Below are 288,358 nucleotides of genomic sequence, written 5' to 3'. Positions count from 1 at the left end.
TTGTTAAAATGGGTTCACTAAGTGAATCGGTTTCTTAAAAGAGAACCAGAAAATGGAATTGAACCACTTTTAATCAGAACATTTAAAATATAGAAAAAGCCCAGGCCTTTTATATATATATATATATATATATATATATATATATATATATATATATATATATATATATATGTGTGTGTGTGGGTGGGGGGGGGGGGGCTTGTGCTAAATGATTTTTTCTGCTTTATCGGTATATTTTTTTGCAGTTCCAACCCCATAAATGTGTTGGGCATTGTCGATTAAAACAAAGTCATTGGACAGTTGGTTTTTCAAACATTATAAAATCTCACCCATGTGTCCAAATCCAACACTTCAAGAGCTGATTCTTATAAAATCAAGTACATAGACATCTGTATGATAAGAATTTAAAAAAAAAACTTTAATAAAAACCCTGAAAATTCAGGTAGTACTGACCCATTACTCTCTCTAGCATGTTTCATTTAGCACTTCTCTCTCTCTCTCTATATATATATATATAGAGAGAGAGAGAGAGCCGAAAGTACGTGCTAAATGTGCATTTTGGGTTTTTTTATTTTATTTTTAAATTATAATCATACTGTGATCTGTGTACTTGATTTGATAGGGATCAAATCTTGAAGTGTTCCATTTCAACACATGGATAGGATTTTACTAAAATCTTTGTAAAATTTTGAAGCTCTAAAACATTATTTTTCATTCAAAACACATGATCCATTCCTTATAAATTGACCATGCCCAACACATTTATTTGGTGGAAACTGCCAAAAAACACGAGAAGATTAAAAAACCCAAGGATAAGGCTCTGTTGGAGTTGACATAATGAAACATCCAAGTATAACTCTGGCATGGTTAATTGTCCGACCCATCACTATCATCATAATTAACCACGCCAGCTGGTTATAGGTCCAGCTTTATCTTCAAACCGAGGAAGCTCAAAATTTCCATCAAATTTTTGTGGTTGGCCATCCTTTCTTCCCTCCAGATATGCACATGGAAACCCTAGGATCCTTCTTAGCGGTTCCAAATGTTCAAGAGCTTGCTAAAGGGAACATTTCAGTTGTCCCAGAGCGATACATCCGTCCAGATCAAGATGCAACCAATGTCTGCAACACCCATCAGCTCTCAAACATTCCAGTCATAGACTTTCAATCCCTTTTTCATAGAGAATCTGCTCAATCTGAGAAAGAGAGGCTTCACCATGCTTGCAAGGAATGGGGTTTCTTCCAGGTGAGTTTCGTGCGCTAACCCTCTCATTTGTATTATTCTTTATATATATATATATATATAGCCCCAATTAGTGAAGGAACAGAGAAGCTCTTCAGTTATGAGTCGGGTATAGAACCAATCGGGGATGCTTGGATATTACCCCCACTCATGTCCCGAGACTTCCATGGATGCTTGATGAGAGCATACGTGGTTATTGGGTTTCGTTCTGGGTCTCTGGGTTCTAGTTTACTGCTCACCTTTCCACCTGAAGGCCTGGGCTCATCCAGAGCGTCGATTGGCTGAGAAAAAATTCACTTTCTTTTGCAGTTAATAAACCATGAGGTAAGCTTAAAAATAATTGAAAAAATGAAGGGAGAGATACGGGGATTCTTTGACAGCCCATTTCAAGAAAAGCAAAACCTTTCACTGCTCCATGGTGAGATTGAGGGATATGGACAAGCATTTGTTGTGTCAGATGATCAAAGGCTTGATTGGTCAGATTTGTTCTACTTGGTAACTCTCCCTGTAAAGCTTAGAAAGCCACACATTTGGCAGAAGCTTTCCCCATCCTTCAGGTGAAACCCCAACCAGCTGACCCTCAACAATTTCTCATGCATGTGTTTCTTATGCTTGCTAATTCATTGTTTTGCTTGTTTCCATACTATTTACTTTTGCACAAACCCTAACAAATTTATACTTGTAATTAGTCCCATCACAGTTTATTGCAGTATTGCTTGCAAATTTTCATTGAACTTGCCACAAACAATTTTATTGGTGGATTTTAATATTGATTTTGAACTTTTGAAAATATATGATAGGATAGCAATAGAGGATTATGCAATCGAAACTCGAACCCTTGCAATGACATTATTGGAGGTGATGGCTGGCAATTTAGGGATGGAGAAGGAAGAAATTCAAGAGAGCTTTGATGACTGTATGCAATCAATGAGTATGAACTATTATCCACCATGTCCTCAGCCTGAGTTGGTTATAGGCCTCACTTCACATTCTGATGCTGTGGGGCTTACTTTGCTTCTTCAAGTAAGTGATGTTCAAGGACTGCAGGTGAGGAAAGATGGAGCATGGTTACCCATTTCGCCATTGCCAAATGCATTTGTGGTTAATATTGGGGACATCGTAGAGGTAATGTCAAAAGGTTTTCGTTCTCTTATTCCTTTGTAGTATATCAATCTTCATGCCAAAGTTGCAGCTACCTTTCTAGAGTCCAAACTGTTTTCTTGGCAATTAAATTGGCCAAGGTTAACAAAGGCTTGCTCAATTATATATAATATTTCCCAATCCTTGTGAAACTGAGCCCGCTGCCAATTTACTTTTGCACAAGAAAACATGAAGTCCTGTCGGGTTGCAACAATTTATATATATATATATATATATATATATATATATATATATATATATATATATATATATATATATATATATGGGAAATGGAAACCTACAAAATGGGCACCTAGCTAAACAAAACATGATATTGAAATTTTGGTGTTTTTTTTTTCAATTTTTTGTTCCCATAGATGTGTTCAGCAAGATTGATTTACTAGAAATCGACACTTCATGCATTTTGGATGAAAGAATAGTATTTAGAGCCTCAAAAATTTATGAAAATTGTAGGCTGTTGATTTTTTGAAACCTTATAAAAATCTATCCATGCATCAGAATCAAATGCTCCAAGAAGTGATTCCTATAAAAACAAATATAAACATATGTAAAATGAGTTGGATCTATTGCAACACAACACTAGAGGGGGGTGAATAGTGTTCAGAAAATAAAACACAAAAATTAAAACAGCAAAACACAAAACACAAGGAGGAACAAATTTTGTCCTTCTGACCTACGTTCAGTCCCCAAGCATAACTTGACTTGGGATTTCACTAAACTTGATCTTGAAACCATGATCAAAGCCAGTACAAGCCACTCTTTGCAGCAACCTTGACAGAACAGCCTTTACCATGCAAAGAACACTTCTCTCACAGCCTGAAAGAACCTTACAGCAGTTAAAAGAAAAATTGCAGAAACTTGTACAGGGATCCTATGAGCCTCTAGAACAGAACAGTGAATGAGATGGGCTATAGTTCTTCTCAAAAACATTGGATTTTTCTTTCTTTGAATCACACACTGATTTCTTTCTTTTTCTTTAGTAATAGTTGTGTTCTAATTTCTTTCAAAAGGTACATATAAGAAGGTTTCAAAAAAGACGTTGGAAGGGATGTGTCTCTTCACACGTCTTTTGCTATAAGTTTTTATTAAAGAAAACAAATTTTAATTGTTTTAAACTGTCTTCAACGTTTTGCTTTCAAAAATGTTTCTCAAAAGTCATCTTTTATAAAACTTGTCTTTTTCAAAAAAATTGTCAAAAGGTATATAAAAAAAAACATATTTTAACAGTTAAAAATTGTTTCTACGTCGTCTTCCTCTTTCAAAACTATTTCAACATCTTCCTTTTTTAAACTGTCACGTCTCTTAAAAGAAAATCTTCTCCAAAAGACGTCTCTAGTAAAAAAAAAAATCAAAACTTGTTTCTCTCAAAACTCAAAAGACATCTTTCTCTCAAAACTATCTTTTTTTCAATTTGTCTTTTTCAAAATGCCCTTTTTAGAAACGACCTTCATGAAAATAACTTCCTTTAAAAAAATCACGTGAACAAAAACAATTCTTAAACTATTTTTATAAAATACGTGAAACAAAAATACATGTTCTAAATGATTTTGTAATAAAATTTTGTCTAAAAAATTATTTTAATCTAGACATATTCTAATATTCTTTGATTTTTTGTTTAAATCTTTTGATTTATTTTTAACACTAAGTGATGTGAATCTCATACAAGGGCTTTTAACATGTAGTCTAAAAAATAAAATTAATTTTAGAGACATTTTGATGAGCACATCACTATTCTTTGAGTCTTCATTATCTCATCATTTTGATACACGTGTGCATCTTCTTCTTCACTTGTATATATCAAGGGGATGGTCAGCCTTCAAATCTTCAACTTAGCATAGGATACGAGCAAGCTGATTTTTCAAATTCTAACATTCATAAGGGCTCAACTTGACATCCTGCAAGACTAGTTAGTCTATCATAATGGTTATTAGCATTAAAACATTTTTTAATATAAAATTTATGGCAAAATCCATGATCCAACAGCATATAGTTTACATTAGGAACCTCTTAGTGAAAAAACACCAAAAATCCAATAGGATGTTTCGTTTAACACCGGGTCTATTTTGTAGGTTTTCATCTCTCTCTCTCTCTCTCATATATATATATATATATATGAGCTAGATCCAACCACATGGATGTGATTGACGTGGTTTGTTCAGTAAAAAACTTGTTTTGAATAATGCAATTATGACAAGTAATTAAGTTTTTAAAGGAGTCAAAAAAATCAATGGATCACTTTTTTACATCAGAAAAACATGATCCAAGGCTTGATCCTTAGCAAACAAATCATGTTTCTATGTGGTTAGATTGAGCCGATACAACTTGCACTGATGATTTCTAGCTCATTAGTACCGTACTTTCATTAGTAGCCAAAATTAACCCATATATATATATATATATATATATATATATATATATATATATATATATATGTGTGTGTGTGTGTGTGTGTGTGTGTGGTAATCTTTGTTGTCTTCGTGGGTAAGGAACCTCTTAGTGAAAATTTTTAATATTTTTATGTTTTTCTGTTTTTTTGGCACATGTGACCCTTTAGATATGATCTACATATTATGTTCATCAGAAACTGACATTTGGATCATGCTTTCTGATGTATATCCAGATTTTGCTAGTGTTGAAAACCCAACATCGTACCTTTTGCAAAATTTCAAAACTAAAAGAAAAGACATTTTTACGTTGAACGAACTGAACATGTTCACTGAAATCGTGACTCAGTCATGTTCATGCTCGGGTAGTTTACCAGTTGACTGGGACCCAGTTCTAACTTCTAACTCGCCTTCTTCTTGAATATTGAGACAAACCTAACACTTGCTTGCACATGTAAAATAATTCATGTTAATTATTACATGGAATTATATATATATATTCCACTTAAAATTTTATGTAGTTTATATATTACACATAATAGTTCATATTTTATGCATTTTTCTTTTTAAATATTACACCTAAAATATATATATACTTTATCTATAAGAGCTCACTCAAGGCAAACACCCTGTGTTGGGCTCGACTTGTTTAAGCTGAATTAGCTGCTCGTAGCTCGATTCGCGGGTTATATGAACTGATCACCAATGAGTTAATGACGAACCAAATTGAGCCTAATCAGTTTGTTTACCAGCCTTACCCCTAGCACTAAACATTAAAATTCAAAGGGTTTAATCATGTGGCATGACATTTTTTCCTTTCTTTTTGCAGATAATAACCAATGGCGTATATCACAGCATCGAACACAGGGCTGTTGTTAGTCATGATATTGAACGATTGTCCATTGCTACCTTCTTGTGTCCTAATTTGATGAAAGAGATTGGTCCTGCACGAAGCCTTCTAACTCTACAAAATCCTCCACAATTTAAAAGAATTGGCGCAGCCCAATATGTTAAGGATCTTTTTGCACATAAATTGCACGGTAAGTCATATATACATGATCTGCGTATTGAGCAAAGCGATGTTGCAGCCCCTACTGGATCGTCCTAGCTTTATTCGTATTAAGCCATAAGTTAGTTTGCATTGGATTCAAGCAAGATGTGACAATTAAAAATAAAAATTGTGCCTAATAATTATTCATTGTATTGGCACAGCCCAGTATTGTATTGTATTGTATTGTATTGTATTGGCACTTAATAATAATTAGACTACGTACTAACACAAATGTAATTGAAAGTTGAATTTGCTATGTAATATGTTTTCATGGTGTTGGAAGCTCAAAACTTGCTGCTGCTTTCTTTTCTTTTACTTTTTTCTACTATTCTTTTAAACCTTCAATTATTCCATGCTAATCCATTATTAAGTTTTAGATTTGGTAACGACGGCTCACTAGAGCAAATCAAGTACCCAAATAAGGATACCTTAAAGTGTAGGAGAAATCAGAAAAGTGTCGTATCACATTTAGACCTAAGGGTTTTCTGGTTGATGGTAGAACAAAGCTGGGGATATGGTTTTTTATACGATTATTTTATGTAAAACAACAACTATTGAAAATATATAAAATTGGGTATTTTTAAAATCTTGTGGAATAAAGTGGGTAATCTCTAGATAATCATATAACTTGAGCTATAGGGATGATTGGCCAAATTTTCATAATAGTATGATTTTAAAATCAAGGTGGGATCCACCAATAGAGAAATTAAGTAGGTACCGACATTCTTTTAAGATATTTTTCAACTCCTATGACCAAGCTCATTTTTTTTTTTTGAGATTTTAACAGAAAATGGATTAACTTTGGCTTAGACCATAAAATTCGGTTTTTCCCTGGTTGTTAACCATGTTTTCCTCACCTCATGTCTAAAATTGAGCCATGAAGCTTGTTTAGGATTTCTTAAAGAGCATCGCACTATGACAAATAAATCTTTAATTCATTTAATCATTGAATTGATCCATATTTTTTTTATAAATAGGAGGAGACCTCCCTTAGAAATCATTCCCCTCTCTCTCTTCACTTTCTCTCTCTAGCATCTCTTGACTCTCTCCTATCTCTCTTCTCTTTTGATTCTAGCCTAGACCAAGCCCACTTGCAGTGATCTTGAACCTACTTGGCCTAGCCTAAGCCTAGTTGGGTCAAGTAAACTTAACCTATCAGGTCAGCCTTTCTCTATCTTCCTTTATTTTGGTATTAGCCTAGGTCAAGCTCACTTGACCTAGACTAAACTTAATTGAGGTGAGCTTGGACCCACCTAACCTAGACTAAACGTAGTTGGGTCAAGACCCCTTGGCCCTGACAATTTGACCTCATCTACTTTTTAGTTGACTAGGTCCAACCCATTTAACCTATATCCCACTTGAGTTAGGTTCGAACTTAGTTGGACCTAAACTAGGTTCAATCCATTTTTGACCTAAACCTTGTTGTTTCTTCGCACCGATAAATTCTGCAAGAAATGCACTTGGTTGTAACTATACCGAACGTAAGGATATGTCAGCCACGACCTAAGAGTGTCTCAAACATTGCATTGAGCCACCACTGCCGAATCTTGGTAAGTTGGTCCATTATTCTCTCTCTTTCAAGTTATTTGGTAAAATACTTGTTGTGTGTGGTGTGATTTTTCTTCTCGTACACCTTTCAAAAATAACATATGATCCTATTCCTTGGCTTATGTCCTCTAGGGCACTGCAAGCTTGTTTCAGTGTTCACGCACGAATATTTACGACTATCGCTCGATATTTACTTTGAACTAAGTGTCACAGGGTCTTAGTCCTTGGTTTACGCCATCTAGGTCACCACAAGCCTGCTTCAGTGTTCACGCACGTATCCTTGTGACTAATTATCTATTTACTATATATATACAAAAATATACATATACTTTGCTCTACAGAATCTACTTAGTCTGATATGTGGTTTCATTAATCGGGCCTTGCTTACGTACTTTACTTTGACATCACGTTGTTATGATCTCAGGCTTCTGTTTTACGCAATTTACTTAACCCGATACATGGTTTCAGTCACCGAGCCTTGCTTATGCATTTTACTTAGCCCAATACGTTGTTTCATTCATCAGGCTTTGCTTATGCACTTTATTTTGTTGTCGCATTGTTACGTGTACATGCACCTGCTTTTACTAAATATAGCTATGTTATAATAAACATACAAATGATGAATGGTCTCTTTCGCCAAAACGATTTCAAATGCCTTGTTTCATTCAAAATATTGTTTAGCGATGAAACTTCTATTAGAAAGGTTTCAGATTTTGCGTAAAACCGTTTTTGCATAAACATCTAAGTCATAAGTGTATGGAATGACTAAGGTTTTCAACAAACCATGGAGAAAGCAAAGTACGCACAATGGTGCACATTTATCCAAAAATGAACATAATGATTTCTTCGTTAAACAAGAGAGATGTTGAAATTTCTGACAAGATATTCTCCGAGGTTAAAGGAGCATAGCGATTTTTTTGTAAAACAGAGAAGACACTGCTGAAATTTCAAACAAGATGCTATCTAAGCTTAAATAAGCATATCTATTTTTTTGTTAAGCAAGAGAAATGCTACCAAAATTTCTCACAAGATGCCCTCAAGCAAAAATTAATGTCGTGCTTCCTCCGTCAAATAGAGGAGGTGCTGTTAAAATTTTCTAGCAAATTAATTAACTGAGTTAGTATAAATCACATGATGATGCCTTCATTGTTGGAACCCTGCATGGATGGCTCGTTCCATTTTTTCTTCAAGGGTACCCTAGTCGTAAGGGCTGATGCGCTAGTAGCCATTGTAGCTTTTAAGGTCAGTACTCGATGCAACTAAATAGTCCTAGCAGTCGATCCAAAGTGATCCTTGTCGATACAAGAGATATATGAATGCGACTAATATCTTAACCTGAATACATGTAAAGTCGGATTTGAAGAAAGTCAAATCTGGATTTGGTTTTAGCTGATTTTGTTCACAACCATATTCAATTATGCTAGATCCACATTACATCGGCCATACCGCTTAAATTTGACCCAAGTCCGATTCGACCCAAGTCCGACCCGTTTACGGTTTACCTCCCTAGCGCCAATAAATTCGGTGAGCTCGCCCAGATCATGCAGCACCACACCACACGTCGAGCCAAGTCGGGCTCTGGTTGACCTTGTGACCAAGCCCAAGCTCCGACTCAAACGCGCCGCCCTATGTCAGACCAGATCCCGCAGGCGACTTCTCTGCTTCCAGGCGATGGCTTCGGTGTGCCGTCGACGCGTTCGCGCTTCGATCGATCGCATCTCTGTGTGTTTCTTCAGAAGCAAGGCTTCGTCGTCGGGAACGAAGAAGAAGAGGGTGGACGACTCTTGCGTCGCCCGCACCCTCACGAAGCTCTGCTCCGAAGGTAAACTCGAAGAGGCCGTCAACTCCCTAGACCTCCTCGCCGAACGCGGCCTCCGCATCGACTCTCACACTCTCGCCTTTCTCTTGCAGACCTGCGCCCACTCCAATGCCCTCTCCCACGGCAGTGGGTGCACCTCCACATCCTTCGGACCGGCACCACCCTCACACTGTTTGTCTCCAACCACCTCTTCCACATGTACGCGAGGTGCGGCAGCCCGGGCGACGCTCGCAAGTTGTTCGACAAAATGCCTCTGAGAAACGTGTTCTCCTGGAACGCCATGATCGCTGGGTACGCGAGAGCTGGTTTGGTTGATCCCGCGCTCCGGTTGTTCCACGAAATGCCTGAGAGAGATGTGGTGTCTTGGAACACCATGGTGGTGGCTCTGGCTCAGGGTGGTTTGTGCGTTGACGCGATTAAGTTGTTTGTGGAGATGCGGAGGACAGGCGTTGGCGTTAGCCAGTTCAGCTTCGCCGCCATGCTTATTGCGTGCGTTGTGTTGTTGGCGATGGGGATCATTAGGCAGGTTCATGCTCTGGTTCTTCGTGCTGGGTTTATGCTTAACAAGATGGCAGCGAGTTTGTTGGTTGATGGGTATGCTAAATGCAGGGAGATCAATGATGCACGAGACTTGTTTGATAAAATGCATTTGAGAGATGTGACGTGTTGAACCACCATGGTGTCTGGTTATGCCAATTCCGGGAATATGGAAGAGGCAACGAGATTGTTTGAAATTATGCCTGAGAGGAATGTGGTTTCCTGGACTGCCATGATAGTGGCTTGTGCACAGAATGAACTCGGGTGGGAGGCATTGGACCTGTTCAGGGAAATGGTTATAGCAGGCTTGAAACCTGACCAGTTTACTTATAGTGGGAGTCTGAGGGCGTGCTCGAGTATTGCCGCACTTGAAAAGGGCAAATAAATACATGCTCGTTTGTTGAAAACTATTTTTAGACCAAATATATGGTTGTGAGTTGTATGATTGATATGTATTCAAAATGCGGAAGTTTGGAATGCGGCAGAAAAAAATTTCGTGGTTTGAGTAAGATGGATATCGCTGCATGTAACATGATGGTTGCTGCCTTTGCTCATCATGGCTGCGGGGAAGAGGCTATTAGAAGTCGTTGAGGGGATGTTAAAGCAAGGTGTGAAACCAGATTCAGTCACATTTCTTGCAATCCTCACCGCTTGCTACCATTCTGGTTTAGTTGAGGAGGGGATTTGCTACTTTAAATCAATGTCCAACTATCATGGTGTAATTCCTGAACTTGAGCATTATGCATGTTTGATCAATGTTTTCGGTCGTGCTGGGTGCTTTGATGAAACAATCACTTGCATTGGAGATACACCACTGAAAGCTGATGTTAGGATTTGGAATGCGTTACTTGGGACAAGTAGAATTCATGGCAATTTTGAAAGGGAAACTGAATTAGTTGAGCAGCTTGTCAAGTTAGCGCCACAATTTTCTGCAACATATGATCTATTCTCAAGCAATACAACTGATGCAAGATGGAACTCTGTGGAGAAGGTGAGAAACCTGATAAAGGAGAGGCAACCTCAAGGCGTTAGTTGGATTGAACTAGATAATAAGTTGCATGTTTTTTGTGCTGCAAATCATCTACACCTATCAGAGGAAGAGATAAGTGTGGTTTTGCTGCACTTAGCTAGCCACATGAAAGAGGACAAGTCAGTTCTTAAGAAAGTTGCTATAGTTAGCTAGACAAAGGTATGCAGTGGTTCGGAGGAAAAACTTCAAGCATTGCCTTTTGCTGTCACGGGAAAGCTATATTCTTTGCAAGAATTGTGGTCACATACTCGACCACCGAGAGGAAGGCGACATCATATGAAATGAACATTGGACTGCTGCCTGCATTGCAGATGGTGAAGCAAAAGTATATGGGCATGGTTGCTTCGCAAAACACTGCAGATTGAGTTTTTTCATGATTGGCAAGCCGCCAAGAGATGTACATCAGATATAAACTCGATGCCATTAGTCTTTTTGAGGGGCAGATTGCAAATGTTGCCGACTTCATGATACCCTGCATTAAAAGTTTCAGGACTAGACACTCGAGAACATCATATATCGTTGCCTGATTAATTTTTTTCCCTTTGCTTTATACACTTGGACTCATAGGAATTCACAGGGAGATGCAATTGTTCATCTCAATTGTAACAAGCCCGCAGCAAGGTTTGCAGCAGATCATAGTCTGAAAACCAACACTGGTAAGTTTCTTGTGTTTGAACAAGAAGTTAACCTCACAAACAATTCCACAGGCTCTCTGCTTCCCAAATTTATGGGTGGAGAAACAATAAGTTTCCATCCTTATAATGATGTAGAAACTGGCATGGATCCCAAAATATGTGGTCTGCAAGCTCATCTTAATTTTCTGTAACTTCATCATTTTACTTTCTCTTGACTTCTCCATTCTTCATTCCTGTTGCAACTAAAATGGTTGAATTCCTGTGGCAGCCCTTTGCAGAATTGTCACATAAATAACTGTCTCGACACTGCTACAGCTATGCCAAATTTTTTTCAAGGAACTAGGATCAGACCTTGCACCAAAGAAAGTATGCTTGACTCGCCCTTGCAGTTAATGTGTGCTCGTACTCGGAGAACTTGATAGAGTTGGAATCATTTCTAAATTACTCTTTGTGGCTGGAAAATGGTTGGTTCAATTTATCCGAATCAGGTTCCAATTCCACCTAACCATGAATCCAAACGCCCCGTAAAAGTGAGTTTTGCAGCAGGCAATTCATAACTATCGACAACAACTTAATTCTTCGAAAAAAAGATGTCTATCAAGAGGGTGGGTTCGTCAAATGAGTCAAAACGTTGTTTTCTCTTTGGCCGAATGAATTCTTGAATCTTGACAAGGAGCCATACTTGCCAGTCTCGTTCTCAAGAGTTTCTTGTCAAGGAAAATCTTGTGAAATCATGAAAAATGTTCGTTTTGAGAAAAAAAATTATTAAATCTAAAATAAAAAGGAAATATGAAATTGTGTAAATAAAACACAAAAACTTATAAAACATTGGGCTAAAATCATAAATTTGTGATATTGTAAAGGGTCAATAATTTAAGTTTGTTACGATTTTAACATTAACTGACATTTTCTGAATTTAGTGATGTAACATGATAAATTTAAACTACTACCTGTGTTTGTGACCATTAGACTATAAGTTGTTGGCTCCAGGAGGTTGATGATACCACCCACTCATCTGAGATGTCCATTAATGTGTAGATGCTGATCAGTTTATGAGGTCTTTCATAGATTGTACTACTGAGAACAAGACGCATCTGGTGCCATTGCCAGCCCCATTTAGATTTGATGATTCTTGATGATGATAATGATGCACCTGGTGTCATTTGCACATTGTTTCCATCTATATGGAGATTTTCCTTTTCCAGTTATATTGTGATTTTATCCTTTTCTAACCTTTCAATCTAATATCCAAAACCAAAATCTCACCTTTGGATCATGTTTGGCATGCTTTGTTTGCTATTTTCATGTGATAAAGTTGACTCCAAATTGATGTTTTATATCACCCCCCTTCATGAATTGTAATCCCTTGATTGTTCTCCCTCAGAAATAGGATCTTGTGGTATATTAGACATGATCCAACCTTCTAACATAATATACAAACCATCTTAAACATATCTTTACTGCACTACAGTTAGATATACTATTTTGTGGTTAGATTCATACAAACAAGACTGTGTACTATTGTATGCTATCATAATACAGAACCACCATATATTTTCTCACGTATACGAATTAATATTTGGTCAGGTCACCATGAAGCACAAAACATATATACACTTTCATAATCTATCTAAATCTGATACATTACCTTCGGAAGTAGATCTTAAAGCAGAACCCGGATGTGTTTGTAGATTGGGTTCGTATGGATGGACTCTTTTGGATTTTTTCTTGGGTTCATGTCAGTATTTTCTATCAGATACATATGCGGGTCCAAATCAAATCCACATATTTTGTACCTTTTAAATGCAAAATACATGCTTTCGATCTATTTATGCTGAATCTTGCAGCAGCAGAACTGTATCCGGGTCCAAATCTCTACTTCATGGGAGCTATTTGTAGGACTTACGGCTTAAAATTTGTATCCGGATCGGATCAATCATGATTTGGCCGTTTCCGATCCATATGCGCCACTAAGGCACCCACCCCTTACCGGCCTTACGTAACACATAGCAGCGATATTTTGAAAATATAACTTTTTTTTACAGAAGCCGACAGAATTCAAAAAATCATAATGTTTTTTTTAGTACGTCTTCTAATTTGCAAAGAACAAGTTACTAGCGCTGTAATAAACATTTGGTAAAATTTTCCTAGATTTTTTACAGTTCCTTTATATTTCTGTATATTTTTGTCATTACGCAAAGCATTATATTTTGTGACGTTTTACACGAGTTTCTCCCAAACAAAGAAAAATATAACAATTTATCGCGACCCAAAAAATTCCCGATACCGAGATTTGTGACATTGGAATCCTTTCTCTAGCTGGCCTATGTCTTGCTTCTTTCTTTACTTGGTAATTGTTTAGGTCTAACGATCAAAGACTGAATTTGGGATCCCTTGGTTTCTAATTTTTCGCTCTTTTTCTATATGCATATTCTTCCTGGAATCCCAAATCTGAGTTCTTGAATCCTATATCCTTGATGGTGGAGAGCGTTAAATCACTTGGGGTTTAGATGAGCTCCACTTAATTACTTCAAAGGTTGGAAGGGTATAGTCCATTGGTGTGCTTGTTGGTGCAGTTGTGATTTGAAAGCTGTCTTTTCCCTCCTTGATATTGTTACTTCCAGGTTTTTCTCTTCTTGGTAAGATAAAAGGAAGTTACTTGCCCCTTCTTTTGTATTCTCTTCTTTCATAAGAACTCTTGTTCTTGCCTCAAAAACGGCAAAACACATTCAAGAAAGAACTGCAATGAGAAAGTTATTTCAACCAGTCGAACAAACATGGGCATATTCGCAAACAATAAGTGAAGAAGTCATGCAGGTCCAAACCAAAGTCTTAGAATTAGTAAAATTTTGATAAAATGGAATTTGGCAGCTGTTTGGGATTATTTAGACGGAAAATTTAAGTGCATGTCATTTGATAGAGATCTAAGCTTTAAGGGCCCATCTCTTTTATTTCAATGTTACATGATAAGATGCTTACCATGACATGCCATGGATGGTAAACCTCTGTTTCAATAGACATTCATCAATTTTTGTGTATAGATTTCTCACATATGCACAGAATCAAATTTTCAAGTATTCAATGATCATATACATATTATTTTGTTTCCTGGTCTCTTATTCTATGTTATGTGTGGTCTAGTCCATGTTCTCCGTTGATTCTTTATCCTCTTGGCTTAAGCTTTTAAGTATTATCACTTTTGTTGAGACTTTTGACTTCTTAAGAGGCATATTGTTAAGTAGTAATATCTGCTCATTCGTTATTAATCAGTCCAAAAGCTAATTAGTTGTTTTTCACTTGAAACGCAGATTATCACCACCATTTGTGACAACCGAGAGTTGCTCATAGTCCAAAGAAACTGCTCTGCAAGTGGCTAATGCTGAATGGAGGTGACTGTTGCCAAAAGAAGGAAAAGAGGATAATTTCTCCTTGATAAAAGATTTGAAACTGCCAACACTTTATTTCTGCTTCATGAGAGCTTAATTATGTGAATTCCAGATTTCTTGGGAAAGAAGAGTATCCATGTTCTCACATTATCTTCTACTAAGATAAACCATGTTCTAATCAGAAAGTTGATATATGAAGATTGTTATTTGTAATGTGAATGGCCTTAGGCGACGTATCTGTCAACATGACACCCTTCGTAACCTGCTAAACTGTCTTTGATGCGATGCTGTCTTTCTTTTTTCTAAAGGTCTATCATTTGCTTCCAGGTATGTATATTTGTCTTGATGCTGATAACATAAAAGATGTTCTTGAAGAGAAGAATAGAGTCATCTGTTGCCTATCCTTCCCCAAGTTGTGCCTCGTCCTTCTGCATGGGCAACTTGGATTTTATTATCAAACCTGAATTTGTGCTAGACCTTTAGAAAAAAGAAAAACCCAGCAATTTGTTTTGTTATAACATATTTTTCTTGCAAGTCCTAATCTTCAATTATTTGTCTTTTGAATTGATGATCTATCTTAATAGGTTTCATTCTCCCATGATGAGCGTGATTTAAAGAGATATTCGGCATACTTTGACTAGCACAAAATAATATCAATTTTGTCTTCTCTCTTACTATGCACTAAGAATATGCCAATTCCATGTAAAATATGATGTAATTGCTTTCATGATTCTTTCTTTCTTTTTATTCCATGGACATTGTAGGTTCTTTTTCATGTATACAACAATTACTCTATTACTGCGACTCTTCATCATAAAATTTGAAATTACAGAAAATGATGCATCGATACGAGCAAATCAAAAGATAAATATAATGACTTATGATTTAGTTTGTACGTATGAAATGATAGCTATAACCTATGTCATACGGACTCGGCTAGGGAGGCGCCGCACCCGAGTCGACACGCCCCAACACGGGTGCGGCTTCAGACACAGCCCGAACTCGGTCAACTCGAGTCAAACTCGGTCAATGAGTCGAAGCCGAGTTTGTCTTTTTTTAGACTCGGTCAACGTTGACTGAGTCCAAAAATTATCCATTTTTAGGGTAAAAAACAAAAAAAATGAACTTTTTATATATTTTTTTAAAAAAATATATATAACATGAGTCTCAAACATAAGCCCCAGAAAAAAAAATTGGGGGAAGCTGCCCCCCTACGGCCCCCCGCCCGCTGACCGCGCAGCAGGACCCATGCCAGGGAGAGCCCCCGGACCCCCCTTTCTGCAAGGGCAAAAGTACAATTTGCAAAGTTTATAAAAACACTCATGTTGGTGCCAAACTTTAGAGGACAATATCCACACATATGCACACAGGATATATATATATATATACTCGAGTCCCCGTGTCCAAAATTTTTAAAATTGCGCCGCACCCATGTGACATAAGCTATAACATGTGGGATAAGGGTGGCTTTAAAATAATAGAAGAAGACCAAGAAACATATGTAATGGAACAATTAATGGCGGATGCAAATATTGCAAAAATGATAATTGAAAAGTTAAATCTTTGGTAAATTGTGTAAGCTATATAAGTATTTATTAGGCATTACAATTATTTTTTTCTATTAATGAGACATGATTGAATAGCTTCTGGTTCAGTCAATTTTTATACAATGAACAACTAAATTTATTAAAGCAGAGGCATCTAAAATGATTGAAGAGTTGCAAAATGAAAAACTTAATAACTGAGAATCTTTTCAGTAGTTAACAGCAGACTCAAATAATAGAGATATTGTTGTCAGCCAAAGGTTTTATGATCTAAAGCATTATCATAATTTTTTTAAAGATTATGTGATCAGGTATAACTATAAAGCAAAATTAAAATAACACATACATCTCAAACATAGATTACACAATCCAATAAATTGTACCTTATTGTGTCATCCGCTTTGGAAGGCAGCTGCATTATTGCACTAACATCATTAGCACTAGTCTATTGACGTACTTGCATATTCTTTGCACACATCACATGATCATGTACAATATTAATTATTTGTGCAAGTTAAACATTGTATGTACGTACGACATCTATATCCCTAATTGGTTGAGACAACTGCATGCTCTTCTTATGCATGTTATGAACATCTATATTACCAACAGTTTGGGAGAGTTTGATGTTTGTTGTATGATTGCCTTCAACAGATATTGTCTAAGATAAATGCATATTCTCCATACGTTTTTCATCATCATTTAAATCACTACTTTGGTGGCTATTTCGTTCATTAACAGCTTGAAAATTACTACCAACTGCTTTTGTTTAACTTTGTTATGTAGTGTGATGAAAATAATCAAGTAAACATCATTAGTCATAGAGTCTACATCATCATCATCATCCAGAACGAGTATCAATCTTTTTTAGCTTTTTATATTTGCAAAATAACTATACTGAAAGTTCATATACTCTTTGACATATTGAATTTTATGAGACATCAAAGTCATAAATTCATTAAATCTACTATTTTGGATACCTTAAGAGTTATCAATGAGATGTATACTTTAACCCTTTTTTAGGTCAACATTAATGAATTACACCAACCACACAACATATCATGTATTAAAGAAAAATATCATGTAACAAAAGTCCATTCATATAGCCTTTATACATTTAATCAACACAACTACCTACACCAACCATGATTGTTGTCTCACACTGAAAACCAGACAGTTTAACCCTAGCCTCATTACCTCAATTAAATGATTGTGCACAATCAACCTTAACCTCATTATCCCAAAATAAATCAATTATAAATGTATAATTTTATGCCAAATATTAAATAAAATACAAGCAAATAAATATAAAGCATCCACGGTAATAACCAAACACAAATAAATAAATAAATAAATATAAACCTTAAGAATGCAAGATAATATGTGCAACTCACTTTTTGTCTTAAGTTTTAGGGGTCGAACGATGGGGATGGTTGACCAAAAAGTTATTGCAACCTCGTTGAAATGATGCAAGATAAAATGCACAGAAATCGGACGCATGGAGAGAGGAAAACGGGTTAAGGTTTTAATGAAAAACAAAAAGCAAAAAAGCAAAACAAACTGTCAAAATAAAATGACTTTATATATAAATAAGAAAACATGTAAAGGTAATGAAATTCACACATTAAAATATTGGCATTGCATTAACAAGAGGTTCATATACATTATTTATGAAAATCATGTCATACATTTGCATACATCCTGACTTTATGTGCTTTTTAGTTAAATGAGATTCACATGGTATTTGTGCGAAGGTCGAGACGTTCACAAATATATGGCGTGAACTTACCAAGCTTGAATTAGAAAACATGCAAAGTTAAGGACATTCACAACACACATTTGTGAAGGTCACAACATACATTTGCAGACGTACATCCTAACTTTAAGTGAGTTTTTAGTTAAAGGAGGTACGCATGACATCTGCCCAAAAGTCAAGGCATCCACAAATGTATGGAGCAAACTTACTGAGCTTAAACTTTTAAATCCTAGAAGGTTCACATTGGTCATGTGAATCTCAAAAGATCCACACATTTCATATATGAATCTCATGTATTGAGATTCAAGTTAGCACATTAGCAATTATTTTATGAAAATTGACTATATTGTCCTTACAAAAATGACATGTTTTCTGAAATGTCTCACAATTTGCATTATCCCCCCATGTCTACAATCGCGGGTGCCCCACTTTTTAGGACATTTTTACTCTTCGCATGCCCGAATCTTCTAAGGTTCGTGCGCTGTCATGCGAATGTCCTCATGTCACTCGCAATATCTATCATTGCCTTCATCTGACAAAACAAGAACCCAAACCAAATCCCACAACTAGTTATTTGGATGAGTTTGAGTATACCCATGATGGGCTGACAACCCTAATATTAAATATCAAATTGTTATTGCCATGCAATTTCTCTATTCACTATCTATCTGTCATAAAAAATTGAACAAGTGCTCTAACTCAGTTGCAGATCCATAAATGAACTAGTAATTATTTTACACATTATATATATATATATCTATATATATATTATACATTCAAACATTCAGAATCAAAACTTATAACATTCATATTTACATATATCTCCTTGACAATCAATTACTTAAAGGATATTTGCATCATAGCTCACAAATGTTGTACTATATATATGCGAACATCACCAGAGATTTGTGGACCTCCTTGACGATCAGTCACTAAAAGAAGATACACATTGTAGATTGCAAATGTCATATTATATATATATATATATATGTGTGTGTGTGTGAATATCACCACACATTTGTGGACCTCCTTTAAGATCTGATTTACTTATTTGCATGGTAGCTCGCGAATGTTGTACTATATATACACAAATATCACCACACATTTATGGACCTCCTTAATGATTTGATCTACTTAAAGGAGATTCGCACAGTATCTCATGAATGTCATCAAGGAGGTCCACAAATGTGTGGTGACATTTGCATATATAGTATGACATTCGCGAGCTACCATATGAATCTTTTTAAGTAAGATCAGATCATCAAGGAGGTTCACAAATATGTGGTGACATTTGCATATATATATATATATATATATATATATATATATATATATATATATATATATAGTATGATGTTTGTGAGGTATTGTACAAATCTCTTTTAAGTAGATCAGATCATAAAGGAGGTGCACAAATGTGTGGTGACATTCACATATATAGTGTGACATTGGTGAACTGCCATGTGAATCTCCTTTAAGTAGATCAGATCATCAAGAAGGTCTGCAAATGTGTAACGACATTCGCATATATAGTATGACATTCATGAGCTACCATGTGAATCTCCTTTAAGTATATCAAATCTTCAAAGAAGCTCGCAAATATGGTGATCATATATATATATATATATATATATATATATATATATATATATATATATATATATATATATATATATATATATATATATATATATAGTATGACATTCACAAGTTACCATGTGAATCTCCTTCAAGTAGACTAGATCATTAAGGAGGTCCGCAAATGTGTTGCAACATTTGCATATATATAGTATGACATTCGCGAGTTAGCATGTGAATCTCCTTTAAGTAGATCAGATCGTTAAGAAGGTTAGCAAATGTGTGGTGACATTTATATATATATATATATATATATATATATATATATATATATATATATATATATATATATATATATATAGTGCAACATTCACTAGCTACCATGCAAATCTCCTTTAAGTAATTGATCATCAAGGTGGTCCGCAAATATGAATGGTACATGTTTTGAAATTGAATGTTTGAATGTAAATATATAATTAATGTATAAAATAATTACCAGTTCATTTATGGACCTACAATTGGCTTACAGCTCATGTTCAATTTTTTATGACAAGTAGATAGTGAATAGATAAATTTCATGATAATAGCATATTGATGTTTAATAATAGCATTGTCAATCCATCATGGGTATACTCAAACTCATCCAAATAACTAATTATGAGATTTGATTTTGGGTTCTTGTTTTGTCAAATGAAGAAAATAACAAACATTGTGAGTGATGTGAGGACATTTGCATGGTAGCGCGCGAACCTCTGGAGATTTGCTCATGTGAAGGGTAAAAATGTCCTAAAAAAATGGGGCACCCATGATTGTGAACATGGAGGATAATGCAAATTGTGGGGCATTTCAAAAAATGTATCATTTTGCAAAGGTAATACGGATATTTTCTGAACATGGAGAGGATTTCGGCAAATTACAAGGCATTTTTAAAATACACCATTTTTTAAAGACAATACGGTCAGTTTTTGTTGTTCGGCATATCAAATGTAACTAAATGAAATCTAATTTGTCCGGCCGAATAGAATATTATTCATTGACATCCATAGTCAGACTGTTAATAAGGTTTAAGTCTATCCAACTCCAAATCGGGCAATTGACATGGATATCGATTTGTTTTTTGTTTTCTCTCTATACTTCAATAATGAGAGAGAGAGAGAGAGAGATTTTAATTGGGCCTAACACGTGAGATGAGGGAGGATCTGGTTACACATTTTAGTCTATTGCTTCACCTGATCATTACTTAAGAAGCAAGTAACATAACCAAAATTTGATATTAGATGAAATAAATTTCGTGGCATTTGATACCTTCTACCATAAATTTTGAAACAAACTAATTTTATCAAATCTTTTCATGTTTTTGAGTGAAATATTGCATCACGACTATTGCTAGGAGTCAGCATTGAAACCAAGAAAAAGAAAACCCTTAAGAATCAAACAAACCTAAAAGAAGCAAAACTTTGCCCCAAGTCGACTGTCACAAGCTTATTGGGAGCATTGTGCATCACCTGGTGATCCCGACCAGGTCAGCTTGACAAGTCAAGGAAACTAACGCAAACACACAACAAAGAGCACAAGGTCTCGACAGTGTATGCGCAGGCGTAGTCTTGCAAGTACATGTATGCACAATCACATAAAGAGAGAAAAAGCATAAACTTCTTATAGCAAGCTTGAGGATGTACAGAGAGAGGGAGACCTGTATCACTTGTATAGGGGGAACTTTGGGCAAAGCCCATTTCTACAACACTTAGAGAAGGAGAGGAGGTATTACATGGGATGAAACAAAGTGAAAACATGGTGGTCTGGAACACGCTCCTATGCCTAAATTGGCACCGTCCTCGGCGCTATTCGCTAGTAGTACTCTTCAATCTGCTGCTGAAATTAATGAATATTGCACAGAGTCTCCCAACTGGCATCACTCTCTGGTAATCACTTCCACTTCATGAGATACTTCTGTACTTCTTTAAGGTTGTTGTTGACATGATCCATTATAGACTCAGCTACTTGGAAGGCTTGGGTTGGGGTTGACGATGGCACTGCGAGATAGGAGCGCATTGAGGTAAAGTGTGGTTGGGATCTTCTTTATCTTCATTAAAGGCTTCAAGTTGCACACGTGAAAAAATAGATGTACTTGAAAATTGGTGGGAAGATCTAACTTGTATGCCAAGTTGTCGATCTGCTAGATAATGAATAAGGGCCTATCATACTTTTGAATGAACCCCCGATGATGTCCACAAAAGATTGTTGTCCTTTCGGGGTATAACTTGACTAACATCTTGTCCCTGACTCAAAATTCGGTAAGCCGACGGTTCTAATCTGCCCACTTCTTTATTTGTTTAACATCTTTATGTAGAAACGCCTTTGCCAATTTAGTTTGGTCATGCGAGTTCTTGATGAATTGATATATGAAAGGCGTGGCGCCTTGCCTCAACCTTGAGCAGCTATAAAATAGGGTGTTTATGGTTGTTGCCCTGTCGCAATTTCGAAGGGGTTATGACCCGATGCTTCGCTTCTCTAAAGGTTGTAACAAAATTGAGCAATATCCAACAACTTCATCCAATTCTTCTTATTTGCACTAACAAAGTGTCATAGATATTATTCTAACATCTCATTGATGCCCTCAGTCTGGTTGTCCATCTATGGATAAAAGCTAGTAGAGAATTGAAGTTTTAATCCCAATAACTAAAAAACATCTCTCCAAAACTTTCTCGTGAATCGAGCATCAAGATCAGTGTTGTGAGAGGCGTACGCCTCAGTACCTGAAGCGTACACCTCAGAGGCGAGGCGCACGCTCAAGGTACAGAGGCGTTGCTGTGATGCGCAAATTGCCCCTCATCAACCTCCGGAATCCCCTCCTTCATCCCCAAGTCTTCCTCCTCCGCCTGATTCGTCAGTTGTGCTAACCCCAAGTGTCGGTGGATCCACCGCCACGTGCCGGCCAACTGCTCCTCTGCCGCTCCATGTCCCCCGTACATCCTCCTGTCCAGCTCCGGCGTCACCGGCGGCGGCCTCTTCCTCTCCAATACGTTGTCGCTGCCAGGGAAGCCCCTGGTGGCGAACTTCGTCGTTGGTTGCTCAGTCTTCTCTGACCACCGGACGACTGGCATAGCTGGTCCTTCTCCTACTGCCTCCCCTCCCACCGCTTCGCTTCTGTACCAGTTGTGAGAGGCGTACGCCTCAGAGGCGAAGCGCAGGCTCAACGCCTCGCTTCACCTCATCGCAATTAACAACCTTGATCAGGATCCCCGATGATGCTTTCTGAGATACCCCAATACTTAACTACATACTTCACAAAGAGTCGGGTAGTGTCCTCAATCGAATAAGTGGTGGGAAAAAGTGCAAAGGTCACATATTTAAAGAATCGATCAACCATGTTGAATATGATATATCCTTCTGTCTTCGGCTGACTCACGATGAAGTCCATTGATATACTCTCTCATGACCGACTTGGAATGAGGAGAGGCTTTAGAAATCTTGTAAGCTTCTGGTTGATGGTTTTATCTTGTTGACAGATCAAGCAAGTGCGTAAATACCCATACATATCATTGCATATATGTGGCCAATAACACACTCGTTCGATCAACACAATAGTTCTCTCTTGTCTTGGGTGCCTTGCCCATGAAGAGTCATGGCACTCCTTCAATATATCTCATCATAAAAATCCCCATTGAGGTATATACACCCAACTTCCTGTTGTCATCAACAATCCTTGCTGCCAAAATTGTCTCATCTTCCCCTACTTCACTAGGGGAAGAAGATGTCGTGCCATTGGATCTTCTCGCAGGCCCTCCTGAATCCTGTCGAGGAGGTCACTATGAGGTCATGTGATTACAGTATCACCTTCTACCAAGGCCGCCAACTCGGCCTTTCTACTCAGGGCATCTGTCACCATATTGGTTCTGCCAAGCTTATACTCCAAAATCATATTGAACTTAGTCATAAACTCTTGCCACCAAGCTTGTTTAGGATTGAACTTCTTTCGAGTTTGGAAGTAGCTTGTGGCAACGTTATCTGTGTAGATGATAAATGATGAACCCAATATATAGTGTCTTCAAGTGTGTAGGCAGTGAACAATAGCAGTTATTTGTCTCTCGTGTATTGTATATTGTTGCTCAACAATGTTCAACTTCTGACTCTCATAAGCGATGGGTTGTCCATCTTGCATCAGCACGCCTCTAATGGCATAATCAAAGGCATTTATGTACACTTCGAACGACTTTACGTGGTTAGACAACTACAATACTGGCTCTTTCACCATGACTTCTTAATGTCTCGAACACTTTCTAGCACTCCCTGTCACTCTCACTTTTTATCCTTCTTTAGCACTTCAGTCAGTGTCACTGTGATAGTAGAATATCCTGTGATGAATCGACAATAGTAGTTTTCTAGCCTAAAAAAGGATCGGAGCTAGGGAACCTTGGTCGTCACCGCCCAGCCCTGAATAGCCTTCACCTTCTGACGATCCATCCCCAACTATGTGGCCTAGAAAATTGATGTCTTGTTGATTGAACATGCACTTCTCTCTTTTGACATATAAATCATTGCTCCTCAGGGTCTGAAACACCATGCACAGATGTTGCAAGTGTTATTCCATACCGTCACTTAAAACAGCAATGTCGTCCAAATACACGATGACAAACTGATATAGGTATGAGTAGAATATCTTATTCGTCAAAGTTGAGAAGGTTGCAGGAGTATTTATCAAGCCGAAAGGCATCACAAAGAACTTGAAGGCACCATATTGAGTGACGCAAGTGGTCTTGGCCTCGTCTCCTTCTGTAATCCTGACTTGCCAATACCCCTATCGTTGATTCAATTTAAAAAAAAAACTCAAGCCCTTCCCAACTAATCAAACAAATCGGCAATTAAGGGTAAGGGGTATTTGTTCTTTATAGTCAACTTGTTGAGTGCCCTATAATCCACACATAATTGTTTGGACCCATCATGCTTGGTCTGAAACAATACAGGGGCACCGAAGGGTGTCTTCGACATTCGAATGATCCCAACATTTAACATTTTGGCCAGTTGCCTCATAAGCTCTTCTAACTCAAGTGGAGTCATTCTGTATGAAACCATGGCAGAAGGTCTTGCTCATGTCACCAATTCTATTTGATGATTGACTTCTCTTTGAGGTGGTAGTTTTCTTGGCAACTCGGGGGGCATTGCCTCCTGAAACTCTTCTAACATGATAGTGACTGGTGGCGAAATATCCTCAGGAGGCCTCATCTCTTCCTCCTCTCTCATCGTTATCAGGAATGTTTGGTGGCCTCATTTGAGGCCCATCTTGATTTGCAGAGCAGAAACCATGCGGGTGTTTGACGATAATGATGTCGAATCGAGAATCATGCATGGGGACTCCTCCCCATAAAACTGACATCTAGGTGTGGCATCGACACAACTTTGCTCACCCGTAAAAGCTTCATGCTTAGGATTACCTTAAAATCATCTAGTGGAGCAATAAAGAATTCAATTTTGCCAAACCACTTCTCAGTCCTGACTATTACGCCTTTTGATACTCTCAAGAATGATTATGCGGTTGAATTCACTACTTTCATGCTACTCACTTTTTGGACAGATCACAAGCCTAGCCTTCCTACTTCCTCTTGGGCGATGAAGTTGTGTACGGCCCTGTATCGATCATCATTTGATAGCCCTTTCGTTGATGGTCACTTTCAAGTATATTAATTCTTTCTTTATTAGGAACACTGCAAAGGTAGACCCTTCCAACGCATTCACCCTCTACAAGGCCTCATTTTGATATATTCTCCTACGGGTTCCTCTTCGACTTCAATAGCATTGGCAGCCCTATCCTTCACATTTTTTTAGTTTGAATTAGGGCATTCTTGTGCAAAGTGATTTTCATTGCAATACCAACATGGAACATTTTGATACCTAGGATACTGATTTGGTCGGGATGGTCTACTTCCTAGGATTCCATATGGTCGTGCTTGATTCTAGTTCCTTTGATCGTGGCCGATACTAATTTCTACCCTAGCCACCTATTGTATTCACTCGATCATCCCTATGAAATGGCCATGTCTGAGGTCCACCACATAGGGGAAGCTCAACTATCTTTTTCGCCATGGCCAAAGCACTGGTCTAGTCAGTCGGCCTCAACCGAGTTAACTCTTGTTGAGCCCAAGGCTTTAATCATTTCTTGAAGAAGTAGACGCGGTCATTCTCGATTGTGTCTTCGATGTCAAGCATTGTCATTGAGTAGGCGACTACATATTCTTGAATGGTCCATGCGTGTCTCAATGCCATTAGTTTGTCATGAGCCTTTTACTCGACATTGTGCGGGAGGAAATATTATCTCATATTTTTCTTAAAGTCGTCCCATGACTCAATAACCAATCTTCCCCATTATTTCATGTCTCGATATTGTGTTATCCATCATACTGCGGCATCATCGATCAAATATCTAGCCGCAGTGCATAACCGATCTGCATCTTCTTCGATCTCAGCTTGATCAAAGAACTGCTTCACATCCTATATTCAATTTTTGAGGATGCTTGCCTTTCTTTCCCCTTTGAACTTTGTCTGCTAGACCAGCTTTAGTTTGGGCTTCTTGCATCGGACTACTATTGCCTTCCCACCATTTACAACATTTCCTAAATTTCAAGTGTTACCCAATGCCACCAAGCCCATTCTCCAGTAACCTTTCCAAGACTATGTATCTCTCTCGAAGTTTATGCATTTTGGTCTCCTAAGTAACCATATGTTTCGTCAGCTCTTCGACTATGGTCGGTAACTCCTCGACTTCAGCTCTCACGTCACCATCTAACTTCCCAAATTCATCTTGTGCCCTCTCAACTGCATTGGCACATGTTCATACATCTACCGATAACTCTATCATCTTTTTCTCAACCTTGGTTTGCTGTTTCTCTACCACCAAGCTCAAAAAAAAAACTCTCTCCAAAATTTTCATGTGAATCTCCTTGTTATTGATATATTGTGACCTTCAAATGGCACACATCTATTGTGCAAAAAGTAGGTTTGCTTGTGTAAATGGTAAATGTATCCTAAAAAAATCAAGAATAAAAAATTTTATACATGGAGAGGACTTCGACAAATTACAAGGCATTTTAAAAAACACCATTTTTTAAAGATAGTGTGTGGTTATTTTTCATTGTTTTGGCTTATCAAATGCAACTAAATGAAATTTAATTTGTCCGGCCAAATAAAATCCGATTCATTGACATCCCTAATCAGGCACAGTTAATCAGGTTTAAGCCTACTCAGCTCCAAATCGAGCAATTGACATGGATATGGATTTGTTTTCTGTTCTCTCTCTATACTTCAATAATGAGAGAGAGAGAGAGAGAGAGATTTTAATTGGACTAACTCGTGGGATGAGGGAGGATCAGGTTGCACATTTTAGTGTGCTGCTCCACCTGATCGTTTTTTTTTTTTTTTGAAAGGCTAGCTGGGGTTAGGCAGACAGACCCCTACCAGATAACTCTTAAGCCCCATGTAGCAGTGGGATTCGAACCTGGGCCTTCAGCTTGACACAGGACCCCGCTTACCCTGATCATTACTCGAGAAACAAGTAACCGAACCAAATTTTGATACTAGACGAAATAAATTTCGTGGCAGTGAATACCTTCTACCATAAATTTCGAAACGAACGAATTCTATCAAATCTTTTGATGTTTTCGGGTGAAATATTGCAGCACGACTATTGGCTAGGAGGCAGTCCGGAAAGCGTGAAAAAGCAAGGCCTTAAGAATCAAACAAACGGAAAAGAAGCAAAGTTACCCCAGCAAATCCATGTATAGAGATAAAAGGCTAAAACCAGAATTAGCCGAGAAAACCAAGAAAATTAAAAGGCTAAAACCAGCAATTAGCCGAGAAAATCAAGAACGCGTTCCATTTAATTTCTTCCCATTTTTAAAGCTAAGAATGAGTAAATTCTCATAGGTGTCAGATTTGAAAATTACCATCTATGATATTCATATAGAGTTTTTAGTTACCAAAAAATCAGCAAATCCCTCCACGTTTCCATCCTTCCTGCATGTATGTACCATTTCCCATTCTCCGAGTTCCCCAACTTTCTATATTTATTAGGGGCGGGCCACAAACTCACACCACCTCTCTCTCTCTCTCTGAGCAACAAACAGACCACTCTGTCTCTCTCCCTCAAATATCAAACAAAACCAAGCAAAGAAAAGCTCATGAATACAGCATCTTCAGTTTCATTCAAGCATGAAAGATTTCTGAAAGAAACCCAATTCAAAACCGACCTGCTAGGAACCACCCCACCTCCTGCACCACCTTCCACCCCACCAACATCATCGTGCCTTCCACGCCCTCTCTTTAGCATATACTTGGGCATCCCATTAGCCTTGTTACTGGTTGGGATCATACTCTACCTTCTCATAAACTCCATCAAGAACTGCTTCAGCCGATTCGACCCACCACAGGAAAGCTGCAGATCGATAGCTTCCAGGACTAATGATCTTGGCTTCATGCCAACAAGAGTCTTACATGGTAACGGGGTGTTGTCATCCAATGAAGATTGTGTCATCTGTCTATCTGAGTTTTCCGAGGGGGACACGATCAGAGACCTGCCGAGATGCGGGCACGGTTTCCACGAGGATTGCTTGGACCGGTGGTTGCACTCGAATTGCGCGTCCGCGTCGTTGTGCCCGATTTGCAGGACTCGGGTGATCCAGTGTGATGAAGGGCACCAGACAGGGTTGCAGCAGAGAGATGGAGCGGAAGAAGGCGGTGTCTCTTTGGTCATGCTTAGCAACTCTAGGCAACTTGTCGTGATGTGAATTTCTCTTCCATTATTCGTAATCAGGAGGAAGGCGAGGTTTTTGGTGTTGCTTTTGATTTCATTTTTTACCTCTTTCAGATGACCACTTTGAGGGACTCTGATTCGGCATATTGCAGTTTTGTCTATGTTTGAGAGTTTTTTTGTCGATGAGCATATGTTGAGAGATTTTCCTTCGAACGATTCTCCTCCTTTTTTTTTTTGCATCATTTCCTTTAAACTCTTTGTTGGGAGAGACTTTCCTCGGCCATAATAAAAATGAGATTGATACTAATAATGTGAGCCGTAGAAAGCTTCAGTTCTCTGTCATTTTGGTGGGTTGGTTTTGTGCTTAGGAGAAACCAAAAGATGCCTAAAGCTTTCTCTATGTGAATCTCTTAAAAGATTAAACAAATACTTTTTTGGGCACATATACATAAACCCGAAAAACACCATTGTATTGTACAATCACCTCAACCATCCAAGACACGATCCAAAACGATGCACTTTTGTTCAAAATTTTCATCCGAGAATGAAGTCCCCAAAAACACCATTGTATTGTACAATCACCACAACCATCCAAGATAATCCAAAACGATGCACTTTTGTTCAAAATTTTCATCCGAGAATGAAGTAATTTTTTAAATCATTTTAGCCTGGGCAGCATGTACTTCAACTATAATTCAAAATAAAATAAAATTATAAATTAACTCTCAAGATTACATCAAAGATTCTAAGTGATTAGATATCAACTCAAGATGAGATGGTGATTACTCACTCATCACAATGATAAACAGCTAACAATATGGAGATTACAATTGTAAACTAAGTACATCTCCTTCTATTTGAACACCTTACTCCATTACTTGGAGTTCACATTTAGCATTTCATTTTCAGTCTTTTTTTTGTCTGCGCACTTTTTAGCGCTCTCAATTACTAGTTGATAGGGGGCATGAAAGAAACGCTTGTGCACCTAATTTGAGGTGCACAAAGCATCTGTGCAAAGGTAAGGTGAGTCTCTTAATTGATGATATGAAGACCATGTTTGAAGGTAATGGAGCAAGATCAGGCAAATGATTCCTGCCTTAGCCACTATTTGAACCTCTTGGTTCTTAAGATAACAAAAGTTTAGAGGAGAAGCGGGGCCAAAATAAAAAGGGATACTAAAAAAGGTTTATTCAATGGTATCTCTTGCGGTGTGATGCTCAAGCATAAAGAAAAGAGAAGTTGGTCTATCGATGTCTTGAGTTGAGAGACAAGCATCAACTTCTTTATCTGAAAGGATAAGCATCAAACTTAACAACAGAAAGAACATATTGTTTCTTAGAATGAAAAATGTCATCAAGAGCAACAACATTCTCAATTGGCTGATGTGGGGGAGCAACAACCTCTTCCTCTTCCTAATTCTCCTCAAGAGTCTTAAAAGAATTATGATTTTTAGATAAGACTTTCGGGATTCTTACTTTTTTGGCTTTGCATTTCTCTTACTGCCACCCTTTGCTAAGACTAGGCACATTAAACATTGAATTCTTGTGTAGGCAATTTAGAGTGACATGCAATCTTTTCTTACACACCTCACAAATATGTGTATTTGATTTAACTTCAATACCAAGGTCTTTCTTATAGAACCCGCCCAAGACAATGAGGATCAAATCAAAGATATTCGAATTAGATTGAACTTCTACAAGAATCATTGCAAAGTGCAAGCGAACTTGAGCAAAAGTTCTTTCATCAACAACAACCAGCTTTCCCTCCAATGCATCCGCTATCAAACAGAAGACATCATTGAACCAATAAGCGGGTGGAAGACCATGTACTCTAATTCATATCAAAATAGACTTTAAACCCTGAAATTTAGGCATGTCACATCTGTGCCAAGTTTTTATAAGCAAGGTACGACCATTATCCATCTACGAACATCTTTTCAAAACCAACATCAGATCTTTTTACGAAGAAAAATGTACCAGAAACTCGCTATCCGAAAGTGCAAGAAATATCGGATTAATAGGAAGCCTGCATCGCTTACAAAGCTCACGATTATAAAATTCATGTTTCATTGCCATGGTGTCCAACTTACAAACCAAACAATGGCCGAAAGATTTTGTTTCTCGATGCAAAACAATTGAGAAAAAAATTATTTTTCATCAATCATTGAGGGTTTGAGAAGGGTTTGATTAGGCGAAATCGATGAGCAACATAAAACCTGAGCCCAACAGTGAAAACAGCAAGATCGCTACAAAAAATACTACTAATTGCAACCAGAACATCCATATGAGAAACAACAGGAGACATGCTTGACCCACAAGGGCAATGCCTTGTAATAGAGGACATGCCATTCTCACCATGGTCGCCATGGACTGATGGGACATTCAAAGCATCCCCATCAAGAGGACAATATCCTGCTGGGCAGGATTCACCAGCATCAGGGATGGAATACCAAACCTGAGATCCCTAAATGAGCATGAAGCAAGTTGGAAAGCAGATGCCGTTGCTGCAACTCCAATGTGCTATAGGGAAGCATTGGACAAGTCCTAGCCCATAAGGAGAGATGAGGTAAGGCGCTCAACCTGTGGGTTTGGACCCGCCGATGATCCAGACTCTACCACAACTTATGCATGGTGTAGGGAAGCACCACATGAGACTTCACCAATAGGGGAGGGGAGGTTGGATGCTCAACCTGTGGGTGGGTCTCTCAACCACACCCAAAACCCAATGAAAGCGATTGCATAAAGAGCACACAATTAGCACCACCCGTATTGACCAACGCTCACAGGGAGAGTGAGGGAGACAAGTCGAATGCAGGGAGAGAAGAGTTTTGAGAGGGGTGCAGAGCCAGAGAGAGAGGGAGAAGAGAGGGTTGCATAAAGAAAGAGGGGTTTTGAGAAGGGGTGAATCAAGAGAGATTGACAATGTCTTGAAAGGGAAAAAACCTAAAATCAATGGCTAGAGAGAGCATTCATCATAGGGTTCAGTCGCCAGCCACCGTCACAGGAACCTCGTTCTCTGTGAGTGTAACTCGCGCCATGAGGCAGTCTGTCTCGCTAAGGCACTTCACAAGCTCCATCTCCAACTCTTGGCCATCTTCCTCACACCCTTGATGCCTCTCAATCATCGTGTCCATGCAGCAATATATATATATATATATATAGAGAGAGAGAGAGAGAGATTAGGGATAGGGTCTTCAACGTGCAGATTGATAGTTGTCAAGAAGCATGAGGACCTGAAGGAAAGTGGTGGTTCAGAGCTGAAATGGAAGCAATCCAACATCTGCACTTTGCATCCTTAAACAAAACGCTGCCTTGAAACCAGAAAACCCTAAATCTTCTCATACCAGCCAACCTCAACCATAATTGAAGGATATGATGGGACAACTCTGGAACCTGCTCGGTCAATCTTTAAACTTCTTCAAAACTTTGTCATAGACTCGTGATGGTTACGTGTTCGTGCACATTAAAATCCTATGACCAGGAGGATGATCAGTCTCCATCTAAACAGAAATGAACAGGCCAACGAAATCAATCACTATTGGGAAAGAAACGCCCATGCAATGATACAGCCCATGGCCCACTGTGGTCCTTGGGGTTTGTTGTTGCCAAATGAAATGGAAGTCTACAAGCTTCGGAATCATAACTTAGTTTTCATGACCATCTCTCTCTCTCTCTCTCTCTCTCTCTCTCTCTCTCTCAAGTTCCTCATTTCTAATTAATTAGCATCCAAGAAGAGATATTTGGCCACACGTCAACCAGCATAGAAACTATTTTAAGTTTTTAGTCACTTTAGCTCATGTGAAAGGATAGGCAAGTACAAATGTTCAACTGGAACAGTGAAAATACCAGACCCGAAGAGAGAGAGAGAGATTCAAATAGTAACATATTAGTGCAGTTCTGTATATTCACCTGATTACGATGCGCCATTGAATTGTTCTACAGACAATAAGCTTTATAGCATATAATAGGTTCTATCAACCGCTGATATAAGCACATTCTTCTTTTGGTTTAATTGCCAACAAATTTGGTGTCAAATGAGTGTCCTCTTTTTCTCAAGCAAACTAACTTTATGAGGCGTCCAGAAACAGCCTCTCTGGGAATTGTGCATAAGTACATTTTCTCACCAAAACTGGTTGGGGAAGCTGAGAGCAGAAGATGGTTAATTCAATACAGCAAGTAAAGCTGGATATCTTAAAAAGTCGTTCATCTAACACTAAGAAGACGGGATTATCAGGAACGATAAAGGGAAGTAGTGAATTTAAGTTGTACTTATGAGAGGAGTCTACTCTTTCATTGTAAGAAAGTCAAAACATGGTTACATCGATTAGGGTGACATTGCCCAACAGCAGCGCTCATGGGCTTCAGAACTCTTTAAAGTTTTGTGACCTGCAGAAGAGAAAAACTTTTCTGATGGGGGCAGTTACCACAGAATGGCAGGGCTCAATAGTCAGAAAGAACCGTCTTGGTTGCAGAAGTATGGTTCACAGCTTCCAAAGAGATTACTTGTTCCATGTCACTGAAAATTTATTTCTCAAAAATTCTTCCATTTTGATGATGGGTGAGAAAAAGCCTGCAAAGAGAAACGACAGAGAACTTGGCAATAGAACAGCCAACATAGACAGACATCTCTAACATGAAAACAAAAATAAAACAGAAGAAAATCCTAACAAATGTGGATATCGGAATTAGACAGGATGGAAGCCACTATATGGATGCTTAAAGCCTTAAGATTTCCCAGAAAAGGGAAAAAAAGACAGCCATGTGGATGTACAACTGAGTTCGTCTTGTTACCAGTGCCTCTTTGTCAGATGTCTTGACTAAAATTTCTTGCTATTCTTAGATGAGTGTGTTATTCTATGATAATAATTCACTACTAATAGAGGATAACCCCAACCCCAAATTTTGACACTTAAATAAATGCACCAAGTTCAAATATGATTGTGCATGCATAATCATAATCTCTTAATAATAAACTGAAAAGCTATAATTTCTCTTTAGGAAACACAAAAAGATAATCCATGGCATATCCACATGTAAAGGTGATTTACTTGGGATAAATTCTCAATGACATAACTAATGTCATTCCTTTATTTCTGAAAGCATAATGGTTTCATGTCATTTTCTCTACAAAAAAAAAAATAGATTATCGCAAAAATATAATGCCTAGCTGTAACTTTATTATTTTTCTACATAACTTCTTGATCTATCATCTTCTCTACATAAACTAGTATAACGCAAGTTGTTTTAGAACACTTTCACCTTTCTCAGACCAAAACAGTGAATGTTCTAGAACACTTTCACCTTTCTTAGATCAAAACAGTTAAAGTGAAAAATATCCACCAACTGAAGTTCAGAAGACATAACTGATACCAGTCAGGAAATCTCAACCATTCATATCTTAGGTCTCCGTCCACATAGATCCAAACTTAAAATCATACTAACATCGTAAATTTCATGATAAGTTAATAGAGGAACTTATTAGTCATGAAATATGATTGTTGTACTTGCCTGCCAGAGGACTCCCTTTTTTCACTAGTGATCCTCTAATTAAAAGTGTTCCTGGAATTTGCTCAAACACCTGGAAGGATGAAATCATAATGACATTTACCATTAAAGAAAAACTTTGAAATATCTAAGATAAAGCAAAATTTACCAAGATGCGGAAACATATCTCATTCGATGGATGACATGAATTGCTAGATCCATCAAGTCCATCAGCTTCAACTTGATCAGCAGTTCTTGAAGTAGAGTCATCACAGCTGTCACCAAGAAGTGCATTACAATGTTCACTTGAGGCCGTGACCTGCAGAGATAGATGATCGTTTTTGTACCACAACAAACAACAACAACTACGCCTTCATCCCAAAACAATTTGGGTCAGCGATATGAACCAAAAAAAGAAATTCATTTTGGGTCTTCCACATGAATCCTTTTCCTCCAATCATTTCTATCCAATGCCATGTCCTCGGTGAGGTTCAAAGCATTCATATCCTTTCCTATCATCTTCATCCAAGTCTTCCTAGGCCTACCCCGACCTCTTTTAACTAATACAAAAATTTGGCCTTAAGCCTGTCCTAGTCCATCAAGAGAATCACCAAGTCTAGGCAATTTAACTTCACTAACTTGGACCCAAGTGGACACGTGCACCACTAACTACCGGCCAAGTCATTGGACTTATCAAGAGCCAATTGGTTCATCACCCATTAATAATAACATATCATATGTGAAATCTCTTGTGACCATGCAAGATAAGCTTATAACCATAATAGAAAACCACTTAACTTGTCAAAGGTGCATAGCTTACATCAACGAAAAAGGATGAGAAGTTAGGTTTGCAAGATGCACCACATGCTCGGTAGAAAAGCTCCACTGATTGCAACACTTGTACAGCAGCAAAATGACGTTGGAGACCCTAAACCCCAATAAGATTAGCAGAGTGAGAATGAAATGGAGCAGCAACAAAAAATTATTTGGATGCACAGTAATTAACAATCACTCAGCATTAGAGCATAAAAAATCCTAATTTCTTGAATTTAACATGGTTTTGGAGTATAAGAAAAACATAATTTCTTGATTTTTATATCTTCTCAACCAAACCTAAGATAATAATGTAACAATAAATAAATAGCACGATAAGTTTATCTTAAAACCAACAATATTGCCACACTAAAATGTTGATATAATGTAGCATAACATCATCTAAACAGGCCCTAGTGGTAGAAACAATAACATGATAATGGCGAACAATATAACAAGGATCAAGTACCTTAATAACATTTGAAAATAAAGAGCTAATGTATTACAGACCACTTAACGCAATTGACTATGAAAACCTATTATCTATTTAAAGTGCTCCACAGAAATTTGTCATGAAACTATAATCATATAGAACTCCATCAAGAATTCATGAAGAGTCAACAAGATGAAGATCAGTGGCATGGAAAAGTGATAATCACCATCAAGATAAGATTGCAACAAAAATTGAGCACAGGAAAGGAGAAAAACAAAGAACGTTAATAGAAGTGTCACCAAAATGTTTTCTCGGATGATGAAATGAAATTAATGAAATAACATCTCGTTCATCATGAGAGCATCTAGCATATTAACAAGCTATTTTATAAGGAATGATTGTCCAAGGACATTTCTAGAAAACATGATCCGTAAATGATGTGACATATACAGGGCATCATCAGGCATGCACTTTGCCACAGATATATATTTGCTCAACTGACAAGGCCAACCTTCTATGAAATTGGTGATTTAACTTCTTCTTTCTTTTGCAGTTAAGGTTTAAAGTTTAAACTGTAAGTTCTAATGAATAGAAAATCACTGTGTTAGAAATTTGGAAAAAAAACTAATAAAAAACCATCAAGATTGATGTCACTTTCTATGCTTTTTCTTCTGAAAATGTTTCATCACTAACAATTGATACTGTTCTTCCTATCAGCACATCGTTAAAATCAGGTACATCACCTATGATACACAATACAATTATTTTTAACTATAGTTTTGGGGTTAGCTTTTTTTTATTGAACCACAAATTCATGAATATTTCAAAAGACTTCCACAAATGAATGTACTGCTACAAAACTAAATGTCAGATTATATCCCCAGTCATAATATGAGTATAAGCATCCTAGTTTAAGCTTGTAAACGCTATAAGGATCTCTCTGGCAGCAATCTTGATTTCTTTCCCATAAATAAGTTCACTAATAGGATGTATAGCTACTAAGAAACAAAGCAGAAAAAAGAGATAAATGAGAAACCTCAAAACACAAGAACCTAAATACAAGTTGACCAGCATGTGGTGAAAAACACAAGGGCAAATACAGACCTCAAGCATGAAAGACTGATGAGTCCTTTCCGACAATTGTGATGTTGGTATCTTCCTACTTGGAGAAAAAAATGACAATGCAAGCCCCCATCTAAACGTCTGACTTGGACCTTGAACAAACCATAGACACCCCAACCTTCCAAAGCTTTGATGTCAGAATTTTCAAATTAACTTTTCTTCCAACTATCGAAGTAAACCACCTACTTTCACATCATGGGCACAGAAATAAGTCGGACTGCTACTTGCATACTTACACACAAAGTAGATGAAAAAGATGCATTAATGTATAAAGAAGGAAGAATTCACCGAAATTACTCTTTCAGTTCGATGCTGTCTTCAATGATACGAGTGATGAAAGCCAGCTCTCTGCCAGGACAAACCATTTCTTCTGAGGTACCGCCACATGAGGTTTTTGGATTTGCACCTGCTTCCTTCATGCTCTCGCAAAATGGCGGATTACACATGCAAAAGTCGAATTTCTCACCATCCTTGACAACTCCAACAAGCATGGGTGGCCCATAATATTTCTTATCTGTATTGGATGAACCCCGTTCCAATGAAGATGAAGAAAGCAAAGGCGCACCTTCACCTTGTCTAACATTAGCCTCCACCTCCAGTGTACTTCCTTCTACAGGAAAATCTTCCTTCGCGGGATCGCCAACATCACCTTCTGGTGATAACACAACTTCACTAGCAACCGATTTACCAACTCGTGTTTCCTCTTCCAATAATGTCTCGTTGGTCAACCGAAATCCTTCCCCGAATCCCAGTGCATTTCTTATCTCAATCAATTCAGCAATGTGGGGATTATTCTCAACATTCCATTTCGCCCATTCAAGGGCAACATCCGTAAAATCTGCAACGAAGATTCCTATCATTATACGGGTTCCTCAAACACCGTAATTCCATTACTTATTGGGCAATCTACAATTAACTAAATCAAAATAAACAAGCAAAACCAAATGAGAAAAATCCATAATGATGATGCCTGCAATTTTAATAACAATAGAGAAAGAAAACCTGCAAACACCTACAAAACACACAAGAAGAGTGACAGAAAAATTATTCACGTTAGACATTTCCTATAATTCTGAACATTTCCATGTTCCTGGAAAAGGATTCGTGCAATGCTAACACAACAAACAGTATCACGAAACAAGATGATAAGCCTCACCACTAAATGGCACAAAATCTTTGCAATACATTGTGCACAACCAATTAGTCGATCTCGAGAATTTGCAAAGCAAGGCGAACACACACACCGGATCCAACAAAGCTCCACCCGAAAAGCGACACGCCGATGAACAGATATATGCAGTTTGCACCGGTGCCGATGTCAAACCCCCTGATCCGATCTCGGGCCGCCGGCCTCGCTACGACGTCCGACAACAGCAAGTCTTAGATCCAGTGTATGTAATTCGACCAGTTGGGCACCGTGGGACAGAGGTGGCCATCAGGAACCCGCCTGCACATTAGAAGACTAAAAGCCCTAAAAAACTCTGGATCCCGTTTGAAGAAAATGAAAAGCGAAGAGAAAGAAAAGGTTCAAGTGTCGTGGTGGGGGGTTGGTTTACCATTGGATGTCGTGGTCGTGGTGGAGGAGAACCATGGTGAGCTCCCTGGTGTTGTTGAAGTCGGTCCAGTCGATCCTGGGGTTACTGTTGTTGGGGGAGTAGAAAACGAAGGGCAGGAAGGAAGGGTAGAGAGACACTAGCCGCCAAAAATCGGGGGGAAGCTCAGAGTACTTGCTGTGCGGGTGTCTTCTTGGTGGGTCCACCCTCCTGTGTTTGCTCGGCATCGCCGGAGAGGGAGCTTCCCGCCGCTCAGGCGTCTTTCCGGCGACTCTCTTCTTCTTCTCGTCCATCCTTTGCTTAACTGATCTATTCTGAGCTAGGGTGTCAATGGATCGGGTTTGACCTGGACTTGACACGTACCAAACCTTATAGCATCAGGGTTTGGAGATAAACTCACTAGGCCGCAGAGACCCTTTAGCAATTAACTATTAGGTAAGATTGGCTGCAGTGAGCTCACCCATTTGGCAAGGGTGACTTATGAATGTTGGAATGTCACAAGTTTAAACTTTGAACCTTAGCCTTAAAAGTGTGCTTCTTTGGTCATATTGAGTATCAGGCAAAAGGGATTTTGGGGAGCAACTGAGGCTCAGATTGCTTGGTAGGAGCATCTAGTGCAGGCCACATTGTGTTGGGACGTTGCAAGTTCAAAATCCAATGGTATAGTCAGGTCTGCCAAACCCCAGCTTGCCTATCAGAAAATACAGTACTTTTTACATTCATAGGTCCTGTGATATGGAAGAGCTCAATCAAACTCTTTTGTTGATGTGTTGAGATGGATAGCACCCAAGTGTCAAGTCTTCATCATGCTATGCTGCCAATTTTTTTGCAAATTTAGTCCGTTCCAAAAATCACCAAAAAACATGTATACAACTCCCCAAAAATCCTTCATCACAGTGTGTGCATACTTTCCAAAATAACAAAACAAATATTCAACTTCCCTTTGATGCAGAAATAAGATTTCATTTTAATGGGATATATGATAAAACCAATTGGACTCAATGTGATGTGAGCGGATTGAGCCAAATATATGATCAAATTGGTTCAATACTTGGGGCTTTTTGAAAAAAACAAAAAACTTTCTATATCTAATGTCTCACATTCTAGATGTTACTCTCGAAAGAACAAGTTTCTGTACTTAAATTTTTAAGAAAATTAGTTAAATTTGTTTTTCAGTTTTTGAGGTCTTAAGCGTTGTTGGGGAGCTGATAGTATGGAATTTGAGGCCTTGTTTTCGAAGTCTTAAAGCTCAGGTTTGGGAACTGATAGGTGGGATGGAATTTGAGGTTTTGGGTTTAAACTGCACTAGTGTCAGCCCGTGACTACCCCCAGCCGATGATCAAAACGACAAGGGTGGAGCCGCTTGTCCTGCCGGAAAGATCAAAGGGGCAGGGGGCAATGGCAGGCACGATGACAGGGGAGGAGCCCCCCCCCTTCCTCCCGTCCTGTGGGTGGGTCTCTCGACCACACCCAAAACCCAATGAAAGCGATTGCAGAAAGAGCACACAACCAGCACCACCCGTAGTGACCAACGCTCAGAGGGAGAGAGAGGGAGACAAGTCGAATGCGGGGAGAGAGAGGAGTTTTGAGAGGGGTGCAGAGCCAGAGAGAGAGAGGGAGAAGAGAGGGTTGCATAAAGAAAGAAAGAGGGGTTTTGAGAAGGGGTGAATGAAGAGAGATTGACAATGTTTTAAAGGGGCAAATACCTAAAATCAATGGATGGAGGGAGTATTCATCAAAGGGTTCAGTCGCCAGAGCCCACCGTCACAAGAACCTCGTTCCCTGTGAGTGTTCCTCACGCCATGAGGCAGTCTGTCTCGCTAAGGCACTTCACGAGCTCCATCGCCAACTCTTGGCCATCTTCCTCACAACCTTGATGCCTCTCAATCATCGTGTCCAAGCGGCAATATATATATAGATAGATAGAGAGAGAGAGAGAGTGATTAGGGATAGGGTTTTCAACATGCTGGTTGAGAGTTGTCAAGAAGCATGAGGACCTGCAGGAAAGTGGTGCTTCAGAGCTGAAATGGAAGTAATCCAACATCTGCACTTTGCATCCTTAAACAAAACGCTGCCTTGAAACCAGAAAACCCTAAATCTTCTCATACCAGCCAACCTCAACTATAATTGAAGGATATGGTGGGACAACTCTGGAACCTGCAGGGTCAATCTTTAAACTTCTTCAAAACTTTGTCATAGACTCATTATGGTTGTGTTCCTGCACATTAAAATCCTATGACCAGGAGGATGATCAGTCTCCATCTAAACAGAAATGAACACGCCAACGAAATCAAGCACCATTGGGAAAGAAACGCCCATGCAATGATATAGCCCATGGCCCACTGTGGTCCATGGGGTTTGTTGTTGCCAAATGAAATGGAAGTCTACAAGCTTCAGAATCATAACTTAGTTTTCATGACCATCGCTCTCTCTCTCTCTCTCTCTCTCTCTCTCTCTCTCTCTCTCTCTCTCTCTCTCTCTCTCTCTCTCTCTCTCTCTCTCAAGTTCCTCATTTCTAATTAATTAGCATCCAAGAAGAGATATTTGGTCACATGTTCACCAGCATTTAAAGTTTTTAGTCACTTTAGCTCATGTGAAAGGATAGGCTAGTACAAATGTTCAACTGGATCAGTGAAAATACCAAACCCGAAGAGAGAGAGAGAGAGAGGGAGATTCAAATAGTAACATATTAGTGCAATTCTATATATTCACCTGATTACAATGCACCATTGCCTTTACTTTCTACAGGCCAAAAACTTTATAACATATAATAGGTTCCATCAACCGCTGATATAAGCACATTCTTCTTTTGGTTTAATTGCCAACAAATTTGGTGTCAAATGTGTGTCCTCTTTTTCTCAAGCAAACTAACTTTATGAGGTGTGTCCAGAAACAGCCTCTCTGGGAATTGTGCATAAGTACATTTTCTCACCAAAACTGGTTGTGGAAGCTGAGAGCGGAAGATGGTTAATTCAATACAGCAAGTAAAGCTGGATATCTTAAAAAGTCGTTCATCTAACACTAAGAAGACGGGATTATCAGGAACGGTCAAGGGAAGTAGTGAATTTAAGTTGTACTTATGAGAGGAGTCTACTCTTTCATTGTAAGAAAGTCAAAACATGGCTACATCGATTAGGGTGACATTGCCCAACACTCTTTAAAGTTTTGTGACCTGCAGAAGAGAATAACTTTTCTGATGGGGGCAGTTACCACAGAATGGCAGGGCTCAATAATCAGAAAGAACTGTCTTGGTTGCAGAAGTATGGTTCACAGCTTCCAAAGAGATTACTTGTTCCATGTCACTGAAAATTTATTTCTCAAAAATTCTTCCATTTTGATGAAGATGGGTGAGAAAAAGCCTGCAAAGAGAAACGGCAGAGAACTTGGCAATAGAAAACCCAACATAGACATCTCTAACATGAAAAAAAAATAAAACAGAAAAGAAAATCCTAACAAATGTGGATATCGGAATTAGACAGGATGGAAGCCACTATATGGATGCTTAAAGCCTTAAGATTTTCCAGAAAAGGGAAAAAAAGACAGCCATGTCGATGTACAACTGAGTTCGTCTTGTTACCAGTGCCTCTTTGTCAGATGTCTTGACCAAAATTTCTTGATATTCTTAGATGAGTGTGTTATTCTATGATCATAATTAACTACTAATAGAGGATAACCCCAACCCAAAAATTTTGACACTTAAGTAAGTGCACCGAGATCAAATATGATTGTGCATGCATAATCATAATCTCTTAATCATAAACTGAAAAGCTATAATTTCTCTTTAGGAAACACAAAAAGATAATCCATGGCATATCCACATGTAAAGGTGATTTACTTGGGATAAATTCTCAATGACATAACTAATGTCATTCCTTTATTTCTGAAAGCATAATGGTTTCATGTCATTTTCTCTACAAAAAAATAGATTATCGCAAAAATATAATGCCTAGCTGTAACTTTATTATTTTTCTACAAAACTTCTTGATCTATCATCTTCTCTACATAAACTAGTATAACGCAAGTTGTTTTAGAACACTTTCACCTTTCTCAGACCAAAACAGTGAACATTCTAGAACTCTTTCACCTTTCTTAGACCAAAACAGTTAAAGTGAAAAACATCCACCAACTGAAGTTCAGAAGACGTAACTGATACCAGTCAGGAAATCTCAACCATTCATATCTTAGGTCTCCGTCCACATAGATCCAAACTTAAAATCATACTAACATCGTAAATTTCATGATAAGTTAATAGAGGAACTTATTAGTCATGAAATATGATTGTTGTACTTGCCTGCCAGAGGACTCCCTTTTTTCACTAGTGATCCTCTAATTAAAAGTGTTCCTGGAATTTGCTCAAACACCTGGAAGGATGAAATCATAATGACATTTACCATTAAAGAAAAACTTTGAAATATCTAAGATAAAGCAAAATTTACCAAGATGCGGAAGCATATCTCATTCGATGGATGACATGAATTGCTAGAGCCATCAAGTCCATCAGCTTCAACTTGATCAGCAGTTCTTGAAGTAGAGTCATCACAGCTTTCACCAAGAAGGGAATTACAATGTTCACTTGAGGCCGTGACCTGCAGAGATAGATGATCGTTTTTGTACCGTAAATCAAAATTTAAAAACTCAAAAATTTGGCCTTAAGCCTGTCCTAGTCCATCAAGAGAATCACCAAGTCTAGGCAATTTAACTTCACTAACTTGGACCCAAGTGGACACGTGCACCACCAACTACCGGCCAAGTCATTGGACTTATCAAGAGCCAATTGGTTCATCACCCATTAATAATAACATATCATATGTGAAATCTCTTGTGACCATGCAAGATAAGCTTATAACCATAATAGAAAACCACTTAACTTGTCAAAGGTGCATAGCTTACATCAACGAAAAAGGATGAGAAGTTAGGTTTGCAAGATGCACCACATGCTCGGTAGAAAAGCTCCACTGATTGCAACACTTGTACAGCAGCAAAATGACGTTGGAGACCCTAAACCCCAATAAGATTTAGCAGAGTGAGAATGAAATGGAGCAGCAACAAAAAATTATTTGGATGCACAGTAATTAACAATCACTCAGCATTAGAGCATAAAAAATCCTAATTTCTTGAATTTAACATGGTTTTGGAGTATAAGAAAAACATAATTTCTTGATTTTTATATCTTCTCAACCAAACCTAAGATAATAATGTAACAATAAATCAATAGCACGATAAGTTTATCTTAAAACCAACAATATTGCCACACTAAAATGTTGATATAATGTAGCATAACATCATCTAAACATGCCCTAGTGATAGAAACAATAACATGATAATGGCGAACAATATAACAAGGATAATATATTAGAACCCCTTTAACGCAATTGACTATGAAAACCTATTATCTATTTAAAGTGCTCCACAGAAATTTGTCATGAAACTATAATCATATAGAACTCCATCAAGAATTCATGAAGAGTCAACAAGATGAAGATCAGTGGCATGGAAAAGTGATAATCACCATCAAGATAAGATTGCAACAAAAATTGAGCACAGGAAAGGAGAAAAACAAAGAACGTTAATAGAAGTGTCACCAAAATGTTTTCTCGGATGATGAAATGAAATTAATGAAATAACATCTCGTTCATCATGAGAGCATCTAGCATATTAACAAGCTATTTTATAAGGAATGATTGTCCAAGGACATTTCTAGAAAACATGATCCGTAAATGATGTGACGTATACAGGGCATCATCAGGCATGCACTTTGCCACAGATATATATTTGCTCAACTGACAAGGCCAACCTTCTATGAAATTGGTGATTTAACTTTTTTTTTGCAGTTAAGGTTTAAAGTTTAAACTGTAAGTTCTAATGAACAGAAAATCACTGTGTTAGAAATTTGGAAAAAAAAAACTAATAAAAAACCATCAAGATTGATGTCACTTTCTATGCTTTTTCTTCTGAAAATGCTTCATCGCTAACAATTGACATCGTCAAAATCAGGTACATCACCTATGATACACAATACAATTATTTTTAACTATAGTTTTGGGGTCAGCTTTTTTTTATTGAACCACAAATTCATGAATATTTCAAAAGACTTCCACAAATGAATGTACTGCTACAAAACTAAATGTCAGATTATATCCCCAGTCATAATATGAGTATAAGCATCCTAGTTTAAGCTTGTAAACACTATAAGGATCTCTCTGGCAGCAATCTTGATTTCTTTCCCATAAATAAGTTCACTAATATGATGTATAGCTACTAAGAAACAAAGCAGAGAAAAGAAATAAATGAGAAACCTCAAAACACAAGAACCTAAATACAAGTTGACCAGAATGTGGTGAAAAACACAAGGGCAAATACAGACCTCAAGCATGAAAGACTGATGAGTCCTTTCCGACAATTGTGATGTTGGTATCTTCCTGGTTGGAGAAACAAATGACCATGCAAGCCCCCATCTAAACGTCTGACCTTGAACAAACTCTGTAGTTTGTACCGTAGACACCCCAACCTTCCAAAGCTTTGATGTCAGAAATTTCAAATTAACTTTTCTTCCAACCATCGAAGTAAACCACCTACTTTCACATCATGGGCACAGAAATAAGTCGGACTGGTTCTTGCATACTTACACACAAAGTAGATAAAAAAGATGCATTCATGTATAAAGAAAGAAGAATTCACCGGAATGAATCTTTCAGTTCGATGCTGTCTTCAATGATACGAGTGATAAAAGCCAGCTCTCCGCCAGGACAAACCATTTCTTCTGAGGTACCGCCACATGAAGTTTTTGGATTTGCACCTGCTTCCTTCATGCTCTCGAAAAATGGTGGATTACACATGCAAAAGTCGAATTTCTCACCATCCTTGACAACTCCAACAAGCATGGGTGGCCCATAATATTTCTTATCTGTATCGGATGAACCCTGTTCCAATGAAAATGAAGAAAGCAACGGCGCACCTTCACCTTGCCTAACATTAGCCTCCACCTTCAGTGTACTTCCTTCTACCGGAAAATCTTCCTTCGCGGGATCGCCAACATCACCTTCTGGTGATAACACAACTTCACTAACAACCGATTTACCAACTCGTGTTTCCTCTTCCAATAATGTCTCGTTGGTCAACCGAAATCCTTCCCCGAATCCCAGTGCATTTCTTATCTCAATCAATTCAGCAATGTGGGGATTATTCTCAACATTCCATTTCGCCCATTCAAGAGCAACATCCGTAAAATCTGCAACAAAGATTCCTATCATTATACAAGTTCCTCAAACACTGTAATTCCATTACTTATTGGGCAATCTACAATTAACTAAATCAAAATAAACAAGCAAAACCAGATGAGAAAAATCCATAACGATGATGACTGCCATTTTAATAACAATAGAGAAAGAAAACCTGCAAACACCTACAAAACACACAAGAAGAGCGACAGAGAAATTATTCACGTTAGACATTTCCTATAATTCTGAACATTTCCAACTTCCTGGAAAAGGATTCGTGCAATGCTAACACAACAAACAGTATCACGAAACAAGATGATAAGTCTCGCCACTAAATGGTACAAAATCTTTGCAATACATTGTGCACAACCAACTGGTCGATCTCGAGAATTTGCAAAGCAAGGCGAACACACACACCTGATCCAACAAAGCTCCACTCGAAAAGCGACGCGCCGATGAGCGGATATATGCAGTTTGCACCGGTGCCGATGTCAAACCCCCTGATCCGATCTTGGGCCGTCGGCCTCGCTACGACGTCCGACGACAGCAAGTCTTTGATCCAGTGTATGTAATTCGACCGGTTGGGCACTGTAGGACAGAGCTGGCCATCAGGAACCCACCTGCACATTAGAACATTAAAAGCCCTAAAAACTCTGGATCCCGTTTGAAGAAAATGAAAAGCAAAGAGAAAGAAAAGGTTCAGGTGTCGTGGAGGGGGGTTGGTTTACCATTGGATGCCATGGTCGTGGTGGAGGAGAACCCTGGTGAGCTCCCTGGTGGCGTTGAAGTTGGTCCAGTCGATCCTGGGGTTACCGTTGTTGGGGGAGTAGAAAACGAAGGGCAGGAAGGAAGGGTAGAGAGACGCTAGCCGCCGAAAATCGGGGGGAAGCTCAGAGTACTTGCTGCGTGGATGTCCTCTTGGGGGGTCCACCCTCCTGCGTTTGCTTGGCATCGCCGGAGAGGGAGCTTCCCGCCGCTCAGGCGTCTTTCCGGCGACTCTCTTCTTCTTCTTCTCGTCCATCCTTTGCTTAAGTGATCTATTCTGAGCTAGGGTGTCAATGTATCGGGTTTGACCTGGACTTGACACGTACCAAACCTTATAGCATCAGGGTTTGGAGATAAACTCACTAGGCCGCAGAGACCCTTTAGCAATTAACTGTTAGGTAAGATTGGCTGCAGTGAGCTCACCCATTTGGCAAGGGCGACTTATGAATGTTGGAATGTCACAAGTTTAAACTTTGAACCTTAGCCTTAAAAGTGTGCTTATTTGGTCATATTGAGTATCAGGCAAAAGGGATTTTGGGGACCAAGTGAGGCTCAGATTGTTTGGTAGGAGCATCTAGTGCAGCCCACATTGTGTTGGGGTAGGAGCATCTAGTGTAGCCCACATTGTGTTGGGACGTTGCAAGTTCAAAACCCAATGGTATACTGGGGTCTGCCTAACCCCAGCTTGCCTATCAGAAAATACAGTACTTTTTACATTCATAGGTCCTGTGATATGGAAGAGCTCAATCAAACTCTTTTGTTGATGTTTTGAGATGGATAGCACCCAAGTGTCAAGTCTTCATCATGCTATGCTGCCAATTTTTTTGCAAATTTAGTCCGTTCCAAAAATCACCAAAAAACATGTATACAACTCCCCAAAAATCCTTCGTCACAGTGCGTGCATACTTTTCAAAATAACAAAACAAATATTCTATTTCCCTTTGATGCAGAAATAAGATCTCATTTTAATGGGATATATGATAAAAACCATTGGACTCAATGTGATGTGAGTGGATTGAGCCAAATATATGATCGAATTGGTTCAATACTTGGGGCTTTTTGAAAAAAACAAAAAACTTTCTATATCTAATGTCTCACATTCTAGATGTTCCTCTCGAAAGAACAAGTTTCTGTACTTAAATTTTTAAGAAAATGAGTTAAATTTGTTTTTCGGTTTTTGAGGTCTTAAACTTTGTTGGGGAGCTTATAGTATGGAATTTGAGGCCTTGTTTTCGAAGTCTTAAAGCTCAGTTTGGGAACTGATAGGTGGGATGGAATTTGAGGTTTTGGGTTTAAACTGCACTAATGTCAGCCCGTGACTACCCCCGCAGACGATCAAAACGACAAGGGTGGAGCCCCTGTCTTGCCGGAAAGATCAAAGGGGCAGGGAGCAACGGCAGGCTCAAGGATAGGGGCGAGACCCCCTGTCCTGCCGGAAAGATAAAAGGGGCAGTGGGCAACGGCAGGCACGAGGACAGGGATGGAGCCCCCCCTGTCCTGCCGGAAAGATAAAAGGGGCAGGGGGCAACGGCAGGCACGAGGACAGGGATGGAGGCCCCCCTGTCCTGCCGGAAAGAACAAAGGGACAGGGGGCAAAGCCCCCTGCCGGCAGGCACGAGGACAGGGGCGGAGCCTGCATCCCCCTCCCCGTCCTGCCGGAGAGACCAAAGCGGTAGTGGAGGCCTGGCAGAGGTGGTCGGGACCTCTGCTAGCCCCCCACCACCACCACCACACACACACACACACACACACACCGACCTCAGATGGGTGGGGAGGGCTCGATAGAGGCAGTTGGGCCTCTGCCGGTCCTCCGGCAACCACCGAAGGAAAAGGGGGAGGCTCAGGCAGAGGCCACTGGCCCTCTGCCGGACCTCCAACGGTCACGGGGGAAGGGGAAGGCTCTGGCAGAGGACACCAACCCTCTGCCGATCCTCCGGCGATCCCGATCGAACGAGAAAGGAAAAACAGAAGTCTGGGTTTACCTGCGGGAGGCGCCTGTGCTCGTCGCGGCAGGGTTGGCGCAGGGGATCGGCTCGCCGGAAATCGCAGAGGGGGAAACAGAGAGTACGAGAGGGAGCCAGCGGCGCTGGGGCTGTCGGAAGCCGCAACGAGACAGAGAGAGACGAGAGTTGCGAGGAGAGGGGAGGGAAGAGGGAGCAGGCGCAGAGCTCCGCCGCTTCTAACGCAACGGCCGGCGATGGCCGTTACGGGAGGTGAGGAGGAAGGGGGAGGGCAGCGCAGGGAAAGGCGCTGCGAGCCCTTCCCCGCGACCCTACTCACTTAACCCTATTGGTTCCTCGGATCCGGGTCGGGTCCGATACGAAATTTGTTTTGGGTGTGGGCGGCCGCCCACCCCTGGCCCTGGCTCCGCCACTGTGATAGCCTGATAGTAGAGTTGTCGACTACATCTAAATGAAGGTGTAATTGAAATGGAGAGAGGGTCTCGAGCATTTAATTGAAATGAGGAGACGAAAAGCCATTTTCACTCTAATCTTCACTCTGATGTCGCAAACACGGTCTCCCAAAAAGCGATGGGGTAAAGGATTCTTAGAATACTAACTTTTTTTCTCCCATCTTTTTGTCAAAATCCAACTCCTATATAGAATTTTAGGCATTGGTAATTATGCCCTTTCTTATAAAAGAGGCTTTCTTTCATAGGAAAGATCTCTTTCCCAAGAGGGTGTTTATTTTAGATGTAACTAAGAGAAACACAAATCTCACCAGATTTTTTGTTTCACATGATAGTAAGATCATGTAAAAGAGTTTTGATAGGAAACTGCATAGTTTCATGTTAAATGAAAAAAACAAACAAAAGTTTGTTTGTTCTACATGAAAAACGCACATATGTATTTATGAATGAGCAACAATCCGTTCATGATGGGAAAAAAAAAAGTCAAAAAAGTAAACCCCACATGCAAAAAAAAGTATTTTTTTTTACATTCATTAAGAAAATACTTACAATGAGAAAACTCGGTAGGAAAACTCCGAAGGGAAGGAGGCATACATACAGTCAAAGCCAAAGTTGTTTCTCTTCGACTTTTTCCTCACAAAATTAGTGTGTTTGTCTCTATGTGAGGAGGTGCCATTTTTCACGAAATGATTAAGACGGTCCTCACTTTTATTGGAAATACCATTGCTACACAACAAACTTGGCCAATTTACTGTTTACTTAACACTTTTGTTCTTTGTCACCTAAAAGATTAGACATTCTATTTTTTCAGGTGACAATTACATGACCAAGGTGTCTAAGTCTAAATTCTTAGGCGGCAAAATGGTAAAACTGTCAACAAAAAAATCAAGTGATTATGTTTGATATATTTTGAATAGTAAATTGGCCATGTTTGACATATTTCTCTAATCTCGGCCAAAACAGAGTTTGGTGCAGAATCAACTACCTTATTTTCGGTTTTCATTACAAAGTGGCTCATTCCCTCTACAAAATGGGTGAAACGAATGCTCCTAAAGTAAGTAAAACAAGCATTTTTATTGGAAATATGTGATGAAACTGGCATAACAAATGCAAAAGTGCAAATGGGGTCACATCTCCTCCTCTAAGAAAGCATTTCTCTACTTCCACGTTCTTTGTGGTGGAACGTGGGCCCCCATGGGTGGGAGTGTAACAAATGCATCTTTAATAATAAAGTGCTTTAAAAAGAGTTTTGCTAATAGTCCACGCCTCTACAGACAATGCAGATAGAAACAGGACAGGCTAATAAAACCATTAAGAGTTTTGCCTTCTCAATTTCTGTTAAGAGTGCAGAAAACTCCAAGCTAGGAACTGACTGCCAAGCATACACAATGCCCCACGCAATAATAAAATGGGGCATAGTTTTTTTTTTTTTTTTGGATAATCCAAGAGAAAACTCCTTTCATCACCAATTGTACATTGGCTGGCCTGCGGTTGATAAACCCTTGAAGTCCCTTCCACCAACCAGAAAGTACACCCAGCTTCAACCTTTCAGCAAGTGTGGGTTTCAAATTTGTGACATCCCAAACTTATAACTTACTGATGTTCACAAGTCGCCTCTATTAAATGAGTGAAACCCTTGTGAGCCCAAAATGGGCCACAGGAGCTGTCAGTGCACGTCTCCCTGTGGTGGGACATTAGGCGTTCAAAACCCGAGTGAGTGATACGATTGAATAATAACTGGTGGGGGTCTGATTCGCTCGCTTTTCAAAAAAAGACAGGGCATTGTTTTTTTTTTTAATTCTAGCTGGGTTTATACAACTATACCATTGGGTTTTGAATTTGCAGTGTAAAATTCATTGAAAAAAAATAAAATAAAATTGGACCCGGATCCAAACCGGGTCATATCCATCCCCGTGTGCCTTTAAATAGGCTAGCGATGGGGGTGTTCATTCGCATAAACCCTCCCCCACCTATTCTCTCAACGACCTCGACACCCCCCCTCTCTCCTGCTCTCATTTTTCGATGAGCCCCGTCTGGCAACCCCTTTTGACATCACCCCTCTCTCCCGCAACTCTTTTCTTTGTTTCCCTCTTACCCTCGCCCGACCCTCTCTCTCACTTGTTTGCCGACGGCGATGCTGGTGACCTCAGCCCCCATTCCACGATTGTTCCAGGTAAACCCTCCCCTCTCTTTCTCGTTGTCTTCTTTTTCTTTTTCTTTTTCTTTTTCTTTTTCTTTTTCTTTTTCTTTTTCGATAGGATGGCAGAGGCGACGCCCCCTCTGCCATCTGCATTGAGTCGATCGGCAGAGGCTAAAGCCCCGCCTGACATCTTTCGACAGACCGATAGGGGTGACTCCCCATGTCGCCTGCATTTAGTCGGTCGATAGGAGTTTTAGCCCCTGCCTCTCGTATTTCGGCAGGCCGACAAGGGCGACACTCCTCTGCCGCCTGTGATAAGGCTTTAGGCAGGGGCTTTTGGCCCCTGTCTCACTTTTTCGGCAAGTCGGCAAGGGCCTTGTCATTGTCGCCTGAGTATTCTCGCCAGGCAGGGACAAAGCCTCTTCCCCAATCCTTTTTCTTTTCGCAGTGGAGGGGCCAAGCCCTCTCCCTGCTTTTTTGAGATTTAGGGGAGGGTCTCGGCCTCCTCCTTGTTTCATTTTTTCACCCGGGAGGGACCGAGCCCCCTCCCTGTCACTCTGTGGTGCGAGATACAGGGGAGGGGCTCGACCCCCTCCCTGTTTCCTTTTTGCCAGGGAGGGGCCGAGCTCCCTCCCTGTCTCTCTATTGTACGGCATACAAGGGAAGGGCTCAGCCCCCTCCTTGTTTCCTTTTTTTGCCAAGGAGGGGTCGAGCCCCCTCCCTGTCTTCTTGTTGTATGGGTTATAAGGGAGGGGTTGAGCCTTCCCCTGTCTCCCTACCCTTGTTGAAGCCAGGGGTTGGGTTTGACTTATCAGCCAAGCCCACTGTTTGCTTTTGGCCATTGCAGGCAGGGTCGGGCTTGGCCTTACCACCGAGCTCCCACCTGCCTCCCTTGTGCTCGTTGGCAGGGCCGGGTTCGGCCTAGGTTGCCAACCCTTTTTGCCTTGACCCCTGTACATTTTCTTTTCAAGTTTTTTCATAGATACTTATGTTTCCTCTTTCGCAGCTCGCACGACAGATCTTGCTCGCACCCCGAGCCCTTTGTTACCTACGCACGAAAGCAAGCACAACCCTGAGACCCCCCAAGGTAGAGGAAAGTTGCGCAATGAACATTTGATGAACTGAACTAAGCTAAAACACTAAAAATGAAAATTAAGGCAATCAAATATATATATAGATATAGATATATATATTTATAGAAGTATGTTTTTTAACTCAATGACACAGTTTTGTAATCCTTGTCCTTTCCATTATGCCATTTACTTTGCCGTCGCGGTTTAGTGCACAGGCTACTGCTTTATGTCATTTACTTTGTCGTCGCGCTTTAGTGCATAGACTACTGCTTTATGTCATTTACTTTATCGCCGCGCTTTAGTGCATAGGCTATTGCTTTATGTCAGTTGCTTTGTTGTCACGCTTTAATGCACAGGCTATTTTCTTTCTGCATTTATTTGCTTACGCATTTTGTAATACCTATAAAATTTGAGTGGTTTTATATATATTGGGCCCGAGATCCGTTACCTAGATCCAAAAGAAATATCAGTATGGGTATTAAAAATCGCAATATTTAATAGATAAATAACTTAAATCATTTTAGACAATAATAATAAGTATAAAAATGGATTGTGTGGGGTTAGATCCACGGTTGGACCCAAACGGATCTAACATTTTGGATCCACCATCCCCTTCTGACCCGGATCCATGCTAACGGTGGATCCAGCATCGCGGGGCTCGGACCTAGACTTGAGAAAGGTTTTTAAAGATTGTAAACAAGAATCATGCCTAGGGCACGATTCTTGCAAAGCAAGAAGGGGGAGGAGGTTATGGAGGTCGTAACCAACTCCCTCTGATTTTCTCGAAAGGGAGGGGGACTTCGGCTCGTTAAAGAGGAGATGGAGGGGGGGTCTCGCTCTCTCACCTCTCATCTCTCTCCTCTACTCTCGCTCCTTCCCTCTGTATCTCGCTCTCTCGAAGCCCTTCACAACGTCGGAGCACCAACGTCGAAAAGCTTTGACCACACCTGCATCGTTCGTCACCAGCCACCTCCTCCTCTAGTAGCTGGAAAAAGGTAGGATTTTGTACATCTTCTTGCCAGGTTTAAATTGATGTATGGTGGTGATTGGGTCAGTCATGGGGGGTTTCCCAAGAGGCATCGGGTAAACCTAGATTTGGGGGTGTGTTCTTGTGGTTGTCTTGATTAATGGAGGTAAATAAACTCTGATGTCGCTTGTGCAGTTGTTTTGGACAAGGGTTTCTACTGCCAAAAAATCGAATAACCTGAGGAAGGGGTTTCCGGTAGTTGAGATCCCATATTTAGGGTTTTTTGTGTGTGACCCAATTTTGAAGTGAAGGGGGGGGGGGTATGACTGTCGAAAATCTCATTTCTACTGAATGAGTTTTTAGATGGCCTGAAACCTGTGGATTCGGCTGAAAGAAAATCCCCAATATTCACAGAATTGGGGGAGGTTTCTTAACTTGGATTCTGATTTGGGGTTAACTACAGAGGGGGATTTGCCGATTTTCTATGGTTTTGTTTCTGTGATTACATCAAGTATAGGGCTATGTTACAAAAGGGGTAAACAACACTTGTATATTCTTTTTCCTCCATAAATGAATGCAAGATGGTTAACACAAAGGATTGGTTTCGCAAATACTGAAATCATATCTATTATTGGTATTGAATATTGTGACTGATTTCCGTGTATATTCTTTAAGGTTTATGGTTCAGAATTTGGGTAGTCCCTGGAATCTCATGATATCATTCTGTGAAATCTTCGTAGTTGTATATCATTGATTAAAGCATGAAGACTTTAGGTATAATTTCTTGATAATCATATGAATGATCAATGTCTGAACCCTTAGGGTGTTCGATATACACTAAAATCTGGGTTTCTCATGAGTAGTTGTTTAGAACTGTAACATAATCATTCGAGGACTGATGCATGTTTAATTTTTTGTGTATGCATTCTTTTTTATTTTATCAGATCAGCTTGGTGAATAGGCTGCAATGTATCATAAACTGCTCAACAACATTTACTATTACTGTTAGCATTGATTGGGTTGCAATATATTACTTACTTATCAGTAACTTTTAGTTTAGAGACAGATTAAGCTTTTATTGAATTTATTTTGTATGTTGCACATAAAACTGATACGAGTATAAACCAGTTATAACACTATTGGGATTATATGGTATGATTTCAAGTAAACCATTTGGGTTTTTACCTAACACATAAGTACTGATGGGTGTACTTGAGTCCGATGATTTGTGGACAATGAAAATTAGGTATGTCAAGAAAATTTAAACTAAAGAGATGTGTGCTTAACTTCTTTTTGTTAGAAATGTATGTTTTGAATTGCTTATATGCAACATGTTATCTGTGTTTGAAAAATGAGGTTGTTATATTGGTTCCAAACATATGATGGTGGACTTATCTGATGAATGGAGTTTTCCTTATGCTTTAGTTTGGATTTAGCCTAATAGATATGAATGCATCTCTGTTAATAGGTTATATTGCAAAATTTGTTTTGGTACAGGTGCATACATGATATGAATGTGTGCAACCCGAAAATTCAATTCCTAGGTCCGGGTTATGTTCATGTGTGTGGATGTTAACATATGTTATGAATGAAAAGTTTCATGTGCCTACATTTATAGGACATGTTTAAGTATCACACATTTATGAATTGGTTTCAAGTGCATGTACATACATGAAATCTATGTGTGTTTGGCATGTACAATCCTACATAAATGTTCTCATATACTTATGAATCATGAATGAATGCATGTGTATTAGGTGATTACATGAAAGCAATTTCGCATGGATGGTGAACACATGCATATGACTATAGTAGCTCATGCACATTGTTAAATTGGTATGAATGAATGTGTATTTAGAATCATGTTGGTATCATTGCATAAATTGCATATTGTTATGATTTTTGTGTATGATGCATCGCTGGTCTAAATGAATCATCACAGTCCTAGAAAGCATTGAGCTTTGGTTTGCTCTTTCTTTAATTGTTTAAATGCATCGCAAAAATTATATTTATTTTTATTGTACTATATTGCACTATTCTATGTGTTGCCACAAGTTGTGGTCCCATGAAGAGCTTGGCATGCTGTTTTGTAAGCTTATGTTTGCATGTTGATTTGCAAATTTATGAAATTGATATTATTGTCTTATTACATTGTTCTCTTATTGTCACAGGTGGTAGACCGTGAAGAGTTATGCATGCTGATTTGCAAGCTTATGGTTGCATGCTGATATGCAAGCCTATGCTATTAGTTTTGCATGTTGATTTGCAAATGTAAAAGAGATGAATTAATAATAAGAAAAGAAAGAAAGTAAAGAATAATGTCATATACGTTCTGTGATCTCCCATCTGGAGAATGAGGATCTTAGAGTTCCGGTCTTGGGGAGACTGTGAAGATACAAAAACTTCGTGTGCTTTATTTTGTCTCCTAAACTCGATATTGAGGTTCCTTATCATGGCCACGGTTTTAGGGAGTGTCTGTCACTTTACCTCGGGTGGTGTATTTGACACAACTGTTGTTTTGGTACCAAAGAAGTGGCACTTGTGAGTGTGGGGTGTCCCCGACATTAGATGTGGATGTCTAATGTTCCGATGGATGGTGTTGTTTTCTAATATCGGTCGAGGGCTAAGTTTGAAACCCAGTAATAAAATACAAATTGTGTGTTAAGTTACCCTGAGAACCTAACTTGACCTCAGAGATTTTACATGTTTGGTGTATCCGCGAGCAACGATAATTAAAAAGAGAAACTTAAATTGTATGCATTTAATAGGGCATACATATAGAAAAGGAAATCCTTAAGAAAAGATAATAAAGTGTCCATGCATTGCACATAAATTATGCATATTTTTGTTATGCATTAGGACATGCATCTTTTATCTATTCCTTTAATTGCTACATGTTGGTGAATGCATGTTGTTTAAGTTCTAATGCATGTTAAATATACTGCTTACTTACATTATGAATCATGTTATTGATGTATACTCTGCATGCTTAATAATTGTTTCATGTTGCATGAATGCTTACCTGAATTATGTAATTGTCATAATTGTATTCCTCTGAATTACTGCATGAATTTGTATATGTGGTTATGAGATATTTAAATGTTGCTATTGATGTTACCTACTAGTTAACTTCTGATAAATTATTGACTGTCGTAGCGTAAATCTTTATTTATTCTTGTATATGCTGAAAATCACACTTAACACCCACATCACATACTAGATTCATGATATACCTGCATTAAAAGTTACAGTGATTTCTACTTACATAGTTGTAGTCTAATTCCTATAAATATATCATTTTTCAGGTGAAGAGTAGAGCTTATGAGTGGTTGCAGGATGAGGCATCAAATCGAGATTTTGGATTTACTATTTTAGAGATAGTTTGAGAAACTCTGATGTTATTATTCATTGATAATGAAATGAAATAAATGTTTTGGTCTTGCTTCCCACTGTAATATTCCAGAATACTTAACCTTATAGTATTACTTGATTCTGTTGTTTCAAAAAGAAAAAGAAAAAGAGAAAAAAATCCTCAAAATTTGGGTTAAGATTCTAGGGCGTTACACATTTTTTTAGCCAATGTACAGTTTCATACTTTGTGCACTACTTACGTATTATTGTGCTTGATACACAGTATTACACAATGAAGATTGCTTGAATCTTGCAGTCACACTGGATAGTACTCGGGCTCATTTTATTGTTGACTTGCACTTACATAAGTGCAGACTTGAGCATACTCTGTTTCGCTCATTTTAAAGTATGCGTGCCACACTCATGCATTTCAATTCCCTAAGAAAAGGGGATTCCTAGCGCAATCCAGCTTTCTCAAATGCGTAGTTGCAAAGCAGATATTGAAAGACTTTCATGTTGCAAAATGGCAACCTAGTCTCCCAAATTGTTATATTTGGGAGAAGTATCTCTTCAGTTTTTGTTGAATATCTGATATGACTCAGAAAACCTCGACTAAAGGCATAAGCAAGTGGTTAGACAAGATTCTATTGAAAAAACCATATCCCGTTTATCAAAGCTAGTATTAAGCCATACGCTACGTATGGGTACTATGATAAACATATGACAGATCTGTAACGATCTTGTACCATGTGAATGGCATAAGAGTTGTATTCATGTTTCGAAAGATAAATCATGTCAAAGAATGAGTTTTTGCATTACATTACATCTTTGTGAAACATTGTGTTGGGATTCCTTTTGAGAAACCTATACCCCTTTCATAGTAGCATACTTGTAGACATGTGCGCCATGTTAGTACTACGATGATTGGATGAGATGGTCATGCGATTGTGAATCGTGCTACTGGCACAATGCTGAAATCACACAAATAGTGATGGTTTGCCTTTATAGGCAAGATGCTCGAGTTGGGTTGAAAGACCAGAGCAATGTGAATGGGTTCTCAGTTAAGCAAAACCTGAAGCACCCATTCGACCAATTGTTTATTGTCAAGGGAGAGGATGGGATGGTACAAAAACTCTGATGGACAGGTTATTAACAACCACCCCTCAGACAACGAGTCGGTGTCCTCAGTCATCGGAGTTAGAGGATGAGACTACTATAAATTATCCTAGGTGGTAGATCACACCGACTTCTGCAAAAGTAGGATGCATCCGTTGTCTACATATGCCTTTGGTGAATCCTCTCTTGGTCACCGACCGTCCCCTTAGGAGCGAACTCAACTAGCTGTTTGGGGTATTGAAAATACATGGCATAATAGACCCTCAAACTAGTCTCAATTGTTTCTATGATTCGTGTTTTGTGCGTATCCGCAGGTCAGCTAATTATCAAAACAAAAGTTATACTGCTCACATTACTTGTTGGGCGCGCACTATGTGTTGATTAACTGTTAATGCTAATTGTAGCATTTTTCTTAAGTTAATTAATTGCTTATGCTTGTTGTAGCATTCTACTTTTGTTAATTGACTGTTAAATGCTAGTTGTAGCATTTCTCTTGCATTGATTAACTGTTAATGATAGTTGTAGCATTTCTCTTGCATTGATTAATTGTTAATGAAAGTTGTAGCATTTCTCTTGCACCGAATAACTGTTGATGCTAGTAGTAGTTTTTCATCTATTTAAACTGCTAAGCATGATATAATTAAATGTAAGTGCTGGTTTTTGTTCCCTACTATCTTATTTGCACACCTACCATTTTTCATGAAACTGACTCATTTCATGGGTACAGGTGGCGAATAGGTTACGGGACAGGCGATGGCGCGATTGCAAGATGATCTCAAGATCCCACTGTTTCTGCTGACATCTCGTGTTCTGGACATTTTGGCTTTTGGCAAGGGTTTTCCTCTGAAAAACCGAATTTTATACAAGTCAACCTTGTTTTTAATGCATTGGCAAAATAAAATGTTTGCAAGGTACTTCTGTTTGGAAATGTTGGTTTTTACGCTAACGCGACCAAGGTTGTCAGCTTGCATTTCCTATTTAAAGAAAATAATTTTTGTTGATTTGTTGAACAAAACTCTGAAAAGAAAAAAGGAATTTCTAGTCCTTTGAACATGTTGGAAAGGTTTATAAGTTTGAAATTTTGGGTCGTTACATGCAATATCCCAACACAAGGCGACATGCACTAGTTGTTCCTACAAAATGGGGCATTGTTAATTGGCCATAACAGTCCAATAAAATATTCATGAGAGATTTTTCTATTGTTTTTTCAAAGTTCTAATGCATGAAATAGTATAGTTGTTTGTTATTGACCCAACCACATCAATGGTAAGTGTAAGACCCACAAATTTTGAAGAAATATTTAAATAAAGATATTGGTGAATGTTTGTTTGGAGTACACTTGGACCTATTGGAATTCAAAACCATCCGAATATAGATCTAGGTAGAAATCCAAGATGGTCAACTCAATTAGGATAGTTTTGAATCCAGTTCAATCAAGATCCACACTATTTGGATCCTAAGGTTGAATCTGAGTAGACCCAAATGGGTCTCAATCCACATGGGTTGGACCCAAGTGAACCCGAATGGGTCACGAGCCATAACCCATATGGGTTAGGGTTGGATCCAAATTGACCTATAAGACCCACAAAATTCTGAAATTTTAAATGAGAATATTTGTGATCAATGCGAAAATTATGATTCTCTATTAAATCGACATGTGTGATTGATCTCCATTAACTTGCTATGTTCCTTGTTTATTTTTAGTACAGTTGACAATGCACAAATAAACTGTGAATTTTGATTAATTATAAACTAAAGTAATTTAATAAAATTTTTGTCAAATTAATTTGGTTAGGGTGGCAAACTACGATGTTAAATCATAATTAACTATGCAAGTTAATTAAATAATAGTTAATAGAAAATAAATGCCAAGTAATGAATAAATTGAATTATTTAGTCTTACTAGTTTGGATTGAACCCAATTGAATTTGGATCTAATTGAGGATCCAATGTGAGTTAACTTGGTGCTAAGAGATTTAAAAAAAAATAAATAAACATGAAAATTGTATTGAAATATATTCGGATTTAGGTTTTGGACTTTGAGTTTTTGAGTTTAGATTGGACCAACCCATTCTCAATGGGTTGGCTCAGATCCAAGGAAAGACCCCTCTCCAATGCCATGCGTATGTGAGGGCAGAGGGGTTCTTCGAATCCTCATGGAGGAGGTGGAAGGGAGGTAGGGCCCACAAAATTAGGACTCTTCACCTTTCCCTTCATTCCAAAATCTTCCTCATATGAATTCTCAAATGGTTCAAAAAGGGACTCTCCACATTTTCAAAGAATAATCCCAAAATAAACAATACTTTTTCAAAAACTTTTTAGTTTGTTTCTATTTTGGTGAAAGAAGAAAAAAAAGGTTTTGGAAGATGGAAAAGGTGGATCCTCTTAGAATTCACTTTTTTTAAAGAGGAGTTTGACTCAAGCACCACTCTTCATCTTCCCTCAAGTGATCTCATCAACTCATACACTCTCCCTATTTCACAATTTCTTGAGAGAGGTCAACCCATCCCCTCTCATTTTCATTTTTGGTATTCTTCTCTCTCAACTCTCTCCTATCTTCTCTCCCTTTTCACCAAAAAACCTTGTGTGCTTCTTCAAACTCCAACCAATTTTTTTGAGGAAATCTTCAATTGTGACATCATCCACCTTATCTTTTCTTCATTTGTGTAGTGTGGGGTGCCTATTGGGAACTCCATTCTACACATTTTGAAGGAAGGTTCTCTCATTGTTAATGATTTTGACTTGCTATACTCGCCTTCACCGAAAAAATGTTTATATGTGCTAAAGACTCCAAAGCAACACAAAATGAGTTTGGGTACATATGATTGTATCATAATGTGATTGTTGCCCCAGAAGGGTATTTAAGCTTCTTAGCCCTGATTTGACTCATATAACGAGGTACATGAAATGATAAAACATTTAAATAAGAAAACCTTGTAATTCATTCATACTTATGATCTACCTTGGAGAAGACATGTGGTATAGCCTCAAGTGACACAAATACAAGTATATTCATCTACATGTCTTGCAGAACACTCTATGACCGATAATGTCACTTTGGTCTCTAGTCACTCGAAGTTAAGGAGGTTGGGGATATCCAAGTGTCCAATGCGATATACCCCAACTACTGGAGTTAGTCCAGAATACATCCTTACTAAATGTTTACACCACTGCGGGAGTTTCTCTTAGCCATGGGCTGCCCACTTTGGATATCAGGTCTGTTAGGCACTTCAAAAAAATGATTCACATAGCATAATAAATATTCGTAATGACCTAATCAGATGTGAAGATGATACCCGAGTACTCAAGGATGTTAATTAAGAAAAATAGGACTTGCATTAACACAATGAATGTTAATTGTTCTTGAATGTTGAGATACATGTTTGTTATTTATTCTGCTTCAATTATATCATGATTATGTTAATTGTTGAATTGTGATATCATGAATGTTGTGAATGTTCTAGCGTGTGGATCTGAATCTACGAGGAGTCTGATTTTCAATGAAATCTCTTAGTATGCGGAGCTGGATCCAAGTTTTGTTTGTTTCTGTAACCCACTAAGTGCTATCCAATTCAAAAACAAAAACTATTTTCGTTGTGTACCAATCCTTTCATTTGAGTTAGATTATATTTAAAAAAAATGGTTGAAAATTTACACTTATTTCAAGTTGAAAATGCTAGGGTGTTGCAAGACCCAACCCAAATACCCATCCCCTCACTTAACCCCTTCTTAACCCCCATCATAACTCACATAGGTTGGATTGGATCCAAGAGGATCCAACCCAAACCCCAAACATCACCTCTTTGTTTCCTACTGAGCCACCCTACTCCTCTATACTCACACCTCACCATTAAATGCAACCCCCTCTCTACCCTCCCTACTTCACCTTTATCCCCTATAAATACCCCCCTTAACGCCCCATGTAACTTACTTCACACACCCCTCTCTATTTTTTTTCTTCTCATATCCCTCTCTCTCTCTCTCGCTTGTCTTAACCAAACTGAGCCCAACTCGGCTTAGCCTAACCGAGCCCAACTCAACCCAACCAAATTGAGCCTAGCTCGGCTGAGCCCAATTAAGCCCAGCTCGACCCATCCAAATTGAGCCCAGCTCAAAGCCCAACTCGACCCTGTTGAACCAAGCCCAGCCTAGCTCTGCTCAGTTGAAGCCGAACCACTTTGGTTCAGTGATTCTACTTGTGTAAGACCCACAAAATTTCAGGTATTCTTATTATTTTTCTTCAATTATAATTTAGGTTTCTAAGATTTAGAATAAGAAACTAATAGAACTAATTAAACATAGAATGATTAGTCAAAAATGGATTTTTAGAAAAATATAGCCTTATATTTGAATTTAAGAAAAATATAACCTTGTATTTAAATTTTGAGAAAATATAGCCTTGTATGGGAATTTTGGAAAAAATGTAACCTTTTATATGAATTTTGGAAAAATATAACCTTGTATTTGAATTTTTGAAAAGTATGACCTTGTAAATGAATTTTTGAAAGTATAGCATTATAATTGAATTTTTAGAAAATATGAGATTCAATATGGGATTTTCATAAAGTAAGTAAGAACATTCCATGGAATAAAAAGTACATAGTTAGAGAAAATGGAAATGGTAACTAAATAGTTAGAATCTAACTACAAGAAATAATAAAAAAATTAAAGTAACTAAAAAGTAACTAAGAAGTACACATTAGGTAGAAACTACCAATTAGATTCAAACTAAGCAAGTACACTAATGATTAGATTGATTTTCTAAAAATCAATGAAATATCACTACAAGAAAAATGCTAATTAGCGACGAATAGTAGTGACGACATTTTTCCGTCGCCAATTAGCGACGCCTTAGCGATCGTAACTAATCTGTCGCTACGTTTCGTGATATTCACAGATGTAGCGATGGAAAATGGTCCGTCGCTAAGCCGTCGCTACGTAGCGACGGCTTAGCGACGGACCAGTTTTGTCGCAACAACGCGCTGCGGTTAGCGACTGATGGGGCGACGATATTTTTCAGTCGCTACTTAGCGACGCCGTGAGCGACAGACATATTTCGTCGCTAAGGAGTTGTATATATTTACATCGGCTTAGCGATGGAATTATTCTGTCGCTAATTTTCGCGTAAATCTGATCAGAACCCTTTTCCTGTTTCCTCTCTCCCGCCTTCCTCCGCCACCCCGTCGCCTGCTGCCCCGCGTTCCTTCCGAGCCGTCGCCCCGCCGACCGACCGTCGCCTCGCCGGAGACAGGTTCGTCCGCCCTATGAGTTCCAAGCAGGGGATAAACCCCCTGCCGGAAAGGCATGGGGGGTCGACCCCCTGCAGGAAAGGCAGGGGGTTTAACCCCTTGCCGTGCCAGAAACGCAGGGGTTTAACCCCTGCGTTTCCGGCATGGGGGGTTGACCCCCTGCCGGAAAGGCAGGGGGTTTAACCCCACACGGCAGGGGGTTAAACCGCCTGCCGTGCCGGAAAGGCAGGGGGGTCGACCCCCTGCCGTGCCGTAAAGGGATGACGGCACGGCAGGGGGGTTAAACCCCCTGCCGTGCCGTAAAGGCAGGGGGGGTAAACCCCCTGCATTTCCGGTAGGGGGGGTCGACCCCCTGCCGGAAACGCAGGTGGTTTAACCCTTGCGTTTTCGGCATGGGGGGTCGACCCCATGCCTTTCAGGCAGGGGGTTAACCCCATGCCGGAACAGGCAGGGGGTTAACCCCATGACGGAACAGGCAGGGGGTTAACCCCTTGCTTTTCCTGCAGGGGGTCGACCCCCTGCCTTTCCGGCAGGTCGACCCCGGCAGGGGGTCGACTCACTGGCGGAAAGGCTGGGGGTCAGTTAACCCCCTATGTTCCGTAAGGGGGTCGACCCTCTACCGGAACAGCAGGGGAGTCGACCCCTTGTCGGAACAGCTTCCTTTTTTTGTGGCGACTTTTTTTTAAAACTGCATTTTTTTGTGCAGATTTTTCAACGGAACCAACTCGTGCTCAGCCACCTGTGGTAAGTAAATGACAAAACAATGCAAATCGGGTAAATACCCGTGGTGAGTAAGTGATGCAAGCGTATCACATGTTATTTAATTTATTAGATGTAACACTTTATTGTTCACACACTCACTTAGTTGTTGATATTTAGGGTTGCTTTGTTGGAGTTCGGAGATCATGCTAAGCATGATTTTAATGTATGAATATGAAAGTGTTTTTATTTTTGGAGTACGGAGTCCATGCTAAGCATGGTAGTAGTTAGTGAGATATTGAAGTGTGTTTATTGCAGGTACATGTTTGCCATTTGTTTGATGTGAATGATTACGATGTATTGCAATGTTTGATGTAATTGTATCCATGCTTGCATGTAGTTACTTTCAATTTGATTTTGACTTCCATGTGAAATTTTATAATAAAAGCATGTTTCAAATGATTGTATCGTGTCATTAATAGTTTGCACATAAAAATATTAAGTTATCAATGCAATGCATCAAAATTCTTGTAATTGTTTGACATAATATATTGCATGATAAATTTGATAATTTCTTCATCGTAGCATTCTGATTGTTTTTGTTTAATTCGTTAGGATATTATTCGTAACATCATACGACAGAATGACTGCAAACCGTGAATGAATGTACCGTAGGATAGTGGACAATGAGTTATCGCATGAATATATGGATGGTGTTGACAGTTTTATTGAATTTGCAACGGCAAGTGTCAGTACAGTGGACCCTACAGGTCAGATTAGGTGTCCCTGCAAGATTTGTAAGAATAATCGATTTGTAGAACCTCATAGCGTTAGACATCACCTATACAGGAAGGGTTTTGTGAGTGATTATCAAAACTGGATGTTTCATGGAGAAGAATTTAGAAACAATTTTGATGCACGGGTGAATGTGGTACACGATAATCCATATACGGATTTGATATTTGATGCCGCAGGAACAGAACTGGGTTCTACTATGAGTTCTAGTGATGTAAGAACTGTCGTAGATGAAGAATCACCAAACGATGCAGCTAGTAGATTTTATGATTTACTTAGAGATGCTGATGAGCCACTTTGGAATGGTTGTGAGAGTCACACTATCTTGTCTGCAGTTCTTCAACTAATGAATTTGAAGTCCGAGTATAATTTGAGTCAATCATGTTTTAATCGTTTGTGCATGATTGTGAAGAGTATGTTGCCCAAAGATGAGAAATTGCCACAAAATTTCTATCGTGCGAAAGTTATGGTCAACGCTCTAGGTATGGGTTACAAAAAGATTGATGCTTGTCCAAATCACTACATATTGTATTTCAAGGATCAGGAAAACGACATATCATGCCCGTCATGTGGGCATCCTCGATTCAAGCCAAAGACAAGAGGCAATGGTAGCACGAGATCAAAAGAAGTTTCATACAAGTCGCTCCGCTACTTTCCTATCACTCCTAGATTGCAACGATTGTATATGTCTTCAAGGACAGCTAAACACATGAGATGGCATGCAAATAAAGTTCGACATGATGAAAACAAGATCACGCATCCTGTTGACGCTGAAGCTTGTAAGCACTTTGATCGTACTCATCAGAACTTCGCAATGGAAGTGCGAAATGTTAGACTCGGTCTATGTACAGATGGATTTAATCCATTTGGGGGTAGATCAACTTCATACTCATGTTGGCCAGTATTTGTAACTCCATACAACCTTCCACCAAGCTTGTGTATGAAACGTCCAAATCTTTTTTTGTCTCTGTTGATCCCTGGTCCGACTTCACCTGACCAAAATCTTGATGTATATCTAAGGCCATTGATTGATGAACTAAAAGTACTGTGGGATGACGGTGTTACCACGTATGATGCCCACAAAAAACAAAATTTCAACATGAAGGCCGTTGTTCTATGGACAATCAGTGACTTCCCTGCATATGGTATGTTATCTGGTTGGATCACACATGAGAGGTTGGCTTGTCCGTACTGCATGGAGGATTCCAAAGCTTTTAGATTGAGGCATGGAAGGAAGTCTTGCCGGTTTGAGTGCCATCGTCAATTTCTACCTAGCGATCATCCGTTCCGATGTCAAAATAATGCATTTAAAGCAGGCACAACTGAAACGGAAGGTCCATCCTCAAGATTGTCCGGCATAGAGATTCTAAGAAGATTGCGATACTTTCCAGATGTATTAACATATGCTCGCAGTCCTACACCCTTCCGTGGATTTGGGAAGGATCACAATTGGACGAAAAAATCTATTTTTTGGGAACTACCGTATTGGACGACCCTATTGATACAACATAATTTGTATGTGATGCATGTAGAGAAAAATGTGTTTGATAATGTGTTCAATACAGTAATGAATATTAAAGGAAAAACGAAGGACAATCCGAAGGCCCGTATGGATTTAAAATTAATATGTAAAAGACCATAATTGGAACTCAAAGAGTATAATGGCAAAGTACTGAAACCAAAGGCGAAGTACGTGCTCGGACCTGATCAAATAAAACATGTATGTCAATGGTTGAGACAACTGAGATTTCTAGATGGATATGTCTCTAACATTGCTCGGGCTATGAAGATTGACGATGGACAGCTATATGGGTTGAAGAGCCATGATTGTCATATCTTTATGCAACGATTGATACCCCTAGCATTCCATGATATGTTAGACAAACCTATATGGGGGGTATTGTCTGAGTTGAGCGGATTTTTCAGAACATTGTGCGCATCGGAGGTCGTTGTATCAGATGTAAAGAATCTCGAGGACTCTGTCATCACCACTGTTTGTCTGCTAGAAAAGATATTTTCGCCAGCATTTTTCGATGTTATGGAACATTTGATCATACATCTGCCATATGAACTAAGGGTTGGTGGCCCTGTGCAATATCGATGGATGTACCCATTTGAAAGGTATATGTTTTTTTATATTTGTCTCTTTAATGACAGATATTTAAAATTTGAAATGTATATTATTGTCAGATGCACGTTCGACCTAAAAAAAAAGGTTCATAATAAAGCCAGAGTAGAAGGCTCTATTTGTGAGGCATACACTTTAGAAGAGATTTCAAATTTCTTATCTATGTACTTCGAACCTCATATTCCAACATGTTACACATGCCCGCCCCGTAACGATGATGGAGAACAAGTAACTGTAGCTGACAAGCTGTCGATATTTCAACCACTTGGGCATGTATTTGGTAGTTGCCGATCAAGGCTATTGACAGATCGAGAGCAAGATGCAACACACATCTATATTCTTTTTAATTGCTCAGCGATCGACCCATACATCGAGTAAGTATATGTATATGCAACTCAATTATAAATCCTTTTATGTTCTATATGTGGATACATGGCTCGGTAATATAAGTATTTGTGGTTTGCAGACGATTTGATCTGGAGTTGCAAAGTGAAGTTTCACATCTCACTGATGCAGAAGTACAAAAAGAACGTGAAACTAAGTTTGTGGAGTGGTTGAAACAGTTGGTAAAGAAGCTAACATAAATTTTGTACTTATAAACAACACTAAGTTACTTAATTGATCGTGATCACAATCATTGTTTATGTCTGTGCGTAGGTTCGCCATGGTGATGTTAAAGATCAAGGAATATGTGATTTAGAAAATGGTCCAACCAAAGTTGTGCAATGCTACAATGGGTGTATCGTAAATGGTTACCAATTCCATACAAAAGACTACGGTATAAACAAATCAACGATAAATAGTGGCGTGTGTGTCAAGGGTAGCAGCTACGGTGAAAATGAACATGATTACTACAGTGTTATAGAGGAAATAATGAAGTTGACTTACTTAGGCATAAATAACAGAGTTACGATATTCAAGTGTCATTGGTTTGATCCAACTGCAACAAGACTCGACAAAGCTTCAGGCATTGTGGAGGTGAATCATAAATCCAGGTTTGGAACATATGAACCATTCATATTAGCCTCGCAAGCTCAACAAGTTTATTATACTTCATATCCGAGTATAAAAAAGTCAGATAGAAATGAATGGTGGGCAGTTTGCAAGGTGAAATCCAAACTATACCCCGAGTATGATCAGTTACAGGAAGATGAGTTAGCTGAAGACAGTGATTACTATCAATCAGATGATGTCTATGACTTCGCTTATGGTCACGATGTTGCGCATGATATGTATGTCATATCTCCATTGGCCGATGAAACATTCATAGAGGAATGTGATCCAAATGATGTACCAAGTGGATAGGCAAACAATGAAGAAAAAGAAGAAGAAGAAGAAAGTCAAACTAGTGACGAGGAAGAATTCTCAAGCTAGTGAGCAAAATCTTATACTACAAACCTCTATTTAAATGCATTGTAATACTTGATGTGAGTTGTATTGCAATACTTGGTGTGAATGATTAAAAATTTTATTTGAATGTATTATAATACTTGATTCGAATGATTCGAATGCATTGTAATACTTGATGTGAATGATTTCAATTAGTTGAATGTATTATAATTTATGCAACGAATGATTTGAATTAGTGCAATACTTGATGTGAATGATTTGAATTATTTGAATGCATTGCAATGCTTGATGTGAATGACTTGAATGCATTGTAATACTTGATGTGAATTATTTGAATGTATTGTATGGCATATGTTATTTGTTAGAATATGGTTCGTGGAGGTTATAGTGGTCGCTCATTCAGTAGTAGTCAGGCCCAACCTTCATCTTCACGGGCTCCTGTGATAGGTATATCATATAACTAATTGGATGCTTGATTAGTTCAAATGCGCATTCTGAGAATTTCTAATGTATTTTTTTACAGATGATGTTGCGCCTGTACACGACCCACCTACATCAGTTGATCACACAAGTCAAGAGCCAACACAGGAAACAGGGTCTTCTCAGGCTGACACAAGAAGACTCATTCGAATAGTGTATATTGATAATCGACCGTAAGTATTTTGTTTTCAATTATTGTATATCTTTTAAATTTTTTATATTGATATTTACTATGTAACAATTCATGTGCAGCACGAGGTTTGAGCCACAAGAAGTAGTACGGGAGATTTGGAATTCACTTCTTCAACATCTACCAGGACCAGTTGCTCAATGGAAAGAGTACCCAAAGGAGGTGTTAGACAGATTGTGGTCCTTATTCATGGTATACAATTGTTCCTCATAGTTAATGTGTTTCATATTTAATTTATTTAAGCAATGTCTACTAACTTTCTGAAAATATTTGTAGGCTTCGAATCACTTCGCAACTACGGTGGAAGAAAATGATGCAAGGAAGGTGTGGCAGAAGGTGTCTGCCAATCGATTTGCAGACATGCTGCACACTATGAAGACTGCAACAAAAAAAACATCTGACGTAGTAGATGATCCATTACTGTGAAAGGGCCATGGTCCTATTACTATCAGGAGAGATTACTGGGATGAAATGTGCGATAAGTGGGCGGGAGATGCATTTAGAAATCGCTCTGCGAGGCTGCACAAAATCGATCGAAGATGCCCGAAGCCCATCTACACATAGGTGGATCTAAGACATTTGGGAGCCACCTAAAGAAAATGGTAACTCATCAATATATAATATTAATTTTATAAGTATTGTTGCAAACTTGTGTACTAAATCTTTTGTCATTTAACTTCGCAGGAAGCAGAAAAAGGAGGCAGTGTACCATATAAGGATGTGTTTGTAGAAACACATAAACGGAAGACCACGGGAGTCTTCGTATCAGAGAAGGCGAGAATGACAATGGTATGCATTAATTCTATTAATAATCATTGCAATATATATGCAAGTTATCATAATGTTATCATTAATTATTAATGAATACTTTAAACATTATTTTGTAGGAGGCATATGAGCAACATATGGTAGAGCGATATGGCGATGACGCTACTCAGCATCCATCATTTGATCCTACAGCATGGGTGACTGCAGCAAGTGAACCCAAAAAAGGTCGCGTGTTCGGGTTTGGGAGTAATATGAACACTTCACCAGTTATTGGTTCTTCCAGTTACGGCTCACCGACTTCTTGCGCCGACATAAGCTCCAAGCAGCCGACTATTCTTTCTGGTGATGATGTACGCCAGATCGTTAATGAATCACTGAATAACTACTTCCAATACACCATCGCCCCCTTTCTCCGAAATGAGATCAAGGCCGCTGTTCAGGATAGGGGATCTTCGATTCCAGGTCCCTCTCAGGTATAATCCCATATTCAGTTTTTTGTCTGCCTTAGAACACATATGAGCATAATCGAATCACATATATAACTTTTGCCTGCCTAAGAACACATATGAGCATGTTATAATCACATATTCAGTTTTTTGACTGCCTTAGAGCACATATGAACATGCTATAATAACATATAGAGTTTTTTTATTGCATTAAAGCACATATGAGCATGCTATAATCACATATAAAGTTTTTTTGCCTGCCTAAGAACACATATGAGCATGATAGAATCACATATAAAGTTTTTTTGACTGCATTAGAGCACATATGAGCATGCTATAATCACATATTCAGTTTTTTGACTGCCTAAGAACACATATGAACATATTATAATCACATATTCAGTTTTTTGACTACCTTAGCACACATATGAGCATGTTATAATAACATATAGAGTTTTTTTACTGCCTTAGAACACATATAAACATGCTATATATCATTTATGATAGAATCACATATAAATTTTTTTGCTTTGCCTGCCTTAGAGTACATATGAGCATGCTATAATCACATATTCATTTTTTTGACTGCCTTAGCACACATACGAGCATGATCGAATCACATATATAGTTTTTTGCCTGCCTTAAAGCACATCTGAGCATGGTAGAATCACATATAGAGTTTTTCTAGATGCCTTAGAACACATATGAACATGCTATAATCACATATTCAATTTTTTGACTGCCTTAGCACACATATGAGCATGATAGAATCACATATATATATATATATAGAATCATATATATATATATATATATAGAATCATATATATATATATATATAACTTTTTGTCTGCCTTAGAGCACATATGAGCATGATAGAATCACATATAGAGTTTTTTTATTGCCTTAGATCACACATGAGCACATGATAGAATCACATATAGTGTGTAATTTATTTCATTATATTTTGTTTATCAATACTGACTGTTCTTTTCTTGTGTAGGCTGCTAGCGATAATCAGCGTAGTGGAGCTGAAGGGACAGATAAAGACAATGAACAAGAAGACGCACAAAATCTTGGCGATGATTAGAGGACTGTGTTGAAGAAGTTCTATTTTTTTATGTTTCCTAATTGTAATTGTTGAATTGTAAATAATTAAACTTGTTAATTTTAAGGTGAAACGATTAATTGTTGTAGATTCTTGTTATATGAATTTTTTTGTGTGGTTTATTTTTTATTTACAGGAAATATAAATTGTACAGGAAATAGAAATTGTACAGTTCTCGGTATTTAATTTTCAAATAATTTTTTTAAATTTTTTTTCGTGTTTGCGATGGATTAGCGACGGAACCATCCGTCGCTATCCATATAAATCTAGCGACGGACGTAAATCCATTGCCAAGCCGTGGTCGCCGTTTAGTATCGGCGGATTGGCGACGGAATACAGCGCTCGTTAGTCTGTCGCAATTAGCGACGGACCTGGCGACGAAATAATTCTGTCGCCAGTTAGCGTCGAAATATTCGCGACGTAAGCATACTGTCGCCTCATTGTCGCTAATCCGTCGCTACCAATGTTAGCGACGAAATGTGGTCGTCGCTAATCTACTGCTTTGTTGTAGTGTATCTACTAAATCTAAAAATATTTCCACCAAAACTAGAAAGGCTAGCTTAATAGGTCTTCTTACTAGGGTCAAGGGTTATGCTTGGGAGAAAAATGTTGAAAAAGTAAGATGAGTTCATCTCCACCAATGATTATTTAAAATTCATCTCAACCCTCCATTTCAAAAGTAATCATGACTCTCCCCCTATAAATACCCCCTCAAATGGAGAGTTTCAAGCATCCAAGAAACTCTTCTCTTCCTTCTTTCTTGTTTTCTTCTCTCGTTTTAGTTTTAGTTTTTAGTTTTTGAGTTCTCTTCTTTCTTCACTTAAGAATAGTGAGGGGTGTCTCTCTAGAAACTCTTCCATATTCTTATTGTGCTTTGAAAGAGTCCAAGCAAGAGGAGGTACAAGCCTAGGTCCCAAGTCAAGGTAAGTGAAATTATCCTTTATGCATCTTGATATTATTCAATTTCTATTTTCTTCCCTAATTTTTATTTCATCCATATAGGCAAATGTTTCCATAACACATGTAGGATTATGAAATGAGTTGTTATTATGCTTTTTGTCTTTGTTATTATCCCTATTTAAGATACATGATTTTCTTTATGATGCTTCTATGAAAAGTGGAATGAATTACATGTCTTAATGATAGTCTATCACCATGAAGATGTTTAATTAGTATTATAAAGCAATTTCTTGATATATGCATTCATGAATTTTAGAATTATACAAGTCATGTTTGATTCAAGTTTTAAAAGATTTTTTAAAATCCATGGGCTAATGACAAGAGGAAAATTATACTCTTGAAAATTCGTATGAAAGAATATGTCTAAATCTTAATTCAATTTTTGAATTTGATTCATGTGGATATGGGAGAATGAATGCTCAAAATATGTGTGATATGAAAATTTGTTTTTTTTGATAAATTCATACAACCATGATAGTTGTGGTTCATTCTAATTAAAAATAAGATTCTTGATATCATCCAATAAAAATTAGATTTCTTTTGAAATAACTATTGGTTTTTGAATAGATTTATGGATTTCAAATTTGGTTCTTGGATCCATCTCAAATGGATTTGGATTTTTAAATTGGATCTTAGATCATTCTCAAATGGATTTGGATTTAGATTTTTAAATTTGGATCATGGATCCTTCATAAATGGATTTGGATTTCTAAAATTGGATCTTGGATTAATTTCAAATGGGTTTGGATTTGGATTTCTAAATTGGATCTTGGATCCATCTCAAATGGTTTTGGATCATGGATCCTTAAATGGATTTGGAGTTCTAAAATTGAATCTTGGATTCATCTCAAATGGATTTGGATTTCTAAAATTGAATCTTGGATTCATCTCAAATGGATTTGGATTTCTAAATTGGATCTTGGATCCTTCTCAAAATGGATTTGGATTTCCAAATTGGATATTGGATTCTTCTCAAATGGATTTGGATATATAAATTTGGATCATGGATCTTCCTTAAATGGAATTGGATTTGGATTTTCTTAATTGGGTCCTGAATCTTTCTTAAATGGATTTGGTTTTGAATATTCTTAATTGGATCTTGGATCCATCTTGAATGGATTTGGATTTCTAAAATTGGATCATGATTCCTTCTTAAATGGATTTGGATTTTCTTAATTGGATCTTGGATCTTTCTCAAATAAATTTGGTTTTGGATCCTTCTAATTGGATTTAAATCTTTTAAATTGGATCTTGGATCCATCTCAAATGGATTTGAATTTCTAAAATTGGATCTTGGATCCATCTCAAATGGAATTGGATTTCTAAAATTGGTTCTTGGATCCATCTTAAATGGATTTAGATTTCAAAATTTGGATCTTGGATCCATCTTAAATGGATTTGAATTTTTCTTAATTAGATCTTGGTTCATTCTCAAATGGATTTGAATTCGGATTTTCTAACTAAAGATCTTGGATCCTTCTCAATTGGATCTAGAATTTGAATCAACTCAGATGAAGTTGGATTTATCCAATAAAAACTTTGTAAATTGGCATTTACTTAATGAATTTCAAAGAGTTCGTATCCACCCAACCACACCTTGAGAAAATGTCAAAAATATTCTACCAAAGAAATCTTGAGGTAATATGAGTCTTGTGCAAATTCTTAGAAATGATTTGATGCAATACCACGCACCTTGATGGTGCAATACTCAAAGAATTGAGGCTACCAAGAAGCCTACATGGAAGTTATTATGATTTTAATCACCATGCGATTCACGAATATCATTGTTTTGAAAAGGCTAAGGTTTGTCTATACTTAGACTATAGTCAAATGTTGAAAGGAGTTTACTTATGCAAAGATACGCTATGAACTCAAGCCTAAGGGCCAATACAACAAGGTTGCGTGTAAAATATACATACGTGTGCTTATAAATGTGACGAAGGTGCATTGGCTTAGACATACAACTTATACTTGAATTACATGCTTGTCTATCATTAAAGCCAAATATCATGTGATAATGTATGATGCCTACAAACACAAAAGAATTAGGTAAGCAAAAGTGCACATGACACATAAAATTCACAAGTAGCACATGTTGCATATAGGCCAGTGATATTGATATTGATACTCTCATACATGATGCCGTTGTAAGATGAAATATTGTTGTACTTAACATAGCATGCTAATTATTGTTGCATTGAGGCATGATGAACATTTTATATGTGTGTAAAATGAATTAAATTGCAAATGGCAATAGTGCCTTGTTGAGAGTTGGGTGACTGCACTCCGTGAGATAAAGTCTCACTACTCGTACTAACTCCCACACATGAAATTTGATATTTTTGCCGTCACTGGCAAAGTGCCTTTTTCATGGGGGCACGTGATTTGGGTTGGGCATAGACTTTGTCATGACATTCTAGAGGATCGCCTTGATAGGCAAACTGCTCGATCAGTTTAAAAGACCATAGCATATTGAATAACTTATGATAATACACAAACATGAGAACCTACCCATAACGGGTAGATGATGTCTGTCTACTGGTATGAAGCATATGCAAATATGTTAAATCTTCTTAATAAAGAGGACCCAATAACCCATTCATATCTTTATACTTACCTTGGAGGGGGTAAGTGGTACAAACTCTAATGAACACTATTATTAATTACCATGCTTCTTGAGTGACAATAACTCGACGTCCCTAATCATCGAAGTTAGGAGATAAGATCTACCACAAGTTTGTCCTAGGTTGATAATTTTTTACAACTTATGCATAAGACATAGGATGCATCTTTACTATTATGTACGTCTTTGAGAAATTCTCTCTCAGTTATTGTATCATCTTCTGGGTATCATTTTAGCTAGTCATACAGGGTATCAAAATGCACAGAATAATAAACTATTGTATGATCTCAATCTGACTTGTTAGTTTTTCTCTTGTGAGTATCCACAATATAATCGAAACAAAGATCTTAAATGCATACAGTTACCTGAATGAAACATGTCTTGTAAATGTGAACTATTTTTCGAATAATGATATTTGTATATGGTGAACCATACACAATATGTTTAAGATTGATAAGTTTCATGACAATTATTGATACTTACCATGATTTTATTGAATGCATGATTGTTCATCACACACACACACACACACACACACACACACACACACACATATATATATATATATATATATATGCATGTGTGTATTAGTTCTTTACAAAAATGTGACATTGTTATCCTTACCAGACTGGATGTAGTTTGACCCCTTATCATTTAAGGTGATGAGTAGACTGTGGTAACAGGCGATGACAAGATAACGCAGACCAGTCAAGAAACCACAATTTTGCTTAGTTTTGTTTCTTGGATGTACTTGATATTTTGAAATATTACTTATTAAACAATATTTAATTCAATCATGTTTTGGAATGAAATGTCTTGAAAATTTTGCTTTTTTTATTTTTAAATCTAAATGTAAAAACAAACCTAGATCTGATCTTCGTTATCACGTACTTATCTGTAACCGCCCAAAGTTTGCTAACTTAAATCTTTTTGAATAATTTTCTATTATACTTTTGTATTAACTTTAAAAAATGATCAATTACAAAAGTTTTAAATTTTTTCTAAAATTTTTTAAGTTAGAAGTTTTGGGGCATTACATTATGACAAATTCTTCTATCTTATTTCCCATAGCTTCCATGTTGGTGATTAGCTTCAAGGATATTGCAATATTCTCAAACACAAGATTTCATATCAAAATCACAAAGAATAGTTTATTCCACTTGTTGGTTTGAAGCAAAATCTACAAATAACACCAATGGAGGCTCAGCGTGGTTGATAGGAGCTGTCAGTGCACTTCTCCTTGTAGTGGGACGTTGCAGGTTCAAACCTCAATGGTAGGTTGAATAATAACTGGTGGGGGTCTGCCTAACCTAGGGGTGGCAATTTCTGACACGACCCGCCAACCCGACTTTTAGGCGGGTTCGGGTTGGGCTTAAGCCAACCCGTTTAATAAACGGGTCGACCCGCGTAACCCATTTATTAAACAGATCGGGTTCGGGTTGGGGGTATGCCAACCCGCCAACCGTCTGCCGACCCGTCAAACCGCCAACCCGACCCGCCAACCCGACCCGTCAACCTGCCTACCTGCCAACCCGATCCGTCAACCCGCCAACCCGACCCGCCAACTTGACCCGCGAACCTGAAAACCCGTTTACCCGACCCAACCCATTTATTAAATGGGTTGGCGGGTCGTGTCGGGTTACCCATTTATTAAACGGGTCGGGTTCGTGTTTTGAGGTATGCTGACACGCCAACCCGACCCGATTGTCACCCCTAGCCTAACCCCATCTTACATTTTAAAAAATAAAAAAATCAACAAATAGCAAATGATTGCAATTATGCTTATAACTGTGAGTGAAGATAAGAATGAAGGTGGTGCTGCTATTATTATTGCTCACCCAGTAGATTCTGTTAATGTAGCAGAATGATGGTCGTGTGATCATGTTGATGGAGAGGTGGGCACCACCCAGTGTCTCTGAATTATATGTTGATCATTTGATGGCTTTTGTTTGTACACATCTGTCCGTATGCATCCTTTCATCCGTGAGGCAGCTGCACTTTGTTTGGTTTGCCAAGGAATCACTTGGAGCTGAATAGTCTATTGAATATATGGGGCCGAATCATGTTTAGTCCGGATCCAAGTTTGATGTTAAGTATGGTAGACAGAGCTAGCGCGGCGAGGTCTCTGAACTTGGGGCGATTTCTATGTGGTAATATAGAAAAAAATGGGGCTTCGGGACTCAGGGCATGATATAGATCCCAATAGTGGGATGCTCACGTCCCTCATACACCAAAAAGGATGTGCGATCCATTTGTCATACAAGTCGAGTCGCTACAACAACAACAACAACAACTACGCCTTCATCCCAAAACAATTGGGGTCAGCGATATGAACCAAAAAAGAAATTCATTTTGGGTCTTCCACATGAATCCTTTTCCTCCAATCATTTCTATCCAACGCCATGTCCTCGGTGAGGTTCAAAGCATTCATATCCTTTCCTATCATCTCCATCCAAGTCTTCCTAGGCCTACCCCGACCTCTTTTAACTAATATATTTTCCCATTTCTCCAACCTTCTAACTGGAGCATCATTAGGCCTTCGCCGAATATGTCCAAACCACCGTAAACGATTCTCTCGCATCTTATTTTCAATGGGTGCAACACCTACAAGTCGAGTCGCTATTTTGGAATAATGAATCAAATAGCACAAACATTTCAGGTATCCTATCTTTATGGATCTTGATATACCCTAACCAGGGTCAGGCTATATAGCCTATTCGGGTGATGGATCTGTATTGGATTAAGATGTTTTGTGATGGTAATTTCATGTTGCCAGTGATCATTTATTAGATACAGTAGGAACTAGGAAACTTAGTTTGCCTAACTAAATGGATTTATCCAAACTTAGCGATTGACATCACATTGTGTGCCCTATTCAATCAGGTTTGTCACACTAGTCTAGGGATGTGTGATGTGGAAAATGTTAGATTTTTGTTGGGCAGTGGCTGGTGGATCTGGATCTAGGTCTAGGTCAAATCTAAGGCCTTGCTAATGTAATCGAGCTCGAGTAAGTGGGTCAGATCCCTGTCCCCGTCTTTGAGACATGAGCAAAACCTGTCAATCAATTGAAGCCCCATTGGTGAAAAAGTTACATTTATACATCATGCAGGACCTTGGCTGAATCTCATTTATGGCATTGACAATGGATTGGGATTTGGTTCGGATATCTGACCCATTGAATACTGTCCCTTCATGTCCAATTAGGTTGTGGGTTTTCACCTCCAAATCCTCAAAAAAATCCAAATCCCATAGACATCAAAAGCCAAGTAGGTGTACATCCAGATCATATTAAGGTAAAAGCCTAATCGGGTCTGCACTTAGTCTCAGTGCTCTCCATATATATAGCTGAATCCAAATCTCTACCTTTTTAGACTAATGCCTACTTCCAACCTGACACATATCTTTCCTCCACATACGTGATCCATGTATAATGTATAATTTAGAAACATCAAATCAGACCCAGGTTTAACTAACAATCGGATCTAGGGCTGTCAACGGGTCAAACTAGAGACAGAGTCTCAGTTTGCTATTTGACGTGCTCGGGTCAGAGTCCATCTGGATTTGGCTTAGGCGATACCACATCTGGGTCTGCATTTGATCGTACTCATCATAACTTTTTAAGATGGTGAGACGAGTCCAATATATGGTAAAAACGTTTTAGGGCCTGAGTAAAACCTGACCCAAGTCACCCAACACAGATCTGGAGAGTCATGAGATGGTTAGGTCAAGACTCTCCAGAACACCAAAGGGCTGGGTTGGGAAAGCGATGTGAAAAGATCAGGTGCAATATGATTGCACAAATATTTGTGCATTAACCACCTGATCACCCTCCATCTTTGTGATAAGCCTGTCAGTTGTGAGGCCCAAGGCCAAGGCCTGATGGAGCCCATTCAGGTGCTTAGTGCACAAATTTTGTGCCATGTGATTGCACCCGAGGACAATAAAGCAACCCCACTGGTGTGCGAAGGGACATTTTCGTTCTCGTGAATGTCTCCTTGTCCGGAAAGTTTTTGTTTCTGAAAACTTTTCAAAAAAATATCCAAAAATTACCAAAGGGGGCTCCTTCCTTGTGGTGGGACGTTGCAGGTTCAAAACCCAATGGTACGTTAAATAGTAACTGGTGGGTGTCTCCCTAACCCCAGCTTGCCTTTCAAAAATAAATATCCAAAAAATGTAAATTAAGACAAATACAATAAAAATGACATTAAAGAAATTTTTTGTTAAATTAATTCTATTAAATCTCATGTTCCGATCACATTGAGTCTTGAATTTGAATTTGGTTATTCATACAATACATGATTTTGAAGTCCGTTTGTTCGATCCCTCTCTACAAAATGGAAAATGAATTAAACCTATTTACACCATTTGTCTATTTCTTCATGTCATTTTTTATGCTGTTTTTCTTATCGGTATTTTTTTAATGAAAAACCTTTTTAAAATATGTATTGATTATTTAACAAAATTTTACCATATATTGCTGACTATGAATTTGGTATCTGACCAAATCTAAGCTACACAAAAAATATAAAATCGAATTATTTATCGGACTAGAATTTGGTTTTACCATTTTTACATTTAAATGCAAATCTAAGTCTTAGTTTGGTTTAAAGTTCCAACAAAATCTAATGCTCGTGAGGGCGTTGCTCATTTGATAGGCTGACTCGTGAACGTCATTAAATTAATGGAATTGTCGCGAGTTCGAAACCCACCAGTGTGCGTCTCTTGCAACAAGGCCGAAGTTGAATACACTTATTGGTGTGCAAGAAGGACCTAAGGTTTTAGGCTAATGATTCGATGAATGAGGCAGTTTTTTCTCAATTAAAAAAAATGATAGAATCCAACCGTTTACATATAAATGCGTATCCAATTTCCCAAAATAAAAAATAAAAAATCCAATTAAGGTATTTACTAACCAGACCCAAATTCAATATAGCTTCGTTTCATCGGTGTGAACCCAACTACGAACCTGATTATTCTTAGATCCAACTATATTCGACCCGAACGAAGCTCTAAATAAACAAACAAACGAAATAGAAAAGAAGAAGAAAAGAGACCCATGCGATCTGCCACGAACAGCAATAGCAGCCGTCCGATCTCCAACACCGTTCCGTACTGAACATGGCCGAAGATAGAGGAAAAGGGTTAGCTGAGACCGAGGGCAACTCTTTTCTAGTGCTTCACCTCTTTCACAGAGAGAGAGAGAGAGAGAGCCCTCTCCTTCCTTCGTCTCAGAGAGAGAGAGCCCTCTCCTTCCTTCGTCTCAGAGAGAGAGAGAGAGAGAGAGAGAGAGAGAGAGAGAGCTCCCTCTCCTTCCTTCGTCTCTTCGCCCTCACTGAATCAGGTAACAAAAAAATCATTTGGGTCCTCCTTTTTTTCTGTTTCTGATGCCTTGAGTGTGATTTTTTTCGAGTCTTCTCCTCTGCTTTTTCAGTAAACTCTTGTGGGGTGTTCGGTTTGGTTTTCATCTTTTCATGGTGGTGTTGGTTTTCTGAAAAAGAATGCGGTTTTGTCTTTTTTAAAACCGATTTTGGTTAGGGTTTTCTTGTTTTGATTGTTCCTTTCTTGCCGTTCTTTTCTTGGTTTCTTTAATGGGTAATTAGGGTTCGGTTTGGAACCTGAGGTGGAACTTGACTTGATCATGGCCGAGAATGGCGATGGCATCGTCGATAATTGTCGTGGTCCGGAGAAGTCGGCCGTAGCTGAGGAGGAGGTGGTGGAGAGGTTGGATGGCAGAATGAAGGATCTGGATGGAGACGATGCGTTTGAGGAAGCCGTGGAGGGGGAAAAATGTGTACGGTGCTTGGAAGAGGAAGAAAGAATGGCGGGAAATGGGGACGGGAAGGCGGAGAAACTGCCGCAGGAGTCTCTGGTGGTCCACGAACTGGAGAAATTCGAAGAACCGTCGGAACATCCTTCGCAAGAAGGGAATAGAGATGCTGGAGCGAGCGACCATATTGAATGGTCGAACTCGCAGGAGTCACCAATTGGTGGAGGCGGGCAACATGCGTCTGAAATTGCCGAACACGGGGAGCCTGTGATTGAAGATAGAGAAATCGACCGGGAATGTGATTCTGCGGAAGCAATTCATCAACAAGCAGGTGGATTATCCCTTTTCACCGTGTTTTGGCTCTCTCAATGTTTTTACTTAGTAGTTTTCTTTCAAAATTTTGTTTTTACTGAATCAATTATGCTGCTTCTTTAGGCAATACTGAACCTAATCAGATTGAGTTCCCCATGGATTATTCGAATGGTGCAGAAATTGATTCTGCAGAATCTATACCGCACATTGAAGATGTTGATGGAGAGGCGAACGATATTTCGGTGGATAGTGGATTGAAGGATTTCAAGTGTGGCAAAGAGGAATCCTGTGAGGAGAATGCTGTTGTTCAAGAGAAGTTTGAAGGTGTGGATGATCAGCGTATGCAAACCGATAATGATATTGATGAAAAAGAGAATGAGGCTCTAAGTCGACCTCTTGAGGATGTTTCCACCGGGATAGGCAAGAGGAATCTGTCTGGTTCGGTTGAATCAGCTGTGGAAGATGTCGAGACTGCTCAGCGTGGACACATTAATGGAACCTTAGAAGAAGAAGAAGATGATGGTGAAGAAAAAGAAGTTGGCCTTATGTCTGCTGGAGATGAGGATAAGCAGTTTAACCCAACTGATGAAGTGCAAATGAACAGTAAAGGCAAAGAAGAAGAATCCGCATTGAATGAAACTGCAGGATTTTCAATGTATCATGATGAGGAAACTTCTGATAACTCTTCTGAAACAGAACCGGCAACATCTGTACTGTTGAGATCAATTCAAGAACTGCAGCATAAACATGTGGTTCAATCAACCATAGCTACTGAGGTATCTAGTGCAATGACAGCAACATTAATTAGTTCATCAACTGAAAGTTCCAAGGAGTTGCCTCTTCCCCCAGTTCGTCCTGCTGGCCTTGGGTCGTCTTTCCCTTTATTAGAGCCTGTTTCTCGTTCTCAGCAGCAAGCACGGACTAATGGAATTGAATCCTACTATTCGTCTCAAGTCAACCTGGAAACTAGTGACAATGGTTTGGAAGAAAAAGATAAGGTTCAAGAATCCATCTTGAATGAGAATGATCAGTCTGCAATTAATGGTAATTCAACTGCTAGTAGACACGATGAAAGAAAAACATCACCGTCCATGCAGTTGGATGCCTCAAGTCAAGTTGAAGTGCATGCAAAGCCAAGTGTGGCTACCGATAAATCTGGTATGAGATCCATGGGAGGTTCCTCGATTGGAACTTCCAGTGATAGGCCTACTCCTCCACCTCGGCCTGCTGGGCTCGGATCATCTGCTTCCCCGTTAGAGCCAGTACCTCGTAGCCAGCAGCAGGCACGGGCTAACGGAACTGTGCCTCCAGCTCGATCTCATGTCACTGAAGAAACTGCCAATGGGGAAACAGATGAGGACAGTGAGACTCGTGAAAAGCTTCAGATGATTCGAGTGAAATTTTTGCGCCTGGCTCATAGGCTTGGGCAGACTCCACATAATCCCGTGGTGGCCCAAGTTCTTTACAGGCTTGGTCTAGCAGAACAGCTTCGGGGGAGTAGAGCTGGGGCATTTAGCTTTGACAGAGCAAGTGCCCTGGCAGAGCAATTGGAAGCGGCAGGCCGGGATGCCCTCGATTTCTCTTGCACCATTATGGTACTTGGAAAGACAGGAGTAGGAAAAAGTGCCACCATCAATTCCATTTTTGATGAGGTCAAATTTAACACAGATGCATTTCAGATGGGCACAAAGAAAGTCCAGGCTGTTGTGGGGACAGTTCAGGGAATCAAGGTAAGGGTGATTGACACTCCAGGGCTGCTATCTTCCTTTCTTGATCAGCGGCGCAATGAGAAGATCCTCCATTCTGTCAAAAGCTTTATAAAAAAGACTCCTCCAGACATTGTTTTGTACCTTGATCGTCTAGATATGCAGACTAGGGATAACGGAGATTTGCTATTGCTACGTACAATAACTGATATTTTTGGACCTGCAGTGTGGTTTAATGCCATCGTGGTGTTGACTCATGCTGCATCTGCTCCACCTGAAGGGCCAAATGGTACACTGAGTTATGAAATGTTTGTTGCACAGCGCTCTCATGTTGTTCAACAAGCCATCCGCCAAGCAGCGGGAGATATGAGGCTGATGAACCCTGTTTCGTTGGTGGAGAATCATTCTGCTTGCAGGACAAACAGGGCTGGGCAAAGAGTCTTGCCAAATGGGCAGGTTTGGAAGCCACATTTGCTGCTGCTCTCTTTTGCATCAAAGATTCTTTCAGAAGCTAATGCACTTCTCAAGTTGCAAACCAGCCCTCCTGGAAAGCCTTTTGGAATGCGTTCAAGAGTTCCTCCTTTGCCATTCCTTCTGTCTTCCCTTCTCCAGCAAAAACCTCAACTAAGACTTCCTGAGGAACAGTTTGGTGATGAGGATGCTACGGATGATGATTTGGATGAATCTTCTGATTCCGACGATGAGAGTGAATATGATGAGCTGCCCCCGTTTAAGCGCTTAACCAAGCAACAGATATCTAAGTTGAACAAAGAACAACAAAAGGCTTATTTCGATGAGCTGGACTACCGAGAAAAGCTTTTCATGAAAAAGCAGTTGAAGGAGGAGAAAAAGCGTCGCAGGCTGCTGAAAAAAATGGCAGCATCAGGTAAACAGCAGACTAATGAAAATATGGAAGAGGAAAGTGGTGGTGCAGCGTCAGTGCCTGTTCCTATGCCGGACATGACATTACCTGCTTCCTTTGATGCTGACAATCCCACACACAGGTATCGTTACCTTGATACATCAAGTCAGTGGCTTGTTAGGCCAGTTTTAGAAACTCATGGCTGGGATCATGATGTTGGTTATGAAGGACTCAACGTGGAAAGGTTGTTTGTGATAAAAGATAAAATCCCTATATCCATCTCTGGTCAAGTTTCTAAGGACAAGAGGGAGTCCAATCTTCAGCTAGAATGTGCAAGTTCAATAAAACATGGAGAAGGAAAAGCAACCAATTTGGGTTTTGACATGCAGACGCTTGGGAAGGACATTGCATATACATTGCGTAGTGAAACAAGGTTCATTAACTACAGGTGTAACAAGGCTGCAGCTGGTCTTTCGGTTTCACTTTTGGGTGATGCTCTGACAGCTGGCCTTAAGTTTGAGGACAAGCTGATGATTAAAAAGAGGTTCAAGGTGGTCATGGCCGGTGGTGCTATGGCTGGCAGAGGAGATGTAGCTTATGGTGGTAGCCTGGAAGCTACTCTCAGAGACAAGGACTATCCCATAGGTCAGACACTATCTATTCTTGGTCTCTCTGTCATGGACTGGCATGGAGATCTTGCTATTGGATGTAATCTACAGTCTCAGTTCCCTGTGGGAAGAGGTACAAACATGATTGCTCGTGCAAATTTGAACAACAGAGGTGCTGGGCAAGTTAGTATTCGGTTGAATAGCTCAGAACATATTCAGATAGCTCTTATTGGTTTGCTCCCAGTGTTGAGAAATATTATCAAGAACAGGTTATTCAATTCCGAGTTCACACAGTAGGATTTTGAAAGAATACATCTATGCAGCAGCCAATCAATAATTGGAACTAAATATATCAAAAGCCTGTTCATTTTGATCGGCATCAAACGTGAGTGAAATAAGCTGCTGACTTGTTCCTTTAGTTTAAAACATTTGCGTTATTCCTTATTTACTTTCTGTACTGGCTTTCTGGAACTTTCTAGGAGTTTTATCCATTGGAGGTTGGTTAGGATAGGTTCTTTTTTATTTCCTGTTTGTAGTGCTTGTCGAGAAAATTTCTAGTTAATATGGAAGTGGGTTTAGAAATCATTGGAATGAGGCAGCAGTTCTTTTTCTAAAGCTTCATGAGAATTCTATTACACGTTTATCTATGTCTTGGGAGTATAATCATCTTAATTTTATATGAATTCAAGTATTTGTTTTCTTCTTGTTGTAGAGGATGAAAACCCTGATGAACTAGGTTCAGGCTCTTTTATGAACTATAAAAGCACTTATTTTTTTCTGATGCAATCTTGAGATAATGCATCTGAGCCTAAACATTCCAGAATTTTTTTGTTGCAAGATCCAGTAGAAATAATCTGTGGGATTGTCAGTTCATCAGAAAACTTTTCCTGATGTGGCAATTAATACTCTGGAAAGTGGAAACCATTTGGACAATTTACTTGTGCTTTGTTATGCATGCATGTTTGTACATATGTAGCTCATGAAACGGCCAATTATATTATGAAATTTCACTTGAATGATTTTGGGAATTTGTTATGGTACATTTGGCTTGTCACCTTAGAGCAACTGCCAAGCTAAATAATCTGGTTTGTATTTTGCATGAGAACCTTGGGGTATTCAGGACATCTTTCATCTTGTCAGCAGCATGTTCCCTGTGTGGCTGTGTCCATCATTACGTTTCATGAGTTTGTGGATCGCCTCCTCTCATTCTTTGCACTTTTTTTGTCCTTGATATCTGTAGGAAAAAATGTATGTGATAAATTGTTGATTTGCTGTTGCATTTGGAATGTGGTTTTGTGGCAAAGCATGGGAAAGAGAATCTGACCCCTTTTCTATTACATGTAAAACCCCCATTCCTATTCATTTTTTTTATTGTGTGGTATCACAATATGCATGTTGAATCCTGATCCTATACCAGCTTATTAATTTAGATCAGATTTGGATCTAGATTTGAATCAATCGCTCAAGGGCCGGTGCTGGGCTCATATCAACCATGACCTAACCTGAATTAGACCCTTTTTTACCCCTATCGAGAAGGACAATAAGTAACAAAAGTTGTTTATTATTAAGACAACCTAGTTGAAAAAGCTAAAGGGAAAGAAAGACTTGAATATACTTTTCATTGATTTAGAAAGACTTACAATGTAGCTTCAAGGGAAATTTGCTTGGTTAACAATAAAGAGAAGACATCTCAAATGTTTTTTTGCAAGAATTAAGAGACGTATGATAGGACAAAAACTACATAAAAGCTTGAGTGCAAATCGGTTCCACTCATCTGCTATGTCATCTCTATCTTCATACCCCATTGAGATTTCATTGATGCATGTTGTTTTTATCAAATATGACCCCCTAGATGTGATCTACATCATTCATTTAGTGAAGATCGACATTTAAATTGCCGTAATCTGACTGTGTTCAGGAATTTTTTGGTGATTAAAAAATCAATGGTTGACAACACAAAATTTTGTGATTTAAAAAATCATATTTTTTCATCAAAAAATACGATCCAAGGGTTGACCCCTACCAGTTATACTTTGATACCATTGGGATTTGAACTTGCAACTTCCCAACACAAGGTGACGTGCACTAGCTGCTCCTACCAGACAAGCGGAGCCCCCGTTGGTTATGAAGTGCATATTTGGTACAAAGTGGGGGTGGGAAACAGGTCGGGCGGCCATGTCAGGTTGTAAGTGCTAAATGTGGAAGATGTTTATTGGTTAAGCTAGCTGTTGCAGTATATATATATATATATATATATATATATATATATATATATATATATATATATATATATATATATATATATATATATATATATGTGTGTGTGTGTGTGTGTGTGTGTGTGTGTGTGTCCAGCGCCACAAATCGGTGAAGGCTGGGTATGCAGTTTAGAAGAGATATCAAAGAAAATGAGCTGGGGGATTGGTTAGATCTCCTGAAAACTCCTAGAGGGCACATATCCAGAGGTGGTCAAGTGAAATGAAATACTCCGGTGCTGTTCTGAAGATCACAAGTTCTTGGTGGAGAGCCTGTTACTGATCAATGCAGGATTCAGGTATATGTTTCTTCCCGAAACATAGCATTTGGGGACCTGGATCGACAACCTTCTTTGTAGCTTGCTTCGTTGGAGAAGGTCCTTAAACTAAACACAAGAGAGGTTTTAGTGACAGTCTGATGTATCTTATGTTGTAAGGTGGAGGGATCTGCGGCTGACTTGTTTCGGCATTGTGATTTCCTTCAGCTGCTCTTTAGTTTGGCGTGGGATAACCTGCTTTTCTTTTGGCCGAAGAGGCCTCGCTTATCAGAAAATTACTATTGGGGCCTCGAACTGTAAAGATGGATGGAGGGCATCATTGTGCAAAATATTGCCCCAGTTATATTTTTTTTAATGACATGCAATGCATTTTGGTATACATGTGATTTACAAATTTGTTTGACTTTCTTGAGGGAAAGATGCCTTTGTCAGGTACAAAAGACAGAGAGAAGAGCGAGAGAGATGTCCCATATTTTTAGTAATCTCCATGTACCAGTACCTACGAGTGTTTGGCGATCAAAGAGCAACAGAAGAAGAGGCATATAATGTTAGTGCAGATGTTCAGCATGATCAGAGCAGACACAGTGAACAAATGGATGTGTCAAGGGGAGTTTACTGGTGGCATCAATAAAGGAAAAAGTTAAGGGTTGTGTTACGGGAAAGCTTAATACATAATCAGTAAAAGTTTAGAGAATATGTCATAGTTACTAAAAGCTTCTTGTTACATGGGATGCTTGCTTTCCCGGAAGCCTGCTTCGGAAGGGAGAATCTCCCCCCCTCCTTCGAAAGGAGGGGAAGCTTTGGGAAACTCGCTTCCAAAATATAAGAAACTTGATTCTTTTAGTAGGAAGCCCACTTCCTCATTGCTGAAATTGATTCCCTTTAGCTTCCTTAATGTTACCCTCTTGCTTCTTGTCACTTTTCACTTGTAACTTTGTATGTTTTTCGTATTAAAAAATAATGTATATATTTATAACAAGTTTACATGTTGGTTTTATATGATTTTTTACTTGTGTTGTTATTTTTTATTTGCTTTTGCCCGTGCTTTATATTGTTTTTTGTGTTTCCCTTTCTTTCACAAACGTATCCAGCTTCTTGTTTCACACTACTTTTTTAGCTCTAGGTTCCCCGCTTCTGCTTCATGTATCACTTCTGGTATCCATTTTGTTTCTTAGTAACTATGAAACATATACTTTGATTCAAGGAACAAAAAAAACGAAGATTTAACAGAACATTCACATTTTAAGTTTCATTAGTTCTGTAAGCTCGATCTCTCCCCAGGATGAACCAAATAGATTGTAACATGTCTTTCACTTTTAGCTCATGCTTTTCTTGTAAAAGGGAGGGCAGATCAGTAGCAATTACATTGCACACATTTAGTGTGCCGCTGCACCAGATGGAGCTTACCACCGCGGTGGTTGAAGACGCCATATCAAACCCTGTTGGTGCACGTGTGTTCAAAGGTAGGCCATGTAAGGAAGGGTGGTCGTGGGGCCTCACCCAGGGTTTTCCCTCAACTATGGGGCTTATGTAGTCATCACTTAGAAGTTTGTTACACCATGTCTAGGGCACGTTGGATGCGTTGGACTCGACCCGGCCACCATAAAACAGCAAGCCGCACTTGCATCCCAATTTGGAAGGACAAACATGGTGGAACCTGAGACCAAAACTTTGTCCTGGACATACTCATTTATGACGAGTTGTCCTAGATGAATCCCGCTCGGCGTGTTTGACACACCAGACAAATCCCGTTGCTGGGACAATGTGGCCCCAACGGCTGGTGTCTCATGTTTGATATACAAAAGACAAACCTGGGAGCATGGAATAAGTAGAGTCCGGCACGCTGCATTACAACTCCTTTGCATGGGATGCGCCAGTTGCACACTGATGGGTTCTGGACAAACGCCGCCCGTTCTGTCTGGGCAGCATTGTCCAGCCGATCAAATACAATCTAAAACACTCGAAGATCACTGGTTTGTTTGTTTGTTTTTTGATAGGCAAGCTGGGGTTAGGCAGACCCCCAAGATCACTGGTTTGCTGGTCATAGTAGCCTTGTCTAATTGTGTTGGGGGACAAGCTGATGATCTGCAGGTTCTGATCCATGTGACCCTTGGTTCAATTCTGGATCTTCGAACCATCCAACGAAGTTGGAACCACTGTTGTCAGTATCAATGAGTATTGGCCCATACGTATGGTATCGTCCCAAAATCGATACGCTTCACCCTTGAATCAGCTATTTTTTAATAAATATAAAAAATACCTAAATTATTGTTAATATTATTTTAATATCTTTAACACGTGCGTAATATTTTTTAATTATTTTTTTACATTCGAAACGATTCACTTGAGTATCGGCGGATTCACCTAAATGGTTGGCCAAACGATACCGATACTGACAACATTGGTAGAAACTTGAAACACCATGTGACCCATATCACCGTGTACAAAAATAAAGCAAGTGGGGGCAGCCTCATGTTGGAATATCATGTGCACAGGAGTGTAAGAAAATTTAGTCCCATATCGGTTAGGTGGAGAAAATGGGGACGCCGGCAGAGGCTATAAAAGAGGGTCTAGGGGAAAGTTGGAGTCTATGATCCTTCAGGTAGCAAAGGAAAGGTGATGAGTGGATCATTCCTGCTGAAAACATGCGGGAAGGGTGCTCACCCCAAACCAGCTTAGTTACGACGCTTGGGCACTCCCATCTGCACCATTCTGATTCCCACCCTCAAAACTAAACATGCCCAAGATAAATATCATTAACCAATCTCCAAATCCGAGTACACGGACGGGCCGAGTAGATATGGATATGGATCTCTTTTTTTTTTTTTTGAGAAAGAGACCCCAATAGTTAAAGAGAGTTGGGTCCAAAATTACCTCCTTGTTTTAAAATAACGGGTATAACTGAATTGGTGTAAAAATCAATCTTATTAAAAATTGGGTTCTAAACTGAATTGATCAGCCTGTTTAGGCTTGAATCTAATCAGGCTGACAGTCGCTTTCATGTTTTAAAATTCAAAAAATCATTATAAAATAACAAAAAGACTTAAAAAAGGAGGGCCGTTTCAACGGATTAGGGATTGAATAGGCTGATTTTTCAGTAGGGCCAAATTCAACTTTAAGCAAATTGATTTGGGCTGATTCATTATTTTGAATCTTGATAAGATTGGCCGAAACCCTTGATCCCCAGTGCCTAGGGGTGTCAAGGGTCGGGTTTGGTTTTAACCCAGGTGAAATCAGACCTGGCCCCGATTTTTGGGTATGATATCGGGTCTGAACTTAGGTTTAATCAGACCCACCATAAGAGAAATCATACATGAACCAGACCTGGGCCATACTCGATAAAATAATATTTTTTATTATTTTTACATTGAAAATTTATGGGTCTTAATGGAACTCGAGTCGAACCCGGGTCTGTTACACAATTTTACAAACTATACCCAGATCCATATATTAATCGGACCTTTGAGTCTGGACATGGATCTTAATCAGGTCTTCTAATTTATCACCATACCCAGACCCAATAAGGTTTGGTACGGGTCAGATCCAGGTAAACCCGACCCGTTGACACCCCTACCCATGCCCTACCAGGAATCACACCCCAACTTCGCCCTCATGACGAGGGACTCGCAAACATGGATTTTGAACTGGTGTTGTTCACAAGTTACCCTTGCGAAATGAGGGGCACCCTCGTGGGCCGACCTCAGATTGCTTGATAGACAAGGAGAAACAAGTTTGTGTAATTTCCTGATATAGACCCACCTTTTACCTGAAATCCCATGTAGGGTACCACCATTTTTGAAATTTCTAATATAGTTCTATTTTTTTTTCTGACAATGGTGGGCCTTGAGTTAACCTCCAAGCACACAGCACCCAAGGGGAGCAAATGTATGTTTTAAAGTGTTCTAAAATTTCTCTCTTACCCTTATAAACTAAAAAAAGGCATGATAGAGCTTATAACAGTAATGAACTTACATCCACTCACCTTTAAATGTTAAGAACTTGCTAATAACCAAAATGGACTGGAGTTCTGACCCGGATCCCAAATGGATCATATCCATATTTTCAGTTTTGGATAACAAATAGGCATAGTGACACTTTTTTTTTTGGCAAAATCTCGTATGTCAACAACTTGCAATAAATTAAAAAAATTTCATAAAATCTTGCATTTTTGGCAAAATCTTGGCAATAAAACAATTAATTAAAAATATAAAAAACTATAATAAAATATTAGTAAAAATTATTAAAAAATAAAAATACATGGTTTTTTCATGATAAATAGCCATTTAAAACATAAATATGGCATTTAAATCACGGTATTTATGTTTTTTAATAAATCTCATGATATTTTGAAAATCTTAAGAGAAATCGCCGTTTTAAATTTTCACGTAATTTCTCAAGATATTATCCTGAGATTTTCATAAATTTCGCGATATTTGTGTACATTTTGGATAAAAGTAGGAGAGTGTTTTTGATATCTTAAAGTACTTAACTCAGGGAAGCTAAGTGAGTATAAGGATAGGTGTAAGTCATTCTTTGACTAATGTCAGAAAAACTTAAGATCATATCAGAAATTTCAGAAAAGGTTGTACCTGACATGGATTTTCGGGTAAAAGATAGGTACTGTGTCACGAATTTTTCCAACAAAATTTGATATTAAATTAAGCAAATTTTATTTTACATGGCAGTAAGTACCATTTATTAAAAATTACCACCACCATCATCGTCTTCCTCCCCTTCTCCTTCGCCATCAACACCCACTTTATGACTTCCCCAGCTGACCCCCGCACCACCAACATCTTCGTCTTCCTCTCCTTCATCACCACCGCAATTTGTTGACAGGAAGAAAGTGGGGTGGGTCGCTCTTGTTGGTGTTATGCTTGAAACAATTATGAATTTATCTTTTTTTTCAAGCAGTAGTCTGAGTTTGATTGATATATTTTTTGTTGGTTTCTGTGAATTTTACGTCCATGATTTTTTTTGCAGGTTTGGTTCGATAACATTGTTAATTTGCCTTAAAATAAGTGTATGATTTGCTATAGATGTGAACTTTTTGGTGTATTTTTCAAAGATGAAATTCTTTTGTCGCTTGCTCTAGTTAAAAGCTCGATCTTAGCAAAAGATCGATGTTCATGTTCAGACTTTGATTGTAGATTGTGTGGTTTTAGGTTTCAGTTAGAGCTTAGTCCCGATGCATATTGAGTCTCAATTTTGTAAGTCTGGTATAATTTTGGTATGTCTTTCTGTAATCAAGATGAGTTTTTTAATTTTATGTTCGACTTTTGGGAGTATAATTTGACGTCGATGTGCAATCATCCCATATTATTAGTTTTTATTCTTGAATTTTGAGTTTCCGTGTACTGTGAGATGGATTTTGAAAATTGTGCTTGAGTTTTGAGTTGTGTAATTTGTAAGATGGATTTAATTTTGTTAAATGATGAATGGGAGGTTTGTGCTGATTAAATTTTAACTTTGATTTGTTTGTTTTTTTAGTTTGTATATTGCTTTAGTGATCTTGATAGAGTTAAGTGTCATCCTTTGAGTAGAGTGAAATTGAACTGATGGCCGAATTGGTTGGGCCACCATCATACAGTTGATGGTGGAGTAATACAATGGCGAATTGAGACAGATCATTCTTGTTTTTTGAATTATGATAGATGTATCCTGAATCAGTGAAGGAGAATTCTTTGTTAAGATGTTTGAAGTTTGGATCAACCAACTGTTTTGTTCAGTTGTTACAGAGCTTCAACTGTCTAATATCCAGCTTTCTGTATACCATGAGAAAATTTTTTCATGCACAAACAAACAAACAAACAAAGATTTTTCTCTTTCGTTTTCAGTTTTTTTTCACATGCTACACAAACAAGCTAAAAACTTTCTTTTGTAGAACTTCTCATATCAAAAACCTCATATGCAAAACTTTCTTTTCCTATGAAAGTTTTTCTTGCTTCCAAATGTGCCCTTAAGGTCAACAATAAAGTGATTCTCACGGAAGCAGAGCAGGTCAATCGTCAAATGAGCTTTAAACTCATCCGATGATCATCATTGTTGGCATGTATGCTCCGATGGGTGCCATGTGTCTTGATCAAAAAACATTAATGGAGGGACGCCATCCCTGTTACCTCCTTTTCAAAAGTTAAACAAAATAATTTTTTTTATTACAGAACCCCAAAGGACAATGGGGTTTTGTCCTATCTCCCTCGTCTCTCTCTCTATGAATCCCAAAAGACGATGAGGGTTCTGTCCTCTCTCTTGTAAAAACGGGAGGCCTGGGGTTCCACACACACACAAGGAAAAAACACTATTTTAGAGTGGTTCAGTTCAATTGTAACCTACGTCAACTATAAGGTCTTTCTCTCTGATTTTTCACACCCCAGAAAGAGGGTCTCTCCCATTTTTATAGATGGGTCCAAGAGTTACACGTTTTTTAGGTTTCTTTGTAGATAAGTAGACTCAGTTACAACTAGACTCCTTTTGATTACATGTTTCCTCTTTACATGTATGCTTCTTGTAAGAGGAGTCCTTGACTTCAATTACATTGTTCAGGAGGAGTCTTTGTTTGAAACCACTATCCAGATGAGAGACCTGATTGGGATCCATATTTATAACATGAGGAGCCACCTCCATGTATGGGCCAGGATCCACCTCAACGTGTAGATCTGTCTAGTATAGATCTAATGCAACATGTCCTAGATATGGATCTTCCTTCACACGCTCACTCAAGCTAATCTCTCTAAGTTTAACCTTGTTTTTAAAATATTAAAATTTTGGATCATGTAGAGCCATTATAAGGAAATCTACTATTTGGTTTTCAGACAGAACAAACTGGACTTCCACATCACCTTGAGCAACATTTTCTATAACAAAGTGGTAGTCAATCTCTATATGTTTTGTTCTGACAAATATGTAGCTCCCAATTTGTCACAATAGAGTATTGGGACTTGAAGATAATTGAAACCCAAATATTTTAAGAGTTGTTTAAGCCACATTAATTCTGACACAACCCCTGCAATGTACTTGTACTCATCTTTTGTACTTAGGCAAGCAATTGTGTGTTGTTTAGAAGAACTCCATGATAATATATTGGGTCACAAATAAGTAAGGTACCCATCAGTGGATTTTCGATCATTTGAGAAACCTGCCTAATCAGCATAAGAGATTCCAGCAACCCTGAGGTTGTTGGACAACTTGATGTGTAAGTCATAATTGAGACTTCCTTTGAGATATCACAAAACTTGTTTGAGGTGAATCCAATGGTTTTGTGTGGGCTCATGCACAAATTGAAATGACTTGTTTAAGGCAAAGGTTATGTTTAGACGAGTGAACGTGACATACTGAAGAGCTCCCACAATACTTCTATATTAAGTTGGATTTTTTAATAATTTCATAATTTTTTTTAAAGGAAAACATTTATAGTTACATAGGTGAACACTTTTGCAGTCTATCATACATAATTTAATTATAAGATTTGTAATGTACTTTCTCTGAGTCAAAACAATTTCTACTTCAATGTCCAAGAAGTAATGCAAAGGGCCTAGATCCTTAATTGAAAAATTCTTGATCAAAGGCTTGGATGATGTTTTTGACCTCCTAGGTAGAGCTTCTAATTACAATTATGTCATCTACATATATTAGAATGTACATTTTTACACCACGTTCTTGGTGAACAAATAGAGACAAATCTACATGAGACTCCATAAAATTGAGTTTCTTTAAGTATGACTTCAACCTTTCAAATCATGCTCGTGGAGCCTATTTTAAACCACATAAGTCTTGACTAAGCTTGCATACATAGTTAGGGTGACATCTGTCTTCAAAACTTAGAGGTTGACTCATATACACTTCTTTCTTTAAAAATTTATGCAATAAAGCATTGTTAACATATAGCCGATGAATATGCCAACTACATCTTATTGCAATAGAGAACTCTATTCTAACGGATGTGAGTCTAATGATAGGGTTAAAACTCTCAAAATAATCCATACCTTTTTTATTGACCATACCTCTTGGCAACTAGGCAAACTTTGAATCTGATGATTGTTCTATCAACATAATGTTTTATTTTATATATCTATTTACAACCAACTAGGTTGTGAGTATTAGTGGAAAGAATAAGAGTCCAAGTTTGGTTTTTATTCAGGGCATGAATTTTATCTTTCATGGCCGATTGTCATTTTGGATCTTGTACGACTTGACTAAGGTCATAAGGTTTCTTCTCTTCTTGCAATACTTCAATCAAAAGATCTATAGAAATGAGATACTTCATGGTAAGAAAAAATATGGGTTTTAACATGCCATTTTGGGACCTGGTTATCATATGATGAGTCCTAATTGAAGTCAAATTTGTATGGTTGTCTTCAAGAGTTGGATCAGACGGTTCATGGATAGGTACCAGGTTCAACTCATTGAAGGTGCACTATGGGACTCACCTAACAAATTTGGATTGGAGTCCATATCTCCAAGGTTTTCAATTTCTAGTTCTTTAGGTAAACTATGACTAGGACTAGTTAAGAGATCACTAGGTAGGGAGATAGGTGAGGACATTTTAAGAGTTTGAGTTTATAAGGAGATCTGTATCCAAGAGGTAGTTCCTTGACACCCACAAGACTCTTATTTCTTTCAGCATACATGATATTAGATTCATCAAATACAACATGCTAGAAAATAAAAACTTTTCTTGAAACAATATTATAGCAAATATAACCTTTGTAATTTATACCATATCGAATAAACATGCATGCTTTGGACCTAGGTGACAAATTTGAGTCATACGATTTCAAATATGGGTAACATGTGCATCCAAAAATTTTAGATGCTCATACCCATGCACACGATTAATAATAACTCATATGGAGAGTTGTCACCTAGGTTTGGGCTTGGAAGCCTATTTATCAAATACACTGCAGTACAGAAACATCAATCTAGATTTTACATCTAAAGATGCATGAATCAAAAGACTTATCCCTATCTCACAAATACGCTTATGTTTATGCTCAACAATATCGTTTTGTTGAGGTGTATGTGGGCAAGTGTGTCATCTTTTTATCCCATGTTTGTTTAAGAAATCAGAGAAGATGCCACTTACAAACTCTCCACCTCGAGTCCTATCAAGTTGATTTTCAACTATGACTTTGAGAATTTCAAAACATGACAAGGCATCTGATTTTCTAATCAAGAAAAAATCCATGAAAATCGAGAATAGTTATCAACCAATCACATATAGTAAAAATACACTTCTCTCGAAGGAGAAGAAGTGACCCCCACAGGCCGGCGACATACACAACTTAAAGAGAAGAGTTAGCGAAAAATTCTACCCTTTCAAAGCAGAGTTTGTGAATCTTGTTCATAATGCAACTAGAGCACATATAATCATCATCACTATACAATTTTTGTTTCTCATATGATATCAACTTATTTTGTTCAAAAAAATGTAAACTTCTAAAATTAACATATTTCAAACGACAATACAAGACGTTCTTTAAAAACTTGTGGGAAACATATGCAAAATTAGTTTCTCCAATAGAAACTCCATGTTTTTCTCTCGTAGGTTTGACTCGGCTAGGGATACAATCCACCTCTACTCGGTCCTTTTAGGAGAATAGTCTCGTTTCTTCGACCCTTCACACAAAATCCATCAACATTGAATTCAAATACACAATTATTATCTCGAGTTCTCTTTTATAGTAGCAACTTGAAGAACATCTAAAAAAACAAATTGATTTAAAGAAACATTACCTATATTTGTATTCGGTAGATTCACACCATTGCCAACTGTAACACTATCCTATCCATGATATTCAGACTTGTTCACCATGTCTTGATTATCTATGGCCATGTGATGTGTGGCTCTTGTATCTGGGTATCACAAGTTATCCTAATGCTATTTAAAGTCATAGCCGCAATAGCTTTCAGGATGTCATAACATATGCATGACATGTGGTTCATGAGTCCACAAAACTGATACACCACCTGTCCATCCCTACCATTACATTAGGGGCTCTTTTGTTGACCCTGATACAAATATTCAATCATGCTTTTGTCCTCTCTTTTTTACATTTTGGAGGTCACGTTTTAATTGAAGGATCCTACGACTTGAGTGAGACACAAAATTATTCCAAAGCAATCCATGCATCCTTTGCAGAGGAGACTCTAATGATTTGCCCCAACACGACTTCAGTAACAATAACTTTAATCTAACTCAATGTGAGTTAGTCTACCTGTTTCCAAATGACATATTTAGGATTAATTTTGAGTTGCTCACCTTCAGTTACATATTGACATGGTACTGAAAATAATTCATTCACAAACTTGACAAGGTTCTGGTTGTACATAACAAATTTAATTTGGGAGTGCCATAAAAGTAATTATTTTGATTGAGCTTAATGAACACTAACAAGACACATTCCATTGAATGGTGAAGTATATATGAACACTAACAAAGTAATTTCAATTGAATATTTAAAATGTTGCCAAAATTTGGCAAATTTACTTATTAAAGATCTTTCACAAAAAATCATTAAAAGTATATATGGGAGAATGAAATTAAAACCTACTAAAGAAATTGCATGTGATGAAAACCTAATCAAGTGTTTCAGGTCGAATGAGTTCTTGGTTCAAAGGAAAGAATAAGTCATTGAAGTAATTGGGTGAGCACAAAAAAATTTATGGAGATAGAGTATGTTCATGTCTCATTCTTATGTAAGTGCACAAAAATTTATGATATTAGGATGAGTATCATGACTCTTAATAAGATTTTTAGGCCAAAGTTAAGATGGTTCAAACAAGTTTCTACTTTTGACAAACTCACATATATTAGTGTGAAGGTATAGGTCATCTTCTATAAGATTGAAGTTGTCTCTAGGGCAATCATGAAGTGAGACACTGCATAAGACCCTTAATATATGTAACTTACTTCTATATATTAATGACACATATGGTTACTTGAAAGGAATGTACATGTGAATAAACATATGCATCCCATAATAGAGACTAAGTTCAAAGCCTAGCTACTTAGTTTTTAATACTCTCTAAATCATATTCATGCTAAGTGGATGTCCAAATCCAAAAGGTATATTTATTTATGCACATGACATTCTCGAGTAACTTCTTGTTTTCTATGTTATAATTTTAACTTACATGAGAGATTGTTGTAGATTAATAACCTTTTGAACAAAGTTCTTTGGCCAAATAACCATATCTTTGCCTAAGTTTTTTGCAAAATGAGTTTTAGAGAAAAAGTTAACTTTTATGAAAATGTTTACTTTCATATTGAATATTTTTTAGAAACATATCGGGTTTAAATTGTATAGAGTTGGCTTAGAAAAAGGTGCTTGTCAATTGAACTTTGGACTTGGATGTAGATTTCAACTTGCATTTGAATTTGGATTTAGATTCGGCCTGATCTGGCTCGATTCAGTTCAATCTAGGTTTTGGTTTGACTTTTACCAGTCTTTTTATGAATCTTTTTTGACAATTCTGTATCTCATAAAATCTCTTAAAAATCCTTAATTTTTTCAAATCTTTTTGGTGGTTAACCAAGATAGTTAAAGGTTTTTCTTGACCTTTTTGAAGAGTGACACCTAACCTCAATGTATTTGATATGTTGGGATGGTGAGTGGGCGCATGCAACCTGTTGTGGGTAGCCGTTTGGTTCTTAAATGAGTGCATGCTACCCATTTGTACCTTAAATAGGTGCATGCCACCTCTTTTGCCTTTATGGGCCCATATAAATGGTCATCTAGATTGTTTTGCTAGGGCCTATATAAATTTCAGTTACTTGAGGTCATTCCATGAGCGAGCTTAGCCATTTTCCTTTCTTTTCTCCATGCTCTCTTTCTCTTTCTTTATCATTTTCTTAAAGATGTTCAGGGTGATCGTGTCGTGGTGGTCAGCCTTCTCAATGCTAGGAGTGGTTGGTATTGCACACTAAGGTACTGACTTGGCTGTATCCTAAAAGTGAGATTGTATCCAACCCTACTACATCTGGGTTGACACTTAGTGGGGCAGATATCGCTTTTAAGAAAGCACAATTGTTGCACCTCTCCACGCTTTAGTTTCCACCTATTGTGAAGAAAATTTTAACAATAAGTGGATTTGATTTATGTGAGGATGCAAAATCTCAAATTTAGGTTTCTTGATAGAGCTGGTGTAAGATATCGTATCTCATCTCTCCTGCATTACAAGCATTAATTTTTTTTTCCGTTTAGATAATCCAAGGGAAAAACCCTAGAGGTCCCTCCAGCCCACTCAAGAGTACAGTCAGCTTCAACTAGGGGTGGCAATTTCTGACACGACCCGCCAACCCGCCTCTTAGGCGGGTTCGGGTTGGGCTTAAGCCAACCCGTTTAATAAACGGGTCGACCCGCATAACCCGTTTATTAAACAGGTCGGGTTCGGGTTGGGGGTATGCCAACCCGGCTGACCCGTTTAATAAACGGGTTAGGCGGGTGGGTCAACCCGCCAACCCGTCTGCCCGACCCGTCAACCCGTCAACCCGACCCGCCAACCTGCCTACCTGCCAACCCGATCCGTCAACCCGCCAACCCGACCCGTTTAATAAACGGGTCGGGTTCGTGTTGAGGTATGCTGACACGCCAACCCGCCAACCCGACCCGCCAACCCGACCCGCCAACCCGACCCGATTGCCACCCCTAGCTTCAACCTTGCAGCAAGAGATGACAGTCGTGGGATTTGAACTTGTGATGTCCCGTCAATTTTGTGGCACTCACGAGTTGCCCCTACCAGATGACCAGAGCCCTTGTGAACACAAACACTTTAATTTTGACAACTGGAAACTAAGACAATATTCATGCTGCATTTCTTATATAAACTAATAATCTCATTTGGCATGGTATATGATCATGTCAGCTAAAAAGCTGCTACAGATTTAAACAATATTAACTTTGAACCCCAACATCAATCACATGCAAGTTATTGAATTGTTATTTTGAAAGAAGCAGCCAACTTATTGATTATTATATAATATTACCCCATTCACTAAGTGCTTCCTTCAGCCTTGAATGTTGGGGGCTTCCTTATTTTGGTTGCCTGCTCGAAAGAGTAAGCAATTTCGATCAAGGTTGGCTCTGAACCCCTCAATCCACTGAAACAAATCCCAATCGGCACACCATCAGGTCCATAGTACCCAGCAGGGACACTGATTGCAGGGTACCCTCCAATGGCCAGAACAGAAGAGGCAGAATAGCCTGGTGTGACCAAAGCATCCAAATGATTGTCCTTCATCACCTTCTCATACCCATTCTTGGATAGCTTCTCCAATCTCTTCACTGCCACCTGCACTTGGTCACCCAAACCACTCGAGTTCTCTGCTAACAAGAAAATATTTTGCCCGTATTCTTCAAGCTTTTCCTGAACAAATAAACAAACCTTATCTTCAATGAGTGATGATATGACTACCTTCAGTAGTAAAACAGATATAGTATTGGAGACAACGTTTCTCAAATGACACGACCGTCCTATCTAGCTGTTAATCATAGTGCAAGCTTTTATGTTCTCAATCTGACACCCATATATGTGTTCTTCATCAATGGGTTGTTTTTTTTTTGTCAAGGATCAGACCTTGACTCATGTTGTTTTGATGTAAAAACACCATTCTTTGATTCATGAAATTTTGGTGCATTTTGGGCCATTGATCTTTTAAGCTGTTAAAAGCTTGCTTAAATGTCAGAATTGCATGTTTTACAACATATTCTCTACAAAACAGACCATGTAGATTACATTTGTAGAGTTAGATTCACAAAAAAGAAAAAAAGTGGGAAAATTTTTCAACAAAGGCTTCATGTTTACCTGTCGTTCCAAAAAGAGCACCATGCTTTTTCCAATGACATTTCAGGACCCAACTTTACCATGAATCCATCATCATATATAAAGTCCTCTGTTCCAGTAACTCAAGTTAACCATGAGCTATGTGCAATAAAATTACTTTTTTTGAAAGAATACATTAAAATTACTAAACTGCCTTTATTGCATGACAAAACATGCAAAATAAGCCTTTTCAAACCAAAGATTAAAAATGCTGTTTTATATGAACCTTAACCATGTAATTCATTTCATGTATCTACTTGACAGTTTCATTGAGAGGTTGATTCCTGAAATGTCTTTTTAGAAAATATAAGACTTTTTTTCAATATCAGGCAAAAGGTGGGTCTCTAAATGGAAATTTCTCTATCTTTTAGCATCATTATCCCCAATTACAAGACATCACATTATATGCATTGTGGCTGCATGGTGGGCATGCAGCAACATGCCTGACAACCATCCATCTTGGCATTTCTGGAGATGGGGGTGTCTTGTCCATCTCGAGAAATGTTGAGATGGATGGTCAGAAGTAGTGGACTATATCGGGATTTAAAAATGTCATGATAAAATCATGATATTTTTCCTAATATTACCGATATTGGTTACTGTGGTTTAAATAATGTAGAACTTGAATTTGATAGGTGGAAGCATTGGAGTTCAATAATTTGGCCATGTTTCACATGATGTGAAGCATATTACAAATATAAAACATAATTTGATGGATCATAATTCTTAGACAAGCCCATGATATGAACCATGTATATTGACAGTCTCACATGCATAGGAAAACCCTGTTTGTGGAAGCCATTTTCTTGCCATAAACGTGACTAGATCTATGCTGTGGAAGACCATAATTAAGGTGCATTAGACTAACCCTTGTAATTAGGTTTGAGAGAAGATTACCAGGACCGGGTGTCTTAAATTGAAGGCAATCGCATCAGCCAGCGATCTCACAGGAGAGCTCTTTAGATCTGTCAGATAAGCATTTAAAGCTTGTCTAAATTCATACACTAGAGCAAACGCTTCCCCGCTGATATTGTAGTCGAGGATCGTAGTTATGTTTGATATCTCAAGATTATCAACCAGGATGGCTCCACGTTCCCTGCATGATTCCCTCATATATTAGTAGATATATCAATGCATAAAATGAATATTTAAGAGACAAAACTGAGGACAAAAAAGAAACAAAATTGATTGGAAACCTGAAAATCTGTGTAGTTCTTGTGCAGACTATCAAGTGTTTGATGCAAGAAATATTGCTTGAATGAACAGCAGGAAAACATGACAATGTATCATTGACTGAGACCAGAAATGACTCCCCCAAAAGCAAGTGCACCACTAATTTATTTATTTATGCAATTATGAAAATTCCTACGAGCACTGCATCCCCCGGAGGAGGCCATGAACATCAACCCTCTCTCCCTTCTATTTCTGCTTCTATGCACATCCACCAGAAGATCTTACATTGCTCCATCAAGCACCGGCTGACCTGCACATTGACTGTTGTGGAGCCTGATTCAGAGTTTTTACCCTTACAGGAGGAGGGTTTAGGGGCTCATCCCAGCGTGGGTAGCATCATTCAACTAAATGAGTTGTAGATCCTGATTCATAGTTTTTACCCTTACAGGAGAGGGGTCTGGGGGCTCCTCCCAACGTGGGTAGCATCATTCAGCTTGAAGAGTTGTGGAGTCTGATTCAAAGTTTTTACCCTTACAGAAAAGGGGGGTCTGAGGGCTCCTCCTAACGTGGGTAGCATCATTCAACTTGAAGAGTTGTGGAGTCTGATTCAGAGTTTTTACCCTTACAGAAGGGGGGTCTGAGGGCTCCTCCCACTACAAGAAAATTGTTAATTAGCGACGAAAATTAGCGACGGATTTTTCCCGTCGCTACTTAGCGACAGATTAGCTAGAGATAGAATCTGTCGCTAATTTGCGACGGATTAGCGAAGAAACGACTTTTATCGCTAATCTGTCGCTACTTAGCGACGGATTAGCGACTGCATGTTTTTGTCGCTACTTTTGATTACAAGAACACCATTTTAGCGACGGATTTAAAGAGGGAACTCTGTCGTCGCTAATCCGTCGCTAATTAGCGACGGATTAGCGACAGTATATATTTCGTCGCGGTTTTTGTATTTTGATTTAGCGACGGTTTAGCGACGGAATGTTTCCGTCGCTAAGCCGTCGCTAAATATCGCGTAAATCCCTAATCCCATCCCTCTTTCTCTTTTCCCTGTTTCGCTATATTGCTCCCTCCCGCCCGTCGGCTCTCGCCACCGTCCGGCCACCGCCGCTCGCCAGCCGCCGCTCCCCGTCCACCGCTCGCCAGCCGGCGCTCGCCAGCTGCCGCTCCCCGTCAACCTCCCGCCACCGTCCGGCGAAGCGCAGGTAATATTCTTCTTCTTCTTCTTCTTCTTCTTCTTCTTCTTCTTCTTCTTCTTCTTCTAAACGCAGGGGGTACGCCCCTTCCCTGCCGGAAACGGAGGGGGTTTAACCCCCTGCCGTGCTTTTCGGCAGGGGGGGTCGACCCCCTGCGTTTCCGGCAAGGGGGGTCGACCCCCTGCCTATGGCGGTGCCGCACTGCCGGCCTCCAGCCCGATCCGGAGGAGGAGGTTCGCCTGTTGTGCATCTTCAACGCGCGGTCCCGATACATTCCGCCGCTGCCGTAGGGGTACTACGGCAATGCCTTCGCGTTCCCGGCAGCTGTCTCGATAGCGGCGAAGCTCTGTGCGAACCCACTAGGTTATGCGGTGGAGCTCGTGAAGAAGGCCAAGGAGGAGGTGACAGACGAGTACATGAGGTCAGTGGCGGACCTCATGGTGCTCAAGGGCCGGCCTAACATCACGGTGGTCCGCACCTTCGTGGTCTCGGACATCAGGCATGCCGGGTTCAGCGAGCTGGACCTCGGCTGGGGAATGCCGGTGTACGGCGGTCCAGCCAAGGGCAGTGACGGCCCAATCCCCGGCTTGGTTAGCTTCTACGTCAACTCCAAGAATAACGAAGGGGGAGAAGGGATGGTGATCCCGATTTCCTTGCCTGCTCCAGCTATGAAGATCTTTGAACGGGAGCTCAAAAAGATGCTGTACGGACCCGCCCCGGATCAAAAGTCCACAGAACCTGTTTTTATCTTATCTGCTTTGTGACTAAAGATCAATTCATTGCCAAACAAATTTGTTATGAGATACCTACGTTGCCTATGTGATCTGTTTTGAAAAGAATTTTTGTTATGGATACCTATGCTGCCCATGTGATCTCTTTTTAAAAAAAATTTGTTATGAGATACCTACGTTGCCTATGTGATCTGTTTTGAAAAGAATTTTTGTTATGGATACCTATGCTGCCCATGTGATCTCTTTTTAAAAAAAAAAAAAGTTATTATGTGATCCCTATGTTGTCCATGTGATTAGCTTGAAAAAAAATTTGTAATATGTGTATATAAGATGTCCATATGGTTTTAAGTGTAGTTTGCATATATGTTGTCCATATGGATTTTAAGTTGAATTTTTTTTTGTAATGTATATATACAAGTTGTCCATGTTGTTCAATTTGTTAGTTTGTTAATGTCTACTGGTAGTTAGTTTTACTTCAATTTGTTTTCTTGAAATCTGGTTAGTTAGAGTATTTCAATCTATTAGTCTTTTATAATTATATTTTTCTTAGATAGATTGGTATTTAATGTTCTCACAATCAGTTAGTTAGATTAGGGCTATTTGAATTCTTTATGATAGTGGTGGTTAAGCGGAGTTCACATCTTTTCTAGTAAACTAATTGATTGATTTACTATTCCTTTGCTAAGTAGTTCAGATTAGAAATTGTCTATGACTTTATGTTAGTCGACTGGTTCAACATATTATAGCTGGTTTGTTAAATTAGCATCTTCTAGTTAGATTTGGCTTAACATATATACTATTTTTCTTTTCTCTTCTTTCAATTAGTTAGAGTTGTTTTAATTTGTTTTAATTTTTTTAGTTAGTGTTTCATCTTGTTTCATGATTAGTTAGTTTGTTACTTAATTTGTTTTGTTTTTGTGCAGATTTTTCAACGGAACCAACTCGTGCTCGGCCACCTGTGGTAAGTAAATGACAAAAACAATGCAAATCGGGTAAATACCCGTGGTGAGTAAGTGATGCAAACGTATCACATGTTATTTAATTTATTGAATGCAGCACTTTATTGTTCACACACTCACTTAGTTGTTGATATCTAGGACTGCTTTGTTGGAGTTCGGAGATCATGCTGAGCATGATTTTAATGTAGAAATATGGAAGTGTTCTTATTTTTGGAGTACGGAGTCCATGCTAAGCATGGTAGTAGTTAGTGAGATATTGAAGTGTGTTTGCTGCAGGTACATGTTTGCCATTTATTTGATATGAATGATTATGATGTATTGCAATGTTTGATGTAATTGTATCAATGTTTGCATGTAGTTACTTTCAATTTGATTTTGACTTCCATGTAAAATTTTATAATAAAAGCATGCTTCAAATGATTGTATCATGTCATTAATAGTTTGCACATGAAAATATTAAGTTATCAATGCATGCATCAAAATTCTTGTTATTGTTTGACATAGTATATTGCATGATAAATTTGATATTTTCTTCATCGTCGCATTCTGATTCTTTTTTTCTTAATTCGTTAGGATACTATTCGTAACATCATACGACAGAATGACTGCAAACCGTGAATGGATGTACCGTAGGATAGTGGACAATGAGTTATCGCATGAATATATGGATGGTGTCGATAGTTTTATTGAATTTGCAACGGCGAGTGTCAGTACGGTAGATCCCACAGGTCGGATTAGGTGTCCCTGCAAGATTTGTAAGAATAATCGATTTGTAGAACCTCATGGCGTTAGACATCACCTATACAGGAAGGGTTTTGTGAGTGATTATCAGAACTGGGCGTTTCATGGAGAAGAATTTAGAAACGATTTTGATGCACGGGTGAATGTGGTGCACGATAATCCATATACGAATTTGATATTTGATGCTGCAGGAACAGAACTGGGTTCTGCTATGAGTTCTAGTGATGTAAGAACTGGCGTAGATGAAGAATCACCAAACGATGCAGCTAGTAGATTTTATGATTTACTTAAAGATGCTGATGAGCCACTTTGGAACGGTTGTGAGAGTCACACTATCTTGTCTGCAGTTCTTCAACTAATGAATTTGAAGTCCGAGTATAATTTGAGTCAATCATGTTTTGACCGTTTGTGCATGATTGTGAAGAGTATGTTGCCTAAAGATGAGAAATTGCCACAAAATTTCTATCGTGCGAAAGTTATGGTCAACGCTCTAGGTATGGGTTACAAAAAGATTGATGCTTGTCCAAATCACTGCATGTTGTATTTCAAGAAGCAGGAAAACGACATATCATGCCCGTCATGTGTGCATCCTCGGTTCAAGCCAAAGACAAGAGGCAATGGTAGCACGAGATCAAAGGAAGTTTCATACAAGTCGCTCCGCTACTTTCCTATCACTCCTAGATTGCAGCGATTGTATATGTCTTCAAAGATTTGAATTAGTGCAATACTTGATGTCAATGATTTGAATTATTTGAATGCATTGCAATGCTTGATGTGAATGACTTGAATGCATTGTAATACTTGATGTGAATTATTTGAATGTATTGTATGACATATGTTATTTGTTAGAATATGGTTCGTGGAGGTTATAGTGGTCGCTCATCCAGTAGTAGCCAGGCTCAACCTTCATCTTCACGGGCTCCTGTGATAGGTATATCATATAACTAATTAGATGCTTGATTAGTTCAAATGCACATTCTGAGAACTTGGTGTGTATTTTTTTACAGATGATGTTGCGCCTGTACACGACCCACCTACACCAGTTGATCGCACAAGTCAACAGCCAACACAGGAAACAGGGTCTTCACAGGCTGGCACAAGAAGACTCATTCGAATAGTGTATATCGATAATCGACCGTAAGTATTTTGTTTTCAATTATTGCATATCTTTTAAATATTTTATATTGATATTTACTGTGTAACAATTCATGTGCAGCACGAGGTTTGAGCCACAAGAAGTAGTACGGGAGATTAGGAATTCACTTCTTCAACATCTACCAGGACCAGTTGCTCAATGGAAAGAGTACCCAAAGGAGGTATTAGACAGATTGTGGTCCTCATTCATGGTATACAGTTGTTTCTCATAGTTAATGTGTTTCATATTTAATTTATTTAAGCAATGTCTACTAACTTTCTGAAAATATTTGTAGGCTTCGAATCGCTTTGCAACTACGGTGGAAGAAAATGATGCAAGGAAGGTGTGGCAGAAGGTGGCTGCCAATCGATTTGCAGACATGCTGCACACTATGAAGACTGCAGCAAAAAAAGCATCTGGCGTAGTAGATGATCCATTATTGTGGAAGGGCCATGGTCCTATTACTATCAGGAGAGATTACTGGGATGAAATGTGCGATATGTGGGCGGGAGATGCATTTAAAAATCGCTCTGCGAAGGCTTCACAAAATCGATCGAAGATGCCCGAAGCCCATCTACACACAGGTGGATCTAAGACATTTGGGAGCCACCTAAAGAAAATGGTAACTCATCAATATATAATATTAATTTTATAAGTATAGTTGCAAATTTGTGTACTAAATCTTTTATCATTTAACTTCGCAGGAAGCAGAAAAAGGAGGCAGTGTACCATATAAGGATGTGTTTGTAGAAACACATAAATGGAAGACCACGGGAGTCTTCGTATCAGAGAAGGCGAGAACGACAACGGTATGTATTAATTCTATTAATAATCATTGCAATATATATGCAAGTCATCATAATGTTATCATTAATTATTAATGAATACTTTAAACATTATTTTGTAGGAGGCATATGAGCAACAAATGGTAGAGCGATATGGTGAAGACGCTACTCAGCATCCATCATTTGATCCTACAGCATGGGTGACTGCAGCAGGTGAACCCAAAAAAGGTCGCGTGTTCGGGTTTGGGAGTAATATGAACACTTCACCAGTTATTGGTTCTTCCAGTTACGGCTCACCAACTTCTTGCGCCGACATAAGCTCCAAGCAGCCGACTATTCTTTCCGGTGATGATGTACGCGAGATCATTAATGAATCACTGAATAACTACTTCCAATACACCGTCGCCCCCTTTCTCCGAAATGAGATCAAGGCCGCTGTTCAGGATAGGGGATCTTCGATTCCAGGTCCCTCTCAGGTATAATCACATATATAGTTTTTTTGACTATCTTAAAGCACATCTGAGCATGGTAGAATCACATATAGAGTTTTTCTAGATGCCTTAAAACACATATGAACATGCTATAATCACATATTCAATTTTTTTACTGCCTTAGCACACATATGAGCATGATAGAATCACATATAAAGTTGCTTTGTCTGCCTTAGAGCACATATGAGCATGCTATATTCACATATTCAATTTTTTTACTGCCTTAGCACACATACGAGCATGATCGAATCACATATATAGTTTTTTGCCTGCCTTAAAGCACATCTGAGCATGGTAGAATCACATATAGAGTTTTTTTATATGCCTTAGAACACATATGAACATGCTATAATCACATATTCAATTTTTTGACTGCCTTAGCACACATATGAGCATGATAGAATCACATATATATATATATATATATTTAACTTTTTGTCTGTCTTAGAGCACATATGAGCATGATAGAATCACATATAAAGTTTTTTTGATTGCATTAGAACACATATGAGCATGCTATAATCACATATTCAGTTTTTTGACTGCCTAAGAACACATATGAGCATATTATAATCACATATTCTGTTTTTTGACTGCCTTAGCACACATATGAGCATGCTATAATAACATATAGAGTTTTTTAACTGCCTTAGAACACATATGAACATGTTATATATCATTTATGATAGAATCACATATAAAATTTTTGGCTTTGCCTGCCTTAGAGCACATATGAGCATGCTATATTCACATATTCAATTTTTTTACTGCCTTAGCACACATACGAGCATGATCGAATCACATATATAGTTTTTTGCCTGCCTTAAAGCACATCTGAGCATGGTAGAATCACATATAGAGTTTTTTTAGATGCCTTAAAACACATATGAACATGCTATAATCACATATTCAATTTTTTGACTGCCTTAGCACACATATGAGCATGATAGAATCACATATAGAGTTTTTTTATTGCCTTAGATCACACATGAGCACATGATAGAATCACATATAGTGTGTAATTTATTTCATTATATTTTGTTTATCAATACTGACTGTTCTTTTCTTGTGTAGGCTGCTAGCGATAATCAGGGTAGTGGAGCTGAAGGGACAGATAAAGACAATGAACAAGAAGACGCACAAAATCTTGGCGATGATTAGAGGACTTTGTTGAAGAAGTTCTATTTTTTTTATTTTTCCTAATTGTAATTGTTGAATTGTAAATAATTAAACTTCTTAGTTTTAAGGTGGAACGATTAATTATTATAGATACTTGTTATATGAATTTTTTTGTGTGGTTTGTTTTTTATTTACAGGAAATATAAATTGTACAGGAAATATAAATTGTACAGTTCTCCGTAATTAATTTTTAAATAATTTTTTTTTGATTTTTTTTCGTTTTTGCGACGGATTAGCGACGGATGATTCCGTCGCTATTCATATTAATCTAGCGACGGCTTAGCGACGGAATTAAATCCGTTGCCACGCCGTGGTCGCCGTTTAATACCGACGGATTGGCGACGGAATATAGCGCTCGTTATTCCGTCGCAATTAGCGACGGACTTGGCGACGGAATTATTCCGTCGCCAGTTAGCGTCGAAATATTCGCGACGTAAGCATACTGTCGCCGCGTTGTCGCTAATCCGTCGCTAACATGGTTAGCGACGGAAGGTGGTCGTCGCTAATCTACTGCTTTGTTGTAGTGTCCTAGCGTGAGTAGCATCATTCAACTTGATGAGTTGTGGAGTCTGATTTAGAGTTTTTACCCTTATAGGAGGAGGGTTTGGGGGCTCCTCTCAACGTGGATAGCATCGTTCAACTTGATTCGTTGTGGAGCCTGATTTAGAGTTTTTGCCCTTACAGGAGGGGGGTCCGGGGGCTCCTCCCGGCACGGGTCCCGGGTGTCGTGGTCAAAAAATGCACAGGGTGTCGTGGTGAGAAAGACATATGTTTGTTCCAAGCAAGGTTGAAAGAAATCAATGGAAAATCCAACAAGGAGCATGCCAGAATCAAGATGTGGATGTCAAGCGAGAATTGTGTTGTGCAACTCAATACACAAAATAATAAGGGTATGGTTTTTAGTTAAAATGGGGAATGAAATGACAATAGAAATTGCTTAAAATTTACAGGAATAAACTAGACTCAATAACAAAGACACCATTTTTTACGGATTTAAAATATGACCTCCGGTTAAGGAGATATGGCCTTGACAAGTTGGTCCTAATTCGGGTAGCGATTTACAGCGATTTGCATACTGAATAACACTATAAATCGCTATAGCGATTTGCGGAAGACACTACAAATCACTATAGTGAGATTTCAAAACACTATAAATCGCTATAGCGATTTGCGGAAGACACTACAAATCGCTATAGTGAGATTCAAAAACACTATAAATCGCTATAACGATTTGCGGAAGACACTACAAATCGCTATAGTGAGATCCAAAAACACTATAAATCGCTACAGCAATTTGCGAAAGACACTACAAATCGTTGTTGAAAAGTCGAATAACACTATAAATCGTTATGGGGCTCGTTGGAGACCCGAAAATACTACAAATCGCTGTAGGAAAGCCGGATAACACTATAAATCATTGTGGGGCTCGTTGGAGACCCAAAAATACTACAAATCGCTGTAGGAAAGCCTGATAACACTACAAATCGCTGTTGGAAGGCCCCAAAAAAAATTGGTCGAGAGGGCGCTGCCCCCCGAGCCCCCCGCCAGCGGGATCCGCGCCAGGGAGGAGCCCCCAGACCCCCCTTTTGTAAGGAAAAAAACTCTAAATCAGGCTCCACAACGAATTAAGTTGAACGATGCTACCCACGCTGGGAGGAGCCCCCAAATCCTTCTCTTGTAAAGGCAAAAACTCTGAATTAGACTCCACAAGTTGAACGATGCTACAGTCACTGTGTAGGTCAGTCGGTGTTTGATGGAGCAATGTAGGATCGTCTGTTGGATGTGCACAAAAGTAGAGAGAGAAGGGAGAGAGAGTGAGAAGGTTGATGTTCATGGCCTTCTTCAGGGAGAAATCTTTGCCTCCCTTGATTTCTTCTCTAGAGAGAAAGAGAGGGTTTTACAGTGTTTTACGGATAAAAAAGAAGAAAACTTTGAAGAGTCAACGTCATCCTCGACTTTCTGGATGGAGGACATGTTTGTCCTTTTTTTGAACGGAGAAAGAAGAAGAAGACTTTGAAGAGTCAACATCATCCTCGACTTTCTGGAAGGAGGACATGTTTGTCCTTTTTTTGAATGAAGAAAAAAGAAGAAGACTTTGAAGAGTCAACATCATCCTCGACTTTCTGGATGGAGGACATGTTTGTCCTTTTTTTGAATGGAGAAAGAAGAAGAAGACTTTGAAGAGTCAACATCATCCTCGACTTTCTGAATGGAGGACATGTTTGTCCTTTTTTTGAACTGTTTGTTTTTTCTTTTTTGAATAAAGGGCATTTTTGTCATTTTCTCAAACCATCACTTTATGAGAAGAATAGCAAGAAAGGGTACTTAAGTCTTTGCAACAACACCATAGTCCGATGCAAAGTTATGTCAACATACACGGGAATACGAGCCCCATGTGCTTGTATACGTGGTGCTCATTCAAAGCCCCGAACACAGACGTGGGATTCAGTGAATCATCCGGGGGGAACATACACCACCCTCTCCCATCCTCTGACATAGAGATGTCAAAGGGTCGGTTTTATACTCGGTACCTGACCCGACTTGAATCCGAATTATGTGGGTCCGGGTTTGGGATTCCATTTTCATGACCTGAACCTAAACCCAGTCGTTAATTCTATAGGTGGCTCTGGATCGACCCTGACCTGACCCGTTGACAACCCAACTAGCTGGCTCATCTGGACAACTGGGGTGAACTAATCCTATCTGTTAGTTGGGTGGCTAGGATTGAATGTAGAATGGATTCCATTAAAGTCGGACAATGGTTTCTTTTTCAGTTTCTTGTTCATTCCAAACACGTGAAAAAAAATTCCTCTCACACGATTTGATTTTCACGTGGCAAATAAAATCACATGAATTTAATGAAAATAATTCCCTGAATGAAAACCATGATAGGATGACGAAGGATCAGATACAATCAAACTGCACACCTTAGTGTGCAGCTGCACCTGATCCACCCTTCATCTTATGTTGGGCCCCACAGCTGACAAGTTGTACCACAAAGATGGAACTAGGGCGGTTTGGTGCAGCTCAAAGTGTGCAATGTGTCTGATCTACTGCCTGGTAGCACGGATTGAGAAAAAGCTATGGAAAATTGCTTTCAAAGGGGATTTTCGCTTCCGCCACAAGTGGGGATGAACAATCACAACTTAGAAAGTGTAAACCCATTTTGGGTTGTTAGTCAAAGTCAAGTGTTGAATTTATCGCGTAATTAGAAGTTAATGTTTGGTGTTTAGAGATTTTATGGGCATAGTGGACAATTGCATAACTTAACATGAGCAACATGGGCATAAAAAAATGTTAATGTGAGTTTCTTAGGTAGGTTATTTATTATTGGCTAGTCATGTAATGGTAATGATGCATGTTATTAGTAGTCATTAAGATAAAAAATCGTATTTAAAGATGTGAATCATGAAAGAGAGTTAAAAGTTGTTATTTACCTTTGAGAGGAGTGTAGAAAGAGTATCCAACTCTTTATATACCTATGAGTTATATATTTTGAGTATGAGTAAAGAGTATTATCCAATAAATTCATGTTTTTGAGTGATTAAACGCCCTTTCTAATTAATATTGTCTTCACAAAGTAGAAGCTGTAATTGTTGGTTAAAAGGTCAAACTTGTAACCAACTTTCACAAGATTAAGGCAGTAACAATCATAATTGTCAGTTACAATTAACTTGCCCTTTTTCTCATGTTTCACTGACCTAACCTTGTGAAAGTGTTATGACTGATTTATAATCGCAAGATATTGAGAAAATCCAAGAATCACATTCCTATGAAATTGACAGTCAACAAAAATATGAACCCCATTGGTTATGCCCCACCTTTTTCAATATGTTGGGTTCAGGCGAGAAAGTGTAGAGAGGAGATTGGGCAAAGTACCTTGCAAGGCACTTAACTGACGAAACAAATTAGGTAAGAACATATGTTAATATGAGTGAGTCAAGTCAGGGACTCAGGGGCATAGTGACAAAAGTTTTTATCGGCAATTTCGCGTTTTTCAAAAACTCATGAGAAATTGAAAAAATTCCATAAATCTTGCATTTTTTTCTGCAAAATCTCAGCAATAAAAAATTAATTAAAAAATATAAATATTGTTTTTTTTTTATAAAAAAATATTAATAAAAAATATTTAAAAATAAAAATATAGGATTTTTCATGATAAATAACCGTTTAAAACATAAATATCATGTTTAAATCAGTGTATTTATGTTTTTTCATAAATCTCACGATATTTTGAAAATCTCGCAAGAAATTATCATTTTAAACTTTCAGGCAATTTCTCGCGATATTATCGCAAGATTTTCATAAATCTCGCGATATTTGTCACACTTGGTCAGGGGTGCCCTTGGTGGCTAAATGAAACCTAATAAAATGAGTGCTCTCAATGCATCTTAAGAAAATGTTTTTAGTATTTGGGAAGCAAATATCAACTGCCATGGAATCCGATCTTATGAAAATTATGAAACGTTTGCTGTAAAATGCCACAAATTTTCAATTACCTCAGTGTGTGGAGATGGTCCTGAAAAATATCAGCAACTGGGGGTCCAGAAGAAAAGTTGAAGAAAGGCTGTCGTACCATGCCCAACCTTTTCCCACGAAGCCCATCCTTCTTCAAGAATTGCTTGTACCCACCAACAGGAATGAACTTTTCGGCTTCCCTTGTTGCATTTTCATCCCTTGCATCGTATCCTACGATTTCATCTAATACGTACACTGCGTCCGCTACACTTTTAGCAAAGGGCCTGTGCAGGAAAAGAAAGGAAAGCAAAACGGTGTTTTACCTGTACGGTATAAGATGAGCTATACTTAAATTCGTGTGCAGCATCACAACACTTTAGTAAATTTTTTTTTTTTTTGGATTTATAACTCAAAGAAACCGCACCTAGCACGAAGACCTGATCGCGTTGGCTCAGCCTGCCATACCAACGGTCATCGTGCTGGCAGCGTAAAACTCCGAGAATAGGACTCGTGTCCCGGGGCCTATGTTAGGCATTGGCTTGCCCGTTCTTTTTGCATTTCTTTCTTTTCAAAGAGATTTTTTTACTGACGAGCTGCCCCACAGGGACTTGATACCCCAATCCTTCAGTTAAGATGAGGAAGTCCTACCAATCCAAGTGTTACATAAGACCTCTTTGTTAGCTACCAACCAACCATGTCAGACACCATATATTTGGCGAGGGAATGGCTTTCTTTCTCTCTCTTTTTTTTTTATAGGCAAGCTGAGGTTAGTCCGACCCTGGCCATTTATACAACCACACCATTGAGATTTGAACTTGCAATGTCTCAATACAAGGTGATGTGCACTCACTACTCCTACCAGACAATCAGAGCCACCCCTCGGTATGGCCTTCCCTGTAACATTACAGATCCCATGCTTTTTTTTTCTTCTGACAAGGAACCCTTGTCACTTAATGGATGTGCCTTCCTATGAGGCAAACCTCCAGGTGGGGTTATTGACACCCAAACCCTTACAGGGTACGGAGCTCACCAGTTAAAGGCACTGGCACAGTAGGAGTCGAACCTGGGGACGAAGGAGTCAGCACCTTCTCCTCAGGCCCACTGCCATTTGAGCAACCCAAGTTGGTGCACCCACATTTTGAGTTGCTTGCATAATTACCCGATGGTGTCCTGTCTAGGAGAAATTGGAATAAATCCTGCTCTGCTGGTGAGGCCAACTGTGGGCTTGATCCCAACCACTGAGTTTACACTGGAGGGGCAGATGATGGAGCCATCGGTCTCTGTTCCCAGTGATACCGTCGCCAAGTTTGCAGCTACGCTTGTGGCAGAGCCTGTACTGGAACCGCATGGATCCGCTGATGCCACATACGGATTCTTTCTCACCGCAGATATCATCAGCACATGGATTTGAACTCATGATTAGTAAGGACAATGTCAATCGCTGGAGGAAACAACAAAGGGAGGGCTGCCTACAATTTACATAATTTGGCTAAGCTGGGTGGGGGCTTGGTCTACTGAGCTCAACCTGCCAGTAATAAAAAAGGATCCAATACTTTGACATACGATGGGTTCCATCCTATGTTGATCCTAGCCATCCAGCTGAAGCATATGAATGGCGGCTTGGATCAGTCCATATCAAGGTGAAAGTGTGGACCAATCCTAACCGTTGATTGGTAGGATAGGATTGAATGTAGGATGAAACCCATTCTATGTCAAATGATGGGGTCCGTACTCACCAGGTGTGGGTGTGTGCATGCATGGAGAATTTGTGATGCCATTTAGGGGTGTCGATGGGTCAAGTATAACCCGATCCAAAACATAAATAAACCCTAAACAAAAAAAAAAAAGACAAACCATAAATAAACCAAAAAGCTCTATGATACACACACACAAAAAAAACCCATAAAATCAAAGAAGCCACAAATAAACCATAAAACTAAATATAAAAAACCTCATTTCAAACTGTAATCAAAAGAAGAAAAAAACTAATTAAATTAAACATAAAAAGTCATAATTAAAAATATTTGATTCAAAGCCGTAATAAAAAAGAATCTTATTTTTATATTTAATTCAAATCATAATTCGAAAAGCCTTAATTTGATACCCTAATTGAAAAATCCTTAATTCAAACCCTAGTTGAAAAATTCCTAATTCAAACCCTAATGCGAGAGGGGGGTGAGTTGGGGTATACCGCAGCTTCCTCCCAATTTTTTTTACCACCGTTTCCTTCTCCCTGTTGGGCGGGGGGGTAGGGGACGTTCCTGGAACGCGGCGGACGGGAAACCACGCGCATTCAGACGCTACCTTAAGAACGGAACGGGTCGAACTTTGACGTTTGATAGTGGTGACAAAATATCGGGGTGTGTATTTTGTCTCCATTTAGCGTGGGTCCCACGCACGCCAATCAAGTGATTAAAAAATTCTTCCACTTAAATGATGGGATTTGAAGTTTGAAGAAACAATCCAAAATCAAGGATAGAAAAGTGGCGGTGGGGTTGCGCACGACTTTTTCTGAATGAAAGCAATCCGCGGAGAAGTGCTGCGCTGAGTTTTATTGGCATGTCAAACACACCCATAGGGTCCGGTTAATATACTGACTGGGTTATGGTTTACGAAATTTCATACCAAACCCAAATCCACAAAATTTCAGTGTAAAATATATAAAAACTAATTATTATTTTACTGGGTATGGGCCGGGTTTTGGTTAATCTAATCCTAATGAGACCCAAGTATGGTGTTTTCTATGATAGATCTGGTTGGACTTGAATCCGAACCGTTACCAACAAATCTAGTCAGATCCGGTTTCAGACCCACCCATTTCTGCGATGTTCAATCTTTAGATGAACTAGATCAATGGTTAAAAGCATGAAAGCGTTTGGTAGGTTTTGGGTGTGGTTCATCTTGATGAGGACCTGATCTGCTCTCCATGCAATACATACATGAACAAAGTTGAGCTGAGCAGTGTTAGGGAAAGAGCTTACAATGGCTTGACCGGCCCTGGCGTTCCATCCGTTGGGCGCGGAGAATGATCGGAAGTGGGCCCACTCGCTCATGGAAGCCTTGCCCAGAATGATGGCCCCGCTCCGCCTGAGCCTCCTCGCCACGCTCGCCTCCTCTCGGACCACCGAGCCCAGGAGTGCGAACGAGCCCGCCGTAGTGTTGAGCTTGTCCTCGGTGCAAATGCTGTCCTTGAGAAGCACCGGAATCCCGTGCAGCCACGACCGGGCTCGGCCCGGGTGCAGTCGCCTCTCCTCGTCGGCGCTGTCCGCCAGGGCCAGCGCGTCTGGGTTCACCTCGATGACGGCCCTGAGCCGAGGGTTCAGTTCCCTGATGGCCTTCAGATAGTACTCCACCACCTCCCTCGAGGTGAGCTCGCGCCGGTCAAAGGCGGACCGGATCTGCTCAATGGTGGCCTCGATGATCTCGAACCCGCCGGTGGTCCTCTCGGTGCCATCGACGGCGTTGGGAGAAAGAGAGGCGAAGAAGAAGAAGAGGAAGAGGGTTAGGGAGAGAAGGGGCAATGGGTTTGTGTGAGTTGAAGGAAGAAGGCGCCCCATTGCGTTAAAGAAGGCTGGTGGCAGTGAATCAGAAGAGGAAGAAGGTGCCGGATTTGCACTTGTTAGTGTTTGGAACTTTGGATAATTTAAAGACAATCCAGCTGCCTCGCTCTTGTACGTTTCCAGACCGACTTTAGTTTCTGGACTTCGTTTGCAATTTTTGCGGCTTCCACACTGTGATAGGGATTTTTCTTGGAAGTTACATCTTGTCAAAAAAAAAAAAATTACGTTTAACTGCTTACTTGTTGAAACTTTTCACGTAGGCACCTGTATTTTCTACGTTCTACCCTAATGAAACCAGACCTGGCCCGAATTTTCGGGTATGGTATCAGTTTCGAATCCGAGTTTAATCGGACCTGATAAGAACTACGTGAACCAGACCTGGTAAAATACTATTTTTTATCATTTTTATATTGAAAAATTGTGGCTTAATCGGAACTCAGGTCAGGCCCAGGTCTGGTATAAAACTTCACAAACTATACCCGTATCTTAATCGAACCTTCGAGTCTTGACCCGGGTCTTAATCAGGTCTTTTTATTTATCACTAGAACCCTATAGGGTTTGGTACGGACCCGTTTACATCCCTACTAAGGATCGTTCATATCACTTTTCTTGATGAAATACCAAATGCTAAAATTGTTTAGGATGGATGTTGCTGTAGAAAATGATGGATTAATTTGGGGTTGGTATTTGATACCTTCACTTTTCACCTAAATGAGGTGGTAGTTGCCAAATACTATACCTGATCCCACACGGGTGACTGCTCCAACTACCTTCCCAATGCACTTCAACTTTTCAGCTGCATTTCAAAGAGCTGCATAAGTGAAAGTGATAAAATTCCTAGCTGAATCGTTTTACTTATCCCAAACAAGTATGTTGATTTGCTGAAACTATGAATTTTGGCGATTCTATAATTGCATCTTTAATTAGCTGCCACCGATTGGCAGTTTCCAAAGAGAGCTTTAAGCAAAAGAAATGTCTAAAGTTTCATTTCATAGTGAAGTGATAGAAAAAGTGATATGAGCAATTTTTTTTTGAAAAAAACAGGTGCCCATAAGAAAAGTTTTACAAAGTAAGCTGTTAAACATGATTTTGCTGTTAAGTTAGGTGCCTAAACATACTTTCCCCCATTTTCCCTTATTGGCGGCTTGCCAATTCCATGAAGCATTCTTTTAAAACGCTCTGGGTCAAGCCAGAGAAGATCAGGTTTATGTCATAAAGATTCACTTCACACGGGTTTAACTGTTTTTTTTTCAGAAAAAATATGTTTTTTAATCAATAAAAACCATTATTAATATTTTAATAACAAAAATACATTTTCAGTTAAAAAATATTAAAATGTTATTAAAAATAATAAAATAAATATTCATAGATGTCAGTGTCAAATAATGTCAGTGCCGGCATGCATGTCACCAAAGAGATCCAGTCATGACATATGTAAACTGGTTAACTGTTATATCCAATCTCCACCGCACATCTCAATTGGGGAACAAGTGGGCTTCTTGCTCATCTCCATCGAGCATCAAGTGTGACGTAAGATGAGAATTGAATACAACTTAGGAATCGGGTGGTATACAATATGACCTGATGTCAGGATATTGACAAGCTGATGTCATCAGGTCAGCCGTTTCCCGACCGATGGCTGGCCAGCCATTTTCGTCTGAAAAACGAGAAAAAAGGAATGGCCGGCCAGTCATTTTTCGACAAGTCACCTGCCGGTAAATGGCCCTCCTGGAGTCGCTCGGTATGGGTGACCTTAGGCCGGCCATTTCGCGGCTGGTGGTTGGCCGTTTCTAAAACGTAAAAAAAAGATGAAGCTTTCGGCCATTTTTCGGCCGATCACGGAAGGGACAATGGCCAGCTATGTAAGAGGTGTTGAAGGCTGGGTAGCCCCCACCCACCATAAACCTGGTTGAAAAAACAGGGGAGCTCTCTTTTGCAAAACTGAGTTTTCAATTCAGGTTTAGTGGTACCCAAACTGCCAGCCACCAAACCACGTTTTAGGGTGTCATCCAAAGAGTACCTTATGTTAGATCATAAATTCATCAAAAACTAAAACAGTATTGATAACATGCTCTCGCTGAATTATTGAAACAAAAAACAAAACAAAACCAAAAGCGAAAGCAATCCATAGTACTCCGGTTGATGGTTGCATATTAGTAGGGGTGGCAATCGGGTCGGGTTGGCGTGTCAGCATACCTCAACCCGAACCCGACCTGTTTATTAAACGGGTCGGCTGTGGCAAACACGAACCTGACCCGTTTAATAAACGGGTAACCCGACACGACCCGCCAACCCATTTAATAAATGGGTTGGGTCGGGTAAACGGGTTTTCAGGTTCGCGGGTTGACAGATCGGGTTGGCAGGTATGCAGGTTGGCGGGTCGGGTTGACGGGTTGGCAGACGGGTTGGCGGGTTGACCCACCCGCCTAACCCGTTTATTAAACGGGCCAGCCGGGTTGGCGGGTTGGCATACCCCCAACCCGAACCCGACCTGTTTAATAAACGGGTTACGCGGGTCGACCCGTTTATTAAACGGGTTGGCTTAAGCCCAACCCGAACCCGCCTAAGAGGCGGGTTGGCGGGTCGTGTCAGAAATTGCCACCCCTATATATTAGTCATTTTCTCTTTATCTAAACCTGATGAAAGAGACTGAATCTTCTTCTGACAATATAGATTCTGAAGAGAGAGGGTCTTAATATAAGGTTTTGAGACCATAACCTAATGTATTTAGAACTTTGTCTCAACTCAACCCATTATAGAGTTTTAGACAGAAGATGTCTCTCCACATAGTGCTTCATACCATTTGAGATACCACAGGGCCATCTTGATTAGACCACATGAACCAGGCCAGAACCTAAGACAAATTTATGATGTGTGGTTTAACGTATGTAGACCCACACGATTTTCTAACAATCTCCAACTTGAGCAACATACGCAACCTTATAATCACACATTGTAACCTTATGAGCTCAAAAATATTGTTTTATCAATTGATATATCTACCAATCCGGTTCATTGATCATGTCAACATAGAACCAAAGCATTCTTCATTACAAATAACATAATTAGACCCATCAATGATCACGTATATTGATATAACCAAATGACATAGATCAAGTATGGATGTGAGGCATGAAAATTACATACAATGTGATCAAACATGCCTATTTCCAACTGGTCCTATTGAAAACTTAAGTGAGATCTCAACATAATGAGTACAAAATGCACCTTAACTTTAACTTTATACCAAAGTGGCAAAAGAGAACTTTATTATATCATAGAACGACCAAATACAAACTCCCACTAAACCAACATATCATAAAATGATAAAACACACATACGAGCAATGTGCCTGTGAAAGACCTTAGGTAGCAAACCTTTAGTAAGCGAGTCTGTAATCATAGAGTTTGTGCCAATATGTTTTATTGATATCTAACCATTCTGCATTCTTTCTTTAACAACAAGGAACTTAATGTCAATATGCTTTGACTTCGATGAGCTTCTGTTGTTATTGGAATATAGCACTGTTGAATTATTGTCACAAAATAACTTAAACGGTCTTTTAACATTGTCTAAAATTCACAGCCCAATGACAAAATTGCATAGCCATATCCCATGATTGAATGCCTCATAATAAGCCACAAATTCTGCTTCCATAGTGGAAGAAGCAATGAGTGTCTGCTTGGCACTCCTCCAGGAAATAGCTCCTCCGGCCAACAAAAAAATATAGCCTGACATGGATCTGCGACTGTCTTGGCATCCCACAAAATCAGAATCAGAATACCCAATGATCTACAGCTGATCTAACTTCTTGTATGTGAGCATGCAACCTTTTGTTCTTTGCAAATACCGCATAACCCGTTTGGTTGCTTTTCAATGATCCATACCTAGGTTAGTAAGATATCTGCCTAACATCCCAACAATGTACGCTAAATTCGGACACGTACACACCTGAGCATATATGAGACTCCCCACGGCAGATGCATAGAGAATTTGTTCCATATTTTAGACTAGTGTTTGGGGCACTGAGCGAGACTAAACTTGTCTCTTTTAGCAACAGAAGTATCCCTTGGTTTGCAATCCTTCATGTCATACATTTCCATAATCCTTTCGATATAGCTCTTTTGTGATAATCCAAGAATACTCTGAGAACAGTCTCGATGTATCTGGATCCCAAATATAAAAGAGGCATCCCCAAGATCTTTCATTTTAAATTTCTTTGTCAGAAATCTATTGGTTTCGTGTAGTATGCCTATATCATTACTGATAAGCAATATGTCGTCTACATACAAAACTAGGAAAATAAATTTACTCCCATTGAACTTGTGGTATATGCATTTATCAACCACATTCATCTCAAAACCAAACGACAGGACAACTTGCTGAAATTTATGATACTACTGACGAGAATCTTGCTTAAGTCCATAGATAGATTTCTTTAGTTTGCAAACCATTTTCTTGGCATCGCCTGAGACAAAATATTTTGGTTGGACCATGTATATTGTCTCATCGATGTCCCCATTAAAGAATGCAGTCTTAACATCCATCTAGTGTAGCTCTAAGTCATAATGAGTCACAAGTGCTATCATAATCCTGAAAGAGTCTTTCGTAGAAATAGGAGAGAAAGTCTCTGTATAGTCAATGCCTTCCCTTTGAGTAAACCATTTTGCAACAAGACGAGCTTTATATCTGTTCACATTACCCTTTGAATCCCTTTTGGTTTTAAATATCCATTTAAAACCAATGAGTTTCACACATTTAGGTAATGGTACAAGATCCCACACGTCATTATCACTCATGGATTTAATCTCCTTATGCATTGCTTCAATCCACTTTTGAGAGTTGAAACTTTGTGTGGCTTGATGGGGGTCGATTGGATCATCTTTCATTAGGCTAGTATCACCCTCGTGTTCTTGTAAAAAGACAATATAATCATCCAAAATTGTCCTTCTTCTCTCTCTAGTGAATTTCCTTAATGGCACTGGTTCTTGAGGTATTTTTTGAGGTTGTTAAGTTTGAACTTCAGGAGTAAAAGCTTGATGTTGGGTAGGGAGGTCTGAAACATTACCTTAATCCAAGTTTGTGGGAACAATGTCAATAATAGGAATCTGATCATTGTCATCCAAAACTATATAAAGAGAAAGCGACTCTTCTTTAAAAGCAATGTCTTTTCTTTATCACTCCCCCCCAAACTCAGCACCCTCAAAGAAATAAGCATTTTTCGTTTAAAAAAAGGACTTATTTGTAGGGTCATAAAACTTATAGCCCCTGAACCTTTCAGAACATCCAACAAAATAACAACTAACCGTTCTGGAATCTAGTTTCTTTTTATATGGTCTGTACAGCCTAGCCTCAGCTAAATATCCCCAAATATGAAAATGTTTTAAACTAGGCTTTCGGTCTGTCCACAATTCATATGGGATCTTGGTTACTGCTTTAGAGGGTACTTTGTTTAAAACATAGGTTGCAATCTTTAATGCTTCTCCCCAGAGAAACTCTAGTAAGGTAGAATGAAAAATCATATTCCTTACCATATCCTTAAGAGTCTTGTTTCAGCTTTCAGGAACATCGTTCATGCTAGGGGTGTCTGACATGCTGTACTGAGGAACAATCTCACATTCCTCTACGAATTTAGCAAAAGACCTTGAACGTTGTTCACCTGATCCATCATATCTGTCATAGTAGTCACCATCACGGTCAAATCTGATGACCTTAATTTTTTTTAAGTTGGTTTTCAACTTCGGCCTTATACGATTTGAACACATCCAGGGACTGAGACTTTTCATGAATTAAATATAGATACCCATAACGAGAATAGTCGTCTATGAATGTGATAAAATATTGTTGACCATTCCAAGAAGCTGTAGAGAAGAGTCCACAAATATCTGTATGGATTAGTTCTAAGACGTATGTTCTCCTTTTGACACCTAATTTTCCTATGTTTGTTCATTTTCCTTGTATACACTCGACACAAACCTGAAAGTCAGTGAAATCAAGGGAACCAAGGATCTTATGTGACACAAGCCTTTCAATTTTTTGTTTAAAAATATAACCTAAACGCTTATGTCATAACAAAGCAGAATTCTCATTTATTAATTTTTGTTTTGTACCACGAGAACTTATTTGCAAGGTTTCATTAAACGAGGCAATAGTATCAAGCATATAAAGGTTGTCAACTGTAGATAAAGAACCGGTCCCAATAAGATTTTAGTCAAGAAATAATTTAAATTCATTATTTCTAAATAAACAAGAATAACCGTATTTGTTAAAAATGAAAATAGAGACCAAATTTCGCCTAAAAGATGACACAATAAATGTTTCTTTTAAATCTAAAAAATTTTCAGTCTTTAATGACAACCTAAAAGTCCCTATTGCCTCGACTTCAACTGTTTTGCCATCACCCACATAGATGAATCTTTCAGCATCAATTGGCGGTTGACAACTTAGGCAACACTGCAAAGACACACTTATGTGAGTGGTAGCACCAGAATCCATCCACCAAGTGTGCTCGGGTACAGAAGTCAAATTAACTTTAGAACAAACCAAAGTAAAAAGTGTATCTTTCTTCTCACGCCATGCATGATACTTGGTACAATCCTTCTTCATGTGACCCTCCTCTTTGCAAAAGAAACAACTAGACTTTGGGTCCTAATGTCTTTTTTGTTTCTTTTGCGATTGAGGGTCAACTGCAGCTTCCTTAGTCCTTTTTTTTTCTTAAACCTGTCCTTAGAGGTTACTCTCAGATGAGCACTTTCAGTCTTCTCTTGTTTCATCTTATCCTCTTCTTGCACACATTGTGAAATGAGCTCATTAAGAGTCTATTTTTTCTTCTGGCAGTTATAACTGACCTTAAACTGACTACACTGTGCATGAAAGGATATCAAAACCAAGTGCACCAGTAAGTCCTCAGACAACTCTAACTTTAGTGCCTTAAGTTTTGAAGCAAGATGAGGCATCTCTATGATGTAATCCTGAATGTTTTCTTTACCCTTATACCTCATTGAGACAAGACTCGAAAGGAGAAAACTAGTCTCAACCATTTCATTTTTCGTAAAATATTTTTTTATTTCTTCAAGGAATAGTTTGACATTGGCCACTTTAGACATGGTGCCCCTAAAGGATTCTGGAATCGCACTTTTCATGATCATGAGACTCATGCAATTGGATCGATCCCACCGCTCAGAGTTCTTTTTATCCTCAGCAGAACTCTTATCCGTAAGAGAAAATGGTTAATTTTCTCGTAGTGCAAGATCTAGATCCATACAACCAAACACAATCATAACATTTTCTTTTCAATTCTTGAAATTTGAACCGCTCAAAACAGGGGTGGAATTAATGTTGGCAGATATCATAGAAGCAGAGGTATTAACTGAATAACGAACAAATAAACTCATGATTAACATATAATTTCACATGCAATAACATAAAATGACATATTAAACAATGGTAAATCCCATTACAAGGTACCCATCACAACTTAGTCTTTGGACAAAAGTGTCAACTTGTAAGTGGTACTCTTAATACAATAATCAAGATATGGATAGTTAGTAATGTCAAACAACGAGTTTTTCTTTGGACCAACTCGTTATTCACATGGAAAACCGAATGATTGTCCCATATTCATTACTGAAAGTATACATTTGGGTTCGGCCAAATAGTAATATTCCTTTGGGTTGATCACTATTCGCATGAACCGCAAACATATAGCCATCATAATATTCTAAAATGAACTAACCTACACAACAGAGGTTACTTTGGCAACATATTGATTCAATTAATTTAATTTAAAATACCAGACCCAGAATCAGAAACCATACCAATGTTCAAATATGTCGATAAGAGCACATGCATATGAATAAAATAAGCAAGCATAATATCATATGTGGGCCGAATAGTAACCAAATTTTGACCCACCAGAGTGACCCATAAAGTGCTCCAAATTGCCATATAATTTTTTTTTTATAAGGCTTGGTCGGACCCATCAATGGGTCCCAAAGTCGATCTGACCCGAAACGGATCAGATCCAGCATACTGATTATACCGGGTGCAAACAGAAACCAATTGGACCAAATAATCTGAAACCAGACATAAGCTTACTAAAGTGGATTGGGTCCAAGCTGGTCCGGATCAGAGAAAGTGTGCCCAACGCACACTGGACCGAACCGGTCCAGTGTAATAAACCTAGGTAACCGAATAGCAAAACCGATAGGTCCCTGCTATGCACAAGGACTGGACACTGAATCAGCCATTCTGCAAGAGCGCAACCCGGTTTGCAAAAGAGCGAACCGCCCTGCTAAACCGAATTGGTCCGCCCAACTCGTCTACTAACAAGCACTAAATCGACTCAAAGCCATTTTGCCTAACCCAACTAGAGATAGTACTGCAAATCATATACACTAAAGTAGGGCATCTCGCATCACCGGTTCGACCATGGGCTGAACCGGTCCTGACAGACAAAGGTTAAAGCAAAAAAGGGATTCATCTCTGGCGACGGTGATTGAGGCAAACCAGATGCCCCTTGCACCATCACCAATCACGACAGACCCTGAATAGTCACCGACAGTGGATGAGCAAAGCCACATGCCCAGACCACCATTGGTATACCGTAGGCCTCTTCAACCGACGTCAAGGATCAGAACCCTGATGACCCCTTTTTGTCTGGCTTCTTCTGGTGAAAGCACATGGCTGAGCACCTCCCGGTGCTGTTGCTGTGAGGTGGGTCACGACCCGACACTACCCAGAGAACCGACAATAGTCGGCCACATCCTGATGGTCGAACGACATCGACGAAGATTGGGCATGCCTCTGGATGGTCCTCTTCCCCGACCTACCTGGCGACGATGGCTGAGGCAAACCACATGCCCCACCACCGTCGTCGAGCGTGGCCGGTTCCAGATTAACAATCGGTGAGTGAGGTAAACAAAATACCCCACCCGCCATGTCACAAAACCCGCTCTCCTCAGTTCGTCACCTCCCGCAAGGATGAAACGGCCCAGTGCCTCCCATGGTGGCCGGACTCAATCTGATGCCTTCCGTGAGAAGCTTCTGAATCCACCACCACCCTAAAAGGCCAGGCGCTCCCTGATGACTGAAATAGGCCTAACGCCATGTGGCTGAACACCGTGTTGGTCTAATGGCCGGACTCGGCGAGAGGTTACCAAAAAAAAAAAAAATGATCGGAGCAAAGCAACAACACCAAACGCCAGACATGGATCAAGAGGTCTGACCAATCATCTTGATGACCACGCAAAACCTAATGGCATAACAACAGGGTCAATCGATCGCCTCTCGCCCGCATAATGAATTCGATCAAAAGATTGATGCCGAAGGGAAACAAAACATAAAGAAATATGTTTCAATGATTAAACGAGAACATGAGCTTCGATACCAATTATTGGATCACAAATACATCGAAAACTAAAATATGATCGATAGCATGCTCTCGCTGAATCATTGAAATAAAAAGCAGAACAAAACCAAAAGCGGAAGCAATACCTGAATCCATAGCGCTTCGGTTGATCGTTCATGAGTATGATCTTCGAGAACCTGTATATTTGTCATTTTCCCTTTCTCTAAACCTGGTGAGAGGAACTGAATCTTCTTCTCACAATGAGGATTATGAAGAAGGAGGGCCTTAATATAAAGTTTGGGGACCATAACCTAATATATTTAGAACTCTGTCTCAACTCAACCCATTATAGAGTTTTAGGCAAAGGAGGTCTCTCCACGTAATGTTCCATACCATTTGAGATACCACAGGGCCCATCCTGATTAAACCACATGAACCGAGCCTGAACCTAAGGCAGATTTATGATGTGTGGTTCAACGTATGTAGGCCCACACAATTTTCTAACACCTTAATCAATCAATATTTATGCTTTGTCTATAAAAAATGATAGCCCACGAAAATTCAATGATTGTCATATACGACATTGGACACAAAAATTCTTTGATTGTAGGGATTAAAAAAAAAAAATAAAATACAGATTCACAATGAATATTTTACAATACAATGCATGGTTGACCTATCAAATGAGATCAAGCCTGATATGATCATGAGTGATCTTATTGATTTGATGTATGTGATCTACGGTTACCATACATGCATGATTCTCATCTTTTGACACTCTCCCTCAAGCGGAGGAGTGTAGATCTTTAACTCCCAGCTTGTGAATTAGAAACTGAAATTGCTCTCTTGGGAGAGCCTTTGTGAACATGCCTGCAAGCTGAAAACTAATTGGGACGTATTGTGTACAAATGATTCCTTATTGGACCTTTTCACGGACAAGGTAGCAATTGAGCTTGATATGCTTGGTTCGCTCATGAAGTACTAGGTTTGCTGCAATGTGAATGGCTGACTAGTCATCGCAATACAACATCATCAGTCCTTTATGTGTTATACCAAAATTTGTTAGAAGAGCCTTTAGCCATATTAGTTTACATGTTGCAACCAATGTGACAAATATCATGAGATTTATGAAAATCTTGCGATAATATCATGAGATTTACGATCTTGCAATAATGTCGCGAGAAATTGCCTGAAAGTTCAAAATGGCAATTTCTCGTAAGATTTTTAAAATATCATGAGATTTATGAAAAAAAAAACATAAATACCATGATTTAAACGTGATATTTACGTTTTAAACGACTATTTATTGCAAAAAAAATCATGTATTTTTATTTTTAAATAATTTTTATTAATATTTTCTTATAAAAATAATTTGTATATTTTTGTAATTTATTTTTTTATTGCCAAGATTTTGCTGAAAAAAAATGCAAGATTTATGGAATTTTTTCAATTTTTCATGAGTTTTTGAAAAATGAGAAATTGTCGATAAAAACGTTTGTCACTATGGTTGCAACCACCATAGATCGGTACTCGATTTCAACAAACAATCATGAAACCGTTGCTTGTTTCTTGCTTTTTCATAAAATGAGACTATTGCCCAACATGGTGAAATATTCTGTTATGGACCTTTAAGTCATCAGGCAACTGGCCCAATCTGAATCACAATAAGATGATAACTTAATCTCACCTTTTGCTGGTAACAAAATTTCATGGCCATGAGACGACTTTAGATATCTCAAGACTCAGATGACAACATTGTAATGTGGTATTCTGGGTTCATGCTTGAATTGGCTCTGTATGTGGACCGAGTAGATGATGTCATGTCGAGTCACTGTCAAATATATGAGACTTCTCACTAGTCTTCGATATCGAGTGGGATCTTGAATAAGTTTCCCATCTTGAGTATTCAATTTTAATTTTTGATCTATTGGAAACTTCACGGGTTTTGCACCCATGAGTCCTGCATCTGATAAAATGTCTAGCACATATTTCTTTTAACTTATAAATTTTTTGGATGGTGCTCTAGCTAACTCAATGCTCAAAAAATATTTTAGTTGGCCCAAATCTTTGAGGTGGAAATGTGAGTTCAATAAATGCTTGATCCAGGCTATGGTGTGGTCCTTGTTCCATGCCACGATGATGTCATCAACATAAATTAAGATGACCACAATTTTGAATCCGATCCTCTTGGTGAAAAGGGTCTGATGATGACTGTGTAAATTCGACTTTCTTGAGAGCTGATATAAGTTTAATAAACTAATTTCTGGATTATTATTTTAATAGTTTATTTAGCTTACAGACATGATGATGATACTCTTCATGATAGTTGTATCCCAATGGAAAAGCCATATACACTTCCTCGTGAAGGTTCATGTGTAAGAACACATTGTTGACATCCAATTGTTAATGGCGGCAAAAGCAAGTAAGCAACACATGGTGGTGAGTTTGGCCATCGGTCTAAACGTCTCATGATAATCAAAACCTTTCAGTTGGGTGTAGCCTTTGGCAACTAAATGAGCCTTATATCTCTCAATGGAGCCGTCAGAGTTATGCTTGATCTTATTGAAAGTGCAGTAGGATCGAGGCAACAAGCACTAGAGAGGGGGTGAATAGTGCTTTTAAATATCGTCTTTGGAATTATGAAGGATTTTAAGATTCACAAAACAATCACACAAAGAACACAAGAATTTATCCTGGTTCGGTCTTCCAGACCTACATCCAGTCCCCAAGCAAAACTCGCTTGAGATTTCCACTATCAACCTTGTGTAACCACAAAAACATACAGACCAAATCTAGTCCCACTTTCAGTAACAATCCTACTGAAAGCAAACAACTCCTTTAAACTAAGAAGTCCTTTCCTTTTACAGAAAAAATGAAATAATCAACTTACAATCAACCTACGGGTCCTTCTTATGAATGCAAATGGAATGCAATTGACTTTTGAGGTTGTTGAAATACTCAACTCACAAATTCACTGTCTCTCAAAAGAATTTGAGTGAAAAACTGAAGTGAAAATATCTAGTGAGTGAGAAAACAAATACTTGAATGAATAGGAGTGAAAAGCAAGGAATTTGATTTTTGTAATTCAATGTAATTCGATATGATTCGATTCAATTTGATGTTTTTGAGTATGAAATGCACTCATATTTATAGTTGAAAGATTTCATACGTTGAGGGTCTGAAAGGGTGTCAAAACAATCCATTTTGAATGATCAAAATGTTTGAAAAATGAAAAGACACGCCTTTTAAAAGTTACAGAAAAACAACAAAATTAATTGACTGGAATAGTAGTTAGTCGACTAAAATTAAATATTAGCAGACTGACAGTTATCGTCGGTCGACTAATGTGTTTATCATAGCCATTTGAAAACCTGAAGTTTTGAAACTTAGTCAACTAAAGAAAAAGTTAGTCGACTGATAATATCATCAGTAGACTGAAAAATCTTTCAGTCGACTGCTGCTAATTTTTTCTGAAAACACACGTTCTGTCCGGTCGATTGATAAAACCTTCAGTCGATTGTTGCTAAATTTTCTAAAAAATATACATCCTGTCCGGTCGACTGATAAAACCTTCGGTCGACTAATTTTACAAAAATGACATTTTTGCTTAGAAAATTTGGCGCAAAAATGTTGGTCAACTGGTGAGTCTATTGGTCGACTAATAAACATGAAAAATTAAGTAAAGAATTTTCTAAAATGATTTTCATGAAGGGTTCTTTTAGAAAAGTTTTTCTAAAGACTTTTTAGGTGAAATGCAATCAAAACATGCACTCTAAGTAAGGCTCTTACAAGAATCTAAGACTTTTAATGAATTTTACATTTGCACACTAGTCTTCAAAGATTCTTCATCGAATTCTTCAATTCTTGTCATCTTTCTTTATTGCCTTAGCTGAAATGCAGTTGATTCACTTGTTTATCATCAAAACCTTGTACTTGAAGTATCGTGTACGACTTCATTATTGTAACAATCTCTCCCTTTTTATGATGACAAACTAGTCAAAGATAGAGCATTTAGATGCATAGATGGAGATTTTACTCCCCCTATCAATATGTTGCAAAACATAAGAAGTTAGTACAATCAAAGCACATATATCACATATTGATTATTTTACATTTCCATCATTACTTCATGCATTTCTAAAACTTTTTCATGAATGCAATTTTCAATGCTTTCACATGATGCAATTTCCATGTCATGATGCAATATGTAATTTTTATGTCACATGATGCAATTTTCATGTCATGATGCAATATGCAATTTCCATGTGTCTTGTTCTTTTTTCTCCAATAATTTCCATTCATGTGTCTTTTTCTCCTTTTTCTCATACAATTTATGTCTTTTTCTCTCCCTTTGTCATAATAAAAAAGAGTAAGTGCAGACATAGCATAAGCAAAATGCAAATTCAAGTTCAAAATATTACAACCCAGAAATGATCAAAGTTCAGTAATGGTAGTAAACAAAGTTCAAGAGAAGTGTTGCTTGATTATCTCCTTGAGTTCAGCAATATCCTTCTGAATTAAAGAAAGTTGTTGAGTCACATCTTCATGAAAACTGTGTTGATGTAGTTCCAAAGCTTCAATTCGCTGCAAAATTTTATTATTGTCTTGACTAATAGAGACTTTCTTTCGTTTTGCTTGAAACCAAGGTGTCACAGGAGGTGGTGATGGTTCAAAGGGTGATGGTTCAGAGGGTTCAGTTTGATCAAAATTTAAATGAGGTAGATATTTGATTTTCATTTGTTTAAAAATAGTTTGATCAAAGAACTCCTTTTGTTCAATATATTTTTCATTTGTTAGGGGTACTTTGAAATATCTAAAAATACGGGTAAGGAGACATCCATACAGAAGAAAGGGTTTTTGTTTCCACAAAGTAGTAAAATACACGTTGGCCCAATTTACAGAAATATTTTCAAATAAGACGTAAAGAGCCGTAGAGAGATATGTGGAATGATAATCAAAAGATCTAGTTTTAAGTAGAACATTGTGGGCAAGAATTCGTCTAGCAATGCGAGCACGAGTTTGAAGATTTGTATTTTTGAAAGGAGGACAATGAGGTGCACCGGGAAGAAGAATTTGTTCAAAAATTCTTTCATCATTAAGTTCAATAGTATTGAAAAGAGTTTCTGAAGGTGGAATATCTAGAATTTGTCCAAGAAGTTTAAAATCAAACTCAATTTCAACATCGCAAACAAGAGAGGAAAGAAATCCAGTTTCATGGTCAATTTGTAAATTAGTGTAAAACAAATGGATCAGTAAAGGATAATGAAGAGGGTTTGCATCGACGTCAAAAAGGTGTGAAATGCCTGTGAATAATTCTCTGATTTTATAGCAAGAAAATAGGTGAAACAAAACATTTTGGCCTGGTAAAATAGGAAGTGCAAAAAATCGATCTAAAAGTATCATATAAAAGAGGACTTCTGAGTAGTCTAAGAGAAAATCCATGACGTGCTTGTGGTGTAGATGGAGGGGAACCTTGTGCGGATGTTGTTTTTTGATGATGCATGGTTGTTAAGAACGAAACAGATTCACCTGTCAAAGAGAATTGTTGTTGATGTCGGCTTTCCAATGACGTCTGGTGAGAGGAAAATGTCATCAGGCATCGTAGAGGACAACCAATGTTGCAGAATCACTTTGTGCGATGTGGACAGTGTGCCTTCTACGATCAAGGTCTCTGTTAGTGGCCAAAACAAGTAGTGAGGGCAGTATGCCGGAAAATGGATATCAATTTTTCAAGGGTTTTAGGAAAACAATGAGATCTTCAGTGAAGAACAGGCTGAGACACAGTAGATGTCGTCTGGCTTTTCAACGCTGCAATGGATGTCGTTAGGCGTTGCTGTAGAAACCCCTTAGTCACGGTAGCAAAAAGAAATGGCAGTAGAAACTGCTTAGTCACGACAGGAGGGTTTTGGCTAGTAGGAGTTTGTCTACTGCAGAAACAAGAGGTGACACAGTGGATGTTGTCGCAAGCATCAATTGCTGAAGAAGCACTTTGTCACGACAAGAGGATTCCAGCGAGGAGGAGTTTGTCTGTCACTCCTAGGGTTTTCGGAAGAGACAGAGGAGAGAGAGAGAGGGTTTTGTTTATGAAAAGGGGAAAACACAGGGGCGTAAAAATGAAACGGTGTGATTTTTTTTTTAAATAAAGGGGTATCGGGTCCCTTTTAAAAAAAACTTAAAATACACGGGCATAAAAAGAACGATTTTCCCTTTAAAATAAATCCAAGGGGTATCGGGTCCCTTCAGTTAAAATTTAAAAAACATCAGTCGACTAGAATTTTATCGGTTGACTAAAAATGTGCGATTTTGAGATTTTTCAAAAATAGCATTTTTTTTTAAATAAATTTATAAATCTAAAAAAGAGCAAATGCCTAGTTCTTCAGACATGGCCAAAATCCAAAATTCATCATCACAAGCCTCATTGATATTCTTTGGTTCTATTTTAGATATGAAAGCAATATTTGTAATATATTTTTCCAATTGCCTTCTAGTTTGGACACCACTCTTTATTTCTCCAATAATTTGCTCATGTGGATGATTAAGAACTTCTTTCTAAACCAGTGGAAGAAGAATATTTTCTTGAGAAGTACTCTCTATCAAAGGTTCTCCTTGAAGTATGACTTCTTCTCCTTTGCTTAGAGTTATAACCTGCTCACAATTCTCATCAAATGCAACATGTAAAGATTCTTCAATGCAAGATGCTCTTTTATTAAAAACACGATAAGCTTTACTTCTAGAAGAATATCCAAGAAATATTGCTTCATCTGATTTTGAATCAAACTTATCAAGATTATCTTTGGTATTTAACAAGAAGCATTTACTACCAAAAATTTTAAAATATGAGATCTTTGGTATACGATCATAATACAATTCAAAACATATTTTATGTAAAAATGGTTGAATAAGAACACGATTTAGAACATAACATGTTGTATTTATTGCTTCAGCCCAAAAATATTTTGGTAAATATTTATCTTGAAGCATGGTTCTAGCACATTCTTGCAAAGTTCTATTCTTTCTTTCAACAACTCCATTTTGTGGAGCCGCTCTAGGAAAAGCAAAGTTGTGAGATATACCATGTAAATCACAAAACTTTAGAAAAGATTCATTTTCAAATTCACCACCATGATCACTACAAATTTTAATAATAGATGTAAAATTTTCATTTGTAATTCTTCTACAAAGTTTAAAAAATTCAGAAAAAGTATCATTTTTGCTTTTTAGAAAAATCACCCAAGTAAATCGAGAATAATCATCTACTATAACAAAAGCATACTTGCTACCATTCAGACTTTGAATTCTAGATGGTCCAAATAGATCTAAATGTAAAAGTTCAAGAGGACGTTTTGTTGAAACTATATCTTTTGCTTTGAAAGAACTCTTGATTTGTTTACCCATTTGGCAAGCATTACATAAGTGGTCCTTCTTATATGGTATTCTAGGTAGGCCTCTAACAAGATCATTCTTGGATAACTTATAAATTATTTTAAAGTTAACATGTTCAAGTCTTTTGTGCCATAACCATTGAATTTCATTTGAAACAATAAGACATTTTTCATTAAAAGTGGGTAACTCATCTAGATAAAGTTCATACACATTATTCATTCTTTTACCTTTAAAAATGATCTTTTTAGATTGAAAATCAGAAATTAAGCATAAATATGTTCAAAAGAACTATGAAAACCTTTATCACATAATTGACTAATAGATAACAAATTATGCATTAAACCATCTATTAAAAGAACATTTTCTATCAAAGGAAATTTTGGATTACCAATGTTATCAATACCGATTACTTTTTCCTTGTTATTGTCACCAAAGGTGACGGTTCTTCCATCCTTACTTTGGAGGGTGGAAAATAACTCCGACCTTCCAGTCATATGTTTGGAACAATCGCTGTCCAAGATCCATTTGCTCCTTATTTTGTATACCTACAACAAAATTAGAAGACAAAACATTTGACCCCTTTCTATTTTTGGGTCCATGAGAGTTAGTCTTAGGAACCCATATCCATTTGGATTTTGGTTTCCTTTGAGAATAAATATTCTTTCTATAAAAAGATTTAGCATTTCTAGAGTAATCATGTCTAGGCTTATAAGCATTATAAGTACCATGATTAGATGCATTTCTATTATAGCTAGAGAATTTAGTTCTTTGAACAAATGGTTGAGAATTTTGTCTTTGATTCTTTACCACATAATTTGGTCTATTTTGAGTATCAAAGAAACTATATCCCAATCCGATTTTATTAACCGAGCATCTTTGAGAACCAAGAAGTCTTTTTAGATTCTCTTATCCATTAGTGAATTTGGTCACTATAGAAAGAAGATCATTTGATTTTTCTTTTACACTTGTTATTTCTTCTTGTAAGAGATTGGTTCTAATTCTAATTTCTTTTATCTCAAATGCTTGACAAGAGTTTTTCTTCTTGAGATCTTCTATCTCTTGAAGTAACACTTTGTTTTGAGAGTCAAGAGTTGAATTTTCAGTTTTTAACTCTTTGTTTTTAGAACTTAGACTCTTAAATTTAGCATATAAATCATTAAATGCTTCTAATAAATCATCATACTCAAATTGACTTATCGAGTCTTCTTGTGCTACAAAGTACATATTGGTGACTTCTTCATTTGATTCTTCATCGGAAAAGGTGTCACTATCATCCCAACATGCTTGAAATGCCTTTTTTTTTAATTGGTCCTTGGGCTTGATTTTGAGAAGAGGACAATCTTTCTTGATGTGTCCAATTTTTTTGCATTTAAAGCACTTGACTTCATTAGGATTGGAAGAATATGTTTTCTTTACCTTTCTTTGAAATCTTCTCTTTTTGATGAATCTTTTGAATTGCCTTGTAATGAGGGCAATATCTTCATTTTCTTCTGAATTTTCAGAGTCAAAAGTGGCCTTGAAAGCAAGAGATTTCTTCTTGGGTTCTTCTTCTTGTCTATCTTGAAGTTGAACTTCATATGTCATCAAATTACCAACTAAGTCTTCAAGAGAAAGGTTATTTAAATCATTGGCTTCCTCTATAGTTGTGGTCTTTCTCTCCCATTCAGGAGTTAAACACCTCAGAACTTTTCTAACTAAATCCACTTGCGAATATTCTTTCCCAAGGGATTTGAGAGTATTAGTAATATTAGTTATTCTTGTTACCATGTCTGATATAGATTCATTTTGCTTCATTTTAAACAATTCAAAATTATGAACTAAAAAAGCAATCTTAGATTCCTTTACCTTTGATGTACCTTCATGAGTAACGAGAAGAGTATGTCAGATTTTATTTACTGTAGAGCATTGAGAGATGCGATTGAACTCTACCTTGTCAACGACACAATACAACGCATTCATAGCTTTGGCATTGAGTGAAACAGTCTTCTTTTCTTCATCGGTCCATTGGCTGAAATCAGTTGATGGCATTTGGTACTTTTCTGAAACAACTCTCCAAATTTTGAGATCCATGGATTGTAAAAATATTGTCATTCTTACTTTTCAGTATCCATAGTTTGTTTCCTTGAAGAGAGGAGGACGAACAAAGGAGCATTCTTCTTTGTGCTGAGAAGATGTTATTGTCATGCTAGATGATGGTAAGATCAAAATATAGCTAACCTGCTCTGATACCAAATGAAAGTGCAGTAGAATCGAGGCAACGAGCACTAGAGGGGGGTGAATAGTGCTTTTAAATATCGTCTTTGGAATTGTGAAGGATTTTAAGATTCGCAAAGCAATCACACAAAGAACACAAGAATTTATCCTGGTTCGGTCTTCTAGACCTACATTCAATCCCCAAGCAAAACTCGCTTGAGATTTCTACTATCAACCTTGTGTAACCATAAGAACATATAGACCAAATCCAGTCCCACTTTCAGTAACAATCCTACTGAAAGCAAACAACTCCTTTAAACCAAGGAGTCCTTTCCTTTTATAGAAAAAATAAAATAATCAACTTACAATCAACCTACGAGCCCTTCTTATGAATGCAAATGGAATGCAATTGACTTTTGAGGTTGTTGAAATACTCAACTCACGAATTCACTGTCTCTCAAAAGAATTTGAGTGAAAATATCAAGTGAGTGAGAAAACAAATACTTGAATGAATAAAAGTGAAAAGCAAGGAATTCGATCTTTGTAATTTAATGTAATTCGATATGATTCGATTCAATTTGATGTTTTTGAGTATGGAATGCACTCATATTTATAGTTGAAAGATTTCATACGCTGAGGGTATGAAAGGGTGTCAAAATAGTCCATTTTGAACGATCAAAACGTTTGAAAAATGAAAAGACACGTCTTTTAAAAGTTACAGAAAAATGAAAAAATTAGTCGACTGGAACAATAGTTAGTTGACAAAAATTAAATATTAGCAGACTGACAGTTATCGTCGGTCGACTAATGTGTTTATCATAGCCGTTTTAAAACCTGAAGTTTTGAAACTTAGTCGACTAAAGAAAAAGTTAGTCGACTGATAATATCATCAGTAGACTGAAAAATCTTTCAGTCGACTGCTGCTAAATTTTTCTGAAAACACACGTTCTGTCCGGTCGACTGATAAAACCTTCAGTCGACTGCTGCTAAATTTTTCAGAAAACAGATATTCTGTCCGATCGACTGATAAAATCTTCGGTCGACTAATTTTACAAAAATAACATTTTTGCTTAGAAAATTTGGCACGAAAATGTTGGTCGACTGGTGAGTCTATTGGTCGACTAATAAATAAGAAAAAATAAGTAAAGAGTTTTCTAAAATGATTTTCATGAAGGATTCTTTTAGAAAAGTTTTTCTAAAGACTTTTTAGGTGAAATGCAATCAAAACATGCACTCTAAGTAAGACTCTTACAAGAATCTAAGACTTTTAATGAATTTCACATTTGCACACTAGTCTTCAAAGATTCTTCATCGAATTCTTCAATTTTTGTCATCTTTCTTCATTGCCTTAGCTGAAATGCAGTTGATTCACTTGTTCATCATCAAAACCTTGTACTTGAAGTATCATGTACGGCTTCATTGTCGTAACACTTATACACTTATTTACACCCAATGGATTGTTTTCTTGGTGGAAGAGAGACTATGGTCCATGTGTTGTTCGCTTCTAAAGCTTAGATCGCTTTAGCCATAGCTTCTTGCCAATGTGGATCCTTAGTGGCTTCGCTATAAGTGTTAGGTGCAACCTCATTAAAAACAGCGAAAAGAAAAGCCATGTGGAAAGAAGAAAACTTAGAAAAAATAAGGAAATTTTAGATGGGATATGGTTTACCCAAGAGACATGATCTAGAGGCAAGGGTGGAGCTTACGCGGGTACCAGGGCCGAAGCACATATGTAGTCATGTAGGTATGGGGGACGGGTGTGTTATCTTGTGGATCGATGAATTGTGGAGGTGAGTTTCTGATGCGATGGTGGATTCAGATCTCGATCCAGATTTGTAGTAAGAATGTGTGGTTTAGGATCTAGATCGAGAGCTGGTATTGGGGAGTCACTTTCTGGTGGTGATGGTGGAGTGAGTTTGGTGAATGTATCCTCAACAGTTTTTGGTATGATGGGTGTTATACTGGGAAGCTCATGTGGAGTTTTTGTGACGAAAAGAAATTCATTTTTATAAAATAAAACATCTCAACTAAAAAATATTTCATGATTTTTCAAATCGTTAAGGCGATATCCACGTTGATTTCATAGGTATCCAACGAACACACATTTTCGAGATCTGGAAGAAAACTTGTCTCGTATGGGGCCTAGATATGGTGCATAACATAAACATCCAAATACTCGCAAATGATCATATTTGGGTTTGCTTTTAAAAAGTATCTCATGTAGAGTTTTGTCTTACAAAATTGGAGTAGGAATGTGATTGATCAAATATGTGGCAGTGAGGATACACTCTCCCTAAAATTCGATGGGTAAATTTGCTTGGAATCATAAAGCTCATGTAACTTCGAGAATGTGATGATGCTTTCATTCTACCTGACTCTTTTGTTGAGGTGTTCACATGCATGATTGTTGATGATCAATCCTATTATGATGAAAGAAAATATGCATATTTTGTGACAAAAAATTAGCATCGTTGTCAGTTCAAACCCTTTGTATGTAGCTTTTGTATTGGGTTTTGACAATGGCATAAAACTTTATTAGAAAAAAATATGTATCTGACTTATATCTCATAAGAAAAACCCAAGTACATCGTGAATAGTCATCCACAAGTGAGAAAAAAATATGTGATTGTGTTTCGTAAGCCCCTCATGTGTCACAATGCATAAGAGAGAAAGGTTCAATACTTCTATTAAAACTTATTTGAAAAGAAAGTAGAGTCTGTTTAGCTCAGTGATACACATCACACAAATGATTAAAACATTGAGATAATTCACCAAGTTCTTTAGATAAAAAAATGGTACGATCATAGGATGGGTGATCGAGTCTCATATGCCAAAGTTGGTTGTCCTATGATTGAACATGAAAAGCACGATTGGGATGAAATAGTGGATCAAAATGGTAGAACTCATTACGAAGCTTACCCGCTCCAATCAGCCTCTTTGTTGAACGGTCCTGAAAAACACAAAATGAGGGAAAGAACAAAGCAACACAATCCAAAGACTTAGTTAGTTTTCCCATTGATAACAAGTTGTAATGGAAATGAGGGATATGAATAACATTGGTAAGGATGAGATTAGGTGAAAGTTGGGTTTTACCAATATGAGATACTCACATAGTATGTCCATTGGGTAATTTAACGGGTTTCTCTTTTAAAACGGGTTGGACGTCAAACATAGAGTTCAAATGAGGATTCATATGGTCAGATACCCCTTATCTATGATCTAGGGAAGAAATGTCGAAGAAGAGGTGTTACCTGCAATGTTAGCAGAAGCCAGTTTGGAATCCAGATTGAGCCATTTTGGCTATTTGCTTAAGTTGATCTTCACTTAGTTACGAGAGTGCCGACGTCCCACTGAGATGAGTTGATTGTTGCTGATTTGAATTTACATTAGCTATCTTATGTGTGTCTCCGACTTTACCAACATTGTTTGCTTTGCTGCTAACTTTTTCAATAGAGTTTTAATTCTTAGGATGGACAATCGGGTAGCGCACCAAGTTGTAACAGCAAGCTTTGACATGGTCAAGCATGCCATAATGATCACATCAAGGTTGCCCACGACCCCTACCAATGCCACGGGTATCATTCAAATGGCCATTCTGTTGACCAACGTCTTTTGCGCTTAATGAAGCCAAGTTGGAAGCATCATTCATAGATGGCACTAAAAGGCATTGGGTCTCTTCTTGGCTTATCAAAGAGTAGACTCGGCTCACATTCGGTAATAGATCCATGGCCAAAATATTGCTACAAATCTTGAAGAGGGATTCACTAAGGCCTCATGAGAAATTCAAATACTTTCTCCCTTTGTTAGCATTCATTGTACTCTTTGAATGCACCGCATGTGCAATTTGGGATCGTGGAGTACGAACCCAACTCCTACCTATATGACTTTAATGTATTAAAGTATGTGACAAAGAAAAATGTTTCTTGACAAAGATCACATATCAATTTCTTTAATTGATAAATATGAGTGAAGTTACCTCAAGAAAAAATGTTTGGTTAGATCTTTTCACGCCTGACTTGCAAGATCCGCATATATAATGTTGTTTATGATGTCCTTCGAGACCACCTTGAGAATCCAGGAGCGCACCATATCATTGCAATGGCGCCACAACTGATAGTCGTTTGAGGTAGCATCTGGTTGTGGTAATGAGTCATCCACAAAAGCCAACTTGTTCTTTTCATTCAGTACCATGCTCATCACATGTTTTCAAGTACAATAGTTATCACTTGTGAGCAACACTTAGACGACATCAGCACCGGGGATTTTAGAGTGATGAAGATGATATGGAAACCATGATGATGCATTTATGCCAGTGTTGGATTCCTTGGTGGTGTTGTGAATCTATGATGCCATGATCATTCAGAAGATAGGCTGATCTGATGCACGGTGACCTGTCAACAATGGTGATGATGAGATGGTCGATGTCTTAGGCCAGATTTGATACCATATAAAAAATGATAGCTCAAGAAAATTCAATGACTGTCATTAGATTGTGGATTGTTACATATACACTACATTAGACACAGAAATCCCTTGATTGTAGGGATTAACATAGAAATAATATACAGATTTACAATTGATATTCTACGATACAAAGGACGACTGACGTGCCAAATGAGATCACGCATGATAAGATTATGCGTGATCTTATCAATTTGATGTATGTGACCTATTATTACCATACATGTGTGATATTTATCTTTTGACATTGTCAAACTAACATGGGTTTAATACCCAAAAAATAAATGTATGGTCCTTGCAAAATGTCACGTTTCTCGAGTATCTCGCATATCCAAAATTTTGATTTCAGATTTTTCAGTATATATTTATCCCTCCGCAAAGCACGACCTTCACAACTCTTGTGAATGTTCCCAAAATATAGAAATCTCTGTAAAAAAATGTCATAGGCACGAGGACAATCACAAATACAGTACAACCTTCATAATTTCATGGTTGTGAATGTCCTTATGCATGTACTTTTTTGTACGATATTCGTAAATATGTGAGAACATTCACACACACATGTTAGGATATTCAACCTTTAGTGGCGCTTTAAAACACCACTAAAATAAATTGAAAAAATGATGGGTGTGTCCCTCCAAGGGCTTTTAGTGATGCTTCAAAAGCACCACTAAAGCATTCTTTTTGTGCATTTTACATGTTTTTGCACGTTGACCATCCATTGGTTAACTTGTGTGCCTTTTGTTTAGGTAGTTATGAAATAACTACCTACCACTTTTTCACAAATATGAGAGTATTTAGTTAAAGGAGGTCCCCAAAATGTGCAACCTCCTTTAACTCTCTCACATTTGTGAATGTCTTCATATTTGTGAACATCCTCATAAAAAAATGTCACAAGCAAGGGAACATTTTCACATATAGTACGATATTTGCAAATATATTATGAGATTTGCAAATATAGTACGACATTTGCAACTCATAGTTGTGAAGGATGTACTGTATTTGTTTATGTCCTCTTGCATGTGCCATTTTTTATGGAGGTTCACATATTTTGGGGATTTATAAGAGTTGTAAAGGTTGTACTATATTTGTAGAGGGGAAAAAATATCAGAAAATGATCATATTGTATGAATAATTTGATGCGATTCTCTAAAAGCCCTTCAATTTTTGATATTCTCCCAATGTCTAAAATTGCAAATATCCAACATCATTTAGGACACTTTTACCCTTCACAACTATGAATTTAGACACTTTTGTGATAAAATTGTATTACCCATTGAATATGTCTAACACCTACTTAAATCCAGAATCATAGGTTTTTTATGCGAATTTAGACCTCTCAAACTTGCATAAATTTATTTGCAAAATCTCGATGAAACTGAAACCATCAAAATCACAAATATCTGACTCTTTTGCATATATTTTATATTTCACATAAATATATTTGTGAAACCCCGACCACTAATTTTGCAAATATCATAATTCACATATACTTCCCGAAATCACATAAATTTATGTGTGAAATTGCACTTACCACTAAATTTGCAAACATCTTACTTATTTGCATAAATGACATGATATCACATAAATTTATAACATTGTTCCATTTTGTGAATCCCCACTAAATTCGCAAATATCTTACTTATTCGCATATACTAAATATTCTTGTATAATGTAATTTGTGAATCACCTTATATCACAAATATCATAATTAACTATTTGTGAAAGCATAACACATATGTGATATTACTTATTTGTTGCAAAATATTTTCTCGAATCATATATAAACCCGCTATGGTTCTCAAACTAATTATTTTCGCATAATATAGTATTTTTTTGTCTTTTGTCACCAACTAGTGGTCTCCAACCTACTTTCCTTCTAATAACTATTTTTGGCAACTATTCATCGGAAGCATTTCATCATTGAACCATTGACGATGTGTTTTCTCGACAAGCATAGTGTGTCATTTCGTTTAATGGTTGAATCAAACACTATTCCATTTTGTTTAACGACTAAATCAAACATTGTTCTATTTTATTTAATGACTAAATCAAACATTATTTACTTTTTTTTTTTAAATAACAAATATGGTGTTTGTTTTTTGCAATGCTTGTTCAATATTCCCTCTATTGTTATTATAGAAAAAATTAAATATGTTTATTAATACAATATGACCAATAAGAAGAAGACTGTGTCGAAGGGGACCATACACACATCATCTGAAATTTCTCAAGCACAACAACAAAAGTCAATGAAAAACTATGAACTGGATCATCCTAGTAATTTAAAAGCACAACTTAGTATGCATAAGTGGGTAGAGAGGGAGCCACATACATTGCTAAAAATATGGGTGGCCGATATTTTTCATAAAAAATGCGCCATTGATAATCACATAGAGTTGTGTTCATATAGTGAGTTGAAAAAAAAAACCTGAATTATCGTACAGTGACCAACTATAAATTCCAAAATAGCCCATATCTAAGGCAGAATGTGCAGAAAAAGTTAAGCAGTTTGTAGACATAATTTTGTCTCTTATCCCATAAGTGTCTAAGGAGGGGAAGGGTGACCCATTGGCTAGCTATAAGGTTGTTGCTAACCTCAATGCCCAAAAAAATGAAGTTGTTGATGTGGCCACCTATAGTTGTAGTAGTAACATGGCGGAGGAAGTACCTGACCAAGGGTTTGAGGTTAATGCGGACCCTCCTTAGGAAGTGGATATAAATGAGAGTCATGTGGTTGTGTCGGATGTGAACATCACTCAACAATCTGATGATGCTCTTCATTCGCAGGAGAAAGTGCAAGATCTGACGAAAAGGTTGCTTCGGGGAAGATGGTCCAGTGCACATAGACAGGAAAAAATTTATTGCAATTGACTGATTAAATTGATATATATATATATATATATATATATATATATATATATATATATATATATATATATTGTTATTGGCACTATATATGAATGCAATTGATTAGTGTGTCAGCAAAATATAAAAATTCATTGTAATTGACTGATTTTATTGATTAAATTGATATATATATATATATATACTATACATGAATTCAATTGATTAGTTTGTCATGTACGTGTGCAAAATATAGAAATGTATTGTAATTGTAGATTTTATTGATTAAATTAAATATATATATATATATATATATATATATATATATATTGCTACTATAAATAAATACAATTGTTTAGTTTGTCATGTATATGTGCAAAATATAGAAATTCATTATAATTGACTGATTTCATTGTCAAAATTGATATATATATATATATATATATATATATATATATATATATTGCTACTAGACATGAATGCAATTGATTACTTAGCCATGCATGTATCCAAAATATAGAAGTTTATTATAATTGATTGATTTTATTGATTATATATATATATATAGTATTGCTATTATACATGAATGCAATTGATTAGTGTGTCTTGTACGTGTGCAAAATCTAGAAATTCATTATAATTGACTAATTTCTATATTTTACACACGCACATGACAAACTAATCAATTGCATTCATGTATAATAGCAATATATATATATATATATATATATATATATATATATATATATATATATATATATATATATATATATATATATATCATTAGAAGATATATATATATATCATTAGAAGATATATATATATATATATATATATATATATATATATATATATATATATATATATATATATATATATATATATATATATATATATATATATATATATATATATTGCTACTATACATGAATGCAATGAATTAGTTTGTCATTTATGTATGCAAAATATAGAAATTCATTGTAATTGACTGATTTGATTGATTATATATATATATATATATATATATATATATATATATATACATGAATACGATTGATTAGTTTGTCATATATATGTGCAAAATATAGAAATTTGTTGAAATTGACTTATTTGAATAAAATTAATTTGGATTGCTGGATTCTGAGCCAATGGATCCAGAAGAGCCAATATCCTAGATGCACTCGTTCTACTGGAACCAAGCACACCAATGGGTTTTAACAAAGGAAGAAAAAAAATTGTTAGATCAAATGCATTTTCATAAATTCTTGGAGATCACACTATATAATACCAGTCACCCCCTTCTTAGAGGCCGTTGTACAGTTTTGGAATCCAGAAACCAGCACATTTCAATTTGAAGATCTTGAGATGACCATCACGTTAGAGGATGTGACACGAATAACCGAACTAAAGTGTCATGGGGAGCTAGTTAGCGGACAACGATAGAAAATTTTCAAGCAGTTGTGTGATATTTATTTGCAAGCGAATGATTATGCATTCAAAGCAGATAAGATCAAGTTTTTATGGCTTAAGATCAATTATGAGCCCCAGTAAGGTAAGGAGGATGGAGGCAAAACTACCGTGTGTTGGAGGGAATGGCGGTAGTAGGATGGACAAGACTATGAGAGCATTCTTGATATAATTATTTGACTCATGCTTATTCATCAACATTGATAGGAAGTCGATCCATGCATCATACATCGAACTGTTGGAAGACCTGGATCACGTTGATCAATATGCATAGAGAGCAGCCGCACTTGCATGCCTGTATGCAAGTTTGAGTAGCACGAGAAATGAAAGAAAAAACCTTGCCGGAATGTTGGCATTGTCGAAGATACTTATTCCTTCATTATACCTAAACTTTTGATTTATAGTTATTCTTATACTTACATTTGTATTTTGATACATATTGTGTATTAATCTTTGTTAATCATTGTTATACAGGTTTGGATATAAGAGCACATATCCATTGAAAGAACCCAGATGTGTGATGCTACCCATAAATTTTTATGTACCATAATGTGGAGTCGGTCATATAACAAGGGTCGTGATCGAAGATTTGTGGGTTCCCTCATGTAACGTGCCGACTATACTACATCACTTTATAGGCTGACTAGGAAAAATGTAAGTATTATTGTTGATATCTCGTATGTATTTTAAATAAATGCATGTTTGTAAACCTAACCATAAAAAAAATATAGGTAAACTGGTGCCCCTATGAAGCCGCATTGGAAGAGGTGAAGAACGCCGATGTGGTTGCAGGGGCAAAGGACATGCACAACATGAATGAAGTTGAGTACCAAATGGCTAGTTGAGTTGTTTGGCAGTTTGGTTTTGTTTAGCAACCAATCAGTTTGCGGTTAGCTCTCCAAACCTCAATACTGGTGCGAGGGCGGCGAAGACATTGGCTTGTCATCGATGGAACGTGCCACTAATGATATTTTTATAGTCGCCCAGCAGGTTGCATGTTCTTCAACGACAAAGAGGGTCTTTTAAGGAAAAAAAATTAAAGAAAAGCAAAAAAAGACCCTAAGTGAATCAAAGGGAGAGTTGACTCTTGCACTTGAAGAAATCTACTTGTTGAAGAATATGATACGTACTCAAAAGGATATAATACATACTAAGGATGATCTTCTGAAAAACACAAATACGATCATCGAGGAGCTACGATTGTGACAATCGCAACATCCTCAATCGTAAAAATTTATTTAATTATTTTTTATTTTTTTGTATATATTCAAAGATCAACATTATAACTCATTAATTTTTATATAATGTCATATGAATGTCTCTATGAATGGATTTTTATAGAAAGTCGTTTGTTTGTCATTCATTTGTATATAATGTCATTTGAATGTTTCTATGAATGAATTTTTATATAAAGTTGTTTATTTGTCATTGATTTGTATATAATGTCATTGATTGAATATTTAAATGATTTGAATGTAAAATCAAAATCACTCTGGAATGTTTAAATGATTTTAATGTAAAACTGAAACCATTGTTGAATGTTTAAATAATTTAAATGTTCAAACTGAAAGCCATTGTTGAATTATTTGTATAAAACATCATTGTTTATATGTTTATATATTTTCAAATCATTTGAATGTTTAAATGATTTGAATGTCTATTTGCTTGCATTCACTGTTATTTGGGTTGTTATATGTGAAAATCCCCAATAGATTTATATATGATTCAAGAAATTCATAAAAATTTAAAAATTTTGCATATTTGTTATAATTTCGCAAATATGTAAGTGTGATATCTGTAGATTTGCAAACAACTTCATGCGAGAGTTTTTAATATATGCAAAAAAGTAAGTTATTTGCGAAATTAGTGGTAAGACTTTCACAAATATATTTATGTGAAATATAAAATATATGTGAAAGAGTCTGATATTTATGCTTTTAGTGTTTTAGTTTCACCAAAATTTCACAAATAACTTTATGTGAGTTCATGAAGTCTAAATTTGCATTAAAAAACCTATGATTCTGGATTTAAGTGAGTGTTGAACATATTTGATGGTCGGTATAATTTTATCGCAAAAATGTTTAAATTCATGGTTGTGAATGGTAAAAGTGTCCTAACAATGTCGGATATTTGTAATTTTGGACATCAAAGACTTTTTAAGGAATTACATCAAATTACTCGTACAATGCAATCATTTTTCATAAAAATATCTTAAAAATCAAGAATCAAAATTTTGGAAATGCAGGGATTTTGTCAAATTGCTAAGTATTTCGGAAAACATGTCATTTTATAAGAACAATACGGTCATTTTTCATTTAATATCAGCCAACAAAAGCACATCATATAAGCATCCTTAAGTCCCAATCCCTTGTTTTGATTTTTGGGTCTAGTGTGTGTGTGAGTAATGTGCTCGTTCTGCCTTGTTAGGACCTTTAAAAAATCATAGTTTTGGGTATTTTTTCTCACATCCAACACTATAGGTGTGATCTATAGGTTTTGTTTAGTGGTAACCATTCAATTACTCAAATCTGACCTGTATACAGGTTTTTCTAATGATCCAAAATCAATGGTCATGAAGGCATCAATTTTTCCCAGCTCATAAAATACATTTTTTCATCGAAAAAACTTTATCCAGAGTCTATTCCCACTAAATAGAGCATGCTGAACGCACCTAACAGTTCAGATCTATGATAAAACAATTCAAAATATGGGGTCTAACGGTGTAGAACAGAGAAAATAGGGCCTAATATGTTCAGTTTTCTCTCTCCCTCTCTGTATATAGAAAGAAATGGGTAGGTGCTTAATGAAATATGCTTAAAGATACATGCTGAATGGTTTGTTCTGCTCTTTGGGTATTTTTTTCACAGTTCTGACCCCATAAATATGTTGGGCATGGTCGATTTACGAGAAATCCACACATGGATCATGTGTTTTCGCTGAAAAATGATATTTGGAGCCTCAAAATTTTACAAAGATTTTAGACCTTTGATTTTTCAAACCTTATAAAAACCCACACGTGTCAGAATCAAACACTTCAAAGGTTGATCCCTATAATATCAATTACATAGATCACATCAGTACGGTCAGAATTTAAAAATAAAATGAAAAAAACCTAAAATACTCATTCAACACCTACCCACTACTCTCTCTCTCTCTCTCTCTCTCTCTCTCTCTCTATATATATATATATATATATATATATATATATATATATATATATATATATATATATATATATAAGAGGATGTAAATTTTCTAAATTGGCTCTTGGCAAAGATTGATTCTAGAGATCATATCTCAGCTCTCCGACATTCGAATCTGTTAATCTTAGCCACTGGAAAGACAATTAATATAAGCCAAAAATCCCATTTAGCATATTTCATTATTAAGTGGACAAGACAGTTCACATTATTTCAAAAAGTGACTTTTGACTCCAACATCATCAGATGCAACTCATTATGAAGAATACCTTATTTACTAGAAGCTTACATTCTTCAACGACTTGTAGCCTTAAACATTGGGGGCTTCCTTATTTTGGTTGCCTGCTCGAAAGAGTAAGCAATTTCGATCAAGGTTGGCTCTGAACCCCTCAATCCACTGAAACAAATCCCAATTGGCACACCATCAGGTCCATAGTACCCAGCAGGGACACTGATTGCAGGGTACCCTCCAATGGCCAGCACAGAAGAAGCCGCAGAATAGCCTGGCGTGACCAAAGCATCCAAATGATTGTCCTTCATCACCTTCTCATACCCATTCTTGGATAGCTCCTCCAATCTCTTCACTGCCACCTGCACTTGGTCACCGAAACCGCTTGAGTACTCTGCTAACAAGAAATTATCTTGCCCGTATTCTTCAAGCTTTTCCTGAACAAATAAACAAACCTTATCTTTCATGGATGGTGGTGACATGAGGAAATAGTAAATTAAACAGATATATTCGTTGGGGATATATTTAGTCACGACAACATGACCATCCTGTCTAGCTGGAAATCATGGTGCAAGCTTTATTTGCTAAAATATATGCGTGTTCAACATAGTTTTCTTGTCAAGGATCACACTTGGAACATGTTATGCCTAAATAAAAACATGATTTTTTGAGTCCTAAAATTTTGGTGCATTGCTAGCTGTTGATTTTTTTTAACTTAAAAATTCTGCTTGCATGTCATAATCACATCATCAGCACATGCTTTCCCCTAAACAAACTATGCAGATCTCCATAGGATTTGACCCACAAAAAGTGAAAAAAAAAAGTAAAAAAATTGGTGGTTTCTGCTAGATAGGATGTCATGCTAACCAAATATTAGGTCTATTTATTGGGTAAAAAGTGGCTATCTCATGTTTTTTATTTTTTGTTTTTTGAGAAGCATGCTGTGGTGAGGGCCCCTTCCAATGATTAAGAGGTATGTACAACAAAAAATGGATACAGCTACTTACGAAATCCCATTGAAAAGATCACACCTTACAAGGAGGGCAGATCAGGTGAACTCACATTTCACACTTTTGAGTATGCCGCTGCACCTAACTGCCCTACATCTCTTGGGTATAGCCTGTCAGCTGTGGGACACAACAGAAAGATGGAGGGCAGATCAGGTGCAGCTGTGCACTAAATTGTGCAATGTGATTGAGAGCAGATCAGGTGATCTGCCAAATCACTTAATCACTTTAAATGATTTGGCATCCTCACCTTCCACAAATTACATAAAGACCGTGGGGGTCCTCGTGAGATGAAGCAATGGACGGTGAAGATGTCCAATCACTTTCTGAAAATGATTGACGGATCACCTGATCTCCTCTCAATGTGATTGCACCTGATCTGTCATCTCTTACAAGATCCCATCGAAAAGATATCTCATGTTATTTATAAAAAGAATGTGTGGCTCAGAGCAGAGCAACCTCTGGTGGTAACTCGTCAAAGGTCAACCTGATGCCTTACATTCATGCAATGAACGGCATTCAAAACACCATGTTTGGATTCATCATCTCCTACATGGGTCCCATGTTTCTTTTTTCTTAGAACTAGTGATGCCTTAAATGAACAACATCTAGAATTTGCAAAATGAATGGCTGAAAATATTTTTCAGATATGGTATTTTGGATGACGTTCATCACATGGATGAATGACATCAAAGTGACTTCAGAGGTCGCTTTGACCTTATATGCACTCGAAAAGCGACAATAGGATAGCAGGCTTCATAAATGACTTTTTTAACATCATATTAATCAACTCTATAAAGACTAGTTAACAACTTAACATGAACCGTATAAAAATGCTCATGCTAGCACCTGATAAGATAAGCAACAGCTCATCAAATGAATAGATAACGCCCAATGATAATCCTCCAAGATAAATCTTAAGAGTTACCATGATTATCCTGGTCAATCCCTTAGATTGTGCTGGTTGATCTCTCTAATGTAGTTATTGTGTTAACAACCTCCTAAAATATAGTTGTCAGTTATCATGTAAGCAGGAAACGCAAATGTATGTTTCCTGGTTTGTATTTACCAGTTGTAACTTACGTGTTATTGTATCTTTGTTAGCTTTGTAAAATGGGCAACATTCAGTTATCATCTTCATATAAAACTAATCCTGCACTCTAGGTGAATGTGTGAGAAAAAGCAGGTTGTTCCCTATGTGTTGTCATCTTTTCATGGTATCAGAGCACGAAGCTCCTTTGAGCATTTCAATGACTTCTAGTATTGTTGCAACCCAGTAAAATGTTGTCGAAAGTCACGTATCGATCAAGTTGAACAGAGAAAACTACCTTCTCTAGAGATCTCAACTAGAATCAGTTATGATGAGCCAAGACTTTCTCAAGTTTGTTGATGGCTCCTCTCCTGAACCACCCGAATTCATCCTTACATATGGCGGAAAACAAAAAGCAAATCCTACCTTCCACATCTGACGCAAGTCCGACCAACTTGCCTTAAGCTGGATCATAGCTACAGTTTTCAAATTAATGCTTAGCTAAATTATGAGAACCAAAAAAGCACGAGAAACCCGGGTCATGCTAGAGATCACTGAGGATCATGATCCTAAAGAAAGATCTTATTTTCATAAAGAAAAAAAGCATGGACATGAACACCTATCTAAACAAAATCAATTTTTTGGCTAATTCCCTAGCTGATGCAAATGATCTAGTTGAAGACATTGATCTTGCACAAGTCACTCTCAATGATTTGCCCATTGAATATGAGAGCTTTATTACTTCAATCATCACCAGAGCCACTCATCACTCCTTGCTGATCTATATGATTTCCTGATTAATCAGGAAAAGAAAGTCACCATGCTTCATCCCAAATAGATAGATAACTAAGAATCTTCTCAAATTGCTTTACAGCCTCTCGGGGAAGAGGTCGCGGGCGTGGATCCTATAGGAGTCATTGGAATCAAGGCTGGGGTCAAGGTCGTGGTCCCTCAGAAAACTTCAATCAATCACTCACAAATCAAAACACTCAAAGGGGCCCTATCACCTATCAGTAATGCAGAAAGCATGGCCATATTGCGAAAAATTGTTAGGATATTCCCAAGGCATTTTCCGCTATGCCATTACAACAAACCATTGATGATCATTGGTATCCTAACACTGGTGCAACCAATAATTTGACCATGGATAACCAGGAGTTCGCCAACAAATCATCTTATTAAGGCAGCGAATTTATCATGATCGAGAATGGTAAGACAATACAGATTTCTCACGTAGGTGATTTGGTTTTATCTTCTAAAGGCTCTACATTTGATTTAAAGAATGTCCTTCACATGCCTGACATTGTTAAAAAATTATTATCTGTGGGTAAATTCACGGAAGATAATGATTGTGTTTTCAAATTCATATTGTTTGAATTTATTGTCAAGGATCGACAAACAAGCAAGATTAGACTTCAAGGACAGAAAATCAACACGGGACTCTATCCAATTAAAGTGAGTGGCACTTCGATGATGGCAGCTTATGCAGGGAATCAAGCAACATTTGATCTATAGCATCAGCGTCTCGGGCACGCAAATAAGAAGAATGTTTCATTTCTTAAAAGTAATAATGTTATTTTCTTTATTAATGTTAAGAGTACAAAGGTTTGTGAACATTGTTTTGTTGGAAAGGCTCATAAACTTTCGTTTGGACGTTCCTTATCATGTAGTTCACAACCTCTTGAATTATTGCATGTCGATGTTTGGGGACCAACTTTCCTTACCTCTCGTGAAGTTTTTTTTTTCTATTTATTAATCGTGGATGATTTTAGTTGATTTTCATAGCTCTTCTCTTTCAAAACAAAATCTCAAGTGTTTGAATGTTTCAAAGGTTTCAAATTTATTGTGGAAAAACAAGTTGGGCTCAATATTCAATTCTTTTAATCGAACAATGGTGGCGAATTTATAAGTAGTGAGTTTGAGAACTATCTTAAGTCCAATGATATATTTCATCGCTTCTCATGTTCTCACACGCCAGAGCAAAATGGGCTGATTGAGCGAAAGCATAGGCATATTATGGAAATGGGTCTCAGTTTATTAAGTGGCGCCTCTTTATCATATGATTTTTGGGTTGATGCTTTTCGAACAGTGGCCTATATTATCAACCACCTACCCACCCTAGTGCTCAAACATAAATCTCCATATAAACTTCTCCTAAACCAGTCACTTGATTATCATCATCTTCGGGTATTTGGGTGCATATGTTATCCCCTAGTTACCCTATACAACTCCACTAAGTTCCAACCAAAAACCAAATCTTGTATTTTCCTAGGTTACTCTCCCCCCCCCCCCATCATTGCTTTCATCCTCAAACCTCTCGCACCTATGTCACTGGTCATGTGTACTTTGACGAGTCCCACTCTTCTACATCTCAGCCTGATCTTGCATGGTGGGGTGTCTCTCCCATGGTAGTCTTGGTAAATCCTTTGTCCTCCTTTGATGTCATCCCCACATCATCAACTACCGACCCTACATTTGACCCTGCATTTGACCAACATATTCTAAGTTTGTCCCCCGAGTCACCTGCACCTGCTCCCATTGCTTATTACCCATATGATTTCCCTACATCTATGTCTATCTCACCTGGCCCATCGCTGGCTCTTTCTGAGCATGCCCCTTCTGCATTTGCACCCACTATCCACTGTCCACCCAATCATATGCATCAGATAGTGATAGGTTCACTTAAACCCAAATCCTTTTCTGTGTTTTTGTACCCCATTGCCTATATTGCTTTCAATGCCCTGCTTCTAGAGACTAAGCCTACCACCTACAAGCAGGCCACCAAGCATCATCATTGGCGTTCTACCATGGAGGATGAATATACATCCCTCTTACATAATCACACATGACATCTCGTTCCACCATAGCCTCAACTGAATATTGTCAGTTCTAAATGGGTATACCGCATTAAAAGGCATGCAAATGATTCTATTGCTCATTACAAGGCTCGCCTTGTGGCCAAAGGCTTTCACCAAGAAAAAGGGGTTGATTTCTTTGAGACATATAGTCTCATCGTTAAACCAACCACAATTCGGGTTGTTTTGTCTCTTGTTGTTTCTTTTAAGTGGCATATGCATCAACTAGATTTCAATAATACCTTTCTCAATGGATTTTTAGATGAAGATGTTTACATGAGCCAATCTCTTGGTTTTATATATCCACAATTCCCTCGTCATGTTTGCTAGCTTGACCATGCTATCTATGATCTCAAGTAAGCTCCATGAGACTAGTACCAGCGTCTAAGATCGTATTTGGTCTCTCATGGATTTGTTATTTCTCAATCAGACGCTTTTCTATTTATTTTTTAATAGGGTGGTCTCATCATCTATATATTAGTTTATGTGAACGACATCATAATCATTCGCAACTCCTCAACGGAGATCACTCGCCTGATTTTCAGTCTTGGTGTGGCCTTTTCCGTCAAAGATCTTTGGCAGCTAAGTTATTTTCTTGTCATTGAAGTGTTATATTCTTCAGCTGGCGTGACTCTCTCTCAACGTTTATACACTCTTAATCTCTTCAGAGAGCTTGCATGGTCGATGCCAAACCTGTTTCTAGTCTTTTGAGTTCCTACTCCAAGTTATCTAAAGTTAGATCAACTTTGTTCTAGGATCTCACATTATACCGCTGAGTTATTAATGGCCTGCAATATCTTTCTTTTACTCTCCCCAACATAGCATTTGTTGTCAACAAGGTATGTCAGTACATGCATCAACCAACTGATACTCACTAGTCTGCAGTCAAAAGAATTTTATGCTACTTGAAGGAAACTTTGCATCATGGCCTGGTACTTCAATCATCATCTTCTCTTCAGCTCAGCGTCTACTCGGATGCGGACTGAGCTAGCTGCCCCAATGATAGAAAATCTACTGCCAGCTTTATAGTTTTCTATGGCCCAAATGTCATTTTTTGGTCATCCCTGTTGAGACTAAGATGTTTTTAGTAAATAAGTTTTTCTAAACTAGAGGTTATTTGAATCTTATTCTTTAATGAGGGACCTGGGTGTAATTTTGTTCTTTGGACTATCTCTATTTAATATAGAGATTAGCCCTAATTGATGTAATGAAGTTCTATTATTCTCCAGCCGTCTCTCTCTCTCTCTCTCTCTCTCTCTCTACCTCAATTTCTGTGCTTCTCACCTTACCTTCAACATGGTATCAGAGCAGCGTGCGACCTTGGGTGCCTAAGTTCCAGCATCATCTCCCTTCGAGCAACATCTTATCGGATAGTCGGAGGAGATCGACATCCTTCGTTGCTGATCAGAGTTCGGTCCTTCTGTGTGAAGATCAGACCTGGCGACAGATCTGCAGTCAGACCTAGTCACGACTATTGACTAGAGGTCGTGACTCAGATCTGAAGCCAAATCTGGGAGCAATTTGGAAATCTATTGAAGATGGATCGTTGTGATTTGGCAAGCTGGAACAGCAGGTGGATATCTGGGCCGTGAGTTGCTGCTGTTAATATCTTTGGGGTGCTGGTGATCAGCGGTCTCTGTGTCGACGTGAGTTGCTGTTCATGTGGGTTGACATGGTAATGTTAAATCAGATCATAGTCAGATCTGATATTTGTTTTTGGTGTAGTTGAAGTTGTCTACTGCAGATCTGCACCTTGGTTCCCAACTTGATGTGCTTGCGCCTATCAAATATTGATTTGCTGGAGTGTAAGCGTATCAATAGTTTTACTCCATTAAAGCTCTAACATGGTATCAAAACTGATTTCTCTCTTGGCTGTCGTGATTTATATTGCTGGGAGACGTGAAACTGATTTTATTTTGGCTGTCGTGATTTATATTGCTGGGTGTTGCTGTCGTGAATTCCTTTATTTATGTTGATAAATACGCAGCTGTCGTGAATACCTTATCTATGTTGATAAGTACAAGTGCTGTGCAGAAGTCGTGAAATTGATTTTTTTTTTTGCTGTCATGAGGCATTATGTATATGGCTGGGAGCAGTTGTCGTGAGTTAAAATTTTGTTTCTGCTCATAGTATTGTTGGTCGTGCATCTAGTTGTTGTGTCGTGATCCTTTTGACTTAGCAAGAAGCTGGGCGCTGTGTCGTGATCCTTTTGACTCAGCTGACTGTTGAAAACTGCATGTTAATAAGTTTTTTTTTGGAATCAGCAGGCGTGATTCCCTGCTGTGCTGAAAAATATTCTGTTTGTGGGAACAGTGTCTTTTGAAGTGGGATTCTGTGTAACACCCCAAAATTTCAAGCTTGCAAACCTTTCGGAAAAAAAAAACAGACAAGAGACTAAAAAGGAATCTCTTCATCTCAGAGATGGTTTACGAAATCAGCGGAAGACTATACTTTTATTAATTTCAAAAAGGCAAGCTGACAACTTTGAGCGCGTTAGCTAAAAGAACCCAAACGCACAACACATGCTATTTGCAAACACTTGGAAAAGCCACTTTCATTTAAGAAGTTCTCCAAATAGTACAAAATTCGGATATCCCAAGGAAAATCCGTTACAAAACCCCAAACAACAGGACGCGAGCTAAGAGCAGGAAGAAGAACGTCTTGGAGCCATCTTGCCATCGCGCCATCGCCTGTGGTGTACCTAATCATCACCTGTACCCATAGAATGAGTTAGTTTCACGAAAAACTAGTAGGTGCACAAGAGAGACTACAAGGAACTGAATTATGTAATTTAATTCAGTAGGTTACGCAGTTTAAAGCAGATATACAGTTAAACAGGTAAGCAATGCATGCAGATAACTAGTGCAAACGCGTAAGTAGTGCAATCGAACAAGTAGTGCAAGCGAATAAGTAGTGCAAGTGAATCAGGAGTGCAAGCGAATCAGTGGTGCAAGCGAAGCAGTAGTGCAAGCGAGTCAGTAGTGCAGCGAATCAGTAGTGCAAGCAAATCAGTAGTGCAAGCGAGTCAGTAGTGCAACGAATCAGTAGTGCAAGCGAATCAGTAGTGCAAGCGAATCAGTAGTGCAAGCGAATCAGTAGTGCAAGCGAGTCAGTAGTCCAGGCGAGTCTCACGGCCCAGCAACCAATGTGAACAGACTTTATGTTCCGATATTACTGGTCTGCGGGTACGCGCAAGCAAAACATATAAACAACTGAGACTAGTTCGGGCGTCTATTATTCTATGTATTTTCAATAACCCGAATAGCTAGTTGAGTCCGCTCCAAAGGGGACGGCTTTAGCCGAGAGAGGATTCCCCAGAGGCTGAAAAGCAGTGCCACGGATGTATCCAACTTCTGCAGAAGTGTTGAGCTAACTATTGCAGCCCCTTTCCCCTAACTCCAATGACTGGGGAAGCCGGATCATTGCCCGTAGGGTGGTTGTTAACAACCTGTCCATTGGAGTGTTTGTACCGCTCTGTCCTCTGCCTTGACAGAACAACCAGAAGCGAATGGGTGAGTTAAGGGTTGCTTAACTAACGACCCATCCTATGCTGCGATCTTCAACCCACTCGAGCATCTTGCCTGTGAAGGCGAATGTGAGGCCATTTATGTGATTACAGCATTGTGCTTTTAGCACTGTTCGAGGTCGCACGACCGTCTCATCCGATCATCGCGGTACTAGACATGTCGTGCACGACTACAAGTACTCTAGGATGAAGGGGGTATAGCTCATCAATACAAGCCTCAATAGGAGTGTTTCACAAAGATGTAAAGTTTATCTACTTTACTTTATCTTTTGAAACAACAGTACCTTTTGCCAACATTATGCATGTGATTATCTCGAATCACATCCGCTATCGGGATATCTACATGTCTTGCATGACTCGATACCAGCCTCGATAGACGAGATACGGGTTTCTCAAAAGAACACCCGCTACGAAGTTCGCTCGCTCCCGACTAGACTCTTGTCGCAAGAGGGAGAGTGGTAAATGCTCCTTGCATCCTCCACGAGGATGCCCTTAAGGCATCCGCAAAGAGCAAGAACCTGCACATCATCTGTAATAGCAAGGCAATACCAACACATATGCAAAAGCAAGAGCCTAGGCGCAGAGCGCGACTGCAAGGTAAAGGGCAAGGATTGCGAAACCGCATCCTTGAGTGAAGTGGATACTCGTATAAATATATATATATATATATATATATATATATATATATATATATTCATTCAATGGTCGCTTTTAGTTTAATTGAACTTAATTCAATTTTCCAAGTCTTTCGTGCAATCTTCCCCTACCTTGGAGGGTTACGAGCTTGCTGACGTCTGCGAACGTACACGATTAACGGCTCGGATCGCGGAGCGCGAGTGGGATCCGTCGTAGCTGCAAATATGCGATATTAACAAGCAAACTCAGACAAAAGCAAAAGCAAGGCAAAGACTCAACTTCTCTGATACATAGGGCTGGGGCAAACCGTCCCAATTGACTCGAAAAGAAGATAAGGCAGGGTCAAATGACCCTTGCAGCCGAAAGAGGGGTGTAGTCAAACGCGAACAGATGACTCACGCTACTAGGAATTCCTCGTTGGAGACCAACAATTGTAATGATCTGTCCCCATCACGATGTAGCTTCCAAAGATTCCTCGGGCCTGTCGGCCAAGGGTATAGGCTCGCGCACAAAGGGCAGGGGGCCATATGCTTCTGCTGGCAAACAAAAAGGCAGAGGCCATCGGCCCCTGCTGACATAACAAAAAGGCAAGGGCCATCGGCCCCTGCTGGCATAATAAAAAGGCAGGGGCGGCCCCTGCTGGCATAATAAAAAGGCAGGGGCCAATGGCCCCTGCTGGCATAATAAAAAGGCAGGGGCCAATGGCCCCTGCTGACAAACAAAAAGGCAGGGGCCATGGGCCCCTGCTGGCATAACAAAAAGGCAGGGGCCATCGGCCCCTGCTGGCATAATAAAAAGGCAGGGGCCGATGGCCCCTGCTGATAAACAAAAAGGCAGGGGCCATCGGCCCCTGCTAGCACAAACAAAAGGCAAGGGCCGATGGCCCCTGCTGGCATAATAAAAAGGGGCAAGGAGGAGGGGCTCGGCCCCTTCCCTGCCGAAACGGAGAGCAGGGAGGGGTGTCGTGCCCCTCCCCTGCTAAAAGGGGGCACGGGGAGGGGGTTTGACCCCTCCCGTGGCCACACAGAGAAGTGAGGAAGAGAGAGAGAAGAGACGGAGAGGGAAAAGAGGAAGCGATGGCGTACCAGGGGGTTTTCGGAGGAAGCTCGCCGAAAAGGAGCTCGCCGGAAGGAAAGGGGGGGTCGCCGATGTCGGGGGTCGCCGGCGTCGGTGACCGTGGACGAGCGAGAGAGAGAAACAGAGAGACAGAGAGCGAGTGGAGGTGAGGGGGGTTTCGTGACCCTCCTCCCGCCTGCCTCGCTGTCTTTTAATGACAGCGAGGGGCGATGGCCCGGGTCGGGTCCGGGTCGGATCCGGCCCAAACCATTTTTTTTTTTTTGATATTACATTCTGTGTTGGACACTGTGGTATCACACTCTAAGTTGTGTGTTGGGTGCTGCTACTGGTTGTCGTAGTGGCGAATGTGTGATGATAACACACTCTATGTCGTGTTGGATGTGTGATCTTGATTTACAGCCTATAGTCATCCTTGGTTGAGGTGAAAGGTTTGGTCAAGGTTCTTTAAAATTATATTTGAAGTTTGGATCTGAACAGTCGAAGGTCGTGTTTCTCAGATTTCATTGGTGAAGTCAAAACTCGATATAGTCAGGCTTGTGTTGATTGTGGGTATGCGCGTGTGGTTGCTCCTGCATTTTGTGAATCAATCCCATTAGTTTATATTATGGCTCAAGTGGTTAAATCAGATGCAAATTCCTCCAATGATTGTGTAACTCTTAGCAGGGCTGAATATGACGAGCTCCTTGCTTTACGATCATCCAATTCAAAGGCTTCTGTTGCGGAAGTTGTGTGCTCGGCAGGTGATGGCCTATCTGCTCAAGGTGGTAGGTGGGTTATTGATTCTGGAGCCTTTGGTCACTTGTGCGGAAACTCGAGCAATTTTTTGAGTTTAAAACCTGTGACAGGTCAGAAAGGGGTACGTCTTGCGGATGGTAGCTCTTCCCCAATTGTAGGGCAGGGAAACATGTCTATTACCCCTACTCTTCAATTGTCACATGTTCTTCATGCTCCTTCGTTTCCACAGAATTTATTATCAGTCAGTCGAATGACAAAAGAGTTGAATTGTAGAGTGACTTTTGATCCTATGGGATGCACCTTTCAGGACTTGCTGACGGGAAGAAGGATTGGTGGTGGCTATGAGGAAGGTGGTATGTATTACCTTCACCAACCAGAGATTTCGGCCCACTCTGCTGTTACATCATCCTCAAGTCCTCTATTGTGGCATCATCGTTTGGGTCACCTTCCAGTGACAAAAATTTGTCGTGTCATTCCTCATATACCTCCCTCAGTTTCTTTTCAGTGTGAAACATGTCAATTGGGAAAACATTGTCGAAGCTCTTTTCCCTCCAGTCAGAGTCCATCAAGTCAAGGATTGTTTAATCTTCTTCATGTAGATGTGTGGGGTCCGAGTAGGATTCCGAATAGGTCTCAATGTCGTTATTATCTAGTTATTGTTGATGACTTCTCGAGACTATCGTGGGTGTTCCTGTTAAAAGATCGGTCTCAAGGTCCTGTCATTCTTAAATCTTTAATTGCAGAGATAAAAACTCAATTTGACATATGTGTTAAAATTGTTCGCACTGATAATGCTCTTGAGTTCAAATCCAAAGACTTACTTCAATTCTACTTTGGTAATGGGATTCAACCTCAATTTACATGTCCCCATACCTCCCAGCAAAATGGGGTGGCTGAGAGGAAACATAGACAAATCCTTAATGTTGCTCGGTGCCTTATGATTCAATCCAATATGCTTGCTACATACTGGGGCGATGCGGTTTTGACAGCCGGGTTTCTTATAAATCGCATGCCGTCCAGTTCTGTAGAAGACCAGATCCCAATTCAAATTCTCCATCCAGAGGCTCCTCTCTTTCCTATCCCCCCTAAAGTTTTTGGATGCGTGTGTTTTGTGCATAAGCTGGGTCCTGATCGAGATAAACTTGCTGCGCAGTTTATTAAATGTGTTTTCATTGGGTATCCTAAGAACCAAAAAGGAAATCGTTGCTATGACCCTATATCTCATAAAGAGTATGGCAGTGCGGACGTTACCTTCTTTGAGTCTATTCCTTATTTTTCGAGTACTACTCTAAGGTTACAAGAGAGTCAGGGTGATGTTTTTCCTCTGCCGATTCCCCCTTTTCCTTTAGAGTCGTTCACTCCAAAGCCTGTGGCTCCATCCTCTGGGGAGTCTCGATACAAAAACCCTCCTATAGTGTATACTCACAGGTTACCACCTACCTCCATGCCCCCATTTTCTTCTTCTCCTGAGGCAAGTATCACTGAGCATACTGAAGTTTCTGCTATTGATGAGGATCTTCCTATTGCTCTGCGAAAAGGGAAAAGACAGTGCACCCTTCATCCCATTTCTCAGTTTGTTTCTGAAGTTAATCTTGGAGCTTCTATGAAGAAGTTTATCTCGGCTTTGTCTGCCTCCTTTGTTCCGCTTCATCACAGTCGGGCTTTATTCGACCCCAAATGGATGCAGGCTATGAAGGATGAGATGGATGCCCTATGTTCTAGGGGCACTTGGGATTTGGTTGATCCTCCGACTGATGCAGATATTGTTGGCTGCAAATGGGTATATACCATTAAATATAACTCGGATGGGTCAATTGAAAGGTACAAAGCCCGGTTGGTTGCAAAAGGTTATACTCAGACCTATGGTGTTGACTTTTTTGAAACTTTCTCCCCAGTTGCTCGTCTTGGCACTATTCGTCTTGTTCTTTCTGTTGCTGTGCACCATGGATGGCCCTTGTTTCAGTTGGATGTCAAGAATGCCTTTTTGTATGGGGATTTGCATGAAACGGTCTACATGCAACAACCCCCAGACTTCGAGGTTCAGGGGGAGTGTAAGAAGGTGTGCAAGTTGAAGAAGGCTATTTATGGCCTGAAGCAGAGTCCAAGGGCATGGTTTCACAAATTATTTGAGGTAATGTCTAGTTTTGGCTTTGTCAGGTCAGCTTCAGATCGCTCCTTGTTCATCAAGAAAACCAGTGCTGGAATTGTTGTTATGGTGGTATATATCGATGACATCATCTTAACAGGGAGCAGTGCCCAAGATATTTCTGCCACAAAAGATCATCTTCAGAAACACTTTGTTACTAAAGATCTTGGCCACCTTCGATATTTTCTGGGTATCGAAGTTGCAAGAAACAAAGAGGGCTTAGTGTTGTCTCAAAGAAAGTATGTGTTGGACTTATTAAAAGAGACTGGAATGCTAGGAGCCAAGCCAGCTAATATACCAATGGATCCCAAAACTCACATGTTCGATGAGAAGTCTGAGGATGTAGACAGTGCCAGCTTTAGATCCTTGGTGGGTAAGTTACTATATGTGACTGTTACTAGACCTGACATTTCATTAGCTGTGAGTAAAATCAGTCAGTTCATGGACAAACCTACAAAAGTTCACTGGGATGCAGCTATGATGGTTATTCGGTACTTAAAGGCATCTCCTGGTAAAGGTCTGTTGTTTAAACGAAATCCATCTTTGGACGTTGTTGCTTACACTGACGCGGATTATGCAGGATCTGTTGAAGATAGGAAGTCAACATCTGGATTTTGTGTGTTTGTGGGAGGAAATCTTGTTACCTGGAGGAGTAAGAAACAAACCGTTGTAGCCAGGTCGAGTGCTGAATCTGAATACCGAGCAATGGCCCAGACTGCAGCTGAGATTATGTGGGTAAAATCAGTCTTGACCGAGCTTCAGGAGAAAGTATCCCTACCTATATTGATGATGTGTGACAATAGGGCTGCTACATATATTGCCAACAATCCAGTGTTTCATGAAAGGACTAAACATATTGAAGTTGACTGTCACTATGTTCGCGACTTGGTTCAGGCTGGGTATATCTGCACCGATCATGTATCTTCCGAAGATCAAGTAGCTGATGTTTTTACCAAAGCCCTGGCGAGACCAAATTTCTCAAAGTGTTGTGACAAGCTGAGCATGATTGATATCTATGCTCCAGCTTGAGGGGGAGTGTTGAGACTAAGATGTTTTTAGTAAATAAGTTTTTCTAAACTAGAGGTTATTTGAATCTTATTCTTTAATGAGGGACCTGGGTGTAATTTTGTTCTTTGGACTATCTCTATTTAATATAGAGATTAGCCCTAATTGATGTAATGAAGTTCTATTATTCTCTAGCCGTCTCTCTCTCTCTCTCTCTCTCTCTCTCTCTCTCTTTCTCTCTCTCTACCTCGATTTCTGTGCTTCTCACCTTACCTTCAACAATCCTGAAAGCAAAAAATAGTGGGTCGCTCTAGTATAGAGGCTAAGTACAAATCTTTGGCCTGCGCTGCTTCCGATCTGCTTTGTTACAATCTCTTCTCCGTGAACTTGGATTTCCTCTTCGTGCACCACCTGTGTTATGGTGTGACAATATCGATGCTCTCTACCTTGCTGTCAATCCTGTTTTTCATGCTCGGACTAAGTATGTTGAAATTGACTTTCACTTTAGGCCATCTTCAAATTCAGTTTATCTCTTCTCATGACCAGCTAGCAAATGGGCTAACCAAATCACTTTTTTTTGCTCAATTTGTCAACCTTCGTCACAAGCTCAACTTGCAGTCCCCCAATTGAACTTGCAGGAGCATGATAAGATAAGCAATAGCTCATCAAATGAATCATTAATGCCCAATGATGATCCTCCAGGATAAATCTTGGAGTTATCATGGTTATCCTGGTCAATCCCTTAGATTGTGCTCATCGATCTCTCTAATGTAGTTATTGTGTTAACCTCCTAAAATATAATTGTCTGTTATCATGTAAGTAGGAAACGCAAATGTAGGTTTTCTGGTTTGTCTATACCGGTTGTAACTTACGTGTTACTATATCTTTGTTAGCTTTATAAAATGGGTAACATTCAGTTACCATCTTCATATAAAACTAATCCTGCACTCACAGTGAACGTGTGAGAAAAGGCAGGTTGTTCCGTGTGTGCTGTCATCTTTTCAACACCCATTTTTTAATCCAAAAAATAAACACTTATTTCCCCCCAAACGCCCTGTATTCCCACTTTGAGAATTTTAGCAAGGTGATATCACAGAATGGGCTTTCTTTTGTTGCTTCACTATACAAGTGGTCTTCTGTAAGAAAGGTTTGAAGACCTTGGCCCTTGCAGGTTTCATCCTGAATATTGATAATCATGACACAATTGCATCAAGTTCAGCACCATGTTTTGAAGCCAGTGTGCTTGGAGTCCAAACAATTTTATTTAGAAATACCGTAGATCTTGAATTTGAACTGTGGAACCGTCATTGGAGTTCAACGATTTGGTCATGTTTTTCAAGTGATGCCAAACAGACAACAGAGTGACATAAATCGATGAAGTAAACACCGTGGTTAGTCTTTGGATAAGTCCATGCATGATGTGGACCATGGATAATGAGTTTGACAGCATAGGAAACCCCTGTTTGTAAGAGGCCATTTTCTTGACATACTTGTGGAAGGTCACAGAATGCATTAGACTAGTCCTTATATTGGTTTTGAGAGAGAATAGAGGAGATTACCAGGACTGAGTTTCTTGCAATGAAGGCAATCACATCAGCTAGCGATCTTACAGGAGAACTCTTTAGATCTGTCAGATAAGCATTTAGAGTTTGCTTGAATTCGTACATTACAGCAAGTTCTTCCCCGCTGCTATAGAAGTCTAGGATCGTACTTATGTTTGATATCTCGAGATTGTCAACCAGGATGGCTCCACGTTTCCTGCACCACTCCTTATATCAATAGATGCACCAATGCATAAAATGAATACTTAAGCAAAAAACCTGATAAATAAAAAGAAACAAATTTGATACAGAAATTGGTTTGAAACCTGAAAATTAATCTTAATGCATGTGTATCATCAAGTGTTTGATTTTATATAGAAACAAGAAAGGCCGAAAGAGATGGTCAGGTAACGAGTGTTGGTGTTTGACATGTGCCAATGAACCGATCAACTTTGAATAAGAGATGAAGACAATCTATACACAACCACCATTAATAGATAAAACCAAATTTAGTCTAATAAATAGAGTTTCATGCCCAAAAGGGTTTGGCGTACTGGGATGGGATCTAGGCTGCTAGGCAGGTGGTCTAGATTCAAATCCCATGTGCGTCACCCCTTGCACAAGCTGAAGCTTGAAGACTCACTTGGGGAAAGGGATAAGTGTTGGAATATGGAATGTGACCCGGTTTGACATGGGTACATCATGGGATGGTGCATGACTCATGGGAGTTACAAGGCAGTTGTTGCAACTTTCCATGCATGTTAACCACTAGAAGTGGTAACCACCCACTCCTCCCACAGCAGGCCTCTCTTAGAAGGCTATAAGAAGGGTCTGGTTGCATGATGAGAACAACCATAAGGTCCCCTTCTTTCAAATACAGGGTTCAAGGTCCCGCTCACCATCGACCTAAGGCTTGGGCTCATCGTGGGCGTCGATAGGTTGAGGAGAATGCCAAACACCCACACATCGCATCCATGGCGTCTACTGGTATGTATTTGCATTCTAGTTTTGATTTTGTGAATATGCCAACATTGGGTTATAGGCCCATAACCTAATGAAAATTACAAGAATGTGGGCAATATGGCTAGAGTGTTGGCTCTTGGCTACACTTGGCTGCCCTCATCATACAGCCCAACCCCTCCTTTTATAATGGGAGATAGGGGTGGTTACATGAAAGTGGTCAATCCACATTCACGTAACTTCCACCCCATTAACGCCTATTAACTTTCCCACCAACAACCCACTAACTATGTCAAACCGGGTCACCCTATGAGTTGGACCCAGACCCGAAATGTCCAACATTCTTGTAATTCTCATTGGGTTGTGGGCTCATAACCCAATGTTGGTGTATTCACAAAATCAAAACTAAAATGCAAATATGTACCAGTAGATGCCATGGATGAGACATGTGGGTGTTTGACGTTCTCCTCAACCTATCGACGCCTACGATGAGCCCAGGCCTTAGATCGATAGTGAGTAGGACCCTGAACCCTGTATTTGAAAGAAGGGGACCTTATGGTTGTTCTCATCATGCAACCAAAACCTTCTTGTAGCCTTTCAAGAGAGGCCTACAGTGGGAGGAGTGGGTGGTTACCACTTCTAGTGGTTAACATGCGTGGGCAGTTGAACGGGAAATTTTTGATACCAAAGCTGTAACGCCCCAACAATTTGAACGAAAAAATTTTGGAATAAAATTTTTTTTAAGACAGCGGAATACTAGTTAGCTTATATGATCCAATAGTTAGGCGAGTTACAGGGTAACACAGAGAGTACTCGAATAATATTTAATGATATCAACAAATGCTATGTCCCAAGGTTATTACAATTTCATTAATAAAATAACGAAAGGTTTATCAGAGTTAATGCAGGATCACAAAAATAAAGTCTCATCGCTTTGTCCGCAGCGACATCCGCAATTGCCCGATAACTTTAATCGCTACATGAAAAATAATAATTCAGATGAGGTCAGATTACACCCCGTTTGACTAAGAAGCATTATATCCATATGAATGTGCTCAGTGTCATGTGTACATATATATGTGCAACACACTCACATAATGATATTGAAATATTAACAATTCATGTAATACAACCAACTCATGATGAAAACATTAATGAGACTATACATCTTGTTGAGACTGATTGTCCTATTGAGGTTTTAAGCTTAAGCTTTCTTAAAAAGTAGGTTATTTGATATTTCATAATTAAGGAGGGACTTGTATGTAATTTTTTTTATTGGCTTCTCTCTATTTAACTTAGAGGAGATTAGCCCTAAGTAAAAAATTAACGAGTTCTCTCTCTCTCTCTCTCTTCTTCTGCCTCGGTTCTGGTGCACCTCATTCAAGTCTCCACATGGTATCAAAGCAGTGGATCTCGGGAGCCTGAGAGCGTGATCGATCTACACCAAATCGTAAACAGGTGTGGCTATTTTTTTTTATCTAATTACATAGATCTGATCACAGATCTGATGTCTGACTGTAAACACCCCAAATTTTTACCCACCTCTCCGACATTTCCACCAAGCATCATCATCCAACCTCGAAAATCGCCGAAGGACAAAATGGTCATTTTCTGAGCTCGGAATTTGCAAAAGCCCAAATTGCATCTGCAACTCTCGAAATTTCTCTATTTTTACTCAGATGTTCAAAGTTTTATCCCTGATAGGAGACTAGAATCCCCAAATCCTGGTTCAGGATTACATTTCATAAAACATGTCATTGCATAGCATTGCATGAGCATTTCATATCACTTCACTGCACAGCATGTCATTTCGAGGTCCAAAACTCTCGATTTCAAAATTTTCAATCCAGATTCGAATTTCAACTCTTTCCAAAATTAATTTCAAAACCCTGGGCCTTCAAAATCGTCAATTCTCCCCATTTTACCCACAAGACTCTGAATTTCAAAATATTTTCTCGGAAAAACAATCTGGATAATTTTCAATAAGGATTTTTTTTATTATAGCCATTTCATCTCAGATTTTGCCCTTTTGTCAACAATTTCAAATATCTGCCTTTTACAAAATCACCCTATAGGGGCCAACTCTTTTCAAAATTTTTGTTTTTGCCAATCAGTCTAGGTTTTTATGAAAATTCCAAAAAGAGGTTTACTGTCTTGTCCTTATTTCAATAAAGAAGCAATGTGGGGCCCACTCTAAAGTGGTGTCACATAGGCTTTTCTTTTGAAAAAACTGAATTTTGAAAAACCCAAAAATATAGGAGCCTTGTCCCTGGATTGGCGTCACTGGACCATTTTATCTCTCCTCCCATTTCCCTACCATGTGTCAGAGTGGGGTTCACCTAGAAGTGGCGCCACATGTCATTTTCTCTCTCCTTCCATCCTCCGACACGTGTCAGTGTGGGGCCACCTTAAGATGCCGCCACATGTCATTAGACATCCTCTTCATTCTATGCCACGTGTCAGTGTCCACCATCTTCACCCTGTGCCATGTGTCATTCCAAGGTCACCCTGAGATGCCACGTGTCATGTGTTGCCCTGTCCAGAAAAGTAGAGTTGTCTCCTCCTGAGGTGGCGCCATCTGAGGTGCTCCCTCCTGCAGAGGACACATGTCACCCTCTGCTTTCCTCAGAAAAAGCAAGTGACACATGTCACTCTCTGCTTTTCTCATAAAAAGCAGACTGACACATGTCTCTCCCTACTTTTCTCAAAAAAGTAACACATGTCATTCCTAGCTTCCTTCAGAAAAAGTAGAGGACACATGTCACTCTTGGCCTCCTGCAGAAAAAGCAACAATTCAAAAAAATTTAAACACAGGCTTAGGTGGCGCAAATGCTGATTTTTCCCCATAAATTCAATTTTTATTTTATTTTTGAGGTGGCACCACATGGCTCTTCTCCTCCTTCTCTTTCCTCCTGCCACGTGTCACTGCAGGATCTCCCAGAGGTGGTGCCACATGTCTACCCTCCATTCTTCCAGAGCCAGCCTCATTTGAATTTCAAATCCTACCCTGAGGTGGCGCCATTTGAAGAGTCTCCCCCAGCTAGCTGACACTTGTCAAAAGCAGAACCATCCTGAACTGCCACATGTCAGCCCCTGTTTCCTCCAGAAAAAAGCAAAATTTTAAACATTTAAATTCCTCAGAGGTGGTGCCACCTGAGCCCACTGCCCTGTTCTTCTGACACGTGTCAGTGTGAAACCACTCTAATGTGGCGCCACATGGCATGATCCTACTTCTTCCAGCTTTAAATCTCAAACCCCTTTTGAGGTGGCACCATTCTAGAGCTCCCACTTGGCTTCATTTTTTTTTTATTTTTATAAAAGTAGCCCACCATGAGGTGGCGCCATATGAGAAGCCTTAGAAAAAGCAGAATTCGAATTTCAAACTCCCCATGCAACACCCTCTGAGGTGGCGCCATAGGGGAGACTCCTGCATAGAAAATCAAGCTCAGTTTTGAAAATTTTCAAACTCCCCTGCTGAGGTGTCTCACTCACAAAATTCACATTTTATTTTTCTCAAAATTCCAAATGGCATGCCCTGAGATGGCGCCACATGGAAGGCTCAGATTAAGCTTGTTTGAAATTCAAAAATCTCCATAACTGCTACAAATACAAGGGCCCACGCCCAGCTGAAGGAGGTCTCCTTTTGGATTTGGCACTTTCACTTAGATTTTCCCTAATACACGATTTTGAATTTATGAATTCACCCCCCCCCTTTGGGCTCAGTTGAGAGGGTGCATTGAAGCACTAACCTTGCTCGCATCACTTCCAATTCGATCTAGGCGTGTAGATCGATTTTCGTGAACCTTTTGAAGCCCGGATCGAAGGACTAAAGAAGCCATTTGTAGCCGTTCATTTCGGAAGTTCCAAAGTTGCAAGAAAACGCAAGGTGCACTTCTATTCCTATTGATTTCATTATAGTAATATCCTTGCTCGATTCGTATTGTCATTTTGAAGAAAGAGCTCATCCGAGGGATGGATCGAGCTATTCTCATAAAATGACACATATCAAAAGATGCTTCTTATGCTTTCTTGATTAGATTTTCGCATTCCATCATGTTCATGCATTAAAATAAGCTAAATTTATGTTTTATTTCATTAAAATAGCATGTTCCAAGAATTTATTTGATATTTCATGCATTCAGCTTCATTTAGATAATAAATTTATGTTTTATTTCATTAAAATAGCATGTTCCAAGAATTTATTTGATATTTCATGCATTCAGCTTCATTTAGATAATTCTCTGTTTTTGTCAATTAGTCCACACGTCATTCCATGTATTTATTTTTCGATTAAAATGCTAAAAAAATCATAGTATGCGCCCTTAGGTGTCCCTAACAATCCGCAAAAAATTCGGAATGATTTGAATTTGTTTACTGCGTTAAAAGTTCAAAATGGTAGGTCGGGTTTTATTACCCGGGATAAGTTTTGAAAATTTACTTCCGACTTGTAAAATCGAGATCTCTCTCATATGAGATCCGATTTTCGATCCAAAAAATGTCCTGAACTCGAAATGATGTCTAGTATTTAATCTGATTTTCTCAATTTTTTCTGATTTTTTTTTATGTATGACAAAATCTGAGAGTTCGGGACACGTGTCAGAGCCTGATTTTGGTCTCTGAGACTTTGGATCGACTTAAGTCGATGGGTTCTCTTTGGGTATTGCCCCAAATCCAAATCTGTAAAAAGTGAATGTCCTGTTCGAGGTGTCCTCTGTTTGCATCTGAAAATTTATGATTTTTAGAACAGTCTTAATATCAGTTTCAGATTTTTCTTGTCAGTCTCCTGTTTTGTTCTATTTATCTGTTTTGTTGATTTAGGCAAGTAATGTCGTAATTTTATCTCTGTTCCTGTTGACCAAATGCCAAAATCATAAAAACGTAAGTTGTTCCTGCATCTGTCAGTAGTTCCTCATTTAAATATCAGAAATTTCCATGGTCGACTGCTATTTTTTATGCAATTTTACATCAGATCAGGTCGATTTTACCTCCGTCAGAGCCAAATTCCCGTTACCGAACTCACCGTAGTTCAAATCTCAGAGCTGTAAAAGCAAAAAGTGTTCAATTTCATGTCCTTTAGCAGTCTGCAAAATATCAAATGTTTCTATGGTGGGAAATTTGTATTATCACATTAAGTGTTACATTTGGTTCGGGTCCGTAGGCGAAATTCGCCCATTTTAGGATTTTCTGTAAATTTTTGCATCCAAACCATGTCATTTCGTGAGTTTTAGCATTCTAGGCTGTTTATAAGGGCAGATGGATGTTTCATATCGAATTTGGTGTGTTTTGGAGTTCGTTTGACGCTCAATTTAGCCATATCATCAAAACAGGGCCCCGCGGGACCCTGATCCAAGCGAAAAACAAGCGAAATTCGTTAATTTTGATGAATGGTAGCATGTCAAAATTCTGATTTTACAGTCCTAATGTGTTTAGCAGCATGTCATCATGCCTCATACTGCATTTCACCATCATTTGGTTCAATTCAAATTTCAAAATCTCAATTTTACCAAAATTTTCTTCAAAAACCCTGATTTTAAAGATGTAACTTCAATATTAGGGGTATTTTGGTCATTTTGACCACAATTTCGAATTTCAAACTATTTCTTACTAAATTTCTTGCATTTACATCATTTCAAATATCAAGAAAGCATGAGAACAGGGTTTTTATCCAACTAAGTCTAATAATTTCAGAATATTATTGGGAATCTTGGAAAAACCCACATATTTGAGCTAACCCCATTTCAAGTTTAGCAAAAACATTCAAAAGAGGGAGCTGAAGTCTGCAATTTCTTTTATTTCATTTATTTAGTGATGTAATAATGTAAATTTTGGAATAAGAGATTTAATTTTCTGCTTAGATTAGGATGCATATCATATAGTTTAAATTCATGCAATATCCTGATTATGTGATTCATGCATTTTATTTCAAGAGCACTATGGATGTACACGAATGGCACGTTGTGATCTTCGCAAAATTTTTCCTCTCGTAATATTCTTTCTCTTCCTTCTCTTTTCCTTTCCAACCTCTTATTTTCCTCCTTTTTGAAGGGAGAAAGATAAAAGACAGAAAGAAAAAGAGAGAAGAGAAAAAGAAGAGAAAAGAAGGAGAGGAACTCTTTTGTGGGTCTCACTTGACCTTAATTTTGAAGATATTTTGAAATAACTCGCCTCCGTTTTTTGAAAATTCGCGGGAAAACTGAGAGACGGGATTCGCTCGTCGGTACGAGGTTCGACCGTTCCTGGCGCCTTTACCAGGGGTAATCGAACAAAGGGTCGAATTTATGCCTTTTTTTTGCTAAGAAATTATCTAAGAAATTATTCTAAGTCTAAATGCACAAAGAATCATGCTTGTGCAAATGCAAAGATGTATGCTCTTTTTGAAAATATTTTAAAGAATTCCAAGCGTTTCTGAGATGAATCTGATAAAGTGAAGAAATGATTTCTAACTTAGAACTTAAGATTAAAGTTCTAAGTTTTAGAATATTCAAGAGCTTGGAATATGAGTCTGGATTTGAAAAAATGATCTTGAAATTGAGAGGAAAAGAGAAGAAAGGAAATTTTAAAGTCATAAATGGATTTTGAATTAGAAATTTGGACTTAAGTTTTTGGAATGGAATTGAATTCCATTTTTGAAATTTGAAGTCAAAAATGAAATATGGGAAGAATAAAAGTGATTTGAAAGTTGGAATTCAAGATGGGATTTAAATCAAAAAAATCTGGATTCTAAATAGAGTTGGAGATTGAATTCTGGATTTTAGAACCTGGAGAATAGGAGTCGGATCTGAAATCTGAAAATGAAAGTGGAATTGGTTTTTTGGAATTTTGAGATCTGAGATGGAATTGGGATTGGATCCAAGATTTGGAATCTAAGATGGTGTCCGAATCTGAAATCTGAGATCTGAAATAGAATGGGATTCTGGATCCTAAGAAATGGATTTTGGATCTGAAGTCTAAGATCCAAAGTAGCATTGGGTTCTAGATCCTAAAGGGAATTTGGATCTGTAATTCGAGATCCGGAGTGAAATTGGAATTTCGGACCCTAAGATGGATTTGGATCTGAAGTCTGAGACCCAAAGTAGAGTTGGATTCTGGACCCTAAGAGTTGGAATTTGGATCTGAATCTGGGATCCAAAGTAGAGTTGGGTTCTGGACCCTAAGAGGAGGAATTTGGATCTGAACCTGAGATCCAAAGTAGAATTGGGTTTATACTTGAAAATCTGGACCCAAGTTTGAAATTTATAATTTAACTTTGGAATTGGATTATGAAAAAGTCCAAATAGGACCTTTAAAGATGGATCTGGGTTTTTAGAAACCCAGATTTAAATTGAAATTTTGAGATTCAAATCTAAACTTTGAAAATAAGAGGATGAACTTGATTTTGAAATCAGAAGACAACTTCAAAGTTAAATTGGACTTTGAAATTGAATTTTGAATTTAATTGGAAATTTGAAGTTTGAATATAAAATGATTTTGGAGTTTCAAAGTCAAATTGGACTTTGAATTTAAATTTTGAATCCTTGAAATGAGATAGAATTGGATTTGGATAAGATTTGATCTAAGAAGAAGAATCACTTTGAATTTTGAAAGGAAAGTTTTGAAAATATGATGTAATTCTATTCTATATGATGAATGAATTTAAATAAGTTTGAAATTAGAATTTGAAAAGCTATTTCATTCTTTGAATGAATTAAAATAAGATTGAAAAATATAATACATCCTTGACTATGGTCATTGAATGTATTATATGATAATTTATATTTAAATTCAAAAGAAGAATAAAATACATTTTTAGTGCTTTAATAGAATTTAAAATGAGATTAACTCTCAATATACCCTGACTATGGCCATTGGTATATATTTTGAGTTTAATTTTAAGTTAAATTCTGATAAAAGAGTAAAACATTTTTAGGAAAAATATGATGAATTTTGAAAAATGGATCCAGTGTGGATCTAATGTTATTTGGTAAAAGATAAAAATGCTAAGTTTTGCCCACACCCTGACTATGGCCATTGATGTGGGTCATCAACTTAACATCCATTACCTCTTACGAAAACGGTGCACGTGCCATTCGTGTTTCACCATTGTGAGAATCGGAGAAATGAAGAAAAAAAATGCATGAGAACAAGCAATTTATAATGTTTATAGTGCTCATCCATTCTACCTAAAGCAGGAAATGTAAATTCTTATTTCAATCTAGCTATTACAACATGTACAACCAAATTTATAATCCCAAGTAATGATATCTTCTACATGTTTCCTACAAAACCGATTTAGTAAGATACAAGTATATAAAGAGAGAAAAAAAAATGTTATATTACAAATGTAATCACATATATAATATCCTTAAACTATTTAGAAAGATGACAAACTATAATGTGCATGAATTTACCATGTAAGAAAGTGATGTATAATATCATGAACGAAATGTGAAACCGGATGGGCTCATTTAAGATATCAGGCTTTATGTAGGGAAATAGTTGGGCAATGAAAGTAAACTGGGCATCTAGGTTAGTGTATTATGAAGAGAGGTGCTGATGCCTATATAACAGCAAATGGATGATGAAAATGAGGAAGTGGCATATTGCAATAGGGAGGGTGTGTCGACAAAGAACATATGATGGCTGGAAGATGAGAATCTTATATTGCAATCGATGGAATTGCAGATGTGTGTAGTGGTTTGACAGGGGTAAAGCAGGAGGCAGTGGCTGGAATTGATTAGAGGTGTAAGAAGCGGGAATAGGAAAGCTGAAATGTGTTGACAGCAGGTGGGGGTTGTAGGCAAGTGGAGGAAATGAAGATGGTAAGGTGATAAAGGGGGAAATTACAAAGATGAATGAAATATTACAACTAAGCCAAGCGTTGCTGTAATGGAATATTACAGAAATGTTAAGCATTGACATGTATGGATCTGAATGTCACCGCAAGCTTAGACCTTGCTGTAAGTGAATTTACAGCAACATTGAGAATTACTGTAAATGGATGGAGTACAGACAGCAATGTTGAGTAATGCTGCAAATGAATGATAGGTATGGAGGGCAAATGATGCTATGTAAGGTATGATGGCTACCTCCAGTGTTGCCTGGAATTTTAACATAACAGGAGCTGTGAGATGTGGCTAATGATGGTGGATGCTGAATAAAGAGTGGAGCAAGGGTATGAGGCACAACACAGTAATTTGAAACAAATAAGTACCCGGGGTACTGGGGTTACTTCCTGCAGTCCCAAGGGTGCAGTGGTAGTTCACTCATGGAGATCATATCACACCCAGATGGAATTTTCTTCTGAACTTTATTGAGGATGTTCTAACGTCTCCTCAGAAGAAGTTGCTGCCAAGAGTCTTTATTTTGCAGGTGGAAGGAATATGCTGGACAACAAATGTGGCTTTGAAAATTTAACCGAAAGCAAGACACAGGTGAGACTGTAATGCTACAGGTGGGCGTGATGGGAACAGATAAGCAGGAGGAGAATTCCTAAGAAAGCATCTCAAAATCTTTAAAAAGAATGCTCCAATAAGTTTAACGAAGGAGTCCAAGGCTGGTGAACAAGTTATCATAAGAAGATCTACAGGGTACACTAGCGAATTTCAGAATCCTCTGTAGTTTGGCCAAGAAAGAAATGAATCACTCATTGAAGAGATTGATGGTGCGTTGTTATACCCTTGAGCCTTTATTTGTGATAGGACACTTGGTCCTCAAATGACCAAAAAAAAAAAAAAAGGCCTGATGCTTGAAACAGTGTGTGGTCATTCACTGTCAATGCTCTTATTACCAGAAGACAACTGCCTTGCGTCTGATAATAGGGTCATGGGTTGTGAAGGTTCTGCTGAACCGTGAGTGTGTGATAGGCCAATGAAGGCGTGGTGTTGTGGCAGCAACCCAGGTACCTCAATATTCTGCAAGTTCTTGGTGGTTGTTCACCATTCGATTTTACTACTGATTGGCTGGCGACTCTTGATACAGATGATGGTGTCACGCCAGTCATTTGAGATGTCATTTCACCATCTGCTTGTGATGAAGATTGCAAGGTGGCCTGATTTACTGCATTCAGTGATGCTGTAACTGGCTTTTGGCTGCTATAAAACTGATCTACCGCGATGTTGGCAAATAGACTCCAACGATGTTAGTGAGTGAGTTTTGGCAAAATCCACCCATGGAGTCAAGCTCAATGACCAGAACACTTAATATGATTTCTAACCAGCAATTCTCTCACGATATTAAGCTTGACCAGACAATCTCCAGCTAGTAAAACAGTATCACGAACTTTGATTCCTTTTGGCAAACCAATTTCTCGAGCAAATAATACACTGCCCTTTAATTTAAGCATTTGATCATGACAATAATGATGAGACATTAACAATAAATTTCATATTGGCCAGAAAAGAGAGAAAAGAACTTTCGCTTACCTCTTTACAGGTTTTGTTACCGGACAACTCTACTCTTTGATATGCTAAAACATTGTCTTAGCTTGAGGGTGCCACCATGAAGGTCTATATTCCTCGGGTAACTCCTTGAGGTTGGGAGGTTCTGAAGAAACAACACTTTGAATAATCCTGACATCAGATATAGCATTAAAAGATCGCTCTAGTTGAAATAAAACATATTTTTGAGCGCACTTATTCTTACTCCCAAATCCGGGGGATGCTACCTTCCCAGACACATCTCGATTGTATAGCTCTGGTTTCGTGGTGAAAGAAAACGCCAAATAATTCAATACCCCATTCCGGAGAAATTGGATTAGGATTTTGGTTTGCTCTTAGCAAACCGAATCTAAATCCACTTTTGATCTTGGGATGGCTGGTATGAATCTTAATGTTACTGGGAAAGAACTAAAAGTTTTGTTTGAACTTCAATGCTTTATTCCATCAGAAATTTTTTTTTACCAACTCGAGAGTTTCAAGTGGGCTGTAGCGGAAGTGGGACTGATGCTCACATTGCAGAACATTTCCTGAACTCCATCAGAGAATGTCCTCTATAATGTACACTTTTGGATGGGCTAATCCACACCATATTAAAATTTTGATTCTATAATACTGCGATACATCTTTCACAGGGATGCGCGGCATGGATGCTTCGAATAGCTGATTTATCAGGTATTTCAGAGCAAGATTTAGAGCTTACCAGACTTCTTCAAACCGCTGAGTAAGGACAGGATAAACAACCAATATAATAAACAACCAGGTGTAACGGGTAAAATATAAAACATGCCTTTAAATCAAATGTCTCCATAAAAGAAATATGAGATGTAATATAGGAATCGACTATGATAAAAAAAAATGAAAACAGAAACACAAACAGGAAAACATAAAAGATGATAATCGAAACAGGAAATGGAAAATCGAAAAAAGGAAAATGGTCACGAACCGAGGTTTAAATCTTCATTAAAAAGAAATCCATATAAGCAAACGGCAGAAGCAAAAGGCTAATCTATTAGAACACGATGATTCTATTGATATGGTAACAGGAGGGTCGGTCCTGCTATACGCAGGCCGATTCTCCTTGCGGTACCTCTTGATAAAACAACAAAAGCAAAGATAATAAAACGAGAAATGCCATCCAGAATTGTTATATCTAACAAAATTTAGTGAACGGAAACTGGAGAAAATAGCATATCAAAAGAAAACTCCACCCGATGCAAATCAGAAGATAAGAAAGAAAATAAAATATAATGCAGATAAGAAATCATGTGAGACGATCAACAAAAGGTGTCAAACAGGAAGAAAGAGGAGAATGGAAAAAGAAAGAGAAAAAAAAAAACGAAAGAGGGAGGAAGTGTGGGAATATATAAATTCCGATAATGTTGCACATAGATAAATTGATTTGCGATAAGCAAATTGATATTATCAAGGGTGCCTCAACAAAACAGGGATGAGAAACATGAAAATTAAGGAAAACCAGTTTGATGAGGGAAGGAGAAAATGCTTACCGAAGATCTGTTGAAGTTTCGGACCGGTCGACTCCTGAAGGTGAGTTGTTGTTGATGAAGTTGCTGCGTGAAGATGGGTGATGGATTTTTGTAGAGGAAGCTTGGTGATGGATCGATGCTTGCCGGAAATGTATGCCTCAAAAGATCAGGAGATGATCGGTATCCCTTTTCTTTTCTTTTCCCCCTTTGGATGGAGTCGATGCCTCCTTTTAAAGAGGGAACGGAGGGTTCGAGAAGAGATGAAGGGTATGATCCAATGGCTGATGGAGATTTGGTTGGCGATGGATGATTGAGAAAGGGGGTGACAGTTGAGCAATGGTGGATGGTTCTGGAAGAAGGCTTGTGTGAGGGGGAGAGCGAGCCTGCGGCCGTTGCAAGTTTTCACTATTTCAAAAAGGGGGGGTCCTCTTTTAGAAAGATTTTTGAAAAAGTGGTTTAAAATGAGGTTTTTGGTAAAATGGCTTCAAAAGTTTGAAGATCATCCGTTTTCCTTGTAATTTCTCTCAATTTTTTTGGTTTTTAGTTTATTTTTCAATTTTTTTGTATTTTTAGAATAAAATCCTAAAGTTTTACGAGAAATCAAGGTTTAAAACTATTTATTTTTTTTTTGTGTTTTTGTAGAATATTTACAAAAGAGAATTTTTCTGAGAATTTTAGAAACTGTTTTGAGAAAATTTCTTCAGAAATGGGTCAGGTTCCGGGTTTTGAGGAAATATGGATTTAAAGCGTTGGATTTGAACCTGAAAACGATTTTGAATGGATCAATATGGTTTTTAATCCAGAAAGTCTGAAGAATTTGCTTTGATTTCTCAGAAGATGGAGTCAAGGGCAAAAGGGTCATTTTGTAAATCTTTTGAAAAATTTGGGGTGTTCACACACGTGCACCAACTCTTAGGGAGTTGATGAACTCGGTGGAGTCCATATTTACGGCCCTAGTCGGAATATGGACGAGACCCAGATCTATCATCTTTCTACCTGTCACACTGAGCCTACACTCTTAGGCTATCTTCCAAAATTTCACTGCATATTTCCAATTCTACAAGATATTTTAGAATCGACTAAGTAAATTATAAACATATTCGCGACCAAAGTCGGAATACGTGACAATCCTACTTAGTTGAATTCTAAAATAGCATGTTTTCTGAAAATAGGCTTTTACAAAACGACATTCATTCATATCATCATCACTGGTTTCTCTCATGATTTTCTCAAGAAAATTTCATTCTCAAGAAAATCGATTTCTCAAGAAACTCTGAAAATTTTCAAAGTTGGATTTTCCAAATCAAGTTTCCCATGATTTTCCCTGGAAAATATTCCTTTCTTAAAATTCCTTTTCAAAAGGAATCTCTCATCTTTCTCAAGAATAAAAAAAAATCGGTTTTCAAGTGTTTCAATGATAAGATTCTCAGAATTTCAGTTTCCCGAGTTTTGATTTTCCATCTCCAAGGAATTTTCCAATGAATTTCAACTATTTTCCAAAGAAAGCTTTCAAAACTTGAAGCTTTTCCTGACAAGCATTTTCCCTTCAAATGTTTACCCTTTTCTCAAGAATTCTTTCTATCTTCTCAGAATTTTCATCCATTCATGATTTTCCCACACCTTTATGAACTTTCTCGTGATTTCAAAACCCTTTCATCTGAGTTTCCTCAGAGATTGATTTCCATCTTTTTCCTGAGAAAGACTTTTCCAACTCCAAATGTTTTCTAAGCATACATCATCTTTTTCCAACTTACATTTTATAAAATCTCATAAGCACATGCCTGAATTCTCTGTGCATTTAGGATAGAACATAATTTCGATGATTTACCTAAGTCAAACACACTTTTGGTCCTTGGTTCGATTACCCCTATTAAAGGCGGCAGGAACTGTCGAATCTCGTACCGACAGGTCGAGCCCAATCCCATGGATTTTCCCGCTATTTTAAAAAACGGAGGCGAGTATTTCAAAACAAATTCCAAAATTCTGGTCAAGTTTGACTCGTGAAAGCATTTTCCTCTCTCTCCCGCAAGGGAAGGGAAGACGGAAAAATTTTGCGACGATAACACTGACTAATGTCATGACACAGATCTACAGATCACGGTGATAGCGTGACAACTGGATCGATTGCAGTAAAGTTGGGTGTTATGACAGAATTGTGTTCCTTTGTTGTCTTGCCGTAAAACACATTTCGTGGGAGCAATTGTTGATAATATTTTTATCTGTGTCGTGGAAGCAACTGGTGTGATTTCTGTGTTGTGGAAGCAGCATGTTGATAAGTTTTTTTTTTGTGATTTCTGTGTCGTGGAAGCAACTGGTGTGATTTCTGTTTCGTGGAAGTAGTTTTTTTTTTTTGAGCTGTCGTGGGATTTATGTGTCGAGTGCAGTTGCTAAAATCAGACCATGAATAAGATGTCGTGTTTGATGTTGTTCTGGCTTTCTCAGATCTATGTTTCTGATCTGATTTTTCCATTGTTTTTTATGTGGGTTGAATAGCCAGGTGTGGTCGTGGAATTGGCTGACGTGTGATCGTGAAACACGTTGTTTTCTGTGTCAGCTGTCATGAATTTATTTATGGTGTGGCAGCCTTGTGTAGTCGTGGACTTGGCTGACGTGTGATCATAAAACACGTTGTTCAAGAGAGTGAATCTGATATTTTTTTGCAGCTGTATTAGCATCAAATATCTCTCATATCCTGTTAGTACTATTCAGTATGGGTGAAGCTTCAAAATTTGATTCCAAAAATGAGGCTATTGGAGAGTATAAGGCTTTTGCAAATCCCTTCTCGTATGGTTCTTCTATGAGATTGAATGAAACAAACTATGCCAGGTGGTCCAAAACTTTTATGATGTCGATATCTGGACATCGTAGAAAACATATTTTGTTGGAAATTGAACTGAATGAAAAGATGAAAAAATACATTACTTGGGACGAAGATAATGACATCGTTATGTCATGAATCATAAATAGTGTCGAACCTCATATTGCAGATGGTCTAATTTACTATAATACAACAAAACAGATGTGGGACAATCTCCGAGATACATACTCTCAAGAAACTAATGTGAGCCGTATCCTGCAAGTCGAACAGGAGATATATAATTTGTAGCAAGAAGATCAAACCTTGGCTCAGTATTATGCCTCCGTCAAAACAGTGTTTAAAAGACTCAATGCCCACAGTCCTCTGTGCTATTCGCAGCAAAAGGATCATCAAGAATAGACTATGGTAGCTCAATTTCTCACAGGTTTATCTTCAGAATTCTCTGTTGCAAAAGTACAAATGTTGACTGGATCCGATGTACCTACTCTTGCTGATGCATACAATCATCTGAGTAGACTTGTGATTTCTCTTCCACAATCTCACCTTGTGTCTCAGTCATCTGCTTTAGCTGTCTCATCTGGTTATGGACGTGGAAATATTCAGAATATTAGAGGACGAGGTCATGGAAGAGGTATTGGAGGCAGAGGCAAACTTCAATGCACCTTCTGTGGAAAATCTGGACATTTAGAAGATCATTGCTGGGATAAGCATGATCGACCAATCCCTTCTTCATCAAGGCATAATATTCCAAAAGCTAATGTTACTACACTAGAGGTAGCAAATGCAAATGACAATACTTCTGCAAGTGATAATATCACCCTTAGTCGATCAGAATATGATGAGCTGATAGCTCTTCGTCCCCTCAAGCTCCTCTTCTCTTGTAGCTGGTGTGACTTACTCAACAGGGAATCATCTTCATCTGAATGATAGTAAGTGGATTATTGACTCTGGTGCATCCAGACATTTGTGTGAGAATTCACTTTTCTTTTCAGATCTAAAGGATATTATTGTTCATCGAGGAGTCTCATTAGCAGATGGGAGTTCCTCACCAGTTGTTGGTCAGGGAAATATTTTTATATCCTCCTCCTTGCAGTTGAAAAATGTTCTTCATACTCCCTCATTTCCTCAAAGTTTACTCTCTGTTAGTTGTCTTACCAAAGAACTAAACTGTAGAGTGATATTTGACCCGATGGGTTGTCATTTTCAGGATTTGCTGACGGGGAAGAAGATTGGTGGAGGCTATGAAGAAAATGGAGTCTACTACCTACATCATCCAGTGGGCAATGTTTATGCTGCAGTAGAACACTCATCCAACCCTGTTCAGTGGCATCGTCGTCTTGGTCATCCTTCATTGTCAAAGCTTCGTTATGTCTTCCCTCAAATTCCTTCTACTACATCATTTCAGTGTGAAGCATGTCAGTTGGGCAAGCATCATCGTAGTTTGTTTTCTTCTAGTCAAAGTCAGTCTAGTCATAAGGTTTTTGAACTTCTTTATGCAGATGTATGAGGTCCTAGTAAGATTCCTAACAGGACTCTGTGTCGTTATTATCTTGTTATTGTTGATGATTTCTCGAAGTTGTCATGGGTGTTTTTAATAAAAGAAAGATCTGAAGTTTCAAGTATTATCAAATCCTTAATTCTTGAAATAAAAACTCAGTTTGAATCTGCTGTCAAGATTGTTCGCACTGATAATGCTCTTGAGTTCAAAACAAAAGCCTTGTTGCAATTTTATCAAGACCATGGCATTCTACCCCAAACTACTTGTGCTTATTCCTCTCAACAAAATGGTGTGGCTGAGCGAAAACACAAACACCTTCTTGATGTCGCACGTGTTAAAATATAGTATGCGTATGGATCTGGATCCAAATCCATACGCACGTTAAATAGAACACGCCGAATGATGTTTCATTAATGGCAATGTTGTAATATCATCCCATTGTATTCTTGCTTATGTTTATATAAGAATTAGGGCTTGGAGGTCGCACGAGTCCTGCCGCCCCAGCTTTGTGCTTCTCTCTCTCTCTCTCTTTGTTTCCTGTGCAGGTGAGGCGTAAAGCAAACCTAAGCAAACCTATCTCTCACTTGTTTTCTTACATGGTATCAGAGCCACAACTGTGGAACCCTACCAGCCACACATTCAACGAGATCTGAAAAGGCAGCCGTGAAGACTCCTTCATCCTGTTCGGCTGCGTCTCTTCCTTCTTTCTTCAACATCGTCTGTCAATATCTTCTTCAACATCGGCATCTCTTCTTCTTCACCATTGTATGTCAACATCGTTTGTCAATATCTTCTTCAACATCGGTTGCATCTCCTTCTTCTTCTTCAACATCGGCATCGACTTATTCTGAAATCTTCTCGACTTATTCTGAAATCTTCAACATCATCATCTGACTGTATCTCCTTCTTCGATATCACTTCCTTTATCCCCAACTGCACTTAATGTGTTCTATACTTCTTCTGAAATCTTCAACATCATCATCTGACTGTATCTCCTTCTTCGATATCAATTCCTTTATCCCCAACTGCACTTACTGTGTTCTATTTAACGTGCGTTAATATTTTCCTAAGTCTATGCTGTGAATACTCCTTGATTCATACTATTTTGTTTATTTTTTCATTGCCATAGTCTAGCATTCACCATCGTATCAGATTTTCTCGAATTTGTTTTAATGTTTTCCATCTTTTTCAATCAGCAGTGAAATCAGAGTTTTCTGTGCAACGTCTATAGGCAAACTGTAACAGATTACATTGTCGTTCTAAAAAAAAAAGAATTCTCTTTCATGGTATTGGTTGCACAAGTACATATTCTTATTGCAGCCCTGCTGATTGATTAAGTGATCTCAACTCAGTTTGCTTTCTTCAATCCTTTTTTGTTCGCCTATTCATTATTGCCATTGATATGGATTCATACTCGTCATCCAGTCCCTCTGCAAGTTTCTTAAATCAGCTTGTTACAGAAAAACTTACTCATTCTAATTTCTTAACATGGAAGAGACAAATACTTCCGTTTATACGGAGTCAGGATCTCGATGAACATCTGGATGGTTCCATTCCTGTACCACCACGGCTTATTTTGCAGGAAACCAAGAATGAAAGGGGTGATGCATTTACCAAATCTATTAAGAATCCAGAGTATACCACTTGGAGAAAACGGGATCAATCTTTGGTTGTGTATATTACGTCAACACTCTCTCAAGAAGTGTTGGCTACTCTTTCAGATGATTGCACTGCGGCAGATTTATGGAGTAAGCTCTCTCAGACATACTCTCAAATATCAGAAGCCCGAGTTATGTATTTAAAGAATGAGTTTCAAAGTTTAAAGAAAGGCTCCATGACAGTTATGGAATACATAGGCCGCTTGAAGCGTATTACTGACCAATTGGTTGTTATTGGGAGTGCTATTTCAGATAAAGACAAAGTACAACTCCTTAATGGGTTGGGCTCTGATTTTGACATGTTTACCACAGCTTTGACATGTCTTCCTCACTTGCCCAATTTTGACGATCTTCAAGCGAAACTTCTCCAGTATGAGATGATTATGAAACAAAGGGCCGAAGGAAATGAATCAGCTCATTCTGTAACACCCCGAAATTTAACCCAAATTTTTTTAGGGATTTTTTTTTAAGCGGAAACAACTAATAATTCTCGGGTTAAGCATTTCAGAACGATACAGGAAGGTAAAAGCAAACCACACCATTTAATTCCATTTCAATAATAATAAAATCCAACATCAGAGTTTTCACATTGTGAGTCTCAAAACAAAAATCTCAATCTAAAAGAAAGCAGAATCGCCAGGGAACAAATAGATCAAGTCTTGGTCAGCGCCTCATCCCGCATCGCTCATAGAACTACTCTTCTCCTGAAAATGATACAAATTATAGGAATTAGACTACCACGTCTAAGTAGAGAAACTGTATTCTTAATGCAGGTAAACCATGGACCTAGTATGTGATGTGGAATTTCAGCTTATTAAGAAGTACCCAAAAAGACTATGTAAAAGCAGTAACAGGCATATATTTAAGCAGGCAAACAGATGAGACAACAATGGCAATTAAAGCATATTCTACAACAATAACAACAGTGATGCATAACATTCATGTAGCAATTATCCTATGAATCTAAGTATCTCATCTCTACACATTTCAGGACTTCATTTTATTACAAGCTCAGAACATGCTGGAAACATTTAAACATGTCTCTCTAGAACTCCACTCACTGTGATACCTAAAATGTTTTGATTGATGTTTATCTTTTCTTATCCCGCGGGTACACACGGGCCGAGGCAACCATCACAGAAGAGAGTGTTCGGGGGTATATTATTCGAAGTTATTTTATTAACCCAAACATTCTAACTGTGACTGAAATCCCAAGGGAGCGGCCAGTGACCGAGAGAACCTCCCAAAGGCCAAAACCAAACAGGATGCATCCCTAACTTCTGCAGAAGAACAAAGAGCTACCACCTAGGACAATATTGGTAGTCCGGGTCCCCCCCAACTCCGAGGACTGGGGACCAAGGAGTCGCTTTACGCTCGAACCAATTGAACACGTCCCCGGAGTTTTGTACCACCTACCCTCTCCAAGGTAAGCCCGAATCTGAGTGGGTTAATCTTTTCTTTTAATTATTTTCCCGAAGTAGGGGGCATTTCCCCAACTTCCTTCTACTATCATAGCAGTAGAATTCCCAACCTTAGTCATTTTACCAAGGTGTATAAAACAGTCCCAATGCTTTGTCATATGGATTGCATAACCCACCCAAAGTGCTCCGGTGCCTTTAAACCAGTCAAGCACAAAAGTTATTATTTAATTTATTTGCCAATATACTTGAACCAGATCACGTACCTACATTAGGTACTTAACCAGTATCGCCCATTGGGCAAGGTTTTCCAAACGACACTAGTTATAGTTCATTCAATCCATTTTGTGTTATGTTCCAATATAATGGGTATAGTCCCTTCTAGATGATTGAGCATGGTACATATACACAACAGCTAGTGAAGTACTGTTGAAACAACTCACACAGCCTAACTAGGGCCTATCAATTCTGAACCCAACATGTGCAAGAATTAAGTCTTAACATTTTCCTCAAACTGGTGCAGAAAGTTTTAGAATAATTAAGGACACAGTCCAGCCACAATGGTTGGACCTGTCAGCGGATTACCCATTATGTAACATCTGTTAGGAATATGAAAAGAAACGATTGTCGTTGTACACAACCATAAAGTCAAGTTAATTTAAAAAGGTAAGACCCGATTATGCCATGCAATCCAAGTATGAAACCATGACTAACATATACATCAAGACTTTTCAGGAACTATGGACACTGTTAAAATTTCCAATTTTCATCAATGATGCTCAGTTCAATGTATAAAGCAATCCTGGTGTCAACTAGTGAAGATAGCAGTTATCTAAAGCTTAACCTTGACAGATTTTAATTTCAGGCATGGAGGATCAACATAGACAGTCATAGTATGCATAGCAGAGACAATTCAGCAAAAGAAAATCACCACTATAACCATTAACACCCTGATAAACAGATGGATTTCTGAGCCACTAAATCGGGGAAATTACTGGAGCTACAACGCTAAAAAAAAATCAGATTCCTTATAATGATTTCAACTCAATAAGAATTTAAAAACCAAACCTTCAGGAAATCATCTAAATGGCCTAACTTATGAACGTGCATGTCTAGCAATCTGAAGAATAGATGCAACTTAACAAAAGAAACATATCTAACAGAGCAAATCGGCTAATCCCCCATTTTGTCTGAGAATAATAAGCTTTTCAAAAACAATCAAGGCAGTGAATTCCATGTAAGCACGAGCCCAGTGCATATACCCCTATCAAAAAATTCAAACACCCCTTTTTTTTTGTTCCCTTTTAATAGACATCCGACCCCTCCCCATGCTCGGATTTTGTAACTGCCGAAACTACCAACCCACAGATTTGGGGTTTCCGGCAACTGGTAACCCAAGAGGACTCTAGGTCGATCGAGTTAGGGTTTCCTCAGCAACCCACCTCAACATGACCGAACACAGTCAATACCTAAAGAAGAAAAAAAAATTCAGAAATCCTACAAAAACCAAAAACACCCCTCATACGAAAAATCCGAAACCCCCAAATCGTGGATTTGGGGTTTTCGGTTTGGGGTTGACAGACGACCCCAAATTGGGGATTTCCCCCCCCCCCCACAAGTCGATTGATTTGGGTTTTGGACAACCCACACCCCACAAAACCCATGATTGACCTGAAAAAGGTTACAGACCCTACCATTTTTCGGCGAAGGAGTTGCGGCAGCCACGCAAGGAGGTCGGTTGGCGTCACCCGGCAAAGCTTCGAGCAGCAGTCCTAAAACTCGGAGGGCGATCCGAAAGTTAGAGAGAGATAGAGAGAGAGAAAGAAGGGGATAGCGAGAGAAAGGAGAAAGGGGTTCGGGGGTCCCTCTTTGTAGGAGGTAGGCCACCCGTAAAGGAAGGAAAACCTACCTTCCCGGCGGCTGCGTGTGCTCCCCCACCTCCCCATCTCCTTATGTGTTAGGGTTCGGCTGAACCCTAACACCCGATGTCTTGAGGGAGAAGGTTTCCCCCTTTCAAAAATCTTTTTATCGGGCAACCCATATCGGGTTGCCCTTTTTAACCCCTCTTTTCATTTAACAGGGTGTGGGTCGGGTCCGGGTCCGAACCACGATCCGCGATGCCGGATCCGATTGCATGGATAGCAGTGGATCCAGGGGTTGGATCCACTTGGGTCCAACAGTGGGTTTGAAAAAAATATTATTATTATTTATTTATATAGTATTACTAAATACTCAAATATGCACATTTTTCTTCTGGATCCGCTAACGGATCCCAGGCCCAATTCGCGTTAATTAACTAAATATATATATATATTTATACATATATATATAAATATAATTTCTTTATGTTGCATAAAGTTTGCGGTTATTACACATTCTCATTCAGTTTTGGCTATGGAGACTTCTGTAGGTTTTGGACGAGGGAATGCAGGGCATTAAGGGCGCATAGGTCAAGGCTGCTTTGGACAGGGAGGATGTGGTATCTTACCTACACCTAATATTTCGGGTGTCTCTAATGCAGGGAATCAGAGGAGAGTGCCCACTTGTTTCTTATATAACAAAAGAGGACATGTGAAAGCCGATTGTTGGTTTAACCTGCATAATAGAGGAAAAATAAACAAAATAGAAAATAAAACTTCTAATGTGGACATGAAAGCGCCACCTACAGATATGCAACAACTTTTGTTATCAGCATCGTCACAGATGACGATCAAGCAAAATGAGCAAGGCGAGTGGTACGTTGATTCTGGTGCTGCCACTCATGTCACGGGTAATGCAGATAAGTTATCTCACTTATTGCCTTATTTTGAAAAAGGCAGTATAGTTATGGGAGATGGAACTTATCACTCCATTAGTCATACTGGCAGTGCATATATCCCTATGTCAAAGTCCTCACTTCATTTGTTTGATGTCCTCCTTGCCCCTAATATTAAAAAGAACATTGTTTCTGTGGCTAAACTTGTTGATGATATGAATTCTTCCGTCGAATTTACTCCATCTTCTGTTTATGTTAAGGATCTACGAACGAAGGAGACGTTCGCTAAGGGGGAGCGTCAAGGAAACATGTACGTCTTCAAGGAGATTCCCTCAGTGTCTTCGTCTTCAGTCCCAGTTCTCTAGTTGAAGTCGTCCAAGCATTCTTCAGTGTCTTCGCCTTCAGAGCCTTTGTTTTTTCCTTGATTGAAAGTTTTTAATTCATCATAACATTGTAATAAGCCAGACATTTGGCACAATCGCTTGGGACATTGTAGTCGGGGCTTTGTTGAAAATCTTGTATCGGATGGTCTTCTTCCAGAGTCTAGTTTATGTTCGTTTTTAGAAAGTAATAAATGTTTCTCATGTGAACTCTGTAAAAGTCATGTTCTTCTGTTTCATATCATTAATAAAAGAGCTTCAAGGCCATTTGAGATTATTTGTTCCGATGTTTGGGGACCTGCACCTATTCCTTCTCTTTCTGGCAGTCGTTACTACGTTATCTTTGTTGATTCTTATTCCCGTTATACTTGGATATATTTCTTGAAACATAAGCATGAAGTTTTCCAAATATTTCGGGAATTTCATTCGATGGTCAAAACCAAGTTTTCCTGTGATATTGTGCATTTACAATGTGATGGTGGAGGAAAATATTCATCGAACGAGTTTATTGCCTTTCTTCGGGATAAAGAAATAAGTCGACAGGTTTCTTGCCCTCATTGTAACGCCCCGAAATTTAACCCAAATTTTTAGGAATTTTTTTTTTCAAGCGGAAACAACTAATAATTCTCGGGTTAAGCATTTCAGAACGATTCAGGAAGGTAAAAGCAAACCACACCATTTATTTTCACTTCAATAATAATAAAATCCAACATCAGAGTTTTCACATTTAGTCTCAAAACAAAAATCTCAATCTGAAAGTAAGCAGAACCGCCAGGGAACAAATGGATCAAGTCTCGGTCAGCGCCTCATCCCGCATCGCTCATAGAACTACTCTTCTCCTGAAAATAATAGAAATTATAGGAATTAGACTACCACGTCTAAGTAGGAAAACTGTAATTATTCTTGCAAGTAGATCATGTGTCAAGTGTGGTGTGGGTGTTGTGTTGGAATTTCAGTCTAAACATAACACATAGGGAATTCGATGCAATAGCAATAATAGACATATATCTGAATAGAAAGGTAGATTATGTAACAGTTTATACTTAAGCACAAAAAGCATTTTTTTCTCAACTACAACAATTAAACAAGGTATTAAGCAATTAAAACAGAACTTACACTAGCATGAATAACATTTATATAACATCCATAATATGAATTCAATTAACTAATATATGCACAGTTAGGATATTGTTTTATCATAAGCACCGAAAATACAGCAGGATGAAAAAGTAAACAGTTGTCTCTTTAATGACTCCAACACAGTGATACCTAACTGTTCTAGTTAATGTTTATCTTTTCTTATCCCGCGGGTACACACGGGCCAAGGCAACCATCACAGAAGAGAACGTTCGGGGGTATATTATTCAAGGTTGTTTTATTAACCCGAACATTCTAACTGTGACTGAAATCCCAAGGGAGCGGCCAGTGACCGAGAGAAACTCCCAAAGGCCAAAACCAAAACAGGATGCATCCCTAACTTCTGCAGAAAAACATGGAACTACCGCCTAGGACACAATTGGTAGTCCGGGTCCCCCGACTCTGAGGACTGGGACCAACGAGTCGCTTTACGCTCGAAACCAAACACATGTCCCCAGAGTTTTGTACCACTTACCCTCTCCAAGGTAAGCCCGAAACTGAGTGGGTTAATCTTTTCATTTAGTTAATTTCCCGGAGTATGGGGCATTTCCCCAACTTCTTTCTACTATCATAGTAGTAGGATTCTCTACCTTAGTCATTCTACCCAGGTGTATATAACAGTCTCAGTCATTTGTCATTTTAATTGCATAACCCACCCACAGTGCTCCGGTGCCTTTAAACCAGTCAAGCACACAAGTTATTTTTTTAATTTCCTTACCAATATACTTGAACCAGACCACACACCTTCATTAGGTACTTAACCCGTATCGGGTAGTCCAATCTGTCTTGCCCATTAGGCAAGGCACATGTCTAACGATTGCAGCGTACACCAAGTTATGTGTTGAATCAACATCTAATATGTAACAACTTCTATGTATGCTCAGCATAATTTATTATCATGTAGGGTCTCACTATGACAATTTCCAACAAACCTGGTAATTACCAGTATCTTCAATAGTTAACATGAGTTATCATAAGCATGCCATATCTCCCAACATAATACATAGGCAAAAATAGGCTAACAGGAATTTACCTAGACAAGTTAGGGTTTACGTAATGGAACAGTGTCAATCGGCCAGCATAAACATGCTATATTTTACAGGATGAAACCATTAGCATCAGTCAACATAAATTATGTTATGTTTAACATAGGTTTACATAATAATTTAATCAACATAGGCTAATTATAACTATACTAAGTTCAGCATAACTTTACAGACTAAACCATCAACATTGAGCAATAACAAGAATATCAAGTGGGTGATCAGAATTAGCATGGAAGACTTATAATCACAAAGCAACAGCTGTACCAATCGGCCAGCATCAACATGCTATATTTTACAGAATGAAACCATTAGCATCAGTCAACATAAATTATGTTATGTTTAACATAGGTTTACATAATAATTTAATCAACATAGGCTGATTATAAACTATGCTAAGTTCAGCATCATTTTCCGGAATACTTTAACTATGAGAAAGAAACTTATGAGACTGTGACATATAGAATTTCACCCAACATCATGTATACAATTATACACTCTTATACATGGCTTCAAGTACTCAGATCTGATCACATCTAACAAACTAATAGAAAACTACGGACTTAATAGAAAACCCCAAATTAACGTATTGCTCTAGTATTATAACCATCAAAATAGCATAACATCTCTATACTGTCATACACTTAGAGATTTGTTATTTCAACAAAACACACATTCCTAATTTACTATTTTAATATGTCAATCATGCAAACTCACCATTTACTGTTTAAACATGTCCCCAATTCCGATCAATCAAATCATGAATCATGCATATACAAGAAGGAAACATGAATCATCCCACAGTGATTTATCACAGTTCCTAATACGATTTATTCAGGAAAGACCCAAATCCATTTTCTATCGAACACCCTAAGAGTTCAAACCCTGACTATATGTATGATTACCAGAAATTTCTGAAGTATACCTACTTTAATGATACACAAATGTCATCACTGTACACATGTAATCAGAGGAATTCAATTCTGATAAAAATGAATAAAGTATGGTTACAGGTAGTTAAAACATAGGTATTCAGTCTTAATAGCATTTAATAACAGCATATTAATCGAGAAAATGACCGGAAAGGAAATCTGATAACCATTGTTATGAAATCTTAAATGAACCAGACTCAAGGGATCGGCTAACCTGTTATAAGTAAATTTCTATTATAACAGAGTTTCTATTATTTAGGAACCATTTCACATTTTAACAACTTGTGCATCGTAATGGCAACTCGCATAACTAAAACTCATAATATGTATTACAGTGTACCACCAAGAGTTGAACCCACCCAAATCGATGTGGATTTGAGACTTTAGGGTTAGGGTTTGGGGTTTTTCTGGCGTGGGATTTACCGAAATCCCCAACTGTCACAACACCCCTCGTGATTTGGGGATTTTCGATCCCCCCCTTCCCACTCATTCACACCCCCAACACGCGAGTTACCTACAGAAAAAAAACAGTAACCTACCATTATCCGGCGAGGTTGTTGCGGCATCCACGAGAGGGGTCGGTCGGCCTGGACAGCACCACCACCGGCGAGGTTGGCTCCTCACTGCAAGGCCTCGAGCTGCGGCTTGGGATTGGAGGGAGCTTCGAGGTTTAGAAAGGTAGAAAAGAGTGAGAGAGAGAATAGAGAGAGAAAAATGGTTCGGGGTCCCTCCTTTGTAGGTGGGTGGCCTCCCGAAAAGGAAGGAGCTCCCCCTCCTCCCGACGGCTGCGGTGTGCTCCCCCAACTCGCATCTCCTTATGTGTTAGGGTTCGGCTGAACCCTAACACCCGATAACTCAGGGAAGAGGGTTTCCCCTCTCAAAACTTTTTATCGGGCAACCCATATCGGGTTGCCCCCCCCTTATTAACCCCTCTTTAATTTTAACAGGGGGTGGATCGGGTCCGGGTCCGAACCACGACCCGAAATGCTGGACCCAAATTTGATTTGGGTCCGGGTCGCTTAAACAGCAGTGGACCCAAGGGTTGGATCCACTTGGGTCCGAACCGAGGATTTGAAATATCTAATTTCTTAAATATTTGTTTATATAATATTACTAAAATACTCTAATATCCGAAATTTTCTTTTGGGTCCAATAACGGATCCTAGGCCCAAATCCACATAATTCTTAAGTTTTAATGTAAAATTTGTGGTTCTTACACTCATACCCATCAACAAAATGGGGTTGCGGAGAGGAAACACAAGCATATTGTCGAGAGTGCGATGAGCATGTTACATGATAGCATTGTGCCCGTTAGTCTCTGAACAGAAGTTTTTCACACATCTGTTCATGTCATAAATCGTTTTCCTATGGCACTTCTGGATCGGAAATCTCCCTATTATACTTTATTTGGGCAACATCCCTCTTATGATGAGCTGCGTGTTTTTTGTTGTGTATGTTACGTACATATTGATTCATCACTGCGAAATAAGTTTCAGGATAAGGCCGCTAAGTGCAGATTTGTTGGGTATGTGGATGAATACAAAGGCTATCGATGTTATGACCCTACTACAAAACGTATCAGGACCTCCAAGAATGTTGTTTTTTATGAACAAAATTTTCAGATCAATGACTCCGATGAGTTGCCATCTCGAGAATTAGAGGTATATGATCCATGGATGAGCGCAGATCTTGTTGCTAATACAGGAGAATCATGTCAGGCGAATTGTCCTTCCATCGGCTTGAGTAGAGAGTTGGATGACTCACAGATGCATGTTGAACCATCTCCAGTTGAGCCACCTCCAATAGAACGCTTTTCTGGACAGATATACACTAGGAGGGACAAAAATACAGGGCCGAGGAATGTGGAAAGCATTGCCAATGATCCGGCTCAAAGGTTGTCACGCATTAGGCATCCTATTCAACGATGGGTGAGTTATGAGACTTTTTCCCTTGACTTCCAATTGTTTATGTCTCAACTCACAAAACAAGAGAAACCCACTTGTTTTAATCAAGCCCGTCAATCCCGACATTGGACTGAAGCTATGAATGAAGAAATGGAAGCACTTCTTGAGTGCCAGACTTGGGAAATAGTACCTCGACCGAAAGGAAAGAATGTTGTTGGCTCAAAATGGGTTTATAAAACAAAGTATAAACCTGAAGGTAGTATTGACAGATATAAGGTGCGACTTGTTGCTCGAGGGTTCACACAACAATATGGTGAAGATTACGATGAGACCTTTAGTCCGGTAGTCAAAATGGGTACAATTCGTGTCATCATATCCCTAACAGTCGATCGAGGATGGAGGCTTAGCCAGATGGATGTTAAAAATGCATTCTTGCATGGAACTTTAAAGGAGGAAGTATATATGGAGCAACCACCTGGATATGCCGAGAAGGATCCTACTGCCTGGGTGTGCAAACTAAGGAAATCTCTGTATAGGTTGAAACAGGTGTCTCGTTCTTGGTTTGAAAGTTTCTCTATGCAAATCCAAGGCTATGGTTTTAGAAGATGCTCTCTGGATCACTCGCTCTTTATTTATCAAAAGACAGTCATCGTTATACTTCTTATATATGTTGATGAAATTGTGATCACTGGGAGTTCAGATAACCATGTGCAAGACGTGAAGCGATTTTTAATGAAAACTTTCAAGATGAAAGATTTAGGGGAGCTGAGGTACTTCCTTGGTGTGGAAGTTGACAGACAACAGGACACATTGACACTCATTTAACAAAAATACACTCTTGATCTTCTGGAAAGAGCCGGGATGACGAATTGCAAACCAGTCAGCACTCCCAGTGTATTACATCAAAGGCTGAGCTCTGAAAATGGCCATCTTTGTGTCAACCCTACAACGTATAGAAGCCTCGTGGGGATGCTGCAGTATTTGACCTTTATCAGACCTGATATAGTTTATGTTGTCAATCAAGTATCCCAGTTTATGCATGCTCCAACGGAAGGTCATATGGAAGCTGTAAAGCGCATTCTACGCTATTTAAAAGGAACTATAGGAGACGGACTTGTTTATCGCAAGAACAATAACCTACATAAAGGGCATGAACTCATCACTTATACAGACGCAGATTGGGCAGGAGATCCAGATGAGAGACGGTCTGTCTCTGGATATTGTGTATATATTGGACACAATTTAGTGTCCTGGAGCAGCAGAAAACAAAAGGCAGTGGCACGATCAAGTACAAAGGCTGAATACAGGTCGATGGCTGCAGGCAAGACAGAAGCTACATGGATTAGACACTTATTGAGTGACCTTGGGGAGACAATTATTCGATCATTTCTTCTATGTGATAATCAAAGCGCAATAAACATTGCGTGTAATCCTGTTCAACATAGCAGAACGAAGCATATTGAGATTGATCAACATTTTATACGACAGAAAGTCGAGATGAAGGAGATAGAACTACGTCATGTTCGAACAGAAGATTAAGTGGCAGACTTGTTTACCAAAGGGTTAACAGGATGCCAATTTTGGCTATTGAAGAGCAAGTTGTACATGCTTCAAAACCACGTACAACTTAAGGGAGGGTGTTAAAATATAGTATGCGTATGGATCTGGATCCAGATCCATACGCACGTTAAATAGAACACGCCGAATGATGTTTCATTAATGGCAATGTTGTAATATTATCCCATTGTATTCTTGCTTATGTTTATATAAGAATTAGGGCTTGGAGGTCGCGCGAGTCCTGCCGCCCCAGCTTTGTGCTTCTCTCTCTCTCTCTGTGTTTCCTGTGCAGGTGAGGCGTGAAGCAAACCTATCTCTCACTTGTTTTCTTACAGCACGTATCCTTATGATTCAATCAAATGTTCCTGCGTTATATTGGGGTGATGTGGTTATCACAGCTTGTTATCTGATCAACCTCATGCCTTCATCTTCTGTGGGAGATCAAATTCCACTACATATCCTAAATCCAAATGCCCCACTCTTCTCTTTCTCACCAAAAATATTTGGATGTGTTTGTTTTATGCACAAACTTGGACCTGACCGTGATAAATTAACTGCTCAAGCTACAAAATGCATGTTTATAGGTTATCCAAAAAATCAAAAGGGATATCGATGTTATGATCCAATTTCTCGGCGAGAGTATGTCAGTGCGGATGTATCTTTCTTGGAATCCATTCCATATTACTCTAGTACCGGTACTCAGATGCAAGTTGATCCAGCTGAGTTTTTTCCACTTCCTGTACCTCCTTTTTCTTTGGAATCTGTGCCCCCATTACCGAACCAAACTTTATCTTCTTCACGATTTCATAATCCTCTATTGGTATATGTGCGTAGAGATCCAGCCCCTCCAGTGCCTTCATCTTCTTCTTCTCCTGAGGTAAGTACTACTGACAACAGTGATCTTTATGATGATGATAACAGGCCAATCGCTCTACGAAAGGGGACACGACAATGTACCTTATATCCCATATCTCATTTTGTGTTCGATGCCAGAATTGGAAATCAAATGAAAGCTTTTATTTCAGTCTTATCTGCTGAAACTATTCCTCTGAACTATCAACAGGCAAAGCTCAATAACAGGTGGAAGTTGGCTATGCAAGAAGAAATGGATGCCTTATTGTCTCAACATACATGGGATCTAGTTGATTGCCCAGTGGATGCCGACATTGTTGGATACAAATGGGTATATACAATAAAATACAAATCAGATGGTTCTATTGAAAAATACAAGGCCAAATTAGTAGCAAAAGGGTATACTCAGACTTATGGTATTGATTTCTTTGAAACTTTTTCTCCTGTTGCACGGATGGGTACCATTCGTCTTGTTCTCTCAGTAGTTGTTCACCATGGATGGAGTTTGTGTCAATTAGATGTGAAAAATGCATTTCTATATGGGGATCTGTCTGAGACAGTATACATGCAACAACTTCCTGGATTCGAGGTTGAGAGGGAGTGTCAGAAGGTGTGTAGATTAAAAAAGGCGATATATGGTTTGAAACAAAGTCCGCGTGCATGGTTTCAAAAGTTGTTTGAAGTGATGTCAAGTTTTGGCTTTAATAGGTCGGCGGCAAACCATACATTATTTATTAAGAAAACTAACTCAGGTATAGTTGTTATGGTAGTATATGTGGATGACATCATTCTTACAGGAGATGATATGAAAGATATTGAAGCTATAAAGGCTCATCTTCAAAAATATTTTGTTACAAAAGACCTTGGTTCACTTAGATATTTTCTGGGTATAGAAGTTGCCAGGAGCCGTGAAGGGATGGTTTTGTCTCAACGAAAGTATGTTATTGACCTATTAAAAGAAACTGGAATGTTGGGAGCTAAACCAGCTAATATTCTCATGAGCTATAAAGTTCAGTTGTTTGAAGAAGGGTCAAAACCTGTTGATAGCAAAAGCTATCGCTCACTGGTAGGGAAGCTACTATATGTAACTGTGACCAGACCTAATATTGCTTTAGCAGTAAGCAAAGTTAGCCAATTTATGGACAAACCAACTGAAGTACATTGGAATGCAGCAATAATGATTCTCAGGTACTTAAAATCTTCTCTTGGAAAAGGGTTATTATTCAAGAAAGGTGGAACCCTGAAAATAGTGGCTTACTCTGATGCTGACTATGCAGGATCTGTAGTGGATAAAAAATCTACCACCGGATTCTGTGTGTTTATGGGAGATAACCTAATTTCATGGAGAAGTAAGAAGCAAAATGTGGTGGATAGGTCGAGTGCAGAATCAGAATATAGGGCTATGGCCCAAACAACTGTTGAATTAATGTGGGTTCGTACTGTACTAAATGATCTTCATGTGATAACAAGGCAGCCACATATATAGTGAACAATCTTGTCTTTCATGAGAGGACAAAACATATTGAGGTTGATTGCCACTACGTAAGAGATATGGTTCAAGCTGGTCATATCGCTACCAAATATCTAAAGTCGGAAGACCAAGTTGCAGATATGTTTACAAAGCCTCTTGCTAGACCAAATTTCTCAAAATGTTGTGACAAGCTGAGCATGATTGATATCTATGCTCCAGCTTGAGGGGGAGTGTTGAGACTGATTGTCCTATTGAGGTTTTAAGCTTAAGCTTTCTTAAAAAGTAGGTTATTTGATATTTCATAATTAAGGAGGGACTTGTATGTAATTTTTTTTATTGGCTTCTCTCTATTTAACTTAGAGGAGATTAGCCCTAAGTAAAAAATTAACGAGTTCTCTCTAAGCCGACCTCTCTCTCTCTCTCTCTCTCTCTCTCTCTCTCTCTCTCTCTCTCTCTCTTCTGCCTTGGTTCTGGTGCACCTCGTTCAAGTCTCCACACATCTAATAGATGGTTCATAAGTATGTTATAACTATTGAGATATAAAGAAAACTTTGTTGCAGCTACGCATCACATAAATGACTCACATATATTTTATAACATTTACAACTTCCAGCATTAAGTGTACTTAAACATGTCTAAAAGTGAACTGACTTTATGTTTTTCTTGTTAATTACCCTGTGGGTACGAACAGGCATTTAACATCGTAGTGGACCGAGATCACACGAGGGTCTGTTATGCTTTCTCAATTAATACCCCATGTGACTAACCGTACGGATACTCAAAGGGAACGGTTGACGACCAAGAGAGTACTCCCTAATAGCAGAACAAGAATTTGGATGCACCCAGGAAAGCTTCTGCAGAATACTTGGATCTACCACCTAGAACGCATTGTTTGTCCTGCCCCCCATAACTCCGAGGACTAAAGACCGGGTGACACGCCTCGCTCTCACAAAAACATAATTGTCCCATGGAGTTTGTACCATCTACTCTCTTCAAGGTAGAACATGGGTTTAGTAACATACATTGTCTTTTAGGTGTACCCAGAACTGTGGAAAAACCGGTAACATATATCATCTTTCAAGTATACACAGAGTCCCACAATTAAGTAATAAGTGCATATATTAAGTTTATATTTTTAATTCTTTGTGCAATTCACTGCACCACAGGGGATTTCCAAAATCCTGACCCACACTCGGGGTGATCAAGTGTATGCACATTATTAACCTAGTGCTCAATAAGCACCAACAAAATTCTCAAAATTTTGGCTCGCATTCGAGCCACATACTTGAACCACTTTAAACATTAATTTCTTGATTAGGGTGTATGCATTGTACCTCGTAGGTCATGCAGCTACATGACCCGTCTCAAGTACCTCACTTCAGGAGTGTTCATGTGACATTATAAGGGTTCTTCAGAACCACATAAATTCATTTTTTCTTTTACATAATTCATGACCATGAAATCATCAAAATAATGTAATTAACACAAGCATTCTATACCTTGCGCGTAGTTATACAAATCATAAATTTTTTGTTGTTTGCAATAAGCATATCTCTCATGCAACATATTCAATTTAATCCAATAAAATATAAAAACTTAAGTTATGGATGTATAGCTCCAGATAGCATCATTGTTCTTAATTATTTGGTTTGTTATCTAAGAAGTACAGACCATTTTCCGAACTGGTCTAGTTAAAAGCAAACACTACCATCCTGCAATAGGACAGAATATGGTCCCTAGTTACGTGGGACATATCTCTTAGAATATTGATCCAAATAAGTTAAATAAATATGTCATTCTCAAGTATAGAAAGTGTAAATTGAGATAAAGTCCTTATTTATTTTTTTCGAACTCGTATTCTAGAAGATATCGACCATTTTCCAAAACATGTTAGAAAGAAAATATCATCACAATCCTGTAACTTGACGGAGACTGGTCCCCTGTTGTGAGGGACATATCTTCTAGAATACGAACCCCAAAAAAGTAATCAAATATATCAAATCGAAGATCAAAAAACGTAAATGATGATGGACTACTTTTTTTTTTTGATCTGAGTTCTAGAAGATATTAGTCTTTTTTTAAAACATGTCAAAAAAAAACATCAATAGAGTCCTGTAACTGGACAGAGACTGGTCACCCATTGTGTGGGACATATCTTCCAAAATACGAACCCAAAAAAAATAATCAATATATCAAATCGAAGATCATAAAAAGTAGATGATGATGGACTACTTATTTGTTTTTTCTGATTTGTATTCTAGAAGATATCTGCCTTTCTTTTAAATTGGTCGGAATGAACACACGACCCTGGACACAAGCATATAGATCTAAGACTACCTACCTCTTTCGATGAATCGAATCTCTAAACATTTTTGTATGGTTTGATCGACTTCGCATCCGTGCCCTTCCTTCGGTCTAGCGACTCAGGTTTGGTTTGTAATACAGTGAATAAGAAAGAGAAGGTAGACTGGAATAGAGGAAGAGAGAGGGAGAAAATGAGAACTTGAGAGATGCGTGGGATGAGAGAGGGATAATTCCCAAAAATCGTGGATGCCTTTTCAAGATCACGATTTCCTTCTTCTAAGGAGGTTGAACCAAAGTCAAAGTTTGAAGTCTTGAAACCGTCCCTCCCTCAACTCACAATTTTTAGTTTATCATCTTGATAAACTTTATCCAAATGTACCAATTTGCCCTTCTCCCTTCACACCTAATTGGTTTCTTTTTTATTTCATTTTTTAACTTTTTTCCCTTCACCCATCATGCGCAGAAGCCTCCCCTACATTCATGGAGGATGGGAGAGATTTTTGCTGAATTTAATTAACTTTTTTTTGTTCTTTCTAGCTATATACATAACTATCCCTAAAATCGTGGAGGATGGGAGAAAATTAGCAACTTTAACCTCCCATTCTCCTTCTTTATTGGTTTTCTTATCTTGAAGTACATAAAGAAAATGTATGGTAGTTTCCTAAGTTACTACTTTATCTCTAGAGTAAATAAAAACGTGTAGTTCCAATAAATTTCAAACGTTTTTTGTAAAAAGAGATAAAAACCTATGTGCATGGGGGGATTTGAACCTGAGTCTTTCCCTAAAGAGGCAACGAACCTCTCCGTTGCACTATGTTTTGTTTCGTTGCAAATAGAGTCACTTTTATTTCATTTATACACGTGTAAGCTTTCAGGCATTTTTGTCAAAAGGCATAACACATTTCTTCATTATGAAAAATGCATGGGCGTGGTGGGATTTGAACTTGCGTCAAACCCCTTAGAGGCAATGAACCTCTCCACAATGCCACACTTCATTTCGTTGCACGTTTTGTCCAATTTAATTTAAATAAATGCTAATTCGAGTTTCAGCTAACGGGCTTTAATTTCACTTTTTGATTTTCTCAAATTTTTTCTTTAATCTCACATCTATGGAATCCGTTAATTGGCTTTCGGATCATGACTTGGATTATAAAATATTTGGTTCCATCGAGATCCAATTGAATTCTGATTGGGTTTTGGACCCATCCGGGATCCGAATCTAATTGCCATATCCAAATCCAATTACTAGATTCATATGGTCTTGTTCGGATCCAATATCAATTCAGACCAAATTCATCCGAAAATCATGATATTATCATACTTATTTTAAAGGACTTTTGCCTTTATTTATTTGTAAAATTCTCAAAAAATTTTGGATATTACATCCTTCTCCCCTAAAAATAGAATTTCATCCTCGAAATTTGCTACACATATTAATTAAATAATTGAGGGTACTTGTCTTTCATTGTCGCCTCGAGTTCCCACGTGCATTCTTTTAGGTCGTAATATTGCCATCGTACTTTGACCAGGGGGACGATCTTGTTACGCATTACTCGTTCTCTGTGATCCACAATATTGACCGGTCTCTCCTCCATTGTCAAGTCCTCTTGTACACTTATGTTTTTGAACTGAATCACGTGTGAAGGATCTATAAGATTTGATATCTGGTACAGTTTCCACTGTAAACAGGGAGAGAGAGAGAGAGAGAGAGAGAAATAATCAATGGCTGGGGCGGCTCTGTGTTACTCGACCTCCAAGCCCTAATCCTTTTATAAATCAAACAGGTATACAATGATCCTTGTAATATCAGAGATATTACAAGGATGCCATTAATGAGTAATATTCAGCATGTGTTTGTTAAAATGTATCTCCTAAAATCGTTGATGTAAATATAAATATATATATTTATATACATAGAGATACATATACATATAATATTTATATGTATATGTATCTCTCTATATATAAATATGTATATTTATATATTTTTTTTCCTTTTATTACCCGATAAGGGTATAATTGTAATTTCACCTCTTGCGCATATTCCATTTGAAATATGTTGTATCTTTTTCTTTTTTATTTTTTTGTATCTTTTTTTATTTTTATTCTTTTTACCTTTTTCCAAAAAGGTGCATTGGGGGTCCCCCAATAGAGTCGTTGGGGGCCCCCAACGGTCACAAATGTGACCGTTGGGGGCTCCCCAATGACTCCTTTGGGAGCCCCCTTGCACCTCCTTCTTCTTGTATAAATAGGGGTGTTCCCCTCTTGTTTTCTCCAAGCTTGAGAGTCTCAAGCATTTGGTTTTTCTATGAAATACATGTCATAGTGCATGTTTATTATTTGTACGTCTTTGCGTACTTTGTTCAAGTGTTGTGAGAGTGCCTTCGTGCACATCTTTTCTATATTATTTGTGCTAGTATGCGTATTGTCCTATCATAGACAATTTCACATGGTATCCGAGCAAGGTTGATTATTGAAGATCGTGGGATTCTCCATTTTTCGAGTGCCTCAAAAAACGTGCCTTCCGATCTTTGAAGTTTGAAGTGGTGGATCTTTCTTCTCAAATATTTTAGAAGAATCTTGTGCAAAGTTGGTGTTGAAAATATTGTTTTGGTACGCTTTTTCCTCTACCTCTTTACTCTCTAATGGGCGAAAAAGAGTCCCATTTTGCTCTTGGTTTCAAATTAAATGGGTCCAACTATCATGTTTGGGCCGGAAATATGGAGGCTCATATAAAAGGGAAAGGCCTATGGGGATATGTACTTGGCACAATTCCGGAACCGGAACCCAAGATTACTGTGGTAAATGGAAGCGAAATCAAGATTCTTGAGAGAGAAGAAAGAACCAAAGCCCTTGAAGAATACTCCAAGAAGCACGATGAATGGGAAACGAAGAATTTCAAGATTCTTTCATGGTTTTTCTCATCCGTGGAAACCAAGATTAATGCCAACATTATCAAATTCAAAAAGGCATCGGAAGCTTGACATTATCTTGAAAAAATGTACACATCAAGGGATCTCTCTCATAAATACTACCTTCAAAAGAAGGCCATTTCCCTTACTCAAGGTGAAATGACGATTAGAGAATACTTTGCCGATCTTTCCTCCATTTGGGATGAGCTTGCAATGCTTGAACCAAAATGGAGTGGAGAGGCAATTGAGCTCCGTCACAAGCAACTTGAAGAAAATCGGTTCTTCAACTTTTTGAATGGGTTAAAGCCCGAATTTGAGCAAATAAGGTCATCTCTTCTTTCCTCCTTTTCTCCCCCTTCTCTTGAAGATGTTCTCACCAAATTAAGTGGTGAAGAGACTCGTATGAATTTATGTAAACAAGGACCAAATGTTCTTACGGTTCCTTATAATATTGAAGAAAATAGTGAGGTTAATGCTGTATCAAGACTCGGAAACAATGTAAGAACCTATCGTCCCCCTCACTTTAAATTTCAAAATCAAGGAGAAAATGGTGGACAAAGAGGGAAAAGGGATTATAGCAAAACTATTTGCCATTTTTGTAAAGAACCAGGGCATATCAAACCCGTCTGTCCCAAATGGAAGAAGCTCCTAGCTATGGCTACCACTGGTGTACCACTGAAAGAGGAGGCTTCTTCAAGTGGGACCCTCTCTATAAATCAAATAGTGGAAGCTCTTCAACCTCTCCTCAAGGGATCTACCTCCGGTGCGGCCGTATCCACTTCTGCTTCTCCAGGTAAAATCTCTTGGCTTTTGGACTCCGGTGCATCCTTTCATATGTCCCCAAACATTTTTTCACTCTCCGATTACTCTAAAAATGGTTCCCCATCTTATGTCTCCACTGCGGATGGAACCTAAGGAATAGGTAATTTTGAAACTCAAGAGTTTTTTATTCCAAAAATCAGATTTATACCTAAACTAAACTTCAATCTCCTCTCTGTTTCTCAACTCACGGACCATGGCTGCGATATTAAATTCTCTTGTGATAAATGTTTAATACAGGATCGTCAGTCCGGGAAATTGATTGGGGAAGGCTTTAGAAGAGGAGATTTATATTATATGGAATCTCTTCAAGTTCCAAAAGTTTTGTGTAATGTTGCCCGACATAAAGATATAAATGTGTGGCACAAAAGACTTGGTCATCCTAATATCACCAAGTTATCATATTTACATTTTGCAAAAGACCTATGTAAAAGCTCTTTTTCTTGTAATGACTGTATTCTTGGAAAAATGCGAAGTTTACCTTTTGAGCAAAGAACTATGTTCTCTTCTAAAACTTTCGAAATTGTTCATTCGGATGTTTGGGGACCTGCACCTGTTGTTTCAAAGGGAGGTTTTTCTTATTACGTAATATTTGTGGATGATTTTTCCAGATATTCGTGGATATATTTTTTTAAGTTTAAACATGAAGTGTTTTCATGTTTTAAAAATTTTCATTCAATGATTAAAAACCAATTCGGCAGTAACATAAAGATTTTTAGAAGTGACTCTGGAGGAGAATATCTCTCCAATCAATTTAAGGTATATCTTGAGGATCACGGTATTGTTCACCAAAGGTCCTGTCCTAAAACGCCTCAACAGAATGGGTTGACTGAAAGAAAACATAGGCACATTATCGAAACAACTAGGACTCTCCTTATATCTCAAAATATTCGTAAAAATTTTTGGGCTGAAGCAGCTCTTGCTTCTGTTTATTTGATAAATCGCTTACCATCTAGGTTATTAGGTAAAATATCTCCCTTTGAGGTATTACATAAGCTCGAACCTGATTATAATAGGTTAAGAGTCTTTGGATGTAAGTGTTTCATACTTACGGATAAGAATGACAAGCTCTCTCCCAAGGCTATTCCTTGTGCCTTTCTTGGTTATTCCAAAACTCAAAAAGGTTTTCGTTGTTATGACCTTCGAGATGATAAGCTATATGTCTCTAGAAATGTAACTTTCTTAGAAAATGAGAGTGGTTTTGAAAAAAATGTTTCTCAACAAGAAAACTTTGATTACTCCTTATTCGACTTATTGTCTAGTAGTGATGACATATCTAGTGATGATGATGTATCATTAAACCATGATGAGGAAAATGATGGAGATATTGGTGAACATAATTCACTCAATGAACCAGAAAGTAGAGTTCCAAGTGAGCCTATAACCTACTCTCGTAGAAACCAAGACACCTTTAGAAGTGCTATTGATCAATATAGTGAGCTTTCCACCACTCTTGACCATAGAAGATCTGAAAGGAATAGAAGACCTCCAACTCGTTTTGTCTCTTTTGATTCTTTTTCACCCCGATATAGGGCTTGTCTAAGTGCCATTCACTCTTATTTTGAACCGAGAAATTTTGAAGAAGCTAAAAAATGTATAGAATGGCAAGAAGCCATGCAAAGTGAACTTGATGCTCTTAAAAGGGCAGAAACTTGGGATTTCCAAACCCTACATATAGGAAAGAAAACTATAGGCTGTCGATGGGTCTTTAAAGTTAAAACTAAGAGCGACAGTTCTCTAGAAAGATATAAAGCTCGCTTAGTTGCTAAAGGGTATGGGCAAGAGTATGGAATTAATTACGAAGAAACCTTTGCCCCTGTAGCTTGAATGGTTACGGTTAGGTGTCTTATTACTATTACATCTATTAAAAATTGGAACATTTTTCAAATGGATGTTAAAAATGCCTTATTAAATGGTGACCTCAACGAAGAAGTATATATGGATGCCCCACCAGGCATGATAATTCCTAAAGATAAAGTTCTTCGTCTTCGAAAGACTCTCTATGGTTTAAAGCAGGCTCCCAAAGCCTGGTATGATAGGTTTACCAGTGTAATGCTGGAAAATGGTTTTTCCTCATGTTATACTGACACTGCTTTGTTTACTAGAAAATCTAATGAAGGGATTGTAATTTTGTTGCTCTACGTTGATGATATGTTAATTACAGGAGATGATGTTCAAGGAGTCAAGGGTATTAAGTCCGTCTTGACTTCAAAATTTGAAATGTCAGACTTAGGTTTTCTAACATATTTTCTTGGAATTAGAGTTGTCTATTCGCAACGTGGTTATTTTCTATCTCAGTCTAAACTTGCCTGCGAGATTATTTGTAAAACCCACATTTTAAAAAAAAAAATTTGTTTTGGACCCAGGCCGGGTCAGGTCCGGACCCGATCCGGGCCCCTTCTTCATTAGGGTTTTAAGTAATCCGAGCAATCCCGAGCACTCCCGAGCACCGCACACACACACACCCTGCGATATCGGGCGAATTAGGGAAACCCATCGAGGGTTTCCCCATTCGTTGCCCCCTGTGACTTTAAGAGAGGTGTTGGAGGGCGAGGAAAGTCACGCCTCCCTCTCGCAGACCTCGCCCCCCCATCGCGCCGGTCTCCTCCCTCGCTGCGCACGCCGCCGACGCCGGCCACCGTCTCCCAGGTACGCCGTCTTCCCTCTTCTCTTCCTCACCCCCTCTCTGTCACCTCGCCGGGAGGTCGGCATGCGGCTCACAGCCCCCGCCGCGGCCTCCCACCACCCCCCTGTGCCCATCGGGGCCCCGACAGGTGGCTTACGCGGCCCCTGTTGTTCCCTTCTCCCTCTGGGATTCGCCGGAGTGCCGACAGGGGACCTATGGCCCCTGCGACACTCCCCTTTCTCTGCCACCTTCGTGCTGTCGGCAGGGGCTGGCCCCCTGCCGTTTGGTGCTTTCAACAGGGGCTGCCCCCCCCCCCCTGCCGCTTCGAGGCCGTCGGCAGGGGCTGGCCCCCCCTGCCGTCCTGTGTTGTTGGCAGGGGCTCGGCCCCAGCCACTTTGTGCTGTCGGCAGGGGGCTCAGCCCCTGCCACTTCGTGGCCGTCGGCAGGGGTTGGCCCCCCTGCCGTCCGGTGTTGTTGGCAGGGGCTGCCCCCCTGCCGTCCTGTGTTGTCGGCAGGGGCTCAGCCCCTGCCACTTCGTTGTTGTCGGCAGGCAGGAGCTAGTCCCCTGTCGCTTGTCTGTTTTCGGCCAGCAGGGGCACACCCCTGCTGCCTCCCTCTTTTCCGATCGACAGGCCGGTTTTCTATTTCTCCGCATGATGATTAGAGTAGCACTGAATTCTTATACTTTTGCAGACATCGTATCGAACCCCGCTCTGGCTCGGCGGCCTAAGCCTCGTATCATCTACACGCGTAGACGCACGCAGCTGCACGACATCCCGAGGTAGGGGAAAGTTGCGCAAAAAGTGCAGTATATGAACTGAATTAAGTTGAAATAACTAAAGCAGTCATGCTAGATATGCCTAAGTCATACTTTATTTCCTTCTTGTACTTATCTACCTTGCGTATTTACTTGCTTGCACGCTTATTGGTTGAGATATGGATTCGTACCGTGTTCCTTATTTGCACATTTACTTGCTTGCTTAGATATGTGACTGATGTATGGTTTCGTACCTCATGCCTTGTTTGCATAATTACTTGCTTGTTTAGGTATTCAATCGATGTACAAATTTATACCTCGTGCGGTTTGCTTATACTTCTTTCGCTCAATGTGTGATTTTGCATGTCGAGTATTGCTTAGTACTTTGCTATCACGCTATAATGTTCTCATGCTCGCAGTTATGGTATACAAGTCGATGCAGCCTTCTATATATCCTGTCCTTGCTAATTTTTGAAGGATGCGAGTTGCGCTTGTGCACAACAGTTCCTTTTAAAAGGATTCCTTATGCGAATCTAGTTTTCAGATGCACCGTTTTGCAAAGGCGAAAATTGGAAGTCTTGCAGGTTGCGAAAGTGCAACTAAGTTTTTCAAGACAATACTTTCGAATAAAATGTTTTACAACTATAATGTGATATTTTAATATGATTCAGAAACCCTGAAAAGGGTCACACCTTATCAAGGGTGCAACCTTGCAAAGCAAGCTCGAAGGTTTTGGGAGTTTCAATATATATCAAGTCTCTCAAATTGCCGTGTCTTTGGAGAACGAAAGCTAGACTCGCAATGATCTCCTGCATGCAATGTGTATCGTCACTTCAAAAGAGTGATTCGAGGCAAATCTCGTATTGTACTACATGCCATTGTGTTAATATAAATTAAAAGACTTGATCTTATGAAACAAAATAATTATTGTATCACTTCTCTTATAAAGGATAAATGTTGGGGGTTCTTTTGAGAAACCGTTTCCCCCGTTTATCGTAGTTGTATCTTTTAATAGGTATGGTCGTACCTTTGGACAGGTACGTCATGTTGGTGTTACGATGATCGGTTGAGAGGTATATGGTAACCTCGAAACGTGTTTTGGCACCTTATTGCAATCATGTAATGTTGATGATCGCCTAACAGGCAAGAGGCTCGTGAGGGTCTAAAGGACTAGAGCATGACAAATATGAAATTGAATGATTGTACTGTGTACTTTTACAAAGCAGATGTGTTGGGGATTTCATATGAGAAATCCATTCCCCTCTCATCGTGATTGTACTTTTGAACATGTACGTTGTGTATTACGATGAGTAGGATGAGGGGTCCATGTTTACCTCGAACGTGCAATGGCGCGTATAACACACATAATGGTGATGGTTTCGCCTTCACAGGCAAGATGCTCGAGTGGGTCGAAAGACCAGAGCATGTAGAACGGGGCGGCGGTTAAGAAACCCCAGTCGTGCTCGTTCGACATGGTTCGTCAAGAGAGAGGACGTATGGTACAAAACTCCGATGGACAGGTCCTTTAATGGCAGTTACGGGCAAAAGACTCGGATTTCCCAGTCATCGGAGTTAGGGGAAATGAGCTACAAATGGTAGCTTACAGTTGGATGCATCCACAGACCACCTATGCCTTTGGGGATTTACTCTCTTGGTCACTGGTCATCCCCTTAGGAGCGGACTCAGTCAGCCATCCGGGTTATCTAAAACACATAGCATCATAAACCCCTGGACTGGTCTCGATTGTTTCTATGTTTCGTGCCTTGCGCGTACCCACCTGGCCAGTTAATATCGAAACATAATTTAAATCTAATCACACAATTTGTTGAGTTATGCCCATATGAAAGTTATAGTGTGTAACAAGTTCAATACTTATGGAATTGCGTGTGTGGTTGATGTAGCATTGTATATTGCTAGTTAAATTTATTATGAAGTTCTTTGCTTGTAATAGTTAGCCTACTTGTGTTAGTAAAATGCTTGTAAAAATTCTAGCATCGTGCTCATGATAGTTTTTTTCATGACACTGCTGAAAGCAAATTGCTATTTAATTGCCTGTCTACATGACATATTAAATTATTCTGCTTAATTAAGTTTAATATTGTCATGTCTATGCACCTACCAGTTTTTAGCGAAACTGACCCATTTTATGGGCAGGTAATGGATAAGTAATACAGTCTGCGATGGCACGATGGCGTGATGAGATCAAGATAGAGCTCTTTCCCTGACGTTTCGCTCCTGAGGACATGTTGGTAAATTTGGTATAAAGTGTGTTTCAAAATTTCTCTTTTATTAAACCATGAGTTAATAAAACTGTTTTAGTAAGCTTTTTCTTGGTTTCAACAAACAAATTCTGAATTATTGAAACTCCATTTCTAAACCATTTGATTTCAATGGTTATGCGGGATTTGACAAAGGGAAGTTTACGCTGTAATGCGCTCAAAGTCCATTGACTTGTGGTTTTAAAAATATCATTTTCCGCTGAAGTATTATTTAAACTCTGATTATTGTATGATTTCAAAGCTTTCTAAACTATTCTAAAAGTTTCAAGTCCTGGATTTTGGGAGCGTTACAACTTGGTATCAGAGCGACAGGGAAAATAGTGATTCTTGACCATCCGACATTTGCATCGCACAATAAGTACTATTGATTTTGTTGTTTTGTACTTATTTTGATTAAAATATTTTGCTTCGATTTAGATGTCGTATAATGAGATGAGCGAGGCAATAAATGTCTTGACTGGAGCCGTTGTTCATCTCCAATCTATGGTTCAGAACTTGAGTCGTAGTATGGCTCGCGAGAACACCTTCTAGGGTCAGTGCGATAAACAGATGGATAACGATCAAGTTCCCCCGAATCTATTGTACCCCCAAAATTCTATTGTTTGCTCTTTCTGTGGTAAGGTGGATGATTCAGTAAAAGAATGCCGCCATAAGCGAAAGTACGATAAGTGGCAACCGGCCACACAAGGTTTGGAACAAGGGAAGCAAGTTAAAGATATTCAGAACAAAAAGTCAGTTGGTAGTAAGGAAGTTAGCAAATGCCGACTTGCCAATGATAGAATGCAGGGATCCCCATCTAAGAAACAAAAGCAAGGCAAAGGAATCAAGCTACATCGATCGTCTAGTCGAAAATGCTTAAAGTGTAATTATGGTCATTCGGGACAACTATGCCCTCGAGACACTGGAGGTTGTTTCTATTGCGGAAAGATGGGGCATTTCGTCAGAGTTTGTCGCAAGAAGGAAGCAGATCTTAAGAAGTGAACCGCGAAGGAAAGCCAGCAACAACCCAAGCTGCACTAGTAGCAATGAAAGTAGGGAACCGTGTTTATTTTCATCATGACGGGTTAGGTAGGGAATTAGTGAATAAACACTTTAATAAGTTTGGGTAAGACTTTTTATTTTCCAATACGGATCTTGTCAAGTAAAAGTTTATTAATGAAATTACGTATGAATTTTGTTCAACCTAGACCCTTATGATTATGATGCTTATGCAGGTAAATGACATGTCACGCCTACAACTGATTAGTGTTTGGGTAGTTAACTTGTTACGCCTACAAATGATTAACTTTTAGGTAGTTGACTTATACGCCTACAAATCATTAGTTAGACTACTTAGAGGAATGACACATCACGACTACAAGTACTTAGTTTTTATGATACATCACGCCTATGTAGCGGTGTTGCAGGGAGTTGCATTATGATTGTTTGTGAGAATATATCATACCTGTATAGCATGATTAGTGGATATCATATTGGACTAAAATGTCTTGTAGATCTGTGCGTGTGTTTCACACTGATATAGTCGAATGTGATTTGATGTAAAAATTGTGAATGCTTATAAAGATGATGCAATGATCTGAATGACTTAGATGCATATATGATTTGAATCCTGTGTGCATAACTCGAACTGCGTAGAAATTACGTATCTTGAGGTTTAGTTGATTCTTGTTATATACATGATCACATTGTATAGAACTCATGCTTTGAGGTTAGATTTGGATAATGAAATGCTCATGGTGGCAATGATATAATGCATAGGATAATATGCTTTTGTATGATATGATTGAAATGCATGTGATCTGAAAATTTTGAAAGTATGCGATATATGCTTAAGTTCAATAGTGAACTATGATTCTTGGAACCTTATTGGTGAAATGGGTGATTTTATGAATTGAATACCATATGAAGTGATGTGATGCTCATTGATGATATATATATACTTTTGCCCATTATTGGTGGCTATCGACCCTGAGAGTCATCGTTTGTTTTGATGCATGTATCATTGATTTCGGTACCTGTTGAGGACCTTGTCCGCAAAGGATTCTCTGCGAGGGCATGTATGATCAAGATCAGGTAATCCGACTAGAGTGGTGAATCTCTGTGAGGAAGTACACTGTCCAAGATCGGGTAGCCGCAAATACGGCGAATTCCTATGAGGAAGTATATTTGTCCAAGACCAGGTAAACCATCTAGGGCGGTAATTCCTTGTGAGGTCGTACATTTCCCAGACCAGGTGATCCAGCGTGGAACTTGTAGATTTTGATTTCGTAGAGAATTATGGTGTTATGATGCTCTTCTGAGAGCATTTGTTATAGCCGGTTATGAATCTTTAAATTTGGCTTTCTGTTGTAGCATGATTATATACTGGTTTTAGATTAGAGAATCAGATCCTTACTAAATCTAGATCTTGATACGAGGTTATGTTTTTGTCTTCTATGAAAGTTAGGGTCATTCTAAGAAGGATAACTTAAGCGAAGATAGGACAACTGGCCATGTAAGGCTTTGGGTTATGGGGATAAGTTGAGGCTATTCCAGACATAGAGTCTGTTAGAAATAGTAAGGGTAACGAACGACAACCTCATTATGATAAAGTACAAAAACCTCCGTTTAAGGAACGTAAACAAACTGAGCAATGTCTCGTTGCGTCTCTTCATTTGTATCGAATCTAATAGAAGGTGACGAATAAACATTCTTACAGTCTTCTGCCAAACCCTTTTTGTGACTCCATATAAACTCTTGCGAAGACATAAATTATTAACAAAATCACTCACATTTTGTTCGATCGAGTTGTTGGCTTCGAACCTTTCTCAGGAATTTATTATGTTTTGTCCTGACTACTTTAATAGCATACGTGTTTCAGATCACTCACACATATAATGCATCCTCATTAACAACGATTAACTAAAAACCAGATTGTTGCAGAAAATCTTTTAATGATATTTCGCAGACGAAATTCTTTTAAGAGGGGAAGGATGTAAAACCCGTGTTTTCAAAAAAAAAAAAGTTTTGGACCCGGGCCGGGTCGGGTCCGGACCCGACCCGGGCCCCTTCTTCATTAGGGTTTTAAGTAACCCGAGCAATCTCGAGCACTCCCGAGCACCGCACACACACCCCTGTGATATCGGGCGAATTAGGGAAACCCATGGAGGGTTTCCCCATTCGTTGCCCCCCTGTGCCTTTAAGAGAGGCGTTGGAGGGTGAGGGGAGTCACACCTCCCTCTCGCAGCCCTCGCCCCCCCATCGCGCCGGTCTCCTCCCTCGCTGCGCACGCCGCCGACGTCGGCCACCGTCTCCCAGGTACGTCGTCTTCCCTCTTCTCCTCCCTCTTCTCTTCCTCACCCCCTCTCTGTTAATTGGATTTCGGATCATGACTTGGATTATAAAATATTTGGATCCATCGAGATCCAATTGAATTCTGATTGGGTTTTGGACCCATCCGGGATCCGAATCTAATTGCCATATCCAAATCCAATTACTAGATTCATATGGTCTTGTTCGGATCCAATATCAATTCAGACCAAATTCATCCGAAAATCATGATATTATCATACTTATTTTAAAGGACTTTTGCCTTTATTTATTTGTAAATTCTCAAAAATTTCTGGATATTACATCCTTCTCCCCTAAAAATAGAATTTCATCCTCGAAAATTGCTACACATATTAATTAAATAATTGAGGGTACTTGTCTTTCATTGTCGCCTCAAGTTCCCACGTGCATTCTTTTAGGTCGTAATATTGCCATCGTACTTTGACCAGGGGGACAATCTTGTTCCGCATTACTCGTTCTCTGTGATCCACAATATTGACCGGTCTCTCCTCCACTGTCAAGTCCTCTTGTACACTTATGTTTTTGAACTGAATCACGTGTGAAGGATCTATAAGATTTGATATCTGGTACAGTTTCCACTGTAAACAGGGAGAGAGAGAGAGAGAGAGAGAGAAATAATCAATGGCTGGGGCAGCTCTGTGTTACTCGACCTCCAAGCCCTAATCCTTTTATAAATCAAACAGGTATACAATGATCCTTGTAATATCAGAGATATTACAAGGATGCCATTAATGAGTAATATTCAGCATGTGTTTGTTAAAATGTATCTCCTAAAATCGTTGATGTAAATATAAATATATATATTTATATACATAGAGATACATATACATATAATATTTATATGTATATGTATCTCTATGTATATAAATATGTATATTTATATATTTTTTTCCTTTTATTACCCGATAAGGGTATAATTGTAATTTCACCTCTTGCGCATATTCCATTTGGAATATGTTGTATCTTTTTCTTTTTTATTTTTTTGTATCTTTTTTTATTTTTATTCTTTTTACCTTTTTCCAAAAAGGTGCATTGGGGGTCCCCCAATAGAGTCGTTGGGGGCCCCCAACGGTCACAAATGTGACCGTTGGGGGCTCCCCAACGACTCCTTTGGGAGCCCCCTTGCACCTCCTTCTTCTTGTATAAATAGGGGTGTTCCCCTCTTGTTTTCTCCAAGCTTGAGAGTCTCAAGCATTTGGTTTTTCTATGAAATACATGCCATAGTGCATGTTTATTATTTTTACGCCTTTGCGTACTTTGTTCAAGTGTTGTGAGAGTGCCTTCGTGCACATCTTTTCTATATTATTTGTGCTTGTATGCGTATTGTCCTATCATAGACAATTTCACAGTGTTCATTTAACATACCATGCGTATGGATCTGATCCAGATCCATACGCAAGTTATATTTTAGCACCCTCCCTCAAGTTGTACGTGATTTTGGAGCATGTACAACTTGCTCTTCAATAGCCAAAATTGACGTCCTGTTAACCCCTTGGTAAACAGGTCTGCCACTTGATCTTCTGTTCGAACATGACGTAGTTCTATCTCCTTCATCTCGACTTTCTGCCGTATGAAATGTTGATCAATCTCAATGTGCTTCGTTCTGCTATGCTGGATAGGATTACATGCAAAGTTTATTGCGCTTTGATTGTCACATAGAAGAAAATATCGAATAATTGTCTCCCCAAGATCACTCAATAAGTGTCTAATCCATGCGGCTTCCGCCGTGCCTGCAGCCATCGATCTGTATTCAGCCTCTGTACTCGATCGTGCCACTGCCTTTTGTTTTCTGCTGCTCCAGGACACTAAATTGTGACCAATATATACACAATATCCAGATACAGACCGTCTCTCATCTGGATCTCCTACCCAATCTGCGTCTGTATAAGTGATGAGTTCATGCCCTTTATGTAGGTTATTGTTCTTGCGATAAACAAGTTTGTCTCCTATAGTTCCTTTTAAATAGCGTAAAATGCGTTTCACAGCTTCCATATGACCTTCCGTTGGAGCATGCATAAACTGGGATACTTGATTGACAACATAAACTATATCAGGTCTGGTAAAGGTCAAATACTGCAGCATCCCCACGAGGCTTCTATACGTTGTAGGGTTGACACAAAGATGGCCATTTTCAGAGCTCAACCTTTGATGTAATACACTGGGAGTGCTGACTGGTTTGCAATTCGTCATCCCGGCTCTTTCCAGAAGGTCAAGACTGTATTTTTGTTGCATGAGTGTCAATGTGTCTTGTTGTCTGTCAACTTCCACACCAAGAAAGTACCTCAACTCCCCTAAATCTTTCATCTTGAAAGTTTTCATTAAAAACTGCTTCACGTCTTGCACATGATTATTTGAACTCCCAGTGATCACAATGTCATCAACATATATAAGAAGTATAACAATGTCTGCCTTTTGGTAAATAAAGAGTGAGTGATCCAGAGAGCATCTTCTAAAACCATAACTCTGAATTTGCATTGAGAAACTTTCAAACCAGGAACGAGATGCCTGTTTCAACCCATACAGAGATTTTCTTAGTTTGCACACCCAGGCAGTAGGATCCTTCTCGGCATAACCAGGAGGTTGCTCCATATACACTTCTTCCTTTAAAGTTCCATGCAAAAATGCTTTTTTAACATCCATCTGGCTAAGGCTCCAACCTCGATCGACTGCTAGGGATATGATGACACGAATAGTACCCATTTTGACTACCGGACTAAAAGTTTCATCGTAGTCTTCACCATGTTGTTGTGTGAATCCTCGAGCAACAAGTCGTGCCTTATATATGTCAATGCTTCCTTCAGGCTTATACTTTGTTTTATAAACCCATTTTGAGCCAACTACATTCTTTCCTTCTGGCCGAGGGACTATTTCCCAAGTCTGGCATTTATGAAGAGCTTCTATTTCTTCATTCATAGCTTCAGTCCAATGGCGGGATTGAAGAGCTTGATTAAAACAAGTGGGTTCATTCTGTTTAGTTAGCTGAGACATAAACAACTGGAAATCAAGGGAGAAGGTCTCATAACTCACCCATCGTTGAATAGGATGCTTAATGCGTGACGGCCTTTGAGCCGGATCATTGGCGATGCTTTCTACATTCCTCGGCTCTGTACTTTTGTCCCGTCTAGTGTATATCTGCCCAGAGAAGCGTTCTACTGGGGTTGGCTCAACTGGAGATAATTCAACATGCATCCGTGAGTCATTCAACTCCATACTCAAGCCGAAGGAAGGACAATTTGTCTGACATGTTTCTCCTGTATTAGCAAAAAGATTTGCGCTCATCCATGGATCATATACTTCTAATTCTCGAGATGGCAACGCTGCAGAGTCATTGACCTGAAAGTTTTGTTCGTCAAAAACAACATTTTTGGAGGTCCTAATACGTTTTGTAGTAGGATCATAGCATCGATAACCTTTGTGTTCATCTGCATACACAACAAATCTGCACTGGACAACCTTGTCCTGAAACTTATTTCACAGAGATGAATCAACATGTACATAACATACACAACCAAAAACACGCAACTCATCATAAGAGGGATGTTGCCCGAATAAAGTATAATAGGGAGATTTCCGATCTAAAAGTGCCATAGGAAGACGATTTATGATATGAACAGATGTGTGAAAAACTTTTGTCCAGAGACTAACGGGCACATTTCTATCATGTAACATGCTCATTGCGCTCTCTACAATATGCCTGTGTTTCCTCTCCGCAACCCCATTTTGTTGAGCAATATGAGGGCAAGAAACCTGTCGACTTATTCATTTATCCCGAAGAAAGGCAATAAACTCGTTCGATGAATACTCTCCTCCACCATCATATTGTAAATGCACAATATCACAAGCAAACTTGGTTTTGACCATCGAATGGAATTCCCGAAATATTTGAAAAACTTCATGCTTGTGTTTTAAGAAATATATCCAAGTATAACGGGAATAAGAATCAATAAAGATAACATAGTAACGACTGCCAGAAAGAGAAGGAATAGGTGCGGGTCCCCTAACATCAGAACAAATAATCTCAAATGGCTTTGAAGCTCTTTTATTTATAATATGAAAAGGAAAAACATGACTTTTGCAGAGTTCGCATGAAGAACATTTATTATTATTATCAAAAATTGAACATAAAGTAGACTCTGGAAGGAGACCATCAAATACAAGATTTTCAACGAAACCCCGACTACAATGTCCCAAACGACTATGCCAAATATCTGACTTATTACAATGAGATGAATTAAAAACTTCCAATGAAGGGAAAAACAAAGACTCTCAAGGTGAAGACACTGAAGAATGCTTGGACGACTTTAACTTGAGAACTGGAACTGAAGACGAAGACACTGAAGGGATCTCCTTGAAGACGTACATGTTTCCTTGTCGCTCCCCCTTAGCGAACGTCTCCTTCGTTCGTAGATCCTTAACATAAACAGAAGAGGGAGTAAATTCGACGGAAGAATTCATATCGTCAACAAGTTTAGCTATAGAAACAATGTTCTTTTTAATATTAGGAGCAAGGACATTGGACAAGTGAAGTGAGGACTTTGACATAGGAATATGTGCACTGCCAGTATGACTAATGGAGTGATAAGTTCCATCTCCCGTAACTATACTACCTTTTTCAAAATAAGGCAATAAGTGAGATAACTTACCCGCATTACCCGTAACATGTGTGGCGGCACCTGAATCAACATACCATTCGCCTTGTTCATTTTGCTTGATCGTCATCTGAGACAATGCTGATAACAAAAGTTGTTGCACATCTGTGGATGGCACTTTTGTGTCCACAGTGGTAGCTGATTTATTCTCAATTTTGTTTATTTTTCCTTTGTTCTGTAGATTAAACCAACAATCAGCTTTCACATGTCCTCTTTTGTTACATAAGAAACAAGTGAGCACTCTCCTCTGATTTTCTGTATTAAAAAACCCTGAAATATTAGGTGTAGGCAAGATACCACGTCCTCCCTGCCCAAAACGTCCGCGGCCTCTGCCTCCTTGATGCCCGTCATTCCCTCATCCAAAACCAACAGAAGTGTCCATGGCCAAAACTGAATGAGGACGAGTTGATTCATTTCCTTCTGCCCTTTGTTTCATAATCATCTCATGCTGGAGAAGTTTCGCTTGGAGGTCGTCAAAAGTGGGCAAGTGAGGAAGGCATGATAAAGTTGTGGTGAACATGTCAAAATCAGGACCCAATCCATTTAGAAGTTGTTGAACTTTATCTTTATCTGCAATAGCACTTCCAACAACAGCCAATTGATCAATAATACTCTTCAAGCGGCCTATGTATTCCATGACTGTCATGGAGCCTTTCTTCAAACTTTGAAATTCATTTTTTAAGCACATAACACGGGCTTCTGATATCTGAGAGTGTAAAACCCACGTTTAAAAAAAAAAATTTATCGGACCCGGGCCCGCCATCGATAGGGTTTTAAGATAACCCGACTCGAGAAGGGGATTTTGAGAAAACCCCTTCCCGAGCGCCGCAACACCTTCCCCCCCTCCACCTTAGTTTTCGGGGAGATTAGGGGAAACCCATCGAGGTTTCCCCATTCATCGCCCCCCCCTAAGGCTTTTAAAAGCACTGCAGGGGGCGGGGGAGGGCACACAGCCCTTCGCCCCCAACACGCCGCCCTCGATCTCCTCGCGACGACCCCCTCCTCCTTCTCTGCGCTCGCCACCGCCGTCGTCGCTGCGCCCCACGCCGACGCCAGCCACCGCCTCCTAGGTACGCCACTCCTCCTCCTCCCTTTTCTCCTCCCTCTTCTCTTCCTCCCCCCCCCCCCCTCTCCGTCACCTCGCCGGGAGGCCAACAGGCGGCTCACAGCCCCTGCCGCGGCCTCCCCTGTAAAAACCGTAAGTTTTGCCATTTAAATTTTGGGGAAAACATGCAATTTGGACCTTAGATCCATATTTCGGATCTCGGACCCATAAATGGGTATCGATGCATAGCTTAGGGCTTTTAAAAAATATATATATAAATAAATAAATATATATATATATATATATATGTAAATTAACGTTTGTAATACAGCGAGATATGTATGGCGAACTCGCGGATCCACAGTTGGATCCATTTAGATCCAACTCGTGGACCCATTTTCGTTAACAAATAGGCGTAGACCCAACTCGGGGTCGGTTACCGGGTCCCGGGTCCGGACCCGGGTCGCCCCTGTGTGTCGAGTAAAAAGAAAAAGGGGGCAACCCGATAAGGGTTGCCCGATTTTTCTGAAAAAGGGGAAAGTGAGAAGGGGGAGGGTTAGGGTGCTGAGAGTTAACCCTAACCCCTATCGTGTGAGGGGAAAAAGGGAAAGGTGAGCCGCAGCCTCCGGCGAAAGGGGAACGACCTCCACCAAATTCGGAAGGCTTCCTCCTTTAAGATGGCAGGTTGGTATCCCCTTCCCCTTTACCTCTCTATTTTCGCCCCAAATCTCTCTCACTCTCCTCGTTTTAGTGCGTTGCTGGAGCCACACCACCGGCAACTCCCCAACTGCGGCAGACGTGCGCACCTCCCTTGGCAAGCGACGGTCCTTCCTCCTCCTCGTTGTTTCCCTACAGCCGGAGCTCGATAGTGGGGGTGGGATCGACCTCAGCCGATCTCTCTCTAGTAAGCTGCATCCGATCATCCGGATTTGCGAAACAAGGTACGGGTACCTCTTTTTGTTTTCAAATGGGGCATCGGTGGAGGTTCGATTTCATGCAGCAGTCGATGGAAAATCGTGGAGAACAGTTCCACTGTTACTCCCTTGCACCTTCTGTGCTTTTGATGTATAGAAAAAAAAGGAAAAGAAATTTTCAGTTGCAAGATAAGTATGCTGCTGATTGCTGGCAGCATACACAGGCCCACATTGGGCCTGTGTATATGCTGCTAAGCCCAGCCAACAAGGTCGACTGGGCTGGGGCAGGTGGGTGTATGCTTTTGAACCCAGCCGACAGGGTCGGCTGGGCTGGGTGTTCTTCTCCCTTTCAAAAAAAAAAAAAATATATATATATATATATATATACATGACATTTTTACAGGTAATGTGCGTAAATAACAGTTCTTTTAATGTTGTTCTTGTTGACAGCATACACAGGCCCATATTGGGCCTGTGTATATGCTGTTAAGCCCAGCCATCAAGGTCGGCTGGGCTGGGCAGAGTTGCAACAAAAACAAAAACAAAAAAATCAGTTCCTTGTCGCAGGTATGCTGTTCTTTTTGACAGCACACACAGGCCCAAACTAGGCCTGTGCACATGCTGGTGGACCCAGCCGACAGGGTCGGCTGGGTTGGGCTGGGTGTTTTTCATCTATATAAAAAAAAAAAAAAAATAATCTATAACAAAGATGCTTAAGCTGTTGGATTATGTTATGGTCAGTAAGAGAAGGATGGGATTTAAGTTATAAGCCCCTTTGGGCTGATTTGTGTTTTCATGTATCAATATGATAATCATGTTTAATCATGTTTTTTTTTTTTTGATAATAAGTCTCAAGTTGTATTTTTCCTTATACATGAATATATCACTATGATGCATCTGTGAATCATACAATGTATGTCCCCTTTCAAACCAAATCAAGTGAACTCTCTTTGTGATCCATCCTAATCTTCCATTATGAATATAAATATTTTTCTTAGCTTCTGATCCATCCTTGTTGACCCATTTTGCGTTTTCGTATATCGATATGAAATTTTATGGAAAAACATTCGGATTTATCATGTTGTTAGGCATTCTTATTTTAATTTGAATGGTTGGAAAATATTGATATTGTTTAAATGAATTGGCATCAGATTTATCATGCTGTTAGGCATTCTTATTTTAATTTGAATGGTTGGAAAAAATTGATATTATTTAAATGAATTGGCATCAGATTTATCATGCTGTTAGGCATTCTTATTTTAATTTGAATGGTTAGAATGGGACGATGATTCATCCAAGGTTTAATTCTGATATGTCTTAGAAATTAAAGATGGTATTGAAATTATGATCCCTGTATTAGTATTCCAGTGATCAAAATGAATCATCGAGGGTTTGGTAAACCCGTGTTATGGGAATATTTTCCCTTACTCATTTCAATGCATTTCAAAGATCATGCTTCATAAAATATTTCAGCTTTATTGCACTGTTCTATATGTTTCCACAGGCCGGAGTCCTGTGATGGCTCTCGCGAGATAGATGCGAGCTTTTATCTTTCTTTTTGCATATGATGTTGCAAAATTTAAGAAATTAAATTTTAAATAAAAGAAATAATAAAGCACAGTGTAATATACCTTCTGGGATCACCCATCTGGAGAATGGGATCTTAGAAATCCGGTCTTGGGGAGACTGTGAGGATACAAAACTCCGTGTGCTTAATTTTGGTCCCCTGAACCCGATATTGAGGTTCCTTCTCCTGGCCACGGTTTTAGGGAGAGTCCGCCACTTTACCCGGGAGTGGTGTGTTTGACACAGCTGTTGTTGTTTTTGGTACCAAGGAAGTGGCACTTGTGGGCGTGGGGTGTCCCTTGTGTCCCCGACATTAGATGTGGAGGTCTAATGTTCCGAAGGTGATTCGGTCGAGGGCTAAGTTGAAACCCAGTAATAAAATATAAATTGTGTGCTAAGCTACCCTGGGAACCTAACTTAACCTCGGGGTCTGTACTCGTTTGGTGTATCCGCGGGCAACGGTAATTAAAAAGAGAAACTTAAAATTGTATGCATTTAATAGGGCATGCATAAGGAAACAAGAGACTTAAATGGAAGATAATAAAATGATTCATGCATTGCATAAAAGACATGCATTTTTCCTGTTATGCATTAGATCATGCATACTTTAATGGTTTCCTTACTCAGTACATCAGGGTATGAGGGTAAGTGTTGAATGTTTAATTCTTGTTGCATGCTGAAATTTTAGTAGATGCTGCTGCTTTACTGTCCTTGCATGCTTAGCAATTATGATTGTTGCATGAATAAATTCTCAGTTGCTATAAACTGTCTTGTATGCAATTCCATTAATTGTTACATGATATCTCATCTTCATTCTTTATCTCACTTGTTTCATTAAGAAGTAGCTGTGCTCAGGATTTCGATTCTGACACCCTACTTCGTTGGTTTTTCGCAGAAACAGGTGATCAGTGAAGTCGACAGCTACTGCGAGGGCGCGAGAGTCACAACGAGTTTTGACAGTCTTCTATGTGGACAGAGTGGCTCTTTGTTTTGTTTTTTTTTTTAGTGTTCTTGTTATTTGCTTATTGTCATCAGTAGTTACTTGAGTCAGACACTTTATTTTTTAGATTTGTTTTTCATTCATGAATAAAGGTAATGGTTAATTATGGATGTTAATTGCAAGTTCCTTTGTGGGTTGTGGCTATCCAGTTGGAATTGGAACTGTGAGGACCCCGGGTCTCTGGGAAGTTTTCTGCACTGTTTTAGAAAAAAAAAAAATTCCGCATTTTCAAAGGGGATGAGTTGGGGTCGTTACAGGTTTGGTATCAGAGCCACCACAAATACTTGCAATTTTATCGTCTTTTAATGTTTAATTCTCATAATTGGTATGTGAGCCCTGTCCTGAAGCGTCAACAAGTTGTGACTCGTCCTCCAGAGCAGTCTTCTTCACTGGTATGTTGCTTAATACTTTTGCTTTATATAAGTCCTGTGTGATTATGTTACTTAAAATTTAATGTTCTTTGGTGTGAATTAAAAGTCTGATGTGATTCGGGAATGAATACTGTTCATGATCAACCCTAAAGGGGTAGTGTCAATAATAGTCTAATTTGAAAAAGGTGGTGCATTGTAGATGTCGCACTATACCCGTAGAGGCGCTTCGTCTTCTACTGCTGCTCCCACGAACTGGCAGGAGGAAAGAGATTTCATGATGGAGACCATCCATACCCTAACAGAGACTATGGCGGCACAAGTTGCACAAACGGCCCAAGCAGCACAGGCTGCACAGGCAGCTGCACAGGCAGCCGTGCAGGCAGCAACTCGTGACCCTCCGGTCAACATCGTTCCCAACGCAGGTGGCGTTTCATTCGAGAGGTTTCTGAAGTTGGACCCGCCTTCCTTTTCAGGAAAGGCAGACCCGGAGGCTGCCGAGAGATGGGTCAAGGAGATTGAGCGGGTGTTTGACGTCTTACTTGTCCCTGAGGAGAGAAACACACCCTTTGGCACGTACCGCTTAAAGGGCGATGCCATGAACTGGTGGGACACCCTGCGAAGGGTGAAATTTGCTGATTGGGATGAGATTCCTTGGGAGACGTTCAGGGAGGAATTTCTGGACGCCTACTTTCCCCCTTACGCCGAGGAGCAGATGCAACAAAAGTTCCTCGATCTGACTCAGGGGACCATGAGTCTAGTGGAATACACTACTAAGTTCCGGAGTCTTGAGAAGTATAGCCCAAACCTCTTCAAGAATGAGAAGGCAAGGGCAGCTAGATTCGTTCGTGGACTGAAGGACGGGTTACGGACTCGTGTGCTCGGGGGTCGTCCTTCTACCCTGGCCGAGGCGATCGAGTCGGCCACCGTACTGACCGAGGACTGGGAACGATCCAAAGGTGGTTTTCAGAAGAAGGGTGGCAGCGGAGGAGGTTCTTCAGGCGGGACCAGGAAGAATCCTCCAGCAAGAGGGGGAGTGCAGAACGGGAAGAAGCAGCGGACCTGGGACGGGCGACAGCAGGGCACGCAACAGGGCCGACCTCAGCCGCGGAGACAACAGGGGAAGGCCCAACCGGCATGCCGCAGATGTGGCAAGAATCATCCATTAGGTTTTTGCCCATCGTTTAAGGGGGTATGCTACCAGTGCCAACAGCCAGGGCACATTGCCCCCTTCTGTCCGAACAAGCCTGCGGTTCCGGGTGGACAGCCGCAACAACCACAGCAGCAGAGGCCTCAACAGCAGCAGGGTTAGCGCAAGACCAATGGACGAGTCTACGCAGCGACAGCAACCTCCCAGGATGATCAGGCTGATCTGATCGAAGGTATATTCTTAGTCGCCGAACACTTTGCACGTGTTATGTTTGATTCGGGTGCAACACACAGCTTTATTTCCTCTTCGTTTGCAAAGTTGCTTAATTTGGCTCCATCTAGCCTCGAAAGGGCTCTTGATGTGATGTCACCTATGGGTGCATCCTCTTCCTGCGGGAAGTATTTTCCGTCCGTAGGCGTGGTGATAGAAGGCCATGAGTTGTCGGCCGATTTGGTCATTTTGGATATGACATTCTATGATGTCATCTTGGGCATGGACTGGTTGTCCAAGCATAATGCGACCCTCCAGTGTCGGGGCAGGAAAGTAATCTTGGAGCACCCCAAGTTATCGACATTGTTGTGCCATTCGACGAGACCAACCGATGGGGTGAAGATCGTGTCAGCGTTGAAGGTCTCCAAATACCACAAGAAGGGTTGCATGGTATTCTTGGCCAGTGTTTCTGCTCAAGACAGTCAGGCGCCGTCCTTGGAGCAGTTAGACGTTGTCCGCGAATTCCCGGATGTTTTTCCCGAGGATTTGTCGGGTTTGCCTCCGCATCGAGATATTGAGTTCTCGATCGAGCTAGTGCCTGGTACAGCACCAGTTTCACGCGCTCCGTATCGCATGGCACCTGCTGAGTTAGGGGAACTGAAAAAGCAGTTGCAAGAGCTTCTTGACAAAGGATTTATTAGACCGAGTGTATCCCCTTGGGGTGCCCCGGTCCTCTTTGTTAAGAAGAAGGATGGTTCAATGCGACTTTGTATTGACTACCGCATGTTGAATCAAGTGACGGTGAAGAACAAATACCCTTTGCCTAGGATCGATGATTTGTTTGATCAGTTGAGAAGGGCCAAGGTGTTCTCGAAAATCGATCTTCGTTCAGGATATCATCAGCTGAGGATTAAAACCGAAGATATTCCTAAGACAGCGTTCAGGTCCAGATATGGGCATTATGAATTTCTAGTGATGTCATTTGGACTTACAAATGCCCCTGCGGCATTTATGGATCTGATGAACCGGGTTTTCAAGTTGTGGCTGGATTCTTTTGTCATCGTGTTCATAGATGACATTCTGATATATTCGGAGAGTGTGGAAGATCACCGAGAGCATTTGCGACTCGTGCTGCAGACACTGAGAGAACATCAGCTTTATGCTAAATTCTCAAAGTGTGAGTTTTGGATCGATAGGGTGATGTTTCTTGGTCACGTGATATCCGAGAGAGGTGTAGAGGTTGATCCAGCAAAGGTGGAAGCCGTTTTGTCATGGGAACAACCGAAGACGGTGACAGACATTAGGAGTTTCTTGGGATTGGCGGGTTATTATCGTCGATTCATTCAAGATTTCTCGCGTATAGCGGCTCCGATGACTCGGTTGTTGCAGAAAGGAGTGAAGTTCGAATGGTCCTCTCGCTGCGAAGACAGTTTCCAAGAGTTAAAAAAGAGGTTGACCACAGCGCCGGTGTTGACATTGCCTTCCGGGGCGGGTGGTTTTGTGGTATATAGTGATGCGTCAGGGACTGGACTGGGTTATGTTCTTATGCAACATGGAAATGTCATAGCATACGCTTCCCGACAGCTAAAGGTGCATGAGAAGAATTATCTCACACACGACTTGGAGTTAGCGGCAGTAGTGTACGCGCTGAAGATTTGGCGTCACTACCTTTATGGAGAAACGTTTGAGGTCATGTCTGACCACAAGAGCCTCAAATATATCTTCACCCAGAGGGACCTGAATTTGAGGCAACGTAGGTGGTTGGAATTCCTAAAGGATTACGACTTCTCCATCGCTTACCATCCGGGTAAGGCGAATGTGGTGGCTGATGCGCTTAGTAGGAAGGCGTCAGTCACAGCAGCTAGCTTGATTGGACGCAGTTGGGATCTGGTCGAGGAGTTCGTACAATGGCAACCTTTTTCTGATGACTCCGAGCGCATCCTTTGTGCCGGGATGCAGGCACGACCAGAGATCTTAGACCGAATCGAGGAACTCCAATCAGAAGATCCGGACTTTGAGAAGTTGTGCGATAGTGCTCAGAAACCAGAAGCGCAGTTTCGCCGGGAGGAGAGCGGGACCATTATGTTCGGAGACCGATGGTGGGTTCCTAAAGCATTACGGGAAGAGCTGATGAGTGAAGCTCACAGGTCGAAGTATTCCGTTCACCCTGGTTCCACCAAGATGTTCAAAGATCTTCAGAGGACGTACTGGTGGAATGGGATGAAACGGGACATCGCGGAGTTCGTATCTCGGTGTCTTACTTGCCAGCAAGTGAAGATTGAACACCAGAGACCGGGTGGACTTTTGCAGCCTCTTGAGATTCCAGAATGGAAGTGGGATGATATCTCAATGGACTTCATCGTAGGGCTGCCTAAGACCCGACGACAACGAGATGCCATATGGGTGACTGTGGATCGGTTGACAAAGAGTGCTCATTTTCTTCCGATCAGGATTAGTCAAAGCTTGGAGAGTTTGGCCGATCTCTACGTAGAAGAGATTGTTAGGCTTCACGGAGTGCCTCGTTCGATAGTGTCAGATCGGGATCCGAGATTCACATCTCGATTTTGGCGCCAGCTTCAGAAAGCCCTTGGCACTACCTTGAAGTTTAGTACTGCTTTCCATCCGCAGACAGACGGGCAGTCAGAGCGAACGATTCAGACGCTCGAGGACATGTTGAGAGCGTGCGCTCTGGATTGGGCCGGTGATTGGGACAAACATGTGAAGCTTGCAGAGTTTTCTTATAACAATAGCTTTCATGCTAGTATTGGCATGGCCCCGTATGAGGCACTGTATGGCCGACCGTGTAGATCTCCGGTTTGTTGGGATGAGGTTGGAGTAAGAGCAGTAGAGTCTCCAGGAATCGTCCAGCACTATGCGGATCAGGTGCGTTTAATTCGACAAAGGTTGATTGCAGCTCAAAGTAGGCAAAAAAGTTATGCCGATCAGCGGCGTAGAGAGCTCAGTTTTGAGGTAGGCGATCACGTGTTCGTTCGAATCTCGCCTACGAAAAGTGTCTTCCGGTTTGGAAAGAAAGGAAAGTTGAGTCCTAGGTACGTCGGACCTTTCGAAGTCCTTGGACGTGTCGGAGAGACGGCATATCGGGTAGCACTTCCTCCTCAGTTCTCGCAGATTCACGATGTTTTTCATGTCTCGATGTTGAGAAAGTACGTGCCTGACCCTTCACACGTAATTCATTATGAGGCGATCGAGGTACAACCTGACTTAACTACGGACGAGAAGCCGATAGAGATTGTAGAACGCCAGGAAAGGGTACTACGCAGTAGGACGATTCCGTTCGTAAAGGTGCGATGGCAGCATCATGGGCTAGATGAATGCACTTGGGAGCCTGAGACAGACATGCGTCATCATTACCCTCTTTTATTTGGTACGTGCTAATTTCGGGGACGAAATTCTTTTAAGGGGGTAGGGATGTAAAAACCGTAAGTTTTGCCATTTAAATTTTGGGGAAAACATGCAATTTGGACCTTAGATCCATATTTCGGATCTCGGACCCATAAATGGGTATCGATGCATAGCTTAGGGCTTTTAAAAAAAAAATAAATAAATAAATAAATAAATAAATATATATATATATGTAAATTAACGTTTGTAATACAGCGAGATATGTATGGCGAACTCGCGGATCCACAGTTGGATCCATTTGGATCCAACTCGTGGACCCATTTTCGTTAACAAATAGGCGTAGACCCAACTCGGGGTCGGTTACCGGGTCCCGGGTCCGGACCCGGGTCGCCCCTGTGTGTCGAGTAAAAAGAAAAAGGGGGCAACCCGATAAGGGTTGCCCGATTTTTCTGAAAAAGGGGAAAGTGAGAAGGGGGAGGGTTAGGGTGCTGAGAGTTAACCCTAACCCCTATCGTGTGAGGGGAAAAAGGGAAAGGTGAGCCGCATCCTCCGGCGAAAGGGGAACGACCTCCACCAAATTCGGAAGGCTTCCTCCTTTAAGATGGCAGGTTGGTATCCCCTTCCCCTTTACCTCTCTATTTTCGCCCCAAATCTCTCTCACTCTCCTCGTTTTAGTGCGTTGCTGGAGCCACACCACCGGCAACTCCCCAACTGCGGCAGACGTGCGCACCTCCCTTGGCAAGCGACGGTCCTTCCTCCTCGTTGTTTCCCTACAGCCGGAGCTCGATAGTGGGGGTGGGATCGACCTCAGCCGATCTCTCTCTAGTAAGCTGCATCCGATCATCCGGATTTGCGAAACAAGGTACGGGTACCTCTTTTTGTTTTCAAATGGGGCATCGGTGGAGGTTCGATTTCATGCAGCAGTCGATGGAAAATCGTGGAGAACAGTTCCACTGTTACTCCCTTGCACCTTCTGTGCTTTTGATGTATAGAAAAAAAAGGAAAAGAAATTTTCAGTTGCAAGATAAGTATGCTGCTGATTGCTGGCAGCATACACAGGCCCACATTGGGCCTGTGTATATGCTGCTAAGCCCAGCCAACAAGGTCGACTGGGCTGGGGCAGGTGGGTGTATGCTTTTGAACCCAGCCGACAGGGTCGGCTGGGCTGGGTGTTCTTCCCCCTTTCAAAAAAAAAAAAAAAAAAATATATATATATATATATACATGACATTTTTACAGGTAATGTGCGTAAATAACAGTTCTTTTAATGTTGTTCTTGTTGACAGCATACACAGGCCCATATTGGGCCTGTGTATATGCTGTTAAGCCCAGCCATCAAGGTCGGCTGGGCTGAGCAGAGTTGCAACAAAAACAAAAAAAAAAAAATCAGTTCCTTGTCGCAGGTATGCTGTTCTTTTTGACAGCACACACAGGCCCAAACTGGGCCTGTGCACATGCTGGTGGACCCAGCCGACAGGGTCGGCTGGGTTGGGCTGGGTGTTTTTCATCTATATAAAAAAAAAAAAAATAATCTATAACAAAGATGCTTAAGCTGTTGGATTATGTTATGGTCAGTAAGAGAAGGATGGGATTTAAGTTATAAGCCCCTTTGGGCTGATTTGTGTTTTCATGTATCAATATGATAATCATGTTTAATCATGTTTTTTTTTTTTGATAATAAGTCTCAAGTTGTATTTTTCCTTATACACGAATATATCACTATGATGCATCTGTGAATCATACAATGTATGTCCCCTTTCAAACCAAATCAAGTGAACTCTCTTTGTGATCCATCCTAATCTTCCATTATGAATATAAATATTTTTCTTAGCTTTTGATCCATCCTTGTTGACCCATTTTGCGTTTTCGTATATCGATATGAAATTTTATGGAAAAACATTCGGATTTATCATGTTGTTAGGCATTCTTATTTTAATTTGAATGGTTGGAAAATATTGATATTGTTTAAATGAATTGGCATCAGATTTATCATGCTGTTAGGCATTCTTATTTTAATTTGAATGGTTGGAAAAAATTGATATTATTTAAATGAATTGGCATCAGATTTATCATGCTGTTAGGCATTCTTATTTTAATTTGAATGGTTAGAATGGGACGATGATTCATCCAAGGTTTAATTCTGATATGTCTTAGAAATTAAAGATGGTATTGAAATTATGATCCCTGTATTAGTATTCCAGTGATCAAAATGAATCATCGAGGGTTTGGTAAACCCGTGTTATGGGAATATTTTCCCTTACTCATTTCAATGCATTTCAAAGATCATGCTTCATAAAATATTTCAGCTTTATTGCACTGTTCTATATGTTTCCACAGGCCGGAGTCCTGTGATGGCTCTCGCGAGATAGATGCGAGCTTTTATCTTTCTTTTTGCATATGATGTTGCAAAATTTAAGAAATTAAATTTTAAATAAAAGAAATAATAAAGCACAGTGTAATATACCTTCTGGGATCACCCATCTGGAGAATGGGATCTTAGAAATCCGGTCTTGGGGAGACTGTGAGGATACAAAACTCCGTGTGCTTAATTTTGGTCCCCTGAACCCGATATTGAGGTTCCTTCTCCTGGCCACGGTTTTAGGGAGAGTCCGCCACTTTACCCGGGAGTGGTGTGTTTGACACAGCTGTTGTTGTTTTTGGTACCAAGGAAGTGGCACTTGTGGGCGTGGGGTGTCCCTTGTGTCCCCGACATTAGATGTGGAGGTCTAATGTTCCGAAGGTGATTCGGTCGAGGGCTAAGTTGAAACCCAGTAATAAAATATAAATTGTGTGCTAAGCTACCCTGGGAACCTAACTTAACCTCGGGGTCTGTACCCGTTTGGTGTATCCGCGGGTAACGGTAATTAAAAAGAGAAACTTAAAGTTGTATGCATTTAATAGGGCATGCATAAGGAAACAAGAGACTTAAATGGAAGATAATAAAATGATTCATGCATTGCATAAAAGACATGCATTTTTCCTGTTATTCATTAGATCATGCATACTTTAATGGTTTCCTTACTCAGTACATCAGGGTATGAGGGTAAGTGTTGAATGTTTAATTCTTGTTGCATGCTGAAATTTTAGTAGATGCTGCTGCTTTACTGTCCTTGCATGCTTAGCAATTATGATTGTTGCATGAATAAATTCTCAGTTGCTATAAACTGTCTTGTATGCAATTCCATTAATTGTTACATGATATCTCATCTTCATTCTTTATCTCACTTGTTTCATTAAGAAGTAGCTGTGCTCAGGATTTCGATTCTGACACCCTACTTCGTTGGTTTTTCGCAGAAACAGGTGATCAGTGAAGTCGACAGCTACTGCGAGGGCGCGAGAGTCACAACGAGTTTTGACAGTCTTCTATGTGGACAGAGTGGCTCTTTGTTTTGTTTTTTTTTTTAGTGTTCTTGTTATTTGCTTATTGTCATCAGTAGTTACTTGAGTCAGACACTTTATTTTTGAGATTTGTTTTTCATTCATGAATAAAGGTAATGGTTAATTATGGATGTTAATTGCAAGTTCCTTTGTGGGTTGTGGCTATCCAGTTGGAATTGGAACTGTGAGGACCCCGGGTCTCTGGGAAGTTTTCTGCACTGTTTTAGAAAAAAAAAAAATTTCCGCATTTTCAAAGGGGATGAGTTGGGGTCGTTACATCCCCTGTGCCCATCGGGGGCCCGACAGGTGGCCTATGGGGCCCCTGTCGTTCCCTTTTTCATCTGGGGATTCGCCGGAGTGCCGGCAGGGGACCGAGGCCCCTGCGACCCCTCCCCCCCCCCCCACCCTGTGGGTGATAGGGAAACCGACAGGAGGTCGGTTGCCCTCCCTGTCACCTCCTGTCCCGATCTCTTTCTCCTTGTCGGCAGGGGTTGGCCCCTGCCGTCTCGTGGCCATCGGCAGGGGCTGGCCCCCCTGCCGTCTGGTGCTTTCGGCAGGGGCTGCCACCCCTGCCGCTTCGTGGTCGTTGGCAGGGGTTGCCCCCCCTGCCGTCCTGTGCTTTCGACAGGGGCTCAGCCCCTGCCACTTCGTGGCCGTCGGCAGGGGCTGGCCCCCCCTGCCGTCTCGTGTTGTCGGCAGGGGCTGGCCCCCTGCCACTTCGGTGTTGTCGGTAGGGGCTCAGCCCTTGCCACCTAGTGGTTGTCGGCAGGGGCTCAGCCCCTGCTGCTTCGTTGCTGTCGGCAGGGGCTGGACCCCTGCCGCCTCGTTACTGTCGGCAGGGGCTAGCCCCCTGCCGCCACGCTGTTTTCGACATAGGCTCATCCCCTGTCGCCCCGCTATTGTCGGCTGGCAGGGGCTGGTCCCCTGTTGCTTGTCTGTTTTCAGCCAACAGGGGCACACCCCTGCTGCCTCTCTCTTTTCCGCCGACAGGGCAGGTCTTACCACTGCCCTTCTGTTCTTTTTGTCAACTACCTCATTATAACTCTCACACTCTTGCAGATTTACGCAATAGGTCTCGTTCGTGCTTCGCGATCGGACCCTCGTATTATCCTCACGCATAGGCGTACGCAGCTACACAACATTCTGAGGTAGGGTAAAGTCGCACAAAGGGCAATAAATAAACCTATTTAAGTTGAAATAATTAAGATGCCCATGCTAGACATGCTTAGAGTTATATGGTTTCTGAAATGCGTATTTTCTTGTTTTGCATACTCATGGGTTGAGGTTCAATTTCGAATTCTTCGATTATTATTTTGTGTAGTTGTTTATGAATTTGAGGTGTGGTTTCGTACTTTTTGCAATACTTATGCCCTTAATTGCTTGCATATATACTTGCATGTACGTTCCTATGGGTCGATGTACAATTTCATTCTTCGATCATTATTTTGCATAGTTGCTTATGAGTTGAGGTGTGGTTTCGTATTTCTTGAAATACATATGCCCTTGTTTGCTTGCATCCATTTTTGCTTGCACATTTCCTTTGAGTGAGGTACGACTTCGTGTCTCGTGTATTACTTATGACCTTATGTGTTTGCCTATCTAAGTGGTCAAGGTATGGTTTTGGTACCTCGTGTGTTACTTATGTGCTTTTCGCTCGATGTGCGGCATTGCAAGTCGAGAGTTGTTTGTTGTCATGTTATAACCTGCATATGCTCACACTCATGGTGAATATGTACTTACATAAATGTAGTCTTGTGCCTAACCTGTTTTCAGTTGTTTTCAAAACACTAAAAGTTGCACTTGTGCGTTATAGTTCTTTTAAAGAGGGTTTCCTCCTGCGAACCCACTGCTCTTCAAATGGCACAGCTTTTGCAAAGTTAAGATTTAATCCTCGCAGGATTTCGAAGTTGCATTTGAGTCCTCCCAAGTCCGCACACTTGGGAGAAATATTTTATAACCCCGATCGAGTTGCGACCAAATTCGAATAACCCCGATCAGGGGCATAAGCCTATGAATGAGTGGGGTTCTGTTGAAGGACCCATCCTTCATTTATCAATCTAGTGTTGCATGTCGATACTAAGATAAATTTTTGGATGCAAGATTGATAGTGTTGTGCCTTGCGTGAATGACTTAATGTAGCATTATGGCTTTTAAGGATGAATCGTGCCAAATAAGCACTCCTATATTCTTTGGATCGTTATGAAGTTGTGTGTTGGGTGTTCCTTTTGAGAAGCCCACACACCTCCCTTGTTCAGTATAGCGTACTTTCAGACATGCACGACATGTTAAGTACTTTGTTGATCGGACGAGAGGTCCAAGACGACCTTGTATCATGAAATATGCAAAATATTGTTGAAATGATGTCAAGACTTGTCTTGCCAAATTGTGTTGTGTTACTTCTTATGCAGATAATATCTGTTGGGGTTTTTGGTGGTGAAACCATTTCCCTTTCATCGTAGTCGTACTTTTGACAAAGTACGATCGTACTTTTTGACAAGTACGTCTTCTTACGTTGCGATGATTGGATGAGTAGGTTGTGGCAACCTCTACGAGTGCAAATAACAAAATGCTAAGAGCACCTAAATATGTGATTATTCCGCCTTCACCGGCAAGATACTCGAGTTTGGTCGAAAGACCAGAGTATGTAGAATGGATCTTCAGTTAACTACCCCTGATGTACTCATTCGAACCGCTGACTCCTGTCAGGAGAGAGGACGGGAAGGTACAAAAACTTCGATGGACAAGCCATTAATGGCAGTTACGAGCAAAAGACTCGGCTTCCCCAGTCATCGGAGTTAGGGGAAATGGACTACCATAATTATCCTAGGTGGTAGCTCTCCATGTTTGGGATGCATCCATTGTTTATGCTGCTTTGGGGATTTCTCTCTTGGTCACCGACCGTCCCCTTAGGTGCGGACTCAGTCAGCTATCCGGGTTATCATAAAATACATAGCATAATAAACCCCTGGATCAGTCTAGGCTGTTTCTAGAGTCGTGCCTTGTGCGTACCCGCTTGGCCAGTTAATATCGAAACATAATTTAAATCCGATCACACAATGTGTTCAGTTATGCACATATGAAAGTTATAGGGTACAACAGGTTCAATACTTATGGAATTTTGTGTGTGGTTGATGAAGCATTGCATTTTGCTAGTTAACATTCTTGTGCAGTGCTTTCCTTGTAATAGTTAGCCTACTTGTGCGAGTAAAATGCTTGTAATAATTTTAGCCTTGTGCTCATGATAGTTGCTCTGTGAATCTGTTGAAATTAAATTGCTATATAATTGCCTGTCTACTTGACATATTAAATTATTTTGCTTAATTATGTTCAATATTGTCATGTTTGTGCACCTACCAGTTTTTAGCGAAACTGACCCATTTTATGGGCAGGTAATGGATAGATAATACAGTCTGCGATGGCACGATGGCGTGATGAGGTCAAGATAGAGCTCTTTCCCTGATGTTTCGCTCCTGAGGACATGTTGGTAAATTTGGTATAAAGTGTGTTTTAAAGTTTCTCTTTTATTAAACCGTGAGTTAATAAAATTGTTTTAGTAAGCTTCTTCTTGGTTTCAACAAACGAATTCTCAATTATTGAAACTCCGTTTCTAAACCATTTGATTTCAATGGTTGTGCGGGATTTGACAAATGAAAGTTTACGCTGTAATGCGCTCAAGGTCCATTGACTTGTGGTTTTAAAAATATCATTTTCCGCTGAAGTATTATTTAAACTCTGATTATCGTATGATTTCAAAGCTTTCTAAACTATTCTAAAAGTTACAAGTCCTGGATTTTTGGGGCGTTACAGAGAGTATGTCTGAGACAGCTTACTCCACAGATCCGCCGCAGTGCAATCATCTGAAAGAGTAACCAACACTTCTTGAGAGAGTGTTGACGTAATATAAGCAACCAAAGACTGATCCCGCTTCCTCCAAGCTGTATACTCTGGATTCTTAATGAGAATGGTAATTGTGTCACCCTTCTCATCCTTGGTTTCCTGCAAAATAAGTCGTGGTGGTATAGGAACTAAACCATCCAAATGTTCATCGAGATCCTGACTCCGTATAAAAGGAAAGATTTGCCTCTTCCAGGTCAAAAAATTAGAATGAGTAAGTTTTTCTGTAACGAGCTGACTCAAGAAATTGGCAGAGGGACCGGATGACGAAAACGAAGAGTAATCCATATCAGCGGAATAATGAACAAGCAAACAAGATGAATGAAAAGAAATAAACAGATTTGAGATCACTTAATTAATCAGTAAAACTGTAATTAATCAGTAAAACTGTAAAGAAAGGAAGGGAAACTTGTGGAATCAAAAACTGGTTTGAAATAAAAAAGGGGGAACAGCAGTCGGTGATGTTTAGAAAAAAAGAAAAAATGGAACCAACACAGACGATAGAATGAACGAGAATAACAAAAATGAGCGAGAATAAATAAAAAATATGAGTAATAGGAAAGAAAAGATGGATGAGCACGTTGTTCACGCTGAAAGTGTAATAACCCGTGAAAAAAAAATTAAGTTAGGATTCGGGTCGGATCCGGACCCGGACCCAATTGAGGCACCGCCTCCCTCGTGCCTTCTTTAGAAAATAAGGCAGGGGGTTTCAAATACGAACCCCCCCCCCCTCACTGTTTCTCTCCCTCACCACCTCTCGATCTCTCTCGTCTCTGCACCCTCTGGAGGCCCCTGTCGACCCGACGTCAACGCTGCCGCCACCTGCGACCTCCCTCCGACGCCGCCGTCGGCGACCACCAGGTACGCACCTCGCCCTCTTTCGTTCGCCACTCTCCCGCTCCTCTCTGCTCCCTCTATCACGGCAGGGGAGGGGCCGAGCCCCTCCTCTCTGCCTCCTGTTACGGCAGAGGAGGGGTTCGGCCCCCTCCTCTCAGCTCCCTCTGTCACGGCAGGGGAGGGGCCGAGCACCTCCTCCCTGCCTCCTGTTACGGCAGAGGAGGGGTTCTCCCCCCTCCTCTCTGCTCCCTCTGTCACGACAGGGGAGGGGCCGAGCCCCTCCTCCCTGCCTTCTATTACGGCAGAGGAGGGGTTCGACCCCCTCCTCTCTGCTCCCTCTGTCACGGCAGGGGAGGGGCCGAGCCCCTCCTCCCTGCCTCCTGTTACGGCAGAGGAGGGGTTCGGCCCCCTCCTCTCTGTGCCCTCTGTCAAGGCAGGGGAGGGGCCGAGCCCTTCCTCCCTGCCTCCTGTTACGGCAGAGGAGGGGCTCGAGCCCCTCCTCTCTGTCCCCTCTGTCACGGCAGGGGAGGGGCCGAGCCCCTCCTCTCTGCTCCCTTTTAGGCAGGGGAGGGGCTGAGCCCCCTCCCTGCCCTTTCGTTTGGCAGGGGAGGGGCTGAGCCCCCTCCCTGCTTCGTGATACGGTAGGGGAGGGGCTGAGCCCCCTCCATGCTCTTTGTTTTGACGGGGGAGGGGGTTGAGCCCCTCCCTGCTCTTTGTTACGGCAAGGGAGGGGGCCGAGCCCTCCCTGTGCCTCTTTTCTCGTTAGGCAGGGGCATCGCCCCTGCCTTCGCTGTTTTTCGGCAGGCCGGGGCAAGCCCCCTCGCCTCGCTTTTCATTGGCATCGGGCGGGCCTCCGTTCGTTGCTGAAAGGCAAGGTGCGGCCTCCTGCTTCCCCCTTAGTGGCTCGCAGGGAAGGGCCTCGCTTCCTTGCTCTCTTGGCTGGCAGGGCGAAGCCTCTCTCGTTGTCTTCTTCGGGCAAGGGTGCGCCGTTGTTCGCTGACAGCATGTCAGCAGGGGCTCATGGCCCTGCCCCTGCTTCTTCCGCTTATAGCAGGTGCGCATGTGCACAATGCCCCTGCCTTTGCTTCCCTTACGTCAGGACGACGATAGTGTCTCTGACTTTCTATTTTGGTATTAGCTTGCTAAGATCGTTACTTTTGCAGCTCGTACGACGGATCCCGCTCGCGCTCCGCGACCCGAGCCGCCAATCGCGTACATCCACGGACGATAGCAAGCTTGCAACTCTCAAAGGTAGGGGAAGATTGCACAGAAGACTTGGACAATTGAATTGAGCTCAATTAACTAAAAAGGACAATTAAATAAATATATATGCATATATATATCATATATATTTATATGAGTACGCATTTAACTCAAGGACGCGGTTTCGCGATCCTTGTCCTTTACTTTGCCGCCGAGCATCACGCAAAGGTTCTGCGTTGCACTCCTGCTTACGGTCTTTACTTTGCCGTTGCGCGTTGTGCCGGGGGTTTGCGTTGCACTTCTGCTTACCGCCTTTACCTTGTCGTCGCGCTTTGCGCCTAGGCTCTTGCCTTTGCATAGGTGTTGGTATTGCCTTGCTATTGCAGATGACGTGCAGGTTCTTGATCTTTGCGTATGCCTTAAAGGCATCCTCGTGGAGGATGCAAGGGGCATTTACCCCTCTCCCTCTTGCGACAAGAGTTCAGTCTGGAGAGAGCGGCACATCCTCGTCTAAGGAGAGGGATACCTCGCAAGGATCCTGGGTCTTCTTGTGTGCAGTCCTGCAGAGTCGACTTGAGATTTCAGGGAGTTGCGCAAAAGCATCGAAGACTGCTCCAAATTGAAGCATTTGGAAGGATGTGACTGGCTGTTTCTTCTCGCCTTTTTGGAATATCTCGGGTGATCCCGAATTGAGGGTTTAAGCGAACTTCTTAGCGGGTGTTCTGTTGAGAAACCCGTATCCCATTTATCGAGGCCGGTATCGAGTAATGCGAGACATGTAGATACCCCGATAGCGGATGTGATTCGAGATAATCACATGCATAATGTTGGCACAAGGTACTGTTGTTTCAAAAGATAAAGTAAAGTAGATAAACTTTACATCTTTGTGAAACACTCCTGTTGAGGCTTCTATTGAGGATCTATACCCCCCCTTCATCATAGAGTACTTGTAGTCGTGCACGACACGTCTAGTACTGCGATGATCAGATGAGACGGTCGTGTGACCTCGAACAACGCTGTAACGCCCCAAAATTTTAACCCAGATTTTTCAGGATAATTTTTTTTTTTGAAACCCAACAAATGATTCCAGGGTTAAGCATTTTAGAACGATACAGGAAGGTAAAAGAAACTACACCATTTATTTGTATTTCAATAATAATAGAATCCAAACAGAGTTTATCACATCATCAGTCTTAAAACAAAAATTTCAATCAAAAAACAATTAGGATCGCCCGGGAACAAATAGATCCAGTCCTGGTCAGCGCCTCATCCCGCTTCGCTCATGGACTACTCTGTGCCTGAAAATGATAAAAGTTATAGGAATTAGACTACCACGTCTAAGTAGGAAAACTGCAATTATTCTTGCAAGTAGATCATGTGTCAGGTGTGATGTGGGTGTCGTGTTTGAATTTCAGTCTAAACATAAACACATAAGGAATTCGATGTAATAACAATAGTATACATATATCTGAATAGAAAGGTAGATTATGTAACAGTTATACTTAATCACAAAAAGCACGTTATGCAACTACAACAATTTAGCAAGGTATTAAGCAATTAAAGCAGAACTTACACTAACATGAATAACATCTATATAACATTCATAATATGAATTCAATTAACTAATATATGCACAGTTTAGAATGTTGTTTCATCATAAGCACCAAATATAAAGCATGATGAAAGAGTATGCAAATGTCTTTTTAATGACTCCAACACAGCGATACCTAACTGTTCTAGTTGATGTTTATCTTTTCTTATCCCGCGGGTACACACGGGCCAAGGCAACCATCACAGAAGAGAACGTTCGGGGGTATATTATTCAAAGTTGTTTTATTAACCCGAACATTCTAACTGTGACTGAAATCTTAAGGGAGCGGCCAGTGACCGAGAGAAACTCCCAAAGGCCAAAACCAAAACAGGATGCATCCCTAACTTCTGCAGAAGATCAAAAGAGCTACCACCTAGGATATAATGGTAGTCTGGGTCCCCCAACTCTGAGAACTGGGACCAACGAGTCGCTTTACGCTCGAAACCAAAATACGAGTCCCCAGAGTTTTGTACCACCTACCATCTCCAAGGTAAGCCCGAATTTGAGTGGGTTAATCTTATCATTTAATAAATTTCCCGAAGTACAGGGCATTTCCCCAACTTCCTTCTACTACCACAGCAGTAGAATTCCCAACCTTAGTCATTTTACCAAGGGTATAGAACATTTCCCATCCTTTGTCGTATTGATTGCATAACCCACTCAAAGTGCTCTGGTGCCTTTAAACCAATCAAGCAACAATATTTTACTTTCATTTTCATGTGGATTCATATCATAACTTCGATGGCCTATTCAAGACCCTCAATACCCTAGCTAGACCTTCATATGTCCACAACAACCCGACCCATATGTTCGGTTATCAAAACCTCATTTATCATCCTTATTATCATTTAGTTATTCCTTAATAGCAAATTGCTACAACGCCTCCATGTATTATGAAGGGTAGCATGTAATAAAAGCTCTGCCAACAAGCAAAAACACAGTTGGTGTACTTTATTGAACGTGCAGTATAGTCCTAAAGATTGGGTAATACTACTATATGCATTTCTCCCAACATCCTCTCATTCGAACATTCCACAAGGTATACAGCTTAGTTGGCATTTGATACTTTCAGCAATTATGTAGTGTCAAGCAATAGTACTTCAGAAAATATACAATTTAACAAGCCTATGAATATTGGAAAATAAACATCTTAATGGCCATTTGAATCTACTAAATGATGTACACGAAATGAACATTGAACCCTTTGAAGGAATATGCAGTTGAGCCACATAAATTAGGCAGTTTAATATGCAGCTAAACATCAATTTAAATTGCTAGTTACTATGGCGTGAACACCAAATTTACATGCAGCCTAATATACAACTAATCATCTGTTTAAATTTACAAGTTACTATGCAGTTTAATATGCAACCAACTAAGCATTTAAACATAAAGTGAATACTAAATTAAATACTAGATTGAATCTCAACCTAATATGCAACTAAATCGACATGGAGCAACGGTTTAATATGTTGTTTCATATGAACCGAATATGATCATATCATGCAGCTAACTAGGCATCTAGCAGTTGAATAATCATGCAGCTTCATATAACATGGGAGACCATTATAACAGACAGCTAATTAGTCTTTGCACCCTCTAGAATACATACAACTAACTTTGATTAATTAGGTAACAATCATTATCACTAGACAGATACAAGACTCAAATATTGGCAGCACCTTGGTTTATCATAAGTAATTTAAACTAAAAACATAGAAATTAAACATGCATTCACATTGATTAATCATATGCAAAACAAAAGTCCAGATCTTTACAACCCTCAAGCATGGTCATATGTGCACAGACTCTGTGTCAGTCTACTAGAATTCCTCAATTCTGTTACAGTAAATTTTCCAAAACATACAGCACCAAAACGCAGAAGCTTAATATGCGACTAACTACCACTTCAATACACAAGATACACAATCTATCGTTTTAGTTCTTTAGTTGGCACACAGTCCCTAAAACCCAAAACCGCATGTAAATCATAGATCATTCTCTCACGAGTTAGATCAGCCTCTCACGAGTTTGGTAAAGACAATTTCATAATCAGCCCAAAAGATTTGCACAGAATACATCCTAAATTCAAGAGAATATAGTCCCAGCCAAGTCATGCAGTCCCAAAGGTTATATACGATGCTAAATCATAACATTTACATGAATGTATATATATTTATAGGTATATATACATAAATAAGAAATTTTCAGAGGAACGTGTAAACAACTCAAATCACAAATTTCAGTAGATCAAATTAAATCATGAAATCCCAAAGAGACATACACAGGTACAACCCTTAAATGACAAATTTTTGGGGACAGGAATCAGATCATGATTCAAAAAAAGAAAAGAAGCATCCGAAACCCCAAATCGTTGATTTGGAGTTTTCGGTTTGGGAGTGACAGACAACCCCAATAGGAGATTTTTCCCCATTTACTACTCGACAGTTTGAGTTTTGGACAACCCACATCCCACCCGATCCATGCTCGACCTGAACAAAAATTTTACAGAAACCCTACCATTATCCGGCGAGGGTGTTGCGGCATCCACTGGAGGGGTCGGTCGGCCTGGACAGCACCACCACCGGAGAGGTTGGTTGCGTCTCCTGACACGGCTTCAAACAGCAGGCCCGAGCTCGGGGGAGGGGAATCCGAGGGTTAGAGAGAGAAGAGAGAGAGAATGGGATGGCGAGAGAGAGAGGAAAGAGGGTTCGGGGGTTTCCCCCCCCTTTGTAGGAGGGTGGCCTTTCGAAAAGGAAGGAAGCCCGGCGACTGCGGTGTGCTCCCCCACCTCCCATCTCCTTATGTGTTAGGGTTCAGCTGAACCCTAACACCCGATATCTCAGGGGAGAGGGTTTCCCCTCTCCAAATCTTTTTATCGGGCAACCCATATCGGGTTGCCCTTTTTAACCCCTCTTTTCATTTAACAGGGTGTGGGTCGGGTCCGGGTCCGAACCACGACCCGCGATGCCGGATCCGATTGCGGTTTGGATCCGGGTCGCGTGGATAGCAGTGGATCCAGGGGTTGGATCCACCTGGGTCCGAACCGTGGATTTGAAAATTCTAAATTCTTAGATATTTATTTATATAATATTACTAAAATACTCTAATATGCGCATTTTTCTTTTGGATCCAATAACGGATCCTAGGCCCAAATCCACATAATTCTTATGTTTTAGTATAAAATTTGTGGTTGTTACAAACGCTAAATGCAAAATGTTGTAATCACATAAATGGCCTCACATTCGCCTTCACAGGCAAGATGCTCGAGTGGTTTAAATACCACAACATAGAATGGGTCGTTAGTTAAGCAACCCCTAACGCACCCGTTCGCTTCTGGTTGTCTGTCAAGGGAGATGACAGATCGGTACAAAAACTCCAATGGACAGGTTGTTAACAACCACCCCACGGGCAAAGATCCGACCTCCCCAGTCATTGGAGTTAGGGGATAGGGGCTACACAAGTTAGCTCAACACTTCTGCAGAAGTTGGATGCATCCGTGGCACTGCTTTTCAGCCTCTGAGGAATCCTCTCTCGGCTAATGCCGTCCCCTTTGGAGCGGACTCAACTAGCTATTCGGATTATCGAAAATACATAGAATAACAGACGCCCGAACTAGTCTCAGTTGTTTCTATGTTTTGCCTGCGCGTACCCGCAGGTCAGTAATTATCAAAACATAAGGTCTGTTCACACTGGTCATGGGTCGTGAGATTCACTTGCACTACGGATTCACTTGCACTACTGATTTGCTTGCACTACTGATTCACTTGCACTACTGCTTCGCTTGCACTACTAATTCGCTTGCTTGCTCGATAGTTCAGTATGCTACTCGCTGAACTGTGCACGCCTGTCAAGGCGTTACTCTAGTTGATTAAACTGCTTACGCAGTTCTTTGCGGAGTAATAAGGAGTTTCTCATGCTAGTTAAATGCTTATAATAATAGCATTATACCAGTTGCTACATATTAGCATGTGACTTGCTTTATCCCTTGGTCGAACTGTTTGGTGCTTATTGTAGCGTAATACTTGTTGGCTTGCATCTCTTATGATTAATGTAATTGCATACAGCTCGTAATCTACGAACTGGTGGCAACTAGGATTGATGTGGCTGCTTGTCTTATAAGCTGCTTACATATTGTGATATAATTGTTGTCGTATGATTGCTTATAAATGGCTTGTGATGTAATGGTTTATGCCTTACGATTAATTCAATTACTTGTTCATGGACTGAGCCATTTTATGGTAATTATATGTTTTACGAGCATTGTTATGAGTGTTTGTCTTATTCAGTTGATTTGTTTGGCTGGCGGGTAGAGTTAGTTACCCTTCGCCCATAGAATCAATTGAATTGCCATATCTACGCGTTCTCATGTGTCGTTTACACATGCTTTGAGGGCCTATTTGAGGATTGCAATATTCCTCGTGGCAATCATACGATGCGTAGGATTATATGCTTCTGCGCGAAGTGATATAATGCATATTGCTGATATACATGCTTGTGCCCATATTGTGGCTACTGACCTCAAGAGCAGTCAACTGTTCGGAGCAGTCGATTGTATAGATGCGTGCATCACCGAGTAGGGTGTCTGACGAGCACCTGATCTCAAAAGGATTATCTGCGAGGGCGTGTATGATCAAGACCAGGTACCCAGCTAGAGTGGTAGATTCTCTGTGAGGATGTACACTGTCCACGAACGGGTAGCCGCAAGGACGGTGAACTCCTGTGAGGAAGTGTATGGTCCAAGATCAGGTATACCATCTAGGGCGGAATTCCTTGTGAGATTATACATTTCCCAGACCAGGTGATCCGGCGTTGATCTTGTTGTTTGTATTAGTAGCCATCGACCCCAAGAGCGGTCTTTTGTGTTGATGCGTGTATCGCAATGATTTTCATTGGATATGGCATATGTTGGGGATCGGTTTCCCAAAAGGTTTCGCTGTGAGGTTATACATTTCCCAGATCGGGTGACCCGGCTAGAGTGGGAGATCTCTGTGAGAATGTACACTGTCCACGAACAGGTAGCTGCAAAGACGGTGAACTCCTGTGAGGAAGTGTAGGGTCCAAGATCAGGTATACCCTCTAGGGCGGTAATTCCTTGTTCGGTCGTATATCTCTCGGACCGAACGATCCGACGTGGATCTTGTGTTTTCGCTTACCATAAAAAGGTTATGGTGAGCTGTGACGATCTTCTGAGATTGTTTGTGATAGCCAACTATGAATTCATAGTTTCGGCTTTCTATTTTAGCATGATTACGTGCATGACTCAGATGTGAGAATCAGATCGTTAGTGATTTGAGTTAGTGATCATGTTTTGGACCTTCTACGGAAGGGTGAGCTTCTCTGAGAAAGTATGACGCCTTAGTGCGTCATAACCGGTGACGGTTAGCCGCGTAAGACTTTGAGAGATGATGATAGATTAAGGTTGTTCAGGACAATGCGTTTGTTAGAAGTAGTGAGCGACAAACGATGTCCTGATGGTGATTTGATGCAGAGACCTCGTTCTAGGAATGAGGACAAGCTTGTTGCGTAGTAGTTCTCAACTTACGATCAAATGGATCGTATGCTGCGTTGGTCAGTTGCACTGCTTACTTGCTTTGAACTGCTTACTTACGTTGAACTGCTTACTGTTTGCACTACTTACGCATTTGCACTGCTTACTCGCTTGCACTACTTACTCGCTCGCACGCCTTATTCGCTTGTACTGCTTACGTGTTTGCACTATTCACCTGCTTGCATTGCTTACCTGTTTAACTGCATATCTGCTTTAAACTGCGTAGCCTACTGAATTAAATGTACTTAATTCAGTTCCTTGTAGTCTCTCTTGTGCACCTACTAGTTTTTCGCGAAACTAACCCATTCTATGGGTACAGGTGTTTATTAGGTACACTACAGGCGATGGCGCGATTGCAAGATGGCTTCAAGACTTCTTCTTCCTGCTCTTAGCTCACGTCCTGGACGCTTGGGGTTCGTATCGGATTTTCCTTAGGATATCCGAATCTTGTCAGTTTTAGTTCTTTTAGCTAACGTGCCCAAAGTTGTCAGCTTGCCTTATGATTTATCAAAGACAAATCTTCCGCTAATTTCATAAACAAACTCTGAAGGAAAGAGATATTTCTAGTCTCTTGTCTGTTTTTCTGAAAAGGGTTCGCAAGTTTGAAATTTGGGGTGTTACAGAAAGGAGAAAGAAAGATACCAACTTTCAGAAGATCAAGGGTTTCAAAGACTGTTGTTCACGCTGATGAGGGGTTTCAGAAGCTGGGACATCAAAGAGTATTGTTCACGGTCTGTTGTTCATGCAGTGCTGCTGTTCACGCTCTCTGTTGTTCACGATCTGTTGTTCACGCTGTTCTCGATGAACACGTTGTTCACGCTGAAACCATGGAGGATCGAGCACGCTGTTCACGCGTTGCTGTTCATGATCTGCTGTTTCAGAATTTCTTCACGCACAGGATGGCCCTGGCTCTGATACCAGAGATATTACAAGGATGCCATTAATGAGTAATATTCAGCATGTGTTCATTTAATATGTCAAGTAGACAGGCAATTATATAGCAATTTAATTTCAACAGATTTACAGAGCAACTATCATGAGCACAAGGCTAAAATTATTACAAGCATTTTACTGGCACAAGTAGGCTAACTATTACAAGCAAAGCACTGCACAAGAATGTTAACTAGCAAAATGCAATGCTTCATCAACCACACACAAAATTCCATAAGTATTGAACCTGTTGTACCCTATAACTTTCATATGTGCATAACTGAACACATTGTGTGATCGGATTTAAATTATGTTTCGATATTAACTGGCCAAGCGGGTACGCACAAGGCACGACTCTAGAAACAGCCTAGACTGATCCAGGGGTTTATTATGCTATGTATTTTATGATAACCCGGATAGCTGACTGAGTCCGCACCTAAGGGGACGGTCGGTGACCAAGAGAGAAATCCCCAAAGCAGCATAAACAATGGATGCATCCCAAACATGGAGAGCTACCACCTAGGATAATTATGGTAGTCCATTTCCCCTAACTCCGATGACTGGGGAAGCCGAGTCTTTTGCTCGTAACTGCCATTAATGGCTTGTCCATCGAAGTTTTTGTACCTTCCCGTCCTCTCTCCTGACAGGAGTCAGCGGTTCGAATGAGTACATCAGGGGTAGTTAACTGAAGATCCATTCTACATACTCTGGTCTTTCGACCAAACTCGAGTATCTTGCCGGTGAAGGCGGAATCATCATCTATTTAGGTGCTCTTAGCATTTTGTTATTTGCACTCGTAGAGGTTGCCACAACCTACTCATCCAATCATCGCAACGTAAAAAGACGTACTTGTCAAAAAGTACGATCGTACTTTGTCAAAAGTACGATTACGATGAAAGGGAAATGGTTCCACAAAAGAAACCCCAACAGATATTATCTACAAAAGAATCAATACAACACAGTTTGGCAAGATAAGTCTTGAATTCACTTCAACAATATCTTGCATATTTCATGATGCAAGGTCATCTCAGATCTCTCGTTCGATCAACAAAGTACTTAACATGTTGTGCATGTCTAAAAGTACGTTATACTGAACAAGGGAGGTCTGTGGGCTTCTCAAAAGGAATACCCAACACATAACTTTATAACAATCCAAAGAATATAGGAGTGCTCATTTGGCACGATTCATCCTTAAAAGCCATAATGCCACATTAAGTCATTCACACAAGGCACATCACTATCAATCTTGCATCCAAAATTTATCTTAGTATCGGCATGCGACACTAGATTGATAAATAAAGAATGGGTCCTTCAACAGAACCCCACTCATCCATAGGCTCATGCCCCTAATCGGGGTTATTCGAATTGGGTCGCAACTCGAATCGGGGTTATAAAATATTTCTCCCAAGTGTATGGACCTGGGAGGGCCTATATGTGACTTTGAAATTCGACAGGACTTAAAACTTAACTTTGCAAAAGCTGTGTATTTTGAAGAGCCCTGGGTTTGCAGAAGGAAATCCTCTTTAAAAGAACTATAGCGCAGTGCAACTTCTAGTGTTTTGAAAACAAGTGATACATGATAGGCACAAGACTACATTTATGTAAGTACATATTTACCATGAGTGTGAGCATATGCAGGTTATAACATGTCAACAAACAACTCTCGACTTGCGATGCCGCACATCGAGGGAAAAGCACATAAGTAATACGCGAGGTACCAAAATCATACATTGACCACTTAGATAGGCAAACACATAAGGTCATAAGTAATACATGAGACACGAAGTCGTACCTCACCCAAAGGAAATGTGCAGGCAAAAATATATGCAAGCAAACGAGAGCATAGGTATTGCACGAAGTACGAAACCACACCTCAAACTCATAAGCAACTATGCCAAATAATGATCGAAGAATGAAATTGTACCTCGACCCATGAGCATACAAGCATGATAATACGCACTGCAGAAGCAATATAACTCTAAGCATATCTAGCATGGCATCTTAATCATTTTAACTTAAATACGTTCATCAATTGCCCTTTGTGCGACTTTACCCTACCTTGGGATGTCGTACAGCTGCGTACGTCTACGGGTGTGGATGATACGAGGGTCGGGCCGCGGAGCGCGAACTGGACTCGTTGCGTAAATCTGCAAGAGTGTGAAATATTCAATAAGAGACGTTGGGCTATTCCCAACAGCTCTTATTAGAGACGTTGAGAATCAGCCCAACGTCTATATTTTTAAAACTGTGTACACAGTCGATGGCTGATTGTTGTACACTGTACACAGTCAGCCACTGACTGTGTATAAAAACATTATATAAAAAAAAATAAGAAATGAAAAAAATTACAAAAATAAAAAAATAAAAAGGAGGAATTACAATCATATTAAAAAACATGAATATGCGTAAAATGTAGAAATAACTAAAATACCCCTACAGCCAATACAATAAAGAAATATATATTTTATATATACAAGTAGATGAATACATATACATATATGAAATATATATATATATATATATATATATATATATCTTCTTTTATATATATAAAATATATATAGAAAATACATTGTCTTATAAATTACAATTTAACACCCCCCCTCAAACTTAGGGCAAGATGACCGAAAGTTTGCAAAGGAGGAAATTGAACCGCGGAGCACACAAGGCTTTGGTGAAGAAATCTGCCAACTGATATTCTGAGTTACATATGGAAGATCTATAACTCCTTTCAGATACGCTTCCCGAACATAATGACAGTCCATCTTAATGTGTTTAGTCCGCTCATGAAAAATATGATTTTTGGCAATGTATATTGCATTCTTGTTATCACAACATAGCTTGGTGGGCCCTTCTATTGAGATCCTCATGTCTTCTAATAGCTGATGAATCCATACAATTTCCATGGTAGTAGTCGTCATGGCACGATATTCAACTTCTGTTGAGGATAGAGACACTTTTTGTTGCTTCTTACATCTCCATGAAATCAGCGAGTCTCCTAAAAACACACAAAAACCAGTGGTGGAGTGACGGTTATTTGGGTCACCTCCCCAGTCAGAGTCAGTATAAGCAATTAATTTTAATTCAGAAGAAGAGGATAAGAATACTCCCTTGTTTAGTGTGCCTTATATGTATCTCACAATCCGCAAGATGGCACTCATGTGAATTGATGTTGGTGCATGTTGGAACTGACTTGCAGTATGAACTGCATGAGAGATATTTGGTCTAGTAATACTCAGATACATCAAAGATCCCACAAGCTGTCTGTAGGGGGTGGGATCGGAGAGAGGAATACCATCATCAATCCTCATTTTGGCTCCTACTATAGAAGGAGTTCCACAAACCTTATCATCTGTAATACCTGACCGGTCAATAATCTCAGAGGCACGCTTAGTTTGAGATAAAAAATACCCTCTATGAGAGTAAGCTACTTCAATACCCAAAAAATAAGTTAGAAATCCCAAATCAGACATTTCAAACCTATCCTTCAAAATTGATTTTATACTTTTGACCCCTTTAGAATCACTTCCAGTTATAAGCATATCATCCACATATAAGAGACGAAGCACTTTTCCTTTGGGAGTCTTCATTCCTGTTGGAGCATCCATATATACCTCTTCATTCAGATCACCATTTAAGAAGGCGTTTTTAACATCCATTTGATAGATGTTCCATTTGTTGATTGAGGCAACACTAATGAGACATCGGACAGTGACCATTCGGGCCACAGGGGCAAAAGTTTCTTCATAGTCAATCCCGCATTCTTGACTATATCCCTTTGCAACTAATCGAGCCTTATATCTCTCAAGAGATCCATCGCTCTTAGTTTTTACCTTAAATACCCATCTACACCCTATTGCTTTCTTACCCTTATGAAGATCTTGAAACTCCCAAGTCTTTGCCCTGTTGAGAGCTGAAAGCTCACATTCCATTGCTTTCAGCCATTCATCATTCATTTTGGCTTCTTCGAAGTTTTTGGGTTCTATATAGGAATGAATGGCGCTAAGGCAGGCTCTATGTTTAGGAGTAAACGAATCATAAGAAATAAACCTAGAAGGCATCTTTTTACTTCTCTCAGTTCTTCGTAGGTTTTCATCATTTGTTGAATTGGACCCACTAGGTTCACTGAATTTTTCAATTGCACTCCTAAAATTGTTTTTATCTCTATGGGTATATGTTATAGGATCTCTCAATGCTCTTTCACTTCTATGTTGGGAGATAGGTGGATGAGAAGAGTCATCTTCTTTATCATTGACATTATTATGAATGAAATCGTCATCACTATCATCATCATGTGCTAACATTTCAAATAAAAATGAGTAATCGATATTTTCTAGAAAGGGTTCACTCCTTTCAAAACCATTAACATTTTCTAGAAAACTCACATTTCTGGAAACATATAGCTTGTCATTCTCAATATCATAACAACGAAACCCTTTTTGGGTTTCAGAATATCCAAGAAAAGCACAGGCAATGGCTTTTGGCGAAAGCTTGTCATTCTTGTCAGTAAGAACGAAACATTTGCAACCAAAAATTCTCAACCGACTATAGTCGGGTTCTTTGGTATACAATTTCTCAAAAGGCGAGATATTGTTCAAGTTTTTAGAAGGTAGCCGATTTATCAGATAGACAGATGCTAAAGCCGCTTCAGCCCAAAAACCTTTTGGGATGTTTTGAGAAACAAGTAATGTTCGAGTTGTCTCTATTATATGTTTATGCTTCCTTTCGGCTAATCCATTTTGTTGAGGGGTTTTGGGACAAGATCTTTGGTGAAGAATACCATGACTTTCAAGATAATTTTTGAATTCACTTGAAAGGTATTCTCTACCAGAGTCAGTTCTAAAAATTTTTAGATTCTCATTAAATTTATTTTTAATCATCATATGATAGGTTTTAAAAATTGAGAAAACTTCATATTTGTGTTTAAGAAAATAAATCCAACAATATCTCGTGTAGTCGTCAACAAAAATGACATAATATGCAAAGCCTCCTTTTGATAGGACGGGTGCCGAACCCCATACATCCGAATGGATAATTTCAAAAGGTCTTGTTGTAAACATAGATCTTTCACAAAAAGGCATTTTTTTCATTTTCCCAAGAATGCAGTCATTACAAGTTAAATCACTTTTACATAGACTTTTAACAAAAGGTAAATGAGAAATTTTTGCAATATTTGAATGTCCAAGTCTCTTGTGCCACACATTAATATCCTTTTGTTGGACAACATTACAAAACGGGTTCTTTGGAATTTGAAGGGAATCGACATAGTATAGATCTCTCTTCCTAGAGCCTTCCCCAATCAATCTCCCGGACCGGTGATCTTGTATCCAACATTTGTTAGATGAGAACTTTATATCACACCCATGATCCGAGAGTTGAGAAACAGAAAGCAAATTTAAGTTTAATTTGGGTATAAATCTAATTTTTGGAATAAAGAACCCTTGTTTTTCAAAATTTCCTATTCCTTTTACTTCAAGAGATGTTCCATCCGCAGTTGAAACAAAAGATGGAGAGGAATTTTTTTAGTATTCGAAAAAAGAACTAAAACTTGGGGTCATGTGAAAAGAAGCACCTGAATCTAAAAGCCAAGAGGTCTTACCGGGAGGAGAAGAGGTTGACATGGTGGCTCCGGAAATAGCCCTTTTTAAAAGAGGTTGAAGTGCATCCACGATTTGTTGCAATGAAAGAGCTCCATTTGAAGATGACAAGCACTCTTCCTTTTGAGGTTGGGATGTAGTAGCCATGGCAAGTAACTTTTTCCACTTTAGGCAAATAGGCTTGATATGCCCCGGTTCCTTACAAAAATGACATAAAAGCTTGCTATAATCCTTCTTCCCTCCTTGACCACTTGAGTTTTGATTCTTGAAGTGAGGAGGCTTGTAGGTCCTTAAGTTGCTCCCCGGTCTTGAGACAGCATTAACTCCTTCATTTTCTTCATTATAGGAAGGTGTAGCTAGAACACTTGGGTTGTTCTTGCTTATACCCATACGAGTATCTTCCCCACTTAGTTTAGTAATTACATCTTCAAGAGAGGCGGAAGTGAAGGCGGATAAAAGAGAAGATCGGATTTGTTCGAATTCAGGCCTAAGCCCATTCAAAAAATTAAAAAATCTATCTTCTTCCAATTGTTTATGACGAAGCTCTATGGCTTCTCCACTCCACTTGGGTTCGAGTATAGCAAGCTCATCCCAAATAGAAGAGAGTTCGGCAAAATACTCTCTTATAGTCATCTCTCCTTGACGAAGAGTTAGAGCTCTCTTTTGGAGTTAATATTTATGAGACAGGTCCCTAGAGGTGTACATCTTCTCAAGGTACTCCCACGCTTGAGAAGCCTTCTTAAACTTGATAATATTGGCGTTAATTCTTGTTTCTACGGATGAGAAAATCCATGAGAGGATTTTAAAATTTTTCATCTCCCATTCTTCATGCTTTTTGGTGTAGTCTTCAGGAGCCTTGGCTCTTTCTTCGCCTTCAAGGATTTTTATTTCTCCTTTCTCCATCAAGGTTATCTTTGGCTCCGGTTCGGGAATCGAGCCTTGAACATAACCCCAAAGCCCTTTTCCTTTAATATGAGCCTCCATGTTTCCGGCCCAAACGTGATAGTTGGACCCATTGAGTTTGAAGTCGAGAGAAAAATGAGTCTTTTTCACCCATTAGAGAGGAGAGATAATGAAAAAGAATACGTACCACAAAGGATTTTTAGACCTTTCTTGACAGAAGAGTCTTCCAAAATATTGGATGAACAAGCGAATCCACTTCAATCAACAAAAAAATCGAGGGCACGCTTTTCGAGGCACCCGAAAAAGTGAGAATCCACACGATCCTTTTTTTTTCTTCCAACCTTGCTCTGATACCATGTGAAGAATCCTTGCAAACAATCAAGTTTTCAAATAACTTGATACTTCAAATACTCAATACACAAAATAAATGCACAATGTTTATAAGCTTTACACCACAAAAGAAGTGCAATAAATGCACAATGTTTATAAGCTTTACACCAAAGAAAGTGCAATAAAATGCGCAATGTTTATAAGCTTAAGGAGACAACTCCTTACTCTAATACATACATACAATGGGCTCACATAGCCCTTATATATAAGCAAACTTAAGAAACGTTGAGCTATTCCCAACAGCTCTTATTAGAGACGTTGGGAATCAGCCCAACGTCTATATTTTTAAAACTGTGTACACAGTCAATGGCTGACTGTTGTACAAAAACATTATATAAAAAAACAAAAATAAGAAATGAAAAAAATTACAAAAATAAAAAAATAAAAAGGAGGAATTACAATCATATTCAAAAACATGAATATGCGTAAAATATAGAAATGACTAAAATACCCCTACAGCCAATACAGTAAAGAAATATATATTTTATATATACAAGTAGATGAATACATATACATATATGAAATATATATATATATATATATATATATGTATATGTATCTTCTTTTATATATATAAAATATATAGAGAAAATACATTGTCTTATAAATTACAATTTAACAAAGACTACCGCCGCCAACTCCAGATCATGAGTTGGATAATTTCTTTAGCCGCCAGCTCCAGATCATGAGTTGGATAATTTCTTTAGTGGGTTTTCAGCTATCGTGATGCATAGGCAATGATTTTGCCATGTTGCATCAACACGCAACCCAACTCAGTACCAGAAGCATCGGTATAAACCATAAATCCCCCCTGCTTTCCGATGGCAAGGTTAGTACCGGTGTTGTTGTGAGCTTAGCCTTGAGGTTCTGAAAGCTCTCTTCACATTTGTCGTTTCATTCAAACTTCACTCCTTTCCTTAGGAGTTTCATCTTAGGCATGGTGAGTTGTGAGAAATCTTGTATGAATTTCCTGTAATATCTACTAGAAAACTCTGAATCTCACTAACATTCTTCAGTTATACCCAATTCATTACGGCCTCAACCTGTAAAACACTAAAAATTTATATATTTCTACTGGAAATTTATATATTTCCATCGTCTGCATCGCTCTCCTTCGCCAACGGGACCACCGGTGTCGGTGGTTGCCCGGCGTCTCGTATGCTTTTCAGTTTCTAAAAAAAAAGGGGGGAAAGCAGACCCTTACCTATAACCATTCAGTTGTTGTTGCCGGGGAGTTGATCACCATTGCCGGCGAGGCCAAGCTAATCCCCATCGTCGGCGGCCTAGACAATCGCCGTTCTCGGCGGGCTTGTCGGTGTCGTCCTCTGAAAGGGGGGCGACGACACATGTTTTCAGTATAGTCGGGCGGGTGGGGTTCGCCATCGCCGATGATTATCGGATGTGGTGGGAATCGCCATCACCGGTGATCTTTCGGCCGACCACTGGTGTCGATGACTGCAGGCTTGCCGAGGGGCGACGTGGTGGTGGTTTTTAGTTTCTGAGAAACCATCTCAGAAACCGAAAAACCCTTAGCCGTATTATCGGTTTTGTTTTGGTAAGCTGGACTGGGTATTCTGACCCGGTAGTGGGGCCCGATCCAGACCCATTTTGGGTGGATAAGGTCTGTCGATATCTCGGTTTTGTCCGAGTTTGGGTCAGATTTGGAAAATCTGGGTCTAGTATGGACCAGGTTGCCCGGGTCTTTTTTGGACCGGGCCTAACCCGAATTATGTTTGGACCAGGTCCAATTCAGATCGGGTTCGACCCGGGTCTTGTATGGATCAGGTCTGACCTGGATTCTGTTTGGATCGGGTTTGACCCGAATATTGTTTGGATCGGGTCAGACCTGGATCCTGTATGGAACAGGTCATACCCAGATCCTGTTTGGACCGGGTCAGACCCGAGTTCTTTTATGGATCAAATTTAGATCTGAATTAGATCGGATATGATCCGTAATAGGATCCAAACACTATTTACACTTGAAACGAACCAGTGACTGATACAACTCTTTCTGAGACCGGTTTAGAGCCATTTTCGATCGCTTCCTTACAGTTTTTCATCGGTTTCAAGATATAGAGATCCTGTTTTCATGAATTCATGAAAAGACAAAGATTTTCTCATTCGGTTATAGGATTTTATGAGCTTTTATTTATGTTTTGCACCAGTTTATTAGGTCCAGAACTGGTTCAGGCTCTTAGATGACCGGTTCGGGGTCGTTTGAGACCGGTTTGGGATATTTTTAGACAGGTTCTAGCTTAAGGACACCGGGTTTTACATATATGAGCTTGTTTTTGTTATTTTTTATGTTTTAGAAATATTCATTGTTAAGAAAGCATGACTTATGCATGTTAATTCATGTGTTTTATATTGGTTAAATTATGCGTAATATTTTTAAGCATGAATTATGACTAAATTCATGATATTTTATCATCAAAATTAGTTTATGCATATAAGTTAAAGCATGAACTAGCATTTTGATGATATAATGTATATTTTGTCATGAATATACATGCGTTAACATGTGTGCATGGGCATGCTCTATAATACGAATATATTTTCGGTAAAAGATCATGATTGACCGATTCAAGAAATCACCAAAGTGATATGAGTTGTGTTGATTAAGGATTCTTTAGACCGCATTAAGATTTGTTATTATGATTGTGTATGACTTTATGAAACAATGATTTTACCCAAAGGTAGGTTGTATTCCAAATTCACATAGGGTACAATAGTAGATGTGTATTCCAGCCCATGAAGCATGTTTGTACCCAAATGTACACTATTGAATTGCCTCTGGTTACATAATCTGTTAGTTTTACCAACTGAAGTCAATTCCTTGTTAATTGAAGAGACGGAGCAACTATGAGTATTGTCGTTTTCACCAAAGTGAAACGATAATTACTCAACTATGTTTGTCTCAAAAAAAATGAATAATAAAGGGTCGCATTTTTACCTTTTCATTACAAGTCTCGTCTGAGCAATAATAAAGTTTTTTTTTGTTCCTTGTTGTAACAAGTATTTTCCTTATCGACGGTTCTAGTAACATTCCTCTTTTAGACGGATCTAATTTTTTAGATTGGAAAGAAATAATGTTGTTCACTCTAGGTTACATGGATCTTGATTTAGCCCTTAGAACTGACGAACCTCCCGCTCTTACAGAACAGAGTACATACGAACAGAAGGCTACCTCTGAAAAGTGAGAGCGTTAGAATAGACTTAGCCTATTACTTTTGCAATATCGAATGGCTAAGAATATTTGAGGCATCATTCCTCACTGCAGGACAATGAAGCAATTTTTGGGAGCCATTGAGGCTTAATTTGTCACTTCTAATAAGGCAAGGGCCAGTACATTAATATCCAAACAAGTATCTATGAAATACAGTGGTGACAGTCACATCTGGCAGCACATTTTGGAAATGAGGAACATTGCATCTCAACTGAATGACATGAAGTTGTCTATTTTCGATTCTTTCTTTGTCCATCTGATTTTGACGTTGTTGCCTACTGAATATGGATCTTTCAAAATCTCCTACAACACACATAACGATGAGTGATCTTTTAATGACCTCATGTCCAAGTGTGTTAAAAAAGAGAAGAGACTGAAGGGTGAGAGGGTGCCAAGTGCACATATGGCCTCTCATAAGAAAAAATAGAGGCTGGGGCCAAAGAAAAGTTCCTTCTAAAGAAAGAACAAGAAGAAAGCCTCTGAAGAGAGTTCTAACTTTCAGACGAAAGCCAAATCCCAGGCATGAGGCTTTTCTATAAAGTGTTTCTTTTGCAAGAAGAAGGGACATAAGAAGGTGCACTGCTTGAAGCATAAAAAATAACTCAAAAATAAAAGTAATAAGTCATTCATTTCTTATGAGTGTCATTTGATTCATGTTCTATTGCATAGTTGGTGGATTGATTCTGGTGCCATCGTGCACATTGTCAACTCTTTGCAGGCATTTCTAAATAAAAGGAAACCAACAGAGCATGAAAGAAGCATATTCTCAGAAAATAAGATGCGTTCACACGTCAAGAACGTTGGGACCTGCAGAGTTGTGTTGGAATCAAGATTCATTTTGGATTTGGTTGATACATTTTATATTTCATCCTATAGTCAGAACCTGATTTTAATTTTAAAATTTGATAAGTTTGGTTTTAGTTTTAAATTTGAAAGCTCCAAGCTTGTTATTATCAAAAAAATTATTAATGTAGGTTTTGCATATGTGTGTGATGGTTTATATCAGTTAAAAACCGAATTCCAAATTTAGGAATCTCATTTTGTTGAGAACACAATGATTAACAATAAACGTGGTCTAAAGGAAGATCAATCCTACTTGTTTTGGCATCGAAGGTTAGGACATATCTCGAAAGAGAGAGTCCAAAGACTCATAAAACAGAGAATCATTGAATCCCTTGATTTCACGAATATAGTCATGTGTTGATTGCATAAAGGATAAGCAGTCTAATACATATAAGAAAGATGTCAAACGCAATAATGAAAAGTTAGAGACAGTGCATACGGATGTTTGTAACCCTTTTTCACCGTATTATACGGGTGAAAAATATTTTGTCACCTTTATAGACGATTACTCACGGTATATGTATCTCTACTTATTATTTGAAAAATCAGAAGTCTTTCAGGTTTTGAAGAACTTCAAGAAAAAAGTAGAGAAATAAACTGATAAAGTTATTAAGGTTGTCAGGTCTGATAGAGGTGGCGAATATTATGGTTGTTTCATTGAGATGGGACAAAAGAAAAGGTCATTAGCATGATTTTTAAAAGAAGAAGGCATTGTACCTCAGTATACCATGCCTGATAGTGCTTACCATAATGGTTTAGCTGAAAGAAGAAATCGTACGTTTAAAGAAATGGTTTAAGCAATGTTGAATCACTCAAATCTTTTTTTGACCTTGTAGGGTGAAGCTCTTAGGATAGTAGTGCATATTTTGAATAAGGTTCCTACGAAGGCTGTTTAAAAGACTCTTTACGAGTTATGGACAGGTAGAAAACCTTCTTTGTCATATATGTGCATATGAGGATGTCCAACTGAAGCTAAATTGTATAACCTACATATAAAAGCCTTTGATCATAGGACGGCTAGTGGATTTTTTATTGGTTATCTAGAAAGATCAAAGTGCTTTAGGTTTTATTGTCAATCTTATACACCAAAAATAGTGAAAACAGATAAAGCGAGATTTCTTGAAAATAATTCTATTGAGATAGATGCATCTCAAAATATTGATTTTGAGGAAATGCAAGATTCAGGTTTCATACCTGCGAAGGATAAGGACCCGATTTTTCCTATCTTTGTCCCTTTGGATAATGTCAAGAAAAGTTTGGTCAATGAACATCAATCCCAAATAGAGTCAGTTGTTGACGAGGATATACAACAACAACAGGATACAGAAGTTTATTTTGAACCACCAGTAGCACCTGTATAGAGGTCTACGAGGACTAAGAAATTCGCTATCCATCCGGATTATGTGGTGTATTTGTAAGAGTCCAATAATTTCATAGATATTGATGATGATCCCTTCACCTTTGCTGAAGCCATTGAAAGTGAAAGATCAACACATTAAATCAATGCCTTAAAAGAAGAGCTTGACTCTATGGCAAAGAACCAAGAGTGAGATCTTGTACCTCGACCTGATAGAGTTAGACATGTTGGTTGTAAGTGGGTCTATAAGACCAAAACAAACTCTAAAGGTCAAAGTGGAGAGGTACAAGGTTAGACTTGTTGCAAAAGGTTTCACACAGATAGAGGGCATTGATTATAATGAAACTTTTTCTCCTATCTCAACTAAGAAATCGTTAAGGATAATCATGTCGTAACTCATTTTGATTTAGAGTTACATCAAATGGATGTGAAAACTATCTTCCTGAATGAGGATCTGGAAGAGGAGTTATACATGCAACAACCTCCTGGTTTCAGTGTAGAAGGCTTGAATCATTTAGTTTGCAAATTGAAAAAGTCAATTTATGGACTTAAACAGGCCTTCTGTCACTGGTATAAAAAGTTCAATCAAGTAATTATGAACTTTGGATTCACTAAAAATATTGTTGATCAGTGCATTTACATTAAGACTAGTGAGAGTAAGTTCATAATTTTGGTTTTATATATTGATGATATTCTTCTTGCAACTAATGATTTGAGTCTACTACATGAGACAAAAGATTTTTTTTCTCTGAAGGACATGAATGAAGTCATATATGTCTTTGGAATCGAGATCCGTCATGATAGAATTAAGGGTATCATTGGACTCTCTCAAAAATCGTATATCCTTAAGGTTCTTAAAAGATATGAGATAGAGAATTGTTCTCTTGATTCGGCACCCATAGTGAAAGAGGATAAATTGAGCTTAAATGATTGTCCTTAGGATGATAATGAAAAGGCTCCGATGATAATTATCCCATATGCTTTAGCGGTTGGGAGTTTGCAGTACACACAGACCTATACATATTCTGATATAGCATTTGATGTGGGAATGCTTAGTAGATATCAATCAAATTCAGGCATTGCGTACTAGAAGGCAGCGAAAAAGGTCATGCGTTATTTATAAGAAATGAAGAACTACATGTTAACCTACAAAAAAATTGACCACTTAGAGGTCATTGGATACTCTGATGCGGACTTAGGAGGATGTCTCGACAGTAGAAAATCTACTATTGAATACATCTTCCTATTAGCAAGTGGTGACGTCTCATGAAGAAGTGGAAAGTAGTCTACAATTGTTTCTCATACCATAAAGGCAGAATTTATTATTTTGTACGAGACTTCGTCTCAGGCCATTTGAATAAAAAACTTCATTATAGGTCTTGGTATTGTAAACTCTATTGAGAGACCACTAAAGATCTTTTGTGATAATGAAGCAGCTGTGTCATTTTCAAATAACAACAATAGCTCAACCTTGTGTCGACACATATAGTTAAAATATTTTATTGTTAAAAAAATGACTGAGAATCATCTGATATATATTGATATAATTGGTACAAAGAAAATGACCGTTGATCCCCTTACAAAGGGGCTAGCACCGGGATTATATTCCCAACATTTAAAGGGGATGGGTCTTTTTTATTCCTTCTAATGTATGACAATATATTATGTGATCACATTTGTGAAATCAATTGATTCTCTATAATTTTATGTATTATTGATTTTGCATAAAGGATCTCTCATATGGTTAGAGAGAATAGCATAATAACAATATTAAAGGACCAACAAAATAGGTTAGAGATCAACCTATTTATAAAGGTAATCTTAACATGTTAAAGCACTAAAAATGAATTGTATTGTAGTACATGGAAATATGATATTTCATAAAGAAATGTTCATCTCCATTATTAGTATGATTCATTATTGTGATAAAAGATATAGCATCTGAACCCTCATTGAAATTGAATTAAGATAACAGTAAAACCTTGATATAATGTTTTTCCATGTCAAAGGGTCAAGTAAGAGAATATTGAAATATAGATAAGATTCAACCTAATGTGACCTGATTTGACATGGGTACATCATGGGGGTGGTGCATGACTCATGAGAGTTAAGGGCAATTATTGCAACTGCCCATGTATGTTAACCACTAGAAGTGGTAACAACCCACTCCTCCCACTGCAAGTCTCTCTTTGAAGGCTATAAGAAGGGTCTGGTTGCATGATGAGAACCATAAGGTCCCGTTCTTTCAAATTAAGGGTTCAGGGTCCTGCTCACTATCAACCTAAGGCCTGGGCTCATCGTGGGCGTCGATAGGCTGAAGAGAATGCCAAACACCCGCACGTCTCATCCATGGCATCTACTAGTACGTATTTGAATTCCAGTTTTGATTTTGGGAATATGCCAATGAGTTTTAGGCTCCTAGGACAGCGGCTGTAAGTACAGAAGGCAAAGGCAGGGTGACTAGGTTTTTTATCCTGGGGGTGGTTGGTCATTGTAAATATAAAAAAAAATGCAGGATGTTCTTAGAGTTCAGAAAGAAAAATTGGAACCTTATGACAATTAAGATGTTCATGGCAGTGTGCCATAAATTTTCATTTACCTCAGTGTGTTGAGATGGCCCTGAAAAATCTTGCAAACTTGGGGTTCAGAAGAAAAGTTGAAGAAAGGTTGTGGAACTATCCCCAGCCTTTTCCCACGAAGGCCATCCTTCTTCAAGAATTGCTTGTACCCACCAACAGGAATAAACTTTGCAGCTTTTCTGGTTGCCTTCTCATCCCTTGCATCATATCCTACGATTTCATCTAACACATATACTGCGTCGGCTACACTTCTGCAAATGGGACTACGCAAGAAGAGAGGAAAACAAAAGGGTGTTAAGGGGTCCAGTATAAGATTGAACGATAGTTAAGTTTGTGTATAGCATCACCACGGTTCATCATTTCTTTTTGCATTTCTTTGGAGTAATTGCCTACTTTACAGAAAAGCCACCTAAGTTACAATGGATTGCCTACTTTAGATAGTTGGTTATTGCAACTTTCGCAATCTAACACGTTTGCTTGCATCTCATGTGATTCGAATCGTATGATTCCAAATTACAAGGTGGACAATGTGATTTGGAATCACATAAAAAATCGAGTAAAATTGTGCCAAGTTTGACTTCGAATCACTGAACCCATTTTCTCACGTTTACTTGCACGTCAGAAATGGGCAATGAGAATCATTTTCTCACCATTATGAAAGAACAATTCTCGTTTGTGGCCAAGCAAACGTGTAGCAGGTCTTCTGAACTAGGTAGTACTCCATAAGAAGGCAGACTGTGATCCAACAGGACTAGCAATAATTCATTCACTTCATTCTTTAGATGATGAAACACGGTTTTCTGAATGAACCTTGTCCATCCTGAAATTTATGAAGATGAAGTTGGTGCAACCACTTATTTTTTTTTTTTTTAGAGAGATGGTGCACCCACATTTTGAGTTGCTTGGGGTTACCCGATTGTGTCCTGTCTAGGAGAAATGGGGATAACTCCTGCTCTGCTGGTGAGACCAACTGTGGGCTTGATCCCAACCACTGAGTTTGCACTGGAGGGGCAGATGATGGAGCCAGCGGTCTCTGTTCCCAGTGATACCGTCACCAAGTTTGCAGCCACGCTTATGGCAGAGCCTGTACTCGAACCGCATGGATCCGCCGCTGCCACATACGGATTCTTTCTCACCACAGATATCATCAGCACAAGATTTTGATTATTATCTTAATTGCAGAAGGAAACAGCAAAACAGAGGGCTGTCAATAGAAGTTGGCTGACCCATGCTAACCAGGCTTGGTCGACTAAGCTGAGCTTAGGAGGTGAGCGCATGTGTGTGTTTGTGTGTGCTTGGTAACTGAGTTGAACGAACCAAACAGGTGTTCATTCTTGATTCTTGTGGCAAGCCAAGCTAAGCTCAAGCTCATGGCCAGCATGAGTTAAATGAGCCGAGCTCGAGCTGTCTTATTTTTAAAAAATGTGTTTTTTAAATTAAAAATTAATAAATTTTGATGTCTAAACCTACTGAGCTAAGCTCAAAAATAAATACATTGTTTGAAAGCATTAAACAGTAAGATCTAAAATCTCATAGGGTTCAATGACTTACAGCTAGGGTTCAATCAAATTCTGAAAGTGTTCACATTATATGCAGTCAGCGCTGCATCATCCAGCGCCGCTGACAGCCACCTATCTTGGCATTTATTGAGATGGGCTCTAGAAACGTTGAGATGGGTGGCTGTCAGCCGGCGGCAGCAGCGCTACAACATGCATGAAAAATGACCTCATTCTAGAATATCCATTTTGATACCTAAAACAATCAAATAGCTAACAAGTATTATAGTTATATTAAAATCTACTCGGGCATTCTCTAGAAAACCGGTGAAGAACCGATTCGATTCTAACAACATGGCTCCAAAACATTGGCTGACCCGAACACAGATGGGGAACACGGATCCCATCATTTGATGAGTTACATCTTATGTCGATCCTAGCTATCCAGTGGAACCATCTTGACGGCTAGAATCAGTCCACATCCAGTGAAAATGTGGATCAATCGTAGCCGTTGATTAGATGGCTAGGATTGAATATAGGATGGAACCCATCCTATTTCAAATTATGGGATCCGTGTTCAAAAAAGAAAAAAGCAAAGAACTTACGATGGCTTGACCGGCTCTGGGGTTCCAGCCAGCGGGCACGGAGGTCGACCGGAAGTTGTACCACTCGCTCATGGAGGCCTTCCCCAGGATGATGGCCCCGCTGCTCCTGAGCTTCTCCACCACGCCCGCGTCCTGGCGGACCACCGAGCCCAGGAGGGCGAACGACCCCGCCGTGGTGTTGAGCTTGTCCTTGGTGTTGATACTGTCCTTGAGAAGCACCGGGATCCCGTGCAGCCACGACCCGGCTCGGCCCGGTTGCAGTCGCCGCACCTCATCGGCTCTGTCCGCCAGGGCCAGCGCCTCTGGATTCACCTCGATGACGGCCCTGAGCCGAGGGTTCAGGTCCCGGATGGCCCTCAGGTAGTACTCCACCAGCTCCCTCGAGGTGAGCTCGTTCCGGTCAAAGGCCGACCTGATCTGCTTGATGGTGGCCTCGCTGATCTCGAACCCGCCGGCCGTCCTGTCGTCACCATCGATGCTATTGGGAGAAACACGGACGAAGAAGAAGAAGAAATAGAGGAAGAGGGTAAGGGAGAGAAGGGGCAACGGGTTTCTATGGCTTGGATGAAGAAGTCGCCTCATTGCCCCAAAAATAGGGATGGTACTGGTAGTAAAGCACAAGTGTGATGGAATGGGAGGTTTAACTTAACAGGTTTATATTTTATCGAAATCATCCACCCTTGTCCCACTCTCCTGTGAGAAACCCCACAATTGGTCAACGGGGGCTCCCTGACAAGAGCAGTTAGTGCACGTCACCTTGTGTTGGGACGTTGCAAATTCAAATCGGGTAAAGTATGCCTAACCCAGCTTGCCTTTTAAAAAAACAAAATTGTCTTTGCTTAAGTTATCCGGAGACCCAGAATGATTTTCCTTTTGGTTCATATAGCCGACCCCAATTGTTTGGGACGAAGTTGTTGTTGTTGTTGTTGTCGTCGTCTTTGCTTAAGTTATCCCGGTGGCCATGGCCATCTGATGAAGATAAGGATAAGGATACGATGACCCTGGAAGCCAGGTTCATCCTTATCCTCTCTGGATCCTCTCTTCATTTTATGCCAGCCCTTCCCTTGTGGGCTCTCATTCTTGATTTTTTGGTCCTTCCTACGTTGGGTTATTGTGTGCTATATTAACACATCTTTGTCTCCTTCTATCGATGTAGGTCATCAATGGCCAAATCTGCTGAATTTGGGTCCCCTCTACGTGGAGGATCCGATCCAAAGAAGGTGAAGAGATGCACTTCACCTTGCATCTTTATTGAGACTTGAAAAGGAGCAAAATAACAAGTGAGAGACTAAAATTGAAAAAGTGAAAAAGAAAGAAAAAGGAAAAAAGAGGGCACGATGGCCCATATGCTTAGTGGAGTCTTTTTGGGTTTTGTTTTTTGAAGAAAAGTGAGAAAGAGAGAGAGAGAAGAGGGTTTTATTCTTCTTATTTTGTGTGAGGTTTTCACAAGATTGTGAGAAAGAGAGAGAGAGTGGGAGAGAAGGAGAAAGAAGGAAGAAAAGTTTTGATTGTTGGCTTTCTTCATTTTTTTTATTATCCCCTTCTTGTTTTGTAAAGATTAGGGCAAGAGAAATAGGGCTTTTGTTGTGGAAAGGTCATCACTATTGATTAGGTGATATTCTTTCACTCTCACTTCTTTATTTGCTTTGTTGTTTCTCTATTATAGTGATTTGTTAGCTTATTGTGGGTAGGCATTGTGTATGCTTCTTTTTAGCCATTATTTATATCACATAGTGGAGTTGTTGGGTTGCTTTCAACTTCATGGTTTTTACCTATCATTTTGAGAGGGTTTTTCACGTTAAATTGGTGTGTGCCTCTTTCTTATTATGTTTTTTATTTTCTTTATTATCTCTTGCTTTTGTGAATCAAAATATATATATTTTGTGGTATCCCTTGGATGATAAGGGTTTTATTTTGGAGCTTGGGTGGAAAGAGTTATTCTATGTGTTATGTGCAAGGCATAGAAGTGTTCTTCTTCTAGATACTTTGTTGCTATCGCCTTCATTTGAGAAGTGGTTGCATTCAGTTTGCGCTTCTTTTTCTTAATATCAGTGGTATCAGAGCCTCAAGTTCAAGAATGGATATAAGCACAAGTCGGATGATTAGTTTGAATTGCACAAATTATAATTTATGGAAGAACATGATGAAAGATCTTTTGTTTGTTAAGGCTATGCATCTTTCGGTGTTTGTTATTCAAAAACCTGAATCTAAAAGTGATAAAGAATGAGAATTTGAGCATGAGCAAGTATGTGGTTTTATTCAGCAATTTGTTGATGAGAATGTCTACAATCATATTCAACATGAGAATCATGCAAGAACATTGTGGACTAAGCTTGAAAATTTATATGCTTCGAAGACCGACAACAACAAATTGTATTTGCTTAGACGGATGGTGCAACTCAAGCATAAAGAAGGAATTGCTCTATAGCCGACCACTTGAATGAGTTTCAAGGGCTTATTAATCAGTTGTCTGGCATGAGTATTAAATTTGAAGATGAAGTTGTAGGGCTTTGGATGCTTGTTACTCTACCAGATTCGTGGAAAACATTTAGGGTCTCACTCACCAACTTTGCTCCTAATGGTGTTGTTTCTATGAAGCTTGTTAAAGTCGGTGTCCTCAATGAAGAGATAAAAAAAATCTCAAGGCTATTCTAAACAATCAGAGGCATTTGTCACTGAGAATAGGGAGAGAAATAAATTTAAGGGTGAGAAGGGTAGAGATAAAAGCCGAAAAAAATCAAGATCAAGATACAAGAATATGGAGTGTCATCATTGCAGAAAAAATGGGCACATTAAGAAATATTGTTTTCAGTTGAAAAGAGAGAACAAGAATTGTGAAAAGCAAGAAAAGAAGAATAATGAGAATAGTGATCGTGTCACCGCGACTACTTCGACTGAGTTAGTTGGTGTCTATGATGATGATGTGGTGAACTTGACTAGTCATGATACTAGTAGGGTGATAGACAGTGGTGTCTTTCTCCATGTTACTTCAAATAGAGAGTTCTTTGCTACTTATACTCTCGGTGACTTTGGAGTGTTGAGAATGGACAATGATGATTTGTCTAAAGTTGTTGGTGTTGGTGATATAAATTTGCAAACCACCAATGGAATTATGTTGATGCTTAAATATGTTAGGCATATGCCAAATGTTCGCTTGAATTTAATTTCAGCGGAAAAGGTTAACGATGAAGGCTTTTGTAGCACATTAAATGATGGATAGTGAAAGCTCACTAGAGGCTCATTGGTTATGGCTCGTGAAAAGAAGTGCAATGGTTTGTATGTTTTGCATGCATCGATTTCAATGAATGTTGTGAATGTGACTGAAAATGAGAATTCAGTTGAATTATGGTACAAGAGATTGAGTCATATGAGCGAAAACAACATTAAATGTTTGATAAAAAAGAATCTACTTCCTGGAGTGAAGAAAGAGAAGTTGAAAAGATGTACTCATTGTTTGGTTGAGAAGCAAATGTGAGTATCTTTCAAGAGTCATCCTTCATCAAAAAAAGAGAAAAATTTAGAATTACTTCACTCATATGTATGTGGTCCTTTGAAAGAGAGTTCACTTGGAGTTGCACTTTATTTTGTGACTTTCATTGATGATCATTCAAGAAAGTTATGGGTCTATGCTTTGAAGAGAAAAGACCAAGTGTTTAATGCATTCAAGCAATTTCATGCTCTTGTTGAGAGACAGATAGAGAAGAAGTTGAAGTGCATTCTAACTAATAATGGAGGTGAATATTTGAGACTATTTGATGAGTATTGAAAGATGCATGGTATAAGGCATCAAAAGAGTCCTCCTAAGACTCCTCAGTTGAATGGTGTAGCTGAGAGAATGAATAGAACTCTTATTGAAAGAGTTAGATGTTTGTTGTCAGAGGCAAAGTTGTCAAGACCTTTTTGGGGTAAAGTATTGTGCACAGTGGCTCATGTTATTAACTTGTCTCCTCATGTTCCTTTAGATGGTGATGTTCCTAACAGAGTTTGGTTTAGAAAAAATATTTTTTATGACCATTTACGTATTTTAGGGTGCAAAGCTTTTGTGCATGTTCCTAAAGATAAAAGGACAAAGTTGAAAACAAAGGCACGACAATGTATATTCTTAGAATATGGTCAGGATGAGTTTGGGTACAGGTTGTATGATCCTATTGAGAAGAAGCTTGTCAAAAACAGAGATGTTGTCTTTGTTGAAGACCAAACCATTGAAGACATTGAGAAAGTGGTGAATGAAAAATCTCAGAGCAGTGACAACTTGGTTGATATTGATCTTGTTCTTTTGTCATCTTTCTCAAATTCAGTTGAAGATGACACACATGAGGATGTTGAAAATTCGCAGCAGAATGTTGACAGGTCAGATATGTCTGATGGTGATGATGTTGAGCATCATGAGACAGGTTCCTCTTTAGCTGCAGAGCCATTTCGCAGATCTACTAGAGAGAGACAACCATCCACTAGATATCCTGCACATGAATATGTCTTGTTGACTGATGGTGGAGAACCTGAGAGCTATGATGAAACTATGCAAGATGTGCATAAAGAGAAGTGGATTGAAGCAATGAAAGATGCGATGCAATCTCTTTATGACAACCATACTTTTGAACTTGTACAGTTTTCTAAAGGCAAAAGGGCTTTGAAGAATCATTGGTTTTTTAGAGTGAAGCGAGATGAGAACTTGTCACACCCACGATATAAAGCTAGGTTGGTTGTAAAAGGTTTTAGTCAGAAGAAAGGTGTTGACTTTGAAGAGATCTTCTCCCCAGTTGTTAAAATATCTTCTATCAGAGTTGTTTTGAGCTTGGCAGCAAGTCTTGATTTGAAAGTTGAGCGTATAGATGTGAAGACATCCTTTCTCCATGGTGATCTTGAGGAAGAGATATACATGGTGCAACCTGAAGGGTTTGAGAAGAAAGAAAAAGAAGACTATGTCTACAGATTGAGAAAGAGCTTGTATGGTTTGAAACAAGCTCTCAGACAGTGGTATAGGAAGTTTGAGTCTTTTATGAGGGAGCATGGCTACAAGAAGACTACTTCAGACCATTGTATTTTTGTAAAGAAATTTTCAAATGATGATTTTGTCATTTTGTTGCTCTATGTTGATGACATGCTCATTGTGGGCAAGAACACCTCAAGAATTGCTAACTTGAAAAAAGAGTTGGGAAAATCATTTGCCATGAAGGACTTGGGAGCTGCAAGTCGGATTTTGGGCATGAAGATTGTTCGTGATAGAAAGGTAAAGAAGTTATAGCTATCAGAAGAGAAGTACATTTAGAAAGTACTTCAAAGATTCAACATGGACAAGGAAAAGACAATAAACACCCCACTTGGAGCACAGTTCAAGTTGAGTGTGAATCAGAGTCCTTCTACAGATAAAGAGAAAGAGGATATGCAAAAGATTTCATATGCTTCAGCAGTTGACAGTTTGATGTATGCAATGATGTGTATGATGCTAGATATAACTCATACAGTTGGGGTTGTTAGCAGATTTCTCTCAAATCCTAATAGAGAGCATTGGAATGTTGTGAAATAAATTTTGAGATATGTTCTAGATACAAGCAATTTGTGTCTTTATTTTGGTGAGCAGAAACCTACTTTAGTAGGTTATACAGATTCAGATATGGCAAGTGATATTGATTCTAGAAAGTCTATATCTGGATATTTGATTACTTCAGCAGGTGGTGCAGTGTCTTGGCAGTCGAGACTTCAGAAAAGTGTAGCACTATCGACTACAGAAGTAGAGTTCATTGCAGTGACAGAGGCCAGTAAAGAGTTACTGTGGATGAAGAAATTTACGCAAGAACTTGGTTTTACTCAATTGAATTATGTTTTGTATTGTGACAGTCAGAGTGTGATTCATCTTGGCAAGAATTCTACTTTTCATGCAAGGTCGAAGCACATTGATGTGAGGTATCATTAGATATGTGATGTGTTAGATGCAAAGCTACTTAAGCTTGAGAAGATTCATACAGATGATAATGGTGTATATATGATGACCAAAGAGTTGCCTTGTGGTAAGCTTGAAGTATGTTGCTTTATCGCCTGTTTGGCGAAGTCCTCCACATAGTCGGTGAGGGGGAGATGTGTTGGATTTGAGTCCCCTCCATGTGGAGGACCCGATCCAAGAAAGCTGAAGAGATGCACTTCACCTTGCATCTTTATTGAGGCTTGAAAATGAGCAAAATAGCAAGAAGTGAGAGACTATAATTGAAAAAGTGAAAAAGAAAGAAAAAGGAGAAAAGAGGGCACGATGGCCCGTATGCTTAGTGGAGTCCTTTTGGGTTTTGCTCTTTGAAGAAAAGTGAGAAAGAAAGAGAGGGAAGAGGGTTTTCTTCCTCTTGTTTTGTGTGGGGCTTCCACAAGATTGTGAGAAAGAGAGAGAGAAAGAGAGAGAGAGAGAGAGAGAGAGAGAGAAGAAAAGCTTTGATTGTTGGTGTTCTTCATCTTCTTTATTATCTCCTTGTTTTGTAAAGATTAGAGCAAAAGAGAGAGGGTTTTTGTTGTGGGAAGGTCATCACTATTGATTAGGTGACATTCTTTCACTTTCACCTCTTTATTTGCTTTGTTGTTTCTCTATTATGATGATTTGTGGGATTATTGTGGGTATGCAGTGTGTATGCCCCCTTTTAGCCATTCTTTATATCATATAGTGGAGTTGTTATTGGGTTGCTTTCAACTCCGTGATTTTTACCTCTCATTTTGAGAGGGTTTTTCACGTTAAAATTGATGTACCTCTTTTTTATTGTGTTCGTTATTTTCTTTATTATCCCTTGCTCTTGTGAATCAAAATATATATAGTATGGTATCCCTTAGATGATAAGGGATTTATTTTAGAGCTCGGGTGAAAGGAGTTATTCTATGTGTTATGTGCAAGGCATAGAAGTGTTCTTTTTTTTAAATACTTTGTTCCCATCGCCTCCATTTAAGAAGTGGTTGCATTCGGTTTGTGCTTCTTTTTCCAATAAAATCATGTAATAGTGTCTCTCCTCTCACTCTCTCTAACATGGTATTAGAACATATCTATTGTGGTTCATTATGACAGATCATTGGAACATGCTAAGGAACATTGTGAGAGTCGATCTGCGGATTGTTTGGGACCTACTTGAGATGTCTCCTAGCCCTCGGGCCTCTTTGAGTGTAGTTGCAAACCTTTGTGTTCTCTCATCATTAAATGAGTGAGCATAAGATCTTGAGATCATTTCCCTACTCTATATCTCAGAGTTCATCTGCTCTGTAACACCTGAGAATTTTTAATAATAAAGATGAAATTTATGTCTCAAATTTAGTTTGAATTTCAATTTAGATTTTAATTTCAATTTGAGGTTTGAATTTCAATTTAAATTTGATTTCAAATTTAATTTAGTAAATTGAACCCATGGGGTGGGATGTCCGAACCTATTTTCTCAAAAAATCCTAACTAGTTTAAGTTAAAGTCAACTAGCTATGAGTTTTCTTATTCTATTAAGAGACCTAGTTAGCTAATGTACCTAATGATTTTTTTATTATGTAAGAATCCTAATAAGCTAGGATTTATAAATAGACATGAAATTTAAATGAAAACCAAATAAAATTTACATTAGAAAATAATTAGAGACTTTTCTTAATTAAATTAAAAATTTAAGAGAAAAAATATAAAAAGGAGCTTCTTACTTCCTTACTATCACACACCACCCCTAGTTTCCTTTAGTTTTCTAGTTTTACTCTCTCTATTCCTTATTATCTATTCTCTATCTCTCACTCCCTCTTCCTCATTCCTCCCACATGCCCTCTTTAGAGAAGATTATTGTGGAAGCTAGTGTGGATGCATCTTAGTAGTGCATATAAAAAAATTCGGTTGGTGAATACGATTGTGAAAGAGCCTTTCTGATAGATTTTTCTATTGGAGTTAGGTACAACATAACTTTTTTCGTGTGTATAGGGCTAGATACATGAGCATGCAATGAGATAATTTTGGATGTGTATCAGCATGCATATCAACCTAAATACATGTAGAAACGGATATGGTGTAGTACATGAAGGTTTTAAAAACCAAAAATCTTTTTTCGAAAATTGATTTTGAAAAAAATGTGTTCTCTTACAGAAAAACATTGGATATTTTTTTTTATTTATGGTATGTACTATATTTCTATGTTACAGCTTGATTAGATATTTTTATGAATGAATCTGATATATTTTTAAGGATCAAAATCGTTGAATGTGTTTTCCTTATGGTCTTGATGAAAATCATGAAGTTCTTGTTTGTTTCTTGAAAACAACATGTTGTTCTATGTATTTTGGTTTGACCAGTATTGATAATAAATATGGTTCTCCAAAATCATGAACCCATGAATCTTGTAAAATTATGGGGATGTTTCAGATATATAAAAGTAATTCTCATCCAAATCCTAGACTCAGATGAGTAGTGGTTTAGGATATATGTCCACTGCAAGTTGACACAGGAATCCTATCCTAACAAGGACTTTTTAGATACAGAAAAACTTTGTAAAAATCATATATCTTAGAATACTCAAGATCTGTGAATAAGATTTTAAGATGTATTAATCTGGATATAGAAGAACGCAGAGTTAAAATCCTAATGGTTGATTCCAAATGGTTTGAAAATGAAAAATCGGGGAAGTTGCTCCAAAATTTATGATTTTCTTGAACCAGTTCTATCAATTAATAAAAACAACAGATACTACATGATTTGTAGTTCTATGTTGGAATCAAATTTAACTCTGGGTTTTTGTGAGCTTGAATCAAACATATCAATCACCTACTATAAAAATTTCAGTATTTAATTCATTTTGTATGATTTATGACTGATTTTACATTGAAAATACATAATTGGATATGATTGTTCCATGAATATAAAATAATGTGTGCTTACATAATTTTTAATTCTTGTTCTGTAATGAGACAAATTCTGGGTTTTTGCCAATATGCATGTAATATATATGAAAATCTTATAACTTAAATCGTTTTGTATGATTTATAACAACATTTACAACAACAAATAAATTTTGTGCTAACAATCCCAAATTAGGAAATTGTGTTTGAATGCATGCCATGGTTCCAAACGTGAACCAGATGAACATGGCATAGTTCTAGAAGTGAACCAGATGAACACATGATATACTGATATACAGTATATGGGCCTATTGAGATTGTGTGAATGTGTCGTCACTTGTAAACATATTTTGAATGTTATGTTATAAAGTTATATTATGCAACATGATATTATATAATATTATGATGTGTTATATGACATAAAAAGTATGATGCATTTAGATGCTCATGGACGAGCTTGTGGTTTAAAAGAATTAATGTGGTGTCATAAGTGCACGTATAAGATGTGTGGCATGTGATTATAATATCCTATAAGATAAAAGCATTCATGCACATTGGATTGCTCATGAATGGGTAAGGGGTTGAAAAGAACTCATGGGGTGCTAAAAGTCCACCAAGTTATAAAAAGAATATGCATACATACATAAAATAATGAATGTCTGGTTGGTTTAAAGGCACTAGGGTGTATGAACGTTCAACTGATTTAAAAGCACTGAAGCATGTTGAATAAGTTATAAACATGAATGAGTTAATAAAATTGTGTAACTACCATGAATGGGTAGTATGATGCTTATGCCTAAAAGGTGATGTGGAAAGATACCCCGAAGGAGTACTTGGGCTATTAAGTCATGAAGTGTTAAATGACATATGTGATAAAATATAATAGACCCTTTATATATTTTTTAAATGCAAGGCATTGCATTTCGTCACAGTCCACGAAGTTAAGGGTTAGACTATCAATATGTCTTAAGTGGTATGTATATGTCTTCTATAAAAGTTTAGGATACATTTTAGTTTTTTATGGCATCTGGGGGATCTCTCTCTCAGTCATGGACTGCCCCCATTGGATCTGTTTCAGGTAGTCACTCGTATTACTAAAGTATATAGCATAATAAACCTCTGAGTGGTCTCATCTGACTCGACGATAGTAATCAGTGATTACCCGCATGAGTGTAAGAAAGAAAAACAAAAGCCTTATATTTGAGCGCATGTATTTGTGTTAAACCTGTATTGAAAATATAATCTAATATATAAAAGCTCAATTTTGACTATGTGCCTGTTTTAAAATATGTTGCATAGATTTAACTTCTATAGTTATTCTTTGGAATGCGTCATGATTACTATATTGCATTATACGTGTTCTGAAAGATGTACATTTCATGTATACTTAGTTCTGTATATAAATGCATTGTTATCAAGTTCCTACTGAGACTCTGTGAGTCTGACCCATATATCATAATCATTTAGGTAATGAGTGGATGAGCTGAAGTGATTACGAGATGCTACGAGTGGGGGTGGACATCTAACTCAAAGATGGCCCGGCCCATTTACTAACGGACCAGATTTTAGCCTGGTTCTTAACAGGCTCAGGTTTGAAGAGCAGCCCATGGCCCAATAGGCCAATGTGAAGCAGACCAAGTCCAGCCTTGCTCAGCCCAAATCCATTTATAAATAGTAATAATTAACAAGTTCCCAACTTCCTATGCACCCAATTAATTATCTTTTTAGGCTTCATAAAATTAATATAACTAATTAGGTAAATTGTAATAGCTACCAAGTTACTATGCAATAGTTAAATTTTTTATATTATTAAACAATTAATAAATAACTCTGGCCCATCGGGCCAGCCCGGTAGCTCACAAACCGGCCCAATCCTGGCTCACATATATAACGGGTCGGGTTTCGGCCCAGTACCTAACAAGCTCATGTCTAAAACCTTGTCCCAAACCCGATCCATGGCGGGCCAGGTCGGCTTGGCCCATTGGGTTGCTTAGCCTGTTGTATACTCCTAGCTATGGGTGGTGCCAAGAACCAACTAGCTAGATATGGGATTTGTGTTGAAAACAATTTATGATTTATTAAGACTTGTTATTTTTATTAATCATATTTTCAAATAATTCAATTAATTCATGAATAGTATTGTCTTATTTCTATCTTAGATTTTGGGTCCTTGAATTGTATCAATTCATGATATGGACCTGGACTAAAATCCAATATAGAAATTGAATCCAATCTTATACTGAATTTAAATACATGTAATCTGCCCAAAATTCTAACCAAAATAAATGTTTTTGTTGTATTTCTATTTTCTTGATAAAGAGTTTTTGTTCTTTGTTGTTGCATTTGTGAAGCTAGTTCTAGTGAGCTAATATATATTAGTATTTGCGCATAAGCGAGACCCCTAGTGCTTAGTCTGGTTAGAGCATTGTCATCGATAAGGCCTTGCATTATTCAATTTAAAAAATAGCTATATTTTTTGGTTAAAATTTTAGGGTGTTATATGTGCGGCTTTCCCTTATGTTGCATCATCGCTCACTATAGTCATCGTTGATGCTTGCCCCAGTTCTGATAGAGGATCTTGTCACTTATCTATTTCAACCTCTTCTTCGCTAAACTGTAGCAATTTATCTCCACCTAGCAGATAGGTTCTTTGCCTTCCTTGACCGCGTTCAAAAGTTAAACCAGTTTTTTCCCTCTTAAGGTTGGTTATTCTCTATCTACTATTATCTGAATATCACCATTTGGGAGGTTAAATTATTGCACGAATGTTTTGATGTTCAGACACACTGATATGTGAACACCATCATTTAGAAGGTTAAGTTACTATATAAATGTCCTCATGTTTACACACATTGATACGTAAACATCATCATTTAAGAGGTTAAATTATTGTCTGAATGTCCTAATATTTGCGCACACTAATATGCGAACATCATCATTTAAGAGGTTAAGTTATTGTGTGAATGTCATGTTGTTTACATATGCAAACATCATCATTTTTGGGATTGAGTTACTGTATGAATATCATAATCTTCGCACACTCTGATATATGAATATCATTATTTGGAAGGCTAAGTTATTGTATGAATATCCTGATGTTCACATAAATTGATATGTGAACATCATCATTTGGAAGGTCAAGTTATTGCGTGAATGTCTTCATGTTCACACACACTGATATGCGAACATCATCATTTGGGAGGTTAAGTTACTGCACAAATGTCTTGATATGCAAACATCATCATTTGAAAGGTTAAGTTATTGCACAAATATCCTGATTTTTGCACTCATTGATATGTGAATGTTATCATTTGAGAGGTTAAGTTATTTTCATTCATTCAAATATTGCCAATATATCTATACATTCAAACACTATAAAAAATATGTTATTTACATAACATCTCATATTTTTGTAAAAATACATTTAAATCCTGACAATATATTCATTCTTTCAAATCCTTATGTCTATCCATATATTGATCTCATGTCCGCATAGTTTGCCTTAGATACGCATAGAGTGAGGTCCCTCACTCTCTTCACCACTTTCCTCATTGGAATTGGTGTCAAACTCCTCCTCTTCCTCACTACCAATCTCAACTACTTGGTAGATATGGAACATTTTGCAGGCATGGCCTTGGGACCATTTCTTATTATAATTGAAACATAGCTCTTTTTTATTTGTCCCTTTCATTGGGCATGAGTGATCGTTTTCACCTTGGGTGTGAAAGAGGAGACTTTGGAAAAAATTTGGCTTGGGCCTACCCAGTTTGGCCCTCTTATGGGAGTCAGCTAGGCGGTTTGGCCTCTTCATGGCCCATAGTCTCTTTTGCTTCTCCTTATGAATCTTGGCCACTTTGAAGGCCTTCTCCGGTGTCCTAACATTAGCTGCAAACACCTCGATGCATAGATGCTCACTCAACCCATCAGTGTATGAACCTAACAACATATCTGATCCACATGCGAGAACAAAGTACATAAATCCTCGAATTCGGCTTGGTACTCATCCAAGATCTTCATTTGCTTTAGGTTCTTGAGCTTCACGTGGTGATTAACCAATGTGGTTGGCTGGAGAATTGCTCCCAAATGGGTTTACCATGAACTATGTTCATCTATTGGTACTAACGTAGAAATCTGGTCTCATGTCATACAACACACCATGGCATGTAAAACAATGTGAGGAGTTGTGGCAATTCGAATCTCACCTTGGGGCACTAACACCATGGTTGTGCTCCTCGAAGCCAAAACGAGGCGGTTTCCCAAGCATGGAACCAGCGAGCTCTTAGAGATGATTACCAACACTAGCATGGTTGTTCTCCCTGTTTCTCCGCTATGTGTGCAATGACTCTAGCCGATCCGTCAACAATGCTAGAGTGTGCTCAATCCGAGTGAAGTACTTGGTGTAGATTTGTCGATCATTGTACAACTCGGCTTGTGTTTGTTTAGCCAGGGCCCAAGCTTGCTCACTATGGAGGAATGCATCTCTCTCGCACGCTTGAGAAGATTGGGGCAACTTCATTTGTGTTGAGTTGCTCTGATACCAACTTGATGGGGCCTCTATAGTTTGAGCCCTATGTAAAGAAGCTAGGGTCCAAATACAAGGTGTTCCCATGTTGTGGGACCATCAACATCCATTGTACATATCATGGTTTATTATCCAACAAACAGAAAACTTTGAGAAAAAAAAACTCCAGTAACGATGCAAGGTGATTGCACACTTTCTGCATAATGCTGCATCTAATCACCCACCATCTTTGGGATACAACTATCAGCTGTGGAGCCCAACATCAGGTAGTAGGTGATCCAGTGCAGTAGCACACTCAAAGTGTGCAATCACATTGCACCTGATCTCAATTTGAAGCAGCAGGTTCCTTAGTATGTTTAAGAAATAAAAGTACCTATACTTTGAAAATATGGCATTTTAACTTGGTTTTAATTAAACATTAGGGTGATAGAAACTTTTTCTTTTTATTATTATCCGTATGTTTTCCATATTTCCTTGTATATAATTCTGTATTTTTCATCAATGAAAAAATTTCCCCGATATTTTCCTCGCCGAGATTTTCCAGGAGGCATATGTGTTTGCAATTCATAGATTGGGCTGAATGCGCAAGAGGAAGAATGAGGTGGCAACTAAATTAGCCTGTTTTACAGGAAATGGTAGAAGAGTACGGGCAAGATCTGATGGAGGAAGCAATCAAGATGGCCGACAAGGTTGAAGAAGCAAAGGCAGCGGCGGATAATCTAGAGAATCTGTAGATGAATGGTTTCCAAAAGTTGATGAACGGCAGCTGTTTGGACGCAATGGTCTCACTATGTAACAATATTCTAGCTGCTGTTGTGTTCATTGGAGGGTAGCCTTCAATCAGTGTCCCTGCTGGATACGACAACAAAACAGATGGTGCACCATTCAGGATCAGTTTCAGTGGGTTGAAGGGCTCAGAGCCAACCTTGATCGAAATCGCTTACTCCTTAGAACAGGCAACCAAAGTAAGGAAGCCACCACGCCAACCTACCAACTCCGGTGGTTATAGTGATGGTTGTGTAGAGATCAATAAAATGTCACTTGAATGTGTAATGGGCGATGATGGTGAGATGATTTTGTGGCATCAGAGTGAACTACTGATCAAGTAAATATAATTAAGCTTGTAATAAAACCCTCTAGTTATAGAGGGAAGTGCAAATAATGAACCGCTTATGGAAGTGAGATAGGTCAGAGGTTCAGCTTTTTGGAATTCATGGGGCAACAATCTTTTAATAAATGAAAATTTTATTGAAAAATCATAGTGCTGGGTGATAAGTGATCACCTTGCAAGAAAGAAAAGAATCAACCTACCATGCAGGTTGAAAACAAAAAGAGCATTAGAATACATAGAAACATACACCCTACTTAATCGTTTTCTTGGATCTAAATGCAAGTGGAAGCAATTGTGCATTTTCCGGGGCAAAGATTTATCTTTCACCATTTGCCTCTGGTAACTAAAGCCAAGTTTTGCTTTACCAAGGTAAAAATCATCGACCCATGCTTGACCAAGTCTCTCTCTCTGAAGGCTTGGCATTTGGCCTTTGTTGTTTATATATCCATGTTGGTTCTGTACCAAGAAACTCTATTTCGAAACACAAAAAGCAGGGAAAAAAACTAAAGGAATATTGGTTTTAGAAAATCACCAATTGACCTCCGAAAAAATTGTGTATATTTCATCATGACTCATGAGTCTCAAAACTTGTACTCTCTTGTGAACACCAACTGTGCTTCTTGATGAAGCAGGACGTGATCTCAGTAAACACAATATGTGGGCCCATCCTGCCTTCATGACTTGAAGACGTGAAGAAGGCACTTTGCGAAAGTCGCAGGAGATAGAAACTCAACCAACTGTTACACCTTTCCAATAAGGAGTCTACCTGTGAAGAGACTCCTCCTACCTTGGTGTGCAAGAAAGTCAAAAGTTTGGAAAGTTCACGTTTTGTAAGAAAAGAAAGTCCTCGTAAAACTAAAGAATCCTTCTTGATGGAGTTTCCTATTTATACTCTTGTACCTGGTTGAAAATCAATAAAAGAGGGAAGAGTCTCTCTCTCGGGACGTGTAGAGAGAGAGAGAGAGAGTTTCCTGTGGACATATAGGTTCAACAAGAACCGAACCACGTAAAATTTAGTATATCGTTTCCTTATGATTATGTTTGTGAGTAAGTGTGCTAGAGGATTCGTGTTTTCCATCACCAAATTTTAGTTTTTATTACATGCAAAAACACTACAAAGCAAATTCAGTAAACTATTTAGCGGGATTTAGTTCAAACCTTTAAGCATGAACTAGAGCCCCCAGACCATTATTTGACTATACCTCATTACAGCAAAGCACAAAGTTCTTCATGCAGAACAACTTGAAGAATATTAACAAAAGGCAGCAATAAATATCTCCACGGCCTTTAGGAAGAAAACCATAAACACCCAAAAACAAAAATGAACAATCCTAATTCAACGAGAAGACTGAGTGAAACTGTAATTGGAGAACCACTGCCGAGGAGGTGGTTGTTTAAAGGCTGCTGATTTGTTGAAGAATAAGGCTGATCCAATGAAGAGGGGGGCTGATTATCTACTAAGGAATAAGGCTGAAATACTGAGGAGTATGGCCGATTTAGTGGCTCATAAGAGAAGGGTTGCTGCTGCTGCTGGCTGTATGGTTGATCAAGTACTGGTTGCACTTCATTAGGCAAGTTAAAACCAGGTAAAGGAGGAGAAGTATATGGAGGATAAGAGGAAGCTAAACCAGGAGACCCAACTGAACCGCAGCTTTGATTACTCAATTGGGTATCGCTTGCTTTCCAGACCACTTGCCCACCTTGGTCCCTGATCTGCAGATCTCCATTATCAATCATCGTAAGAGTCACTAAGCTCACTCCATTGCCATCAGTATCCCATGCTGGCCTGCTTCCGTCATAGATTTCAAGACCAAACTCAGAGAAAACCAGACTGCATGTGTTGGTGGTGCTAACAGGGGTGCACTCTGACTCCCACACTACACTGTGGCCTGAGCCAACTATCTGGATGTAACAGAAATCATCGGCGTAAATTCCGGTCTGATTCTCCGATGTTCGCCGGACGAAAATGCCATGGTACATTCCTGACGGCGATGCGATGAACTGCTGTGAGGTTCCGGCTGTTCTCAATGTAGCAGTGATATCGGGATTTGTGGGTGGTAGGTTTGAGAGGAGCTGTTGCTTGCCACTTCTCTCAATTGTGCTTGAAATGGTACTCGCTAGTGTTGGAGAAATTAGAACTGCATGGAGGCAGATAATAATAGATATGATCATAGAGGTTGTTGCTCTGCTCTTAAGCATGGCCATGAAGGCAGGGCAAAGAATAGGAATGAAGTTGGTAAGAGATATTGAGAGGAGTATTATATATAAGAGTAGTAATTGGTCATATTTAATTGGTCATATTTTGGCAATTGAGATTTGGTGCACCATCTGCGTGCAGAATGAAGTGGAGATGGTGGCAATGAACGCTGATGCTAGTGATTGCATTAGTATTTGACCTGATACCCAACTGAAAACAGATCACATCATCTGACATATGGTGCGATCCATCCTACATCCAATCCTAGCCATCCAGCCAACAGCTAGAAGCAATCCATATTCCCACCTAGATGTGGACTGATCCTAGCCGTCCAGATGTATTAGTTGGATTGATAAGATCAATCGTGGATCCTCTGACATCATATGTAAGAGGATAAGATCCTTTTTATAAAATGTGTTAAGGGCTTCGTGAGGTCTCGTGTTCTTTAGATTGGGATAAACATGTGGGGTTGTTAGATAATGGTTCAGGCCTACCAACTCCAAACTAGAGATGGAGATGGATCTGGCTTCAAAAATATTACCAGCCACAGCTTTGACTTCACAAGGACTAGCGCCACTTTGTTAGCTCAGATGAGGTGATATTCCAGATCAGTGGCGATCAGCGGCAACCAGCGGGGCTGCTGCCAATGATGTCAATAGCGACATCAGTGTGGGTCCTGCTGATTGAACAACGGACTTGATGACGGAAGTTATAGGAAATTTGTCAAGATTAACCTGATTGAGCAACAGACCGATCGAGATACTAGACTATGTGAACTACATTCTTTTTACGAATCCAACTATGTAGATGCATTCGGCATAGTGAATTTACTAGGAATAGACTGTTAGACCGTGTATTTTTTATAAAAAAAATATGATTTGTGGATGCTTGAATATTTATGAAGATTACAAGGCATTAATTTTAAAGCCTTAAAAATTCTTGTTTATGCATCATAATTGGATAATTCAATAGTTGATCCTTATAAAACCAAGCATTTAGGTCACATCTGCATGGTTAGATATTTAAGAAAAAAGAACAAAAACCGTGGTTCACACGACAGTTCTCATGTTTTCAATTCTCATATTTTAGTGACTCATATATATATATATATATATATATATATATATATATAGAGAGAGAGAGAGAGAGAGAGAGAGAGAGAGTAATAGTAGGTGATAGTTGCCAAACACTTTTCTAGACTATCGAGCTTTTAAAGAGTTGATCTATGTTTTTCTTAAATCTAACATAACAGATGTGTTCTACATACTTGATTTTATAGGAATCAACTCTTGAATCATCTGATTCCAACACATAGGTAAAATTTTATAAGGTTTAAAAATCAAGAATCTAAGATTTCATAAATACTCATTGCTTAAAAAATCATTGTTTTTTTATCCAAAAAACATGATCCAAGTGTTGTTTCCTAGCAAATGAGCCATGCCGAACACGTCAGATTTGCAAAAAACAACCTGAAACATCTGATATATATATATATATATATATATATATATATATATATATATATATATATATATTACCATTGCTACGGCACCTACTCCCACCTACTAAAATCATAGTTGTAGGCTTCATCTTCCCCATCAGACCTTACAGATGTACTCAACATAGTTTATTTTGACATAAAAATATTTTTTAGGTCATGAAATTCATGATCCATTGATTTTTGAAGATCTTAAAAAACTTATATGTATGCTATAATCACATGATCTAAAATTTATTTTCTACTATATAATGATTGTAGATCATATCTATAGGGTCTGATCAACAAAAAAAAAATGAAAATTTGAACCTTTTATTAGGTGGGAGTAGGTGCTCAGCAGGGTTGTTAAATGCGATGAGGCAAAGCGAGGCGTTGAGCCTGCGCTTCGCCTCTGAGGCGTACGCCTCTCACAACTGGTATGGAAGTGAAGCGGTGGGAGGGGAGGCAGGGAGCGGCGGAGGAGCAGTTGGTCGCAGGGTTGTTAAATGCGATGAGGCGAAGCGAGGCGTTGAGCCTGCGCTTCGCCTCTGAGGCGTACGCCTCTCACAATTGGTATGGAAGTGAAGCGGTGGGAGGGGAGGCAGGGAGCGGCGGAGGAGCAGTTGGTCGGCACGTGGCGGTGGATCCACCGGCACTTGGGGTTAGCACAGCCGACGAATCGGGCGGAGGAGGAAGACTTGGGGATGAAGGAGGGGGTTCTGGAGGTTGATGAGGGGCAATTTGCGCATCACAGCACGCCTCAGTACCTTGAGCGTGCGCCTCGGTACTGAGGCGTACGCTTCAGGTACTGAGGCGTACCCCGCTCACAACACTGGTGCTCAGCACACTATCATTTCTTTTTATATATATATATATATGGTGACCTAATCAACTTATACGCTTTTACGCACTTAACCAGGTCTGCAGAACCTTTGAACCTTCAAACACTCCGTTTTGGCTATTAATGAGCACATTTCATTTACTAAGACTTTTATAACCATAACAACTTGGTGTTGGACTCTGATCCATACACGATCCCAAATCAGTAACTGCTTAATAAAGCAGTATCTTTAAATCTCACCGTATATAAGTCCAACTCAATTAAAACAATAATAAACTTTAAGTCTAGAAGGTGACTTAATGGAACCCTACAATATGAATCCCATCATTTTCAGGTAGCCAAGTGGCATGTGACATTTCCTGAGCCAGAGTTGGCCCTCTTGAACCTCAAAGCCTGCATGAGTGCTTCCCTGGATGTGGCCTCCAACGCCCAGTTCATGTGCCCCACAACGCTAAGCATAGGGTACTCAAATTGGAGACTGTTGTAGGAATTAAGGAGGGCAGCTGTCCCTTCCCTAAGTAAGGTCCTGTACAGGTCACCCTCCCCCTGCAGACCTTTCCACAGGGTCATGTCTGTCCCGTATTTCCTTGCTGCAGGGAGCCCAAAGGCAACAGCCACTTTAGTGTCTGGTCTCACCACCCTCCAGTTGCACCTAATCTCTGGCATTGTCCAGTACCTGTGAAGGGAAGAATGCAATTGCAGACCAGCAGATGTAAGGAAACTGGCATAAAATAAGTCCTAAATGCTACTGCTACCACTTGCATAAAGCTTTATGAGCTTTGTGTCCATAGTGCGCGTTTGAAACGCAGGACAAAACCCACCCGGCGACCAAGCGCTTTCCGTGGCGTGTTGTCTTGTGTATACACGTGTATGGGTAGGAGGACTAAACTGTCTTCGCTGAGACATTTTGTCCCCTGATTTTGGGACCATGAGTCTTATCCCCTAGGGTTCAACTCTTGCACCCCGGATAAAAAAAATCCACCGGCAGCTTTTGTCCTTTGCTTCAAGCGATCCTTTAGGGCATGTTTGATACATGGGACACACCGTTCCTTGCCCAGGGCATTGTCTCATGTTTGATACGTGGGGCATGCTCCGTTCAGGATAGGACAAAGTGCATCATGTTCCATGCTTTATAAAGCATCTGTGCAGGATGCGCCACTGACGAGTCTGAGGCAAACGCCGCACAGCATTTGTCCCATGAGGCAAACACGCCCTTAGGGTGTCCTTGATTTCTTTGATCTCAAACTTGGATATGAGATGCAAGGACTTGGGAATAGGAATACATGAATTGTGGTAGAGAACGAATCACGCGACACAAGAAAGCAAGCACAGAGATATAACATGTTTCGACCCGTGTGATCTACGTTCACGAACCAAAGGAAAATATTATTCTCTCTCAAGCCCTCTCTTCATGTTTTTATATCTATTTAAGATAGAGGGCTAAGAAGCACTCTATATATAATAAGGCTACAAGTTTTTTCTTGGAGGAGATTGTCTTCCCGGGGAGTCCTACAAATATACTTAGAGTCTCAGTCACATCAATCTTGATCCGGACCTTTTTTTTATATTGTACGTCTTTAATTAATTTATCATTTCCTTCTTGAATACCTTGGACCCGATTAGATCTTGGATCTGAATCAGGTCTTGGACTTGAACATGATCGTCCAATAACACATATTGGGAGGTCTATGAGCACCACGCCAAATGCTCCCTCGTTAAATAAACGGTAATATCATTAGCGATTGGAATTTGTTTCACGGGATACAGGTTCGACATTCCCAACATAAAATACCATCTATGTTCTAGACTTACAATCATAGTGACAGTTTTTTGGGGTAAATATCATCAGCCAAACTCTTGGGATAAATTGAATTTTTTATTTTTGTCATACTTTTTAGCAAAAATATTAAATTAAAAATATAAAAATTTTTACAAAGAACACTAAAATTTTAAAATGTTAATTTCTGAGCGACATTTATCATGTTCTTATGGGCTAATGCTGATATTTGTCACTATGCATACAATATGATGCACCAAACGCAAACATTTTCTTGGGGCCTCATGCCCTTATCAAACTACTTCACTTTAAATCTCAGTAAAGGTAGGTATTCGGCCACCCAAAACCCAACAAGCATCCCCCTATCTACGTATGCCCTCGATTTACATGAAGGGCATCTTTTGCAAAAATCACTGAACATACCAGCGATTTTAGAAAAAATGTGAGCGAAATGTGAAGTTAGAAACATGATAATTGCTAAGCTATTTTTGTAAAGGAACGCCAATAATGCAAAATGCAAGGCGCAGGTGAGCATGGAAGAATTGAGATCAGCTACAATGTGATTGCCCACCATCTTCTATTGGGCCCCACAGCTGACAAGCTGTATTTCAAAGATTGTGGGTCATCAGGTGCAGCAGGGTTGGGACCAGGTGATATTGAAAATCACCATCAGTGGATGATTTTTTCAATATCAACCACAAACAGGGGTGTCAATCGGTCGGGTTTTGTTTGGACCCAGGTGAAACCAGACCCAAACCTGATTTGAGATACTCTTACTGGGTCCTGACTCGGGCTCAATCGGACCCACCATAAAAGAAACCATACCCAAATCTTATAAGGATTACATGAACCATACATATGATAAAATACTTATTTTATCTTTTTTACATTGAAAATTTGTGGATCTTAATCGGAACTCAGGTCTAGTATGAAATTTCACAAACCATACCCAGCTGCTTATATTAATCGGATCCTTTGGGTCCAACCCAAATTCTAATTGGACCTTCTTATTTATCACCAACCCTATAGAATTGGTACAGTTCGAGTCCGGGTCAAACCCGACCCATTGATACCAATCACGGTGGTAGTGCCACTTTGGGCTATAGGGAGGGCATTTCCATCCCACCAGCCCATCTTGGTGGTACAGAACGCGCTCCCACTAAATGTGTACCTGATCCCACCCGCTAAAAGGAGACATGCGTTAAATTTTTGTTAGCCAAGTACCTTTGTTGGGAATCTCGAGGAAAAGAATACCAAAAGCAGGTTGAAATCAGGAAAGCCATATGATCATAAGGGTCATAGTTAGGCTTATAACTGGTTCTTTATTCCGAGATCAAGGCATGTTGCAGTGATCGGGCCCGAGTACTTTACAAGGTGCTTGGGCCACACAAAACTAGGGGTGGCAAAATCTGACACGACCCGCCAACCTGACCTGCCAACCCGCTTCTTAGCCGGGTTCGTGTCGTAAACGGGTTGACCCGCTTAACCCGTTTATTAAACGGGTCGGGTTCATGTTAGGCGTATGCCAACCCGGCTGACCTGTTTAATAAACGGGTTAGGCGGGCGGGTCAACCCGAACCCGACCCTCCAACCCATTTACCCGACCCGACTAACCCGTTTACTCTTACCCGACCCGACAACCCGTTTACCCGAACCCGACCCACCAGCCCGTTTACCCGACCCATTTATTAAATGGGTTAACTGTGATGGGTCGGGTTCCTGTTTGCCACAGCCGACCCGTTTAATAAGCGGGTCGGGTTCGTGTTGAGGTATGCTGACCCGCCAACCCGACCCGATTGCCACACCTACACAAAACACGGAAAATCACTTGGGCCTGCAGCGATTTCTCATGCAGTAGTTTTCTGTGTAAACACAGAAAAGTGCTACGCTCGATTGTTGCACAGAAAATCGCTGCACTCGAAGCGTTTGTGTGACCACTCGGGCCTGATCACTGGATCTGCTCCACAAATCAAGTTGTCATACCGGTAAGAGCATGCAGAGGGTTGCAAGAAGGGCAGTGGTGGGAGGACAACCACGGGAGGAGTGGGGGCAGCTGGTGGTGGGGTATTATTCTCAATGGTCTTTGTGCAGAAGGCCATGGGCTGGACAGGCTGAGTGAGCAAGGTATCAACTGTGTAGTAGGCCATGTCGAACAGCCTGAAGAAGGGGCTCAAGCCCCGCGCTGGCCCAGCCTCTGCCCCGCACCACGACCCTTGGGGGCTCCCCACCACCTGAGCAAAGCAGCGGCTCATGTCAGGGTATCCTGGGAACCTCATTGCGTAGCTCCCGAACCAGTTGGTGCTCTCCTCTTTCCACACACCCACCTGCCCCTTGTCATCGGCACAGACCAATGCTACCTGCACCCCTGCAAATGCATGAGAGCACAACGAGCATTTCAGCATGCGGAGTTCTGGACGCCAAGATGGGTCGGTGCAGTGCCTGACCATGTGCATGTAAACTAAGGTGACGATAATAATAGTGGTGGTGGTGGTGGTGGTGAAAATAATGGTAAAGGTGAAGATGTTGGTGAGAGTAGATCCCCTAAATAAGTCAAACTAACCAAACATAGTGTCTTAAAAGTCAACTCGTTCTTGTGGTGCCCCAAGGGTGGTTGGCGTAGTGGGCTGGGGCCTTAGCTGTTACACCGCCAGTCAAGGTTTGATTCTCATGAGCAATATCGCCCGGCCCCTCTGGGCAAGCCAATGTTAGCATAGGCCCTGGGAACAGTGGTCCTAGCTTCCGAGTTTTACACTGCCAGCACGACAACCGTCCAGAGCGACCAGGTCTTCGGGTCATAAATTAAAAAAAAAAACAAAACTCGTTCTTGTGGCGAGCTGCGAGGATGGATCAAGTGATTTGATAAAACACATTTTTGTGTTTTGAAATCACCAGCTTCCATGACTTCAATCACCACCTTCCTTTTGTGAAATAATGACATCAGCACTTTTGGTGGCCCCCACTGCTGCACAATGAATGGTGATAATTGAAGGCATGAACGGTGAATTTAAAACACAAAAAAGTTGTGTTTTATTAAATCACCTGATCTGTCCAGTCCTTAGATCAAACTCATGGCAAGCCTAGTTAAACAAGCCGAGCTCATCTCGCCTGTTTACCAAAACAATTACATTTTTCAAAATTTAAAATGATAAACTTTGAACACTTGACCTAATGACTGCAGTTCAAACTGATTCATTTACAAAAATAAATGCATTATTCCAAATCTTTAAGCAGTAGTAGTTAAACTAAACTTTTTTGCTTGCAACCCAAACACTCGACTTACTAGTTAATAAGTCCATATGAGCCTAGCTGAACCGAGCACCCCTAGTTCGAAAAACCAATGTTCAAGACGGCTTGCCAAGCTTATTTCAGCAACCAACTCCTTAAGACCTAAGCTGAGCAGCGGACAGCTCATTCCTTTTCTCAGCCGGTTATGGGAGTGATGCTGATCATGGGGTGACGGTACCTGTGAAGAAAGTACATGAAGGCAAGATGGTTTTGCTGGATAGTTAGGATTGAATGTATGATGGAATCCATCCTTTTTTCAAATGATGGGATCATTGTTCAACTAATTGCTTACCATAAAGAGGATAGTCGAAGAAACTCAGCTGCCCATCCTTGCATTGGTCACAGAAAACGCTGCCGGAGACCACCACATCTGCCCGCGTGCTCTCCGTGGCTAAGCATATGAGAAGCAGACAGAGCAAAAGAGACTTGCAGAGAGAACCCATTTGAGAGAGAGACAGAGAGAGGTGGGGGTTGTGTGTGAGCTCGCTTTGTTACTTTTGTAAATGAGAAATCACATGTAGATTAATTGTGAAAGAAGAGGGGTCGTTGAGTGGTGAGCAAACGAATTAATTTTGGTTGTGGTACGTTGAATTTCATGTGTAGTTTTACAGATGAATTAGTATTGCGAGAAAAAGATCAGAAGAGGAAACTACCCTGCACGCGCCTGCACCTTTATTTAATGCGGTGGAGAAAAACTCAAAGAGTTATGTCTGTTCCAACTTCGACTGACCTCAAAGTCGGCTTGCTTAGTTTCGATAACCCCAACGCCAGCCATTCTCATGGTATAACTACGTACTCTGCTGATGCAAAAGCTTCTCGAATTTTGCATTTACTATGGATGGTTATTTCGGTGTAAAGATTGAATGATAATGCCGATCGAGATGACTCAGGGTGGTCGACCCTCTAAGATATGCTACACAGCTGTTGTGTATTGGGCAGTAATTAAGGCACATCCGGTACCGGACGAGTTAATTGGTTTGGCTTGTAAAGCTTTAGCTTCACTTTTCGCACAAAAGTAGAAGCTATAGACAATGAGATGCATTAATATCATCCGTAGGAAGCTGTATTTTACTGGTAGGAATTCAATTTTCCCCAACCTTGTCTACAGAGTGGTCCATCGTCTTGACTTTTAAAGGTGGATAAGTGACAGACTCTCTCTCTCTCTCTCTCTCTATATATATATATATATAAGTGAGAAATGATAGGTGCTAAATAATAAGTGTTAAATGAGTTTTTATTTTAAAATTTTGACAGTATAGATGTGATTTATGTACTTGATTTTATAGGAATCAGATCATGAAGTGTTAGATTCAGACACATGGATAGGTTTTTATAAGGTTCAAAAAATGGATGGTCCAAAATTTTTATAAATTTTAGAGGCTCTAAATATCATTTTTTTTTATCGGAAACACAGGATCCAAATGTAGATTCCAGGTAAATCAACCATTCCCAACACACTTGTGGGGTTGGAACTTCAAAAGAAACACCGGACCAATAGAAAAACCCATTAAGCATATATCAATTTTGCACCTACCCACGTCTCTATAGATGTATATCTATATATATATATAGAGAGAGTAATGGGTAGGTGCGAAATTATAGATACTAAATCATACATGCCAAATGAATTCTTTAGGGGTTTTTTTGTTTTATTTTTAAATTTTGACCGTAAAGATGTGATCTATGTATTTGATTTTATAGTGATCAGCTCTTTGAAGTGTTCGCATTCTGACACATGGGTGGGTTTTTATAAGGTTTGAAATATCAACAATCTAAAATCTTTGTAAAATTTTGAGGCTCCAAATATCATTTTTTTCATCAAAAACACATTATCCAAGTGTGAATTTCTCATAAATCAATCATGCCCAGAGGTAGGGATGGCAGTGGACCGGGGGAAAGCGGGGCTCCGCCCCGCCTCGCCCCGTTTGGACCGGGGATGAAGGGTATGAAACGGGGATGGAGGCGGGGACGAAGGTTAAAATCCATCCCCGTCTGAGGGTGGAGGCGGGGATGGACGTGCACTTTTCCCCACCCCACCCCATCCCTGCCACGATCCCCACCTCATCCCCACCCCAACCCCGCCCGACCACTTTTCCCCGCAATATCCCCGCCCCGCCCCGCCCCGCCTCATCCCCGTTTGAACCGGGGATGGAGGACATGAAACGGCGATGAAGGCGGGGGTGGAGGATAAAATTCATCCCCGCCGGGGGTGGAGGATAAAATCTTGAGGCGGGCGGGGGTGGAGACCTTGTCCCCCGCCCCACTGCCATCCCTACCCAGAGGTCAAAACTGCAAAAAAAAAAAAACACCCAAAGGGCAGAAAACTCATTCAGCATATCATTTAACACATATCAATTTTGCACCTCTCTCTCTCTCTCTCTCTCTCTCTCTCTATATATATATATATATATATATATATATATATATATATATATATATATATATATATATATATATATATAGCCAACCAAGCTTTTGAACAGTTATTTTCATGTTTTCCTTAAATCTGATTGTACAGTTGTGTTCACATGCCTGATTATTTTTATAAGGATACACCCGTGGATTGTCTAATTTTGACACACAAATTAGGTTTTAATAAAGTTTAAAAATCGACAATCGAAGATTTTGGTAAATATTCAAGGCTTAAAAAGCATATTTTTATTAAAACCAGAGTGTTGTTTTATAGCAAATTGGCCATGCTGAAGATATTTGTAGGGCCAGATTTGTCAAAAAACAACCTAAAACCATCAAATCACTCGTGGTTGGCTGGTTGAGGGCAGTGTATATATATATATATATATCAATCGGTTGAGTTCGACCCATATCTGAGCCTATAACAAACCCTATAGGGTTAGGTTTTGGTGATAAATAAAGAGGTTCAATTAGAATCAAGGTAACACTTAAAAGGTCTGATTAATATATGGAACCGGTTTGTGAAATTCCATACCAAACCTGTGCATGACCTGAGTTTCGACTAAGATTCGCAATTTTTCAATGTAAAAGGAACAAAAATATATATTATTTTACTGGGTATGGTCTGAGTAATGTGTAGGTTCCAAACCATATGGGAACCCTTTTAAAAATGCACTTAGTGTTTTTTGCTTAATATGTGTTTATCATTGCTTGTTCAATAAGAACTATGTTTTTGGATCAAATCAATTTAAAATGAATTATTAATTTTTAGTTATTCAAGTTCTTTTTGTATAATATAAACCATTGTTTTTTTCTTGTTGAGTTAAAAACACATGTAAAATTTTTTTTATTTAAACTAATAAATATTTTCTACTAAATAAAGCATGGAGATCATATTCATGGATCTAGATTAAGTAAAAAACACATGTAAATATATCTTTTAGTAATAAATTATCTAGAACTTACACATTATATATATATATATATATATATATATATATATATATATATATATATAGAGAGAGAGAAACTCCGCTTTAATTATACACTGTCAGTCTCAAGCTCGGATAAAGGAGGAGGGTTGCGGTAGGCCAGTGACAGCCAACATAAAAACTTAGCCATACCTTATGAATATGAACCAATATGAGAATTTCGTTGGGGCGTTCCCTACTGAGCAACGCGTTGTACTATATAGGCCCGGAGGCAGTGATAAATGGGCAAGGATTGCTAGGTCGTCGCCCGGAAGCGACGCGTCACACCGGCGCTCAGATGTGGTGTCAAATAGGCAAGGGTTCTCTCACTTTGTTGGACGGGGTAAAGAAGTTAGTCCAAGATCATAAAATTAGGTTAGCCACTTGGAACATAGGGTCTTTAACTGGTAAGTTGGTAGAGTTAGTAGATGTTATGTGTAGGAGAAAAATTGATATTTTATGTCTACAAGAGACCAAATGGATAGGTGAGAAAGCAAAAGTGATAGAACCTTGGGGATATAAGATTTGGTATACATGAATAAATAGGAATAGAAATAAAGTAGGGATTGTTATGAGTCGTAAGTTTATAGATAATGTAGTTGAGATCCGTAGGAAGGGTGATAGGATTTTACTTATTAAATTAGTATTAGGTATGGATATTATTAATATTATTAGTGTTTATGCACCTCAAGTAGGTTTAGATGATTCCATTAAGCGTCAATTTTGGGAAGATTTAGATAAAGTAGTACAAGGGATATCTTATGGAGAAAAGTTTTTCATCGGCAGTGACCTTAATGGACATGTAGGCATTAGTAGGGATGGATTGAAGAGTATTCATGGAAGCTATGGTATAGGAGAAAGAAATGAAAGTGGAGAAAGGATTTTAGATTTTGGTTTGTCCTATGATATGATCTTAGCAAACACTTGGTTTAGGAAGAGGGAGTCTCACTTAGTAACGTTTAAAAGTGGGGTTAATACGAGTCAGGTAAAATTTTTCCTACTTAGAAAGAAAGATAGGGGTTGTTGCATCGATTGTAAGGTTATACCGAGAGAAAGTGTAGCTACACAACATAGAGTCTTAATTTTAGATCTTAGAATTAGACAATACCGTAAAAGGAATAGACATACGATAGATCCTAGAATTAAGTGGCGAGCACTGAAAAGAGCTAAACAAGGTATGTTTGTAGAGCAGATAATTAAGGAAGTTAATTGGTGTCTCGAGGAGGATTCAGAATCAATGTGAAATAAGATAGCGGGTGGCATGAGAAAGGTGGCTAAGGAGGTATTGGGTGAGTCTAAAGGCGGTGCACCGCTAGGTAAGGATACATCATAGGGGAACGAGGATGTCAAATTAGCTATTAAGGTTAAAAGAGAGTGTTATAGAAATCTAAGTAAGAGTCGTGATAATGAGAATTTGGAGAAATATATGATAACAAATAAGGAAGCTAAAAAAGTAGTTCGAAACGCGAGGGATAAGGTATATAAGGAGGTTTATGACAAATTGGATACCAAAGAGGGCGAGAAGGATATTTATAGGCTTGCAAAGATGAGAGATAGAAAATTGAGGGATCTGAGTATGGTTAGATGTATCAAAGATGAAACACAAAGGGTTTTAGTCAAAGATGATGAGATTAAGGAGAGATGAAAAAATTATTTTGATAAGCTATTTAATGGAAGTCATGCTTAGGATCTTGGAGACTTCTCCATTCCTTTTCATGAGATGAATTGTGACTTCATGCCCAAGATTCAAAAGAAAGAAATTGCATAGGTTTTGAAGAAAATGAAATCAAGAAGGGCAGTTGGCTCAGATGATATACCTATCGAGGCTTGGAAATGCTTGGGAGAGAAAGGTTTATAATGGTTGACAAATCTTTTTAACAAGATTTAGCGGACAAATAAGATGCCTAATGAGTGGAGAAAGAGTACTTTGGTGCATCTATATAAGAATAAAGGTGAATACAAGGTTGCACAAACTATCGTGGTATAAAACTCATGAGTCATACTATGAAACTTTGAGAGAGGGTGATTGAGTCTAGGTTGAGGAAGGTTGTCATGATATTGGAGAATCAATTTGGTTTAATGCCTAAAAGATCAGCTATGGAAGCTATACATCTTCTTAGACAACTTATTGAGAGAAATAGAGAAAGGAACAAAGATTTGCATATGGTTTTTATTGATTTGGAGAAGGCATATGATAAAGTACCTAGGGACGTTCTCTGATGTACAATGATGAAGAAAGGTGTTTCTCTCAAGTACATTAGTATAATTAAAGATATGTATGAAGGAGTAGTAACCAATGCCCGCACTTGTGGAGGGGTGACAACCAATTTTCCTATAACGGTTGGGTTACATCAAGAATCTGCTTTAAGGCCTTTTTTATTTGCCTTAGTGATGGATGAGCTCACGAGATCAATTCAAGAAAATGTGCCGTGGTGTATGTTGTTTGCTGATGATATTGTTTTGATTGATGAGTCTAGAGTTGGGGTTAATGCTAAGTTAGAATTATGGAGACAGACATTGGAAGCAAGAGGTTTTAAGTTGAGTAAGAGTAAGACAAAATATATGGAATGTTGGTTTAGTAAGTAACAAAGTAGTGATGAGAGTGTAGTGAAGCTTGGTGAGCAAGAA

General features: G+C 39.2%; 7 protein-coding genes, 1 non-coding gene and 2 pseudogenes across 12 annotated transcripts; 5 read left to right on the top strand and 5 right to left on the bottom strand.

The window, feature by feature from the left end:
* Positions 1-768: 768 nt before the first annotated feature.
* Positions 769-6,128, top strand: LOC149832776 (oxoglutarate-dependent flavonoid 7-O-demethylase 1-like). The gene is made up of 4 exons (XM_090014707.1): positions 769-1,245; positions 1,552-1,799; positions 2,043-2,367; positions 5,617-6,128. Exons 1-4 carry the CDS (start codon positions 1,003-1,005, stop codon positions 5,893-5,895), a joined length of 1,095 nt encoding a protein of 364 aa, XP_089870833.1. The 5' UTR covers positions 769-1,002; the 3' UTR covers positions 5,896-6,128.
* Positions 6,129-9,057: 2,929 nt separating this feature from the next.
* Positions 9,058-10,925, top strand: LOC149832775 (pentatricopeptide repeat-containing protein At2g21090 pseudogene; annotated as a pseudogene).
* Positions 10,926-32,681: 21,756 nt separating this feature from the next.
* On the bottom strand, positions 32,682-40,373 carry LOC149832774 (uncharacterized; annotated as a pseudogene). The gene is made up of 8 exons (XR_016433370.1): positions 37,822-40,373; positions 37,510-37,712; positions 36,554-37,103; positions 36,248-36,447; positions 34,718-34,825; positions 34,067-34,216; positions 33,922-33,991; positions 32,682-32,983 (listed from the first exon to the last, which is right to left on the bottom strand). The product of XR_016433370.1 is annotated as an uncharacterized LOC149832774 (transcript).
* Positions 40,374-40,894: 521 nt separating this feature from the next.
* LOC149832773 (uncharacterized) lies at positions 40,895-48,074 on the bottom strand. 2 transcript variants are annotated; one of them, XM_090014705.1, is made up of 9 exons: positions 47,783-48,074; positions 45,764-46,109; positions 45,453-45,655; positions 44,497-45,046; positions 44,183-44,390; positions 42,709-42,816; positions 42,255-42,404; positions 42,110-42,179; positions 40,895-41,177 (listed from the first exon to the last, which is right to left on the bottom strand). In XM_090014705.1, exons 2-9 carry the CDS (start codon positions 46,054-46,056, stop codon positions 41,104-41,106), a joined length of 1,656 nt encoding a protein of 551 aa, XP_089870831.1. In that variant the 5' UTR covers positions 46,057-46,109; positions 47,783-48,074; the 3' UTR covers positions 40,895-41,103. The 2 variants fall into 2 exon arrangements, 1 of the variants encoding a protein (XP_089870831.1); XR_016433369.1 differs by lacking the exon at positions 47,783-48,074 and having other exon boundaries at positions 42,687-42,816; positions 45,764-46,310.
* A 20,448-nt stretch (positions 48,075-68,522) lies between these two features.
* Positions 68,523-70,158, top strand: LOC149832772 (uncharacterized). The gene is made up of 2 exons (XM_090012583.1): positions 68,523-68,989; positions 69,966-70,158. The coding sequence occupies exons 1-2, from the start codon at positions 68,654-68,656 to the stop codon at positions 70,050-70,052; spliced, it is 423 nt and encodes a 140-aa protein (XP_089868709.1). The 5' UTR covers positions 68,523-68,653; the 3' UTR covers positions 70,053-70,158.
* An 8,786-nt stretch (positions 70,159-78,944) lies between these two features.
* LOC149832771 (translocase of chloroplast 120, chloroplastic-like) lies at positions 78,945-83,493 on the top strand. Its single transcript, XM_090014704.1, has 3 exons — positions 78,945-78,994; positions 79,254-79,751; positions 79,856-83,493. The coding sequence occupies exons 2-3, from the start codon at positions 79,292-79,294 to the stop codon at positions 83,203-83,205; spliced, it is 3,810 nt and encodes a 1,269-aa protein (XP_089870830.1). The 5' UTR covers positions 78,945-78,994; positions 79,254-79,291; the 3' UTR covers positions 83,206-83,493.
* A 4,558-nt stretch (positions 83,494-88,051) lies between these two features.
* LOC149832770 (small nucleolar RNA Z279/snoR105/snoR108) lies at positions 88,052-88,161 on the top strand. The gene has a single exon (XR_016433481.1). It is a non-coding gene; the product is annotated as a small nucleolar RNA Z279/snoR105/snoR108 (small nucleolar RNA).
* A 10,093-nt stretch (positions 88,162-98,254) lies between these two features.
* Positions 98,255-115,718, bottom strand: LOC149832769 (putative amidase At4g34880). The gene is made up of 5 exons (XM_090012581.1): positions 115,095-115,718; positions 113,273-113,487; positions 112,155-112,397; positions 100,160-100,358; positions 98,255-98,806 (listed from the first exon to the last, which is right to left on the bottom strand). The coding sequence occupies exons 1-5, from the start codon at positions 115,668-115,670 to the stop codon at positions 98,435-98,437; spliced, it is 1,605 nt and encodes a 534-aa protein (XP_089868707.1). The 5' UTR covers positions 115,671-115,718; the 3' UTR covers positions 98,255-98,434.
* A 31,007-nt stretch (positions 115,719-146,725) lies between these two features.
* LOC149832768 (putative amidase At4g34880) lies at positions 146,726-259,181 on the bottom strand. Of its 3 annotated transcripts, none has more exons than XM_090014701.1 (5): positions 258,315-259,161; positions 257,126-257,340; positions 256,234-256,476; positions 162,379-162,577; positions 146,726-147,239 (listed from the first exon to the last, which is right to left on the bottom strand). In XM_090014701.1, exons 1-5 carry the CDS (start codon positions 258,894-258,896, stop codon positions 146,868-146,870), a joined length of 1,611 nt encoding a protein of 536 aa, XP_089870827.1. In that variant the 5' UTR covers positions 258,897-259,161; the 3' UTR covers positions 146,726-146,867. The 3 variants fall into 3 exon arrangements, with proteins under 3 accessions (XP_089870827.1, XP_089870828.1, XP_089870829.1); XM_090014702.1 differs by having other exon boundaries at positions 146,726-147,164; positions 258,315-259,101; XM_090014703.1 differs by lacking the exon at positions 146,726-147,239 and adding an exon at positions 153,819-154,406 and having other exon boundaries at positions 258,315-259,181.
* Positions 259,182-277,396: 18,215 nt separating this feature from the next.
* Positions 277,397-282,790, bottom strand: LOC149832767 (uncharacterized). Its single transcript, XM_090013301.1, has 3 exons — positions 282,640-282,790; positions 281,046-281,427; positions 277,397-277,961 (listed from the first exon to the last, which is right to left on the bottom strand). The coding sequence occupies exons 1-3, from the start codon at positions 282,788-282,790 to the stop codon at positions 277,616-277,618; spliced, it is 879 nt and encodes a 292-aa protein (XP_089869427.1). The 3' UTR covers positions 277,397-277,615.
* Between the last annotated feature and the right edge of the window lie 5,568 nt (positions 282,791-288,358).

This window comes from Nuphar pumila, chromosome 7 (genome assembly GCF_984573655.1).
Source record: "Nuphar pumila chromosome 7, dmNupPumi1.hap1.1, whole genome shotgun sequence".
NCBI classification, from domain to species: Eukaryota; Viridiplantae; Streptophyta; class Magnoliopsida; order Nymphaeales; family Nymphaeaceae; genus Nuphar; species Nuphar pumila.
This window is presented reverse-complemented; position numbering and strand designations above follow the sequence as displayed.

Bases quoted from the DNA above. Each gene is read 5' to 3' on its own strand.
- LOC149832776 (XM_090014707.1), top strand. From the start codon at position 1,003: ATGCACATGGAAACCCTAGGATCCTTCTTAGCGGTTCCAAATGTTCAA. The intron at 1,800-2,042 runs GTGAAACCCCAA...AATATATGATAG, and splicing joins AAGCTTTCCCCATCCTTCAG to GATAGCAATAGAGGATTATG. The intron at 2,368-5,616 runs GTAATGTCAAAA...TTCTTTTTGCAG, and splicing joins ATATTGGGGACATCGTAGAG to ATAATAACCAATGGCGTATA.
- LOC149832773 (XM_090014705.1), bottom strand. From the start codon at position 46,056: ATGGACGAGAAGAAGAAGAAGAGAGTCGCCGGAAAGACGCCTGAGCGG. The intron at 42,817-44,182 runs GTCTGTATTTGC...ATTGGGGTTTAG, and splicing joins ATCAGTCTTTCATGCTTGAG to GGTCTCCAACGTCATTTTGC. The intron at 42,180-42,254 runs GTAAATTTTGCT...TCATCCTTCCAG, and splicing joins AGATATGCTTCCGCATCTTG to GTGTTTGAGCAAATTCCAGG.
- LOC149832772 (XM_090012583.1), top strand. From the start codon at position 68,654: ATGGTAGAGCGATATGGCGATGACGCTACTCAGCATCCATCATTTGAT. The intron at 68,990-69,965 runs GTATAATCCCAT...TTTCTTGTGTAG, and splicing joins CGATTCCAGGTCCCTCTCAG to GCTGCTAGCGATAATCAGCG.
- LOC149832771 (XM_090014704.1), top strand. From the start codon at position 79,292: ATGGCCGAGAATGGCGATGGCATCGTCGATAATTGTCGTGGTCCGGAG. The intron at 79,752-79,855 runs GTGGATTATCCC...CTGCTTCTTTAG, and splicing joins AGCAATTCATCAACAAGCAG to GCAATACTGAACCTAATCAG.
- LOC149832769 (XM_090012581.1), bottom strand. From the start codon at position 115,670: ATGGGGCGCCTTCTTCCTTCAACTCACACAAACCCATTGCCCCTTCTC. The intron at 112,398-113,272 runs GTAATTATGCAA...TTTCCTGCACAG, and splicing joins CCTAGACAGGACACCATCGG to GCCCTTTGCTAAAAGTGTAG. The intron at 100,359-112,154 runs GTAATTGAAAAT...GGAATCATGCAG, and splicing joins GACCATCTCCACACACTGAG to GGAACGTGGAGCCATCCTGG.
- LOC149832768 (XM_090014701.1), bottom strand. From the start codon at position 258,896: ATGAGGCGACTTCTTCATCCAAGCCATAGAAACCCGTTGCCCCTTCTC. The intron at 256,477-257,125 runs GTAACCCCAAGC...CTTCTTGCGTAG, and splicing joins CCTAGACAGGACACAATCGG to TCCCATTTGCAGAAGTGTAG. The intron at 162,578-256,233 runs GTAAATGAAAAT...GGAGTGGTGCAG, and splicing joins GGCCATCTCAACACACTGAG to GAAACGTGGAGCCATCCTGG.
- LOC149832767 (XM_090013301.1), bottom strand. From the start codon at position 282,790: ATGGGTTCTCTCTGCAAGTCTCTTTTGCTCTGTCTGCTTCTCATATGC. The intron at 281,428-282,639 runs GTAAGCAATTAG...ATGCATTTGCAG, and splicing joins CTTCGACTATCCTCTTTATG to GGGTGCAGGTAGCATTGGTC. The intron at 277,962-281,045 runs GTATGACAACTT...TTCCCTTCACAG, and splicing joins CCCTCTGCATGCTCTTACCG to GTACTGGACAATGCCAGAGA.